This window comes from Ranitomeya imitator, chromosome 2 (assembly GCF_032444005.1).
Source record: "Ranitomeya imitator isolate aRanImi1 chromosome 2, aRanImi1.pri, whole genome shotgun sequence".
NCBI classification, from domain to species: domain Eukaryota; kingdom Metazoa; phylum Chordata; class Amphibia; order Anura; family Dendrobatidae; genus Ranitomeya; species Ranitomeya imitator.
Window position 1 is genome coordinate 135163938 of NC_091283.1, and position 243793 is coordinate 135407730.

The 243793-nt window shown below is 43.8% G+C and overlaps 1 protein-coding gene across 1 annotated transcript; it reads left to right on the forward strand.

Moving 5' to 3' along the window:
- The first annotated feature begins 15901 nt into the window (after positions 1-15901).
- On the forward strand, positions 15902-238270 carry TEX11 (testis expressed 11). Its single transcript, XM_069754504.1, has 28 exons — positions 15902-15992; positions 27824-27908; positions 29049-29128; positions 34513-34593; positions 34679-34798; positions 39036-39116; positions 45713-45798; positions 62130-62187; positions 72583-72678; positions 95194-95275; positions 98859-98937; positions 102351-102502; positions 130406-130491; positions 138788-138925; positions 142220-142322; positions 155120-155241; positions 158246-158331; positions 161240-161287; positions 163449-163639; positions 172222-172359; positions 175137-175207; positions 176529-176645; positions 182418-182490; positions 185162-185311; positions 204549-204657; positions 220285-220405; positions 235407-235571; positions 237059-238270. Exons 1-28 carry the CDS (start codon positions 15933-15935, stop codon positions 237122-237124), a joined length of 2844 nt encoding a protein of 947 aa, XP_069610605.1. The 5' UTR covers positions 15902-15932; the 3' UTR covers positions 237125-238270.
- Positions 238271-243793: the final 5523 nt, after the last annotated feature.

Sequence of the window (243793 nt, forward strand, 5' to 3'; positions counted from 1 at the left end):
AAGTGCCTACAGCCCAATTTTTTTTATGTTAGGCCTTCGAAGCCTGTCTGCGGTCCCTTCTTTCTACTACTCCTCCACTGACCAGACCACTGCTGCCCGTGTACCCCTGGAACCTATTTTAAAGCCCAATTTTATAATGTTAGGCCTACTACGCCTGTCTGCGGTCCCTCCTTCCACTAGTCCTCCAGTGACCAGTCCACTGCCGCCCGTGTACCCCTGGAACCTATTTCAAAGTGCATACAGCCTACTTTTTTTCTTTAATTTATAATTATAAAGCCCAGATGGACTACGCTGTACCACGGTAAGAGCTACCCAGTCGTCACTTCTTTTGCGAGAAAAGCCATCCCAGCCCTCCACCATCATGTAAAAATCCGCATTGTCCATGCTCTCAGGCTATCTAATAGTAGCAAGGTGCACCTGACAACAGATGCATGGACCAGTAGGCATGTCCACGAAAGGTTACATGTCCATTACGGCACACTGGGTTAATGTTGTGGATGCATGGTCCACAGGGGACAGCCTACTAAGTCTGTCTGCAGTCCCAAATAGAAATTGTCCTCCGCTTACCACACCAATGCTGCCTGTGTACCCCTGGAACATTTTATAAACTCCATTGACCAAAATTTTGGGTTTAAAGCCTACTACCAGTGTCTGCCGCTCCAAGGTGTTCTCCGGGTTGCCTTTTCTGAGCTTTGATCTTCAGGCTCTCGTTTAGTAGTTTTTTTTAAATCTAACTGCAGTGGGGCTAGTACTTGGGTTGGGGCCTACTACCAGTGTCTGCCGCTCCAAGGTGTTCTCCGGGTTGCCTTTTCTGAGCTTTGATCTTCAGGCTCTCGTTTAGTAGTTTTTTTTAAATCTAACTGCAGTGGGGCTAGTACTTGGGTTGGGGCCTACTACCAGTGTCTGCCGCTCCAAGGTGTTCTCCGGGTTGCCTTTTCTGAGCTTTGATCTTCAGGCTCTCGTTTAGTAGTTTTTTTTAAATCTAACTGCAGTGGGGCTAGTACTTGGGTTGGGGCCTACTACCAGTGTCTGCCGCTCCAAGGTGTTCTCCGGGTTGCCTTTTCTGAGCTTTGATCTTCAGGCTCTCGTTTAGTAGTTTTTTTTAAATCTAACTGCAGTGGGGCTAGTACTTGGGTTGGGGCCTACTACCAGTGTCTGCCACTCCAAGGTGTTCTCCAGGTTGCCTTTTCTGAGCTTTGATCTTCAGGCTCTCGTTTAGTAGTTTTTTTAAATCTAACTGCAGTGGGGCTAGTACTTGGGTTGGGGCCTACTACCAGTAGAGACGGTGTCTTCCGCTCCAAGGTGTTCTCCAGGTTGCCTTTCCTGAGCTTCTATCTTCAGGCTCTTGTTAAATAGTTGTTAAATGGAACTGCATTTGGCCTACTAGTTGGGTTGGGGCCTACTAACAGTGTCTGCCGCTCCTTGCTGTTCTCCTGGTTTCCTGTCCTGAAATTCCATTTTCAGGCTCTCGTTAAGTAGTTGTTAATGTTAGACTGCATTTGGCCTACTAGTTGGGTTGGGACCTACTATTGGTGTCTGCCGCTCCTTGCTGTTCTCCTCCACTGAACAAAGCTGTGCCGCCTGTTTACTACTGTTGCCAATTTCGAACTGCATTTAGACTAATTACTGATTTGGGCCTACACTCTGTGTCAGCCTCTCATTACAGTTGTCCTCCACTGAACAAAGCAATGCCCCCTGGTTAGTCCTCTTACCAATTTTGAACTGCATTTAAACCACTTTATTCTTTGGGCCTATATCTGTGTTTCCTCCTCATCCTGCCCATTGCCCAGCCAGTGACAGATGAGTCTGCTGGTACATTGACCCATAACGCAACATTCCCCGTGCACGCTACACAGCAAGATTGTGACCCTGCTGAAAGTCAGGTTCCTCTTCCCGCATACCATACCACCTTACACAGGGACAAAGAGGAAGGTGCAGATGAAAGTGCAGGTTCCTTCATCAGGTGGGTGGAGGAATACTCGTTGGCGACGTCACTGGCACAGGGCCCCTCATAGTACGCAAAAGTGTCGCTGCCGGTGGGATGCGCCCCCGCCGTGCAAACACACCGCCGTACTTTGAGGAGCCCTTTGAGGATCACAGCACTTGCAAAGTTTAAATACTTACCTTACCTTAACTATTATTATAAGGGAAATTAAGATTGACAAGCTTCATTAAGAAGAATGCATGGTTTTGGCATTAAAATGGGCACTTTAGGTGTTTTCCTGGCCCCCACTCAATTCCGACTATGCTGCCCCATTGACTTGCATTGGGTTTCGTGTTTCGGTCGATCCCGACTTTACGTCATAATCGGCCGATTTCACTCGACCCGACTATTGAGATAGTTGGGTTTTGCGAAACCCGACTCGACTCTAAAAAAGTCAAGGTCGCTCAACCCTATTGTATAATAAAGGTATAGATTCACTTGTATTCTTTTGCCATACACATATATACTTGTATACTTTGAAAAGAGATACAAGCCCATCGAGTTTAACCATTGGATAGATTAGAATGAGCTTACAGGTTCCTTTTAATAACAGATTTTGTTTTCTGTCTAATGCAAATCATAACTTCTAAAATGAGGCATGTCTTGTATGTCTTTTCTATAAAAAAAAAAAGTAAATAAAATTTTTTATTTACTTGTGTCATTTTGATTTATTTATATCCAAAATTTCCATACATAGTCTAATATCTCAGGTGACCAATGTCTTATTTCAAGTCATTTAATTCCTTTATCGATCATCTGGAAATAAATAAACATGAAAGAACATTTGTTGATTATCATGGGTATGTAGCTATCAGCAAACTGAGATCACAATTGTGGCTCTCTTAATCTTTGTTCTAAACACTAATCGAGAAACATGAAAAGATTCAATGAAACTTTCCTCTTTTCTAGGCAGCAGCATCCATAGATTATTATTATTCCAAATAGAGAGAATCACGCTTCAGACTTCTCATGTAGGTATTTTGTCACCAAGGTTTCAAAAATAGACATTAGCAACAATGGTTTGGAAAATCAATATCCTTTTAGTTTCAAGCCATACATAAAAACACAAGGCGCACCATAGGATAGTACTATAGGAACAGTATTAAACGTTCCTAGTGTAAATGTGTCTGTTCACCTTGTCTGTGTCACTAGTGTAGACGTATTGTAGGACAATTGTCAGTAGATGAGGTCCACCAAAACAGCAGGGCATACAATGTATGTTAAAGCAACTGGAGTAGGATGCACTGCCAGTGGAAAGTCAGGAACGTCCAGAAAAAGTAAAATGCATCAAATATGTATTCCAGAATAATATGTTTCATGATCTGGTCCAGAAGTGAAAAATACAATTCATATTTATACATGTAGGCTAAAAAGGATCGGCCCCTTCCTGGGTCACAGATTAGGCAAGTTCTTAACTCATTATAATGGTTTAAATTCACATACAGAGAGTAATATATGAAGAAAAACAATGCAATAAAATGTGCACACAGATGTTAGACGGTACTTATGTAATGCAGATGACCGAATACAGCGCACAGAGTACATGAGGCAAGAACAGTAAGTGAACGGTGTCATTTACAACACTTATAAAACAATTGGTGATATGAAACAATGCCAATCGACAATGAACCATGTAATGATGCAATTGAATAACAATTAAAGTTCTTTGGTATGTAATACTAATGTTCTCTTTACAAGGAGGTTATGTCCGATCACAGGCATTACCACTTAAGTTCTTCCTGCAACTCTGGCCCTAGTGGGGTCACTGGGTTTTACCGCTAGGCCGCAAGTCTTTCTGACAAAGTAAAAAGCACTTTGAGCTTCCATGCTCCAATTGGTTCCCTCCTCACCTGATGTCCTAGTCCAGGCCAGCCCCGGTACCGTATGTTATTACTGGAAGCGACGAGCCTGCTCACTTGCACTGTCCCTCTGTAACCGCAGGCTTGCTCCTTTGGTTGCCATCTCCTCGCGGATCTTCGGTGCTTGACCATCGGCGGATGTTGCTTGGGGCAGGAAGGACTGGGTCTCTACTCTTGACCCTTTACTCTCAATACCATCCATAACGTCATTAATAAAAAGAATTGGTCACGACAGATTCTTGTGGTCTCCACTTCTCACTTTATCCAATGCTAGCACAAAACCGGGTTCAAAGATCCTCCAAAAATTCAGAAAAATAGCAAAAAGGGCAGGAGATGCTTACCTGCCTAGGCCTCCAAACAAATGCACTATCAGGATGCAGTGGACCCATATGGTTAAGATGGCAACACAGGTGACTTTATCCCATTTGGTACAAAATAAGGCTGCGTGGCACTCCAATGTTCAGGGGTGTGCTTGTAGGATACTACTCCAATATTATGTAAAAATAAATTCTATGAAAACTGTTGAAGGAAAGAGCGCAAATAGTGTCTTATCTGAGAAGGTTAAAAGGTTAATCCATAGGATTGCACTCACCAGATGTAGCTGAGTTGAAGCATTAAAAGGATTCGCTGCAGCAGATCCACGAGTCCAGGAACGACCAGCTGTTAGATACAGATTGGGAAAATTGTGGTAAATTTCTGCACTGCTGAATCACTAGAATTCCAGAATTATTAGTACATGTGGCTTTATTATTCTACGCGTTTCAGAGTTCAAGACTCCTTCATCAGGAAACCCCACAGGAACATCAAAGGATAGGTAGTGTATGTCTCCAGCGCCACATTCAGTGTCTATGACTCCTCTGCTCAGGTGTACCTGATCTTTTCTTGTCTTCAGGAGCTGAAGAGATTTTCTGATGAAGGCCTAGTTTTGGCCGAAACGACAACATTTTTAGGCCGGTTTCACACGTCAGTGGCTCCGATACGTGAGGTGACAGTTTCCTCACGTACCGGAGACACTGACTCATGTAGATACATTGAAATCAATGTGTCACTGCACATGTCAGCGTGTTTTCACGGACCGTGTGTCCGTGTGCAAAACACGGAGACATGTCAGTGTTCATGGGAGCGCACGGATTACACAGATCCATTAAAGTCAATGGGTCCGTGTAAAACACGTACCGCACACGGACGCTGTGTGCCGTGCAGGAGACAGCACTACTGTAAGCGCTGTCCCCCCCACGTGGTGCTGAAGCCGCCATTCATATATTCTTTCCAGCAGCGTTCACTGGCTAGAAGATATGAAAAATCCTTTTTTTTGTTTTTTTCCGTGTTTAAAATAAAGATCCCTGTCCCCATCCCCCTCCCACCCCCTGTGCGCCCCCCCCCCCCCCCCCCCCCCCCCGCTGTTACTAAAATACTCACCCGGCTCCCTCGCAGTGTCCTGTCCTCGCCACGCCTTCTTCTGTATGAGCGGTCACGTGGGGCCGCCCATTACAGTCATGAATATGCGGCTCCGCCTCCCATTGTAATACTACCCCCTCCGATGCATGTCAGGAATCCTGCGCCTGCATCCTGCGCTCCCTCAGAAATACATACCTCCTTCTCCCTTCTGTGGGCACTGTATTCTTGTATCTTCTTCGCAGGCGCCGGAGAGTCACTGTGACCTCCAGTGTGCACCTCCAGTGTGCACGTCAGTAAGGTGCTCTCCCCACGTCCTCCCTGCACAGTCATCGCAAGGAACCATGTGAACATAGCGATGACTATGTAGGGAGGAAGTGGGGAGAGCACCTTATCGGCGCGCACCCAAGATGTCACTGGAGTGGAAGTCGCCGACGCCTGCGTAGAAGATCCCTGAGTGCACTGCCCATGGAAGGGAGGATGAGGTATGTATTTCTGAGGGAGTGCAGGGTGCAGGCCTCCGTGGGCCATAACTGACATGCATGGGGGGGGAGTATTACAATGAAGACAGGAGTCAGGCATTTTTTCCAGGCACCACATGCCCCGGAGCTTGGAAAAAATCATTAACATAAAGACAGAATACAACATTTCCCCTCAACAAGACCATTAATTTGAGGCATAAAGATAGGACTACTGTAACATTTCTATCACCTGTATGCCCATATTAATAGGTCGTATACGTCCCAGGGGGTGACAGATTGTATTTACGAAGTACACTCTCCTAGCCCGTTTAAGGCTGTGTACATACCATGCATTTTGGTGCATTTTTGTGGTGTTTTTTTCCAAGCGGAAATGGTCCAAAAATGCTAGGGAATCCTTATGCCAGCTAATTCAATGAGAAACCTGAAGTGCTGTGCACAATTCGTTGTGTGAATTTTTAGCGCTTTTCACCCATTGACTTCAATTGAGTCAGTCATCCTCAGCAAAAACGCAGGTGTAAAAATGTTTGCGGATTTGCTGAGTTTTTGCTTACGTTTTTACAGTCTTCCTATGGACTTTCCTATGCTGTTATCTATGAGATAGGTCATAGATAGGTGGTCCTGATCAGCTGTAACGTTACCACCTGCAGATCGTTATCGCCGTCAGAGCGCTGGGGGGTCATGCTGTCAGTGAGGCTAAGTGCCAGAATTGGCGCATCTTATGGATGCGCCATTTCTGGGGCGGCTGAGAACTGATGTTTTTAGTCTGGAGGGGGCCAATATCCATGGCCCATTCCTAGGCCATTAAAATCAGCTCACACCTGTCTGCCTAGCCTTTGCTGGTTAGATTTTATAGGTGGACCATACATCAGTTTCTTTCTGGGGTCCCCTTGTAACCTAGCCAGTAAAGGATAAGCAAACAACTATGACCTAATATTAATAGCCTGGGAACCTACAGTATATGGCTATTGGCTCCTTCCCAGAATATTATCATCAGCCTTCAGCCATAGTCTTTCCCTCTGCTTGTTATGAAAATTACAAGGGAGCCCACTCAATATTTACAAAAGATTACTTTAAAAAAATTAACGGTTGCTGTTTAGTTACCGCCCATGTTGGTGCATTCTGTTAACGTGTGTGTGTGTGCGTGCGTTTTTATGCCCTAATCCCATTACCCTGATGCTACTGCATCAGTATGACAAAGAAGGTGTTGAATCAAGAAATTACATAACTAAACTTTTTTTTAAAAATATCTTTATCTTAAAAAAGCCTTCATTGCTGTACAAAACACATGCAAAAGAGGCATACAAAACCGTTTTTGCTGCCAAGAGATGCAGAAACCTTGCAGAAATTTCTGTAAGGCCGGTTTCACACGTCAGTGGCTCTGGTACGTGAGGTGACAGTTTCCTCACGTACCGGAGACACTGACTCACGTAGACACATTGAAATCAATGTGTCTCTGCACATGTCAGCGAGTTTTCACGGACCGTGTGTCCGTGTGCAAAACACAGAGACACGTCAGTGTTCGTAGGAGCGCATGGATTACACGGACCCATTAAAGTCAATGGGTCCGTGTAAAACACGTACCGCACACGGACGCTGTCCGTGTGCAGTCCGTGTGCCGTGCAGGAGACAGCGCTACAGCAAGCGCTGTCCCCCCAGCGTGGTGCTGAAGCCGCCATTCATATCTTCTTTCCAGCAGCGTTCGCTGGAGAGAAGATATGAAAAATCCTTTTTTTTTTTTCGTGTTTAAAAAAAAGGTCCCTGTCCCCTCCCCCCTCCCACCCCCCTGTGCGCCCGCCCGCTGTTAATAAAATACTCACCCGGCTCCCTCGCAGCGTCCTCTCAGCGCCAGCTTCTCCTGTATGAGCGGTCACGTGGTGCCGCAGATTACAGTCATGAATATGCGGCTCCACCTCTCATAGGGGTGGAGCCGCATATTCATGACTGTAATGGGCGGCACCACGTGACCGCTCATACACGAGAAGGTGCGGCTGGAGAGAAGATATGAATGGCGGCTTCAGCACCAGATGCAGGGGACAGCGCTTACTTGTAGCGCTGTCTCCTGCACGGTCCGTGTGGTACCCAGTTGGCACACAGGGGCGGCACACGGCTGCCGCACGTGTGCCACACTGATGTTCACGGTAAGCACACGGACACGGATTATTCCGGTACCGGAATTATCTGGACATGTGAGACTGGCCTAAGTAAATACTCACTGTGTGCACATACCTTTAAATACTGCAATGTTTTAAAGAGTTAAACAAGGGTTTTAGTTTAGTAATAGTGGAGCCTGTGCCTGGTTCAAGCTGCTCATGGATCGGCACTCGGCAGTATCAGTTACATGACAGTTTCGCGGTAGAGGGAACGTGTGAGGTCCCTCAGGCCTCCCAAACTGCCCCATAGTATAGTAATGCCATAATCCAGCTATGAAATCATGCCCTTGATGTAGCTGCAGTTATTCATATCTCTAGAAGATAACTATTATTGCCACCACTCACATATACACATTATCTGTCTAATTATGTAACTATGCCCCCTGGGTGTGATGGACATTCTCCTCACAACATAAGGCCGAGTTCACATGAGTGTATTTCACGTTTTGTATTTGGACCACACTTCTCGGACTGACCGCAGATCTCCAGACCCTGACTTACAGCCTCACTTGTGTCTATGAGGTGGGAGACTGAAAAAACTCAGGTATCAGGTTTTGCTGCATTTTTTGTGCCAAAACCTTATGAAGTAGAATGCAGAAGTGATGATATTTTTTTTTATCACTACAACTTTCAGTACAAAAGACAAATGCAGCATGACAAAAATGCAGCAAAAAAGGCAAGAAAAAAAAAAAACAAGCAAAACCTGCATTTTTTCTGCTTCTTTACTGCCAAGATAGCGGGTTTTGCTGCAGAAAAAAACACAGCAAAAACACAAGGTGTGAATATAGCCTAATGGTTTTAGTGTGAGTTCTCCTGGCAGCACTTTTCCTAGTGAGCCCCTCTGTCTCTGGGCCGGGGATAAGGGCACAGTAGAGAAGCTCTTCACAACCCACAGAGAAAAGACATGATAGTAATTGACAAACAGGTACAGCTTCCCCAGTGTCTGAGGCTGGGGGCGTCCTCTCACGGCTCAGGTATGGCCTGTTGCTAGGCAGACAGGGCGCACTTCTGTCAGACATAGAGGAGGTGTCCTGCATCTGAGGGCCTGTCACACCTGTAACCCTGAGGTAACGACACCCGAATGTCGCAGTATAAGGGGGCGTCTAGTGGGACTTTACTGCGTTCTTTGAGGAGGCGAATAAGAACTGAGAGATATTTATGTGGTAAAGGAGTGAAAAAGATGACTAGCATAAAATGTGCTTTATTCATCCATCAGCAGCAGCAGCATTAATAGGGTCTTAAAAGATCGGGGCCCTAGCCCCATAGTACGTGTCTCACCATACGACCCCCTCCTCGCCTCTTAAAAAATAATTTATACATACTGTACATATTTCATTATTCCACTGCTGGTATCCCTAAAACACACCACGCAAAGATTACCAACCTTACTGCTGCTATACGAGGCCAAAATAACACGGCTACACAATGTCCACCACTATTACCACTGCATAATGAGTGTAAAATATTATAATATGACTATTTCATCTATATAGCAAAACACACTGTACGAAGGACAATAATACTGCCATTCAGTGACCATATAGTAGTAGATACCAGTCCTGCAGAACATATAAGTGATTACGTCCCCACAGCTCCTTACATCATTTTGTATTATGGCTCCCACATCCCCATATATAATGGATTATGGCCCCAGAGACCTATTTACACTGTGTCACGACCCCCACAGTTCCTTATAGACTGTATTATGGCCCCCACAGTCCCATATATAACGGACTAGATGGTAGCCCGATTCTAACGCATCGGGTATTCTAGAATATGTATGTAGTTTATTTATGAAGATTTTAGAATAATACATTGAATACACAGGATTCGGCCGGCCGCGACCAATTAGCGAAGCATGGTTCAAATCCCGCGCCAATTCACGGTCGGACTGCGCCTGTCGCTGATTGTTCGCGGCCGGCCACGTAGTATATAGCACAGCCACAAAGTATATAACAGCCCACGTAGCAAATAGCACAGCCACATAGTATATTGCACATCCACGAAGTATATTGCACAGCCACATAGTATATAGCACAGCCACGTAGTATATAGCACAGCCCATGGAGTGTGTAACAGCCCACATAGCATATAACATAGCCACGTAGTTTATAACAGCCCACGTAGCATATAACACAGCTCATGTAGAATATAAAAGCCCACGCACGCAGTATATAACACAGGCCACGTAGTGTATAACACAGCCCACATAGTATATAGCACAGCCACGTAGTATATTGCACAGCCCATATAGTATATTGCACAGCCCATGTAGTATATTGCACAGCCCACGCAGTATATTTCACAGCCCACGTAGTATATTGCACATCTCGCAAGATCGCAATGCATGGAGCGGTCACCGGGGCATCGCGAGGAGCGAGAAAGGCCTGTTCTGGATCCGAGGGGCTGACGGACGGTGAGTATATAACTATTTTTTAAATTATTTTTAACATTAGATCTTTTTACTATTGATGCTGCATAGGCAGCATCAATAGTAAAAAGTTGGTCACACAGGGTTAATAGCAGCGTTAACAGAGTGCGTTACACCGCGGCATAACGCGGTCCGTTAACCCTGTGTGAGCGCTGACTGGAGGGGAGTATGGAGCGGGCCTGACTGCGGGGAGGAAGGAGCGGCCATTTTGCCACCAGACTGTGCCCGTCGCTGATTGGTCGTGGCTGCTTTGCCAAGACCAATCAGTGACTTGGGATTTCCGTTACAGACAGACAGACAGAAAGACGGAAATGACCCTTAGACATTTATATGGTAGATTATGACCCCATAGCCCTATATATACTGTCACGACCCCCACAGTTCCTTATGTACTGTATTGTGGCCCCCACAGCCCCATATATACTGTATTATGGCCCCCACAGTCCCATATATAATGAATTATGACCCCACAGCCCTATATATACTGTCACGACCCCCACAGTTCCTTGTGTACTGTATTATTGCCTCCACAGCCCCATATATACTGTATTATGGCTCAAACAGGCCCATATATACTGTATTATGGCTCTCAAAGGCCCATATATACTGTATTATGGCCCCATACTTACATATATACTGTATTTTGCCCCCCCCCCCCCCCACAGGCCCATATATACTGTATTATCGCCACCATAGTTCCATATATACTGTTTTATGGTCCCCAAAGCGCCATATATTCTGTATTTTGATCCTCACAGGCCCAAATATACTGTTTTACGACTCAAACAGACCCATATATACTGTATTATCGCCCCCATAGTTCCATATATACTGTTTTATGGTCTCCAAAGCGCCATATATTCTGTATTTTGATCCTCACAGGCCCAAATATACTGTTTTACGACTCAAACAGACCCATATATACTGTATTGCGCCCTCCCACATAATGTATTATGGCCCCCACACTTCCATGCTGTATTATTGCCCCCAAAGTCCCATATATATATATATATATACACTGTATTATAGCCCACACACTCCCATATATATTGTATTATGGCCCCCACACTCCCATACAGTATATATTGTATTATGGTCCCCACCAGCCCATATACTGTATTATGGCTCAAACAGGCCCATATATACGGTATTATGGCTTAAACAGGCCCATATATTCTGTATCATAGCACCCACAGCCCCATATATATACTGTATTACGACCCCCACAGTCCCTTATATATTGCAATATGGCCTCCACAGCCCCATATGTAAAAAGCAATAAAAATTATACTCACAAAATCTTTATACATGGCACCGCAGCTTCCATTTGCTCTTCTGACTTCTACTGTGGGCTTGCAAAGGTAGCATGATGCAATGACGCCATTGTGCTGCCTGAGTGAGTACGCTGATGTCTCGTAAGTTGCAGGCCTACAGCGGTATGCGTGTTAGGAGACGGACAGTGATAGAGCTAGAAGCTTATGCCTCTTTGGTTTATCACAGGATTTAACTGTATCAGCATCATGTTGACTCTGACACAGTGCAATGTGGTGGTAGTGGTCAGAAGTGTGAGGCTCCAGGCAAGAGGTTCAGGGCCGGAGACTTGGATCTTTAACACTAGCAATGACTCTGCCATCAGTATTTCCAGACTTGTAAGCTCACAATGTTATACATGAACATCACAGAGAGATTAGCATGCTGATAAAAAGCAGCGTTTATTGTGAATAATGTCTTTCAATCTGTGAGGATTAGGATACATTACATTGTGAGCCTATGGCCCGGGTCACACTTGCGAGTGTGATGCGAGAAACTGGTGCGAGTCTCTCGCATCAATACCAGGCACTGCCGCCGGCACTCGGGACTGGAGTGTGCGGCTGCATGGAAATACATGCAGCCACTCACTCCAGCCCAAGTGTCGGCGGCAGTGCCTGGTATTGATGCCAGAGACTTGCGCGAGTTTCTCGCATCACACTCGTGTGTCCACGGCTTATGGCACACAATCGGGTCTATATATCCCCACCTTGGGGTCTACATAATAATAAAATGCATTCAATCACCCTGAGAGCAGCTTTAAAAACTGTGCAGAAATGATGGTAGAAAAATCCAGCTCCAACAAGATCAGATAAAAAGGTAAATCTTTAACTGCAGTACAATAAAATAAAAGGCATTGTTGTGGAAAGTAAAAAAAAATATTATTGAGAGAAGTGGGTATCATGATAATAACCAGAGGCATTTCGAACTCGATGTGTGTTCTTAGACTCGGTCCTGACCGTCAAATGCCTCCTGTAAGAAGCCTAGTTTTCCAGCTTTTCACTGGTGATGAGCAAACACTCCAAAATAAGTATCTGCAAATGGAGCTTCTGATTTCGCTTCTTATCCTAATGTACATCAAGGACTAACATTGGCTGAATCTCCTGATATTGATGGGTTCGACTGACAGTCCAATGTGTATGTGGGCTTTGTTCTTGAGGTAAGTCACTGTCAGAAATGTATGGCAGCGGCTCTCTTGTAGAAAACACAGGAGCACTTGACAGAGTGAGCGATAGCTGCTGGCTATCGTTCCCTGCGTGTGACAGCTATGTAATGCGTATGAAGAGACTTGTGACAAAATCCTTTAAAGAGAACCTGTCAGCAGGATTTAGCATTATAAAGTAGAGGTATGGCCAAAATGGCGCCATTACACTGATTAAATTGATACCTTTGTTGAAGGAATCCAATTAGTGGTTCTTTTTTAATCATGGTTTTAAATTTTCTGCTGATGACAAATTCTGTGGGTGTTGGATCTTCTGCTTTGGAAAAACCAGAAAAAAAGAAACAAGGATCCCTAAAATATAACTTTCAATGTATAAAGTTTAAAAGAGTATTCCAAATTGGAGACAAGTAACAATAATTTAGATATATAGATACCATAGGGAATAATATAAATACCAATAGTGTATCCTGTTGGGCCCTATAAATAAACTAGAGTGACCCCAACCTGACAGTGGAGGTTGGCACCCTAAGTTTCAGCGGTAGGCGCCCCCCACTATCTATATATCTAAATTATTGTTACTTGTCTCCAATTTTGGAATACTCTTTTATACTTTATACATTAAAAGTTATATTTTAGGGATCCTTGTTTCATTTTTTCTGTTTTTTTTTCTGGTAATTTAGGATCTCGATTGATTTATTTTTGGTGGATAAATGTTCTGCTTTGGCCCCTCCGCCTGCCTCCTGTGTTTCTACAGCTCGCTGACTATTCAGTGACCTGCCTCCGTTTTTAAATTTTACACTGCATGACTCCGGCGCTGTTTTATTGAAGACCAGACGTGGAATCTCACACTGCTCACATGCCGCCAACCCAATGATGGTGGCGACCTAGACATGATAATGAAAGGAGTTGAGCTTGATTGACTTAGGTGTTTTTTCAACCTACGTACTATGTAGAGTTAGGGACTTTTTAAGGCTACGTTCAGTATTTGGTCAGTGTTTTACATCAGTATTTGTAAGCCAAAACCAGGAGTGGGTGATAAATGCAGAAGTGGTGACGTGTTTCTATTATACTTTTCCTCTGATTGTTCCACTCGTGGGTTTGACTTACAAATACTGATGTAACATGCTGACCAAATACTGAATGTGTGAACATGGCCTGAACCACAAGGAGAGGCAGTACGAGTTTGAGTCCGTGTAAAACGTACAGCACATGGATTGCATCCATGTGTCATCCATGTGCCGTACATGTTTAACATTACAAAGTAAGGGTACCGTCACACTATACCATTTCGATCGCTACGACGGTACGATTCGTGACCTTCCAGCGATATCGTTACGATATCGCTGTGTCTGACACGCAGCAGCGATCAGGGATCCTGCTGAGAATCGTACGTCGCAGCAGATCATTTAGAACTTTCTTTCATCGCTGGATCTCCCGCTGTCATCGCTAGATCGGTGTGTGTGACACCGATCTAGCGATCTAGCGATGCGATCCAGCGATGCGTTCGCTTGTAACCAGGGTAAACATCGGGTTACTAAGCGCAGGGCCGCGCTTAGTAACCCGATGTTTACCCTGGTTACAAGCGTAAAACTAAAAAAAACCAAACAGCACATACTTACATTCTGGTGTCCGTCAGGTCCCTTGCCGTCTGCTTCCCGCACTGTGACTGCCGGCCGTAAAGTGAAAGCAGAGCACAGCGGCTGTGCTTTCACTTTCACTTTACGGCCGGCAGTCAGTGAGTGCGGGAAGCAGACGGCAAGGGACCTGACGGACACCAGAATGTAAGTATGTGCTGTTTGTTTTTTTTTAGTTTTACGCTTGTAACCAGGGTAAACATCGGGTTACTAAGCGCGGTCCTGCGCTTAGTTACCCAATGTTTACCCTGGTTACCCAGGGACCTCGGCATCGTTGGTCGCTGGAGAGCTGTCTGTGTGACAGCTCTCCAGCGACCACACTACGATTTACCTACGATCACGGCCAGGTCATATCGCTGGTCGTGATCGTAGGTAAATCGTATAGTGTGACGGTACCCTAAAGGAGAAGCTTTGCAATTTCTTTTGCCATTTTGGAAAACACTGATGGCGCAGTGATGACACATTGATAGCACACTGATCCAAAACACTGAAGACATCGGTACTGTCTGTATGCATCTAAATGCATGGAAAAGTACACAATCAACATTTTCTTAAGAAGCACACTGTGTGTGGCTTACAAAAATGCTGCAACATTTAATTTCCCATTTTTTTTTATTTGTTGTTAGCAGAATGTCTCTAAAGTCAGCTTTTTAAATGTATGAGTTCTGAATAAAATTCCTATTTTTTTTTTTGTAGTTTCATAGGACCAACAATGGAAGAAGAAAATTTCTTTGGAGAATTAACAGGTAATGCAGCACTCAATGACAACATCTTTAGGTCAGATTCACACATCTGTATTTCGCTGTCTGAGTACGGGCCGTGATACACAAATCAGTCGCGGTCTCCTGACCTGAGCTCAACATACCCTTGTATGCCTATGAGGTTGTCAAGTTAGGGTCAGGAGGCTTGAAGTCAGTCTGTGCATCGCGGTCAGACAACGAAACACGGATGTGCGAATCTGGCCTAATAAGCAACGTAGAAAGAAAAATATAACATTACTTTAAAGGAGTTGTCTAGACTTTGGGTTCAAGTCTGCAGTCATTCTATGTAACTGCATACTTGTGAATCCTCACAGCAAGCAGTGTGTGCACTGTCAGGATTCTCCGATGCGCCAGCACTAGGAGCAGGTGGGTGCGTGATCCCAAGTATACATAGAGTGACTGCAGACCTCGGCCACAATCCTGGACAACACCTTCAAGGGTTTGTTCACACATTCAAAAGTAGTTGAAATCTTCATTGCATTGTAACGGGTGAAGTCCATGGCAATTCTGGAGGAAAACTTCAAGAGGTAGGTAGCTTGCAATGGATTTCTATATGTTAACAGCTATTGAATGAGCTCAACAGTGAATATGATGTTTTTAAGCACATTATACAGAAATGCTGATCTATTAGCAAATTCCTTATATGTATGCACTAAATTTGTATCCACTAAAATAACTATGGTATTTATCTTTTAACCTTAAAGGCCACATTAAAGAACTGCTTGAAATGCAGACTGCCAATGAAATAAGTAATCTCATTGATCAAATGTACAAAGGAATTAAAATATTAGAAGAAGCCGATAAACAAGGCATTCCTGACATACAGGTTGGTATTTGATATCAGCACAAAATATTGTTTGATCAGTTGGTTGTAGCCACTTGGTGTGAAAAGAGATATAGTCTCCTCATGAGTATGAAATGATGACTGTATATGCTTCAGATGAATAGGAGCTGATCTTTCCCCTAAATGCGTGACGGTGCTGTGGTCCTCCACTTCGTACACTGTTTACTGTACATGCAGCGCTGCCAGAGGACGTAACATCTGGTCAGATGGAGTGCTGGGTGGTGGACTCGCACTGATCTGATGGTGGGCATTAATGTCTTTAATAAAAACAGGCCTCGTCACTATGGGGATAATGAAGAGTTCACAACTTTATTTATACAAATAAATTATTTTTTCATTGACTTATATTAAAATGTATTAAAATTGATTACACTTTTCCAGAGAATTTTAATGTCCATTATTTATTAATAATAATATTAATAATAATAATAATACATTTTATTTCTATAGTGCCAACATATTCTGCAGCACTTTACAATACCATTCTGTTGGAATTCTAAAATTAAGACTATTAAAGCATCCTCCAAAGAGTTAGGTACCTTAAATGTCTATCCATACATGGAAATTCTTTAAAAATTAGTGGAAAAAACTGATGTACATCAGCATACAGACGGTACAAGGGATTGGACGTGTATTTGTCTCTATTAACACAATACAAAAAAACTGTTCAAACGCTAATAAATTCAAGAATAGAGAATGCTGCAGATAACTGCTATCTCCAGCATGGCCACAAAGCTGTATACGTTCTGTCCGGTGCCCGAGAATGGGTTTTCTTAAACATATGTTGTGTGGGAAGTTAAATATTTAGATATTTCTGTTAGCGCAAAAACATTGTCCAGTTAAGCTTCTTTTTCCTTGCTTTCCATTGTTACAGGATGAGTCAACGGTATGTTATCTACAACAATTAAATAAACTTCCCGGGAAAAATGAAATGACTATAATGAAATGACTGCATGTTGCGTTGGGCAAAGCATGAGGGGGCGGGGGGGGGGGAGGGGCGTGGCCTAGGGAGCGATGTGAGCGGACGTGCGACGGGTCTCTCTCCCCGCACCGCTCCTAATACTCACCCTTGAAGGCGCCGTTGAACGCCGAAAACCGGGCAGAGACGCTCCGCAGGACCCCTGTGTACGGAGGAAAGCACCGGAGATAACGAGCGGAGAAGAGCGGTGATGCCACACCAAAGACAGTCGGCACCCGTGGCTGGCGCGAAAATCCAAGATGGCGCGGTGGCAGAGGAGGAGGCGGCCAGAGCCAGCACTTCATACCGCCGGAGGCTTGAGGTAATCACCCGGCTGGAGCGGTTTGCTCGTACGGAGGAGGGGGGTGCCCTGCTGCTGGGCCCTGAGGGGCCAGATGAGGAGGAAGTCCCGCAGAGGCAGAAGAGAGGAGGGGAAGACACCCTCAGTGTGGTGGAGGAGCAGCTTTCTCCAGGGAAGATGCAGGAAGTGCATAGTGCAAATAATATGACACCTGCCGCCAGCCCAGTGCAGGCTAATGACTCTGAGGATGTGCAGCAATTAAACATGGGAGAACCTACACTGCAGGACATTTTCTCAGTCGTTATACACTGCAAATCTGCCCTGGCCGCGCTAAATCTAAGGGTGGATGATTTAACAGTTGAAATGAAGTCCCTTAACTCTGCTATGCGTAAAGTGGAGAAAAGAGTGGAGGTGGTGGAGGAGCGCGTGGGCAGTGTGGAAGATCAGACAAACGAACTGTTAAAAAGAGAAAAGAAATACATTCAGCGCATTGCAGAACTGGAATTTAAAACAGATGACCTGGAAAACCGTTCCGGAGAAGGTGGAGGGGAATAATCCTACTGAATACATTGAGGCATGGCTTAAAAACTCGGTGGGGGGAGCTGACCTTACCAACCACTTTTCTGTGGAAAGGGCCCATAGAGTCCCCACCCGGCCCCTGCCGCCTGGATCTGCCCCTCGAGCCCTGCTGGCAAAAATTTTGGACTATCGGTATCGGGAAACCCTACTAAGGAAGGCCAGGATCAGCGACGGCCTGAGTATAGAAGGAAATCGGATCTCCATCTATCCGGACTATTCGGCATCGGTGCAAAAACTGAGAATGAAGTTCGGTGAAGTCAAGCGGCGGCTCCGAGATCTGGACCTAAAATATTCGATGCTATACCCGGCTAGGCTCAGGGTGGTGGCGTTGGATCGTGTTCATTTTTTCCAAAATCCAGAGGAGGCTATGCACTGGCTAGATATCAATGCCAAAAAAATTGGCGCGGATCGGAACCGATGAAACTGACGCTGAGACTTCGCTACCCTTCTGGTTTTACCCCCTGATTGTGATTTTTGAATTTGCTTTGTGTTTTCAGACAGAATACACTCAAAAGTTTTAAAATATTGTGTTCGGCGGCGCAATGAATATTTCATGTTGGTCGCGGTGGGAGGGGGAGAGATGGACTGCAAAGGGCTTAGTTCTAGGTTGTATCAAGAGCTCTCGGTTCTCATACAGAGAAAGAAAGTTTGTTTTATTTGAATCCCATTAAGTTTTAGATGGGAGAGTTGGGGAAGGGGGATGGGAGGGGGGGGCGGGTATCGGGGGAGACCTGAAGGAGACTGCTCTAACTTACTATTCTTTTTCAAGGAAATGGGAGGGGATGTTAATATTATAAGCTGGAATGTTAGGGGATTAGCGGATGCTACTAATCGTGCGGCAATATTTCAGTATTTACTGAAACAGAGGCCCTCGGTGATCTGCCTGCAAGAAACCCATCTAGTGGAGGAAAAAGTTGATATGTTACAGAAACGGTGGGTGCGCAAGGCGTATCATTCGACGTTCTCTAATTACGCAAGGGGAGTGTCAGTCTTAATCCATACTAATACCCCATTTGAGGAAATTGAGGTTAAAATTGATACGGATGGTCAATATGTTTTGTTGGTGTGTAAAATCTTTAATCGTTTAATGTGCATTGTATCATTATATATACCTCCGCCATACTCTGGAAGGAAAATTCAGGACATATTTGAGTCTATAAGAGGTTGGGATGGGATCCCCCTTCTAGTGGTGGGTGATGTGAACAATATAGCAAATGACCATTGGGACAAGAGTAATCACGCTTCACTGCGTAGGGACGGTAATGACACTCCTTTTGGTAACTATCTCAGAGAAATAGGTTGGATTGATCTATGACGGGTTCGCAATGCTAATACATATTCCTACTCCTGTTACTCGACTACATATGGCTCGATGTCAAGAATTGATGTCGCCTTGGGTAACGATAGGATGAACGAACTGCTAAGTGGGGTGGAATATAATCCCAGGATTTTATCAGACCATAGCCCTGTTCAGGTCTCTCTGAAGCTGTCAGGTCAGGATGGTTCGGGGAGGGCGGGCTGGAAAATTCTCCCCGTCTGGTTACAACTTTTGGACATGGTAAAGGTGGGGGCAGAGATAGAGGAGTTTTTTAAGATCAATGAAGGTAGCGCAGAATGCCATGTAGTATGGGACACTATGAAGGCGTATTTAAGGGGAATTTTTTTCGGGACATCTCAAGACATAAGACAAGGACCAGAGTGCGGGATCAAGTTGTCCTAGAGGAATTGAAGGCAGCCGAGGCGGCATTGGGGGAACATCGTACTAAGGAATCTCAGAGTCATATGAGGGCGGCTCAGCGGGAGGTTGACCAGTTGTATTTGAAAAAAGCGAAGAGGTTGAGGGCCTTTCAGAGAGAAACTTTCTACTCAGAGGGGGAGAAGGTGGGGCACTTGCTTTCGGTGGTGGCGTCCGCACAAAGAGGCTCTTCACATGTCTACTCTATTAAGACGGAGGAGGGGACGTTGGTTACTCAGAGGGAGCAGATCCTGGAAGTGTTTAGGAAATTCTATGACAAATTATGTACGTCCAGCGTGGGGAGGGGATCCGAAGATATGGCGAGGTATTTGGAGGAGATCGATCTGCCCCGGTTGAGTAGAGAGGAGTGTGAATTATTGGAGGAGCCAATTGGGGAGGAAGAATTGGGGGCTGCCTTGGCGGGTGTTGCTGGGGGTAAGGCTCTGGGAGCGGACGGCATTCCAGCTGAGGTTTATAAGACCTTGAAAAAAACTCTGTTGGCCAAACTGGCAGGGGTGTATAATAGCTCGTTGGAAAGAGGGGAGTTACCTTTGTCAATGAGAGAGGCCATTGTGGTGGTCATCCCTAAAGCCGACAAGAATCCACTGATACCAGAATCCTATAGACCAATTTCACTCTTGACTGCCGACATTAAGATTTTGACAAAAGCCTTGGCAAATAGGTTGAGTAGGGTGATAGATAAATTGGTACACCCTGATCAATCAGGCTTCATGCCTAATAAATCAACGGCACTCAATCTGAGAAGGTTGTTTTTAAATTTACAAATCCCTTCCGACAATGTTGGCAAACGAGTTGTGGTATCCTTGGACGCCCACAAGGCCTTTGACTGTGTGGAGTGGAGTTATCTGTGGTCAGTGCTGGAGCGTTTGGGGTTTGGACCTAAATTCATCTCATGGGTGCGGCTGCTGTACTCCTCTCCAGTGGCAAAAATTAGAGTGAATAACGCCCTTTCCGAGACTTTCTCTTTGTCTAGGGGAACTAGACAGGGTTGTCCTTTGTCCCTGCTGCTTTTTGCCCTGGCGGTGGAGCCCCTTGCTGCAAAAATTAGAGGATCCCGGGAGGTGAGAGGATTTATGTACGGGGACTCAGAAGAAAAGGTAGCGCTATACGCCGATGATATTTTGCACTTCTTGGAAGATTCTGGGGAGACCCTGGTCAGGGCGGAGGCCATTATTGAGGAATTTGGGAGCTATTCGGGTCTGAGAATCAATTGGGAAAAGTCCAATATGATGTTAATAGATGGGGATTATGAAAATAGTGAAATGAGGGACTCTTCTACAAAGTTGAGGTTAGTTGATAAATTTAAATATCTGGGGATCCAGATCGCGTTACCTCTGACGAGTTTTGAGGAACTGAATTTGGCACCACTTTTGCAGAGGATACGCATTAAAGTTCAGGCGTGGAAAAAGTTACATTTATCGGCTATTGGTAGAATAAATCTAATAAAGATGATTGTGATGCCGCAACTTCTTTATGTGTTGCACAACTCCCCTATATGGATATCGCAGAATAGATTTCGGAGGATTAAATCTTTGTTTGGCGAGCTGATTTGGGGCGGGAAAAGTCCTAGATTTAAACAGGAAATTCTACAAAGACCAAAGAAGGAGGGGGGAGTTGCATTGCCTAACCCATGGTTATACTTTTTGGCTTCACAATGTCAACATTTTAGGGGATGGGGTGTGGAGTCGGGTTGGGAGCGGACACCCTGCAGCCTGAGGAAATTGATTGGGTCAAGGGTACTGAGTGAGGGCCTGGAGGGTGGGCATTTCCGAGAGAAGGGTTCTAAATTCTGCACTATTAGGCTTATTCATAAGGTTTGGGACAAAGTTAAGGGAATTAGGGGAGTGAGGGCACTTACTAGGTTCTCACCCATTTGGAATAATTGTCTCTTACAGGAGTTTAGACAGATGGAGGGATTTCAGGTTTGGAAGGAAGCAGGAATCTCTCGGATGAGCCAAGTCTTGCATCAAGGTAGAATTAGGAATTTCGAGGCACTGCAGGAAGAATTTCTATTGCCAAACTCTGAGCTGTATCAGTATAGCCGCATCTCTCATGCATATCGGGCACAATGTAGGAGGGGGCCTATAGAGATTCAGGTGGATCTAATGTTAGATTTTATCCTTATGGGGGAAGGCACGAAGGGGGTGATCTCGGGAATATATGAATTCCTTCTATTCTCTTTTTTAGAGGGGCATCCTATTAGAGCCAGGGCGAAGTGGGAGGCTGACCTGGGGGCGATTGACAATGATCATTGGGACTCCATATTGGAATAAGTGCCCAGGATCTCGATGAGTGAGCCTGGGAGGCTGTCACAACTATTTGTTATTCATAGGGCTTATAGAACTCCGGACATGTTATTCAAAGCTGGTCTGAGACCTAATTCCGAATGCCCTAGGTGCTCGCAGTCCGAGGCGGGTATCCTCCATATGATGTGGCAGTGCCCCAGGTTGTCCTCGTTTTGGATCGTGGTGCTAAATAAAGTGGGACTGACATACAAATGTTCGTTGCCACAGGATCCTCTGGTATGCATATTGGGTTACGTAGAGGAGATTGTAACTGATAATGCGTACAAAACGGTTATTGCTAGATTGCTGTTTATCGCGCGAAAGTTGATCGCTAAGTTCTGGATTAGGGTAGAGCCACCAACGAGAAGAGACTTCATGATGCAAGTGGATCATGTTGTGGCATTGGAGAGGAGCATTTATTCTAAAAGAAACAAGATGGACCTTTTCAACAGGCTGTGGAATCCCTGGCTCGAGTCGACGTGATCTGAGAGATTTTGTTCTTGTTTTTGGGTCCTCTGCCCCCGTGGGAGCAGTATTGATATGACATCTTCTTTTTTCTGGTTAATGATGGACGTTTGGGTAGATCGGAGCGGTTCTTGTTAGGTCTCTAGAGGATGGGGGTGAGGGGAGGGGCGGGAGGCGGGTCTGGGGTTAAAAAGTTTATTGAAAATGTAAAATATATATGTGTATTGTTTGCAGCAATGTAATCTACATATATTTTTCTTATTGTTTAATAAAAACATTTGATAAAAAAAAAAGCATGAGGGGGCTGTGTACTCACAGGGAATCTTTCTTAAGCATAATACACATATCCATTTTTATAAAGTTTGTCTGCTAGCTGGTTAAAGAAACTCTACAATTAAAATTGTAGGGTCTGCATTTCAAATGGACAGCACAAAGATACCATCCATACTGCATCTGTGGGCAGACCGTTTGAAACATGGATGTGTGAATAAGACCTTGAAGTATCCCAAGATGGTTGCCGTCGACTAATTCAGGCTCCAAATCCGCCCTAGGAACGCATAAGGATGGGTTGCAGCCTGATGAAATGCTACTCCAGATGTGTCTTCGAGCTATTATATTCTTTGGATCAGGCTGAGGAGCAAACTAGCATAACTTACCTGCTCACTCAACCAGACTGATTTACAATGGGACACAGAGCAGAAGGAAAAAAGTCCATTCTGCTCTGTGAGTCTCTGTACTCTGCTGTACAATGTCAACATGACAGTGTACAGCAGAGCACGGAGACTCAGTGAGCAGAGAAGGGCAGCTTTATTTCTCCTGCCACCTGTGTCATTCTAAAGCTGTGAGATTGAGTGAGTGTAATAAGAAGCAGTGAAAACCCTGAAGAGTCCTTGCAGGACGTGCCATTAATGAAGAGAGATTGCCATCTGCTGGCCAGGCTAAATCAAAGCGGAACCAAATTGTGGTGGAAGTTTTCCAGGGGGAGCGACTTTGTGTGCTCGACCTGATCAGATGACCCACAGGAAGGAGTTCCTTGATATAAAAGCCCTGCTCGCTAAACTGTAGGCAGATTTGGAGCCAGAGAAGAGTGGATCAGATGCCCTCCAGGCATGACGCTGAGGCCCGGATTCTGCACAGCAGGACTCAGAGTTCAACCTGCGCTAGTTGGGAATAGGATTTATGCCCCACACCAAAGCTCATGAGACCAGATGTCGCCAGTCAAGAGACGAGGCCTAGTCCACTCAATTCCAATCTTAGGAGACTTTCATCGATAGTCAAGCCGAGAAGATCAGTGAGGAGACTGCAACAGGCTGGATTGCATGTGACTGCGGAGAGACAGTGTGTTTGAGCAGGGCCGTCACTTCCAGCTATCCTCTATGGTACCATGGTCTGCTGGGATTAGGGTCTCAGGTTTGGAGGCGGTCGGTTAGTGCATGGGAGCTCAACAGGCTTTGAAAGACTACGTCAGAGAGAGACTTGCGCCCCAGTGGAAAAGCCACCTCTAGGGCTAGATTTGCAGAGAGAGAACGTACGTGGTGGCTCTCATGACTGGGCGCACCACCATTGTGAACAGCACATTGACGTTAGATAAAGAAAGACTTTCTTTGCTTTTCCAAGTTTGTTATCTTTGTTTGAATTGTTTAGAATTACTTTAAATCACTGTATATAAATAGAACTATAAACATCCCTGTATAAGTATATAAGGGGACAATACAAATATCTCGCTGAGGATCTGTTTATACCAAGAAAGGTGACGGGCACAAGGGGGCATTCTTTGCGTCTGGAGGAGAGAAGGTTTTTCCACCAACATAGAAGAGGATTCTTTACTGTTAGGGCAGTGAGAATCTGGAATTGCTTGCCTGAGGAGGTGGTGATGACGAACTCAGTCGAGGGGTTCAAGAGAGGCCTGGATGTCTTCCTGGAGCAGAACAATATTGTATCATACAATTAGGTTCTGTAGAAGGACGTAGATCTGGGGATTTATTATGATGGAATATAGGCTGAACTGGATGGACAAATGTCTTTTTTCGGCCTTACTAACTATGTTACTATGTTACTATGTTTCTGCCTCCTGCCTCTGTGTGTTGCATCTGGACACCTGCATTGCATGAGCAGATAACTTAGACCGGGGTCACACTTGTGTGTTCAGCTGCATAGAAATACATGCAGCCACACACTTCAATCCTGAAAAAAAAAATCAAAATGTATTAATTATACTAAAGTGGTAACAATAAAAACATTGTCTCGTTCTTCAAAAAAATAAGTCCTCAAACAAGACCATCAATTGAAAAATGAAAACTTATGGGTCTAGGAAAATGGCTACACAATAATTTTTTTTTTTTTCATCGATTTCTAGCTGGCGACACCAGAGCATCCTGACAGCATGCAGTGTGCAAGCTTTAAGGATTCAGAATTCTGCAGTCAAATAAAGTGACAGCAGACTTTCATCAGAAAACAGAACAAGCCCTTTAATTTTTTCTGGACACACCATACTTTCCATTTTCCTTACTGGTCGCAAAGGCACAATTTGTGCATCCATGTAATCGCTGAATTGGAAATGTACAGCCCTATTCACTGTAGCGTTTCCCTTACTTTGGGTCTTGGAGAACACTCGCTTTGCACGGGAATAACGCATACAGGCACGATATCTCACACAAATCAATCCATACGGTTTATTAATTGTCATAAACGGCACCGTAAGTCAGGTTGTACGTCACCAGCTTACACATAGTCTGTTGCTTTAACACATGTGGTTTTACAAAAACACTCAGTAGACACACCTGTAACTCTCCAGCGACCAGGTGACTGCACAGTTCCGCAACTGTCGTATGTTTGCGCAGAGTTCTTTTCCCCATACCAGAGGTTACCTCCCAGGGGCTCCTGCTCCACGGGTTGACTCCACATCAGTCCCAAGTCCTCCACACGGACTGTCTAGGTCGACGGTCTCTCAGTGCGTCGACCTTCTTTCGAGCTTCTATCGGGTGGAGATGTCCTGGGATTGAAGATTGGCCATGGTCGTCTTGGAAAAGTATATAAGATCTGAAATGATACATCATTCTGGATTGAGATCATCTGATGGCAATTCTTTGGATGTTCCTGATGATATGTGTCTTGTGAACAAATGAATGATGGAGTTTTTATCTCTAATAGATAAGTATATATATATATCCCAATGTCAGCGATTCATTGTGTATGTATGTGTATATTTCAGCGTTTTCTTTATTAGTCTATTTTAGTTTAGTTTCTGTTATGTGCATGCATTAGTCTGTATTTAGGCATCTATATTGGGAATTTTGTGACCTATCTGGTTCATTTATGTACACGGGTCACTTGCAATTTAATTAGCTTTAATAATATATTATATGTAATGCTGTTCACCATCAGCAATTTGTTTGCTGTTATTTTTCACTGGACCCCCACAGTAATTCCCTTTGATCTGTCTTATTTGGACAGAGAACTCTGAAGAGTTTATTTAGTTCTCTCAGAGATTACATCATATGCACATAAATACGAAGGTATCGTAATGATTTCACTTATGCACTTTATAAGCACAGTCACTTTGCACATACACTGCTGGTACCTGCAACTTACGGCGTCCCGGCTTCCCCCTGGCGGTGGTCTCGGGTCGCGTGATGTGGGCGTGACGTCTGCCCGCTCACGTGACTTGAGCTTTCTGGCCGAGAGGCAGGCTTGGAGCGCTATGCGGGGCAAGTCCGGCACATTACGTTTGTGCACTCCTTTTATGTCCGATCATGTGATCGGAAGCACACACTATATTAACCGGATATGGATCCGTATTAAGCCACGCCCCCTGATGAAGCGGTAAAGACAGTACACGAAACGTGCGTTGGGGAACGTCACCCAGGAGCCGGACAGGACTCTTCTTTAAACACATGGGTAATTAATCCACTTGTACCTCTTTTTGATTAACATACCAGTAGGCATAGGTGATATTTGTTACTATGTGGGCACAGCGTGCAGACTCCTTTTTAGATCACCATATGTCTCAGATGGTTTAGCCTATGTGTTGATGATACTTGGTTTGTAATGTGGTTTTTTCATCATATATACTGCTTGTTACATTGGGCCCTGTCCTGCATACCTGGGTGATACGGATGTACCTTAGAATGCAGTTGCTATGCACTTGCTATTAGCGATTATTATTCATCTGTAATTTTTGTTCTTGTTTACTTAATAAATATTATCTTTGTTATATTCTGTGGCCAGTTTTGACTCTTAGTTCGCCTTATTTTAGTTATCTGATTCTGAGTCGCCATAAATGTGCATCTTGTATGTATTACTGACGTTTATTTTACCGTAAGTCAGGTTGTACGTCACCAGCTTACACATAGTCTGTTGCTTTAACACATGTGGTTTTACAAAAACACTCAGTAGACACACCTGTAACTCTCCAGCGACCAGGTGACTGCACAGTTCCGCAACTGTCGTATGTTTGTGCAGAGTTCTTTTCCCCATACCAGAGGTTACCTCTCAGGGGCTCCTGCTCCACGGGTTGACTCCACATCAGTCCCAAGTCCTCCACACGGACTGTCTAGGTCGACGGTCTCTCAGTGCTTCCAGTACATCTCCACTTCCAGGAGACTCCAACACTGACCATCCAGGTCCACAGGTCTCTCAGGTGCTTCCATGACGTCTCCACTGCCAGGAGACTCCAACACACAGACCACTCAGTGCCAAAACCCAACCATGTGCTATTCAGGAATCCTATTCCCCAGGACTTCCAACCCAAGTTTCCAGGGCCTTGCACTTGGACCATTCAGGTCCACCCACAGGAACCCACATGACCCACATGAACCACATTACATACCTGTAACCACTCCCCTGGGTGGGAGTGTGGGTGTGTGTGGCTAGTTTGACCCTCCCATCTCTCATAACTAGTGTTGCTAGTCTCCCATTAGAACTACACCATTACTTGTGGGACTACAGGTCCCAGAACACAACATAACTTTAGACTGACAACGCAGAGTGTCTTCCTCTGTGACACACATCCTGGCCATTTATAATCCTGCCGGACTTTGTCTCATCTCCACAGTTATACATCCAAGCGCATCCTGCAGTGCAGACACAGCACACACAGCACCCACTGGCTGTCACATTGGTCACTGCACCACAACACTAAAAGTGTTACATTAACAATTATTTATTGTTTTTCTTCTATAACCTCTTGACACTAGACTACAGAAAAAGTTAACAGTGAGTTTGTCTGAGGGCAGAGTCTGTAACCCTTATCTCTCTTCTAAACAGTCAATTATGACAAATTCCAAAATGATATCATGGGGGCAGTGCCATCTTCTGAACCCCTTGTCCCCTGGAGACCAGACACTTTAACATTACTACTCACTGCTAGGGTTGCATGACCGCTCTGTAGTGAATTGTCTTTAGTTGGTTATTATAGGATCTAAATTTGATAAATGGATATTATATAATTAATGTCCTTTTAACTTATAGACCGAGGAATGTGCCATTAACCTGTGGAATTGGGGAGTTACTAAGAGAGCAGAAGATACTATTACAGAAATGGACCGAGCAATGGGTAAATATTGCATGTGATCTGTTATGTAATGTGTGTATTTTGGGGTATTATGTTTGTTTTTCTAGGTATGCATTTACATTTTTAGGATGGAATCACACATTCAGTTTTTGTGGCAGTATTGCAAAAAAAAAAAGATCTATCAGTCTACACTTCCTTTTAGAAATCTCTTCTGACTTTGACTTAAAAAGAAACCTGCCACAAACAACGCACATGTGATTCCAGCCGCAGTGCCCAATTCATCAAGGCAGAATTTGGGTATAAAACACCTTGAAATATTGCAGCATTTTTACCAGATATGCCAATGTGAGGTGGAAAATTCATCAAAATGTACATTTCTTTAGTAACATTCCTAGCCATGCTGTTGTAAGATGTGCCTAATTCATTAACAGGCATGTGCCTCTTACACGCCAATGCTAGTCTTGGTGCTTGCTAGATCTGTTAGAGTTGTTTGCTGTAGCTCTTGGTGCTTTCAAATGAATGGGAATGTCACAGAAATGTTCCAGTCCGTCACTTGTGAATTTACAATGAGGGTAGTTTCAAAATAGGATGTTAAAGTATGTAAAAATTATATAGACTCTTCTTTCTGTCTTGTTGAAGACTAGGACCTAGACAGATCGTAATTGTTATACAATATAAGTCAATGACAGCAATGTAGGCATTAGGTATCTTTTTATCTTAAAACAAGGTCTCATACACGAGACCTTGTTGCGCATGCATAGCAACCTCTATATTTTGACTGGCATTTCAAAGCCTTCTTCTCAAGATCGCTGGAGGACCTAGGGATTGGACCTCAACCTATCCACAAAATAAAACCTATTCCTTGAATTGGTGAAATGCAAAAAGGTAGACCACGTACTGTGAGCTGTTAATACTCGTATACATTTTCAAAAGGACGAAAGATAAGAAATTTCACAAACAGACTTGTGGTAAAGGTGGTTACATACACAACCACCAGTATTTCTTTATGGAGATGATATGGCTGTGGGCTTTATTTTAGGCACTTGTTTGCAATGGGTGTGGCTGAACACCTGAGTGGGGTGTCCACATTATATTGGTCATTTTTAAATGCAGTCTAGGAATAGTTCAGTTAGTAATCTGATGATATGATGTTTGTCAAATAAATTATCTATTCTATTTTAGTACGACATATATCATGCAGGCTTGGGTATTGGTGTCAAGGTCTGGAGCCATCTGAAGAAATTTTGGAGAGAAATATTTTGGTATGTAAATCCTCCCAAACTTCATTTTGTTTAGTAACTAAAATTATAAAGAGCATTTTTTAATTTTGCAGAATATGAAAGCCTTTATATGCATATGCTTAAATTGGTCATAAATAATAACTCACCAAAGTGATTTTGCAAAGAAAGGGGTCTATCTGATGGATGCCATGGCAGTCAATTCACACCCCTTTTCTGCCATGGACAAAAGATTTTTAGGTAATTGGCTACTTGTCAGTTTTAGGGTGAACCTAGGTTGTGCTGCTTAATTGTATTCAAGGGTGGACTGAGCCATGGGGGGCAGAGGGGCCCGGGTCGGTGTTTAAGCAGCTGATTAAGGCCGCCGGGGGGGCCGGCGCTGCTGTATATGTGCAGGCCCCATTACAGTGGCGCAGACTCGTCCAATGCACACTATGTGCGGCCGTCTGCTGAGGTAGAGGGAGCGCGACTGCATCTTCTTCCTGCCCGTAGTCGGATCAGACTGGAGGCATCAGTCAGTATTAGCTTCAGCTCTCTGTGTGGTCAGGAGGTGTCCAGATGCTGCTCACTCCCTGATAAGTCCAGGGCTGGTCTTCTATAGTGTCAGCGGCCACACTGATGACACTCACTGAAATTAGTTGCAGGTGTCTGATGAACTTTCAGGGTCGCCCTTGTGGTGCCAGGTCATTGGTTCCAGCATCACCAGATCATCGGTCAAGTTCAAACTATCTGATGATATACTATGTTTGAGTAACAGTGCTATAGCAACGGTGTATCAAGCACCCTATACTTGCAGCCTAGTAATGAAGTCAGAATACATTCTCTCTTCATATGATGTGTCCAAAAAAGGCAAGCTGTAGCTTGGTGTTCCTTGCTTTGAGTTATATGTCTGGCTTGATATCAGAGGCGTATCTAGGGGGGCAGCCGAGGCATGTGCCCCGGCGCAGCCGGCAGGAGAGCGCCGTTGGGCCGCCTAATGGAACAGTCTGAAGTTTCTCCCCCGGTGGCTGCATTCTGCCAAACCCCAGACTGAGAGTCGGCTATTCTCTGTCAAGTTGATATGTTCAAAAATTGATTTGTTTGTTCTTCTTGCCATCCATGGTATTTATAACCGCTTTCTCCAGCATCACATTTCGAAGGCTTAGATTCTTCTTCTGTCTTGTTTCTTTATCATCCAGGTTTTGTATTCGTATGTTACCACATAAAAGACCAAACTATGTATAAGCTGTGTCTTTGTCGCCAGTGAAATGTTCCTCGATTTGGAGACCTTGTCCAGTGACTTCATTGTTGGTTTGCCCATAGATATTCTCCTAATGACTTCCAGTGTTCTCTGCATCTTGAGTAATCATCAATCTCAGTAGGTTAAAGTCCTTTACAACTTCCAGTTCATCAGCATCCATCCCAAATGTGTCTTGGTAGTACCTGACAGTAGTCAATATTTTTGTCATTTTTGTGTTGAGTAGCAATCCCATGTTCAAGCTTTCCATCTTGACACTTTGTGTTACGTCCTTGATTCCATCTATGCTTGTTGCTATCAATGTTATATCATCTGCGTATTTAAGATTGTTTGATGATTCTTCCAGAATTTTGATTCCTTCTTATTTTTCGGCAAGTCCAGCTTTCTTGAAAAGCTTTCTTCTGCATATAATTTGAAGAGAAATGGTGACAGGATGCAGCGTTGTTTGATGCCTCGTTCTACTTTGAACCACCCTGGGTTGCCTTGTTCCATTCTGACTATTCACATTTGCGTTCAGGAAGGCTGCGGATTGCTGCGTACTTCCTACCTTCTTCCTCCATGAAGCTCCACCTACTTCTGTATGCATCCTGCGTTTCCCTGCATACCTATCTTTAACATTGGGTATGCAGGGACATGCGTTGTATACGGATGCGTCTGCATGCGGCGATTTGACGTGTGCGGCAACCGCACGAAAACACAACTTTTTGCATTCCCATGTGGTCGCCTCACACGTCAAATTGCCGCTTACAACGCATGTCCTTGAGTACCCAATGTTAAATAGAGGTACGCAGGGAAATGCAGGACGCATAAAAAAGTAGGCAGGGAGGAAGTACGCAGCCACCCTGAACACAAATGAGAACCCGGCCTTACTTTTGTTGCTGTTGGTGTCTTTCAACATAGCCACTCTTGGTTGAATCTATCATTTTATAATTTTGATCTTTAAGTATGCCTTCCTGATCCTGCCCCTCAGATGTTTTTTTTCTCTGTACATATCTTTTGGTAATAAAGTTCTTTCTCTGCTCAAATGGCTCTTTTTAGTCTTTTACTGATGTTGTCTGTATCCTGCTTGTTACCTTTTGCTTTTGCCATTTATCTTTCTTCAATAAAGAAAGGGTCTCTTCTGTTAACTATGACTTCGGGGGTATTTTCTGCATCTTGTTTATTGTATTACTTGTTTCTTCAGTAACAATACACTGCTAGAGATTATGGAATTGGCACAGTCACGCATGAAAAGTCCGTATTATGCAGGGGTTAAAGTCTATTGGCATTAAATGTACCTGCCCCATGGTACTGGGGTGCTCATCCATAGAAAAAAACAATGACCAAGTCCATATTATGTAGAATGTAGTTAGAAAAGTGGCAGCACTCACCAACTCTTTAAAAGCAATCCTTTATTCTGGAGTCACCTAAAACAGCAGAGGCAGGAGGGAACGATGTCGACAGAACGTCAGGACGACGGCCGTTTCGCGCAGGTGTGCACTTTTACGGGTCCTGTAGGTAGATTTGTTGTAATCTATCTTGATGACATGTTAATTTATTCACCTGACTTTGAGTCACATCAGGTACATGTCAGGCACTCTTACAAATACTCAGAGACAATAAATTATTTGTCAAACCGGAGAAATGTATGTTCTTGTTTGAAGAGATCCCTTTCCTAGGATATATTTTATCCTCCACCGGTTTTCGAATGGATTCGGCAAATGTCCAGGCAGTGCTGGATTAGGATCGTCCTGAGGATTTGAAGGCGTTACAAAGGTTTTTGTGTTTTGCCAACTACTACCGTAAGTTCATCAAAACTTTTCAGTAGTGGCCAAACCTCTGATGAATATGACCAGGAAAGGGACAGACTTTTCCAAGTCTAGCCAGGGAGGCATTCGATACCTTTTAAGGAGTATTTTGCATCTGCTCCAATTCTCATACAGCCTGACATCACTTAGCTATTTATTGTAGAAGTTGACGTGTCTGAGGTAGGCGTGAGGGCTGTATTGTCACAGGGTGCATCTCTTGGTAAATGGCGTCCATGTGCATACTTTTCTTTAAAAAAAAAACAAAAAACTGTAATTTCCGGAGAGGAAGTATGACATTGGTAACAGGGAAATCTTGGCAATCAAGTGGGCCTTAGAAGCGTGGCATCATTTTTTGAAGGGGGGCACTTCATCCGGTTATGGTAATCATAAGAATCTTGTATATCTAGAGTCTGCAAAATGTCTAATGCCTTAACAGCCAAGATGGGCATTGTTCTTCTCCATGTTTAAATTTTTTGTTACATATAGGCCGGGGAACAAGAACATTAAGGTGAATGCCTTATCTCATTGTTTTCCTGGGGGTGGAGACAGTTGTGAACTGGTTCCTATACAACAAAAAGGAGTGGTTTATGCATCAATATGCTCCGATCTTGAGAAAGAGGTTGTTGAGCCCCTGCTGCCTTTCCGTTAGGAAAACTGTTTGTACCTGTGAATCTCCATCTGAGAGTTCTTAGTGAACATCATTATTCTGTCTTGGCTGGACATTCTGGTAATAAAGCCATCACAGAACTTCTTACTTGGTTATTTTGGTGGTCAGGGGTACATCAGGATGTCTGGGATTATGTAACCGCTGGCAGTGTTTGTACGTGTTCTAAAACCTCTCATACTCGTTCGTTTGGGTCTCTTCAACCATTGGAATCATTTATCGGTAGATTTTATCACTGATCTACCTGTGTTGGCAGGCAATACTGTAAATTTTGGTGGTGGTGGACAGATTCAGTAAAATGTCACATTTTATTGCGCTACCTGTTTTACCTAACGTCAAGACCTTGACAAAAATTTTCATCAGAGAGATTGTAAAATTACATGGGATCTCATCAGATATTGTTTCTGACCGGGGAGTGCAGTTTGTTTCTAAATTTTGGAGGGCGTTTTGCACTCGTTTGGGGATCCATCTGTCGTTCTCTTCAACATTTCACCCGCAGTTTAATGGGCAAACTAAATGGGTTGACTAGAATCTGGAAACTTATTTTAGGTGTTTGTGTCTAAGAATCATGCAGGGCGGGAACTCGAGCATGTCACTCGAGTACTCGTGATATTCGGTGCATAACCGAACACCTGATGAAACTGGAGTAGCGAGTACTTGCGCTCAACACTCTAATGACAACGTATTCAATAAGACGACCTAATGTTATCAAATTTGGTGTCATACCTGAGAGTTCAAAATGCTTAATACACCCCTGGATAAAATCCTTGATGAGTGTGGTTTCCAAAATGGCTTCACTTGTTGGGGGGGTTCCACTTTTTAGGCACATCAGGGGCTCTCCAAATGCGACATGTTGTCCACTCTCGGTTCCAGCTAATTTTGTGTTAAAAAAGTCAAGCTGTGCTCATTCCCTTCCGAGCTCTGCCATGTGCCTAAACAGTAGATTTCCCCCACATATGAGGTATCAGCATGCTCAGGAGAAAGTGCAACAAGATTTGTAGTCTATTTTCTCTTTTTACCCATGTGAAAATAAAAAATGGTGGGGTCTAAAGTAGATTTTTAATGAGAAAAGATAAATATTCATTTTTTTCTTTCCACATTCCATTAATTTTTGTGAAGCACCTGAAGGGTTATTGAACTTCTTGAATGTGGTTTTGAACACCTTCAGGGGTGCAGTTTTTAGAATGGTGTCAATTTTGGATACTTTATGTCATATTGGCCTCCCAAAGTCACTTCAAATGTGATGTGGTTCCTAAAAAAAATGGTTTAGTAAATTTTGTTAGAAAAATGAGAAATCGCTGGTCAACTTTTAACCCTTCAAACTTCCTAACAAAAAAAATTTAAAAAATTGCGCTAATGTAAAGTAGATACGTGGGAAATGTCACATAGCTATGATTTAGTGGCGTAAAAATTAAGTTTGAAAATTTTCAAAATTTTTGCCCAAATTTCATTTTTTTCACAAATAAAAGCAAGTCCTACTGTAGAAAATGTACCACTATCATGAAGTACAAAAATGTCACAAGAAAAAAACACTCAGAATCAGTGGGATCCGTTGAAGCATTCCAGAGTTATAACCTTATAAACTGTGACAGTGGTCAGAATGGTAAAATCAGGCTTGGCAATTAAGGTCAAAATTGGCTTGGTCACTAAGGGGTTAAAGGATTTTCTGCTTTAACTATTTGGTTGAAATAATAACGATCAGTTTTACATTAAAACATAGATGGCGATGAAGACTGGAAAATGCTGGATAGATGCTGGAAAGCCTGAACTTTCCAATGAATTTCTTGGCATTGCATTAAATGTAAGTAAATTCTTTCTCAATGCTGTTAACTTCATGTAAAGCAAGATCTATGACTTGATATGTCTGCTTATGATGTTTTTACTAGAATCTGGAAAAATTGTATTTCATGATGACTCAAAGGAGCAACAAAGAGACTGATGTGAATGTGCATAAAATTCACATAGAGCAGGATATTTTCAAGGTGTTAACATATCAAGCTGAAGCTGTAAGTCAAATCAATCTTTTTTTCTTTTTTTTTTATCCTATCATTTCTGTAAGAAGCTTGCACAAATTTGAGAATGTGCCATCAGCCAAGTGGGGGACAGGGGCTAAGGGAGAAAGATGCCATGCTACCCACTCACCAATATAGTGGACAGCAGCTCCTGGTACAGTCAGTGCCCATATTAAAGCAACATACAGAAATGTTCAATGTGATGTGGGCAGTAACAAGGGCAGGAGAGAGGAGAAGGAAGCTTTCTCATCCAAACTCACTCCTCTCTGCCTTGCACTCAGCAGTGTCTCTCTTCCAATTTATCAGAGCTGTAATCCATACCCCTACGTAGAGGATCATATTCTATCTTTATCAAAGGACTTTCCTGTTCTTACTGATGGAAGTAGGGATGGTGCGACAAACCTGCTGATACACACCACCTAGATCTGTTTACTGCAGACACAGTTAGCATCTCCTGATTTTCATCTCTATATTACCTCAAAGAAAAGATTCATAATGCCTCCAAAAAAGGTGCAGTTACTAATGGAATAGGCAGATACTGATGAAAGACTGGAACAATAACTTAGAACTATGGTTGTGGAAGATACTACACCTGCCAGTCAGTAGGACTCTCTGGTGAGCCATCAGCTGACCCGCAAAGCAATTCCAAGAAAGTCCTTCTCGAGATCCACCAATGTCAAACTGTGTTAGCGGTTGAAGACCTCAAGTTAGATAAGACAACATGCCCAATAGACAAAAGAAAGCGTGACAGGGGTGGAACAAAAATCATTTCTATGGAGGACCACCTAACTAATGTTGAATCTCGCTTCTTTTCCATTAAAGAACTCCCAGCTCTATTTTTTTAAATGTGTATACATGCATATGTCATAGTGTCTGTATTGATATACTCCCCTACCACCACTTTCTCCAGTATCCAGTGCTGTTCTGTTCTTCTTAGTAACATCACTGCAATTGAGACAAACTGGCTCACTCTATGATTTGTGTGACCCGGAAGTCTGTTTTACAATGAAAGTCTATCGAGCCTCGTTTTGACCCTCCATAGGCTTACATTGGAAAAGTCACTTCCGGGTCACGCTGCCCTCTCCCCTTCAGAGAGCCTGTCAAGGGATGATGTCACTGAGAAGAAGGGCGCTGGACACTGAAGAGAGTGTCAGTAGGTATATTAATACACTCACACTACATTACGTGTATATATGTACACATTTACCGTAATTAAAAAATATATAAATGGGAGTGCTTTTTTAACAAAGTTGTATTGCTAACCCTTTTTAGGGAATGGAAGACCGCTGCACCCTCCTGGTTTGTTTGTGTCCCAGAATGGGCCCAGGGACATGTCCGCAACTCTTCCTAGAGAATTTATTGATTTACTTCTTTGGTTGTCAAAGCGTCTTTGCTATTTTTGAAGTGCATGACGTGGAGTGTTTTTTTTTTAATGTGCATTACCCTGGTCAGGTAGAGTCACTTTTTTCTTTTGGGAAATAGAGATTGAATAGGGAAAGTAATGCCCTCCCTATCTGAATTATTAACATCTCAGTCCTCTCCTTCCCAAAATACCGGCCAACATTATATATATATATGAATATATATATAATGTATTGATATTCATAAGTAGGGTTGAGCAAAACGGATCGGACAATTTAAAAAGTCGCCGACTTTTGGCAAAGTCGGGTTTCATGAAACCGACCCGATCCTAGTGTGGGATCGGCCATGCGGTCGGCGATCTTCGCACCAAAGTCGGGTTTCGTGTGACGCGTTCAGCGCCATTTTTATATATATATATATGTCATTGAGACACATATATATATATATTTATATTTACTTCAGCGCGATATAGCAGAAAAGCCGGTAATTCAATTGCCGGCTTTTCATTTCTCCTTCCTAAACCCGACATGATATGAGACATGGTTTACATACAGTAAACAATGTCATATTCCCATTTTTTTGCATATTACACACTACTAATGTTAGTAGTGTGTATGTGCAAAATTTGGGCTCTGTAGCTATTAAATTTAAGGGTTAAATCGCAGAAAAAATTGGCGTGGGCTCCCGCGCAATTTTATCCGCCAGAGTGGTAAAGCCAGTGACTGAAGGCAGATATTAATAGCCTAGAGAGGGTCCATGGTTATTGGACCCCCTGGCTAAAAACATCTGCCCCCAGCCACCCCAGAAAAGGCACATCTGGAAGATGCGCCTATTCTGGCACTTGGCCACTCTCTTCCCACTCCCGTGTAGCGGTGGGATATGGGATAATGAAGGGTTAATGTCACCTTGCTATTGTAAGGTGACATTAAACCAGATTAATAATGGAGAGGCATCAATTATGACACCTATCCATTATTAATCCGATAGTATGAAATGGTTAAAAAAACACACACACAATATTGCAAAGTATTTTAAAGAAATAAACACACAGGTTGTTGTAATATTTTATTCCACTCTCAATCCACCTGAAGACCCTCGACCTGTAACAAATTAAAAATAATAAACCAACAATATCCCATACCTTCCGATGATCTGTCACGTCCCACGATGTAAATCCATCTGAAGGGGTTAAAATATTTTACAGGCAGGAGCTCTGCTAATGCAGCTGTGCTCATGCCTGTAAAACCCCAGCGAATGAATGGAAAGTAGGTCAATGACCTGTAGTTACCTTCATTCACGGTGATGCGCCCTCTGCTGGATGTCCTCATATGACCTCGAGGCTGGGAAAGTATTCAGAAAAGTTCCCACGCTCGAGGTCATATGAGGACATCCAGCAGAGGGCGCATCACCGCGACTGAAGGTAACTACAGGTCATTGACCTACATTACCTTCATTCCCCGGGGTTTTACAGGCACGAGCACAGCTGCATTATAGCAGAGCCTCTGCTTGTAAAATATTTTAACCCCTTCAGATGGATTTACATCGTGGGACAGATCGACGGAAGGTATGAGATATTGTTGGTTTATTATTTTTACTTTGTTACAGGTCGAGGGTCAATTTTTCTGGGATTTAACCCTTAAATTTAATAGCTACAGCGCCCAAATTTTGCACATACACACTACTAACATTAGTAGTGTGTAATATGCAAAAAAAATGGGAATATGACATGGTTTACTGTATGTAAACCATGTCTCATATCATGTCGGGTTTAGGAAGGAGAAATGAAAAGCCGGCAATTGAATTACCGGCTTTTCTGCTATATCGCGCTGAAGTAAATATAAATATATATATATGTGTCTCAATGACATATATATATATATATAACAGTACATATGTTTTTATGATTTGTTGAGCACAAGGATCCATTGTATGTCCGTATGTCGGTTTTGCAAGCCTGCGAGAAAATCTCGCCGTACGGATTACATATTTCCCATTGACTTGCATTGGGTTTCGTGTTTCGGTCGATCCCCGACCCTGACTTTTCGCGATAATCGGCCGATTTCACTCGACTCGACTTTTGAGAAAGTCGGGTTTCGCAAAACCCGACTCGACCTTAAAAAAGTAAAAGTCGCTCAACCCTAGTCATAAGGTCTGGGATGCTTCAGCAAGGCTGGAATTGGGCAGGTTAATCTTTGCGAAGGATGTATGAATCAAGCCGCATACAAGGTTATCCTGGAAAAACAGTTGATTCCTTCTACTCTGGCAATGTTCCCCAACTCTCAGGACTGGTTTTTACGGCAGGACAATGTGCAATGCCACACAGTTAAGTCAATCAAGGTGTGAATGAAGGAACACCACATCAAATCCCTTTTATGGGCAGCCCAATCTCCAGACCTGAACCCCATTGAAAACCTCTGGAATGTAATCAAGAGGAAGATAGATAGTCACAAGCCATCAAACAAAGAAGAACTGCTTAGATTTTTGTACCAGGAGTGGCATAAGGTCACCCAAAAGCAGTGTGAAAGACTGGAGGAAAGCATACCAAGACGCATGAAAGCTGTGATTAAAAATCATTGTTATTCCACAAAATATTGATTTCTGAACTCTTCCTGAGTTAAAACATTAGTATTGCTGTTTTTAAATGATTATGAACTTGTTTTTTTTTCTTTTTGCATTATTTTAGGTCTGCAAGCAATGCATTTTTTTTGTTATTTTGACCATTTCTCATTTTTTACTCAAAAATACAAAAATATACCTATAAAAAGAAAAATCAGACAAACTGAAAATTTTGCAGTGGGCTCTTAATTTTTGCCAGCGCTGTGTGCGTGTGTGTGTATATACATTTGTGGTGTTCTTACATTTTTTGCAGGCAGTGTCTCAGAAAAATTTTGAACTGGCCTCAAGTATAATTCAAAGGTGTAAAGATATGTTACAAAGACAACCAACTGAGGTGAGCTTCTTATATAAATCTCTGTTCTATACCTTTAAAGGGGTTGCATTGTAAAGAGAGATTCTAAACAGTTAAAACAAATTACTAATTTCAGAGAGATCATCTAATTTTGCCAGGGAAAGTTTGGTTCAGTTACATACAGTATTTCTCAAGGATATAAATGTAATACATGACTGTACTCAAGAGCAGGAGTCACCCCTACTTGGCAAATCTCCTCTCAGCATGATACATTTGAGTTCAGTGTAATGTGTAAGTGTAATGTTGTGCAGGGCAGTAGTCATGGGCAAGGTGCTTGTCTTCCACGCTACATTAAAATGAGGGTCCTGGATAGGTGTTTGTGGCATTATTGCCTTGGTGATACCCTTCTGGAGCCCACATGCTGCCACTGAAATTGGCAGGCGAGGACCAGACGTTTCGGAGATGAGTGAGGAAGACCAAAGTCCAAAAATAAACTTCTTTTTACTGAACAGCAACTTGTTAAGACCTCTGTAAATCAGGTAAGCGGTACAATGCTTCACTTGTATTAAATAGGCATGGGCATCTCTTGGTTACATTTCATTACACTTCTCTTTCCTTGCACTTCACAATTTCTATTTCCTTGAATTTCACAATCCTGAATATCACAATAGTCCAGCAAACTCTTAGGATAGATGCCAATGATCAGGAATTGCTGCGGATTTGATGGTGCGTATTTATGTAGCGTTAAACCCGCAGTGGTCAAACCACAGCATGCAATATCTCTTGCGGAGACGCTAGTTTCCACAACAGAAATGTAATCAATAGAATGTATTTTTCTCCCCATACTATCTTTTCACACTATTCCACTCCATAGTCTCCTCACGCATTCCCCCTCTCTCCTCATACTCTCTCCACTTACATCCCCCATGCCAACATTACTGTCTTCTCATATATTTACCCCTTCACTCTCCATACTGACTCCTCACACATACCCCGACTTCCGATACTGTGAGGGTATGTGCACAGGTTGTGGATTTGCCTGCAGATCCGCAGCGGATTGGATGCTGCGGATTCACAGCAGTTTTCTATCCAGTTTACAGTACCATGTAAACCTATGGAAAACAAAATCCGCAGTACTCATGCTGCGGAAAATACCTTGCGGAGACGCTGCGGTTTATTTTCCGCAGCATGTCAATTTGTGCGGATTCCTTCAGCATTTTACACCTTTCCTCAATAGGAATCCGCAGGTGTAAAACCGCAGGTGTTAAAAAGCAAGTGAAATCCTCACAAACAAACGCTGGAAATCGTGGTAAATCCGTGGGTAATCCGCAGGATGCGGAGTTTTCAAAATCTGCATGGAAAAATCCGCACACGAATCCGCAACGTGGGCACATAGCCTGAATACACACATCCCATCATCCTCGCTCCCCATACTGTGTCCTTATACATTCTTCCGCTCACTCCCCATACTGTGTCCATACATTTTTCTGCGCTACTCATACTGTATAAAAGAAAAAATGTATACATATAAACAACAGAACAGATGTGGCTCAGCACCACAGGGTGCACAGGGACACCACTGAAAAGAGCATAAACAGAGCGCACGGAGCCGGGGTCAAAGTCCACTCATAACCAGTACCAGGTGGATTGAGAAATCATTACCACTATGTTATAAAATATAAGTACCACCATCAACGTACATGGATACTAAAAAGAGCCCAATATTGTAAGTATCATGATTATACCTTACCTAAAAAACAGGGCAAAAGAGTGGACCAGATCCAGGGTCCGTGCACCCTGTGGTGCTGAGCCACATCTGTTCTGTTGTTTATATGTATACATTTTTTCTTTTATACAATAAAGTTGATATTTATATAGTTAAAAAAAAAAAAAAAAGGGGAGGGCGCACGGACCCTGGATCTGGTCCACTCTTTTGCCCTGTTTTTTAGGTAAGGTATAATCATGATACTGACAATATTGGGCTCTTTTTAGTATCCATGTACGTTGATGGTGGTACTTATATTTTATAACATAGTGGTAATGATTTCTCAATCCACCTGGTACTGGTTATGAGTGGACTTTGACCCCGGCTCCGTGCGCTCTGTTTATGCTCTTTTCAGTGGTGTCCCTGTGCACCCTGTGGTGCTGAGCCACATCTGTTCTGTTGTTTATATGTATACATTTTTTCTTTTATACAATAAAGTTGATATTTATATAGTTATTTTGGGTTTCTGATCGTTTTTGGGGTCTCTGTTGATCCATATTTTGGTTGGTCTGTAGTTGGTAGCGATTTACCCTTTAATATATATATAGATATTAGTCCCTATGGCATGGCATTTTCATTAATATCTTTTTGATTATATTATTTTGCTATGCATATTCTTGTCGTGTGTTTGTTTTCTGGCTACTCATACTGTGTCCGCACCCATCCACACACTTACCATACTGTGTCTGCACCCATCCCCCATACTGTTTGGTCATACATGCCCCGTCTTCCCCCTTGTTCCTTATACCGTGCCTTGAAATTGCTTTCTCTCCCCATATTGTCTACACCTGTCCCTACCTTGCTCCTCAAACTTGTATCTTCTTATATTCACCACACCCATTACACTAAATTTCCCCCAACCCTCTCCCCACACTAAATCTCCCAACCCCACGCTAAATCTCCCCATCATTATGCAAAATTTTCTGTATCTTCAGCTCTACAGGTAGAGGAGCACTGGCCACTAATGTGCGCCTCTACAGTGTCTGCGAGTGATGTCAGCAGCGTGATCACATGACATGATCACGCTGCTGATGTCATCCTGACCCGATATAATGCCTGCATTATTTCCTGTTTCTATCATTTCCTATGGTTTTTTTTTTTTACTATACTTGTATTCCTAGAGAACCGTTTTAAGCTTTGCACATATTACTAAGGCTGCTTTGACACATCAGTTTTTTGCCGTCAGGCACAATCCGGCGAATTTAGAAAAAACGGATCAGGCAAAAATTTGCGCCGGATCTGTTTTTTTCTCATAGACTTGTATTAGGGACAGATTGCGATGGATGGCCTCACGTTTCATCCGTTTTTTGCTGGATCCGTCGCTGTTCACTTTTTTGCCGGGCACAAAAAACGGACATAGTAACTTTTTTGTGTCCGTTGAAAAAATGGACAGCAACGGATTTCTCTCGGTTATTCAGCTCCGGATAAGCTAGTCGGATCCGGCAAAAAAAATGGATCCGTTGCATCAGTTTTTCACAATTCGACGGATCCGCTTTTTTCAAAATTCGCCGGATTGAGCCTAACGGCAAAAAACTGATGTGTGAAAGCAGCCTAAATAGTATTGTATAAGTTTTAAACAACAAATTTAGTGGTCCTAAAAATCGTATTCACATAATGTATACATATGGTAAATGCAATATGTGTGGATATGCAAATACAATAGGAGACCTTATACAGTAGATGGGCTTGTTATGTTCATGACATTTTTGGATCACAGTGCATCATTCTTTTGTCTGTCTGCTAAACTTGAGGATATTGGTTATGGTGGCAGATAAATGCTATTAGGATGGGAACAGAAGTTGAGGCTACTCTGGCACTGAGACACAATGGTGGTGACTAGGAACTAGCCAGGCCTCTGGTGTTTATAATTCCTTAGTTATTGTTAATATCTGCAGTATTTTCCTGGTTTCAAACAAAAACATTAACAATGAAAAGTCAATTTAAAATGAATTTTTAACACAAGTGTTCAAAAGGTGAAATTGTGCTTTGTCCAAAAAAGTGCAAAGTTGATTTGGAAAGCTTCTTCAAATCTTAAGCCATTGTCACTGTGATATATTTTGCATCAATTATAGACTAGAACCACGAGTGGGTCAAAACATTTAGGCTATGTGCACACGTTGCGGATTCGTGTGTGGATTTTTCTGCACCGTTTTTGAAAAATCCGCAGGTAAAACGCACTGCGTTTTACCTGTGGATTACCCGTAGATTTCCTGCGTTTTTTGTGCGTATTTAACCTGCAGTTTTACACCTGCGGATTCCTATTGAGGAGCAGGTGTAAAATGCTGTGGAATTCGCACAAAGAATTGACATCCTGCGAAAAATACAACGCAGCACTTCCGCGCGATATTTTCCACACCATGGGCACAGCGGATTTGGTTTTCCATAGGTTTACATGGTACTGTAAACCTGATGGAAAACTGCTGCGAATCCGCAGTGGCCAATCCGCTGTGGATCCGCAGGCAAATCCGCAACATGTGCACATAGCCTGAGATGTACAAATCATTCCAATAAACATTTTCTCTTTTGTGTTCTATGCCTGTTTTGGCTTACAAGGCCGCTGCAAAATACTGACCAAAATATGCCCATGTAAAAAAAGTGTTGGCTATAAAAATGTTTGCCATAATACAAAAAAGTGAATTGTAGATCTCCATTCTGTAACTACCTTTGCCTTTATGGTGCTATGCCTAAGGCCGGTTTCACACGTCAGTGGCTCCGGTACGTGAGGTGACAGTTTCCTCACGTACCGGAGCCACTGACACACGTAGACACATTCAAATCAATGCATCTGTGCAGATGTCATTGATTTTTTGTGGACCGTGTCTCCGTGTGCCAAACACGGAGACATGTCAGTGTTCGTGGGAGCGCACGGATTACACGGACCCATTAAAGTCAATGGGTCCATGTGCAGTCCGTGTGCCATGCAGGAGACCGTGCTACAGTAAGCACTGTCCCCCCCACTGGTGCTGAAGCCGCGATTCATATCTTCTCTGCAGCAGCGTTTGCTGTAAATAAGATACAAATATTTTTTTTTTCTTTTTGTTTCTCGTGTTTAAAATAAAGGTCCATGTCCCCATCCCCTCCCACCCCCTGTGCGCCCGCCCGCTGTTCTTAAAATACTCACCCGGCGCCGTCGCTGGCTGGCGCTGCTTCCTGTCCTGGCCGCACCTTCTACTGTATGAGCGGTCACATGGGGCCGCTCATTTACAGTGATGAATATGCGGCTCCACCCCTATGGGAGGTGGAGCCGCATATTCATATCTGCAATCGGCGGCCCCACGTGACCGCTCATACAGTAGAAGGTGCGCCCGCCCGCTGTTCTTAAAATACTCACCTGGCTCCCTCGCTGGCTGGTGCTGCTTCCTGTCCTGGCCACACCTTCTACTGTATGAGCGGTCACGTGGGGCCGCCGATTACAGTCATGAATATGCAGCTCCACCTCCTATAGGGGTGGAGCCGCATATTCATCACTATAAGTGAGCGGCCCCACGTGACCACTCATACAGTAGAAGGTGCGGCCAGGACAGGAAGCAGCGCCAGCCAGCGAGGGAGCCGGGTGAGTATTTTAAGAACAGCGGGTGGGCGCACAGGGGGTTGGAGGGGGCTCGGGGACATGGACCTTTATTTTAAACACGAGAAACAAAAAGAAAAAAAAAATTACTCGTATCTTATTTACAGCAAACGCTGCTGCAGAGAAGATATGAATCACGGCTTCAGCACCAGTGGGGGGGACAGTGCTTACTGTTGCGCTGTCTCCTGCATGGCACACAGACTGCACACGGACAACGTCCGTGTGCGGTACGTGTTTTACACGGACCCATTACTTTAATGGGTCCTTGTAATCCGTGCGCTCCCACAAACACTGACATGTCTCCGTGTTTGGCACACGGAGACACGGTCCGCAAAAAATCAATGACATCTGCACAGATGCATTGATTTGAATGTGTCTACGTGTGTCAGTGGCTCCGGTACGTGAGGAAACTGTAACCTCACCTACCAGAGCCCCTGACGTGTGAAACCGGCCGTAAGTGTAATTGCACTTTAAGAAAAAAAATGTCTTAAAGTGAATCTGTCACTCCAAAAATCGTATATGAGCTAAGGCCACCAGCACCAGGGGTTTATCTACAGCAGAGGTCCCCAACTCCAGTCCTCAAGGCCCACCAACATGTCATGTTTTCAGGATTTCCTTAGTTTTGCCCAGGTAATAATTGCATCACCTGTGCAATGCAAAGGAAATCCTGAAAACATGACCTGTTGGTGGGCCTTGAGGACTGGAGTTGGGGACCTCTGATCTACAGCATTCTTTAATGCTGTAGATAAGCCCCCAATGTATCCTGAAAGGTAAGAAAAACAGGTTATATTATACTCACCCAGGGGCGGTCCCGCTGCGGTCCGGTCTGATGGGCGTCGCGGTCCGGTCTGGGGCCTCCCATCTTCATATGATGACATCCTCTTCTTGTCTTCCTCCTGCGGCTCCGGCGCAGGCGTACTTTGTCTGTCCTGTTGAAGGCAGAGCAAAGTTCTGCAGTGCTCAGGCACCGGGAAAGGTCAGAGAGGCCCAGAGCCTGCGCACTGCAGTACTTTGAGGACGTCATTGTATGAGATGGGAGGCGCCGGACCCGGACCGCGACATCGCCCATCGGACTGGACCGCACTGGGACCGCCCCTGGGTGAGTATAATATCTTTGTTTGTACTGATGATCTATGGGAAGGAAAGTGAAGCGACTATTTAAATATTACCACACTTGTTCCACATCAATATATTAAAATATTGTAGCTCTTCTTTACCTAGCTGAATATTCAATCTCCTAAACCTAAGCTATTCCTTTAGTGATTAATAGCACCGTTCACGGAGACAACACATTGTTGTTTGCAGGCTGCATACCTCTCTATACTGTGCTACAACTTTGGAGTAGAGACTTATGAAAAGAAGGTTTATGACCAAAGTTCCTTTTGGCTAAGGTACTGGTGCATTAATATTCCTTTTGTAATCTTGTAATTTTAGTGTCTTGTATCTTTTATAACATTATAAAGTTTTCTTGTCTTGCTAAATATTTTTAACAGAAGGCATGCTGAGTATATTTATTTAATGGGAGTCTGTCACCTCCAGAAACATGATTTATCTGCAGATATAAATTGTAATCTGCTAGTGAGTTGCATTTAAATCACATTTGCAATGCTTACTTAAGGCTACGTTCACACTAGCGTTGTGCGCCGCTGCGTCGGCGACGCGACGCACAACGCACCGAAAAACGCGTGCAAACGCACGCAAAAACGCTGCGTTTTTCGACATGTGCGTCGTTTTTTGACGAAAATCGGACGCAAGAAAAATGCAACTTGTTGCGTTTTCTTGGTCCGACGCTAGCGTCAAAAAAGACGCACGTGTCGGAAAACGCAACAAGCAAAAACGCATGCGTCCCCCATGTTAAACATAGGGGCGCATGACGCGTGCGTCGCCACTGCGTCGCCCGACGCTAGCGCGACGCACACTAGCCGAACGCTAGTGTGAACGTAGCCTAAGCAGCTCCTAAATGGAAAAAATGAAATTATATTCTCCCTGCAGCTGCTCACATCCAGCCATCAGAGCATTGCAGGGAACGGTAGCAGTCACATGTCATTGTACAATGGGCAATCTGTAGTCACAACCTGGCACATTAATTGACAGTCTGCTCGCGCACACACACATGATGCAGATCAGACAACTTGCCGAGGTGATTCCAGCATGCTTACTGTATAGTGAGCTGTGACTTTCAAGGATAGAACATATTATAATTTACAAAGCTGTTAACACATAGAGGGTTTTTTGCAGACCATGTGTCCACGAACAAATCAGAGACATGTCCAATTTTGATTCAGGTCTTTGATAAAAAATTTCCAACACAAACCTACGTGTCAGTGAATATAGCAGGCAGCACACAGACGGTAATCCGTGATTGACATTGGATAGGTGAAGCTTTGTAAGTTATTTATGATATAATGATAGTAAAAACTGACATTAATCAATAACGGTCCTTGTTTTTACATACAAGAAAAATCACAGATGATTGAATGAGGTCTTATTTTGAGATGAAAAGGCATTTTTTTCTAAAGTGATTGAAATTTATATTAAACCTTATTCACATTGGTTTTCCAGGGTTAAGTTATTGATGATTCCTCCTAAGGCTGGGGTAACACAAGTGTATTTTCTATCATCCAAGAGAATCTGGTCAATTATGCAAATCGCACTCTGATCAAACTCTGATCAGAGTTTGAGGAGAGTGTGATCATAGTGTGATCTGATTCTCTTGGATGAGGAGAAAAAAATTTCTCCATCTTCTCCATTGTGTCAGTCCGTGAGAATCAGACTACACCCAGATGTCATGCAAGTGCAGTCCGATATTTCTGACGCACTCATGGCAGAGTGTGATCCGAATATCGGATAAAACTCAGGCATGCAGAGATTTTATTTCTTTATTTTTTTCCCCCAGATCATCTCTGTCTGGGGAAAAAAAAAATCAGACATGTTCACGGCCCCATAGAATAAAATTTGTCTGAATACGATCTGATGCTTAGCCGGAATGCAGTTGGATCGATAATATGGTCGTCTGCATGATCCTGTGACACCTGCCCCAACCTCAAACCATTTGACCATGTTTTGTCTTTGCCCTCCTGTATCGTGCCTCTGACCCTCCGGTCAGCTGCTGCAGACCCGGGGACTGCCCCAGAGTGGTATCTGGCAACTACCTGCAGCCCAGCCTGTCCTCACCACCAGAGACATTAGTGAGCACCAGGTAGTTGCTTAGTCACACCGTCCAGGGTAAGTCCGGCTTGTGGTGCAGTGGGCCCACACCCACTAGCGTTACAGTGTTATGTAAATGAAAGACAGACAGTTTCTACTACATAGGAATTTTCTAATTGTTAAAAGGCAGCACTTCTTAAAAAATGAATGCTAATAATTCCTATAATATTTTTTTACTTTAATTTTATTTTGTCATTAAAACTACAAGCAAATGTAAAGAATTCTGTGTGTCCCAGAAGACCTATTATCCTTCTCTATTAATCCTGTAATGGTTTCCATACACTGGATATAACTGTTGGGTGGCAGCAATTCCATATTTATCAGATAGCTGACATGCAAGTGCGGCGCCCCAGGGTCCTGGTCGTTGAAGTGGTATTGCTTTCCTCTCGGGGAGAGTGATGCTACGTTTGGAGGCAAAGAAGGATAACTGCATCCAGGTATCACAAACATGCAACACATTTCACACTCTAGACCACCAGGGGGAGCTTTTGCTCCTATTTATTAGGTCACTCCCCATATATATAACTGGTAGTCTGTATGGAGAGTTAGTCAGTTGCTGGCGGAGCTCAGCTCAGTAAGTTCCAGACCAGAGTCTGGGGAGGATGGAAGGTTAAAGGAGCTGCGCATACCCTCAGAGCTGCAGCTCCCAGAAAGAGACATTGAAAGGCAGAACTGTATTGCATCGAGCTTGAAGGAAGTCAAAGCAAAGGAGAGGATACCAGAAAGGAACCAGCCCCACTCAAGCTGTCTCCTTCTGAGGCGCAAAATCCCGGTCACCGGAACACCGAGGGAGTAAGGACCTCTACGCCTTATTTCAGAGACCGACAGGACAGCTAATTGCAGGTTACCTGTCCGCACCTACACCCAGGAGGCACGGTGACACCTACAGAGCCGGGTTATCTAAGAGACCCTATAAACAGGTTCAAGTCACCAGTCATACGGGTTTTGTCCTATCCTATATGGGGGACGGAGAGAACGAAACACCACATCTGTGAGACCCTTATGTGAAGCCATAGGCAGTAAGGGACTACACCACCGCAGCGCAAGGGAAAGCTACTGATTTCCACCTGAACAAGGGGAGTCTGGACTTGCTCCAAACCGGCCGGACTCTGCCTGCCCTGTGATCTAGTGCACTGGACTGTGGATGCTGAAGTCTTCAGTAAAGGTAAAGAGACTGCAACCTTGTGTCCTCGTTCTTCTCTGCGCCTCTCACCATCCACCGCCTACACACTGGGACGCCCTGGGGACATACTTCACCTATGGGAAGGTATACCATCTAGCTGCCATAACATCACCCCAGCGGACCCCTTAACCCCTTCCCGACCCATGACGCCACGTAGGCGTCATGAAAGTCGGTGCCAATCCGACCCATGACGCCTATGTGGCGTCATGGAAAGATCGCGTCCCTGCAGATCGGGTGAAAGGGTTAACTCCCATTTCACCCGATCTGCAGGGACAGGGGGAGTGGTAGTTTAGCCCAGGGGGGGTGGCTTCACCCCCTCGTGGCTACGATCGCTCTGATTGGCTGTTGAAAGTGAAACTGCCAATCAGAGCAATTTGTAATATTTCACCTATTATAACGGGTGAAATATTACAATCCAGCCATGGCCGATGCTGAAATATCATCGGCCATGGCTGGAAATACTAATGTGCCCCCACCCCACCGATCGCCCCCCCAGCCCCCCGATCTGGCCGGTACACTGCACCGGCTCCCCTCCGTCCAGTGCTCCGCTCCCCCCCGTGCTCTTGTCCGTTCCCCCCGTGCTCCAATCACCCCCCCGTGCTCCAATCACCCCCCTGCACTCTGATCCACCCCCCCCGGTGCTCCGTTCCACCCCCCCGTGCTCCATTCCAGCCCCCCTGTGCTCCGTTCCACGTCCCCCGTGCTCCGTTCCACCCCTCCCGCGCTCCGATTCCCCCCCCCGTGCTCCAATCCCCCCCCGTGGTCCCCCCCACCCCATCATACTTACCGATCCAGCCGGGGTCCCGTCCGTCTTCTCCCTGGGCGCCGCCATCTTCCAAAATGGCGGGCGCATGCGCAGTGCGCCCGCCGAATCTGCCGGCCGGCAGATTCGTTCCAAAGTGCATTTTGATCACTGAGATAGATTATATCTCAGTGATCAAAATAAAAAAAATAATAAATGACCCCCCCCCCTTTGTCACCCCCATAGGTAGGGACAATAAAAAAATAAAGAAATTTTTTTTTTCCACTAATGTTAGAATAGGGTTAGGGTTAGGGGTAGGGTTAGGGGTAGGGGTAGGGGTAGGGTTAGGGTTAGGGTTAGGGTTAGGGGTAGGGTTAGGGGTAGGGTTAGAGGTAGGGGTAGGGTTAGGGCTAGGGTTAGGGCTAGGGGTAGGGTTAGGGTTTCGGTATGTGCACACGTATTCTGGTCCTCTGCGGATTTTTCCGCTGCGGATTTGATAAATCCGCAGTGCTAAACCGCTGCGGATTTATGGCGGATTTACCGCGGTTTTTCTGCGCATTTCACTGCGGTTTTACAACTGCGATTTTCTATTGGAGGAATTGTAAAACCGCTGCGGAATCCGCACAAAGAAGTGACATGCTGCGGAATGTAAACCGCTGCGTTTCCGTGCAGTTTTTCCGCAGCATGGGCACAGCGATTTTTGTTTCCCGTAGGTTTACATTGAACTGTAAACTCATGGGAAACTGCTGCGGATCCGCAGCGTTTTCTGCAGCGTGTGCACATACCTTTAGAATTAGGCTATGTGCACACTGTGCGGATTTGGCTGCGGATTGGCCGCTGCGGATTCGCAGCAGTGTTCCATCAGGTTTACAGTACCATGTAAACATATGAAAAACCAAATCCGCTGTGCCCATGGTGCGGAAAATACCGCGCGGAAACGCTGCGTTGTATTTTCCGCAGCATGTCAATTCTTTGTGCGGATTGCGCAGCGTTTTACACCTGTTCCTCAATAGGAATCCGCAGGTGAAATCCGCACAAAAAACACTGGAAATCCGCGGAAAATCCGCAGGTAAAACGCAGTGCCTTTTACCCGCCGATTTTTCAAAAATGGTGCGGAAATATCTCACACGAATCCGCAACGTGGGCACATAGCCTTAGGGTTAGGGTTGGAATTAGGGTTGTGGTTAGGGTTGTGATTAGGGTTATGGCTACAGTTGGGATTAGGGTTAGGGGTGTGGGGGGGTTAGTGTTGGAGGTAGAATTGAGGGGTTACCACTGTTTAGGCACATCAGGGGTCTCCAAACGCAACATGGCGCCACCATTGATTCCAGCCAATCTCGTATTCAAAAAGTCAAATGGTGCTCCCTCACTTCCGAGCCCTGACGTGTGCCCAAACAGTGGTTTACTCCCACATATGGGGTACCAGCATACTCAGGACAAACTGCGCAACAATTACTGGGGTCCAATTTCTCCTGTTACCCTTGTGAATCTAAAAAAATGCTTGCTAAAACATAATTTTTGAGGAAAGAAAAATGATTTTTTATTTTCACGGCTCTGCGTTGTAAACGTCTGTGAAGCACTTGGGGGTTCAAAGTGCTCACCACATATCTAGATAAGTTCCTTGGGGGGTCTAGTTTCTAAAATGGGGTCACTTGTGGGGGTTTCTACTGTTTAGGCACACCAGGGGCTCTGCAAACGCAACGTGACACCCGCAGACCATTCCATCAAAGTCTGCATTTCAAAAGTCACTACTTCCCTTCTGAGCCCCGACGTGTGCCCAAACAGTGGTTTACCCCCACTCATGGGGTATCAGCGTACTCAAGAGAAACTGGACAACAACTTTTGGGGTCCAATTTCTCCTGTAACCCTTGGGAAAATAAAAAATTCTGGGCTAAATAATTATTTTTGAGGAAAGAAAACGTATTTATTATTTTCACGGCTCTGCATTATAAACTTCTATGAAGCACTTGGGGGTTCAAAGTGCTCACAACACATCTAGATAAGTTCCTTTCGGGGTCTAGTTTCCAAAATGGGGTCACTTGTGGGGGGTTTCTACTGTTTAGGTACATCAGGGGCTCTGCAAACGCAACGTGACGCCCGCAGAGCATTCCATCAAAGTCTGCATTTCAAAACGTCACTACTTCAATTCCAAGCCCCGGCATGTGCCCAAACAGTAGTTTACCCCCACATATGGGGTATCAGCGTACTCAGGAGAAACTGGACAACAACTTTTGGGGTCCAATTTCTCCTGTAACCCTTGGGAAAATAAAAAATTCTGGGCTAAATAATTATTTTTGAGGAAAGAAAACGTATTTATTATTTTCACGGCTCTGCATTATAAACTTCTATGAAGCGCTTGGGGGTTCAAAGTGCTCACCACACATCTAGATAAGTTCCTTTCGGGGTCTAGTTTCCAAAATGGGGTCACTTGTGGGGGGTTTCTACTGTTAAGCCACATCAGGGGCTCTGCAAACGCAACGTGACGCCCACAGAGCATTCCATCAAAGTCTGCATTTCAAAACGTCACTACTTCACTTCCGAGCCCCGGCATGTGCCCAAACAGTGATTTACCCCCACATATGGGGTATCAGCGTACTCAGGAGAAACTGGACAACAACTTTTGGGGTCAAATTTCTCCTGTTACCCTTGGGAAAATAAAAAATTGCAGGCTAAAAGATCATTTTTGAGAAAATAATTTTTTTTTTTTATTTTCATGGCTCTGCGTTATAAACTTCTGTGAAGCACTTGGGGGTTCAAAGTCCTCACCACACATCTAGATTAGTTCCTTTGGGGGTCTAGTTTCCAAAATGGTGTCATTTCTGGGGGATCTCCAATGTTTAGGCACACAGGGGCTCTCCAAACGTGACATGGTGTCCGCTAATGATTGGAGCTAATTTTCCATTTAAAAAGCCAAATGGCGTGCCATCCCTTCCGAACCCTGCCGTGCGCCCAAACAGTGGTTTACCCCCACATATGGGGTATCAGCGTACTCAGGACAAACTGGACAACAATATTTGGGGTCCAATTTCTCCTATTATCCTTGGCAAAATAGGAAATTCCAGGCTAAAAAATCATTTTTGAGGAAAGAAAAATTATTTTTTATTTTCATGGCTCTGCGTTATAAACTTCTGTGAAGCACCTGGGGGTTTAAAGTGCTCAATATGCATCTAGATAAGTTCCTTGGGGGGTCTAGTTTCCAAAATGGGGTCACTTGTGGGGGAGCTCCAATGTTTAGGCAGACAGGGGCTCTCCAAACGCGACATGGTGTCCGCTAACAATTGGAGCTAATTTTCCATTCAAAAAGTCAAATGGCGCGCCTTCCCTTCCGAGCCCTGCCGAGTGCCCAAACAGTGGTTTACCCCCACATATGAGGTATCGACGTACTCGGGAGAAATTGCCCAACAAATTTTATGATCCATTTTATCCTACTGCCCATGTAAAAATGAAAAAATTGAGGCGAAAATAATTTTTTTGTGAAAAAAAAGTACTTTTTCATTTTTACAGATCAATTTGTGAAGCACCTGAGGGTTTAAAGTGCTCACTAGGCATCTAAATAAGTTCCTTGGGGGGTCTAGTTTCCAAAATGGGGTCACTTGTGGGGGAGCGCCAATGTTTAGGCACACAGGAGCTATCCAAACGCGACATGGTGTCCGCTAACGATGGAAATAATTTTTCATTCAAAAAGTCAAATGGCGCTCCTTCCCTTCCGAGCCTTACCATGTGCCCAAACAGTGGTTTACCCCCACATGTGAGGTATTGGTGTACTCAGGAGAAATTGCCCAACACATTTTAGGATCCATTTTATCCTGTTGCCCATGTGAAAATGAAAAAATTGAGGCTAAAAGAATTTTTTTGTGAAAAAAAAGTACTTTTTCATTTTTACGGATCAATTTGTGAAGCACCTGGGGGTTCAAAGTGCTCACTATGCATCTAGATAAGTTCCTTGGGGTGTCTAGTTTCCAAAATGGGGTCACTTGTGCGGGAGCTCCAATTTTTAGGCACACGGGGGCTCTCCAAACGTGACATGGTGTCCGCTAAAGAGTGGAGCCAATTTTTGATTCAAAAAGTCAAATGGCGCTCCTTCCCTTCCAAGCCCTGCCGTGCGCCCAAACAGTGGTTTACCCCCACATATGAGGTATCAGCGTACTCAGGACAAATTGGACAACAACTGTCGTTGTTCAGTTTCTCCTTTTACCATTGGGAAAATAAAAAAATTGTTGCTAAAAGATAATTTTTGTGACTAAAAAGTTAAATGTTCATTTTTTCCTTCCATGTTGCTTCTGCTGCTGTGAAGCACCTGAAGGGTTAATAAACTTCTTGAATGTGGTTTTGAGTACCTTGAGGGGTGTAGTTTTTAGAATGGTGTCACTTTTGGGTATTTTCAGCCATATAGACCCCTCAAACTGACTTCAAATGTGAGGTGGTCCCTAAAAAAAATGGTTTTGTAAATTTCGTTGTAAAAATGACAAATCGCTGGTCAAATTTTAACCCTTATAACTTCCTAACAAAAAAAAATTTTGTTTCCAAAATTGTGCTGATGTAAAGTAAACATGTGGGAAATGTTATTTATTAACTATTTTGTGTCACATATCTCTCTGGTTTAACAGAATAAAAATTCAAAATATGAAAATTGCAAAATTTTCAAAATTTTCGCCAAATTTCCGTTTTTATCACAAATAAACGCAGAATTTATTGACCTAAATTTACCACTAACATGAAGCCCAATATGTCACGAAAAAACAATCTCAGAACCGCTAGGATCCGTTGAAGCGTTCCTGAGTTATTACCTCATAAAGGGACACTGGTCAGAATTGCAAAAAACGGCAAGGTCTTTAAAGTCAAAATAGGCTGGGTCATGAAGGGGTTAAAGCAGCGTCGCTCACCCTGACCGAACACCACAGGTGGCGTCACGAACATAGACTCTTATCCCTTTACTGTAAAGACCTTTCTCTTTTATATGGACGTCCCAGGGCCACGGACCAGGTCAGTCACCGTGACATCCCCTGTTGTGAATTCTGTGGCCAAGCTCCCTCCTGTGGTCGTGAGTGGTACTGCGGCTGGTTCTGTCTATAAGCTTCCTTTGGTGGATGAGAGTGGTACTGCGGCTTCTGAGTTTCCTTCCTCAGGTGATGAGGTTAAGTCGTTAGGTGCTGCTCTATTTAACTCTACCTGGTGCTTTGATCCTGGCCTCCAGTCAATGTTCTAGTATTGGTCTTGCTTCCTCCTGGATCATTCCTGTGGCCTGTCTATCCTGCATAAGCTAAGTTTTGCTTGTGTTATTTTTGCTTGCTATTTTTTCTGTCCAGCTTGCTTTATTGGTTTTTCTTGCTTGCTGAAAGCTCTGAGACGCAGAGGGAGCACCTCCGTACCGTTAGTCGGTGCGGAGGGTCTTTTTGCCCCTCTGCGTGGTTGTTTGTAGGTTTTTGTGTTGACCGCAAAGCTATCTTTCCTATCCTCGGTCTATTCAGTAAGTCGGGCCTCACTTTGCTAAATCTATTTCATCTCTGTGTTTGTATTTTCATCTTACTCACAGTCATTATATGTGGGGGGCTGCCTTTTCCTTTGGGGAATTTCTCTGAGGCAAGGTAGGCGTATTTTTCTCTCTTCTGGGCTAGTTAGTTTCTCAGGCTGTGCCGAGTTGCATAGGGAGCGTTAGGCGCAATCCACGGCTACCTCTAGTGTGGTGTGTTAGGATTAGGGATTGCGGTCAGCAGAGTTCCCACGTCTCAGAGCTCGTCCTTTGATTTTGGTAATTGTCAGGTCACTTTGTGTGCTCTGAACTTCAATGTCCATTGTGGTTCTGAATTACCTGTTCATAACAGTACTGGAGGCCCAAAGTACTAATGCTTGTCAATAGAGGGAAAAGAGAAGTTCTGAGACCATTTTTTTTTCTTTGCACTGTGTTCTGTCTTTCTTTTCCCCTTTACATCAGGGTGGTTCAGAACACAGGTGTGGACATGGACATTCAAGGTCTGTTCTCTTTGATGGATAATCTCGCTATAAATGTACAGAATATTCAAGATTTAGTGGTTCAGAATCCTATGTTAGAACCTAAGATTCCTATTCCTGAGTTATTTTCTGGAGACAGAGCAAAGTTTTTGAATTTTAAAAATAATTGTAAACTATTTCTGGCTTTGAAACCCCGCTCCTCTGGTGACCCAGTACAAAAAGTTAAGATCATTATTTCTTTATTACGTGGCGACCCTCAAGACTGGGCATTTTCCCTTGCGCCAGGAGATCCTGCATTATACAATATTGATGCGTTTTTTCTGGCGCTCGGATTGCTGTACGACGAACCTAATTCAGTGGATCAGGCAGAGAAGAATTTGCTGGCTGTGTGTCAGGGTCAGGATAAGATAGAGATTTATTGTCAGAAGTTTAGAAAGTGGTCCGTGCTCACTCAATGGAATGAATGTGTGCTGGCAGCTATTTTCAGAAAGGGTCTCTCTGAAGCCCTTAAGGATGTCATGGTGGGATTTCCTATGCCTGCTGGTCTGAATGAGTCTATATCTTTGGCCATTCAGATCGGTCGACGCTTGCGCGAGCGTAAATCTGTGCACCATTTGGCGGTATTATCTGAGCATGAACCTGAGCCTATGCAGTGCGATAGGACTTTGACCAGAGCTGAAAGGCAAGAACACAGACGTCAGAATGGGCTGTGTTTCTACTGTGGTGATTCCACTCATGCTATCTCCGATTGTCCTAAGCGCACTAAGCGGTTCGCTAGGTCTGCCACCATTGGTACGGTACAGTCGAAATTTCTTTTGTCCGTTACTTTGATCTGCTCTTTGTCTTCCTATTCTGTCATGGCATTTGTGGATTCAGGCGCTGCCCTGAATTTGATGGACTTGGAGTTTGCTAGGCGCTGTGGGTTTGTCTTGGAGCCCTTGCAGTGTCCTATTCCATTGAGAGGAATTGATGCTACGCCTTTGGCCAAGAATAAGCCTCAGTATTGGACCCAGCTGACCATGTGCATGGCTCCTGCGCACCATGAGGATATTCGCTTTCTGGTGTTGCATAATCTGCATGATGTGGTCGTGTTGGGGTTGCCATGGCTACAAGTCCATAACCCAGTATTAGATTGGAAATCAATGTCTGTGTCCAGCTGGGGTTGTCAGGGGGTACATGGTGATGTTCCATCTCTGTCTATCTCATCATCCACCCCTTCGGAGGTCCCAGAGTTCTTGTCTGATTACCGGGATGTATTCGATGAGCCCAAGTCCAATGCCCTACCTCCGCATAGGGATTATGATTGTGCTATCGATTTGATTCCTGGTAGTAAGTTTCCTAAGGGTCGACTGTTTAATTTATCTGTACCTGAGCACGCCGCTATGCGGAGTTACGTGAAGGAGTCTTTGGAGAAGGGTCATATTCGCCCGTCATCGTCGCCATTGGGAGCAGGGTTCTTTTTTGTGGCCAAGAAGGATGGTTCGCTGAGACCTTGTATTGATTACCGCCTTCTAAATAAAATTACGGTCAAATTTCAGTACCCCTTGCCGCTGCTGTCTGATTTGTTTGCTCGGATTAAGGGGGCTAGTTGGTTCACCAAGATAGATCTTCGTGGTGCGTATAATCTTGTGCGTATTAAACGGGGCGATGAATGGAAAACAGCATTTAATACGCCCGAAGGCCATTTTGAGTACCTGGTTATGCCATTCGGACTTTCTAATGCTCCATCAGTGTTTCAGTCCTTAATGCATGACATCTTCCGAGAGTACCTGGATAAATTCCTGATTGTATACTTGGATGATATTTTGGTCTTCTCGGATGATTGGGAGTCTCATGTGAAGCAGGTCAGAATGGTGTTCCAGGTCCTGCGTGCTAATTCTTTGTTTGTGAAGGGGTCAAAGTGTCTCTTTGGTGTTCAGAAGATTTCATTTTTGGGGTTCATTTTTTCTGCTTCTACTATCGAGATGGAACCTGTTAAAGTTCAGGCCATTTATGATTGGACTCAGCCAACATCTCTGAAGAGTCTGCAGAAGTTCCTGGGCTTTGCTAATTTTTATCGTCGCTTCATCGCTAATTTTTCTAGCATTGCTAAACCGCTGACTGATTTAACCAAGAAGGGTGCTGATGTGGTCAATTGGTCTTCTGCTGCTGTGGAAGCTTTTCAGGAGTTGAAGCGTCGTTTTTCTTCTGCCCCTGTGTTGTGCCAACCAGATGTTTCGCTTCCGTTCCAGGTTGAGGTTGATGCTTCCGAAATTGGAGCAGGGGCTGTTTTGTCGCAGAGAAGTTCTGATTGCTCGGTGATGAAACCATGCGCCTTCTTTTCCAGGAAATTTTCGCCTGCTGAGCGAAATTATGATGTTGGCAATCGAGAGTTGCTAGCCATGAAGTGGGCATTCGAGGAGTGGCGTCATTGGCTTGAAGGAGCTAAGCATCGCGTGGTGGTCTTGACTGATCACAAAAACTTGACTTATCTCGAGTCTGCCAAACGGTTGAATCCTAGACAGGCTCGTTGGTCGCTGTTTTTCTCCCGTTTTGACTTTGTGGTTTCGTACCTTCCGGGCTCTAAAAATGTGAAGGCGGATGCCCTGTCTAGGAGTTTTGTGCCCGATTCTCCGGGTTTGTCTGAGCCGACGGGTATTCTCAAAGAGGGGGTAATTTTGTCTGCCATCTCCCCTGATTTGCGGCGGGTGCTGCAAAAATTTCAGGCTAATAGACCTGACCGTTGCCCAGCAGAGAAACTGTTTGTCCCTGATAGGTGGACGAATAAAGTTATCTCTGAGGTTCATTGTTCGGTGTTGGCTGGTCATCCTGGAATCTTTGGTACCAGAGATTTGGTGGCTAGATCCTTTTGGTGGCCGTCTCTGTCGTGGGATGTGCGTTCTTTTGTGCAGTCCTGTGGGATTTGTGCTCGGGCTAAGCCCTGCTGTTCTCGTGCCAGTGGGTTGCTTTTGCCCTTGCCGGTCCCGAAGAGGCCTTGGACACATATCTCTATGGATTTTATTTCGGATCACCCGTCTCTCAAAGAATGTCGGTCATTTGGGTGGTTTGTGATCGCTTCTCTAAGATGGTCCATTTGGTGCCCTTGTCTAAATTGCCTTCCTCCTCTGATTTGGTACCGTTGTTTTTCCAGCATGTGGTTCGTTTACATGGCATTCCAGAGAACATCGTTTCTGACAGAGGTTCCCAGTTTGTTTCGAGATTTTGGCGAGCCTTTTGTGCTAGGATGGGCATTGATTTGTCTTTTTCCTCGGCTTTCCATCCTCAGACAAATGGCCAGACTGAACGAACCAATCAGACCTTGGAAACATATCTGAGATGTTTTGTTTCTGCTGATCAGGATGATTGGGTGTCCTTTTTGCCTTTGGCTGAGTTCGCCCTTAATAATCGGGCCAGCTCGGCTACTTTGGTTTCGCCGTTTTTCTGCAATTCTGGGTTCCACCCTCGTTTCTCTTCAGGGCAGGTTGAGTCTTCGGACTGTCCTGGTGTGGATACTGTGGTGGATAGGTTGCAGCAGATTTGGACTCATGTAGTGGACAATCTGACTTTGTCCCAGGAGAAGGCTCAACGTTTCGCTAACCGCAGGCGCTGTGTGGGTCCCCGACTTCGTGTTGGGTATTTGGTTTGGTTGTCATCTCGTTATATTCCTATGAAGGTTTCATCTCCTAAATTTAAGCCTCGTTTCATTGGTCCATATAGGATTTCTGAGGTTCTTAATCCTGTGTCTTTTCGTTTGACTCTTCCAGCTTCTTTTTCCATCCATAACGTGTTCCATAGGTCATTGTTACGGAGATACGTGGCACCTGTGGTTCCATCTATTGATCCTCCTGCTCCGGTTTTGGTTGAAGGGAAATTGGAGTATATTGTGGAGAAGATTTTGGATTCTCGTGTTTCGAGACGGAAACTCCAGTGTTTGGTTAAGTGGAGGGGTTATGGTCAGGAAGATAATTCCTGGGTCTTTGCCTCTGATGTCCATGCTGCCGATCTGGTTCGTGCCTTTCATGTGGCTCATCCTGGTCGGCCTGGGGGCTCTGGTGAGGGTTCGGTGACCCCTCCTCAAGGGGGAGTACTGTTGTGAATTCTGTGGCCAAGCTCCCTCCTGTGGTCGTGAGTGGTACTGCGGCTGGTTCTGTCTATAAGCTTCCTTTGGTGGATGAGAGTGGTACTGCGGCTTCTGAGTTTCCTTCCTCAGGTGATGAGGTTAAGTCGTTAGGTGCTGCTCTATTTAACTCCACCTGGTGCTTTGATCCTGGCCTCCAGTCAATGTTCTAGTATTGGTCTTGCTTCCTCCTGGATCGTTCCTGTGGCCTGTCTATCCTGCATAAGCTAAGTTTTGCTTGTGTTATTTTTGCTTGCTATTTTTTCTGTCCAGCTTGCTTTATTGGTTTTTCTTGCTTGCTGGAAGCTCTGAGACGCAGAGGGAGCACCTCCGTACCGTTAGTCGGTGCGGAGGGTCTTTTTGCCCCTCTGCGTGGTTGTTTGTAGGTTTTTGTGTTGACCGCAAAGCTATCTTTCCTATCCTCGGTCTATTCAGTAAGTCGGGCCTCACTTTGCTAAATCTATTTCATCTCTGTGTTTGTATTTTCATCTTACTCACAGTCATTATATGTGGGGGGCTGCCTTTTCCTTTAGGGAATTTCTCTGAGGCAAGGTAGGCTTATTTTTCTCTCTTCTGGGCTAGTTAGTTTCTCAGGCTGTGCCGAGTTGCATAGGGAGCGTTAGGCGCAATCCACGGCTACCTCTAGTGTGGTGTGTTAGGATTAGGGATTGCGGTCAGCAGAGTTCCCACGTCTCAGAGCTCGTCCTTTGTTTTTGGTAATTATCAGGTCACTTTGTGTGCTCTGAACTTCAATGTCCATTGTGGTTCTGAATTACCTGTTCATAACAATCCCCATGTGAACCGCAGAACCCGGTACCGAGTACCCCACGGCCCTTGGGGGGCGACTGACAAGTGTTCCCAATAGAGTGAGGGTATACTCAATGCTCTATCAGTTTTTGCAGCGTTTTTTTTGTGAAAAAAAACACCAGTACAGCAGTATGTGAAACCAATTTATATATTTATTTATTTATTTATTTATTTATTTATTTTCTTCCTAAGTATAAACCATAATGTCTTGATATCCTTGAATGAGCATGGATGGTAGTATTTTTTATTCTAAAAAGGATTCATTTACAAAAAATAGGTGCATATTACATGGTTTCTCCCTACTGCAAGCATAGTTTAATTGAATTAGTGATCATTAAATTAATTATTTGTGTTAAAAGTAACCAATTCCCTACCTAATACACATAAAAACTTTTTCCCCTAAATAATTTGATCACATTGCCCTTTTTTTGCAAAAATGTTTTATGTTTTCACATACGTCTTGCATTGGTGGCTTACACCTTGTAATATTTATGCTTGTATGGTGGAAACAAAATGAACTCCAAAAATGTGTTAATCATATTAGTCCTCAGTGAATATGTTACTTATAAGGCTATGTGCATTTTCTGCGGATCCGCAGCGGATTTTTCCACGCAGAAACGCTGCAAATTCGCACTGTGATGTACAGTATAATGTTAGTCAATGTAAAAAAAAAAAAGCTGTGTAGATGGTGCAGAAAAATCAGTGCGGAATTGCTGCGGATTTCAAAGAAGTGCATGTCACTTCTTTTGTGCGGATCTGCAGCGTTTCTGCGCCCCTCCATGTTAAAAATCCGCAATGGCAAAAACCGCACAAAATCTGCATTAATTCCGCATAAAAACCGCGGCAAATGCGCGGCTGTGGATTCTGCCAGGAGATGCGGATTTTGTGCAGAAAATTCTGCACCTCTTTTCCTACGTATGCACATGCCCTTATACTACACAACCAACACCATAAAAAATAAACCCTAATTGGAAAAATAATTTACATTTTCACTATACACCTTCTGCTTCACATGAATTTCTTGACACATTTGGAGTAAAAATGTCCAGTAGAACCCTTGATAAATGTCTTGAAGGGTGTCATTTACAATACTTGCGTGAGGTATCCTCTAGAATAATACATCAGAAGCCCTGCAAATGTCATATGACAGAAACCCATTCAGTATGGTTTGGGCTCCAGATGACATTTCTTCTCTTCTGATCGCTGCCATCTTCTGTAACAGTAGTGTACGACCACATATACTGTAGCTTATTTCCATACTGAGGAGAAATTGAGTAATAAATTATGGAGTATACTTTTTCTTACCACTTCTTGTCAAAATGAAACATTGTGAGCTACATCCACTACTAGAGCTGAGCAAATAAATTAGCAGAGTCCTGGCCCAGCGGCGGCCACATTGGTAGTCCATGGCCGTCACACCAGAACCTAGTCAACCTCCTCCTACTAGCCAGCATCCCTGGTGCCACTCATGATTAGTAGATCCTGCATAACATCATCGTTGCGGCCTGATGTCTCAGGATCCTGAGAATGTTTTTGCTCTCCTCTAAAATCTTCATGTTATTTAGCACACGTATTTCTTTCTGTGAATTTATGATAACTTGTTTTACCACTGTTTATTCAGTGATCAAGGTAATGCATTTCTGGGTTCTCGAACTTTTGCTAATAATGTAAATGCCAGTGTGCTGTTGTCACAAATGAAAACATTAACATGATTATTTATAATGTTTTATCTATGCAGCCAGAGTTATGAGATTGGGAAGACAGATGAGAAGTACAGCATGGGACATGAAATGCAGGTAAGCTTTTGGTAGTCCCAGATTGCTATATTAAAAAGACATTGAAGATACATTAAAAGGGTTTTTTTATTTCAGAAAATTGTGCACATTAAAATTCAGCAACTGAAAGTTTATCTGCTCATTGTATTTACACCACCCTATATATATTATATAATATATTTAGTATAATGGCCCAACCATAAGGCTTCTGAAAGAATGCTTGTCACAATGCTGCTCCATTCAAGCAATTACCACGGTCACATCCAACTGGACATCTTTCGGATATTGACTGCATTTCTTAATATGTTCAGGATGGGCTACTTTTGGGCTTTTATGCCTCATGCAGATGTCCTGGTGTTTATGCAAAAAAAAAAATTGCTATTTTTGTCTTCAGTATATCTTATCCGAGCTTCATTGTGTTTGATCAGAGTCCATTTTTACCATCAGTGATTTTCACGTATGGAAAAACAAATATGTGATAAAGCTTATCCATTCTTAATCATGGATAGCACACAGCCTGTACACTGATGCCATCTGTGTGGTGTCTGGGATTTTCAAGGACCCATAGACTTGTATCTGTAATTTTGATCTGTGATGAGAGTACCAAAGCAGATATGTCTCCATGAATTTTGCACGAACACACGGTCTACAAAAAACAGACATGAAAATTACTGCAATGACCCCTAAGGCTACTTTCACCCATCAGTTTTTTGCCGTCAGGCACAATCCGGCAGATTTTGAAAAAAACGGATCCAGCAAAAATTGCTGGACCTGTTTTCTTCTCATAGACTTGTTTTAGCGCCGGATTGCCTCACGTTTCATCCGTTTTTTGCTGGATCTGTCTAAAATTCTTTTTCCGGCGGCTGGAGAAAACGTACATAAGAACGTTTTTTTCTGTCCGACGAAAAAATGGCCAGCAATGGATCCGGTGAAAAATGTATGAAACTCTCTCTCTCTCATAAATACCATGAATTTAACACTTAACTCCAAAGAAAAAAAAGGAAAAAACAACCCCTCCCTCCCATCCCCACCATGTGTGAACTGAACCCTCACATAACGTCAATGACTACGGTACTGGAACCCGATTATGAAGTGTCTCAAGTAAGTACCATGAGGTGTGTTCGAATTGTTTCCTCAATCTATCTTTAGTGTTTTCTGGTAATGTGGGAATGAACGACGCCCATCTTTTGAAGAATTTCCCGGTCATTTTTTCTTTGTTTGTCAGTGTGTCCAGCCAATCCATTTTAAGCAAAAACATCATTTTGGATTGAATAAGTGTTAGTGGTGATGGCACTGGGTTTAACCAATGATGGAGGATACTCTTCCTCGTACCTGAGGCCCAAATAATTAGTGATGATCTAATCTCGATATATTTTGATGACTATCTGCCAGGATGTTGAAAACCCCCCACTGTGGTGTTAATGGAAAAGTAATACAATATGTATTTTAGATATATGAATTAATGCTTTTCCATAATTTCTGGATGCCGCTAGATTATATTTATAAAGATCTGGGAAGTTATTTCCACCTGCCTCTTTGGGTAACTGAAGATGATTTAGGCTTATTCTTGAGCGCTTTTAATTGTTCCAGACAAATCCCCTAAATATAGCATTGAGTAGCTTAGCGTCTGATTTACGAAGTAACAAGGGGAGCGTCTGGAACAAATACATTAGTTTGGGGAAAATGACCAATTTAATTAGATGACATCTGCCCAAGAATGTTAAAGTAAAATGTTTCCACAAATGAAGAATCTGAATTCTGGATGTAATTAGGGGTTTGTAATTAATCCTGTAGAGTTGTGTTGGGTTAGCTGGGAGGTGTACGCCCAAATATTTAATGGAACCAGTTCTACAGTGAAATGGGAATGAGTCTAGTCCAGTTTTTCTCGCCCTAAATAATGCTAGGGCTTCTGACTTGTTATAGTTTATTCTAAACCCTGATATTTCCCCAAAGCTATTTAGAGTCTCCATTATAACTGGGATTGTTTGGGATGGATTAGCGATAAAAAGTGGGAAGACATCTGCAAATGCTAAAATTTAGCCATTGCTGGTCCTATTCCCTGATATATTGTCAGGTTTTGCAGCGTTGTCAATAAGGGATTCAAGGCTATGTTGAAAAGGAGAGGTGAAAAGGGACATCCCTGTCTCGTGCCTGAATATTGAAAGGCCGAGAAAGGGTGTTATTGATCAACATTCTAGAACTAGGGTTCTTGTATATCATTTTGACAGCATCCTGGAACCAAGGACCGAATTGTCTAGTCTCTAGTATACCATGCAGATATTCCCATGATACCCGATCAAATGCTTTATCAAGATCTAAACTTACTATTATGTGTTTTGTACACTTGTGTAGTTTGCTGTGTGATATTGCCTCCATAGCCGATCTTATATTGTATGTAATGGATTTCCCGTGTATAAAATCAGTTTGCTGTGGTAAAATCAGACTTGGTATGATTTGTTGTTGTTGCAAGGATTTTTTTTGAGAATCTTAAAATCTGAGTTTAGCAGGGATCTTGGCCTATACCCCTCTGTCTGCAAGGGATCCTTACCCGGTTTAGGGAGTACTACGATATTTGCCTCATTAAACCCCTCGGATACTTTTTTCTGTCTGATAGTGTCATGAAACATTTTCTGTTCAATTTTTGACTTTAAAAGAAGACATGTCCGGCAAACAAATGTGGATGTGATCTTGATCAAATGAAAACCCTTGTGTCTGCCATTTTAGCGCTCCTGTTAAAGTGTTATTTACCACCTACTATTGATTATGGCATATCTTGAGGATATGTAAAAATGTCCAATAGATACTGGTCCCATAAGTGGTTCTCTTCTTTTGCTTTTGTGGGAGTTACGAAAATTGCTGAGTAGAATTGCCTGGAAATTTTCAATACTTCTATATAATGACACTCTAGATCAGGGGTTGGGAATCTTTTTTTCTGCCAAGGGCCATTTGGATATTTATATATTCGGGGGCCGTACAATCTCTGCCCAAAAAGTGCATCCTGACTCTGGCACTGGTTTCAGGATGTAATCTTTCATTGCATGCCCTTCAGTGTTCAGTGGTCAACACTGCATGTGTGTGCTAACAGAACCAGAAGAAATTAATGAGCTGGTGGCAATCAAAATACACCTCCCTGCCCAAGAATTAAGTCTCTGAGAATCTGCCCGGGGCCTGATAAAAGGTCATCGAGGGCCATAAATGGCCCTGGGATCTGAGGTTCCCCACCCCTGCTGTAGATAATGTTCATCAGAGCCTAAATTTTTAGATACAATGGAGCCCAGTGGTGGGACCTGCACCTATCCAACATTTATAGCCAGGTACGGACTGGGGCTGAGATTCAGCCCCATGCGGTCCCCATCCCCAAGCACCAGATGAGATATATTAGTAAGATTACCCTGGGTGGAGGAAGCAAGATCTACTACAAGACCAATATTTCTAATGTTCCCTATGGCCTGCTGGCACTTTGTGCTTTGTCACACCTCTTAACAGTATGGGTGTCTTGAGAACACCGATTCTGTTAACAACATAGCAGACAATGTGGCCCACGACCAGACAGGCCCTTCTGGCATTTGCCAGAATTGCCCAATGGCCAGTCTGGCCCTGTTTATAGCACACCTCTTTAATAAGACCTATTACAGGCAGGGCTAAAAGGGAATCTGTCACCAGTTTTTTTTGCTACCTAATTTTGCTAAGGCTGAAGTTGATGAACCCATGTAACTATGTAATATTACCTATATGATGTGGGGGTAGAGACTCTGATTCCAAAGATGTGTAATTTGCTGGGATGTTTAGTGTAGTTTTGATAAAATCACTGTTTTATCAGCAGGAGATTATCAGTAAAAGACTAGTAAACCCGTTGCCATATAGTCCTCCATATTCATGAGCTCTGCATAACCCTCCCCCACCACTGATTGCCAGCTGTCTGCCTATGCAGTGTACACAGAAAGCTGCCGATCAGTGGTGTGGGCTGGGTTATACAAAGCCCAGGATTTCAGGAACTGGTAAATCTGCAGCAGATAAAACAGAGATGTTCTCAAAACTACAGGAAGAAGCCCAGCACTTATATATTACTAGAATCGGCATCTCTGTCCGTACTTCACGCTGCTTTCTGATGGTGTAGAAAAAAACCTGGTGACAGATTCCCTTTAATAGAAGATCCCAGAATTATAGTATAAATTACCTAGTAAAACTAAAAAGAAAAAAAAAACACCACTACGGCATGCATATGCAGTATACCATGGGGATGGATCACAGAAGCAGCTCTTGCTGCAATAACCTGGATCACAGCTAGTAGCAATATCTAATAGTCAATAAAACACTAATAGTCGTACAATATGCTGCACAATATTGTCCAAGTGATTAAAGGATGTCACATCAAAGTCCTCTTGTGGAATTAATAAATACTATAAAAATGAAAAACAAAAAAGTAAGAACATAAAAAATGAAAAAATGCAAGTTTAAACAATAAAATATGTTTAAGCAGTAAAGTAACAAAAATTGTTATCTCTCCTGAGTACCCCTTTAATAAGCCATTAAACACAGATCCTCAAACATTTTACGCATTCCGGAAATACATATCCTTATTCATAGCTGCTATCAGCCAGTAAAAACGATGTGTAATCCCCTGAATCCTCCAGTAAATAACATGTAATAATAATTAGACAAAATATGTGGAGTGTAACACAGGCCCCCTAAAAATTAGGATCTGTAAGAATAGTGGCTTACAACTGTGAACATTTGATTTTCTTTTTACTATGAAGCAAACAACAAATAGGACAAAATTACTGAAAACTTCAGTGTGCATAACTATTCACCTCCCTAAAGTCAGTACTTTATAGAGCCTCCTTTTGCGGCAATTACAGCTGCAAGTCGCTTTGGATAAGTCTCTATGAGCTTTCTAGAACTTGCTACTGAGATTTTTGCCCATTCTTCAAGGCAAAACTGTACCAGCTCTTTAAAGTTAGATTGACGGCACTCTCTCAGCAGGTTTGTTGTGGTGCCATGTTCTTTACACTTGATTATAATGGATTTGATAGAGCTACGGGGATCATCAGAGATTGAGATTTTTTTTTTTTTTTATAACCCAACCCCGACTTGTACTTCTCAATAACTTTGTCCCTGACTTGTTTGGAGATCTACTTGGTCTTCATGGTGTTTGGTTAGTGGCGCCTCTTGCTTTTTGGTGTTGCAGCCTCTGTGGCCTTTTTGAAAAGCTGTGTATATACTGACAGACATGTGACACTTGGATTGCACACAGGGGGATTTCCTTTCACTAAACATGTGACTTATGAAGGGAATTGCTTGCACCAGATTTTTTTAGGGGCATCATAGCACTTATGAAGGGAATTGCTTGCACCAGATTTTTTTAGGGGCATCATAGCAAAAGGGGTGAATACGTATGCAAATGCCAATTTTTAGTTATTTGATCCCATAAATGTAATTTATGCGTATACTTTTCTCACTTCACTTCACCAACTTAAACTATTTAGTGCTGATGCATCACACAAATCTGATTACAAAAATATTTAAACACAGGTTCTAATGTAACAAAAAGCCAATGGAGGGGGGGTTAATACTTTTGCAATCCACTTTAAATTATAAGGTACATCTTCTGCTACTACCCTTGTAAAAATGAAAACATTTTAGGCTAAAGCAACATTTTCATGGAAAGCATGTCATTTTAATTTTGGCATCCCAATATTATAAACTTTTGCCTAACATCTTATCCAGATGGGAGGATTTAGAATGGGTGGGTTACATGTAGCATTATTAGTGGTTGATGCTATTGTTTCTGAAGCAGCTATGAGCAGGGCTGCCACTAGAAATTTCGGGGCCCCATACTGGCAAAATTTTCGGGGCCCCCTTGAAACTCCGCCCAGGCTCCACCCCAGCCCCGCCTCCAGGCTCCACCCCTCGAACTGTCCACAGTACCCCCCGCTCTCTCTTGGAAAATCTCCACTTTTCACCTATCACACATTAACAGTTCCCATCACCAGATCACACATATAGCTGGCAGCTTTTGTTTTGGCCAAAAGATTTTTTAAGCCGCCACCATAACACGGTAGACACTTTTGGCCGGGCCCTACTCTACTGTAACCTACTAAATATTTGTTAAAATATGCAATACAATTTAGGTATATTTTTATTTATTTTTCAATTTTTAAAATGACCTCTAATACTACATACAAGGAACAAATACCACAGAACTGTGACCAGATGACATATTACCACCACAGTGATCGAATAATATAAAATACAAGGAACAAATACCGCTACACCATGACCAGACCGCATATTACCACCAATGACTGAATACTACAATACTGATCAGTAATAAAAAAAAACCACAATACTATCACCATCAGTGCCATTATGCACAGGAGATCTGTAATTATTAAGCAGTGTCTGTGTACAGGTAATACAGTGATCACTGGTGACATTACACACAGGAGCTCTGTATATAATGTATAGGTAATACAGTGATCACTGGTGACATTGTACACAGGACCTCTGTATATAGTATACAGTGTATAGTGTCAGTGTATAGGTAACACTGACTCACCAATGACGTCTCTAGGTGAAGTCCTTCATCTTTCATCCAGCACAGACCGCCATCACTTCATCCAGCCAGGACTTGTCTCTGCAGGAAATAAAACAGTTATCTCGAGTTCCACTTGTAGAACACATTACTTAATTTTCCCAACTTCTACATTACACCACATGAAGAAGGCAACATAGTATCACTACACAGTAACAGGACCGCCCCCCATTTAAAACAGTATACTCAAAAAAATAAAATAAATACATCACTGCAATAATAATATCCCTTAATTAGCCCCTATGGTAATATTCGCCATCCTAGCCCCCGTGTGTCTCATTCCAGGCTCCAGCCATATGTTCTCCCATCCTGCCCTCATGAGTATCCATTCAGCCCCATATGATCTCCCCATCCTGCCCCATCTGTCTCCATCGTATCCATCCTGCCCCATCTGTCTCCAATCTTGCCCCATCTGTCTCCATTCTGCCCCATCTGTTTCCAATCCTGCCCCATCTCTGTCCAGCACTCTGCCCCATCTCTGTCCAGCACTCTGCCCCATCTCTGTCCAGCACTCTGCCCCATCTCTGTCCAGCACTCTGCCCCATCTCTGTCCAGCACTCTGCCCCATCTCTATCCAGCACTCTGCCCCATCTCTGTCCAGCACTCTGCCCCATCTCTGTCCAGCACTCTGCCCCATTTCTGTCCAGCACTCTGCCCCATCTCTGTCCAGCACTCTGCCCCATCTCTGTCCAGCACTCTGCCCCACCTCTGTCCAGCACTCTGCCCCATCTCTGTCCAGCACTCTGCCCCATCTCTGTCCAGCACTCTGCCCCATCTCTGTCCAGCACTCTGCCCCATCTATGTCCAGCACTCTGCCCCATCTGTGTCCAGCACTCTGCCCCATCTGTGTCCAATCCTGCCCCATCTCTGTCCAGCACTCTGCCCCATCTCTGTCCAGCACTCTGTCCCATCTCTGTCCAGCACTCTGCCCCATCTCTGTCCAGCACTCTGCCCCCCATGTGTCCAGCTTTACTGCCCCCTCTGTGTCCAGCTTTACTGCCCCCTCTGTGTCCAGCTTTACTGCCCCCTCTGTGTCCAGCTTTCTGCCCTGTGTCCAGCTTTACTGCCCCCTCTGTGTCCAGCTTTCTGCCCCCTCTGTGTCCAGCTTTCTGCCCCCTCTGTGTCCAGCTTTCTGCCCCCTCTGTGTCCAGCTTTCTGCCCCCTCTGTGTCCAGCTTTCTGCCCCCTTTGTGTCCAGCTTTCTGCCCCGTGTCCAGCTTTACTGCCCCCTCTGTGTCCAGCTTTACTGCCCCCTCTGTGTCCAGCTTTACTGCCCCCTCTGTGTCCAGCTTTCTGCCCCCTCTGTGTCCAGCTTTGCTGCCCCCTCTGTGTCCAGCTTTCTGCCCCCTCTGTGTCCAGCTTTACTGCCCCCTCTGTGTCCAGCTTTCCTGCCCTGGGCCCCCCCCGGATCGCCGCTCTCAATAAAAAAAAAAAAAAAAGTTCTGCTTACCTGCCGTGCTCCTGATCTCTCCACGCAGCTGCACCATGCACTCGCTCTGGAAGATGCGCCTATTCTGGCACTTGGCCACTCTCTTCCCATTCCCGTGTAGCGGTGGGATATGGGGTAATGAAGGGTTAATGCCACCTTGCTATTGTAAGGTGACATTAAGCCTAATTAATAATGGAGAGGCGTCAATTATGACACCTATCCATTATTAATCCAATTGAATGAAAGGGTTAAATAAAAGACAAACACATTATTATAAATTATTTTAATGAAATAAAAACAATGGTTGTTGGAGTATTTTATTCTACGCCCAATCCAGTCACTGAAGACCCTCGTTCTGTAAGTAAAAAAACATAATAAACCAACAATATCCTTACCCTCCGCAGATCTGTAAAGTCCAACGATGTAAATCCTTCTGAAGGGGTTAAAACATTTTGCAGCAAGGAGTTCCGCTAATGCAGGCTGCTCCTTGCTGCAAAACCCCGGGGAATGAGGCTAAATATAGATCAATGCTCTATATTTAGCTTCATTTGCGGTGAGGCGCCCTCTGCTGGCTGTTCCTAGATCGTGGGAACTTACCTAGAAAGCCTGGGAACTTTCTAGGAAAGTTCCCACGATCTAGGAACAGCCAGCAGAGGGCGCCTCACCGCAAATGAAGCTAAATATAGAGCATTGATCTATATCTAGCCTCATTCCCCGGGGTTTTGCAGCAAGGAGCAGCCTGCATTAGCGGAACTCCTTGCTGCAAAATGTTTTAACCCCTTCAGAAGGATTTACATCGTTGGACTTTACAGATCTGCGGAGGGTAAGGATATTGTTGGTTTATTATGTTTTTTTACTTACAGAACGAGGGTCTTCAGTGACTGGATTGGGCGTAGAATAAAATACTCCAACAACCATTGTTTTTATTTCATTAAAATAATTTATAATAATGTGTTTGTCTTTTATTTAACCCTTTCATTCAATTGGATTAATAATGGATAGGTGTCATAATTGACGCCTCTTCATTATTAATTAGGCTTAATGTCACCTTACAATAGCAAGGTGGCATTAACCCTTCATTACCCCATATCCCACCGCTACACGGGAATGGGAAGAGAGTGGCCAAGTGCCAGAATAGGCGCATCTTCCAGATGTGCCTTTTCTGGGGTGGCTGGGGGCAGATGTTTTTAGCCAGGGGGGGGCCAATAACCGTGGACCCTCTCCAGGCTATTAATATCTGCCCTCAGTCACTGGCTTTACTACTCTGGCGGAGAAAATTGTGCGGGAGCCCACGCCAATTTTTTCCGCCATTTAACCCCTTAATTTAATAGCTAGAACTGCCAAATTTTGCATAGACACACTACTGACATTAGTAGTGTGGAATATGCAAAAAAAAATGGGGAGAAGACATGGTTTACTGTATGTAAACCAGGTCTCAAATCATGTCGGGTTTTAGGAAGGAGAAAGCAGAAGCCGGCAATTGAATTACCGGCTTTCTGCTATATCGCGCTGGATGAAATATTAATATATATACATATATGTGTCTACTGACATATATATATATATATATATATATATATAGACAGTATATATGTTTGTTTGTTTTTTGACACATGGATCCCTTGTATTGGCGTATGTTGGTTTTGCAAGCCTGCGATAAAAACACGCAGCACGGATGCCATACGGATGTCACACGGATCATTTGATGCGAGAAAATCGCATCCTCGCACTGCACTCGGATCACTGTTTTGTAAAAATTTTTGCGATTCTCCTCCGTCAAAAACGGACCGTTTTTTTATACGTTGTGTGTGTCCCCGGCCTATGTCTCATATCATGTCGGGTTTAGGAAGGAGAAAGCAAAAGCCGGTAATTGAATTACCGGCTTTCTGCTATTTCGCGCTGTATGAAGTAATAATATATATACATATATGTGTCTACTGACATATATATATATAGACAGTATATATGTTTTTTGGTTTTTTTTTAACACATGGATCCCTTGTATAGCCGTTTGTCGGTTTTGCAAGCCTGCGATAAAAACACGCAGTACGGATGCCATACGGATTACATACGGAGGATGCCATGCACAAAAAACGGTGACACACCCTGCCTACAGAGGAGCTACGGACCAATATTTTCGGGACTTTTCAGCGTATTACGGCCGTAATATACGGACCGTATTTTCATACGCTGAGTGTGACGCCGGCCTAAACAGTATTTTTTCTGCATGTGAACAAGGCCTCAATGTTTTTTGTTACATGTCATTCACAGCACAGGGAACAGGTTTTCACTACAGGCCGCTTCTTTTTCATGCAACTTCAAGATTATATAATTCTATTTTGTCACTTCTGTATAATGAAAAATAAAACATCATGATTTTCATTTTTCTGTAGGCCAAAGTTCTTCGATTACTTGCCACAGTGTATCTGGAGTGGGACAGCAGGATGCATAATGACAAAGCACTTAATGCCGTTCGATTAGCTAATGAGGTAACTTTTATTTTAAAATGTACTAAGCTGACTAAACGCAATTGTACTATTTTTGTTGGATGAGATGAAATGCGATCACTACTAAAATACATCAGTAATCTTTTATGGACAGCTGGGTTGTGAGCTGTTTCTCACTTCTCCTGAACTCCCAGAATGTGATTCAGGTAGAGAGCTGTAAAAAAGTATTAGCCCACTTCCAAATTTCTACTGTTTTTGCTCATATGTTATACTTAACCCCTTCATGACCCAGTCTATTTTAACTTTAATGACCTGGCCGTTTTTTGCAAGTCTGACCAGTGTCCCTTTATGAGGTAATAACTCTGGAACGCTTCAACGGATCCTAACGGTTCTGAGACTGTTTTTTTCGTGACATATTGGGCTTCATGTTAGTGGTAAATTTAGGTCAATAATTTTTGCGTTTATTTGTGAAAAAAAATGGAAATTTGGCTAAAATTTTGAAAATTTCGCAATTTTCAAATTTTGAATTTTTATTCTGTTAAACCAGAGAGTTATGTGACACAAATTTACATCAGCACAATTTTGGAAACAAAATTTTTTTTTGCTAGGAAGTTATAAGGGTTAAAATTTGATCAGCGATTTCTCATTTTTACAGCGAAATTTACAAAACCATTTTTTTTAGGGACCACCTCACATTTGAAGTCAGTTTGAGGGGTCTGTATGGCTGAAAATACCCAAAAGTGACACCATTCTAAAAACTGCACCCCTCAAGGTGCTCAAAACCACATTCAAGAAGTTTATTAACCCTTCAGGTACTTCACAGCAGCAGAGGCAACATGGAAGGAAAAAATGAACATTTAACTTTTTAGTCACAAAAATGATGTTTTAGCAACAATTTTTTTATTTTCCCAAGGGTAAAAAGAGAAATTGGACACCAAACGTTATTGTACAATTTGTCCTGAGTACGCCGATACCTCATATGTTGGGGGGAACCACTGTCTGGGCTCACGACAGGGCTCAGAAGGGAAGTAATGCCATTAGACTTTTTAAATGAAAAATTGGCTCCAATCATTAGCGGACACCATGTCGCGTTTGGAGAGCCCCTGTGTGCCTACCTAAACATTGGAGCTCCCCCACAAGTGACCCCATTTTGGAAACTAGACCCCCCAAGGAGCTTATCTAGATGCATAGTGAGCACTTTGAACCCCCAGGTGCTTCACAAATTGATCCGTAAAAATGAAAAAGTACTTTTTTTTCACAAAAAATGTCTTTTATCCTCAATTTTTTCATTTTCACATAGGCAACAGGATAAAATGGATCCTAAAATGTGTTGGGCAATTTCTCCTGAGTACACCGATACCTTATATGTGGTCACAAACCACTGTTTGTGCACACGGCAAGGCTCGGAAGGGAAGGAGCGCCATTTGACTTTTGAATGAAAAATTAGCTCCAATCATTAACGGACACCATGTCACGTTTGGAGAGCCCCTGTGTGCCTAAACATTGGAGCTCCCCCACATGTGACCCCATTTTGGAAACTAGACCCCCCAAGGAGCTTATCTAGATGCATAGTGAGCACTTTGAACCCCCAGGTGCTTCACAAATTGATCTGAAAAAAATGAAAAAGTACTTTTTTTTCTCAAAAAACTTCATTTAGCCTCAATTTATTCATTTCCACATGGGCAACAGGATAAAATGGATCCTAAAATGTATTGGGCAATTTCTCCTGAGTACACTGATACCTCACATGTGGGGGTAAACCACTGTTTGGGCACATGGCAGGGCTCGGAAGGGAAGGAGCGCCATTTGACTTTTTTTTAATGAAAAATTAGCTCAAATCGTTAGTGGACACCATGTCGCGTTTGGAGAGCCCCTGTGTGCCTAAACATTGGAGCTCCCCCACATGTGACCGCATTTTGGAAACTAGACCTCCCATGGAACTAATCTAGATGTGCGGTGACCACTTTAAACCCCCAAGTGCTTCACAGAAGCTTATAACGCAGAGCCGTGAAAATAAAAAATCATTTTTCTTTCCTCAAAAATTATTTTTTAGCCTGCAATTTTTTATTTTCACAAGAGTAACAGGAGAAATTGGACCCCAAAAGTTGTTGTCCAGTTTGTCCTGAGTACGCTGATGCCCCATATGTGGGGGGAACCACTGTTTGGGCACACGTCGGGGCTCGGAAGGGAAGTAGTGACTTTTGAAATGCAGATTTCGATGGAATGGTCTGTGGGCGTCACGTTGCGTTTGCAGAGCCCCTGATGTGCCTAAACAGTAGAAACCCCGCACAAGTGACCCCATTTTGGAAACTAGACCCCCCAAGGAACTTATCTAGATATGTGGTGAGCACTTTGAACCCCCAGGTGCTTCACAGAAGTTTACAACGCAGAACCGTGAAATTAAAAAATCATTTTTCTTTCCTCAAAAATTAAGTTTTAGTAAGCATTTTTTTATTTCACAAGGGTATCAGGAGAAATTGGACCCCAATAGTTGTTGCCCATTTTGTCCTGAGTACGCTGGTACCCCATATGTGGGGGTAAATGACTGTTTGGGCGCACATCAGGGCTCGGAAGGGAAGGGAGCACCATTTGACTTTTTGAACGCAAGATTGGCTGGAATCAATGGTGGCACCATGTTGCGTTTGGAGACCCCTGATGTGCCTAAACAGTGGAAACCCCTCAATTCTAACTTCAACACTAACCCCAACACACCCCCAAACCTAATCCCAACTGTAGCCATAACCCTAATCACAACCCTAACCCCAACACACCCTTAACCCTAATCCCAACCCTAACCCTAATCCCAACCCTAACCACAACTTTAACCCCAACACACCCCTAACCATAACCCTAACCACAAGCCTAATCTTAACCCTATTTCCAACCCTAGCTCTAATTCCAACCCTAACTCTAATTCCAACCCTAACCCTAAGGCTATGTGCCCACGTTGCGGATTCGTGTGAGATTTTTCCGCACCATTTTTGAAAAATCCGCAGGTAAAAGGCACTGCGTTTTACCTGCGGATTTACCATAGATTGCCAGTGTTTTTTTGTGCGGATTTCACCTGTGGATTCCTATTGAGGAACAGGTGTAAAACGCTGTGGAATCCGCACAAAGAATTGACATGCAGTGGAAAATACAACGCAGCGTTTCCACGCGGTATTTTCCGCACCATGGGCACAGCGGATTTGGTTTTCCAAAGGTTTACATGGTACTGTAAACCTGATGGAAAACTGCTACGTATCCACAGCGGCCAATCCGCACCATGTGCACATAGCCTAATTCTAACCCTAGCCCTAACCCTAGCCCTAACCCTAAACCCTAGCCCTAACCCTAACCCTACTAACCCTAGTGGAAAAAATATATATATTTTCTTTATTTTATTATTGTCCGTACCTATGGGGGTGATAAAGGGGGGGGGGGGGTCATTTACTTTTTTTATTTTGATCACTGTGATCATTTTGGAAGATGGATCGGAGCATGGGGGGAGCTGACAGGAGGATGGGGGAGCAGACAGGACGACGGAGGGGAGCGGAGCACAGGACGGAGGACTAGGGAGGAGATTGGTGGTGGTGGTGGGGGGGCAGATCAGGATTTCCAGCCATGGCCGATGATATTGCAGCATCGGCCATGGCTGGTTTGTAATATTTCACCAGTTTTCATAGGTGAAATATTACAAATCGCTCTGATTGGCAGTTTCACTTTCAACAGCCAATCAGAGTGATCGTAGACACGGGGGGGCTGAAGCCACCCCCCCTGGGCTGAAGTACCACTCCCCCTGTCCCTGCAGATCGGGTGAAATTGGAGTTAACCCTTTCACCCGATCTGCAGGGACGCGATCCCTCCATGACGCCACATAGGCGTCACAGGTCAGATTGGCACCGACTTTCATGACGCCTACGTGGCGTCACAGGTCAGGAAGGGGTTAAAAGGGTTATCCATGTCCACTAATAGGACAGCTCCTTCTTGATCAAAATGTTCGTCCCCCATAAAATAATGAAGCTTATACTCACCTCCCATGCCAGCTCCATTCCCGTGGTGTCAGGACTCACTCTCCTGGGGCTCTAGTGCTGTTGTTGCGAGAGGTGACTCTGGCATCCAATCAGCGCTGGAGTAACTGTCCCCACTAGAGTTGAGCGACCGTGACCTTTTTAGAGTTGAGCCGGGTTTCGCGAAACCCGACTATCTCAAAAGTCGGGTCGAGTGAAATCGGCCGATTATGACGTAAAGTCGGGATCGACCGAAACACGAAACCCAATGCAAGTCAATGGGGCAGCATAGTCGGCAGTGAGTGGGGGCCAGGAAAACACCTAGAGTGCCCATTTTAATGTCAAAACCATCCATTCTTCTTAATGAAGCTTGTCAAACGTAATTTACCTTATAATAATTGGAAGGCATTTGAAATTGGGGGTCATTTGGCTAAAGTTGTGGTGGGTAGGGCTGGTTCAAGTAATTAGTGGGCCCAGGAAATCTGGACCACGTCACAGCAGTGGAGCAGGGAGAGGTAAGTATTTCAACTTTGCAAGTGCTGTGAACCTGAGCAAGCAGGGGGGGCCCACTCGTTGGCATTGGCACTGGCACAGGGCCCCTCAAAGTACAGCGGTGTGTTTGCACGGCGGGGGCGCCTCCCACCGGCAGCAACACTTTTGCGTACCATGAGAGGCCCTGTGCCAGTGACGTCGCCAACTAGTATTCCTCCCCCCACCTGATGAAGGAACCTGCACTTTCATCTGCACCTTCCTGTTTGTCCCCGTGTAAGGTGGTATGGTATGCGGGAAGGGGGACCTGACTTTCAGCAGGGTCACAATCTTGCAGTGTAGCGTGCACGGGAAATGTTGCGTTATGGGTCAATGTACCAGCAGACTCATCTATCACTGGCTGGGCAATGGGCAGGATGAGGAGGAAACACAGATATAGGCCCAAAGAATAAAGTGGGCTAAATGCAGTTCAAAATTGGTAACACAGGACTTATCAGGGGGCATTGCAGTGGAGGACAACTGGAATGAGAGGCTGACACAGAGAGTAGGCCCAAATCAGTAAGTAGTCGAAATGCAGTTCAAAATTGGCAACAGTAGTAAACAGGCGGCACAGCTTTGTTCAGTGGAGGAGAACAGCAAGGAGTGGCAGACACCGATAGTAGTCCCCAACCCAACTAGTAGGCCAAATGCAGTCTAACATTAACAACTACTTAACGAGCGCCTGAAAACAGAATTTCAGGACAGGAAACCAGGAGAACAGCAAGGAGCGGCAGACACCGATAGTAGGCCCCAAACCAACTAGTACGCCAAATGCAGTTGTTCCGTTTAACCACAATTTAATGAGAGCCTGAAGATAGAAGTTCAGGAAAGGCAACCTGGAGAACACCTTGGAGTGGAACACACCATCTCTCTACACCCCATACCCAATTTGTAGGCCTAATGCAGCGTAGTTTCCAACAACTACTAAACGAGAGCATGATGATCGAAGCATTGGCGAGGAAACCTGGGGAACACCTTGGAGTGGAACACACCATCTCTCTACAGTGGAACACACCATCTCTCTACACCCCATACCCAATTTGTAGGCCTAATGCAGCGTAGTTTCCAACAACTACTAAACGAGATCCGGAAGATCGAAGCAATGGAGAGGAAACGTGGGGAACACCTTGGAGTGTAACACACCATCTCTCTACACCCCATACCCAATTTGTAGGCCTAATGCAGCGTAGTTTCCAACAACTACTAAACGAGAGCCGGAAGATCGAAGCTCAGGAAAGGCAACCTGGAGAACACCTTGGAGTGGAACACACCATCTCTCTACACCCCATACCCAATTTGTAGGCCCAATGCAGCGTAGTTTCCAACAACTACTAAACGAGAGCCGGAAGATCGAAGCAATGGAGAGGAAACCTGGGGAACACCTTGGAGTGTAACACACCATCTCTCTACACCCCATACCCAATTTGTAGGCCTAATGCAGCGTAGTTTCCAACAACTACTAAACGAGAGCCGGAAGATCGAAGCAATGGAGAGGAAACCTGGGGAACACCTTGGAGTGTAACACACCAGCTCTCTACACCCCATACCCAATTTGTAGGCCTAATGCAGCGTAGTTTCCAACAACTACTAAACGAGAGCCTGGAAGATCGAAGCAATGGAGAGGAAACCTGGGGAACACCTTGGAGTGGAACACACCATCTCTCTACAGTGGAACACACCATCTCTCTACACCCCATACCCAATTTGTAGGCCTAATGCAGCGTAGTTTCCAACAACTACTAAAAGAGAGCCGGAAGATCGAAGCTCAGGAAAGGCAACCTGGGGAACACCTTGGAGTGGAACACACCATCTCTCTACACCCCATACCCAATTTGTAGGCCCAATGCAGCGTAGTTTCCAACAACTACTAAACGAGAGCCGGAAGATCGAAGCTCAGGAAAGGCAACCTGGGGAACACCTTGGAGTGTAACAAACCCTCTCTCTACACCACGGAAGGGCTGATTCTTAGGAAGGAAGGCTGTCGGAAAGAAGCAGGGCGCGTCCGAGGGTGATTATATTCTTATTAGGTATATACTCACCCTCGGACGCGCCCTGCTTCTTTATTTGTAATGAATGTTTATTTGCAATGTGGTTTTGACTTACTCTATTTTTTTGGTAAATAATGATTTTATTATTTTCATTGTTTTGCATCTTCTTGGCAATAATATAAAGAAGACGCGACAGGACAACACTCGGTGGATGCCATATCTGTGTTTAAAATTGAAAAAACCTTTCAGTTAACTACTTGCAGGAGAAAGTTATTGTAGCTGGTGGCCATTTTTAGTACTGTACCAGATTTTTGTTGTATGTGTTTGTTTTTAATGTTAAAATGTCTGCATTTGATATCTCTCCAGTATTTTCTTTTTTATAAGCAAAATATTTATTTTTATATTTTCTGATGTTGGTTCCAGGGGTACACGGGCAGCAGTGGTGTGGTCAGTGGAGGCCTAGTGGAAGGAGTGACCACAGACAGGCATCGAAGGCCTAAAATAATAACACATGGCTGTAGGCAATTTTAAATTGGTTCCAGGGGTACACGGGCAGCAGTGGTGTGGTCAATGGAGGCCTAGTGGAAGGAGTGACCACAGACAGGCATCGAAGGCCTAAAATAATAACACATGGCTGTAGGCAATTTTAAATTGGTTCCAGGGGTACACGGGCAGCAGTGGTGTGGTCAGTGGAGGCCTAGTGGAAGGAGTGACCGCAGACAGGCATCGAAGGCCTAAAATAATAGCACATGGCTGTAGGCAATTTTAAATTGGTTCCAGGGGTACACGGGCAGCAGTGGTGTGGTCAGTGGAGGCCTAGTGGAAGGAGTGACCGCACACAGGCATCGAAGGCTTAAAATAATAACACATGGCTGTAGGCAATTTTAAATTGGTTCCAGGGGTACACGGGCAGCAGTGGTGTGGTCAGTGGAGGCCTAGTGGAAGGAGTGACCGCAGACAGGCATCGAAGGCCTAAAATAATAACACATGGCTGTAGGCAATTTTAAATTGGTTCCAGGGGTACACGGGCAGCAGTGGTGTGGTCAGTGGAGGCCTAGTGGAAGGAGTCACCGCAGACAGGCATCGAAGGCCTAAAATAATAACACATGGCTGTAGGCAATTTTAAATTGGTTACAGGGGTACACGGGCAGCAGTGGTGTGGTCAGGGGAGGCCTAGTGGAAGGAGTGACCGCAGACAGGCATCGAAGGCCTAAAATAATAACACATGGCTGTAGGCAATTTTAAATTGGTTACAGGGGTACACGGGCAGCAGTGGTGTGGTCAGTGGAGGCCTAGTGGAAGGAGTCACCGCAGACAGGCATCGAAGGCCTAAAATTATAACACATGGCTGTAGGCAATTTTAAATTGGTTCCAGGGGTACACGGGTAGCAGTGGTGTGGTCAGTGGAGGCCTAGTGGAAGGAGTGACCGCAGACAGGCATCGAAGGCCTAAAATAATAACACATGGCTGTAGGCAATTTTAAATTGGTTCCAGGGGTACACGGGCAGCAGTGGTGTGGTCAGTGGAGGCCTAGTGGAAGGAGTGACCGCAGACAGGCATCGAAGGCCTAAAACAATAACACATGGCTGTAGGCAATTTTAAATTGGTTACAGGGGTACACGGGCAGCAGTGGTGTGGTCAGTGGAGGCCTAGTGGAAGGAGTGACCGCAGACAGGCATCGAAGGCCTAAAATAATAACACATGGCTGTAGGCAATTTTAAATTGGTTACAGGGGTACACGGGCAGCAGTGGTGTGGTCAGTGGAGGCCTAGTGGAAGGAGTGACCGCAGACAGGCATCGAAGGCCTAAAATAATAACACATGGCTGTAGGCAATTTTAAATTGGTTCCAGGGGTACACGGGCAGCAGTGGTGTGGTCAGTGGAGGCCTAGTGGAAGGAGTGACCGCAGACAGGCATCGAAGGCCTAAAATAATAACACATGGCTGTAGGCAATTTTAAATTGGTTACAGGGGTACACGGGCAGCAGTGGTGTGGTCAGTGGAGGCCTAGTGGAAGGAGTGACCGCAGACAGGCATCGAAGGCCTAAAATAATAACACATGGCTGTAGGCAATTTTAAATTGGTTCCAGGGGTACACGGGCAGCAGTGGTGTGGTCAGTGGAGGCCTAGTGGAAGGAGTCACCGCAGACAGGCATCGAAGGCCTAAAATAATAACACATGGCTGTAGGCAATTTTAAATTGGTTCCAGGGGTACACGGGCAGCAGTGGTGTGGTCAGTGGAGGCCTAGTGGAAGGAGTGACCGCAGACAGGCATCGAAGGCCTAAAATAATAGCACATGGCTGTAGGCAATTTTAAATTGGTTACAGGGGTACACGGGCAGCAGTGGTGTGGTCAGTGGAGGCCTAGTGGAAGGAGTGACCGCAGACAGGCATCGAAGGCCTAAAATAATAACACATGGCTGTAGGCAATTTTAAATTGGTTCCAGGGGTACACGGGCAGCAGTGGTGTGGTCAGTGGAGGCCTAGTGGAAGGAGTCACCGCAGACAGGCATCGAAGGCCTAAAATAATAACACATGGCTGTAGGCAATTTTAAATTGGTTCCAGGGGTACACGGGCAGCAGTGGTGTGGTCAGTGGAGGCCTAGTGGAAGGAGTGACCGCAGACAGGCATCGAAGGCCTAAAATAATAACACATGGCTGTAGGCAATTTTAAATTGGTTACAGGGGTACACGGGCAGCAGTGGTGTGGTCAGTGGAGGCCTAGTGAAAGGAGTGACCACAGACAGGCATCGAAGGCCTAACATAACAAAAATGTCAATACAATGGTATTGTCAGTGGCAGGCATTGAAGGATGTCAGCGCATAGACTAAACATTGGTGGAGCTGTGAGATAATTTTGCAAGTGGTAGAGCACTGTTTGAGCTGGGGTGGGGGGAAACTGTCTTGTGGCCGGCGGTACAGGCCCAGGGCCCCTCATATTACAACGGTGTGTCTGACGTTGGGTGCGCACCACCACCGCCAGAGACACTTTATTGTACTAGGAGGGACCCAGTGGCAGTGCCGTCGACCAAAAGCGGGCTCACCCACCTCTTCAGACAAACTGCACTCTCACGGGTGCTGTCGCCAAGTGTCGATACCACGGCCCCGTGTGGGGAGTTTGGCCATTTAGTGAGGTGTAAACATGTCGTATGCTGGACAATCAGGTGCAGAAAATTACGAGATTGGAAAAGGCATTCAGAATAGTCCACAGGCAAGACCTTTTCATAGGAAAGCTAAGTGTCAGCCGGGCAAGGTGGGGCAAAAGATTTCGAAATCCAGTTGTGGTTCATTTTAATGAAGGTTAGATCATCTACATTTTGGGTAGCCAGACGAGTCCTTTTTTCTGTTAGTATTGAACCTGCAGCACTGAATACTCTTTCTGATAGGACACTAGCTGCCGGGCAAGCAAGCTCCTGCAATGCATATTCTGCCAATTCTGGCCAGGTGTCTAATTTTGATGCCCAGTAATCAAATGGGAATGACGGTTGAGGGAGAACATCGATAAGGGATGAAAAATAGTTTGTAACCATACTGGACAAATGTTGTCTCCTGTCACTTTGAATTGATGCTGCAGTACCTGTCCTGTCTGCGGTCATAGCAAAATCACTCCACAACCTGGTCAGAAAACCCCTCTGGCCAACGCCACTTCTGATTTCTGCCCCTCTAACTCCTCTGGTCTGCTGGCCCCTGCAGCTCGTGTGAGAACGATCACGGGCGCTGTGTGCAGGGAATGCCAGAAGCAAACGGTCAACAAGAGTTGATTGTTTGGTTGCTAATATTAGTTCCAAGTTCTCATGTGGCATTATATTTTGCAATTTGCCTTTATAGCGAGGATCAAGGAGGCAGGCCAACCAGTAATCGTCATCATTCATCATTTTAGTTATGCGTGTGTCCCTTTTGAGGATACGTAAGGCATAATCCGCCATGTGGGCCAAAGTTCCAGTTCTCAAATCTGCGGTTGTGCTTGGTTGAGGGGCAGTTTCAGGCAAATCCACGTCACTTGTGTCCCTCAAAAAACCAGAACCCGGCCTTGCCGCGCCACCAATTTCCAGTGGCCCCGGAAAAGCTTCCTCATTAAAAATATAATCATCCCCATCATCCTCCTCGTCCTCCTCCTCCTCTTCGCCCGCTACCTCGTCCTGTACACTGCCCTGGCCAGACAATGGCTGACTGTCATCAAGGCTTTCCTCTTCCTCAGCTGCAGACGCCTGATCCTTTATGTGCGTCAAACTTTGCATCAGCAGACGCATTAGGGGGATGCTCATGCTTATTATGGCGTTGTCTGCACTAACCAGCCGTGTGCATTCCTCAAAACACTGAAGGACTTGACACATGTCTTGAATCTTCGACCACTGCACACCTGACAACTCCATGTCTGCCATCCTACTGCCTGCCCGTGTATGTGTATCCTCCCACAAAAACATAACAGCCCGCCTCTGTTCACACAGTCTCTGAAGCATGTGCAGTGTTGAGTTCCACCTTGTTGCAACGTCTATGATTAGGCGATGCTGGGGAAGGTTCAAAGAACGCTGATAGGTCTGCATACGGCTGGAGTGTACGGGCGAACGGCGGATATGTGAGCAAAGTCTACGCACTTTGAGGAGCAGGTCGGATAACCCCGGATAACTTTTCAGGAAGCACTGCACCACCAGGTTTAAGGTGTAAGCCAGGCAAGGAATGTGTTTCAGTTGGGAAAGGGAGATGGCAGCCATGAAATTCCTTCCGTTATCACTCACTACCTTGCCTGCCTCAAGATCTACAGTGCCCAGCCACGACTGCGTTTCTTTCTGCAAGAACTCGGACAGAACTTCCGCGGTGTGTCTGTTGTCAACCCAAACACTTCATAGCCAATACAGCCTGCTGACGTTTGCCAGTAGCTGCCCCATAATGGGAGACCTGGTGTGCAACAGTGGCAGCTGCGGATGGAGTGGTTGTGCGACTGCGGTCTGTGGACGAGCTCTCGCTTCTGCAGGAGGACGAAGAGGAGGAGGAGGGGGTGCGAACGGCTACAGCCAATTGTTTCCTAGACCGTGGGCTAGGCAGAACTGTCCCAAACTTGCTGTCCCCTGTGGACCCTGCATCCACCACATTTACCCAGTGTGCCGTGATGAACACGTAACGTCCCTGGCCATGCCTACTGGTCCATGCATCTGTTGTCAGGTGCACCTTTGTGCTCACAGATTGCCTGAGTGCATGGACGATGCGCTCTTTAACATGCTGGTGGAGGGCTGGGATGGCTTTTCTGGAAAAAAAGTGTTGACTGGGTAGCTCGTAGCGTGGTACAGCGTAGTCCATCAGGGCTTTGAAAGCTTTGCTTTCAACTAACCGGTAGGGCATCATCTTTAACGAGATTAGTCTAGCTATGTGTGCGTTCAAACCCTGTGTACGCGGATGCGAGGCTAAGTACTTCCTTTTTCTAACCATAGTCTCATGTAGGGTGAGCTGGACTGGAGAGCTGGAGATCGTGGAACTAGCGGGGGTGCCGGTGGACATGGCAGACTGAGAGACGGTGGGAGATGGTATTGTTGCCACCGGTGCCCTAGATGCAGTGTTTCCTACTACGAAACTGGTGATTCCCTGACCCTGACTGCTTTGGCCTGGCAAAGAAACCTGCACAGATACTGCAGGTGGTGCGGAAAATGGTGGCCCTACACTGCCGGAAGGGATGTTGCGTTGCTGACTAGCTTCATTGGCCGAGGGTGCTACAACCTTAAGGGACGTTTGGTAGTTAGTCCAGGCTTGCAAATGCATGGTGGTTAAATGTCTATGCATGCAACTTGTATTGAGACTTTTCAGATTCTGTCCTCTGCTTAAGGTAGTTGAACATTTTTGACAGATGACTTTGCGCTGATCAATTGGATGTTGTTTAAAAAAATGCCAGACTGCACTCTTTCTAGCATCGGATACCTTTTCAGGCATTGCAGACTGAGCTTTAACCGGATGGCCACGCTGTCCTCCAACAGGTTTTGGCTTTGCCACGCGTTTTGGGCAAGATACGGGCCCGGCAGATGGAACCTGTTGCGATGTTGATGCCTGCTGCGGCCCCTCCTCCTCCGCTTCAGAACTGCTGCCGCCTGCACCCTGTTCCCCCAATGGCTGCCAATCGGGGTCAAGAACTGGGTCATCTATTACCTCTTCTTGTAGCTCGTGTGCAACTTCGTCTGTGTCACCGTGTCGGTCGGTGGTATAGCGTTCGTGATGGGGCAACATAGTCTCATCAGGGTCTGATTCTTGATCAGCACCCTGCGAGGGCAATGTTGTGGTCTGAGTCAAAGGACCAGCATGGTAGTCTGGCTGTGGCTGTGCATCAGTGCACTCCATGTCAGATTCAACTTGTAATGGGCATGGACTGTTAACTGCTTCACTTTCTAAGCCAGGGACGGTATGTGTAAAGAGCTCCATGGAGTAACCCGTTGTGTCGCCTGCTGCATTCTTCTCTGTTGTTGTTTTTGCTGAAGAGGACAAGGAAGCGACTTGTCCCTGACCGTGAACATCCACTAACGACGCGCTGCTTTGACATTTACCAGTTTCACGAGAGGAGGCAAAAGAACTAGAGGCTGAGTCAGCAAGATAAGCCAAAACTTGCTCTTGCTGCTCCGGCTTTAAAAGCGGTTTTCCTACTCCCAGAAAAGGGAGCGTTCGAGGCCTTGTGTAGCCAGACGACGAACCTGGCTCCACAGCTCCAGACTTAGGTGCAATATTTTTTTTCCCACGACCAGCTGATGCTCCACCACTACCACTACCCTCATTACCAGCTGACAATGAACGCCCCCGGCCACGACCTCTTCCACCATACTTCCTCATTGTTTTAAAAACGTAAACAAACAAACTAACGGTATTTGTTGCTGTCACACAAATTACACGGTGAGCTATAACTTCAGTACGATTTAGCTACCCCTTTACAGGTGAGTGAGACCACAACGAAAATCAGGCACAATGTTACACACTCTGTTGTTGGTGGCAACAAATGAGAGAGATGCCACACACGCAGGACTGTCACTGAAGCACAAATGTAAATATTAATCTCCCACTGATTTGATTTTTTTTTTTTTTTAAGGGAGACTTTAGGAAAAAAAAATAATAGAATAAAATGATTTTTTCAGGAAGAATTTAGAAACCAAATAAAATAAAATGATTTTTTCAGGGAGAATTTAGAAAACAAATAAAACAAAAAAAGGCTTTCTATGGCCCACTGAGTGAGAGATGACGCACACAGGAGTCAGGAGTGGCACACAAGCCCAGAGGCCAATATTTATCTCCCACTGATTGATGTAGTGATTTTTTCAGGTAGATTTTGGAACCCAAATCAAGCTAACAAAAATAATAGGCTTTCTATGGCCCACAATTGGAGAGAGAGAGATGGCACACCCAGGAGTCAAGACTGGCACACAAGCAGAAAGGGCAATATTAATCTCCCACTGATTTGTTTTTTTTTTGTTTTTTTTCAGGGAGACTTTAGGAAAAAAAAATAGAATAAAATGATTTTTTTCAGGAAGAATTTAGAAACCAAATAAAATAAAATGATTTTTTCAGGGAGAATTTAGAAAACAAATAAAACAAAAAAAGTCTTTCTATGGCCCACTGAGTGAGAGATGACGCACACAGGAGTCAGGAGTGGCACACAAGCCCAGAGGCCAATATTTATCTCCCACTGATTGATGTAGTGATTTTTTCAGGTAGATTTTGGAACCCAAGTCAAGCTAAAAAAATAATAGGCTTTCTATGGCCCACAATTGGAGAGAGAGAGAGAGATGGCACACCCAGGAGTCAAGACTGGCACACAAGCAGAAAGGGCAATATTAATCTCCCACTGATTTGTTTTTTTTTGTTTTGTTTTTTTCAGGGAGACTTTAGGAAAAAAAAAAATAGAATAAAATGATTTTTTCAGGAAGAATTTAGAAACCAAAGAAAATAAAATGATTTTTTCAGGGAGAATTTAGAAAACAAATAAAACAAAAAAAGGCTTTCTATGGCCCACTGAGTGAGAGATGACGCACACAGGAGTCAGGAGTGGCACACAAGCCCAGAGGCCAATATTTATCTCCCACTGATTGATGTAGTGATTTTTTCAGGTAGATTTTGGAACCCAAATCAAGCTAAAAAAAATAATAGGCATTCTATGGCCAACAATTGGAGAGAGAGAGAGAGATGGCACACCCAGGAGTCAAGACTGGCACACAAGCAGAAAGGGCAATATTAATCTCCCACTGATTTGTTTTTTTTTTGTTTTTTTTCAGGGAGACTTTAGGAAAAAAAAAAATAGAATAAAATGATTTTTTCAGGAAGAATTTAGAAACCAAATAAAATAAAATGATTTTTTCAGGGAGAATTTAGAAAACAAATAAAACAAAAAAAGGCTTTCTATGGCCCACTGAGTGAGAGATGACGCACACAGGAGTCAGGAGTGGTACACAAGCCCAGAGGCCAATATTTATCTCCCACTGATTGATGTAGTGATTTTTTCAGGTAGATTTTGGAACCCAAATCAAGCTAAAAAAAATAATAGGCTTTCTATGGCCCACAATTGGAGAGAGAGAGAGAGATGGCACACCCAGGAGTCAAGACTGGCACACAAGCAGAAAGGGCAATATTAATCTCCCACTGATTTGTTTTTTTTTTTTTTTTTTTCAGGGAGACTTTAGGAAAAAAAAATAGAATAAAATGATTTTTTCAGGAAGAATTTAGAAACCAAATAAAATAAAATGATTTTTTCAGGGAGAATTTAGAAAACAAATAAAACAAAAAAAGGCTTTCTATGGCCCACTGAGTGAGAGATGACGCACACAGGAGTCAGGAGTGGCACACAAGCCCAGAGGCCAATATTTATCTCCCATTGATTGATGTAGTGATTTTTTCAGGTAGATTTTGGAACCCAAATCAAGCTAAAAAAATAATAGGCTTTCTATGGCCCACAATTGGAGAGAGAGAGAGAGATGGCACACCCAGGAGTCAAGACTGGCACACAAGCAGAAAGGGCAATATTAATCTCCCACTGATTTGTTTTTTTTTGTTTTGTTTTTTTCAGGGAGACTTTAGGAAAAAAAAAATAGAATAAAATGATTTTTTCAGGAAGAATTTAGAAACCAAAGAAAATAAAATGATTTTTTCAGGGAGAATTTAGAAAACAAATAAAACAAAAAAAGGCTTTCTATGGCCCACTGAGTGAGAGATGACGCACACAGGAGTCAGGAGTGGCACACAAGCCCAGAGGCCAATATTTATCTCCCACTTTTTTTTTTTGTTCCAGGGAAAATTTATAAACCCAATAAAAAAAATAATAAATAGGCTTTCTATGGCCCACTATCTGAGAGACAGAGAGAGATGGCACGCTTAGGACTGGCACACAAGCCCAAAGGCCAATATTAATCTCCCTTTTTTTTTAAGGGAGAATTTATAAAACCAAAAAAAAATAAATAAATAGGCTTTCTATGGCCCACTATTTGTGAGAGAGATGGCACGCTCAGGACTGGCACACAAGCCCAGAGGCCAATATTAATCTCCCACTTTTTTTTTTTTTTTCCAGGGAAAATTTATAAACCCAATAAAAAAAATAAATAAATAAATAGGCTTTCTATGGCCCACTATCTGAGAGAGAGAGATGGCACGCTTAGGACTGGCACACAAGCCCAAAGGCCAATATTAATCTCCCACTGATTGATTTATTGATTTTTTCAGGTAGAATTTAGAACCCAAATAAAGCAAAAAAAAAAAAAAAAAGGGCTTTCTATGGCCCACTGAGTGAGTGATGATGCACACAGGAGTCAGGAGTGGCACACAAGCCCTGAGGCCAATATTTTTCTCCCACTGATTGATGTAGTGATTTTTTCAGGTAGATTTTAGAACCAAAATCAAGCAAAAAAATAAATAGGCTTTCTATGGCCCACTGAGTGAGAGATGACACAGACAGGGATGGCACTCTAGCAGAAATGTCAATCTTAATCTCCCACAAAAAAAAAAAAAAAACAGGGAGTGTCCTTCAATTACTATCTCCCTGCAGTAATCTCAGCCAGGTATGGCAGGCAGCAATAAGGAGTGGACTGATGCACAAATTAAATAAAAAGTGTGTACAAACCAAAAAGATAGCTGTGCAGAAAGGAAGGAACAAGAGGATTTGTGCTTTGAAAAAAGCAGTTGGTTTGCACAGCGGCGTACACACAGCAATGCAGCTATCAGGGAGCCTTCTAGGGCAGCCCAATAAGCTACCGCGCTGAGGGGGGGGGAAAAAAAAAAAATGTAGCTACCACTGTCCCTGCACACCGAAGGTGGTGTTGGGCAGTGGAAATCGCTACAGCACAAGCGGTTTGGTGGTTAATGGACCCTGCCTAACGCTATCCCTGCTTCTGACGAAGCGGCAGCAACCTCTCCCTAAGCTCAGATCAGCAGCAGTAACATGGCGGTCGGCGGGAACTCCCCTTTATAGCCCCTGTGACGCCGCAGACAGCAAGCCAATCATTGCAATGCCCTTCTCTAAGATGGTGGGGACCAGGACCTATGTCATCACGCTGCCCACACTCTGGGTTTACCTTCATTGGCTGAGAAATGGCGCTTTTCGCGTCATTGAAACGCGACTTTGGCGCGAAAGTCGCGTACCGCATGGCCGACCCCACACAGGGGTCGGATCGGGTTTCATGAAACCCGACTTTGCCAAAAGTCGGCGACTTTTGAAAATGAACGACCCGTTTCGCTCAACCCTAGTCCCCACTTTCTGACAAATCAGACATAAAGAGGAATACGGGCTGCAGCTGATCTCGGACTATCTCTTCCTGCTCAATTCGACAGGGGGTGGGAACAGTGATGGGAGAACAAGTGCCGACACCACGTAAAGAGCGCCAGCATGGGAGTACAAGCTTATATGTATAATGGCCACACGATACTGCGCACAGTATAATGGCCACGCATAGTTACTCCTACACATGCGGCTCCGCTCCGTACACCTCATACACACATGGCTCTGCTCCGTACACCTCATACACACACGGCTCCGCTCCATACACCTCATACACACACACACGGCTCAGCTCTGTACACCTCATACACACACGGCTCAGCTCCATACACCTCATACACACGCACGGCTCTGCTTCGTACACCTCACACACAAACGGCACCCCTCTGTACACCTCATACACACACACACGGCTCCCCTCTGTACACCACATACACACGGCTCCGCTCCATACACCTCATACACACGCACGGCTCTGCTCCGTACACCTCATACACACACGGCTCCGCTCTGAACACCTCATACACACACACGGCTCCGCTTTAAACACCTCATACACACACACGGCTCCGCTCCGTACACCTCGTACACACACACACATGTAAACAACTCCGACCCCACACATAAGTAGAGTCCTGCAATACACGGAGGCCCCTGATCATGTGACTCCTGACTCCTCTCCTCCTGTGACCTCATCACAGGTCCTGAGCAAGCTTCAGTGACTCACTGTGACTGAGAGGCCCTCCCCCTCCATCCTCTCTTCCTGCCACCCGTCACCTCACTGCAGACCACAGCAGTGACAGCCGGCTGGACAGCAGCATAATAATAATAATAATAATAATAATTTTTATTTATATAGCGCCAACATATTCCGCAGCGCTTTACAAGTTATAGAGGGGACTTGCACAGACAATAGACATTACAGCATAACAGGAATACAGTTCAAAACAGATACCAGGAGGAATGAGGGCCCTGCTCGCAAGCTTACAAACTATGAGGAAAAGGGGAGACACGAGAGGTGGATGGTAACAAATGCTATAGTTATTCGGACCAGCCATAGTGTAAGGCTCGGGTGTTCATGTAAAGCTGCATGAACCAGTTAACTGCCTAAGTATGTAACAGTACAGACACAGAGGGCTATTAACTGCATAAAGTGAATGAGAACATTTTTTTTTTTTTTTTAAATAGGCCACACAGGGATCCTTACATTGATGCATTGAGGCTGTAGGCCAGTCTGAACAAATGAGTTTTTAGGGCACGCTTAAAACTGTGGGGATTGGGGATTAATCGCATTAACCTAGGTAGTGCATTCCAAAGAATCGGCGCAGCACGTGTAAAGTCTTGGAGACGGGAGTGGGAGGTTCTGATTATTGAGGATGCTAACCTGAGGTCATTAGCGGAGCGGAGGGCACGGGTAGGGTGGTAGACCGAGACCAGAGAGGAGATATAGGGTGGTGCTGAGCCATGGAGTGCTTTGTGGATGAGGGTAGTAGTTTTGTACTGGATTCTGGAGTGGATGGGTAACCAGTGTAATGACTGGCACAAGGTAGAGGCATCGGTGTACCGTTTGGTGAGGAATATGATCCTGGCAGCAGCATTCAGGACAGATTGGAGCGGGGAGAGTTTGGTAAGAGGGAGGCCGATTAGTAGAGAGTTACAATAGTCCAGACGAGAATGAATAAGTGAAACAGTAAGAGTTTTTGCAGAGTTGAAAGTAAGAAAAGGGCGAATTCTAGAAATGTTTTTGAGATGCAGATAAGAAGAGCGAGCCAGTGATCGGATGTGGGGGGTGAATGAAAGGTCAGAATCAAGGATGACCCCAAGGCAGCGGGCATGTTGCTTTGGAGTAATGGTGGAACCGCACACAGAGATGGCAATGTCAGGCAAAGGTAGGTTAGTAGAAGGAGAGAACACGAGGAGTTCAGTTTTTGACAGGTTTAGTTTCAGATAGAGGGAGGACATGATGTTAGAGACAGCGGTAAGACAATCACTGGTGTTTTCTAATAAGGCAGGCGAGATATCAGGAGCAGAAGTGTATAATTGGGTGTCATCAGCATAGAGATGGTACTGGAAACCAAATCTACTGATTGTTTGTCCAATAGGGGCAGTATACAACGAGAAGAGAAGGGGGCCTAGGACTGATCCTTGAGGAACCCCAACAGTAAGGGGAAGGTGAGAGGAGGAGGAACCAGCAAAACATACAGTGAAGGATCGGTCAGAGAGATAGGAGGAGAACCAGGAGAGAACAGTGTCCTTGAGGCCGATGGAGCGGAGCATAGTGAGGAGGAGCTGATGATCCACAGTATCGAATGCTGCAGAGAGATCCAAGAGAATAAGCATGGAGTAGTGACCATTAGATTTAGCTGTTAGTAGGTCATAATATATGCTAGCAGGTGAGGAGGGGGGCCCGTTTAACTGTCACATCACATGCGTGCAGCACAGCGGGCCCCCCTGCTTCTCCTGTTAGCAGTAATACTGCCGCCGGCTGTCATTCACCTCATTGCTTTGTATGCCCATCGGGGGTCCTTTCCCGCTCTGGGCCCCTGTGCGGTTGCACAGGTTGAACAGGCGGTATGTCCGCCCATGGGAAGATACACCACAAACCAAACACCATGAAGACCAAAGAGATCTCCAATCAAGTCAGGGACAAAATTGTTGAGAAATACAAGTCAGGGTTGTGTTATAAAAATTAGAAAAATCCCAATCTCTGATGATCTCCTGGAGCATCATCAAATCCATTATTATGAACATGGTACCACAACAAACCTGCCAAGAGAGATCCGCTCTCCAAAATGCTGAGCCTGGGCAAGTAGGGCATTAATAAGAGAGGCAGCACAGAGAACAAAGGTAACCCTGAAGGAGCTGAAGATTTACCAAGCAAAGACTGGAGTATCTGTCCATACAAGCATAATATGCCATACACTGTAGATGTGACCTTTATGGAAGAGTGGGGAGAAAAAAGCCTTTACTTACATACACAAATTGTATAGCTGATTTTGAGTTTGCCAAACGACATGTGGGAGATTCTCCAAATGTATGTGTATGGAAGGTGCTGTGCTCTGATGAGACGAAAATTGAACTTTTTGGCCATCAAGGTAAACTCCATGTCTGGTGCCAAGCCAGAATAGCTTATCACCTCAAGAACACCATCCCCACAGTGAAACATGATGGTGGCAGCATCATGCTGTAGGTATGTTTTTCGGCAGCAGTGACATGGAAAATGGTCTGAGTCGAGGGGAAGGTGGACAGTGTGAAATACAGGGATATTCTTGAGCAAAACCTGTTTCAGTCTGTCAGTGATTTGAGACTTGGACGGAGGTTCATCTTCAACAAGACAATGACTCAAAGCATACTGCTGAAGGAACACTCGAGTGGTTTAACCCCTTAGTGACCGAGCCAAATTTTTGAAATCTGACCAGTGTCACTTTATGTGGCAATAACTCTGCAACGCTTCAACAAATCCCAGTGATTTTGAGATTGTTTTTTCGTGACACATTATTCTTTATGATAATGGTAAATTTTGTTCAACATTTTTTGTGTTTATTTATAAAAATTATCAAAAATTTGAGAAAAATGTTAAAAAATTAGCAATTTTATAAATTTGAATGATTATCCCTTTAATCCAGATAGTCATACAACAGCAAACCATTAATAAATAACATTTCCCACATGTCTGCTTTACATCAGCACCATTTGTAAAATGTTATTTTATTTTGTTAGCATTTTAGGAGGATTAAAAATGTAGCAGCAATTTTTCATTTTTTCAAAGAAATTTACAAAATTTATTTTTTTAGGGACTTATCCATGTTTGAAGTGACTTTAGGGGTCCCATATATTGGGGAAACCCCCAAATGTGATTCCATTTTAAAAACAGCACCCCTAAACATATTGAAACTGCTGTCAGGTAGTTTATTAACCCTTCAGGTGCTTTACAGGAATTAATGCAAAGTGGTATGACAGAAATGAAAATGTGTATTTTTACCAGCTAAATGTTGCTAACTTCTAAACAGATTACTACAGCCGTCAGACTCTAAGGCCGCTATTTGGTCATGAATTGCCATGGCAAACATCAGGACAACAAAATCATGATCTGAGGGCACCGATTGTGACAAAGAAGAAGCCCCCACACTCTGTTAACCATTTATAATGATGTAGTCACTATTGACAGCAGCATCTAAGGGGTTAAACAGATTTAGATGGTGCAAATACTGATCGTGGCTGGTACAGCAAGTTGTCAGCTATAGTGTACAACCGACAGATGCTGGATTGTCATCTGTATGGGGAGGCTATTCTCTTATATCTCAGGTCAGTTAAAAGACGTATTGGCGGTCATTAAGGGGTTAAGGGGAAAGTATAAATGTTTTGGAGTGGCCCAGTCAAAGCCCAGACCTTAATCCAATTGAGAATGTGGTCTGACTTGAAGATTTCTGTTCACCAGAGGAAACTATCTAATTTGCAGGAGCTGGAGCAGTTTTGCGATGAGGAATGGGCAAATTTTCCAATGGTAAGATGTGGAAAGATCATGGAGACTTATTTAAAGTGACTTGTAGCTGTAATTGCCACAAATGGAGGCTCCACAAAGTACTGACTTTAGGAGGGTGAATAGTTATGCACTCTGAAGTTTTCAGTTATTTTGTCCTATTTGTTGTTTGCTTCACAATAGAAAGAAAACTAAATGTTCACAGTTGTAGGAATCATCTTTTTGTGTACTGATGGAAAACCTAAAAAAAAACAGTGATGTTCCAGGTTCTGAGGTAGCATAACAGGAAAAATGTCAAGGGAGGGTAAATATTTTCGTAAGCCACTGAATTACGCAAATTCTCTGTAACATGGCAATTTCACATGTGGTCAGAAATTGATGTTTAGGCACATCACAGGCCTTTGAGGGGAAGGAGGGCAAATTTGTCTGGAACAGATTGCATACTCTGTCTCACATTTTACCGAGTCTCTGAGGTACCAAAAAAAAACAGAAACCTGCCACAAGTATCCCATTTTGGAAACAAAAGCCCTAGAAAAAAAAATTATGAAGGAGTGTGTTAAGCATTTTTAACCCATCAATGCTTCAGTTTTATAAGATTGGGTTTTGATATTTAAAAATCTGCATAATGGTAACAGGTACAATAAAGAGCCTTCCCCAATAAACACAACATTCTGTGATTTTGCAATGCAGGTGTTTGTTCTCCTGCTTTATTGAGGTAAAACATGAAATTTCATATTTGGATTTCACTGTGTCCATGAATCAATACCTATATGTAGCCTGCACTTAAATTGATTTAGCTGTCTGTAGATTAAATGAATATAATGATTTGATTGTAATTATTTTACAAGGAAAACTTGCATCCAGCTGGTCTTTTTCTAAAAGTGAAAATCCTTCTTCAATGCTCTCTGCCTGACGATGTCATCAGCATGGGTAAGCGGACATATGAATTGTTCTGACTATAGAAAAAAAAGACTAAGGCCGACTTCACACTTGCGAGTTTTACGGACGTAAGAGCGCAGAAACTACGTCCGTAAAACTCGCAAAAAATACGGCACAATTATTCTCTATGCCCCTGCTCCTATCTGCCGTATTAAACTGATCAGTGTTATACGGCTTTCTACGGCCGTAGAAAATCGCAGCATGCTGCGTTTGTCACCATATTGCGCAAATAAAACATCAATGAAAGTCTATGGAAGCCCCAAAAATACGGATCACACACGGACCAGCAGTGTGACTTGCGAGAAATACGCAGCGGTGTTAGCGAGAAAAGCCGGCAATTCAGTGCGGTGTACAGTAAAATCACACTGACAGCTTACAATAGAATAGGTAGAATAAATGTGTACACAAAGAATAAGTATATATATATATATGTCAGTGAGACACATACAGTTAGGGCCAGAAATATTTGGACAGTGACACAAGTTTTGTTATTTTAGCTGTTTACAAAAACATGTTCAGAAATACAATTATATATATAATATGGGCTGAAAGTGCACACTCCCAGCTGCAATATGATAGTTTCCACATCCAAATCGGAGAAAGGGTTTAGGAATCATAGCTCTGTAATGCATAGCGTCCTCTTTTTCAAGGGACCAAAAGTAATTGGACAATGGACTCTAAGGGCTGCAATTAACTCTGAAGGCGTCTCCCTCGTTAACCTGTAATCAATGAAGTACTTAAAAGGTCAGGGGTGGATTCCAGGTGTGTGGTTTTGCATTTGGAAGCTGTTGCTGTGAGCACACAACATGCGGTCAAAGGAACTCTCAATTGAGGTGAAGCAGAACATCCTGAGGCTGAAAAAAAAGAAAAAATCCATCAGAGAGATAGCTGAAATGCTTGGAGTAGCAAAATCAACAGTTGGGTACATTCTGAGAAAAAAGGAATTGACTGGTGAGCTTGGGAACTCAAAAAGGCCTGGGCGTCCACGGATGACAACAGTGGTGGATGATCGCCGCATACTTAATTTGGTGAAGAAGAACCCGTTCACAACATCAACTGAAGTCCAGAACACTCTCAGTGAAGTAGGTGTATCTGTCTCTAAGTCAACAGTAAAGAGAAGACTCCATGACAGTAAATACAAAGGGTTCACATCTAGATGCAAACCATTCATCAATACCAAAAATAGACAGGCCAGAGTTAAATTTGCAGAAAAACACCTCAAGAAGCCAGCTCAGTTCTGGAAAAGTATTCTATGGACAGATGAGACAAAGATCAACCTGTACCAGAATGATGGGAAGAAAAAAGTTTGGAGAAGAAAGGGAACGGCACATGATCCAAGGCACACCACATCCTCTGTAAAACATGGTGGAGGCAACATGATGGCATGGGCATGCATGGCTTTCAATGGCACTGGGTCACTTGTGTTTATTGATGACATAAGAGCAGACAAGAGTAGCCGGATGAATTCTGAAGTGTACCGGGATATACTTTCAGCCCAGATTCAGCCAAATGCTGCAAAGTTGATTGGACGGCGCTTCATAGTACAGATGGACAATGACCCCAAGCATACAGCCAAAGCTACCCAGGAGTTCATGAGTGCCAAAAAGTGGAACATTCTGCAATGGCCAAGTCAATCTCCAGATCTAAACCCAATTGAGCATGCATTTCACTTGCTGAAATCCAGACTTAAGACGGAAAGACCCACAAACAAGCAAGACCTGAAGGCTGCGGCTGTAAAGGCCTGGCAAAGCATTAAGAAGGAGGAAACCCAGCGTTTGGTGATGTCCATGGGTTCCAGACTTAAGGCAGTGATTGCCTCCAAAGGATTTGCAACAAAATATTGAAAATAAAAATATTTTGTTTGGGTTATGTTTATTTGTCCAATTACTTTTGACCTCCTAAAATGTGGAGTGTTTGTAAAGAAATGTGTACAATTCCTACATTTTCTATCAGATATTTTTGTTCAACCCTTCAAATTAAACGTTACAATCTGCACTTGAATTCTGTTGTAGAGGTTTCATTTCAAATCCAATGTGGTGGCATGCAGAGCCCAACTCGCGAAAATTGTGTCACTGTCCAAATATTTCTGGCCCTAACTGTATATGTATATATATTATTACTTCATACAGCGCTAGATAGCTTTAAAGCCGGTAATTCAATTACCGGCTTTTGCTTTCTCCTTCCAAAACCCGACATGATATGAGACCTGGTTTACATACAGTAAACCATCTCATATCCCCATTTTTTTTGCATATTCCACACTACTAATGTCAGTAGTGTGTCTATGCAAAATTTGGCCGTTCTAGCTAGTAAATTAAGGGGTTAAATGGCGGAAAAAATTGGCGTGGGCTCCCGCACAATTTTCTCCGCCAGAGTGGTAAAGCCAGTGACTGAGGGCAGATATTAATAGCCTGGAGAGGGTCCACGGTTATTGGCCCCCCCTTGGCAAAAAACACCTGCCCCCAGCCACCCCAGAAAAGGCACATCTGGAAGATGCGCCTATTCTGGCACTTAGCCACTCTCTTCCCATTCCCGTGTAGCGGTGGGATATGGGGTAATGAAGGGTTAATGCCACCTTGCTATTGTAAGGTGACATTAAGCCAGATTAATAATGGAGAGGCGTCAATTATGACACCTATCCATTATTAATCCAATACTAGTAAAGGGTTAAAAAATACACAAACACATTATTAAAAATTATTTTAATGAAATAAAAACAAAGGTTTTTGTAATATTTTATTGAACGCCCAATCCAATCACTGAAGACCCTCGTTCTGTAACAAAAAAAACATAATAAACCAACAATATCCTTACCTTCCGCAGATCTGTAAAGTCCAACGATGTAAATCCATCTGAAGGGGTTAAAATATTTTGCAGCCACGAGCTTTGCTAATGCAGCCGCTCATGTCTGCAAAACCCCGGAGAATGTAGGTAAAGTAGGTCATTGACCTATATTTACCTGCATTTGCGGTGAGGTGCCCTCTGCTGGCTGTTCCTAGATCGTGGGAACCTTCCAAGAAAGCTCCCTGGCTCGAGTTCATATGAGGACAACCAGCAGAGGGCGCCCTCTTATGATCTCGAGCCAGGGAGCTTTTTTTTTTTGTTTTTTTTTTTACACATGGATCCCTTGTATAGCCATATGTCGGTTTTGCAAGCCTGCGATAAAAACACGCAGTACGGATGACATACGGATTACATACGGAGGATGCCATGCGCAAAAAACGCTGAAACACCCTGCCTACGGAGGAGCTACGGACCACTATTTTCGGGACTTTTCAGCGTATTACGGCCGTAATATACGGACCGTAATTTCATACGCTGAGTGTGAAGCCGGCCTTAGACCGCACACCCAAAAATCATACATTGATGTAATGCAACAAGGTAAAAATGTTTTAGATTAGCGGGCGACTAAGAAACTCATGTTCAATTGTGTACATTTTTGTACATTTCTTTCTTGAACTTCACTTGTACTATTGGTCTGTGGAAATTTATGGTACCTTTTACACTGCTTGAAATGACTGATTTCATTATTAATATGAAAAGTAGAACTAGATTTTTTTTTAAACTTTTACAGCAGTCACAGAAATACTGCATCATGAACTGTCTTTGGATATGTACCTGAACATTGTTAAACTACTTATGGAACAAAATAGGTAAGATGAGCTAGTAAGTAACTTGTATCCCCTGTTCTCGCCATACAACTTAATTTCTCTTTAGGAACTATGCTGTAAATTAAAAAAAAAAAAAAAAATGAATTGCCTAATTTACCTCTACTGCCCATAGCTACCAAACAGAGATCAGCTCACATTTTTTAAGCTTCTCTGGTAAAGTGAAAACTATGCTGTATTTGTTCTCCATAAAAACTAGTCTTGATTAATCTTACCCATTTATCTTTATCTAATGTTCAAACACCATATTTTTCAAGACATAACAAACCTCCAAACTCTAAAGTCATTTTTAGAAAAGAGACAATATTTCAATCATAACCTAAATAACACTATATCAACACTATTGCATTGCTAGCAAATTGTATACTGGCATGCCATTAGAGAGGAAATCTTTTATGCAGAAAGAAACTTCATATTTTCTAGCTAAATCAATTAGATCCACACTTATACAAATCCTTAATGGAAGAATTTAATTGACACTTCTCTTACAGTCGTGGCCAAGACAACTTGAGGCTGCACTAAAATATTGCATTTTTTCGTGTTCTCGGGCCATTTTCACCCAGTTACGACAAATTTGGTGGAGCTGGAGCAGAACGGGGCGCCGGAACGGCTGCTTGTCAAATTTATGACATGAGCATCTGACTCCAGCACGCCTCCTTATCAGGACAGGTCTTGATGAATCAAGGGCTATGTTCTAATTACTCACACAATTTTAACCCCTTTTTTCCTTTGTGCCTAGGAGGGAGAGTTCATTGTTCTCAGGACAACACTTAGGCTATGTGCACACGTTCAGGTTTTTTCGCTGTAAAAACGCTATAAAAACTCATTAAAACGCATACATTATGCATCCTATCATTTAGAATGCATTCTGCATGTTTTGTGCACATGATGCGTTTTTTTCCGCAAAAAAAACGCATCGCGGTAAAAAAAAGCAGCATGTTCATTAATTTTGTGGATTTTCTGCGTTTTTCCCGCTATTCTATGCATTTGGGAAAAAAACGCACAAAAAACGCACCAAAAATGCATTAAAAACGCATGAAAAACGTGAAAAAAACGCATGCGGATTTCTGGCAGAAATGTCCAGTTTTTGTCAGCAAAATTTCTGCAAGAAATCCTGACGTGTGCACATACCCTTAGGCTTGTCCTTTCTGAGGCTTAAACAGCCTCCAGGTTTCCAGCTCAAAAAAGTCCAGTTTTTAATATTATTTAATCCCACTGCTTCCCTGAGTAGTCAATTATTTTCTTTTTTATAATCTACCATAAGGGTCCAGATATATGGGCCTTTTTTCCTTAGTGCTAATTGTCACGGTCTTTACTAAGGAGACGTTGCTTCCAGGTAATAATGCAGAGCAGCCTGAAGACGCATCCCAGAGGATCCTGTGAAAAACACCCCCATGTTAAAGAGTATAAAAAGAAGCATTAAGTAAAAAGGCCCATATCATATGGTGGATTTAAAAAAAAAGAAAAAAGCAGGATACTCAGTAGAGCCGCAAGTATAAAAACAGAGCAAACGCTAGCCACTTTTTGTCTGGTGAAAAGGTCCTGTTTATGAATAAGTGGCTTGTGAACCGGATGCATTAAAAAAACTCCAAAAAGGGAGTTCATGGCCTATACGTACTTAATTTTTCCCACCCTTTTATTGTTCTTTACATTTTTTGTTTGTTTGTATAATGGACAGCAAGATTGAAGGTTTCTTTTATTGCACAGTCGGTTATGTGTATACACAACTGAAGCAGCAGTTTCAGGGTGAATACCTCTGGGGCAGATGTTGTCCACCAAGAAGCTTGTATCACAGTTCTGGAGGAGCAAAATGCAACACTGAGGGCTTTTGCACATGACCTTTTAAATCAGATGAGTGCTATCCATGGTTTTGAAGGATAGCACTCATACCCATGTTATTCTGTGGGGCTGTGAACATCTCCAATTTTGTTTCCTTGGACCAAGTGGAAAAATTGGTGACGCGTGTGCTAGATCAAAATTAGCAAGGGAAGTCTATAGGTCAGTGGAAAACATTTTTGCAGACTGACTAAATGGATAAAAAAATGTTTTCCATCTCCGAGAAACAGATCTCACTCTGATCAGAGTCTAATTGGCCTAATTAGGAAATTAACATTCTTTTCAGCTGCTTAGGATTTTAGTCATAGATACACAGTCAGCGCAGCTTCAGTTACTACTCCGTACACAGTGAGGGTGGCTGTAATCATGCTTCTGCACTGACTGACAGCTGAAACCACTGCACAACAGTGCTGAGCCGGCTGTCAGTCGGTGTTGGGGAATGCTTACAGACACAGCTCACTATGTACTTGGCAATAGTGGCTTAGTGGTTAGCACTGATGCTTTGCAGTGTTGGAGTCCTAGGTTCAAATTCCACTAAGGACAATATCTCCAAGGAGCTTCTATGTTCTCTCTATGTTTGGAAGGTTTTGCGCCGGTATCTCACAGTCAGTGGTTTATATAGTAAACTGTGCAATTAAATTATAGGAGAGGTTTTTAGTGTCTCGCAGGAAGTAGTAAATAAATTATATCTATACACTAGTTACTGTGGGACATTGAGTGCTAAAAATCACTCCTATTGTTGTACTGGGGCACAGTTTATTGTATAAATCATTGACTATGGGATTTAGCATTGGTAATTGGAGATTTATTGGGGTGCGTCCACTATTATTTAACTTATTTATTTATAATCTAGAAGATTATGCTTGTAAGGCCAGCAGGATATTGTCATGTATTAACTCAGGTGACATGGTTGTAATACAACCACTTCACAAATCGTTAGCGTGACCTCGTCTCAAATATGCAGTTCAGTTCTCAGCACCAGCTCATAGAAAGGATGACTTTGAGTTAGAAAAGATAAAGAAAAGCAACAAAACTGATACGGATTATGTTGGATATTAGTTATGTTATGAGAAAACATTTAAATATTTACATTAATTTAGTCTTGAAAGAGACTTCTAAAGGAGGACATGATTAACTTGAACAAATGGCCATACTAAAAGTGTGGTCAAAAGCTGTTACATGTAAACAGAACGCAAGGAAATTATGTGAAGTTATTTTCTGAATGTTTGGTCCAGTGGATCGAAAATTAGGATAAAGAGGGAAAAATTAATTGTTTTGAGGAGGACTGAATCATGCAATGTGGTTGCGCTCGTACTTTCTCATCCTTCCTCAGAACTCATAGAACATGTATTTTTTTTAACCATATTACCTATGTAATTACGGTATGTAACTATCAGTGCACAACAATTCAAAGTTTAGAATTAAAATAGATATTTTATAATGCTTAATTTGCTTGGCAGAGGCAAGGGATGGGCTATCATCTTTCAGCAACAGTAGCAGAAAATCTTTCGGGTCAAAAAGTGGAATTTACAAATCTTCTATTAATATTTATTATTTTATAGGGATGGTGTTGGATTTGATTTCCTCAAAATGGTCTGTAATCAATTTAATCAATCTCCTGATATTGGAAAGGCTCTACTTCTGCAAATTGAACTTTTGCTAAGACGGGGGAAAGAACTTCTAGCACGACAGAAAGTGGAAGATTTAATCACAGGTATGGATAAAAGTGGGAAAAAGTTTGAATTATGGGTTGCAATTGGTATATTGCTTTGTTACTGAATAGCATTAAATCGAATTACTAGCAAGTAGAATTGTTTACTGGCTATGCAATCCAATTGTGGTCTTCCAAACTCTATAACTAACATTTTATACCAGGCATTTTTTTAAATTCTATGTATTATTTTTACTATTATCATTTAGCGGCCTCCGGCTTCATCTCAAGCCATGGCGACTTGATGATGAATGCTTCGTAAGAAGATCAATCTTGTGCAATAATAGATAGGTCCTGCCATTATCTTGATAGTATCAAGCCATCGGGTGGCTGGTCTTCTACGACTTGTTTCTTCTATTATTCTGACCACAATGTCCTTCTCCAGTGATTGCTCTCTTCACATGAAGTTTCCAAAGTAGGAAAGTCATTGCTTGGTGATACTAGCTTCAAGTGACATATCTGGCTTTATTTATTCCAAAATTGATTTGTTTGTTCTTCTTGCTTTCCATGGTAATGATAATATCATTCCCCAACACCACATTTCAAAGGCGGCAATTCTTCTTATGTCTTGTTTCTTTAAAGTCCAAGTTTTGCATCCGTATGTTACCACAGAAAATACCAAAATATGTACAAACCATGAAAGACAAACTGTTTGTCGCCAGAGAAATGTTCCTTGTTTTGGAGATCTTTCCAGTGACTTCATTCATTGCCATCCATCTCAAATGTGTCGTACCTGGCAGTAGTCAATATCTTTGTCTAGTGTTGAATAGGTTCTTTAGAAGGGCATAGATCTGGGGATTTATTCTCATGAAATATAAGCTGAACTGGATGGACAAATGTCTTTTTTCGGCCTTGCTAACTATGTAATAGCAGTCCCATGTACCAGGTTTCCATCTTGACACTCTACTAAGTCCTTCATTCCATCTACGCTTGTTTCTATCAATACTGTGTCATCTGCATATTTTAAGAATGTTGATGATTTGTCCATATGCAAATTGCCTCTTCAGAGAAAAAGAGGACTTTAACTCTATAGCGCCATCTGTTGGAAGTAGCAGTCCTACAAGTCACAATCAACCCTTTAACGAGTCGTGCAATATGACTTAGGATAAAAGCCAAATCAGTATCTCAATTCGCAGACACGGTGTTTCGGACTGTTGGCCCTCGTCAGTGCGAAGCATGAGAACTAATTTGGCTAGGTGACAGGCTCTGGTGATGATTTATCCAGCAATTTTGATTTCTTTTTCGGCAAGTCCAGTCTTCCTGAAAATATCTTCTACGTATAAAATGAAGAGAAATGGTGACAGGATGTAGACTTGTCTGATGCCTTGCTCTACTTTCAACCATGCAGTGTCCCATTTATACTGTTGCTTCTTGGTTGATGTAAAGGTTCCTAATGAGGCTGATCAGATGATTCAGCTGTGTATTTTAGAGTGTTGGTGATTCATCCAGAATTTTGATTCCTTCCCAGTTTTTAGCAAGTCCAGCCTTCCTGAAAATAGCTTTTGCATATAAATTGAAGGTAAATCATAACAGTATGCAGCCTTGTCTGACGCCTCGCTTTACTTTGAACCATGTCATATCCTGTTCTGACTGCTGCTTCTTGGTCGATATAAAGGTTTCTAATAAGGCTGATCAGATAGTTCAGCACACCCATATCCTTCATGGCATTCGAAAGTTTCTAATAATCAACACAGTCAAAGGCTTTGCTGTAGTCGATGAAGCAAAAAATAGAGCTCCTTGTATTCTTTGACCTTTTCCATTATCCATTTAGTGTTAGCAATCACATCTCTTGTTCCTCTCCCTTTTATGAATCCTGTTTGTTCCTCTACCAGTTATTTGTCAAAGTAAGGCTGTAACAGTCTTTGTGCCACGATCCATTTTTGGATTTGTGGCAGCTCTGGTTCCACTTAGTTTAAAAATTTTTTTCCTTATGGACCATTTGGGGTCAATTTCAATTTCTCCCCCCCCCACCACCACCCGCAATCTGATGTTGCTGCAGTGCTCCTGGGTCAGCTGATGCAGGTGGTGACCACTCCCACCATCCTTTAAAAGGTCACCTGATGCATCAGCTGACTGGTGATAGAGCAATCTTCAGTGACCAAGCCTGAGTGAGGAGCTCTCTGGGTGCAGTGGTGCTTCTGCTGGGTTCATTATCCTGGTGCCTTTATTCTGCTGTGTGGTGCTTTGCAGCAGAGAAAGCTAAGTGTTTATTTCCTCGTCCCTTTTGTGTTTGTCACTATCCCCCGTGTTAAGGGGAACCTATCAACTAAAATATGATCTAATAGAGTGTGAGCTATACATTCCCCAACTACTTGTGAAATCCCCCGACTCCGCATAAATCCCCCATAAGTACCTTTTATATTGCTCCCACGCTGTATGGAAATATCCTCGGTCCGGTCCGATGGGCATTGGTTCTGGCCCCTCTCCCCACCCCAAATCGGCGTGCTGTACGCATTCCATTCTGTGAATAGCGTCGTTCGCATACAGGTCCCGCGCGTGCGCCTTCAAATTGCCTTCTGCACATGCGCAGTATGCTTTGCCCAACTGCGGGCAAAGCCGAAAAGCATTAGTACGCATGCACCGGTAAACTACCTCCTGGAACACAACAAAAGACTTTAGGGACATAGTACTTCCGGAGAATGCACACTAATGCTTTTCGGCTTTGCCTGCAGTTGGAAAAAGCATACTGCGCACGCGCAGAAGACAATTTGAAGGCGCACGCGCGGGACCTGTATGCGAACAACGCTAGGAGCGCGGCCAGGTAAGAAGAAAGGTTTTTTTTATATTTTAATTGAAAGCGGCAATGTTTCAGGATGGAGACACAAGGACGGGAGCAGGATTGGAGACACAGGGGCAGAATGCAGACATGGGGGCAGAATGGAGACAAAGGGGTAGAATTGGAGACACGGGGCCGAATTGCAGACACGGGGGCAGAATGGAGACAAGGGGGCAGAATGGAGACTGTGGGGCACAATGGAGACACAAGGGGTAGAATGGACACAGTGGGGCAGAATGGTGACAAGGGGGCAGAATTGAGACATGGGGCAGAATTGAGACATGGGGCAGAATTGAGACATGGGGCAGAATGGAGACACTGGGGCAGAATGGAGACACTGGGGCAGAATGGAGACACTGGGGCAGAATGGAGACAGTGGGCAGAATGGAGACACGGGGCAAAATGGAGACAGATCGGGCAGGAATAAGGGGCAGGATGGAGACAGATGGGGCAGGATCATGAGACAGATGGTGTAGGATGGAGACAGATGGGGTAGGATCATGGGACAGATGGGCCAGGATCATGGGGCGGGATGGGGAGATCATATTGGGCAGGATTGGACATCACAAGGGGGCAGGATAGGAGAACATATGGCTGGAGCCAGGAATGAGACACACGGGGGCCAGGATGGGGAATATTGTTACCATAGGGGCTAATTAAGGGATATTATTACTGCAGCAATGTATTTATTTTATTTTTTGAGGATACTGTTTTAAATGGGGGTGGGGCGATCCTGTTACTGTGCAGACCAACACTGTTGCTTTTTTTCTTCATCTGTTGTAGTTTAGAATTTGGGGGAAAAAAAAGTAATGTGTTCTGCAAGCGGTGCTCTAGATAACTGTTATTTCCTGCAGAGACGAGCCCTGGCTGGATGAAGTGACGGCGGTCTGTGCTGGATGAAGATTTAAAAGCAAACATGAAGGACTTCACCTAGAGATGTCACTGGCGAGTCAGTGTGTTAGCTGTACACTGATGCTATACACTGAATACTATATACAGTGGTCCAGTGTACAATGTCACCAGTGATCACAGTATTACTTTTACATTATACACTATATACAGAGCACCAGTGTATAATGTCACTGCTGATCACTGTATTACCTGTACACAGACACTGCATACTAAGTACTGATCTCCTGTGAATACTGGCACTTATGGTGATATTAGTATTGTGTTTTTTGTATTACTGATCAATATTGTAGTATTCAGTCACTATGTGGTGGTAATATGTTGTCCGGCCATGGTGTGTCGGTATTTGTTCCTTACATGTGCTATTATTTGGTCACTATGTGGTGGTAATATGTGGTCTGGTCATGGTGCGGGCGTATTTCTTTCCCTGTATGTGGTATTATTGGTGATCATATGGTGGTAATATGTGGTCTGGTCATGGTGCGGTGGTATTTGTCCCTTGTATGTGGTATTATTGGTGATCATATGGTGGTAATATGTGGTCTGGTCATGGTGCGTTGGTTTTTGTCCCCTGTATGTGGTATTGGTCATTTTAAAAATTGAAAAATAAATACAAATATACCTAACTTGTATTGGATACTTTAACAAATGTTTAATAGGTTAGAGTAGGGTAGGGCCCGACCCTGCCGTGGTGGCGGCGTTAAAAATCTTTTGACTGTGGACAGTTCAAGGGGCGGAGTCTCAAGGGGGCCCCAAAAATTTTGCCAGTATAGGGCCCGGAAATTCCTAGTGGTAGCCCTGAGTTGGACCCACACTGATCTATCATTTGTCTCCTATGGTTTTTGAAGTCTAAAGTACTCCTTTAGACTGAATGTTTAGTTCATTAGCTAATAGGAGGAGGTGCCAGCATTAGCACAGATGCAGGAAAGACCTGATGGGCCCCAAGGTGCATTGCATAGAGTGTCCACATATGGTGCTGAGATTTTAGCCTGGTGTCAAGAGCCCAACCTGTTTTAAATTGTGTTTTTAGGCTATGTGCACACATTGCGGATTAGGCTTAGGAATTTCTGGTGCGGATTCTGCCTCTCCTGGCAGAAAACGCACCTGCGGATTTGTTGCGTTTTTTGTGCGGTTCCGCAGCGTTTTTGTGCGTTTTTGCTGCGGTTTTCTTGCTGATTTGCTGCGTCTTTTACCCCTGCGGTTTTCTATAATGGAATGGGTACAAAAACGCTGCAGATTCACATAAAAGAAGTGACATGCTACTTTTAAACCGCAGCGTTTCCACAGCAGATTTTCCGCAAAGTATGCACAGCATTTTTTTTTCTCATTGATTTACATTGTACTGTAAATCAATTGCGGATTTGCAGCGTTTCTGCACCTCAAAAAACGCTGCAGATCCAGAGAGAATCCGCAACGTGTGCACATACCCTTAAAGTCACATTGCATAAAGTATCACATTTGCAGAGCCCCTGAGGTACCAATACAGCAGAAACACCTCAGAAGGGACCCCATTTTGGATATTGTACCTGTCACAAAATCTAGGATTGTCTTGAGCACAGCTACTCTACAGAATTTTATAACACTGGGTTGTGAAACTGAAAAATGTTTTTTTACAATAAAATGTTACTTCATCCCCAAATATTTAATAGACAAGGAGTAATGGAAAGGATTAAAAAGCCGCCTTGCAAGTCCTGCCTGCAGTACTATCTGATTTGGTTTGTGTGTTCATCTCAACCTAAAGCTCAGCCTCACTTCTATTTCATCTCCATCTGTAACTAAAAAGTCTTCTTACTTTGGCCTATATTTGTTATATCATCCCAACTTCCTCACGTACTCATTTTTATTGTAACATTCTGAATGTATGTTCTTGTTTTGGTTATTAATTTGCAATCAAGACTGATGAAGGGTCTCCTATCTGAAGGCTTGCAAAGTATAACTTTCTGATTAGCCAATAATGGTATCCTTCCTTCCTTTTGTCTTCTTTGACAAAAGTATTCCCAGTATCTGCCATAGTTAAAAAAAAAAAAAAAAAAACAGAACAAAAACACATGCAGTGAGCTCCTCCTAGTGACCGGAGAAAGAATTGTATCATTTATTTTTACTTCTCTACAGCTCAGAGGGATTTCCAGGTTCTCAGAAAACCTAAGACACCTAAGTGAATGAAATGTAGTACAAAGTGGACTGGTAAACTCCGGTCCACTCAAATCTCCTTTCCTCGGCTCTTGTATGTTCCTTACACAACTGTCTCTCCATCAGATTGTTTACCACAATTGAAGCCTTTAGACCCAACCTGCAAAAACCACCTCTTTTAGAACAGCCTACAACCTACAATAAACCTGCTGCCACTTTATTGCTAACAGTGTCAGACTGGGGTGCCAAGGGCCCACCAGTAACCAATTCCAGGCCCCACTTTTCAGCTACATGCAAATGTGACATTATACTCAATCACAAGTTAATGTAACAATGAGCTAGGTAGATTGATAAATGCATAAGATGCTGACTCTGTCTGTACATAGTGATTCATGTATATTGTGCCAAGTAGTGCTCAGGGTGGTGCGTGGTGGTCCATTCTTGCACAGGAGCCCACTGGAGGATTCTCCTGCTCTCCTGTCCAAGCCTGCTAACAGAGTTGTTCCAACTCCTACCACAACCCACTGTGTCCTTCCCCAGTCCCAGTCGATTGTAAGCCTATGAGGGCAGGGTTCTCTTTCCTTCTGTACCAGTTGTTTGATTGTAAGCTTTTGTTTATTATACTTTCTTGTATTTTGTGTATGTGTTATAGTGGTGCTTTAAAGTTTGTGAACCCGTCAGAACTTTCCATATGATTTTAAATTAGAAAAGGGGACCAAATAAAACAAATGAGTAAAATAAATTACTGTATATACTCGAGTATAAGTCGACCCGAGTATAAGCCGACCCCCCCTAATTTTGCAACAAAAAACTGAGAAAACTTATTGACTCGAGTATAAGCCTAGGGTGGAAAATGCAGCAGCTACCAGTAAATGTCAAAAATAAAAATAGATACCAGTAAAAGTAAAATTAATTGAGGCATCAGTAAGATGCTCCATATAAAATAGGCTCCATATAATGCTCCATACAGTTCATTATGGCCCCATAAGATGCTCCATACAAAATAGGCCCCATATAATGCTCCATACAGTTCATTATGGCCCCATAAGATGCTCCATACAAAATAGGCCCCATATAATGCTCCATACAGTTCATTATGGCCCCATAAAATGCTCCATACAAAATAGGCCCCATATAATTCTCCATACAGTTCATTATGGCCCCATAAGATGCTCCATACAAAATAGGCTCCATATAATGCTCCATACAGTTCATTATGGTTGTACAATTAAGGTACCGTATATACTCGTATATAAGCTGAGTTTTTCAGCACTTTTTTTGTGCTGAAAACGCCCCCTCTCCCTAAAGACTGCGGGGGAGGGGGAGCGGGCGAGCAGCAGGGTCACAGGAGGCAGGAGCTGGTGGCTGCGGCTAAAGCCTGTACCCTCTGCTAAAGAAGAATTAATATTCACTGCACGTGCAATGAATATTAATTTCTCTTATAGAGCACACAGTGTCAGCCGCAGCAGCCGGTTCCAGCAGCAGCCGGGCTATCATGGGTGCACGCTACTTAAGTGTAATGAATATTCACCTCTCTCCACTCCCATAGGCGTTGAGAGAGGTGAATATTCGTTACCTTAATGAGCGAGGACATGTGATCGCTCAGCCGCAGATGCTGCTGGCACAAGAACAAGATGATGCGAGGGAGCGTAGGGAAAGTAAGTAGGGTGTAGTTTTTTATGCTTTTCTCATGGGGGCCACGAATGCAAGGATAGGGCTGAGGAGCCATGCATACAAGGATGGGGATAAGGAGCCATGCATACAAGGATGGGAATAAGAAGCCACACAGACAAGGATGCGAATAAGGAGCCATGCAGACAAGGATGGGAATACACCAAACTCATCGGACTAACATTACAAGTTGCCGAATGAAGAGATCCAGAAAAAATTAAAAGTACAATGCTTTATTCATAAAAACCATAACGATGAAATCCTAGTAGAATATCAGAGTGCCCTAACGAGGGGGGACATTGAACTGTGTGCTAAACAATCAATCAAGAATAAGTAATACATATTACCAGAAAGGCAGGTATAAAGGTGGAGATTGCAGTCACACAGAGGTCTCAGCGTCCCTCCTCACCCCAACACACGTTTCACATCCAGCGTCTTCTGGGGGCTGTCCTGGTAATATGTACTACTTATTCTTGATTGAATGTATATTATTATTATACTTACCTAGTGAAGCAGCTTAATGCATTGTGCAATTTTATGTGTAAGTCACTGGACTGTAATTAAATTGGCCATAGGCATCTAGTATGGGTGTTTGATTTGCCGGACGTTTAGCACACAGTTCAATGTCCCCCGTAGTTAGGGTGCTCTGATATTCTAGTATTTTGATTTTATCATGCATTATAGTTTTTATAAATAATATGAATAAAGCATTGTAATTTTAATTTTTTCTGGATCTCTTCATTCGGCAACTTGTTAGGTTAGTCCGATAAGTTTGGTTTATCTGTTGTGAAGTGCCAGCTCTTCTTTACTACTGGATACCTGTATGTAATCAGTCAAGGATAGGAATAAGGAGCCATGCAGACAAGGATGGGGATAAGGAGCCATGCATATGCAGCGCCTCAGGGTCCTGGTCGTTGCAGTAATGTAATTTACCTCTAGGGGAAAGTGATATTACGTTTGGAGGCATAGAAGGACTACTGAATCCAGGTATCACAAACATACAACACATTTCGCACTCCAGGCCACCAGGGGGAGCTCTGCTCCTAATTATTAGGGCACTCCTCACACTTAGGTAAAACTGGTTGCCTGGGGAGGAAGTTAGTTTGTTGCTGGCTGAGCTTTGCTCAGGTAGTTGGTCACTGACAGGGGTGGGATCCTGTCAGAGATCGATACAGAAGGACACGGAGCTGTGCATGCCCTTAGTGCGGCAGTTTCTAGAAAGAGACACTGAAGGAGAACTGTATTGTAGAGAGGGTGAAGAAGTCATAGCAAATGAGTGGATATCAGAGGAGTTCTGCCCTACACAGGCTGCCTCCTTCTGAGGTGCAGGATCCCAGTAGCCGGAAGAGTGAGGGAGCAACGATCCCTTATGCCTTGCTCCAGAGTTTGGCAGCACAGCTAATGTCACATTACCTGTCCGCCCCTACACCCAGGAGGCAAGGTGGCACCCCTTAGAGGCTGGGGCATGGTAGAGTCCCTGTAAAATGCCTCAAGCCACCAGTTATACGGGTTTGTCCTATCCATCTTGGGGACAGAGAGAGAGAGACACAACATCTACAACATCTGTGAGGACCTTATGAGAAGCTTAGCAGTAAGGGGCTACAACACAATGGCACTAGAGGAAGGCTACTCATTTCTACCTGGACAAGGGGACTCTGGACTTGCCTCCAAACTGGCCGGACTCTGTCTGCCCTGTGATCTGGTGCTCTGGACTGTGGATGCTGAAGTCTTCAGTAAAAGGTAAAGAGACTGCAACCTTGTGTCCTCTTTCTTCTCTGCGCCTCTCACCATCCACACACTGGGAAGCCCTGGGGACATACTTCACCTGTGGGAAGGTATACCATCTAGCTACCATAACATCACCCCAGCAGACCCCTTAAAGCAGCGTCGGTCACTCTGACCGAATACCACAGGTGGCGTCACGAACACAAACTTTATCCCTTTAAAAACCTTTCCCTTTAACACGGACGTCCCAGGGCCGTGGACCAGGTCAGCCACCGTGACATCCCCCCGTGAACCGAAGGACCCAGTACCGAGTACCCCATGGTCCCATGGGGGCGCTCCACAGACAAGGATTGGGATAAGGAGCCAGATGAGTTGCCCGCCAGGGCCGTGGGGTACCTGGCACCAGGTCCGGTGTTCACAGGGGGATGTCACGGTGGTGACCCGGTCCATGGCCCTGGGCACCCATGTAAAAGGGGAAAGTCTTTAAAAAACGGATTTGGTGAATAGAGTTTATGTTCGTGACGCCACCTGTGGTATTCGGTCAGTGGGGACCGACGCTGCTTTAAGGGGTCCTCTGGGGTGATGTTATGGCAGCTTTCTTTAAAGTGCAGAACTTTCCTACAAATGGAGACTACCCCTACGGGTATACTGCATCAGGTCCGGTTAATTCATAAGTGCAACATTAGACATCTTCAATACTTTCTGCACATAACACTATCAGGATTCAAGTTTCATTTTTACCCATTATATTAACTCTCTAACTCACTAATTTATTAACTATCTGGCATGTAAAGTACAGTTCTGACTAATTTCAAATATTACTTCAACAAAGTGCAACAAGTCAACATTCCCTTTTTAGGGTGCAAACAACTTTCAAGTCTTTCAATACGGAGGTAGTACAATTAATTGTGCAATTAATACAGCAGCAAAGATGCGAGGGACCCGTCATAAACCCCAACATAGGGTTTGGGCGGGCTACAAGGCGTGTATCCAGACCCAGAATCCTGCCACGCCAAACGGGTTTTTCTTCAGGTCTCTGTAAAACAAGGCAACTTTCACAGTAATAATAGAAACAGTCTCTTAAAAGCTTCTTTGTAAAACCAGTAGGAAGCACCTAAATAGGTGCCAACTATGTACAATAAAGTTTGTGAATCATTCACTGTCCATGATTCTGCAGTTCTTTAAACAGTGAAACTCTTAGTGCAAAGAAACTCTTTAGTGCTTAAACTCCTTAGTGCAACATCCTTGGTCAGGTAAAACAAACTTTTAAACAGTTAACTTATTCACAGTCATGTTCAAATTTGTGCAATTCTAGTTCTTTTTCCAAGGTAGCACTTGGCGCTGAATACTTCCTGGCCTGGGAATATCATGTGTCAAGGTTACTCCTGCTGACAATGTCATGGGTTTTGTGCTCATGTACTGTCAAGTCATGTCCTACAATGGGGGTCTGTGTAGCCTGGGTACACGTGATGGTTGGCATTATGGCCACTGCTGTCTCAGTGGTGGTGATGGTGCACACTATCGTCTTGGTGGTGGTGCAAGCGAGTGTCACAGTGTGAGTGGTAGTGGCTACTTTGGAGCTAGGTGGCGCTACTGGTGCCTTTGGTTTAGCAAGCTTTGGGGCAGTGTCTCTGTGTTTTTTCACGTTCAGTGCGTACCACCCTTTATCACCTAGATGCCTGGTGTACATGACACGATCGCCGGGGTAAAAATCCCTGTCGGGGTGTCCTTCCCAGAGGTGGGACTCCATGTCCCTCCTGTTGACAAAGATTTCTGTGTACAGGCCTGGCTCTTTAACCCCTTCATGACCCAGCCTATTTTGACCTTAAAGACCTTGCCGTTTTTTGCAATTCTGACCAGTGTCCCTTTATGAGGTAATAACTCAGGAACGCTTCAATGGATCCTAGCGGTTCTGAGATTCTTTTTTCGTGACATATTGGGCTTCATGTTAGTGGTAAATTTAGGTCAATAAATTCTGTGTTTATTTGTGATAAAAACGGAAATTTGGCGAAAATTTTGAAAATTTCGCAATTTTCACATTTTGAATTTTTATTCTGTTAAACCAGAGAGGTATGTGACACAAAATAGTTAATAAATAACATTTCCCACACGTCTACTTTACATCAGCACAATTTTGGAAACAAAATTTTTTTTTGCTAGGAAGTTATAAGGGTTAAAATTTGACCAGCGATTTCTCATTTTTACAACGAAATTTACAAAACCATTTTTTTAGGGACCACCTCATTCTAAAAACTGCACTCCTCAAGGTGCACAAAACCACATTCCAGAAGTTTATTAACCCTTCAGGTGCTTCACAGCAGCAGAAGCAACATGGAAGGAAAAAATGAACATTTAACTTTTTAGTCACAAAAATGATTTTTCAGCAACAATTTTTTTATTTTCCCAATGGTAAAAGGAGAAACTGAACAACCAAAGTTGTTGTCCAATTTGTCCTGAGTACGCTGATACCTCATATGTGGGGGTAAACCACTGTTTGGGCGCACGGCAGAGCTTGGAAGGGAAGGAGCGCCATTTGACTTTTTGAATGAAAAATTGGCTGCACTCTTTAGCGGACACCATGTCACGTTTGGAGAGCCCCCGTGTGCCTAAAAATTGGAGCTCCCCCACAAGTGACCCCATTTTGGAAACTAGACGCCCCAAGGAACTTATCTAGATGCATAGTGAGCCCTTTCAACCCCCAGGTGCTTCACAAATTGATCCGTAAAAATGAAAAAGTATTATTTTTTCACAAAAAAAATTCTTTTAGCCTCAATTTTTTCATTTTCACATGGACAACAGGATAAAATGGATCCTAAAATTTGTTTGGCAATTTCTCCTGAGTACATCGATACCTCACATGTGGGGGTAAACCACTGTTTGGGCACATGGTAAGGCTCGGAAGGGAAGGAGCGCCATTTGACTTTTTGAATGAAAAATTATCTCCATCGTTAGCGGACACCATGTCGCGTTTGGAAAGACCCTGTGTGCTTAAACATTGGAGCTCCCCCACAAGTGACCCCATTTTGGAAACTGGACCCCCCAAGGAACTTATCTAGATGCCTAGTGAGCACTTTAAACCCTCAGGTGCTTCACAAATTGATCCGTAAAAATGAAAAAGTACTTTTTTTTCACAAAAAATTTCTTTTCTCCTCAATTTTTTCATTTTCACATGGGCAATAGGATAAAATGGATCCTAAAATTTGTTGAGCAATTTCTCCCGAGTACGCCGATACCTCATATGTGGGGGTAAACCACTGTTTGGGCACACGGCATGGCTCGGAAGGGAAGGCGCGCCTTTTGACTTTTTGAATGGAAAATTAGCTCCAATTGTTAGCGGACACCATGTCGCATTTGGAGAGCCCCTGTGTGCCTATGCAATGGAGCTCCCCCACAAGTGACCCCATTTTGGAAACTAGACCCCCCAAGGAACTTATCTAGATGCATACTGAGCACTTTAAACCCCCAGGTGCTTCACAGAAGTTTATAATGCAGGGCCATGAAAATAAAAAATAATTTTTCTTTTCTCAAAAATGATTTTTTAGCCTGGAATTTCCTATTTTGCCAATGGTAATAGGAGAAATTGGACCACAAATGTTGTTGTCCAGTTTGTCCTGAGTACGCAGATACCCCATATGTGGGGGTAAACCACTGTTTGGGCGCACGGCAGGGCTCAGAAGGGAAGGCACGCCATTTGGCTTTTTAAATGGAAAATTAGCTCCAATCATTAGCGGACACCATGTCGCGTTTGGAGAGCCCCTGTGTGCCTAAACATTGGAGATCCCCCACAAATGACCCCATTTTGGAAACTAGACCCCCAAAGGAACTAATCTAGATGTGTGGTGAGCACTTTGAACCCTCAAGTGCTTCACAGAAGTTTATAACGCAGAGCCATGAAAATAAAAAAAAAATTCTTTTCTCAAAAATGATTTTTTAGCCCGCAATTTTTTATTTTCCCAAGGGTAACAGGAGAAATTTGACCCCAAAAGTTGTTGTCCAGTTTCTCCTGAGTACGCTGATACCCCATATGTGGGGGTAAACCACTGTTTAGGCACATGCTGGGGCTCGGAAGTGAAGTAGTGACGTTTTGAAATGCAGACTTTGATGGAATGCTCTGCGGGCGTCACGTTGCGTTTGCAGAGCCCCTGATGTGGCTAAACAGTAGAAACCCACAAGTGACCCCATTTTGGAAACTAGACCCTGAAAGGAACTTATCTAGATGTGTGGTGAGCACTTTGAACCCCCAAGTGCTTCACAGAAGTTCATAACACAGAGCAGTGAAAATAATAAATACGTTTTCTTTCCTCAAAAATAATTTTTTAGCCCAGAATTTTTTATTTTCCCAAGGGTAACAGGAGAAATTGGACCCAAAAAGTTGTTGTCCAGTTTCTCCTGAGTAAGCTGATACCCCATGTGTGGGGGTAAACCACTGTTTGGGCACACGTGGGGGCTCAGAAGGGAATTAGTGACTTTTGAAATGCAGACTTTGATGGAATGGTCTGCGGGCGTCACATTGCGTTTGCAGAGCCCCTGGTGTGCCTAAACAGTAGAAACCCCCCACAAGTGACCCCATTTTGGAAACTAGACCCCCAAAGGAACTTATCTAGATAGTGGTGAGCACTTTCAACCCCCAAGTGCTTTACAGAAGTTTATAACGCAGAGCCGTGAAAATAATAAATACGTTTTCTTTCCTCAAAAATAATTTTTTAGCCCAGAATTTTTTATTTTCCCAAGGGTTACAGGAGAAATTGGACCCAAAAAGTTGTTGTCCAGTTTCTCCTGAGTACGCTGATACCCCATGTGTGGGGGTAAACCACTGTTTGGGCACACGTCAGGGCTCAGAAGGGAAGTAGTGACTTTTGAAATGCAGACTTTGATGGAATGGTCTGCGGACGTCATGTTGCGTTTGCAGAGCCCCTGGTGTGCCTAAACAGTAGAAACCCCCCACAAGTGACCCCATTTTGGAAACTAGACCCCCCAAGGAACTTATCTAGATATGTGTTGAGCACTTTGAACCCCCAAGTGCTTCACAGACGTTTACAACGCAGAGCCGTGAAAATAAAAAATCATTTTTCTTTCCTCAAAAATGATGTTTTAGCAAGCAATTTTTTATTTTCTCAAGGGTAACAGGAGAAATTGGACCCCAGTAATTGTTGTGCAGTTTGTCCTGAGTATGCTGGTACCCCATATGTGGGGGTAAACCACTGTTTGGGCACACGTCGGGGCTCGGAAGTGAGGGAGCACCATTTGACTTTTTGAATACAAGATTGGCTGGAATCAATGGTGGCGCCATGTTGCGTTTGGAGACCCCCTGATGTGCCTAAACAGTGGAAACCCCTCAATTCTAACTCCAACACACCCCTAAACCTTATCCCAACTGTAGCCGTAACCCTAATCACAACCCTAACCCCAACACACCCGTAACCCCAACACACCCCTAACCCTAACCACAACCCTAATTCCAACCCAACCCTAACCCTAAGGCTATGTGCCACAACGTTGCGGATTCGTATGAGATTTTTCAGCACCATTTTTGAAAAATCCGCGGGTAAAAGGCACTGCGTTTTACCTGCGGATTTACCGCGGATTGCCAGTGTTTTTTGTGCGGATTTCACCTGCGGATTCCTATTGAGGAACAGGTGTAAAACGCTGCGGAATCCGCACAAAGAATTGACATGCTGCGGAAAATACAACGCAGCGTTCCCGCGCGGTATTTTCCGCACCATGGGCACAGCGGATTTGGTTTTCCATATGTTTACATGGTACTGTAAACCTGATGGAACACTGCTGCGAATCCGCAGCCAAATCTGCACCGTGTGCACATAGCCTAATTCTAAAGGTATGTGCACACGCTGCGGAAAACGCTGCGGATCCGCAGCAGTTTCCCATGAGTTTACAGTTCAATGTAAACCTATGGGAAACAAAAATCGCTGCACGGAAACGCAGCGGTTTACATTCCGCAGCATGTCACTTCTTTCTGCGGATTCCGCAGCCGTTTTACAACTGCTCCAATAGAAAATCGCAGTTGTAAAACCGCAGTGAAATGCGCAGAAAAACCGCGGTAAATCCACAGCGGTTTAGCACTGCGGATTTATCAAATCCTATGCGGAAAAATCCGCATAGGACCAGAATACGTGTGCACATCCCGAACCCTAACCCTACCCCTAACCCTACCCCTAACCCTAACCCTAGTTCTTACCCCAACCTTAGTGGAAAAAAAAATATATATTTTTTTTATTTGTCCCTACCTATGGGGGTGACAAGGGGGGGGGTCATTTACTTTTTTTTTTATTTTGATCACTGAGATAGGTTATATCTCAGTGATCAAAATTCACTCTGGAACGAATCTGCCGGCCGGCAGATTCGGCGGGCGCACTGCACATGCGCCCGCCATTTTGGAAGATGGCGGCGCCCAGGAAAGAAGATAGACGGACCCCGGGAGGCCGGGTAAGTATAAGGGGGGGGAGATCAGGGCACGGGGGGGCATCGGAGCACGGGGGGGTGGATCGGAGCATGGGGGGGTGGATCGGAACACGGGGGGGTGGATTGGAGCACGGGGTGGGGATCGCTGTGCGGGTGGTTGGATCGGAGCACGGGGGGGATCACTGTGCGGGGGGGGATCGCTGTGCGGGGGGGGATCGGAGTGCGGGGGGTTTGATTGGAGCATGGGGGGGTGTGATTGGAGCACGGGGGAGCGGACAGGAGGACGGGGGAGTGGAGCACAGGACGGAGGGGAGCGGACCACAGATCGGGGGGCTGGGGGGGCGATCGGTGGGGTGGGGGCACATTAGTGTTTCCAGCCATGGCCGATGATATTGCAGCATCGGCCATGGCTGGATTGTAATATTTCACCATTTTTTTAGGTGAAATATTACAAATCGCTCTGATTGGCAGTTTCACTTTCAACAGCCAATCAGAGCGATCGTAGCCACGGGGGGGCTGAAGCCACCCCCCTGGACTAAACTACCACTCCCCCTGTCCCTGCAGATCGGGCGAAATGGGAGTTAACCCTTTCACCCGATCTGCAGGGACGCGATCTTTCCATGACGCATATGCTGCGTCATGGGTCGGAATGGCACCGACTTTCATGATGCAGCGTATGTGTCAAAGGTCGGGAAGGGGTTAATGAAACCCCAACCTTTTTGGAGTCTGAAGGCTACCACTGTGCCCTAATCCAGCGGGGCCTGGTTTGTCTGGCGGTCCTTGCGGGCCTGGGCCTTGGCACATAAGTCCCTCTCATCAAAGGCTCTGTGCTGGGCCTTGGACTCCTCCTCCTTAGCCTCCCATTTGTGGGCAAGTTGTTGCTTGTATTCTTCCCAGCTTAGAACTTCTAGGGTCTCCCCTTCCTTCTTTTCCACCCCGGGGCACACCATAAGGTCTGTCCCAGGGATCACCCAGCCATAGACAGTCCTTTACGTATAGATCTCACTCGGCAGGCTGGTGGGCTGGATTGGGGCTTTCATAAAGCATTCCATCCCCGTGACCTGGTCCCATTCCCGAAGGATTTGAAGTCGTGTGGATCTATGACGGGGCGGTGCAGCGACTGGGCCCACTAACAGTTCCTCGGCTACCTGGGCAGGGTCAGCATCCTTACCTGCCACTGCGGTGTCTCCAGTGGAGGTCTCCTCCGCTGGTGTCGGGAGCTGTTGGACAGGACGCGGGTTCTGCAGTTCTTCCACTGGTGCCGCCTTGCACGTGGTTCCGGCGTCCAGCTGCATCCGCAGGAGCTGGTCGATGAGCTCTTCCACTCCGATCTGCAGAAGTTTGGGGACGGCAGGTGCTGGCTCACCGCAGCTTTCTTCTGGGTGGCTGAGAGAGTCCTCCGCTTCCACCCCACGCCCTGGTTCTGGGCTGCTGGTCATGGCGTCCTCCACGTTGCTCTCTTTGTCTGGGTCTCTCTCTCGCTCTCTCCTTCATGGGCGGAACTACTTCTTCCTCTTCCTTCCCCCATTCAGGATCAGGAGGCGGATCTCTGTAGCTGATGGACATGTCCGCATGGTACAGTAATACTTGGATTGGGCGGCCATTATTTTTGCGCCGTGCAACTAGTCCCCGCCCACGATGGCGCACTTGTCTTTTCCAGCGCTCCTCGTGGCGCTATAATGGTGGCAGTAATGGCGGCAATTTTGGCGGTACTTCACAATGCACAGTCTCAATAAATCACAGTTAGGCACAGTCTCTAAGGCACACATGAGCCGATTTGCTGGGTCAGTCCATCATGTTCGTGACGCCAAGATGAGTCGCCCACCAGGGCTGTGGGGTACCCGGTCCGGTGTTCACAGGGGAATGTCACGGTGGTGACCCGGTGCGTGGCCCTGAGCGTCTATGTAAAAGGGGAAAATCTTTAAAAGGGATTTGGTGAATAGAGTTTATGTTCATGACACCACCTGTGGTATTTGGTCAGTGGGGACTGACGCTGCTTTAAGGGGTCCTCTGGGGTGATGTTATGGCAGCTAGAAGGTATAACTTCCCACAGGTGAAGTATGTCTCCCAGTGTGTAGATGGAAGATGGTGAATGGTGCAGTAAAGAATGAGGACACAGGTTTGCAGTCTATTTACCTGTTTTACTGAAGACTTCAGGCAGCCACAGTCCAGGGTACCAGATCACAGGGCAGGCAGGTTCCGGCCGGCTTGGAAGCGAATCCAGAGTCCCCTTTACCAGGTGGAGTTAAAAGCCTTCTTCTAGCGCGGTGGTGTTGTAGTCCCTTACTGCCTATGGCTTCAGATAAGGTCCTCACAGTTCTTCTCTCTGTCCCCCATATAGGATAGGACAATACCTGCATGACAGGTAACTCGAGCCATTGTACATGGACTCTAGCACACCACGGGCTCTATGTGTTACTGTTTCTCAGGTGTATGGCGGACAGGTAACTTGCAGTTCCGCTGTCCTGCCAGTCTCTGCTATAAGTCGTAGATACCCTTACAACCTCGGTGTTCCGACTACCGGTGATCTGCGCCTCAGACGGAGACAGCCTGCTCTTAGCTGGTCTCCCCTGATGTTACTCTCCTGTGCTTCGCTCTCTTGCATGCTCACTAAACAATGTTCGGCTTTCTGTATGTCTCTTTCCAGGAGCTGTAGAACTTGAGACTACACGGCCCCTTCAGACCTTCTAACACTCTGTCGGTCTCCTCTCTTCTGTCTTTCTGAAAACCTAATCCCTCTTTCCCTCCAAACCACAATATATATATAGGGGAGTCACCTAGAAATAGGATCAAAAGCTCAACCTTGTGACCTGGAGTGTGAACATGTTGTATGCATTGTGGTTACCTGATAAGAGATATCCTTCATCGCTTCCAAACGTAACATCACTCACCCCGTGAGGTAAGCAATGCTATTGTGACGACCAGGACCCTGGGGCGCAAAACATGCAGACAAGGATGGGAATAAGGAGCCATGCAGACAAGGATGGGAATAAGGAACCATGCATGCCAGGATGGGAATGAGAGGGATAATGCATACCTGGCTTATACTTGAGTCAATAAGTTTTCCCATTTTTTGTGGCAAAATTAGGTTCCTCGGCTTATACTCTGGTCGGCTTATACACGAGTATATACGGTAATTCTTTTCCTTCGTTTTCTCTGAACCCTAAGGGCATGTGCACAAGTTCAGGTTTTTTCGTGTTTTTTTCGTGATAAAAACGCTATAAAACCGCATTAGAAACTGCAGACATATGCATCCTATCATTTAGAATGCATTCTGCAATTTTTGTGCACATGATGCTTTTTTTTCCGAGAAAAAAAGCAGCATGTTCATTAATTTTACAGGGTTTTTTGCGTTTTTCCCGCTATTCTATGTATTTGGAAAAAACGCAAGAAAAAACGTATCAAAAACGCATAAAAAATGCGCAAAAAAACACGAAAAAACGCATGCGGATTTCTGGCAGAAATGTCAGGTTTTGTTGAAAATTTCTGCCAGAAATCCTGACGTGTGCACATAGCCTCAATGCTTTATGGCCTTTCCTAACCATTCATGATAAGACTGACTTTTATGTTTGTACATTATGCTCTTTGGCACCTGAACAAAAATCAAACTGGAACACACTGTGGCATATGCATGCAAATTTCTATTAATTTCACAATTATATGTAGATTATTCGTCAAAAGTTTGGACACATTTATTTTTTTCCCTTTTTTACTCTTTAAATTTGTAAAGTCACTAAGATGCAATGTAAGTGGGCATATACAACAAACACTAGCAAAGCTATTGGCCTCTTTAAAATAATACATGAACTTTACTGCTCCTCTGGAACAGGGAAGGATTTATCTAGAGAGGATTAAACACTTTAGGGAGATATATAATATTGTTCTCAGGCTGTTATCTTCAGCTGATATAGATAAAGTAATTCTATCTACAGACATATCTATCAATTGCAAGGAGAAGCTCACTGGGTAATTAGAGTAGAAGCTTTGAGACCCCTGGATCTTAATGACCACAGTGATTTAAGTTATTTTCTTTGATGAAATCTAATCAGCCGTGGAATTGCCTTTTATGTATGCTGTTTGATGTACTTTTGTACTTCTTGTTTTTAACCCCTAAGGATGTGGCCTAGTTTGTTACTTAATTTTCGGCCATACTACAAGAATAAGTGTAAAACACAATTTTTCAGGTCTTATTTCTTTTTTTTTCTAAAACCTTAACTATATTATTGTTTACTTTTTAGTCACACTAAAGGGTTTTAACATCTTCTCATTGCATAGATGCATTGTCAACTATGGTATATATGAAAGGGTTATTCTCAAGTTGTTTCTTGAGCAGCACACAGCTCTACAGTCTCCTTACTTCATTATTACAGGGGCGAATTAACAGTCAATTAACGGTCTATGAGTGCACTTTTTCTGGATTGTACACTGTTATCACTATATCGCATACAAAAATAACAGTGCCTTTGAACAAGGGAGCAGTGATTAACAGAATTGCTCTCTAAAATGTTGATGTTGGGGGGGCGGTGATTTTGCAGTACTGATAACAGTAGTGCAAGAGCTGTGAGAATGGGAGTGAGGTGAGAAGCTTACTGCTGTATAGAATGCAATGAGATGGAGAGCCTTGGATGGTAACAATTCTCCAGGAATGTAACTACTGTGTAACCTTGGCCAGGCTCTGGTGGCCAATCTCCTTGCCAAGAAGCTGTTCACTATGTAAGATAAAAGCTTTCACAGAAGGAGAATGACGGCTAATGGAAAAAACAAGTAACAAACTTGTTCATTTTCATACTGTTTAATTAAAGCAAATTAATAATATGAGAATTTACAAAATTCCAAATTCTGGCTGCAAAAAAGAAAAAAAAAAAACAAAAGAAAAAATTATATATATATATATATATATATATATATATATATATATATACATACATATATATATATATATATATATATATATATATATACAGTGGGGCAAAAAAGTATTTAGTCAGTCAGCAATAGTGCAAGTTCCACCACTTAAAAAGATGAGAGGCGTCTGTAATTTACATCATAGGTAGACCTCAACTATGGGAGACAAACTGAGAAAAAAAAAATCCAGAAAATCACATTGTCTGTTTTTTTTAACATTTTATTTGCATATTATGGTGGAAAATAAGTATTTGGTCAGAAACAAAATTTCATCTCAATACTTTGTAATATATCCTTTGTTGGCAATGACAGAGGTCAAACGTTTTCTGTGAGTCTTCACAAGGTTGCCACACACTGTTGTTGGTATGTTGGCCCATTCCTCCATGCAGATCTCCTCTAGAGCAGTGATGTTTTTGGCTTTTCGCTTGGCAACACGGACTATCAACTCCCTCCAAAGGTTTTCTATAGGGTTGAGATCTGGAGACTGGCTAGGCCACTCCAGGACCTTGAAATGCTTCTTACGAAGCCACTCCTTCGTTGCCCTGGCGGTGTGCTTTGGATCATTGTCATGTTGAAAGACCCAGCCACGTTTCATCTTCAATGCCCTTGCTGATGGAAGGAGGTTTGCACTCAAAATCTCACGATACATGGCCCCATTCATTCTTTCATGTACCCGGATAAGTCGTCCTGGCCCCTTTGCAGAGAAACAGCCCCAAAGCATGATGTTTCCACCACCATGCTTTACAGCAGGTATGGTGTTTGATGGATGCAACTCAGTATTCTTTTTCCTCCAAACACGACAAGTTGTGTTTCTACCAAACAGTTCCAGTTTGGTTTCATCAGACCATAGGACATTCTCCCAAAACTCATCTGGATCATCCAAATACTCTCTAGCAAACTTCAGACGGGCCCGGACATGTACTGGCTTAAGCAGTGGGACACGTCTGGCACTGCAGGATCTAAGTCCATGGTGGCGTAGTGTGTTACTTATGGTAGGCCTTGTTACATTGGTCCCAGCTCTCTGCAGTTCATTCACTAGGTCCCCCCGCGTGGTTCTGGGATTTTTGCTCACCGTTCTTGTGATCATTCTGACTCCACGGGGTGGGATTTTGCGTGGAGCCCCAGATCGGGGGAGATTATCAGTGGTCTTGTATGTCTTCCATTTTCTAATTATTGCTCCCACTGTTGATTTCTTCACTCCAAGCTGGTTGGCTATTGCAGATTCAGTCTTCCCAGCCTGGTGCAGGGCTACAATTTTGTTTCTGGTGTCCTTTGACAGCTCTTTGGTCCTCACCATAGTGGAGTTAGGAGTCAGACTGTTTGAGGGTGTGCACAGGTGTCTTTTTATACTGATAACAAGTTTAAACAGGTGCCATTACTACAGGTAATGAGTGGAGGAAAGAGGAGACTCTTAAAGAAGAAGTTACAGGTCTGTGAGAGCCAGAAATCTTGATTGTTTGTTTCTGACCAAATACTTATTTTCCACCATAATATGCAAAAAAAATGATAAAAAAACAGACAATGTGATTTTCTGGATTTTTTTTTCTCAGTTTGTCTCCCATAGTTGAGGTCTACCTATGATGTAAATTACAGACGCCTCTCATCTTTTTAAGTGGTGGAACTTGCACTATTGCTGACTGACTAAATACTTTTTTGCCCCTATATATATATATATATATATATATATATATATATATAGTGAAAAAATTGGAACAGCATCAAATTACTACCTTACAAGGCATGCAGAGCTCTCCCGACCAGCAATCCAATGGTCAAAAAGTAATAAACTCAAAAAAAAAGGAAAAGCAGCACAAAATAATTGAAAAAAAGTGGACTTTAATGCCTGAACGGCGTGGCAACGTTTCGGATGTGTTATCCTTTGTATATATATATATACACACATACAGTACAGACCAAAAGTTTGGACACACCTTCTCATTTAAAGATTTTTCTGTATTTTCATGACTATGAAAATTGTACATTCACACTGAAGGCATCAAAACTGTGAATTAACACATGTGGAATTATATACTTAACAAAAAATGTGAAACAACTGAAAATAATGTCTTATATTCTAGGTTCTTCAAAGTAGCCACCTTTTGCTTTGAGGACTGCTTTGCACACTCTTGTCATTCTCTTGATGAGCTTCAAGAGGTAGTCACCGGAAATGGTTTTCACTTCACAAATGTGCCCTGTCAGGTTTAATAAGTGGGATTTCTTGCCTTATAAATGGTGTTGGACCATCAGTTGTGTTGTGCAGAAGTCTGGTGGATACACAGCTGATAGTCCTACTGAATAAACTGCTAGAATTTGTATTTTGGCAAGAAAAAAGCAGCTAAGTAAAGAAAATCGAGTGGCAATCATTAGTTTAAGAAATAAAGGTCAGTCAGTCCGAAAAATTGGGAAAACTTTGAAAGTGTCCCCAAGTGCAGTGGCAAAAACCATCAAGTGCTAGAAAGAAACTGGCTCACATGGGGACCGCCCCAGGAAAGGAAGACCAAGAGTCGCCTTTGCTTCTGAGGATAAGTTTATCCAAGTCACCAGCCTAAGAAATCGCAGGTTAACAGCAGCTTAGATTAGAGACCAGGTCAATGCCACACAGAGTTCTAGCAGCAGACACATCTCTACAACAACTGTTAAGAGGAGACTTTGTGCAGCAGGCCTTCATGGTAAAATAGCTGCTAGGAAACCACTGCTAAGGACAGGCAACAAGCAGAAGAGACTTGTTTGGGCTAAAGAACACAAAAATGGACATTAGACCAGTGGAAATCTGTGCTTTGGTCTGATGAGTCCAAATTTGAGATCTTTGGTTCCAACCACGTGTCTTTGTGCGACGTAGAAAAGGTGAACGGATGGACTCTACATGCCTGGTCCCCACCGTGAAGCATGGAGGAGGAGGTGTGATGGTGTAGGGGTGCTTTGCTGGTGACACTGTTGGGGATTTATCCAAAATTGAAGGCATACTGAACCAGCATGGCTACCACAGCATCTTGCAGCGGCATGCTATTCCATCCGGTTTGCGTTTAGTTGGACCATCATTTATTTTTCAACAGGACAATGACACCAAACACATCTCCAGGCTGTGTAAGGGCTATTTGACCAAGAAGGAAAGTGATGGGGTGCTACACCAGATAACATGGCCTCCACAGTCACCAGACCTGAACCCAATCGAGATGGTTTGGGGTGAGCTGGACCACAGAGTGAAGGCAAAAGGGCCAACAAGTGCTAAGCATCTCTGGGAACTCCTTCAAGATTGTTGGAAGACCATTCCTGGTGACTACCTCTTGAACCTCATCAAGAGAATGACAAGAGTGTGCAAAGCAGTCATCAAAGCAAAAGGTGGCTACCTTGAAGAACCTAGAATATGACATAATTTCAGTTGCTTCACACTTTTTTGTTACGTATATAATTCCACATGTGTTTAATTCATAGTTTTGATGCCTTCAGTGTGAATGCACAATTTTCATAGTCATGAAAATACAGAAAAATCTTTAAATGAGAAGGCGTGTCCAAACTTTTGGTCTGTAATATATATATATATATATATATATATATATATATATATAAATATAAATAGATAGATAGATAGATAGATAGATAAAAAAGACCACAGCAGCACATGCACATGAATCGGCCATGTGAAAACACAGACAAATATACATTTCACAAAAATATTTTTTCATAAAAAAATTTTTTTTTAAAAATCCCCATGAGGGGGAGATCACCTTGCCGTGGTTGATGGGCATACATGAATTGGCCAATTTATGCGCTAAGAATCTCCATTTTAACTGTTAGTTTTATGAAAAAAAATTTTTTAAAAATTTTATGAAAAAATATTTTTGTGAAATGTATATTTGTCTGTGTTTTCACATGGCCGATTCATGTGCATGTGCTGCTGTGGTCTTTTTTATCTGTGTGTTGCAGTTTGCAGCTTGCGCGTGTTCACATTGGGGGTGCTGATTTGTTTTATATATATATATATATGTATATATATATATATATATATATATATATATATATATATTATACAGTGTGTATATATATATATATATATATATATATATATATATATACATATATACATTTTCTACTTATACTGACCTGAATAATCATTGCCAGGTAACCAGGTAATTTTCACTGCATAAAAAATGCTATAAAACAAAGCCCCCCCCAAAAAAAATGGTTGATTTTTCTGTACATTACATGGTACATCACATGTGGATGGACAAATAAAAAATGGTATAGCTCTTGGATGAAGAGGGATAAAGAACAAAAAGCACCAAACTAAAAAATTGCCCTGTCATTAAGGGTATAAATAATGTTTGAAAACAATGTCAATTGGAATGACCAAGCAGGGTTCTGCTCACATGCATTGCCCACGTTGCCCACCATATATTATTCCGGTTTGACTGTTCCAATTAGATCAGACAAATGGAACAGATAAATTAAACTGATGTCCTCTGCATTCCTGTGTCAAACAAAAGCAAAGGGGATGTTTTACTTAATATGGGGTCCCCCCTGGTTTCTGTTTGACTTTAGAATTGAAAAAAAGTTCTGCCTGTGGGACTAGCTTGTCCCTTAGCTGGCCCAGTGAATGCCGTAAAAAAAAAAAGGATTTTATTGGAGAAAAGGAATAAAATGTGAGCAGGACACAGTCTGACCTCACAGTGACCACTCTGCACCATCTCATTCAAGCTTGGGGACGTGTGCAGATGTTTCATTGTGTTGTTTTGGTGCGGATCTGCTGGGCTTTGGAGTGCCACAGATGATTTTAGCCTGTGCCAGCACTTCTGCTGTTGCTGCTCATTGAAGACTAGAAAAACAGAAAATAGATTCTTAAATCTAATATATGGAATCAAAATTAGAGTCAGATAGTTGCAGGAGCTCAGTAATTTTTTTTAGTGATTTCCATTTAGTAAGTATAGGATAATAATAATAATAATAATTTTTATTTATATAGCGCCAACATATTCCGCAGCGCTTTACAAATTATAGAAGGGACTTGTGCAGACAATAGACATTACAGCATAACAGAAATACAGTTCAAAACAGATACCAAGAGGAGTGAGGGCCCTGCTCGCAAGCTTACAGACTATGAGGAAAATGCTGAGCTACTGTCAGTCAGCGTTTTTTCACATGACAGGTTCCTTTAGTTTTACATTACTTATTATTTGGCTTACTATGTGTCACAATTTTGTGTCAAATTTTGGATCATTTTTGTCCCACATTTTTGTATACTAGGCCACATCTGTCTTAATGAAGCCACATCCCTTCCTGTAAAGTTATGCCATCCACCAGTACCCCAAAACATTTATGACACACTACACAAGAAATTTGACAGCTCCCATAATAATATTGTAAGCCTCTGCAATGTTGCATCACCTGTGACATAAAACAAATCTCCACCAATAGCGCCAAACTGAATGGGTTTTTATGACAGTCTGTAAAATTAAAGGCAGGTTGCCTAACCAAACTATAACTATAAACTAAGAACATAGTCTGAAATGAGACACTGTATAGCACATTTTTATTGGGGCATTATACCCTAGACGGCTGTGTAAGGTAGTGAGTGACTGACACATCAGGAATGCACAGAGACTTGTACAGGTGAATGTTGCCATCTACTGACCAGAGACAAAAGAGAAGGGAACTAACAGAACAATGCAGGAACGAAAATGAGAAGATTGGTTGCCTGAGGGAGGAGAGAAACCAGATGCACAGGGACGTGTGATCTACTGTGACTCAGGAAGAAAATATAAAATCTCCCAAGGCCAAGACAGAGGGTGAGTCAGCAGCCAGACTTGTATTAGGTCAGATGTGTCAACTGAATTGGCTTATAGCCGCATCATAGAAGATGGGAAGCAGCAGGACGGGGTTGAGACCAGAAGAACTAATCAATGTTATGGAAAATTGTTCAGAATAGCAGTAGGATGGGGTTCTTCACCCAGACCAGGAGGGCCTACATAAAGGGATGGTCAATCAATTGAACTGACAGGCCCTGAGCCCTACTAAAAGGGACAGTCGATCGAGTAAGCCGAAAGGCTTGGAGGACTACTTAAACGGACGGTTGATCGAGTAAGCTAGAGGCCACGAGGCCTACATAACGATACAGAAGGACTTGAGCTTCGCTCTAAAACACAGAGGCAGCCTCTATACCTCATTGGTTCAAAAATTGCCAGCAGGCTACAGCACAAGACTTGTTGCCTAACAGGAAAACAGCTGGCTCCCATTAGGGCCCGTCGAGGTGACAGCTAGCAACAGATTGGAAAGTTAGGCAAAGACTGCTATAGTGATGACGCTAACGTAGACGAATTACGGACTAAGAGCAACTTCCATAAATATAATTTGGTGTATTATTTAGCTGTCAATGTGGTTCAGATTGTATTGCATAAGTTAGTATTTAGGTATATCAAAACAACAAGTCAAAGTGTCGTATAACAGAGTAACGTTTTGTGATTTACAAATTGTCATTTGCCAGGCTTTGAATATTTGGTGATTTGAATTGTAATTGGTAAATAAATAGCAAATTTGTTTATTTTACCAGTGAGTCTGCATATTTTGGGCCACTGTATCTGCATACCTGTTTTACACGCTACAAGCTTAATTTATACTGTCAATTTGAGCTGACAGACTCCCTTAAAGTTTTTGTATCTCCAGTTACCGTAATAGTTCTGCTAATATTACACCTGTTTAAAGAGTTATTGCCATCTTCATAAATGGGTTTTGTCAATTTAGTGCTTATTAACATTTTCAGCTATTCTTGAAATATTAACATTTTTCTTTGCAGTGTGTAGCCTTGGAGACTGACCACCTTAGACCGTAACACACACACAGTGCTTACAATCCAATGTCTTTTGAGCTTGTAAGCATTGTTCTGACAATGTCAAGGATTTCTGTAGTGTTCTGTTATCTCCTAATTCTGGTCAGCTTCAGCTCAGTTCTGCCAAGCTAAATGTATACTTCAAATAGTGCTAAATGGCTAATTAGAGCTAGCTGTCAGTCAAGATGTAGGGGGAGAGATGACAGTGCATTCACTGTGTAGTGATCGGTGACTGGTACAGATCTCTGCACTGCTCTGATGACTTGAAGCAAGTGGCTGCGGGGAGAATAAGTTAATTTTCTCTCTGTTCCTGTACTTCTCATAAGCCTGTAGTTGTGATTTAAATACTAATTACCTGTAGATTACTAGGATATCTGCAGGTAAATAGCATTCTTCTAGGTGTCAGGTTCCCTGTAAGATCTATTCATATCAATAGTTATAAAGAATCCATGAGACGATATCCATTTCTAAGAGCAGAACCAATATGCTTGAGTGATTAAACCTAGCTTAAATTTGCATGTTTTTTTAAAATATCATTGTTATTTTTCAGCGCACTACACAGGAAAACAGCTACCTCTTGAAATCTTGAACCACTTGCATCATGTCTTGTGGGATTGTGCGGCCAAAAGATTTGAGGTCCAGTATCATTTTTCTGAATAATCTATTGTTATGACCAGTGTAGAACTGCTAATAGTGACAGACCACTTGGGCATGTACATTAGAGCTCAATGCCGAATAGCATAGTCTTGATTAACGTTATCTGCATCCTCAGGATACATGATACAGTTGAATACAATATTGGAGCAGGGAGCTGTCAGCTCCTTGCTCCATCATTAAACGGATCAAATCAATAATTCTGTATTCACTTTGTGTGACTGCAGACTTATGAATCCTCCCAGCACATGCCCTGTGCACTTTAGGGATTCACAGGTCTCTAGCCCGGACTGGAGGGTATGTATGTTTTATACATACTCCCAACCAGAGCACGGCCAGTGGGCGAGGCCGAGGTTCCATACACTTATATGGAGCAAGGCCACGCCCTGTAGTCGGCCACACTCACTGGATGGCCACTTCGCTAGTCGGGGTTGGGCCTCGCTCAGTACAAGGGAGTATATATAACTTATACATACCCTCTGGTCCTGACTTAGAAATCGGCGAATCCCTGCTGCTAGTGTGTGCACTAGGGAGATTCATAAGTCTGCAGTCACACAGAGTGACTACAGACTTATCGATTTGGACCTGACAACCCCTTTAAGACTGCACACATGAGTCTCAAATAATCTATGGGGTCATCATAATGTGTGTGGAAGGGAAACTGTTGGGTCATCATACCATGTGTGGGGGGAATTGTACGATTATCATAACATTGATCCATGTGGTGTCATCAGCCTGTTTGTGTGCGTGTGTGTGTGAAATGTGGGGACATCATAATGTCTATGTGAGAACTGTTGGGCCATCACACTATGGGGGAATCACTGAGATTATCATATTTTGCGATGGGGGAGTGTAGGGACATCATACTGTTTTTGAGGAACATTGTCCAGTTGTTCATCTGAGGTTATTATACTGAGGGGGGAGGGATTTGTGGAGCATCGTACTGTGTGAGGGAGAAATTGAGGTTATCATACTGTGGATGGGAGTCACTGTGAGGTCATCGTATTGTGGGATCATCATACTGTGTGGGGGAGAACCTGTGGGGTTATTATACTATGAGGGTTTACTGTGGCAGCATTATACTGTATGTTGAGGAACTGTGGTGGCACATACTGTGAGGAGTCACTGTGAGGCCATCATTCGGCAGTGTGCAACTGTGGGGAAATTCTACTGTGTGGGGGGCCTCATAATGTGTATGATGGTACTGTAGGAATTTCATATTTTGTAGGGGCACAGCGTTGACATTTTACTATGTTGGGGTCATCATACCTTGCGTAGGGGCTAATTGTGTGAGACACTAAGCCTTCAGTAGGAGCAATAATTTTGTGTGCAAGCCATAATATTGCACATAGCCCTCTCTCCATCCTTAAGAATTGAAAGGTATGAATTTCTGTGACTGTGTCTATGTGCTATGTTCTGTGACCCCACCTACGACAATTTTTTTATTTATTTATTTTTCTTTAGAAGGGGTGGGGGTGGCGGGTGGTGAAATACACAAACAGTAATTTGGGCATTTTTCATAGTTTTTTTCTTTGCCTTGTAATGTAAAAATTGTAATAGTTGAATAGTTTGGATCGTTATGGACACAGCAATACATATAGTGCCATAATTCTGGCATAAAACACCTTACAATATCACAAAACATCTGCAGAACTTGAATTTGCGCAAAAATGTTATGAAGTTTGGCGTTTTTGCCAAAGTGGGTGAACTGTTATGACCTGGTGGTTAAGAGGCCACACTGGTATGACCTGGTGGCTAAAACGCAACATGGAGCAAGCTCTGAGAAGGTGGTATCTCTACTGACCGCAGTCCCTAATCCTAACAACAACACTAGAAATAGCCGTGGGATGTTCCTGACTCCACCTAGACACCTCTTCACAGCCTAAGAAATAACTACCCCTAAAGAAGGAAATAGAAAGCTATCTTGCCTCAGAGAAAACCCCCAAAAGGAAAGATAGCCCCCCACAAATATTGACTGTGAAAGGAGAGGGAAATGACGTACACAGAAATGAAATCAGAATTCAGCAAAGGAGGCCAATACTAAACTAGATAGACTGAGAGAAAAGGATACTGTGCGGTCAGTATTAAAAACTACAAAATCCACGCAGAGTTTACAAAAACGAACTCCACACTGACTCACGGTGTGGAGGGGCAAATCTGCTTTCCCAGAGCTTCCAGCTAGCCTGAATAAGACATAGTGACAAGCTGGACAAAAAGAGACATATTTGCAAGGCAATAGAGTCCAAACAAATGGACAAACAAAAACTAGCAAAAACTTATCTTTTGCAGACAAGGACTGGCCATATGAGAATTCCAAGGAGAGAACCAAATCCAACCAAGAACATTGACAGCAGGCATGGACTAAAGCCCAGAGCAGGTTTAAATAACAAACCCAGGCAAGGCGATTAGTGAAGGCAGCTTCTACAGCTACCTAAAGAAGCAGCAGTTCCACTCGAAACCACCAGAGGAAGCCCAAGGGCAGAACTCACAAAAATACCATTAGCAACCACAGGAGGGAGCTCCAGAATGGAATTCACAACAGTACCCCCCCCCTTGAGGAGGGGTCACCGAACCCTCACCAGAGCTCCCAGGCCGATCAGGACGAGCCAAATGGAAAGCACAAACCAAATCGGCAGCATGAACATCGGAGGCAACAACCCAAGAATTATCCTCCTGGCCATAACCCTTCCACTTGACCAGATACTGAAGCTTCCGCCTCGAAAAACGAGAATCCAAAATCTTCTCCACCACATATTCCAATTCCCCCTCAACCAACACAGGAGCAGGAGGATCAACGAAGGGAACCATAGGTACCACATATCTCCGCAACAAGGATCTATGGAACACATTATGAATGGAAAAGGAAGCTGGAAGGGCCAAACGAAAAGACACTGGATTGATAATTTCAGAAATCTTATAAGGCCCAATAAAGCGAGGCTTGAACTTAGGGGAAGAAACCTTCATAGGAACATGACGAGAAGACAACCAGACCAAATCATCAACACGAAGCCGGGGACCAACACACCGACGACGGTTAGCAAAATGCTGAGCCTTTTCCTGAGACAACATCAAATTGTTCACCACATGAGTCCAAATTTGCTGCAACCTGTCCACCACGGAATCCACACCAGGACAGTCAGAAGGCTCAAGCTGCCCTGAAGAAAAACGAGGATGAAAACCAAAGTTACAAAAAAAGGCGAAACCAAGGTAGCAGAACTAGCCCGATTATTAAGGGCAAACTCGGCCAATGGCAAAAAGGTCACCCAATCATCCTGATCAGCAGACACGAAGCATCTCAAATAGGTTTCCAAGGTCTGATTGGTTCGCTCCGTTTGGCCATTTGTCTGAGGATGGAATGCTGAAGAAAAAGACAAATCAATGCCCATTCTAGCACAAAAGGACCGCCAAAACCTAGAAACGAACTGGGAACCTCTGTCAGACACAATATTCTCCGGAATACCATGCAAACGAACCACATGCTGAAAAAATAATGGAACCAAATCAGAGGAGGAAGGCAACTTAGGCAACGACACCAAATGGACCATCTTAGAAAACCGATCACAAACCACCCAGATGACAGACATCTTCTGAGAGACAGGAAGATCAGAAATAAAATCCATGGAAATATGCGTCCAGGGCCTCTCAGGAATAGGCAAAGGCAAAAGCAACCCGCTGGCACGGGAACAGCAAGGCTTAGCCCGAGCACAGGTCCCACAGGACTGAACAAACGAACGCACATCCCGCGACAAGGAAGGCCACCAAAAGGACCTAGCCACCAAATCTCTGGTACCGAAAATCCCAGGGTGACCAGCCAACACCGAACAATGAACCTCAGAAATTACCCTACTAGTCCATCTATCAGGAACAAACAATTTCTCCACAGGACAGCGGTCAGGTTTATCAGCCTGAAACTCCTGAAGTACCCGCCGCAAATCAGGGGAGATGGCAGAAAGAATCACCCCCTCCTTGAGGATCCCAGGCGGCTCAAGAACTCCCGGAGAATCAGGCAAAAAACTCCTAGAAAGGGCATCAGCCTTCACATTCTTAGAACCCGGAATATACGAGACCACAAAATCAAAACGTGAGAAAAACAGAGACCACCGAGCCTGTCTAGGATTCAACCGCTTAGCAGACTCGAGGTAAATCAGATTCTTGTGATCAGTCAAGACCACCACGCGATGCTTGGCTCCCTCAAGCCAATGTCGCCACTCCTCAAATGCCCACTTCATAGCCAACAACTCCCGATTGCCGACATCATAATTATGCTCAGCAGGCGAAAACTTTCTGGAGAAGAAAGCACACGGTTTCATCAAAGAGCTATCAGAATTTCTCTGAGACAAAACAGCCCCTGCCCCAATCTCAGAAGCATCAACCTCAACCTGAAAAGGGAGAGAAACATCTGGCTGACGCAACACAGGGGCAGAAGTAAAATGACGTTTAAGCTCCTGAAAGGCCTCAACAGCCGCAGAGGACCAATTCACCACATCAGCGCCCTTCCTCGTCAAATCGGTCAGAGGCTTCACCACACTAGAAAAATTAGCAATAAAGCGGCGATAAAAATTGACAAAGCCCAAAAATTTCTGAAGGCTCTTTACAGATGTAGGTTGAGTCCAATCATGAATGGCCTGGACTTTAACAGGGTCCATTTCAATAGCCGAGGGGGAAAAATGAAACCTAAAAAAGAAACCTTCTGAACTCCAAAGAGGCACTTAGACCCCTTCACAAACAACGCATTAGCACGAAGGACCTGAAATACCATCCTAACCTGCTTTACATGAGACTCCAAATCATCGGAGAAAACCAAAATATCATCCAAATACACAATCATGAATTTATCCAGATAATTCCGGAAGATATCATGCATAAAGGACTGAAATACCGATGGAGCATTAGAGAGCCCGAATGGCATCACAAGATATTCAAAATGGCCTTCGGGCGTATTAAATGCTGTTTTCCATTCATCACCTTGTTTAATACGCACGAGATTATACGCCCCTCGAAGGTCGATTTTAGTAAACCAACTGGCACCCTTAATCCGAGCAAACAAATCAGAAAGTAAAGGTAAAGGGTACTGGAATTTGACAGTGACCTTATTGAGAAGGCGATAATCTATACAGGGTCTCAAGGAGCCATCCTTCTTGGCAACAAAAAAAAATCCCGCTCCCAACGGTGACGAAGACGGGCGAATATGCCCTTTCTCCAAGGACTCCTTTACATAACTCCGCATAGCGGCATGTTCTGGCACAGACAGATTGAAAAGTCGGCCCTTAGGGAACTTACAGCCAGGAATCAAATTAATGACACAATCGCAGTCCCTATGAGGAGGCAGAGAACTGGACTTGGGCTCATCAAATACATCCTGGAAATCCGACAAAAACTCAGGAACTTCAGAAGAAGGGGACGAGGAAATGGACATCAAAGGAATATCACTATGTATCCCCTGACAACCCCAACCAGTTACAGACATAGATCTCCAATCCAGCACTGGGTTATGTACCTGTAACCATGGAAAACCCAGCACAACAACATCATGCAAATTATGCAACACCAAAAAGCGAATATTTTCCTGATGTGCTGGAGCCATGTACATGGTTAACTGAGTCCAATACTGAGGTTTATTCTTGGCCAATGGCGTAGCATCAATCCCCCTTAAGGGAATAGGACTCTGCAAAGGCTCCAAGGAAAAACCACAGCGCTTGGCAAATTCTAAGTCCATTAAGTTCAGGGCAGCGCCAGAATCCACAAATGCCATAACAGAGAAGGACGACAATGAGCAAATCAGGGTAACAGACAAGAGAAATTTAGGCTGTACAGTACTAATGGTAACAGACCCAGGAACCCTCCTAGTACACTTAGGGCAATCAGAAATAGCATGAGCAGAATCACCACAGTAAAAACACAGACCATTCTGACGTCTGAATTTCTGTCTTTCTGCTCTAGTCAAAATCCTATCACATTGCATAGAATCAGGACTTTGCTCAGAGGACACTGCCATATGGTGCACCACCTTGCGCTCACGCAAGCGCCGATCAATCTGAATGGCTAGAGACATAGATTCGCTCAAACCGGTAGGCGTAGGAAAGCCCACCATAACATCTTTAAGGGTTTCAGAAAGACCTTTTCTGAAAATAGCAGCCAGAGCCTCTTCATTCCACTTAGTGAGCACAGACCATTTTCTAAATTTCTGGCAGTATAACTCTGCCGCTTCTTGACCCTGACACAGGGCCAACAGTGTTTTCTCAGCATGCTCTACTGAGTTAGGTTCGTCATACAACAATCCGAGCGCTTGAAAAAATGCATCCACACTCAACAATGCCGGATCCCCTGTTTCAAGAGCAAAAGCCCAGTCTTGAGGATCACCACGCGGTAAGGATATGATGATTTTTACTTGCTGAATTGGATCACCAGAAGAACGGGGTTTCAAAGCAAAAAACAATTTGCAACTATTTTTAAAGTTCAAAAACTTGGATCTGTCCCCAAAAAACAAATCAGGAGTAGGAATTCTAGGCTCTAGAGCCGGAGTCTGGACAATATAATCTTGGATACTCTGGACTCTTGCAGCAAGTTGATCCACACGAGAAAACAAACTCTGAACCTCCATACCAGAGCATATATCCAGCACCACCCAGATATCAAGAGGAAAAAAAAGACAGAACAGAGCACAGAAAAAAAAATGGTTCAGAACTTTTTTTTCCTTCTTTTGAGATGCATTTAATTCATTTCTGGCCTGCTGTACTGTTATGACCTGGTGGTTAAGAGGCCACACTGATATGACCTGGTGGCTAAAACGCAACATGGAGCGAGCTCTGAGAAGGTGGTATCTCTACTGACCGCAGTCCCTAATCCTAACAACAACACTAGAAATAGCCGTGGGATGTTCCTGACTCTCCCTAGACACCTCTTCACAGCCTAAGAAATAACTACCCCTAAAGAAGGAAATAGAAAGCTATCTTGCCTCAGAGAAAACCCCCAAAAGGAAAGATAGCCCCCCACAAATATTGACTGTGAAAGGAGAGGGGAATGACGTACACAGAAATGAAATCAGAATTCAGCAAAGGAGGCCAATACTAAACTAGATAGACAGAGAGAAAAGGATACTGTGCGGTCAGTATTAAAAACTACAAAATCAACGCAGAGTTTACAAAAATGAACTCCACACCGACTCACGGTGTGGAGGGGCAAATCTGCTTTCCCAAAGCTTCCAGCTAGCCTGAATAAGACATAGTGACAAGCTGGACAAAAAGAGACATATTTGCAAGGCAGTAGAGTCCAAACAAATGGACAAACAAAAACTAGCAAAAACTTATCTTTTGCAGACAAGGACTGGCCATATGAGAATTCCAAGGAGAGAACCAAATCCAACCAAGAACATTGACAGCAGGCATGGACTAAAGCCCAGAGCAGGTTTAAATAACAAACCCAGGCAAGGCGATTAGTGAAGGCAGCTGCTACAGCTACCTAAAGAAGCAGCAGTTCCACTCGAAACCACCAGAGGAAGCCCAAGGGCAGAACTCACAAAAATACCATTAGCAACCACAGGAGGGAGCTCCAGAACGGAATTCACAACAGTGAACCTGGTGCAGGTCACAGCAAGGTGAAGCCTGCCTGTCAGATTCACGTCATTTTAGGAGTATAACTTACTCCAAAAATGTGCTCAATTCTCTGCCTAAAGTAAAATTTTTGGCCTCCTAATTAATTAGTCCTATCTCACTCCAGCGCTCCCTTCATGCATACACAATGCCAGTCTTAATGAGTTGGACCCATTATAATTAATTGTTTGTTTTTAGCTAAAGCAAATTTTGATGAAAAATTAGGTTTTTGTTTTAACTTTTTGAAGTACTTTAATACTTAGTTAAGATGGTGTAAGTGGCTGTAGCACTCTTATCACTCCCCTGTACATTGATTGATAGCCTGTGCTGCACACAGGCTGCAGAACAGGCTGTCAATCAATGTGCAAGGAAGTGATTACAGCAGAATCAATGAATAGAGAGAAGTTACTGTTACAACTCCCTACACCGCGCCGATGACTGGAAATAAGCAGGTGAAGGGAAAACATAACTTAATTGTATCCCTGTAGCTGCAATTCCCGTACCTCGGCAAAACATGATTAAAATGTTGTTTACCTGCAGATTACTGCTATGTCTGCAGGTATTTAGCAGTTTTGTAAGGGACAGATTCCTGTTAATGTGTAGTCTTCATCTGCAAATTTTGAAAAATTATATTATCTTTACATATTGATAAAAATCTAACAATAAATTGAATGTATTCTAATCCACAGACCAAAAACTATGCTGAAGCCTTACAATGGTACAACTATTCTTTTAGCTTTTATACTACAAACCATAGTGATCCCAACCTTGCTAAACTTCTGAGGAACCGAGCCTCTTGTTTTCTCAATCTCAATGAGCTATGCAAGGTCAGTAAATACCTACACTAACTTAGTCTCAAATTGATGTTTTGCTCCATAAACGTGTATTTTATCTATTGCACTTTAGATTATGAGAGATATTAAAGAATTGATTAATAACAAATGAATGTGTTTTAGGCAGTGTTTATGCATCCTTTGTATTTGATGTTATGTTATATATTTTGAACAAATTTAATTTGCTTTAGTAAAATAAAGCACCCATGCAAAAATATTGCTGTTTCTTCATGCTGTAATATTAATACTTTTAGGAAGCAAAAGAGAGTATACCAACATTACAGCATGGGATCACAACTGATATTTTTTGTGAGATAAAGCATTTCCCGGCTTGTTTTTTAAAAACTAGATGGTGGCCCGATTCTCATGTATCGGGTATTCTAGAATATGCATGTTCACGTAGTATATTGCCCAGCCCACGTAGTATATTGCCCACGTAGTACAGTCATGGCCAAAAGTTTTGAGAATGAGACAAATATTAATTTTTCCAAAGTCTACTGCTTCATTTTTTCTAATGGCAATTTGCATATACTCCTGAATGTCAGAGTGATCAGCTTAACAGCAATTACTGTACTTGCAAAGTCAATATTTGGCCAAGAAAGACCAGCAAGCGCCAGGACCGTATCTTAAAACTGTTTCAGCTGCAGGATCAGACTACCAGCAGTGCCGAGCTTGCTCAGGAATGGCAGCAGGCTGGTGTGAGTGCTTCTGCACGCACTGTGAGGCCGAGACTCTTTGAGCAAGGCCTGGTTTCAAGGAGGGCAGCAAAGAAGCCACTTCTTTCCAGAAAAAAACATCAGGGACCGACTGATATTCTGCAAAAGGTACAGGAAGTGGACTGCTGAGGACTGGGGCAAAGTCATTTTCTCTGATGAATCCCCTTTTCGATTGTTTGGGACATCTGGAAAACAGCTTATTCGGAGAAGAAGAGGTGAGCGCTACCACCAGTCTTGTCTCATGCCAACTGTAAAGCATCCTGAAACCATTCATGTGTGGGGTTGCTTCTCAGCCAAGGGAATCGGCTCACTCACAGTCTTGCCTAAAAACACAGCCATGAATATAGAATGGTACCAGAATGTCCTCCAAGAGCAACTTCTCCCAACCGTCTAAGAGCAGTTTGGTGCCCAACAATGCCTTTTCCAGCATGATGGAGCACCTTGCCATAAAGCAAAGGTGATAACTAAATGGCTCATGGAACAAAACATAGAGATTTTGGGTTCATGGCCTGGAAACTCCCCAGATCTTAATCCCATTGAGAACTTGTGGTCAATCATCAAGAGACGGGTGGACAAACAAAAACCAACAAATTCTGGCAAAATGCAAGCATTGATTATGCAAGAATGGACTGCTATCAGTCAGGATTTGGTCCAGAAGTTGATTGAGAGCATGCCAGGGAGAATTGCAGAGGTCTTGAAGAAGAAGGGTCAACACTGCAAATATTGACTTGCTGCATTAACTCATTCTAACTGTCAATATAACCTATTGGTACTCATAATATGATTGCAATAATATTTCTGTATATGATATAAACATCAGACAAACACTAATAAAAACTAGAGGGCAGCAGATCATGTGAAAATATAATTTTGGTGTCATTCTCAAAACTTCTGGCCATGACTGTATATTGCCCAGTCACGTAGTATATTGCCCAGCCATATAGTATATTGCCCAGCCACATAGTATATTGCCTAGCCACGTAGTATATTGCCCAGCCACATAGTATATTGCCCAGCCACGTAGTATATTGTCCAGCCACGCAGTATATTGCCCAGCCACGCAGTATATTGCCCAACCACGTAGTATATTGCCCAGCCACATAGTATATTGCCCAGCCACGTCGTATATTGCCCAGCCACGCAGTATATTGCCCAGCCACGCAGTATATTGCCCAACCACGTAGTATATTGCCCAGCTACGTAGTATATTGCCCAGCCACGTAGTATATTGCCCAGCCACGTAGTATATTGCCCAGCCACGTAGTATATTGCCCAGCCACGTAGTATATTGCCCAGCCACATAGTATATTGCCCAGCCACGTAGTATATTGTCCAGCCACATAGTATACTGCCCAGCCACATAGTATACTGCCCAGCCACGTAGTATATTAGCCAGTCACGTAGTATGCACCATATCCCTGTTAAAAAAAGATAGATGAGTAGTATGATTTTTGAGTAGTATGATTCATATCGAATATTTGTCTGTGTTTTCACATGGCCTAGATTCATATACATGTGCTGCTGTGTTTCTTTATATCTATATGATACAGCTTGCAGCTTGCATGTATTCACATTTGGAGTGCTGGTTGGTTTTTTTTCTTTGTTAAAAAAAAGAATTAAAATAAAAAATAGTTACATACTAACCTTCCGGAGCCCCGGGATCGAAGCGGCCGGTTACCGATGCTCCTCGCGCGCTGCGGTCTGAAGAGTGCATTGCGGTCTTGCGAGATGATGACGTAGCGGTCTCGCGAGACTGCACATCATCATCTCGTGAGACCGCAATGCATGGAGCGGTCACCGGGGCCTCGCCAGGAGCATCGGTAACCGGCCGCTTCGATCTGGGGGCTCCGGAAGGTGAGTATGTAACTATTTTTTATTTTTTTTATTATTGTTAACATTAGATCTTTTTACTATTCAAACTGCATAGGCAGCATGAATAGTAAAAAGTTGGTCACACAGGGTTAATAGCAGCGTTAACCGAGTGCGTTACACCGCGGTCAACACTGCCATTAACCCTGTGTGAGCGCTGACTGGAGGGGAGTACGGAGTGGGCACTGACTGCGGGGAGGAAGGAGCGGCCATTTTTCCGCCGGACTGTGGCCGTCGCTGATTGGTCGCGGCAGCCATGACAGGCAGCTGGCGAGACCAATCAGCGACTTGGATTCCATGACAGACAGAGGCCGCGACCAATGAATATCCGTGACAGACAGACAGACAGACGGAAGTGACCCCTAGACAATTACATAGTAGATGAAATAATTAATTGAAATCTCTTGCTGTCCTGTCTGTATACTCTTTTGCTTCCTCACTTTCCCAGGAGCTGTGGTATGATCAGACCATGTTCCTGCACAGTCAGACACAGCCATTACATAGCAGGGGCACATTTATAAGATTATCTCAGCACAGGAGCATTTTATTTAACGCATCCAATTGTGGAAATTGTTATGATTCCAAGATTTATGGATTAAAGTTAACTTTGTTCGCGGGAGAACCTCTTAAGCAAAAACAGTAGGAAGCAGGAATTTACAAAATTCTCAGTTGGTCTTTTGGCTTTTTGATTCTTTATTTGCAGGCAAAAGAATCAGTAATTGGATCAGAGAAGTGTGAAAAAGGCAGCATCTTCACTCATTTCATCTTGTATAAAATTGCAATGAAAGAGAATGATCAGTTGGAAGGTAGGTGTTATTGTTTCGAGTCCCAGGCAAGCATAAAACTACAGCATTTCCAGTAAGAAAGACTACTCATATCAAGTACATAGCAAGATGTGACAATCCGGCCTCAAACATTAAAGCCTTTTTAATTGTGCGTAGTAATGTGTGCAGACACTGGGTGTGCATAAAACATACAACTGCATAATAAAGTATTAACCCCATCAGCCCCCAAGTCTGTTTTCACTTTCAAGACCAGGCCAGATTTTACAATTCTGACCAGTGTCACTTTATGAAGTAACTAGCTGAAGAGCCCGGCGTTGCCTGGGCATAGTAAATATCTGTGTTTAGTTATAGCACCTCACTTCTCTTATTTTCCCATCACACCTCTCATTTTCCCCATCACATCTTTCATTTTCCCCCTCACATCTCTCATTTTCTCCCTCACACCTCTCATTCCCCCTAACACTTGTCATTTCGACCTCACATCTGTCATTTTCCGATCACTCCACTATTTTCCCTCAGTCCTCTCATTTTGCACTCACAACTTTTCATTATCACCTCACACCTCTCATTTTCACCTCAGTATATACATGTTTGTCATCTCCCTTATATATAGTATACACCTGTATGTCATCTCCTGTATATAGTATATACCTGCTGTGTTGTCTCCCCTTTATATAGTATATACCTGTATGTCATCTCCTCCTATATATAGTATATACCTGTATGTCATCTCCTCATGTATATAGTATATACCTGTGTGTCATCTCCCCTGTATATAGTATATATCTGTGTGTCATCTCCTCCTGTATATAGTATATACATGTATGTCATCTCCTATATATAGCATATACCTGTATGTCATCTCCTCCTGTATATAGTATATACCTGTAGGTCATCTGCTCCTGTATATAGTATATACCTGTGTGTCATCTCCTCTTGTATATAGTATATACCTGTATGTCATCTCCTCCTGTATATAGTATGTACCTGTATGTCATCTCCTCCTCTATATAGTATATACCTGCGTCATCTCTCCTGTATATAGTATATACCTGTGTGTTATCTCCCCTGTACATAGTATATATCTGTATGTCATCTCCTCCTGTATTAGACCTCGTTCACACGTTATTTGGTCAGTATTTTTACCTCAGTATTTGTAAGCTAAATTGGCAGCCTGATAAATCCCCAGCCAACAGGAAGCCTTCCCCCTGGCAGTATATATTAGCTCACACATACACATAATAGACAGGTCATGTGACTGACAGCTGGTGTATTTCCTATATGGTACATTTGTTGCTCTTGTAGTTTGTCTGCTTATTAATCAGATTTTTATTTTTGAAGGATAATACCAGACTTATGTGTGTTTTAGGGCGAGTTTCGTTTGTCAAGTTGTGTGTGTTGAGTTGCGTATGGCGACATGCATGTGGCGACTTTTGTGAGATGAGTTTTGTGTGGCGACATGCGTGTAGCAACTTTTTGTGTGTCGAGTTGCATGTGACAGGTTAGTGTAGCAAGTTGTGTGCAGCAAGTTTTGTGCATGGCGAGTTTTGCGCGTGGCGAGTTTTGTGTGGTGCCTTTTGAGTATGTGCAAGTTTTGTTTGAGGCAACTTTTGCATGTGTTGCAACTTTTGTGCATGTGGCAATTTTTCCGCGGGTGCAAGTTTTGCGTGAGCCTCGTTTTGCATGTGGCGAGTTTTGCGCGTGGCGAGTTTTGAGCGGCGACTTTTGTGTTTTGACTTTTATGTGGTGAGGTTGGTGTATGTGTGGTGAAATGTGTGCTGAGGGTGGTATATGTGTTCAAGCACGTGGTAGTGTGTGGCGCATTTTGTGTGTGTGTGTTCATATCCCCGTGTGTGGTGAGTATCCCATGTCGTGGCCCCACCTTAGCAACTGTACGGTATATACTCTTTGGCACCATCGCTCTCATTCTTTAAGTCCCCCTTGTTCACATCTGGCAGCTGTCAATTTGGCTCCAACACTTTTCAATTCACTTTTTCCCCATTATGTAGATAGGGGCAAAATTATTTGGTGAATTGGAAAGCGCGGGGTTAAAATTTCACCTCACAACATAGCCTATGATGCTCTCAGGGTCCAGACGTGTGACCGTGCAAAATTTTGTGGCTGTAGCTGCGACGTCTCCAACACTTTTCCTTTCACTTTTTCCCCATTATGTAGATAGGGGCAAAATTGGTTGGTGAATTGGAAAGCGCAGGGTTAAAATTTCACCTCACAACACAGCCTATGACGCTCTCGGGGTCCAGACGTGTGACTGTGCAAAATTTTGTGGCTGTAGCTGCTACGGTTCAGATGCCAATCCCGGACATACATACACACATACACACACACATACACACATTCAGCTTTATATATTAGATAACTCTGGTACGCTTTAGCAAATTCCACTGATTGTTAGACTGTTTTTTCGTAACATATTGTACTTCATGATAGTGGTAACATTTCTTTGATATGACTTGCGTCTATTTGCAACAAAAAATGGTAATTTGGCAAAATTTTGTAATTTTCAAACTTTTAATTTTTATGCCCTTAAATCAAAGAGATATGTCACACAAAATAGTTAATAAATAAGTTAACATTTCTGACATGTATATGTTATATCAGCACAATTTTTGAAACCTAAATTTGTTTGTTAGGAAGTTATAAGGGTTAAAAGTTGACCAGCAATTTATCATTTTTTCAACAAAATTTACAAAACCATTTTTGTTAGGGACCACATCACATTTGAAGTGACTTTGAGGGGTCTAGATGACAGAAAATACGTGAAAGTGACAACGTTCTTAAAAACTGCACCCCTCAAGGTTCTCAAAACCACATTCAAGAAGTTTATTAACCCTTAAGGTGCTTAACAGGAATTTTGGGACCGTGGAAAGAAAAAATAAACATTTAACTTTTCACAAAAAAAATTATTTTAGACCCAATTTTTTTATTTTCAAAAGGATAACAGGAAAAAATGGACAGCAAAATTTGTTGTGCAATTTCTCCTGAGCATGCAGATACCCTATATGTGGGGGAAAACCGATGTTTGGGCATGTGGCAGGGCTCAGAAAGAAAGAAGCGCCATTTGATTTTTTTTTTATTTTTTTTAATCCAAAATTTTCTGGAATTATTATGCCATGTCGCATTTGGTGAGTCCCTGATGTGCTTAAACAGTTAAAACCCCCACAAGTGACATCATTTTGAAAACTAGACCCCTCAGGGAACTTATCTAGATGTGTGGTGAGCACCTTGAACACCCAGATGCTTCACATAAGTTTATAACATTGAGCCATGAAAAAAAAACATTTTTCCCACAAAATGTTTTGTATCCCCAAATTTTACATTTTCACAAGGGTAACAAGAGAAATTGCACCATACAAATTGTTGTGCAATTTCTTCTGAGCACGTCGATACTCTATATGTGGGAAACTACTGTTTCGGCGCATGGCAGGGCTCGGAAAGGAAGGAGTGCCATTTACTTTTTGAATGCAAAATTTGCTAGTATAATTAGCGGAAGCCATGTCGCGTTTGGAGTGTCCCTAATATGGATCTTAGTGTTTAGCAGGCAAGCAGAGAGGAGTTCTCCTCTGCTCTCTGATCAGCACTCTCACTACGTCATCGCGAGAGGCCGATTGTTGCCATGGTGACCTGATGTCGTGCTAGCAAACTTGCTACCAAATGATCAGAGCATGGTGTCACAAGTTTGTCAGTTCAGTGTACTTTATGTAAATGACCTCTTCTCGCCTATGGGGAGAACAATGCCTGGAAGAATACTCCACCTCCAAAGCTTATTTTAAATAGGGAGTGTTACCAGTGTTGATGCATAATGGTTACCTGTATGATGTGTAACAGTTACCAGTGTTACCAGTGTGATGTGTAATAGCCGCTCTCTGCTCACCTGATCTCACTGCAGGGCTGTGTATCATACCTCACACAACTACAGGTTCCTATCAGCTTCAAGCTCACAGACAGAAAGGGTTAAAATATTATTGCAATACAGCAGAGCTCAGAGAGCTGCAAAAAATGTGTGTGCAAGAAGATACAGTTAGGTCCATATATATTTGGACAGAGACGCGATTTTTCTAATTTTGGTTATAGACATTACCACAATGAATTTTAAACAAAACAATTCAGATGCAGTTGAAGTTCAGACTTTCAGCTTTCATTTGAGAGTATCCACATTAAAATTGGATGAAGGGTTTAGGAGTTTCAGCTCCTTAACATGTGCCATTTTGTTTCTCATTTTTACAACAACATTTTTTTTTTTGGGACCACATCACATTTGAAGTAGCTTTGAGGGATCTATATGACAGAAAATACCTAGTGACACCATTGTAAAAACTGCACCCCTCAAGGTGCTCAAAACCACATGCAAGAGGTTTATTAACCCTTCAGGTGTTTCACAGGAATTTCTTACAACACCGCCCTGCTGCTTCTTAATTGATCCCCGGCATCACCCTCCTGCGCAGGCGTACTTCTCTACCCTGTTGAGGGCAGAGTAAAGTATTGCAGTGCACAGGTGCTGGGAAAGGTCAGAGAGGCCCAGCGCCTGCAGTCTTGCTGTGACGATTAGGGTTGAGCGAAACGGATCGGTCATTTTCATAAGTCGCCGACTTTTGGCAAAGTCAGGTTTCATGAAACCCGACCCCATCCCTGTGTGGAGTCGGCCATGCGGTACGCGACCTTCGCGCCAAAGTCACGCGTTCAGCGCCATTTCTCAGCCAATGAAGGAGGACGCAGAGTGTGGGCAGCGTGATGACATAGTTCTCGGTCCCCACCATCTTAGAGAAGGGCGTGGCAGTGATTGGCTTGCTTTCTGCGGCGTCACAGGGGCTATAAAGGGGCATGCACGCCGACCGCCATCTTACTGCTGCTGATCTGAGCATAGGGAGAGGTTGCTGCCACTTCATCAGAAGCAGGGATAGTGTTAGGCAGGGAATATAAACCCCCAAACCACTTGTGCTGTAGCGATTTCCACTGTCCAACACCACCTTTTCCTTGCAGGGACAGTGGAGGCTACATTTCAGTGCATCAGCTCTGTAGCTTATTAGGCTGCCTTATAAGGCTCCCTGATAGCTGCATTGCTGTTTGTACGCCGCTGTGCAAACCAACTACTTTTTTCAAAGCACAAATCCTGTTGTTCCTTCCTTTCTGCACAGCTATCTTGTTTGTTTGTCCACACTTTTGTGTGCAGCAGTCCTTTTAATTGCTGCCTGCCATACTTTTCTGAGATTACTGTAGGGAGATAGTAATTGTAGTACAGTCCCTTTTTTTTTTTATATATATTTCTTCAATCCACTTTCTGCCCCTGAAACTGTGTAGTGTGAAACAGTGGGCCTGTATTTTTCTGCACTGTCCCACACCTAAAAAGGGAGATTTATATTGCCAATCAGTGCATCTGTGCCAGTCCAGTCTGTTGTATCTGTCAGTCATTTTGTGCCACAGAAACAATACTGTAAAACTGTGGGCCAGATTGATTCACTAGTCTCCCATCCCAAAAAAAAGAAGGGGAGATTAATATTGGCAAATCTGTGCATCTGTGCCGGACTGGCACAGATGCACAGATTTGCCAATATTAATCTCCCCTTCTTTTTTCTGTGGTATCGGTCTGTCATTTTGTGCCACTGAAACACTACTGTAAAACTGTGGGCCAGATTGATTCACTAGTCTCCCATCCCCCCCCAAAAAGAAGGGGAGATTAATATTGGCAAATCTGTGCATCTGTGCCAGTCCAGTCTGTGGTATTGGTCTGTCATTTTGTGCCACTGAAACACTACTGTAAAACTGTGGGCCAGATTGATTCACTAGTCTCCCATCCTCCCCAAAAAAAGGGGAGATTAATATTGGCAAATCTGTGCATCTGTGCCAGTCCAGTCTGTGGTATCGGTCTGTCATTTTGTGCCACTGAAACACTACTGTAAAACTGTGGGCCAGATTGATTCACTAGTCTCCCATCCCCCCCCCCCAAAAAAAAGAAGGGGAGATTAATATTGGCAAATCTGTGCATCTGCGTCAGTCCTGTTAGTGGCATATCTGTCAGCCACTGTCTGCCACTGAAACTGTGTACTGTAATACAGTGGGCCTGATTTTCCCTGCACTCTCACATACCTATAAAGGGAGATTTAAATTCACAACAATTTTGCGTCCACCTTGTAACTGGTTTTACAATACCAAATACCGTTTGTTAGTTTGGTTACATATTTACAAGAATGAGGAAGTCTGGTGGAAGAGGTCGTGGCCGTGGGCGGTCATTGCCAGCTGGTAATGATGGTAGTGGTGGTGGAGCATCAGGTGGTCGTGGGAAAAGCAATATAGCACCTAAGTCTCGAGTTGTTCAGCCACCGTCATCGTCTGGCTACACAAGGCCTCGAACGCTCCCTTTTCTGGGAGTAGGAAAACCGCTTTTAAAGCCGGAGCAGCAGGAACAAGTTTTGGCTTTCCTTGCTGACTCTGCCTCTAGCTCTTTTGCCTCATCTTCTGAAAGTGCAAAATGTAAAAGCAGCGCGTCGTCAGTGGATGTTCCCGGTCAGGGACAAGTCGCTTCCTTGCGTTCTTCACCCAGAACAACATAGAAGGATGCGTCAGGCGACACAACGGGTTACTCCATGGAGCTCTTTACACATACCGTTCCTGGGTTAGAAAGGGAAATTGTTAACAGGTCATGCCCATTACAAGATGAATCGGACATGGAGTGCACAGTTGCACAGCCACAGCCAGATTCTTATGCTGTTCCTTTTGACTCAGATCACAACATTGCCCTCGCAGTGTACTGATCCAGAATCTGACCCAGATGAGACTATGGAGCCCCGTCACGAACACTATAGCACCGGCTTACACAGTGACAGAGAGGAAGGTGCACAGGACATAGAAGAGGAGGTCATAGATGACCCAGTTTTTGACCCCGATTGGCAGCCATTGGGGGAACAGGGTGCAGCCAGCAGTAGCTCTGAAGAGGAGGAGGAGGAGCCGCAGCAGGCATCAACATCGCAACAGATTCCATCTGGCAGGCCCGTATCTGGCCAAAAACGTGTGGCAAAACCAGTTGTAGGACAGCGTGGCCATCCGGTTAAAGTAGCTCAGTGTGCAATGCCTGAAAAGGTATCCAATAGTAGGAAGAGTGCAGTCTGGCATTTTTTTAACCAACATCCAAATGATCAGTGCAAAGTCATCTGTAAGAAATGCTCAAGGAGCTTCAGCAGAGGTCAGAATGTTAAAAGTCTAAATACAAGTTGCAAGCGTAGACATTTAAACACCATGCACTTGCAAGCCTGGACTAACTACCAAACGTCCCTTAATGTTGTTGCACCCTCTCACAATGAAGCTAGTCAGCAACGCTACATCCCTTCCCTCACTGTAAGCCCAACGTTTACCACACCACCTACAGCAAATGTGGAGGTTTCGTCGCAAGGCCAAAGCAGTCAGGGAATCACCAGGTTCTTGGTAGGAAACACTGTATGTAGGCCAACAGCAAGAATACCATCACCAACCCTCTCTGTCTGCCATGTCCACCCGCACCCCCGCTAGTACCACCATATGCAGCTCTCCAGTCCAGCTCACCCTACAAGAGACTCTTGTTAGGAAAAGGAAGTAGTCATCCTCTCATCCGCGTACACAGGGTTTGAACGCCCACATTGCTAGACTAATCTCATTAAAGATTATACCCTACCGGTTAGTTGAAAGTGAAGCTTTCAAAGCCCTGATGGACTACGCTGTTCCACACTACGAGCTACCCAGTCGACACTTCTTTTCGGGAAAAGCCATCCCAGCCCTCCACCAGCACGTAAAAGACCGCATTGTCCATGCACTCAGGCCATCTGTGAGTAGAAAGGTGCACCTGACAACAGATGTATGGACCAGTAGGCATGGCCAGGGGCGTTATGTGTCCATCATGGCACACTGGGTTAATGTGGTGGATGCCTGGTCCACAGGGGACAGCAATATTGGGACAGTTCTGCCTAGCCCACAGTCTAGGAAACAGTTGGCTGTAGGCATTCGCCCCCCCTCCTCCTCCTCGTCCTCCAGGAGAAGCGACAGCTCATCCACAGACCGCAGTCGCACGACCACTCCATCCACAGCTGCGACTGTTGCACACGAGGTGTCCCATTATGGAACAGCTAGTGGCAAGCGTCAGCAGGCTGTATTGTCAATGAAGTGTTTGGGCGACAACAGACACAATGCGGAAGTTCTGTCTGAGTTCTTGCAGCAAGAAACTCAGTCATGGCTGGGCAGTGTACATCTTGAGGCAGGCAAGGTAGTGAGTGATAACGGAAGGAATTTTATGGCTGCCATAGCCCTTTCACAACTGAAACACATTCCTTGCCTGGCTCACACCTTAAACCTGGTGGTGCAGTGCTTCTTGAAAAGTTATCCGGGGTTACCCGACCTGCACCTGAAGGTGCGCAGACTTTGCTCGCACATCCGCCGTTCGCCCGTACACTCCAGCCGTATGCAGAACCATCAGTGATCTTTGAACCTTCCCCAGCATCGCCTAATCATCGACGTTGCAACAAGGTGGAACTCCACACTGCACATGCTTCAGAGACTGTGCGAACAGAAGCGTGCTGTTATGTATTTGTGGGAGGATACACGTACACGGGCAGGCTGTTGGATGGCAGACATGGAGTTGTCAGGTGTGCAGTGGTCGAAGCTAAAAGACCTCTGTCAAGTCCTTCAGTGTTTTGAGGAATGCACACGGCTGGTTAGTGCAGACAACACCATAATAAGCATGAGCATCCCCCTAATGCGTCTGCTGATGCAAAGTTTGACGCACATAAAGGAGCAGGCGTCTGCAGCCGAGGACGAGGGAAGCCATGATGACAGTCAGCCATTGTCTGGTCAGGGAAGTCTACTGGACGAGGTGGCAGGCGAAGAGGAGGAAGACGAGGAGGATGATGGGGATGAGTATTTTTTGGATGAGGAAGCTTCTCAGGGGGAAATAGAAACTGGTGGCGTTGCAAGGCCAGGTACAGGGTTTTTGAGGGAGGCAAGTGACTTTGATTTGCCCGAAAGTGCTCCTCAACCCAGCCCAAGCAGTGAATTGACAACTAGAACATTGGCCCACATGGCGGATTATGCCTTGCGTATCCTAAAAAGGGACCCCCGCATTATAAAAATGATGACCGATGACGATTACTGGTTGGCCTGCCTCCTGGATCCACGCTATAAGGGGAAACTGCAAAACATCATGCCACATGAGAACCTTGAACAAATATTGGCAACCAAACAAGCAACTCTTGTTGACTGTTTGATTCAGGCATTCCCAGCACACAGCGCCGGTGATGGTTCTCACACGAGCTGCAGGGGCAACAGGGCAGAGGTGGTAGAGGTGCACAAATCAGAAGTGGCGTTGGACAGAGAGGTTTTCTGACCAGGTTGTGGAGTGATTTCGCAATGACCGCAGACAGGACAGGTACTGCAGCATCAATTCAAAGTGACAGGAGACAACATTTGTCCAGTATGGTTACTAACTATTTTTCCTCCCCTATCGATGGTCTCCCTCACCCGTCATTCCCATTTGATTACTGGGCATCCAAAATAGACACCTGGCCTGAATTGTCCGAATATGCATTGCAGGAGCTCCCTTGCCCAGCAGCTAGTGTGCTATCAGAAAGAGTATTCAGTGCTGCAGGTTCAATACTGACCGAAAAAAGGACTCGTCTGGCTACCCAAAATGTTGATGATCTAACCTTCATTAAAAATGAACCACTCATGGATTTCTAATTATTTTGCCCCACCTTTCCCGGCTGACACCTAGCTTTCCTTTAAAAAGGTCTTGCTTTTGGACTGGTCTTACTGAGTGTTCCAATTTCTCCATTTGCAGCTGCTGTATGTCCAGCATACGACATGTTTACACCTCCCTAAATGGGCTTACTCCCCCCACGTGGCCGTGGTCTCGCCACTTGGCGGAAGCACCCGTGAGAGTGCCGTTTGTCTGAAGAGGTGGGTGTGCCCACTTTTGGTCGATGGCACTGGCACCGGTTCCCCCATAGTACAATGAAGTGTCTCTGGCATTGGTGGCGCGCACCCAACGTCAGACACACCGTTGTAACATGAGGGGCCTTGGGCCAGTACCGCCGGGCACGAGAGAGTGCCCCCCACCCCCCAGCTCAAACTGTGCTCTACCACTTGCAAAATTATCTGTCACTGCTCCACCGCTGTTTAGTCTATGCGGTGAAATCCTTCAATGCCTGGCACTGACAATACCAATTTGTTGACATGTTTGATGCTACTTAAAATATTCAGTGGCCCTGTCCTACATTTACACCAGTAAAAACTTTGCACCAAATAACAATGTCTGAAAGTCATCAGAGGAGCCCACCCCTGTACCTAAGTATGCCACCCTTTTTTTGGTTTGTTTTGTTTTTTTTGCGAGACATTAACATCTATGTATTATTTTGGAGTACTAACTGTGTCAGACACTCCTTCCAATTGTCTTCCGCTGACCACACCAATGCTGCCTGTGTACCCCTGCAAGATAATTGAAACTGCATAGAGCCTTCTTTTTTTAATTTTAGGCTTACTAAGTCTGTCTGCGGTCCCTCCTTCCAATAGTCCTCCACTGCCCACACTAATGCTGCCTGTGTACCCCTGCAAGATAATTGAAACTGCATTGAGCCTCCTTTTTTATTTTAGGCCTACTAAGTCTGTCTGCGGTCCCTCCTTCCAATAGTCCTCCGCTGACCACACCAATGCTGCTTGTGTACCCCTGCAAGATAATTGAAACTGCATAGAGCCTTCTTTTTTTAATTTTAGGCTTACTAAGTCTGTCTGCGGTCCCTCCTTCCAATAGTCCTCCGCTGACCACACCAGTGCTGCCTGTGTACCCCTGCAAGATAATTGAAACTGCATAGAGCCTTCTTTTTTTAATTTTAGGCTTACTAAGTCTGTCTGCGGTCCCTCCTTCCTATAGTCCTCCACTGCCCACACTAATGCTGCCTGTGTACCCCTGCAAGATAATTGAAACTGCATTGAGCCTACTTTTTTATGTTAGGCCTGGTAAGTCTGTCTGCGGTCCCTCCTTCCAATAGTCCTCCGCTGACCACATCAATGCTGCCTGTGTACCCCTGGAACCTATTTAAAAGTGCATAAAGCCTACTTTTTTATGTTAGGCCTACTAAGTCTGTCTGCGGTCCCTCCTTCCAATAGTCCTCCACTGACCACACCAATTCTGCCTGAACTGCTTTTAGCCTACTTTTGTATTTGGGACTATATATCTATGTTTCATCCTCATCCTGCCCATTGCCCAGCCAGTGCTAGATGACTCTGCTGGTACATTGACCCAGACCGCTACATTCCCCTTGCACGCTACACAGCCAGATTCTGACTCTGCTGAAAGTGAGGATCCCCTTCCCGCATACTATACCACCTTACACGGGGACAAAGAGGAAGGCGCAGATGAAAGTGCAGGTTCCATCATCAGGTGGGGGGGATACTCGTTGTCGACGTCACTTGCACAGGGCCCCTCACAGTACGCTAAAGTGTCGCTGCCGGTGGGAGGCGCCCCCGCCGTGCAAACACACCGCCGTACTTTGAGGGGCCCTGTGCCAGTGCCAATGCAAACGAGTGGGCCCCCCTGCTTGCTCAGGATCTCAGCACTTGCAAAGTTGAAATACTTACCTCTCCCTGCTCCACTGCCGTGACGTGGTCCACGTTTCCTGGGCCCACTAAATACTAGAACCAACCATACCCCCCACAACTTTAGCCAAATGACCCCCAATTTCCAATGCCTAACTATTATTATAAGGTAAATTAAGATTGACAAGCTTCAGTACCAAGAATGGATGTTTTTGCCATTAAAATGGGCACTATAGGTGTTTTCCTGGCCTCCACTCACTGCCGACTATGCTTCCCCATTGACTTGCATTGGGTTTCGTGTTTCCGTCGATCCCCGACCCCGACTTTTCCCGATAATCGGCCGATTTCACTCGACTCGACTTCTGAGATAGTCGGGTTTCGCAAAAACCCGACTCGACCCTAAAAAAGTAAAAGTCGCTCAACCCTAGTGACGATATAACTTTTAATCTACATTCCAGCACGCAGCTTGCATTACATGCCTACATTAACACTATTCTAATATTTATACTATACCTATCACTTATACACTAATAGGCCAACCACTGCCTATCTGCCCTAATGTTCCTACCACTGAGCTGAGTGTACCAAGTAACCTTAGGCATTACCAATAAAGTACCCACACATCAGCATTTATAACACTCTATGCACTTAACATTTTACATTATACTATCAAAACATAATACAACCGCATGTTAACATTCACACTACAAATGTTGTATTCAGGTGCAGGTATATGACACCCTTACAACTGCATCAATAAAGTTGTGTCAAACACAAATACCAGGTAGTAAAAGCATGTAAAAATCCACACTAAAAAACAATGAAAAATGCAAGTAATCTAATTCACGTAATAAATGCAGAAATGCTGGAGAAAATCTGTAAAATCAAAAACTCACAAAATACTCCTTGCGGGAGTGTAGCTGTAGAATGTTAATTCTCTGAGAAGTAATTTCAGAATGCACTCTCTCATTTGGTTCCTATAGTTCTGTACGACAGTTGTGGAATGGGCAGTCATTTGATTAACTATTCCCTTTTTGCAACTTCTCTCAATTCCTAAAATGTAACATATATTGGAAAATACTAATTGTTAAAAAAAATTATGGCGAGAACATTGATTTTCTTTTTTAAATCCATAAATTGTGGCCATATTGCATTGATACCCTATAGACCACATACACCTTGCTCTGCCCATGTGTATGGCAAACTTTATACTATCAGGAAAATGCTAATAATTTATTAAATGATTGCAGCTATGAATGCTATAACAGCTATGGGAAATATAGCAGGTCAGACAGACTTGAAGGAAAAGCTCTTGGAGGAAAACTGTTCAGCTACAGATCTGCTCAGCATAGCAGCACAAATAGCTCTAGATGTAAGTAGAAAAATAAAGGAGACCTATAATATGAATCCATAACATGCACCACTTGTTTCAAATATTACTTTTCCAACTCCAAAATTCTCTGTATTGTGGTAGAGTATAATGTTACTATACTCCCAGGATTTTGATCAATATATAGATTTTTTAAGCTAGCCTAAATTAGTTTGTGTACATATGTTTTACATATTTGTGTGTATGATATATAATGTACACAGAAGTGTAGCTAGGGTTTTGGTTCAGGGGGGGCGAAGCTTCTGAGTGGGCCCCTAACCAGGTAACCTTCCTTACAATTCGGTGAAGCACCCTAATAGTGGAGGAGAACCTCAGCAGATGACCGCGCTATTACTGAAGATAATCTCTATATAACAACCAACATGGATATTACCGCTATATGGTCAGTGGTAGATACCAGCCGTACAGAACATGTAAGAGATCACAGCACAATTACAGTTAATGTCTTACCGCTGATGTTCTCTGATGGAATCGTTCACTTTTCCCGTCTTTTCCATCTGGCACAGACCGACAGAGAATACAACAAAGACATATTTCACTTCTCATTCCAGCCCCATCACCATCTATTCCCAACCTGCACAAACTCCTCATCCTGCTGATACCTCAACACTGAGCCACTGCTGCTATATGTGTCCCTATTACTGCCCCTGATACCCCAATACGGAGCCACTCCTGCCGTATGTGTCCCTATTACTGCCCCTGATACCCCAATACTGAGTCGCTGCTGCCATATGTGTCCCTATTACTGCCCCTGATACCCCAATACTGAGCCGCTGCTGCCGTATGTGTTCCTATTATGCCCCTGATACCCCAATACTGAGCCGCTGCTGCCGTATGTGTTCCTATTACTGCCCCTGATACCCCAATACTGAGCCGCTGCTGCTATATGTGTCCCTATTACTGCCCCTGATACCCCAATACTGAGACACTGCTGCTGTATGTGTTCCTATTACTGCCCCTGATACCCCAATACTGAGCCGCTGCTGCCGTATGTGTTTCTATTACTGTCCCTGATACCCCAATATTGAGCCGCTGCTGCCGTATGTGTCCCTATTACTGCACCTACTGTGTGGTTCTCTGTGCCCTCTAAATTCTAAAGCAACCCTCTAGAATATAGTAATGCCGGGTGCAGGTGCCCTAGAAAACAGCGCCCACATTTTGCTCCCTAGAAAGTAATATTGCCATGTGTGCCCCTTTGATAGTCACAGTAACCTGAGATCCCCTATAACAAGAAGTGCCCACTTTACATTTAACAATGTCCCGAGTCTGCCCCTGTACAGCTCCCCTATACACAGTATGATGCTCTCTTATATACAGTATAATGCTCCCTCACTGTATAGTACCAGCCACACAGTATACTGACCCCTTAGTAGCCCCCAAACTGTTTGATGGCTCCAACACTGTGATGGCCCCTTCACTGTAATCTACACACTGTATGCTGGCCCACTAGGTGGCCTCAATATAGTATAATGCACCAAATCATCCTAAATATATATAAATGCACTCCCCATAGGTCTCCATATAGTATAACACACTCCCCATAAGCCTCCATATAGTACAATGCACTCCCCATAGGCCTACTCTATAGCACAAGACAGCACCCCCATAGGCAGACCCTTTAGTATAAGAAAGCACCCCGTAGGTAGACTCTGTAGTTTGAGACAGCACCCCATAGGCAGACCCTGTAGTATAAGGCAGCACCCCATAGGCAGATCCTGTAGTATAAGGCAGCACCCATAGGCAGATTCTGAAGTATAAGGCAGCACCCATATAGGCAGACCCTGTAGTATAAGACAGCACCCCATAGGCAGACCCTGTAGTAAAAGGCAGTACCCCCATAGGCAGATTCTGAAGTATAAGGCAGCACCCATATAGGCAGATCCTGAAGTATAAGGCAGCCCCCCTATAGGCAGATCCTGAAGTATAAGGCAGCCCCCGTATAGGCAGATCCTGAAGTATAAGGCAGCCGCCGTATAGGCTGATAATGAAGTATAAGGCAGCCGCCATATAGGCAGATCCTGAAGTATAAGGCAGCCCCCCTATAGGCAGATCCTGAAGTATAAGGCAGCCCCCCTATAGGCAGATCCTGAAGTATAAGGCAGCCCCCGTATAGGCAGATCCTGAAGTATAAGGCAGCCGCCGTATAGGCTGATAATGAAGTATAAGGCAGCCGCCATATAGGCAGATCCTGAAGTATAAGGCAGCCCCCCTATAGGCAGATCCTGAAGTATAAGGCAGCCCCCTATAGGCAGATCCTGAAGTATAAGGCAGCACCCCATAGGCAGACCCTGTAGTATAAGACCGCCCCCCTATAGATAGATCCTGAACTTTAAGGCAGCCCTCATAAAAAAAACAATAAATACCTCTCTTCCTCCTTGTTCCAGTGGTGCTCCGACCTCCCGCTCATCTTCTGACAGCGGGCGCCGGGTGGTGACGTCATCGCGCCCACTGTCAGCGTCGGTGATGCTGACAGGGGGATGATGGGAGAAGGAGCGCAGCACTCCCTCCCTCATCAGTGCGGTGACGGGCGGGGGGCGCACTACTGGCACCGGGGCCCCCCAGCCTGCTCAGAGGCCCCATAGCGGATGGCAGAGCAGGGAGATCGATTCTCCCTGCTCAGCCGCAGAAGGTAACTGTTTTGGTGCTCGCAGCACGCCGATACAGTTACAGTAGCGTAGCTCCGGGTGGGTTCCTTCTGAGCACCGGGCCCGGGATGATGGCCCCCTCTGCCCCCCTGGTAGCTACGCTACTGAATGTACATATATAGTTTTGATCCTAAATGGCTATTGTAATAATCTAATTGCTCCTCTAATATTCTTTAATTAAAAAGTCCCTTACATTCCCTCTCTGCTCTCAACTGCTTTATTATTTTTTTTACCTACTTCCTTTATGATGATGCTTCGTTTGAGAATCCCCAGTGCATGCTGGGATACTCAAATAAGATGAAAAATCATATGTAATAAAGAATCCTCGCCTTCATCCATAGGCCAATGATAAGACAGTGGCCATTAAGGCTCTGGAGCGTGTGATTGAACATTCCCAAGACACAGAACAAGTATTTACTTCGCTCAGGTAAGCTTTGCCCTGAGGTTATACATCATGCATAGACTTTTTGTTTGAGCAGTTAACCAATATGCATTTTGCCACTCCTTCTTATAGGTTAGTGCGGATCAAAATGTAAAATCCAGATTTAAGTACAGTTAAGCTCAATAAACTTTAGTTTGTGTAATTCATACTTCCAGAAATCCTGGGAACCAAATTCTGATTCCACACATTAGATAGCTGTTTGTTTCTGTGCAGATACCTTCCTACTTGACCAACAAAATTGTAGCAAAGTGTAAAAAATGAGACTTGTGTCCCAAGTTGGAAAGGTGCAGGAGCTGCATGTGCGCATTTCCACTTCATGTAAGGTTTATAGCAATGATCGAGGTAGTCAAGGCCTGTACTCGGCTATCACCGTCATTCCCAGAGAATTTGAAATGAAGCCTATTTCAATAAGAAACAGGTCACTCATTCACAAACACCAGGACCTAGCAGTGGATAGGTGGTAACAAAAAGCATACATTAAAAACAAGGTTTTAGTAATCTGGCAGCAGATCACATCACATTATGTCAAAACACAGTTCACCTTGCCTGTATCACCATATAATACGCCGATGTCGGACATCCTCCCATTGATGTGGGCTCCAGCAGTGAGCCCACATCTTTTCCAGCACATGTCAGCTGGAGAATGACCTGGAGACTCATAATGGCAGATCAGTTTTAGCATTTAGTGAACCTAGTAAAAAAGCAAACACAAAAAACAATTGTGGAATTCCACTTTTTTGCAATGCCACCACACTTTGAATTTTTTTCCCCATTTTCTAGTACACAACATGGTAAAAACAATGGTGTCATTTAAAAGTGCAACTCGTCTCTCAAAAAATAAGCCCTAACATGGCCATATTGATGGAAAAATAGAAAAGTTATGGCTATGGGAAGAAGGGGAGCAAAAAACAAAAACGAAAATACCTCCAGTCATGAAGGGGTTAAGGGCATAATTATAAATATCACCTAAGTGTAATAAATGGTGGAAGCACTTTAATAAAAAAAAAAATTAGCATTTTCTCCATAAGAAAAATAATTAATCGGAAACACTTTCTTTAAAAAGTTTTGGGTTTTCTGTACAATATAAGTTGAACACTAATATATTATGATATACTGTACACCAGGAGCCCCCAACCAGTGGCCTGCAGGCTGTCTGCCAACTTGAAACAATACCTGAAACAAAAATAAACCCCTAAAGAGCAATGCCACATAGCCTGTATGATGTGTCAATCAATTATAAAGTAATACATACTGTACATGGGTATTGGAGTACAGGACAACTGAATACTAAAGTTCCGCGCCATAAAGGATCAGAACACATAAAAAAGGGCGCACACAGAGCTACAGTTTAACAAAGAATCTTTATTAAATTGCAACAATAATAAAAATACAATAAAAACCGCAAGTGGCCCAATACACTCAGTAGAAAGCCAAGAGATTATGTGTGGCACCACAACCTAGCAGAAAATAATGACATTGTAGCAGCATGGTGACACAAAGATGTCATGATCAAAAGTGGGCCCGTTTATACTAAATTACTTGTAAAGTGTATAGGGCTACCACAATTGAAAGAATAAAAAAGAGGCGCTAAAATAAAAAACGATAATGCTGCAAAAGATGATAGTAGTTTACCTGCAGACAGTAATGGTGCCACAGCCCCTACGCGCATTTCGGAGCCGTGCCTTCATCTGACGCTGACACACTGAGTTGAATAGTAAGATATCTGCGAGTGTGTTATACGAGGTATCAAGCTCAGTGAAGTTCAAGTCCCACTGATAAAAATTAAAAAAAAATTAAGAATGTAAACAAATTATATGTATTCCAATATGGCACCATAATACACTGCTGAAGCAAAGAATGGGTCCTCATATGGTTACTTCGACTGAGAAATGAAGCAGCTATGGCTCTAGGATTACTGTAATAAAAAACTGTGCCTGTAATACCCAAAATAACTGGATTGTGGATTTCCACCATGACCAGAAATAAGTATAATAATGATAATTTTATTTCTATAGCGCCAACATATTCCACAGAACATTACATTTTAGAGGGGACTTGTACATACAATAGACATTACAGCATAACAATAAACACATAGATCGAAACAGATACCAAGTATGTTTTTTTTCCCCAGAAATAGATCCAATACTTGCCCATGTGCTGCAACTATTTCATAGTTACATAGTTACATAGTTATTAAGGTTGAAGGAAGACTATAAGTTCATCTAGTTCAACCCATAGCCTAACCTAACATGCTTTAACATGTTGATCCAGAGGAAGGCAAAAAAAAACCCATGTGGCAAAGAGTAAGCTCCACATTGGGGAAAAAAATTCCTTCCCGACTCCACATACGGCAATCAGAATAGTTCCCTGGATCAACGCCCTATCAAGCAATCTAGCGTATATACCCTGTAACATTTCAGTTCATCCTGGTTGAAGTCAACTGGACGGCACGTTTAAGGTGCCATGCATCAACACTTACATGGTACATAAATTCAAGATCTACAATTAAAATAGGTTGTTCCATTTTTGTAGAGACTGTGAAAGAAAATCTGGTGTTGTGCAGTTTGCACACCCCCTGTTTATATGCCTTATAAGTGTACAGTATATGGGAATCAAAGATTTTGTAAATCACAGAAGTTTGAAACCTCTAAAGAGCCAACTTGTCCTCCAGTGAGAGAGACAAGGTTTTTAAAGACTGGCGCTTTGGGGAGTCCTGAGTCGGGGACTGTTTTGTATTACTTCACATCTCTATGTCCAAACAGGCCTTATACGTATAGGCACAAAATAAACTGCACAGTGTATTTCATTCAATAGCTTTGAGTCTTTATGCCTCTTGTCATACTGTCTTATATAGTTTCAATTATCAATATAGACAACATTTTTTTTGCAGATGTTTGGTTCGTTTGACACTGGATGGATTCATTGGCGATGACCAAGAGTAAGAAGAGTCATGATTACCTTGTTCACTTATTTTAATATACTAGTATATTACGTAAATCCAACTTCCATTAATCCATACACTCTGGAAAGTTTTTTCATCACTAAATCATGTTATCTATCCTTACAATGTAAACATGTATTGAAATTAAAAATGAAGCAGACGTTGAATTTGACACTGTGGCCCCATTCACACATTGAGTATTCGGTCAGTATTTTACATCAGTATTTATAAGCCAAAACCATGAGTGGAACAGTCAGAGGAAAAGTATAATAGAAACACGTCACCACTTCTGTATTTATCACCCACTCCTGGTTTTGGCTTAAAAATGCTGGCCAAATGCTGAATGTGTGATCGTGACCTAAGACTGATGAAAATGATTCTATCAAACAGAGATAATTCAGAGCGAATTTGGTTCCTTTGTGGATGGAGTTACAAGTACACAAGGGTGGAGTCTTTATCATACAAATAATCAAGTTCACTGCACACTCAGGAGGTGATGCACATAACATGTTTTATTGTGGCGGTAGAAGAGATTTTACAGGATTGAAAAGGAGCAATGTAATATTTCAATGCTTTAAGACGACTTTATAGACGATGTTTCGACTTTCCCGGGTCTTTGTCACGTTGTCGCTAAAAAGAAAATCACAATTGTCAAAATATGGTCTGTAGCAGAATCATGGATATAGAGTTGAGCTAAACAAATAATATTATAAGTCCAATTTACATCTATACAGGAATAGAAATGCTATCAACAATCATGCTCTAGCATGTATTATCATTCTCAACTCCTCATACAACAATGGTGCCAGACTGCTATTTCCTACACTGTGTCTAAGGCCGGTTTCACACGTCAGTGTCTCCGGTATGTGAGGTGCCAGTTTCCTCACGTACCGGAGACACTGACACACGTAGACACATAAAAATCAATGCATCTGTGCAGATGTCATTAATTTTTTGCGGACCGTGTCTCTGTGTGCCAAACACGGAGACATGTCAGTGTTCGTGGGAGCGCACGTATTACACGGACCCATTAAAGTCAATGGGTCCGTGTAAAACACGTACCGCACACGGACGTTGTCCGTGTGCAGTCCGTGTGCCGTGCAGGAGACAGCGCTACATTAAGCGCTGTCCCCCCCACTGGTGCTGAAGCCGCGATTGATATCTTCCCTGCAGCATCGTTTGCTGCAGAGAAGAGATGAATAATAATGTTTAAAATAAAGATCTATGTGCCCCCTGCATCTTCTCCTGTATGCGGTCACGTGGGGCCGCTCATTTACAGTAATAAATATGCGGCTCCACCTCCCATAGGGGTGGAGCCGCATATTCATTACTGTAATCGGCGGCCCCACGTGACCGCATACAGGAGAAGATGCGGCCAGAACAGGAAGCAGCGACAGCCAACGAGGGAGCTGGGTGAGTATTTTCAGAACAGCGGGGGAACGCACAGGGGGTGGGAGGGCGGGGGGCACATAGATCTTTATTTTAAACACTATTATTCATATCTTCTCTGCAGCAAACGCTGCTGCAGGGAACATATGAATCGCGGCTTCAGCACCAGATGCTGGTACGTGTGGTACCCAGCACGGTGCGTGTGGTACCCAGTGGGCACACGGGCGGCACACGTGTGCCACAGTGATGTGCCACAAAAACGTAGGGGCACACGGACACAGATAATTCCGGTACCGATTTTTTCCCATACTGGAATTATCTGGACGTGTGAAACCGGCCTAAATAAGGGAGTCACACCTGCTGACAGCATCTGACCTTGTGCTTATCATCAAATGATTGTTTACTGTATTTCTATAAAATGTAAATTGGAATTCTAATATTATTTGTTTGTTTAGCTGTACTCTATATCCATGATTCAACTACAGACCATATTTTGACAACTTTGTATTCTTTATAGTGAAAACATGACAAAAAAAGCGGGAAAGTCGAAACATCTGCTATAAAGTCATCTTAAAGCATTGAAATGTTGCATTGCTGCTTTCGAATCCTGCGAGATCTCTTCTACTACAATAAAACATATTTTACATGCATCATCACCACTGGAGTGTGCAGTGAACTTGACAATAACTATGTCTCCATTATATTTTTGTTGGGATTATTTCCAAGCTGTTGCGAACTCATATTTCATTGTTTATTTTGTCGTCTTTAGGATTGCTAAGAAGTTGATTTCTTATTTAAAAACAGGTAAATTTGATATTCCGAAATTAACTAAAATAAAACAATGGTGCTCCCTCTCCCGTCTAGAGACCGCCGTCGTGGCTGATGGAACAGGATGTGCGTATAGGTTTGCACCAACCCTACACATTACATTACAGCACCTTCAAAGTAAATCATCAAAAAGTAAATAGTGCCCAGCTTTTAACTTAGTACTTTTTTCTGTGGTCTTGTAGGATGCTAGCAGGTGCGTAGGTTGCAGTGACACACAGGAGGCAGAGCAAAGGTTAACAGGTTCCTTATATATATAGACAGTAATGGTACACGCAGGGGGGTAAAGGATGTGAACTTGAGGATGAGAGAAAGTCAAATGCAGAAGTAACAGGTTAACTTATCAGCCGGCTGGAAGATCCTTCTGCGGCGCGAGATGTCTCCGATCCGAATCCCGCAGAAGGGCGATGCACTGTCTCCTGGTGTCGACTAATCCTCCGGGTTCTTTGGCACGTGATCTCCTAATCCGGGCACATGGTGGGGTAGAGATGATGGTCAGCGGCACAGTGGAAGAAGTGGAGAGTTCAGTAGACAAGGCCGCAGCTGAAGCACAGAGTCCAGCGGATACAGCCACAGGCACGGGCCGGTCCTTAGCAGGCACGACAAGGATGGGACTAAGCAGTGCCTCCACGGCGGTGAGCAGAGCCAAGGTACGCACTCTATCCTGGTCACTACCCGGTGCAGATGTCTATCTGGGCTGGGGATAGTATGTCGGCAGTATTGCTAGCCAGGGATACAGGGACAGCTAGCTGGCATGGGTCCGTCAAGAGGGAGTCATCCGTCTCACTACTCACAGGCTCGTTCCCCGCCAAATGTCCCGTCTTCCCGCTCAGACAGCTATTTAGCTCGGACCCGCCCCATCAGTCAGGTGTTCTGAACTGCTCCGGTCCAAAATTTCTTCCTCCTGAAACACTGGTGACAGTCCCAACAGTTCCAGCCCAGACACGCAAGAGAGGCCGCAAGTTTGGCTCTCCTCCCTACAGTCTTAACATCAACAAACATTTTTGGGGAGCAGAATAAGTGTGACATGAAAAGAGGGTGCATGTCATGAACAGGCCAGTGGACACTAGTGCACTAGGTAGCCATGTCTGTTCTAAATGTTTTCTAAATACAGCATTTAGGTATCTTTCACACATCATCTTTTTTTTAATGTTTCTGAAAAAGAACACCATGAATTTCTAGTGTTTTTTTTCAGTGTTTTTCACAAGCAGTTTCAGTGAATTTTTATTTTATTATATTTGTGTCATGCACTTTTAAGTCCTACATAGAAACCTCTGGGAAAAACACCACAAAACACCAATCACAGTGTGTTCTGTGTTTAAAACCAAATCACAAAACCTAAGAAGTTGCAAACAGGGCCGCTTTGCACGAAAACTTTTACATAGCTTATAAAGGCTTCTGGATGCAGTATTTTGTTTGTTTTTTTTTCTTCTAAAAACAATGTGAAAATGCCAAGGGAACAATATGAAAGGAAATGCAAAAGGTTATGTCCAAATCCATCCTTACAATTTTTGACCATGCAGTGCTATGTATTCAGTGCATAAAGGCTATTTATTGTATACTAGATGGTGGCCCGATTCTAACGCATCGGGTATTCTAGAATATGTATCTATGTATATAGCAGCCACATAGTATATAGCACAGGCCACGTAGTATATAGGAGTACTACGTGGCCTGTGGTATATACCATGTGGCTGCTATATACATACATACATATTGTAGAATACCCAATGCGTTAATATAGGCCACACAGTAAATAACACAGCCCAAGTAGTATATAACACAGCCCACACAGTATATAGCAGCCACGTAGTATATAGCAGCCATACAGTATATAGCAGCCACGCAGTATATAGCAGCCACGCAGTATATAACACAGCCCACGTAGTATGTAAAACTGGCCACGTAATATATAACACAGCCCACATAGTATCTAACAGTGGCCACGTGGTATATAGCACGCAGGATAGAACACAGCCACGTAGTATATAACACTGCCCACGTAGTATATAGCAGCCATGTGGTATATAAAACGCAGCCCACGCAGTATATAACACTGGCCATGTAATATATAGCACAGCCTACGCAGTATAGAACACAGCCCACATAGTATCTAACACTGGCCAGGTAGTATATAGCAGCCATGCGGTATCTAACACAGCCCGTGTAGTATTTAGCAGTGTGGGCACCATATCCCTGTTAAAAAAAATAATTAAAATTAAAAATAGTTATATACTCACCCGGCGGGATCCAGCATAGATCCAGCGGACCTCTGGCGATGCGCGCGGTTGCCGCCATCTTGCGTTCCCAGGATGCATTGCTAAGTCTTCTGGGTAATTTCGCAATGCATCTCTGGGACCGGAAGCTGGCGGAGCGCATCGTCGGACTACGGAAGGTGAGAATAGCAGGTTTTTTTAAAAATTATTTTTAACATTAGATCTTTTTACTATTGATGCTGCATAGGCAGCATCAATAGTAAAAACGTGGTCACACAGGGTTAATGGCGGCGGTGACGGAGTGAGTTACCCGCGGCATAACGCAGTCCGTTACCGCTGGCATTAACCCTGTGTGAGTGGTGACTGGAGGGGAGTATGGAGCGGGTGCTGACTGCGGGGAGTATGGAGCAGGCACTGACTGTGGGGAGTATGGAGCAGGCACTGACTGTGGGGAGTATGGAGCAGGGGCGCCGGGCACTGACTGCAGGGGAGTAGGGAGGGACTAATCGGACTGGCCATCGCTGATTGGTTGCAGCAGCCATGACAGGCAGCTGGCGAGACCAATCAGCGACTTGGATTCCATGACAGACAGAGGCCGCGACCAATGAATATCCGTGACAGAAGGACAGACAGACAGAATGACGGAAGTGACCCTTAGACAATTATATAGTAGAAGAGCTCGCTTACACAAGCATATAGCTCAGACGAGTGCTATCCGATTTATAGAATGGGACCAGGGCCGTACTGGCCATCGGGCAGTTCTGGCAAATGCCAGAAGGGCCGGTGCCAGTAGTGGGCTGCTGCACACTGTGCCATTGTCATCGGGACCAGGATGGGACTAAGCAGTGCCTCCACGGCGGTGAGCAGAGCCAAGGTACGCACTCTATCCTGGTCACTACCCGGTGCAGATGTCTATCTGGGCTGGGGATAGTATGTCGGCAGTATTGCTAGCCAGGGATACAGGGACAGCTAGCTGGCATGGGTCCGTCAAGAGGGAGTCATCCGTCTCACTACTCACAGGCTCGTTCCCCGCCAAATGTCCCGTCTTCCCGCTCAGACAGCTATTTAGCTCGGACCCGCCCCATCAGTCAGGTGTCCTGAACTGCTCCGGTCCAAAATTTCTTCCTCCTGAAACACTGGTGACAGTCCCGACAGTTCCAGCCCAGACACGCAAGAGAGGCCGCAAGTTTGGCTCTCCTCCCTACAGTCTTAACATCAACAAACATTTTTGGGGAGCAGAATAAGTGTGACATGAAAAGAGGGTGCATGTCATGAACAGGCCAGTGGACACTAGTGCACTAGGTAGCCATGTCTGTTCTAAATGTTTTCTAAATACAGCATTTAGGTATCTTTCACACATCATCTTTTTTTTAATGTTTCTGAAAAAGAACACCATGAATTTCTAGTGTTTTTTTTCAGTGTTTTTCACAAGCAGTTTCAGTGAATTTTTATTTTATTATATTTGTGTCATGCACTTTTAAGTCCTACATAGAAACCTCTGGGAAAAACACCACAAAACACCAATCACAGTGTGTTCTGTGTTTAAAACCAAATCACAAAACCTAAGAAGTTGCAAACAGGGCCGCTTTGCACGAAAACTTTTACATAGCTTATAAAGGCTTCTGGATGCAGTATTTTGTTTGTTTTTTTTTCTTCTAAAAACAATGTGAAAATGCCAAGGGAACAATATGAAAGGAAATGCAAAAGGTTATGTCCAAATCCATCCTTACAATTTTTGACCATGCAGTGCTATGTATTCAGTGCATAAAGGCTATTTATTGTATACTAGATGGTGGCCCGATTCTAACGCATCGGGTATTCTAGAATATGTATCTATGTATATAGCAGCCACATAGTATATAGCACAGGCCACGTAGTATATAGGAGTACTACGTGGCCTGTGGTATATACCATGTGGCTGCTATATACATACATACATATTGTAGAATACCCAATGCGTTAATATAGGCCACACAGTAAATAACACAGCCCAAGTAGTATATAACACAGCCCACACAGTATATAGCAGCCACGTAGTATATAGCAGCCATACAGTATATAGCAGCCACGCAGTATATAGCAGCCACGCAGTATATAACACAGCCCACGTAGTATGTAAAACTGGCCACGTAATATATAACACAGCCCACATAGTATCTAACAGTGGCCACGTGGTATATAGCACGCAGGATAGAACACAGCCACGTAGTATATAACACTGCCCACGTAGTATATAGCAGCCATGTGGTATATAAAACGCAGCCCACGCAGTATATAACACTGGCCATGTAATATATAGCACAGCCTACGCAGTATAGAACACAGCCCACATAGTATCTAACACTGGCCAGGTAGTATATAGCAGCCATGCGGTATCTAACACAGCCCGTGTAGTATTTAGCAGTGTGGGCACCATATCCCTGTTAAAAAAAATAATTAAAATTAAAAATAGTTATATACTCACCCGGCGGGATCCAGCATAGATCCAGCGGACCTCTGGCGATGCGCGCGGTTGCCGCCATCTTGCGTTCCCAGGATGCATTGCTAAGTCTTCTGGGTAATTTCGCAATGCATCTCTGGGACCGGAAGCTGGCGGAGCGCATCGTCGGACTACGGAAGGTGAGAATAGCAGGTTTTTTTAAAAATTATTTTTAACATTAGATCTTTTTACTATTGATGCTGCATAGGCAGCATCAATAGTAAAAACGTGGTCACACAGGGTTAATGGCGGCGGTGACGGAGTGAGTTACCCGCGGCATAACGCAGTCCGTTACCGCTGGCATTAACCCTGTGTGAGTGGTGACTGGAGGGGAGTATGGAGCGGGTGCTGACTGCGGGGAGTATGGAGCAGGCACTGACTGTGGGGAGTATGGAGCAGGCACTGACTGTGGGGAGTATGGAGCAGGGGCGCCGGGCACTGACTGCAGGGGAGTAGGGAGGGACTAATCGGACTGGCCATCGCTGATTGGTTGCAGCAGCCATGACAGGCAGCTGGCGAGACCAATCAGCGACTTGGATTCCATGACAGACAGAGGCCGCGACCAATGAATATCCGTGACAGAAGGACAGACAGACAGAATGACGGAAGTGACCCTTAGACAATTATATAGTAGAAGAGCTCGCTTACACAAGCATATAGCTCAGACGAGTGCTATCCGATTTATAGAATGGGACCAGGGCCGTACTGGCCATCGGGCAGTTCTGGCAAATGCCAGAAGGGCCGGTGCCAGTAGTGGGCTGCTGCACACTGTGCCATTGTCATCGGGACCAGGATGGGACTAAGCAGTGCCTCCACGGCGGTGAGCAGAGCCAAGGTACGCACTCTATCCTGGTCACTACCCGGTGCAGATGTCTATCTGGGCTGGGGATAGTATGTCGGCAGTATTGCTAGCCAGGGATACAGGGACAGCTAGCTGGCATGGGTCCGTCAAGAGGGAGTCATCCGTCTCACTACTCACAGGCTCGTTCCCCGCCAAATGTCCCGTCTTCCCGCTCAGACAGCTATTTAGCTCGGACCCGCCCCATCAGTCAGGTGTCCTGAACTGCTCCGGTCCAAAATTTCTTCCTCCTGAAACACTGGTGACAGTCCCGACAGTTCCAGCCCAGACACGCAAGAGAGGCCGCAAGTTTGGCTCTCCTCCCTACAGTCTTAACATCAACAAACATTTTTGGGGAGCAGAATAAGTGTGACATGAAAAGAGGGTGCATGTCATGAACAGGCCAGTGGACACTAGTGCACTAGGTAGCCATGTCTGTTGTAAATGTTTTCTAAATACAGCATTTAGGTATCTTTCACACATCATCTTTTTTTTTAATGTTTCTGAAAAAGAACACCATGAATTTCTAGTGTTTTTTTTCAGTGTTTTTCACAAGCAGTTTCAGTGAATTTTTATTTTATTATATTTGTGTCATGCACTTTTAAGTCCTACATAGAAACCTCTGGGAAAAACACCACAAAACACCAATCACAGTGTGTTCTGTGTTTAAAACCAAATCACAAAACCTAAGAAGTCGCAAACAGGGCCGCGACCAATGAATATCCGTGACAGAAGGACAGACAGACAGAATGACGGAAGTGACCCTTAGACAATTATATAGTAGAAGAGCTCGCTCACACAAGCATATAGCTCAGACCAGTGCTATCCGATTTATAGAATGGGACCAGGGCCGTACTGGCCATCGGGCAGTTCTGGCAAATGCCAGAAGGGCCGGTGCCAGTAGTGGGCTGCTGCACACTGTGCCATTGTCATCGGGACCAGCGCCGACTCCCCCCTCCGCCAGCGACTCTCCCTCTCCCATCATTCCCCGCTCTGCTTCTGACACTGCTGGTATGCGATGAGGTCATCGTGCACTCACTGTGTGCCAGGCAGTGTAGCGGCAGCCCCCGAGTTGGAGCAGGGAGCAGCACGGGCACGAGGAGAGTGTTTTTTGTTTATTTTTAACTGGACTGTGGGGCTGTTCTCCGGGAAGGGGGAGGCTGTGCAGTATACTACTATGTGGGCTGTGTGCTGTATACTACTGTGTGGGCTGTATACTACTGTGTGGGCTGTGTGTGCTGTATACAGGTCCTTCTCAAAAAATTAGCATATAGTGTTAAATTTCATTATTTACCATAATGTAATGATTACAATTAAACTTTCATATATTATAGATTCATTATCCACCAACTGAAATTTGTCAGGTCTTTTATTGTTTTAATACTGATGATTTTGGCATACAACTCCTGATAACCCAAAAAACCTGTCTCAATAAATTAGCATATCAAGAAAAGGTTCTCTAAACGACCTATTACCCTAATCTTCTGAATCAACTAATTAACTCTAAACACATGCAAAAGATACCTGAGGCTTTTATAAACTCCCTGCCTGGTTCATTACTCAAAACCCCCATCATGGGTAAGACTAGCGACCTGACAGATGTCAAGAAGGCCATCATTGACACCCTCAAGCAGGAGGGTAAGACCCAGAAAGAAATTTCTCAACAAATAGGCTGTTCCCAGAGTGCTGTATCAAGGCACCTCAATGGTAAGTCTGTTGGAAGGAAACAATGTGGCAGAAAACGCTGTACAACGAGAAGAGGAGACCGGACCCTGAGGAAGATTGTGGAGAAGGACCGATTCCAGACCTTGGGGAACCTGAGGAAGCAGTGGACTGAGTCTGGTGTGGAAACATCCAGAGCCACCGTGCACAGGCGTGTGCAGGAAATGGGCTACAGGTGCCGCATTCCCCAGGTAAAGCCACTTTTGAACCATAAACAGCGGCAGAGGCGCCTGACCTGGGCTACAGAGAAGCAGCACTGGACTGTTGCTAAGTGGTCCCAAGTACTTTTTTCTGATGAAAGCAAATTTTGCATGTCATTCGGAAATCAAGGTGCCAGAGTCTGGAGGAAGACTGGGGAGAAGGAAATGCCAAAATGCCTGAAGTCCAGTGTCAAGTACCCACAGTCAGTGATGGTGTGGGGTGCCATGTCAGCTGCTGGTGTTGGTCCACTGTGTTTCATCAAGGGCAGGGTCAATGCAGCTAGCTATCAGGAGATTTTGGAGCACTTCATGCTTCCATCGGCTGAAATGCTTTATGGAGATGAAGATTTCATTTTTCAGCACGACCTGGCACCTGCTCACAGTGCCAAAACCACTGGTAAATGGTTTACTGACCATGGTATTACTGTGCTCAATTGGCCTGCCAACTCTCCTGACCTGAACCACATAGAGAATCTGTGGGATATTGTGAAGAGAAAGTTGAGAGACGCAAGACCCAACACTCTGGATGAGCTTAAGGCCGCTATTGAAGCATCCTGGGCCTCCATAACATCTCAGCAGTGTCACAGGCTGATTGCCTCCATGCCACGCCGCATTGAAGCAGTCATTTCTGCCAAAGGATTCCTGGCCAAGTATTGAGTGCATAACTGAACATTATTATTTGATGGTTTTTTTGTTTGTTATTAAAAAACACTTTTATTTGATTGGATGGGTGAAATATGCTAATTTATTGAGACAGGTTTTTTGGGTTATCAGGAGTTGTATGCCAAAATCATCAGTATTAAAACAATAAAAGACCTGACAAATTTCAGTTGGTGGATAATGAATCTATAATATATGAAAGTTTAATTGTAATCATTACATTATGGTAAATAATGAAATTTAACACTATATGCTAATTTTTTGAGAAGGACCTGTACTACTGTGTGGGCTGTGTGTGCTGTATACTACTGTGTGGGCTGTGTGTGCTGTATACTACTGTGTGGGCTGTATGTGCTGTATACTACTGTGTGGGCTGTATACTACTATGTGGGCTGTGGGCTGTATACTACTCTGTGGGCTGTGCTGTATACTGCTGTGTGGGCTGTGCTGTATACTTCTATGTGGACTGTGTTATATACTATGTGGGCTGTGTTATATACTACGTGAGAAAAAAAAATCACAGCATTTCCCAGATCAGATTAGAGAAGATGCAGAAGGACTTTGGCAAGGAATAGTGTCCCAAGTATCACCAAAGTAATGGCACATCACAAATCTTTTTCACATTGAATATCATTTGATTAAACTTTCTCTTTCAGCTGACAAGAAGTTAGAAGATCCCTTGATCTGGAAGGAGAGGCATGAACAATGTATCACGGAGGCCCACTGGTTCAGGAAAATTGGTAAGCAAGATGCACACTAGTGTTTGGAGCTCCATTTTTCAGTTTTGTTGTAGGATCATACAAACAGAAGTTATACAAGAAACAGAATCCTCACTTGAGAGACACAAAAAGAGCGACAGAGCCTGCAAACAGAGGCTCAAATACAAGTTTGAATCTTTCCTTACATTTGCACTATTATCTTTAGGTTAGGCTATATTCCCACGATGAGTATTTGGAGGGATTTTGGTGTTTCACATTTTTTCTACAGCATTTCTGCACCTATTAGGCTACTTGCCTTTTTGCATTGCATTTTGAGTGGGGTTAATCCACCAAATCCTGGCTATATGCCAGCAGGTGAATATCTCATCAAGTTAATTTTCCACAAATCATTGTCTATTGGACTACGTATGAATCCTATCTATTTAGTCTTTTATCAAAGTAGGCTGCACCTATCAATTCGTGGATATACTATACACTGTGCACTTCACCAGTATATGCCATTTAAAATTCAACAGTCATTAGGCTCCCCAACGTTTCACCATGCGGTTAGAATAAGCTAGCCAAATGAGAACTAGATGTTTTAAAGACTATGTAACATTAATGTCGACATTCCTGCATGGTTTTCCATCCCTCACCATGCATGGACACAGACGTACTCACCACTCCAGGCCGTGCAGTGAGTTCTCTGTCCTCTCCTGGCTGTGCATACTTCCTGGCTGCATGTTTAGTCTGTACCTATCATTGTATGCATCCTGTGTGAACCTGACCCTGTCTTCTCCTTGTGTACATAGTCCTGTTCTGTCTGTCTGCATCTGCGTTTTTTTTGTCTGTCCGCATTGGCGGTCCCCTGTCTGTCCACACTTGTGGTCCAGTACCCCCTTGCGTAATACCCAGTTCTCCCTGAAGCTGCTGCTGTCCGTCCTGTCTTAACTGGGTCCTACACCTGCCTGTATAGCAGTCGTGTCTGCCAGCATCTTCATACCTGATTGAGGGCTCAGCTGCAATGTGACCTAAGTCAGTCCTGGTATAGCACCTGGTAACGCCACCCTGGGCTCTCCTTGGATCGCGGCACCGTCAGTTACCATGCACCCGTGGTCAGTCTTTGGGAGGCACTTAGTCATGCCCCTCCAGGCTCTCCTCAGTCCACAGCACCGTGGGACCACAATCCACGCTCACGCTAACCGTGTGGGCGTGAACGTAACAGACTAGCCTACAGTATGTCATCTTCAGAAGTCATCCAATCACGCAGCCAATGCATGCCTGTGTTTGTATTACCCAATAAGCACGCATAGACTAATATGCAATAAAGTAACCTGTCATATGATAGGTTTATCTTTATAATGGAAACCTCCTCCCTCGACATTGAGGGGGAGGACACCTTCCAATAACCAATGGGGATCCATATCCTTTCATATCAATAAAAAAGTCAGCTCGGCGTGCAAAACATAAGTCCTCACGCAACCCCAAATAGTGAAAAATGGAGATGCTACGAATCTCAGAAAATGACGCAATTTAAGAAAAAAATTTTTTTTAACAAACTTTGGATTTTTTTTCACCACCTAAATAAAAAAAGAACCAATGCATGCTTGTTATCTCACGAACTCGTAATGACCTGGAGAATCATGATCAGTTTTAGCATTTAGTGAACATGGTAAAAAACAAAAACAATTGTGGAATTGCACTTTTTTGCAATTGCACCCCATTTGGATTTTTTTTTTCTGTTTTCGAGTACACTATATGGAAAAACCAATGGTGTTGTTCAAAAGAACAACTTGTCCCGCAAAAACAAGCCCTCACATGGCCATATGGCCATATTGACGGAAAAACAAAAAAGGTATGGCTCTGGGAAGAAGAGGAGCAAAAAACAGAAATGCAAAAATAAAAATGGCCTGCGGCGTGAAGGGGTTAGTAGGGATCTTTATTTGCCTCTGGCAATTTGTGTGTAGTAGATGATAACCATATGCTGACCTAGAACAGTATTTAATTAGTGTTTTAATAATACGTTCACTACAATACTACAGTACATGCATTTATAAAAAATATATGCATAAGAGTGTCTCCTTCAGCCTAAGGCCGGGGTCACACTAGACCGTAATACGGCCGAGTGCAATGCGATAAAAAAAAATCGCATTGCACTCGGACCAATGTTACCATATGGGGCTGCTCCCACCAGCCGACTTTTTGTCGGCCATTTTCCTCGGTCCGAGACAATCGCAGCATGCTGAGATTGTCTCGGACCGAGGAAAACTCTCGGCTCACTCGCACCCATATAAGCCTATGGGTGCGAGTGAGACAGCGCACACCACTCGGATAACATCCGAGTGATGTGCGCTATAAGCGGACCCCAGCAATGGAGGAGATGGAGAAATTCATTTCTCTGCCTCCTCCGCAGCTGTGCTCCGATCCTCCCTGTGGGAGAGAATCGGAGCACAGACGCATGACACTCGGCTCCGGCTCTGCTGCGAGCAGGAGCCGAGTGTCATTAGCATATCGCATCCGATGATCTCGCATCGGATGCAATACGCTAGTGTGACCCCGGCCTAAGTGTTAAAATGTCTCTGTATTATGAGAAACCAGCATTGTCATGCGTCTTACAACTGGTGCTATATGTATGTGTGTGTACATATATATATATATATATATATATATATATATATATATATATATATATATATACATACATACATACAATATAATTGCTAAAATAGTTTAGCTTTGATTGTGTCAATTATGTACTTACAGCTAATATTTATCTTTTTTTATTATTATGACTAAATGTATCTTACGGCTGCAATTAGCCTGGAACTTGGCTGTACGTATTGAGGACTCACCACTAATAATGAAAGACTGCTTTCTTCTTTCTTACAAGGTACAGTAAAGAAAGGGTAATATATGGTTATGGAGCGCCCCCAGACGCAGGGCCACGGGTTACTCGGTACCGGTCCTCTGCTGTCTCAGTTCTGGGGTTGTCACGGTGGCTGGACCCGGTCCGTGACCCTGTTAAGGGGCGCCCAATAAAAGGTGATACGAGTCTGTCAAGGGTTTGTGACGCCACCTGTGGTGTTCGGTCAGGGTGACCGACGCTGCTTGGGGTCCACTCAGGTGATGTGATGGCAGCTAGATGGTATACCTTCCCGCAGGTGAAGTATGTCCCCAGGGCTTCCCAGTAAGGTGGATGGTGGTGGTGTGAGGTGCAGACAATAACGAGGACACAGGGTTGCAGTCTCTTTACCTCTTTACTGAAGACTTCAGGATCCGCAATCTAGAACACAGTTAACAGGGCTGTCTGAGACCGGCCGGACCGAAGGCACATCCAGAGTTCCCTTTACAGGTGGAAATCGTTGCCTACCACTAGCGCCTGTGTGTTATAGTGCTTCCCTGCTGAGCATTCGGGATAGTCCTCACAACTTCTATTCTCGTTCGTTCTAATTCGTTCCAGTTCTTTCTAGTTCTCCGTCCCCCAGTATGTTATGGCTAGGACGCACCCGTTTGACGGGAAGGCTCGGAGCTCTTCCGGGACCCTAGAGACGCCCCTCTCCATGCGTTGCCCCCTATGTCTGCTTAGGTGATGTAAGGTAGACAGCCAACCTATAATAAACTGTCCTGTGGTATTTGAAGTAAGGCATAAAGTCAGTCACTTCCTCGGTGTTGCGGGCATCGGCTACGCGCCTCAGTAGGATGTTGCCGTTCTCCGGGCACGACTCCTATTGGCTCTCCTTTGTGCTTGATCTCATTTCTCACTGTCCACAATATCCTTCGCTTCGTGTCTCTTTCTTAGGATACTGCCGCGGGTAGTGCAGGCGCGGTTCCGTAATGTTCTGTTCTTGTCGCTAGGTACCTGCCAGGTCCCCACGCCTGACAGGGACCCCCCTGAATCTTCTCCCTGCAACACCCCCTGCCACGGGATGTTGCCTGAATCCAACCTAGTCAGCTTCTGACTAACTTCCTATCCAACCCCTAGTTTTACCAGTGTGAGGAGTGGCCTAATAAATATAACCTTTTGCTCCCCCTAGTGGCCGGAGTGTGAAGTGTAATGTGTGCTGGTGATACCTGGTCAGTAGAACTCCTTTAGTGCCATCAGACGTACCATCACTCCCCTTAGTGGCAGAGCAACGTTACTGCAACGACCAGGTCTCTGGGGCGCTGCAGTTATATAATGAATATTTAATTACTTATGTTTTCTTTCACAGCTTTCCTTGCCCTGTCCTTCTGACAAAACAGTGCTAGTAGCCCAAAAGTCATGTTTAATAATGGCAGCATCAGTGGACCTTGAAATGGCCAGAAATGCCACTTGCCACTCTGAGAAGGTAAAAAAGTAGTTGATGTGTACAATGTAGAAGTGTAGCTAGGGAACAGAATGGCGCAATGGGGTTTTATCCAGGAGACCATATTGGTTACTTATGCAGTTTTGCTCACCTGGTAGATAAACTGGCATAGATAAATGGAATCTCAACTGCTGCAATGCCTCAGGTAGGAACAGCCAGAGTAATAGCAGATTAATAATGGAAAAACGGGTGTCCTGCGCTGCTGGTATTCATCTGACAAACACGAAGTTGCAGTAATGCGGTTTATTTCCTACGCGTTTTCGGAGTAATCCAACGTCTTCAGGAAAAAACACAAGCTAGAAAACCTTGTGACTTTTCCTGGAGAAGTTGGATTACTCCAAAACATGTAGAAAATATGCCGCTTTGCTACTACTTGGTGTTTGAATTTTCCATCGGATCCATACTAACAATCAGGGTAGGACACCCGTTTTTTCATTATTAATGTGTAATTTTGCATTCTTTTACTGTGCAAGAAGAATGTTTCATTTATATGCATCAGCATAGACACTATAGCCCCTTAATATCTTTTTGTTAGAGATGTGGGCCCACAGTTGCTTAGTAGTGATGAGCAAGTGGACTCGTTGCTCGGGTTTTCCAGAGCACGCTCGGGTGACCTCCGAGTATTTATGACTGCTCGGAGATTAAGTTTTCATCCCGGCAGCTGAATGATTTACAGCTAGTAGACAGGCTGAGTACATGTGGGGGTTGCCTGGTTGCTAGGGAATCCCCCCATGTAATCAAGCAGGCTAGTAGCTGTAAATCATTAAGCTGCCCCAATGAAAACTAAATCTCCAAGCAGTCATAAATACTCGGAGGTCACCCGAGCGTGCTCGGGAAAACCCGAGCAACAAGTGCACTCACTCATCACTAGTGCTTAGCCATTAGCGCCAAGACTAAGCAGATAAAGCGTTAACAATGAAAGGTCTAAAGTAAGTCCTGCAGTCTGAGGCTGCCGCAGGGATTCATGAGCTGGATAAAGGTGCTACAGCTAAAAGAATTAAATAGAATATGGCGAGGCAAACTTTGATTGTTTTACAACTTTTCTTCTATTGTTTTGGTTAATGTAAAAAAACAAACAACAAACAGATGTCTAAAGGATCCGTTAATGTAATGGCATAATTTGCATAATAAATTATGGGGTACTTTCTATTATTTTAAAATGTAAGTTTACGTTTAGCCCTTGTGAAAATAACATTTATTTAAATCTACAAGCAATTGAAAGAAATGCCAGAATATATTCACACTTCTATTTGTAATCCAGAAAAAAAAATGGAAATGTAAAAAAAAAAACAAATAGAAAAATATATAAAACAAAAACAAAAGTTTCCATTTTAAATGGATCCATCTAAGAATAAAAACGGGTTTGTGATTTAAATCTGTTTGGATCCAATTTTGTTCCTTATTGTATGTATCTATTTATACTAGACTTGTAGCTGTACACCTGTAGTGTTCTGGGTGATGCCCAGTGCCTAAAAATGGATCCATTAAATAGATGAAATAACGGATAACCAACCGTTATGATGTACTTCCCATAGATTTTAAAAGAAAAAAAATGCAGCCTAAATTTTTTGTCTGTCAAAAAATCGGGTAGAAGATGGAAGAGATGCAAACTGATGACATGTTAGGAATGACATAGGGGCATTTCATATCATGAGCTTGTACTCCAAGACTCTTCTGTCTCTTTGGTTTTTAAAGTTGCCTGTCAATATAATTATTTTAATGTCCATGCTTTTCCATAAGTAGATCCAGGGGCATACATAAAAATAATAGGGTCCCATAGCAGAACTCCTAATTGAGCCACCAACCTCCCTTTTTTTTCACAGAAGTGATGTGCTTGCTTCCAAGCCAATAAAAAACCTTTGGAAGGTTGCATGCTTTTATCCAAGTTTATCACTAGGTAACAGATCCATGAGACACAGATGTAAAGCAGTAGCAAGTTGGAAGCTTTCTCATTTGCATCCGTAATCAGCAAAGGACCTGCTCTGAGTCCCACAGATTTGTATTTTAACCCCTTAATGACCGCCAATACGTCTTTTAACTGACCTGAGATATAAGAGAATAGCCTCCCCGTACAGGAGACAATCCAGCAGCTGTCGGCTGGACACTATAGCTGACAACTTGCTGCATCAGCCACGATCAGTGTTTGTACCGTCCAACTCTGTTTAACCCCTTAGATACTGCTGTCAATAGTGACTACATCACATAAATGGTTAACAGAGTGTGGGGGCTTCCTATTTATTTCAATTGGTGCCCTCAGATCATGATTGTGTGGTCCTGATGTTTGCAATGGCAGTTAATGACCAAATAGCGGCCTTAGAGTCTGACGGCTGTAGTAATCTGTTCAGAAGTTAGCTTAATTTAGGTGGTAAAAATACACATTTTCATTTCTGTCATGCCACTTTTTATTAATTCCTGAAAATCACCCGAAGGGTTAATAAACTATCTGACTGCAGTTTTAAATATGTCAGGGGGTGCTGTTTTTAAAATAGTATAACTTTTTGGGGTTTCCCAATATATGGGACCCCTAAAGGCACTTCAAACATGGATATGTCCCTAAAAAAAAATAATTTTGTACATTTCCTTGAAAAAATGACAAATTACTGCTACATTTTTAAACCTCCTAAAATGCTAACAAAATAAAAGAACATTTTATAAATGATGCTGATGTAAAGCAGACATTTGGGAAATGTTATTTATTAATGTTTTTGTGTGTCATGACCATCTGGATTGAAGGGATAATCTTTCAAAGTTTGAAAATTGCTAATTTTGTAACATTTTTATCAAATTTCTGATATTTTTTATAAGTAAACAGAAAACATATCGACCTAAATGTACCATTATCATAAAGTATAATGTGTCATGAAAAAACAATCCTAAAATCACTGGGATATGTTGAAGTGTTTCAGAGTTATTACCACATAAAGTAACACTGGTCAGATTTAAAAAATTTGGCTCCGTCACTAAGGGGTTAATGAATGTCTGAAAACATTCATTCTACCCTATGCGTCTGAGTGATAGCGGACCGCAAACAGATGTCCATTTTTTAATGCATTTTTTTATGTTATTGCATTTTTTCACCTGCAGTTTTTGTAAAATAGGCTACTTGCATTTTTTTTGCAAATATGCAATGTAAGACTCACCAAAAAGTCATTGTGGAAACATAACCTTAAACTGACACAACCATCAACCAATTATAGTCAATGTATCAAAAATGCAATAAACGCAAAATACATGCAAAGCAGCAAGTACATGTAGCACAAATCAACAATTTAACATTTTATAATATATATGACTTACGGTATTCATTTAGCAAATATGCCATACTTAATTTTGGACATATAATAACTATAGCATATCATTTTTATACTCCAATTCATTTACTAATTTACTAACAAAATTGCATATTCAACAATCATAAAAATACATTAAAATTACAATAATAATTTAGGCCTTTTGAACAAATAGATTACAAAAGATATATAAAAAATATGTCTCCACCTGTAAAACATTTAATTCACTGTTGCCCTTGATCATCTGTTTGAAGATTCACCATCTAAAGAATATTTTCCAGCTGTTGGTTCACCATACTTTTTGTTACTTTTTACCTTCTCTTTCCCTATAGATCTTAATATCAGATCGATATTCATTCAAAAGGATAATCCCCATCTTATAGGTCTGTTCAATGTATACCTTTCCACATGAACATTTAAAGAATTAGATGACAATTTTGCTTTCACTATAAAAAATTCTGTCACTGATATGGCCATGGACAGGAGGGATGGTGCACACTTTCTCTTTTTGTAACAGAATTACAATTTTAGCATCGCGAACAAGGGAAAGTCCTATCCCTTTCTCTATTCAGGAAAGTGTCTAGTTGTTTATTTCTTCCTAATGTCGTCTCTCAAATGTAAAAAAAAGACCTACCTTTATGACAGACAAATCTTGGAACATCATTTAAAAACTTAGTGTATTTAGGCTCTCATTTCAATAAATTCAACTGTTTCAAAATCATTTTTCTAATCAGTTCGGAATGGTGCATGAAAACATTGGTCTCTGATCCGTCTCTTTTTTTTCCATTTTTTTAGGGGCTCCCACTTGCTCTCGAGTTTTGATCCCTGATTCTTATCCCACTTTAAACACGTCCATTCTATTATAACCTCTCTCAACAAATGTCTCTTATTTGTAACATGTGCTTGTGATATTCTGCATCGCTGTTACATATTCTGTGAGGTTGTAAGAACTGGCTACAAGACTGAATGCTCTTAAAGGTCCGAGGATCCGTTTGAATGAACATAGATAGATCTGCTATCTGCTATTAAGATATATAGGAAAAAAATGTGGACAGGGGAAGAGATGGGAAAAACATTTGGACTAGAAAGTGGAAATAACACAAAGTATGTTGAGAATAGAGTTGCAAAACGCTTACTATAAAGAGAGGGTAATATCTCCGACCTTAGATGGTGCATCCTGAAACAGGTCCAAAGTAATGATGAAGAACAAGTGAGAATCATAGGGAACTTGTAATATTCATCTACTGTATATGTGACCTGAAGTAGCCTATGCAATATGATATGATAATAGATAAAAGATAATATTCAGCTATTTTTTGTGTTGATATTTTTTCTATTTTCAGCAGTTTTACTTACCCACAGGCTGGCTTGCTAGTGGTGAGTGAGAAGTTCCACGGTCCCAAATTAAAGGGAATCTGTCACCCCAAAAATCGTATATGAACTAAGGCCACCGGCATCAGGGGCTTATCTGCAGCATTCTGTAATGCTGTAGATAAGCCCCCGATGTATCCTGAAAGATAACAAAAACAGTTTATATTATACTCACCCAGGGGCGGTCTCGCTGCAGTCCCGTCCGATGGGCGTCGCGGTCCAGGTCCGGCACCTCCCATCTTCATACGATGACGTCCTCTTCTAGTCTTAATGCCGCGGCTCCGGCGTACTTTGTCTGCCCTGTTGAGGGCAGAGCAAACTACTGCAGTGCGCAGGCGCCTAGCCTTTCTGAGCTTTACCTGCACCTGCGCACTGCAGTACTTTGCTTTGTCCTCAACAGGGCGGACAAAGTACGCCTGCGCCGGAGCGTGAAGACAAGAAGAGGACGTCATCGTATGAGGATAGGAGGCACTGGACCCGGACCGCAATGCCCATCGGACCAGACCGCAGCGGGACCGCCCCTGGGTGAGTATAATATAACCTGTTTTTCTTCCCTTTCAGGATAAATCGGGGGCTTATCTACAGCATTACAGAATGCTGTAGGTAAGCCCCTGATGCTGGTGGCCTTAGCTCATATACGATTTTTGGAGTGACCGATTCCCTTTAAAGATCTAATATTCAGTTCAGAAAATAAAGACATAGGCAATAGTGATCAGCGAGCGTGCTCGGATAAGGTTTTACACGAGCACACTCGTGTACTAGTCGAGTATTTTTGGCATGCTCGAAAAAAATGCTTCAGTTGCCGGGCCTGCATGTCTCGTGTATGATCGGTAGATGCAACATATGCAGGGATTGCCTGTTTGTTAACAACTTATCAGACCACACTCGCTCATCACTAATAGGAAACCTTATGGAGCAGTTTTGAAACATGTACAGCAGCCGTCAGGAACCTAATTTGGAAAGATGTATGCAACATTACTGTGAGGGACAGGGATGCAAAGTGTCTTAAATAGTTTCAAATCTTTGTTCCACATGTATGCAATGCTTGTCCCGATTGATTTTTTACTATACCGTAGTGTATATTTTTTTGCAGGTTCAGCTGCTCACGAAGGCCCTAGAAAATATTAACCTTTGTCGAGATATATGGGTTATTTTACAGTCTACAGGTATATTATTGTCACAATACAGAATCCACTCTTTCAAATGTTCCTATTAGACCGGGTTCACACATGCGAGAAATACGGGCGAGTCTCGCATGTTAAAACCCGGCTCTGCCGCCGGCACCCCAGAGCGGAGCATGGGGCCGCATAGCAATACATGGAGCTGCACGCTCCCCTCCCTAGTGCCGGCGGCAGAGTCAGGTGTTACCATGCGAGACTCGGCCATATTTCATGCAAGTGAGTATGAGCCCTTATGGTTACTATCGTATATTGAAAGCCGATCTTGTAGCTGCACATCTCTATTATAGAGGTATTAAAAGATGGATGCGCTTGAAAGAACATTGCTGCTACACTTGCATTCTGCAGCATGGCTGTCACTGTGCTTGACCCTAGGATATGTAAAAATGTGAGCAATACTGCTACATGCTATTATCAGTATTACTAGGACGTAGAATAGAAATTGCCAAAATCACATTACTTATTGCTCTGCAGCTATTGGTCAACACTGCACTTTACAGACATTATGCTCTGTCCAACCCTCATCATGCACGCCACACTTAACACTAAGAGCTTCTTCTCCTCTGCAGTATTCATCGGTGTTATGGAAACAGCATTGTTTGCTGCACTATTCAATTTCTGTAGCTCCTATTAATTTCTATGGGACTTGCAGAAATAGCGCAGCTCCACCTCCAAAGGTTAAAGCTGGACAGTTATTCCCATTTTAGCCATCAGAGGAAATAACGTAGAAGCCCATACAGTTCGGGTCCCGGTAGCATTACTTGTTATTGCTCTTGATCTTAAAGACCTAAAGTGTAAACAACAGGATAGAAACTTGTATTGGGTATCTAAAATTACCTTAGTGGGCCTGTTTTACTAAAATCATGAATAGAATTTTCTTTGAATACATCATCAGTATTTTCTCAAAGAGATCTGGTTGTGGTTGCCCCTGGTACTGCAGCTCTGTGCTATTGATTTGACTGGAGCCATTCAGGCAGACTGCTTCATAAAATATACTGCAGCTCTTAAAGAGAACCTGTGTGCCCCCTGAACAGCCACCATGTCTCTACTGCACACTACCGTGTTTCCCTGAAAGTAGGACCCCCCCGAAAGTAAGACAGGGTGGGGGTTTCGGGGGGGTCCTCCAATGTAAGGCCTCCCCCGAATGTAAGGCAGGGTTGGGGGGGCCGCTGTGAAATGTAAGGCCCTTACCTTTGGGCCGCCGCTGTCCCCCATTGGGTCCCCAGGCTCCAGAGGTGTCCTCAGGTGCAGCTGGGCGGGTCCAGCGCTCATGGGGTTAACTCGCCGTGTTAACCCCGCAATCCGCCCAGCTCAACAGCTCATTGGCCGCCCCTGCTCCCCACGTCACCGCCGGCCCCCGGCTCGAGCGCTGATTGGCCAATCAGCTCGAGTGCTGATTGGCCCAGCAGCTCGGGCTGTAATTGGCCGCCCCAGCCCCACGTCACCGCTGTTTCCCTGCTGATTGGCACAGCGTTCCCTGCAGCACAGGCCTTCCGCACCCACAGCCGCACCGCAGAGGAAAACGTCCAGCATTTAAAAACCAAGTAGGGAAACATGTACTGTATAGGGTATGGGGCTGTGTGCAGTGGGATACGGCACTGTTATGGGGTATGGGGCTGTGTGCAGTGGGATACGGCACTGTTATCGGGTATGGGGCTGTGTGCAGTGGGATACGGCACTGTTATGGGGTATGGGGCTGTGTGCAGTGGGATACGGCACTGTTATGGTATGGTATGGTATGTTAATAAATGTTAATTTATTGGTTAAAAAGAAATTGTCATTTTTTTTTTCGGCTAATGTAAGACCTCCCCCGAAAGTAAGACAGGGTGGGACTTTTTGGGTTAAAATTAATGTAAGACAGGGTCTTACTTTCGGGGAAACACGGGTAGTTCTACATTTTTACAAGCTCCTTTTTATACCTTAGCTATTCTATGATTGTAAAATAAAGTTTTTATCTCTGCTCACAATTATTAAATCTGTGGGAGGTCTAGTCCAGCGTGGCATTGATTCCACCAGAATAATCCTCTCAACTCTTCGTTGTCAACTTTTTGCAAAGCTCAGGCATGTGTGGGATGATATGCTTCCCTGAGGCCGCTGGGGAACATATACCTTAGTTTTACGGAGGTAGAATGCTGTCTAAGACGCTGGTGGACAAGAGACTGAAAAATGCCCCCTGTGCAAGAACGTCATATGGGCTCTTTACAGTCCAACAGCTCATCATAATGCAAATGTCACCTATTTTGGAGGCAGAAATAGGCCCTCCTTAACTCTTGGGTCCTCCTGTGGCTGCACAGGTTGCACCAATGATATACCTGCCCCTGGTGTAAGAGTTGCAAACAGCTGCCAGGTACTTTGCTCTTGCAAATCATGTAAATCACCCGAGGGTTGTGCTTACAAGATGGGAGTGAAGATTCACCTCTGGGAATCACTGGCACACTATGCTGGTCCTCACAGAATTGCAGTATGTCCAGATTAAAACTTGATTTTACAATAATAGAGAAATCTGCAAGGTATAAGAAGGAGCTTGGTAGAATATAGAAATAGGGTTCAGTAGAGACATGGCAGGCAGGGGGCTAGGGCAGCTGACAGGTTCCATTTAATATCTGTCAATAATTGCATAGACAAAGCAAAGGTATACATATTTTTGTATTTTCCTCAGGAGAGTTTTCCTCGGACCCTACTGAGATTATTTTACTTCTTTATGAGTTTGAAGTAAGAACAAAATTAAATGACCCAGGGCTGGAGGCTGTGTTGGAATCAGTGTGGAATTTGCCCAATTTGGACACCAAAACCCTGGAAACTATTGCATGTAAGTAAAATGCAGATACAAACCAGTAATCATATTTTAGTTAGTGAAACGTTTCATTCATTATAACTTATATAAGGTATAAAAAAAAACTGACAGTTTCCCTTTTAAACTATCAGTTTACATTTATAGGTGGAACAGAACATTTCTAAGTGAACAAGATCATACTACCTTAACCTCCTCCGTACCTGCCAATTTTTCAGTTTTGCACTTTAGTTTTCCCCCTCCTTTTTTTTAAAGAGCCATAACAATAATAGATATTGTTGTATAATGTAATGTACTGAAAAAAAGTGGGGTGAAACTGAAAAAGCAATTCCGCCATTGACTTTTTTCTTTTTTCTTTGACATTAATTGTGCAGAAAAATGGAACACACACACATTATATATACCGTATATACTCGAGTATAAGCCGACCCGAGTATAAGCCGACCCCCCCCTAATATTGCCACAAAAAACTGGGAGAACGTAATGACTCGAGTATAAGCCTAGGGTGGAAAATGCAGCAGCTACCGGTAAATTTCAAAAGTAAAAATAAATACCAATAAAAGTAAAATTAATTGAGACATCAGTAGGTTAAGTGTTTTTGAATATCCATATTGAATCAGGAGCCCCATATAATGCTCAATAAAGTTTGATGGGCCCCATTAGATGCTCCATATTAAAATATGCCCCATATAATCCTGCATAAAGGGTAATACGGGTCCCATAAGATGCTCCATAGAGATATTTGCCCTATATAGTGCTGCACAAGCGTTATGGCCCCATAAGATGCTCCGTACAGTCACTTGCCCCATATAGTGCTGCACAAGTGTTATGGCCCCATAAGATGCTTCGTATAGTCACTTGCCCCATATGCTTTTGCTGCGATAAAAAAAAAATAAAAAAAATCACATACTCACCTCTCTTCGCTCAGGACCCCAGGCACTTTCAATAGTTACCTGCTCCTCGTGCGGCTCCGTCTTCGAAACTGACGTTCAGCAGAGGGCGCGCACTGACTACGTCACCGCGCCCTCTGACCTGAGCGTCACAGCCAGAGGACGCTGAAGACGGAGCCGCACTGGAACGAGGAGAGGTAAATATCGCGCAGCGCTGCGCTCCCCCTCCCCATATACTTACCTGCTCCTGGCGCTGTGTCCCTGCTTCTTCCAGCGCTGCATCTTCTTCCTGTATTGAGCCGTCACAGTTACCGCTCATTACAGTAATGAATATGCGGCTCCACCTCTATGGAAGGTGGAGCCGCATATTCATTACTGTAATGAGCGGTACCATGTGACCGCTCAGTACAGGAAGAATCTGCAGCGCTGGAAGAAGCAGGGACGTCCAGGGACCGCGCGGGAGTAGGTAAGTATAACTAGACAGCCCCCGCCCCCCCTCCCCTGCTGACCCCCGGGTATGACTCGAGTATAAGCTGAGAGGGGGACTTTCAGCCCCCAAAAATGGGCTGAAAATCTCGGCTTATATTCGAGTATATACGGTATATATATTGAATATATTAGAGATTCTTAAATACATAAATAATAATAATAAAACATTTTGCTTGTATCAATATTTTCTCATACCAGTTGTCTTTTTTTTCACTTAGTTGTAAGTATTTTGTACTACCACCATTTGCCGCAATTACTACTGTAAGTCTTTTCGGGTATGTCTCTACCAGTTTTGCACAGCTACAGTCTGAAATTTTTGCTCATTCTTCTTTGCAAACCAGCTCTAGCTCAGTGAAATTTGATGGAGGCATCAGTGAACAGCAATTTTCAGGTCTTACAACAGATTCTCAATGGGATTTCAGTCTGGACTGTGTCATTGACACGCATGAATATGCTTTGCTCTAAACCTTTCCATTATAGCTCTGGCAGGATGTTTAGGGTCATTGTCCTGCTGGAAGGTGAATCAATGCCCTACTTACTGGACTTCCTCCAGGATTGCCCTGTCTTTTGGTCCATCCATCTTCCCTTCAACTCTGACCAGCTTCTCTGTCCCAACTAGAGAAAAGCATCTCCACAGCATGATGCTGTCACCACCATGTCGGACAGTGAGGATGGTGTTTTCAGGGTGATGTGCAGTGTTAGTTTTCTGCCACACATATCGTCTTGCATTTAGCCAAAAAGTTCTACTTAGGTCTCATCTGACCAGAGCACCCTCTTGCTCATACTAGCTGTGTCCCCTACATAGCTTTTTGCAAAATTCAAATGGGACTTCTTATGGCTTACTTTCAAAAATGGCTTTATTCTTGCCACTCTTCCATAAAGACCACATTTTGAGTATACTACTAATAGTTGTTCTGTGGACATAGTCTCCCACCTGAGCTGTGGATCTCTGTAGCTCCTCTTGAATGACCATAGGGCTCTTGGCTGCTTCACTAATTAGTTCTCTCCTTGCTTGCGATGTCAGTTTAGGTGGATAGCCATGTCTTGATGTCTTGGTAGTGCCATACTTTTTGCATTTTTGGATGATTTATTGAATAGTGATCCATGAGATTTTCAGAACTTGGGTGTTTTTTTTTGCAACCTATACCTCATTTACTTTTTTCCACAGCTTTATGTATGACCTGTCTGGTGTGTTCTTTGGTTTTCATTATGCTGTTTGATCACTAATATTCTCACACTTTGTGTTGGTATATAACATAAAATCCCTATAATAGACTTTAACCTGTGATTGTTTGATGGTTGAGCTTCTGAGGATTACTAAGATAGTGGGAAAGTGTTCTTTCATCTTGACTCAAATGCCATGGTAACCTAATGGCAATCATGCTATTTAAATGCTGCTGTAATTTCTTGACTGGAGAATTGAAAGAGTTAACTATAAGCTCCTACAGGAAAATGCCAGCTATGTTTTACAGCCAGCATCAGCCCTGTATGAGATGGCACAGCTCATGAGGCCCCTCCATACATGTGTACCCTAAGGGCTTATTCACACTGGCATATAACATGGCTGAGTGCTATGTGAGGTTTTATTTGATAGCACTGGGACCAATGCTATACTAAGGGACATTGCAAATCTGCAATTTAATTTTAATAATCGCAGTATGCAGGGAGTGCCTTCAATAATTGAAACTGCCCAAACCACTCCACCGAAACTGCCCTCACCAAAATTACTAATGACTTATGCGGCGCCCCAGAGTCCTGGTCATCGCAGTGGTATTGCTTTCCTCTCGGGGAGAGTGATGCTAAGTTTGGAGGCAAAGAAGGATAACTGCATCCAGGTATCACAAACATGCAACACATTTCACACTCCAGGCCACCAGGGGGAGCTCCTGCTCCTATTTATTAGGTCACTCCCCACAGATATATAACTGGTAGTCTGTAGGGAAAGGTAGAACGTTCCAGACTTGAGCCTGAGGTGGACAGACAGTCCAAAGGAGCTGTGCATGCCCTCAGAGCTGCAGCTCCCAGAGAGAGACATTCAGAAGGCAGAACTGTATTGCAGCGAGCGTGAAGGAAGTCGTAGCAAAAGGGAGGATACCAGAAGGGGACCAGCCCTACACAGGCTGCCTCCTTCTGAGGTGCAGAAGCCTGGTAGCCGGACACCGAGGGAGTAAGGACCTTTATGCTTTGCTTCAGAGACCGGCAGGACAGCTAATTGCAAGTTACCTGTCCGCCCTACACCCAGGAGGCACGGTGGCAACCTTTGGAGGCCGGGACGTGATAGAGTCCCTACAAACAGCCTCAAGCCACCAGTCATACGGGTTTGTCCTATCCTATATGGGGGACAGAGAGAGAGACATTACATCTGTGAGGACCTTATGTGAAGCCTTAGGCAGTAAGGAACTACAACACTGCAGCACAAGGGAAGGCTACTGATTTCCACCTGGACAAGGGGACTCTGGACTTGCCTCCAAACCGGCCGGACTCTGCCTGCCCTGTGATCTGGTGCTCTGGACTGTGGATGCTGAAGTCTTCAGTAAAGGTAAAGAGACTGCAACGTTGTGTCCTCGTTTTTCTCTGTGCCTCTCACCATCCTACCATCTACACACTGGGAAGCCCTGGGGACATACTTAACCTGTAGGAAGGTATACCATCTAGCTGCCATAACATCACCCCAGCGGACCCCTTAAAGCAGCGTCGGTCACCCTGACCGAATACCACAGGTGGCGTCACAAACACAAACTTAATCCCCTTTAAAGACCTTTCCTATTTACACGGATGTCTCAGGGCCACGGACCAGGTCAGCCACCATGACATCCCCCCCTGTGAACCGCAGGACCCGGTACCGAGTACCCCACGGCCATTGGGGGGCGATCCACTTACTCACAGCCAAAGCTTACAGACAGTTCTCCATCCTCTTTTTTCTCGACCTGTCCTCTGCTTTCGACACAGTCGACCACTGCCTGCTGCTACAGATTCTTTCTTCCCTTGGCATCAAAGGCCTTGCCCTGTCCTGGATTGCCCCATACCTTTCCGACTGCACATTTAGCGTTTCCCACTCCCACACTACATCCTCATCCCGTCCTCTCTCTGTTGGAGTCCCTCAAGGCTCTTTCTTAGGGCCCCTACTTTTTTCCATCTATACCCTTGGCCTAGGACAACTCGTAAAGTCCCATGGCTTCCAGTACTACCTGTATGCGGACGACACTCAGATCTACCTCTCTGGCCCAGATGTCACCTTTCTGCTGTCCAGAATCCCAGAGTTTCTATCAGCCATATCCTCCTTCACTTCTCGCTCCCTAAATCTCAATGTAGACAAAACCGAACTCATCATCTTTCTCCCATCTCACATATCCCCCCACCTGATCTATCTATTATGGTAAACGGCTTCACGCTCTCTCCGGCACCTGAAATCTGCTGCCTCAAGGTAACTCTCGACTCTGCCCTGTCCTTCAAACCACACGTCCAAACTCTTTCCACTTCCTGTTGCCTCCAACTCAAAAATATTGCCAGAATCCATCCCTTCCTCAGCCCACAATCTACTAAAACTCTTGTGCATGCCCCCTCATCATGTCCCTCCTTGATTACTGCAACACCCTCCTCTGTGGCCTCCCCGCTAACTCTCTTGCACCACTCCAGTCTGTCCTCAACTCTGCTGCCCGGCTAATCCACCTCTCTCCTCGCTACTCCCCTGCTTCTCCCCTCTGCAAATCCCTCCACTGGCTCCCAATTCCCCAACGAATCCAGTTCAAACTAACACTGATCTACAAAGCCATCCACAACCTGTCCCCTCCCTATATCTCTGAACTATTCTCCCACTATCTTCCCTCACGTAATCTCCGATCCTCCCAAGACCTCCTACTCTCCTCCACACTTATTCATTCTTCACACAACCGCCTCCAACATTTCTCCCGAATATCCCCCATCCTCTGGAATTCCACCCCTCAACACATTTGAATATCCACCACCCTCGGATCCTTCAGACGGAACCTGAAAACCCATCTCTTCAGGAAAGCCCACAGCCTGCAATAACCATTCTCCCACCTCACCACCACCAGAGCTGCTGCCTCACCACCACCACCAGAGCTGCTGCCTCACCACCACCAGAGCTGCCGCACCCCCGGCCTTCTGTTTCTACCCCATTATCCCATAGAATGTAAGTCCGCAAGGACAGGGTCTTCTCCCCTCTGTACCAGTCTGTCATTGTAAATTTGTTTACTGTAACCGATATCTATAACTCTGTACCATAAACCCCTTTCTCATGTACAGCACCATGGAATTAATGGTGCTATATAGTGTTGAGCATTCCGATACCGCAAGTATCGGGTATCGGCCGATACTTGCGGTATCGGAATTCCGATACCGAGATCCGATATTTTTGTGATATCGGGTATCGGTATCGGAAGTGTAAAATAAAGAATTAAAATAAAAAATATTGTTATATTCACCTCTCCGGCGGCCCCTGGACATCAGCGGGAGGATCCGGCGTCCGGCACGGCTTCTTTCTTCAAAATGCGCGCCTTCAGGACCTGTGGTATGACGTCCCGGCTTCTGATTGGTCGCGTGCCGCCCATGTGACCGCCACGCGACCAATCAGAAGCCGCGACGTCATTCCTCAGCTAAAGTCCTAGAATGAGCGCCTTTTAGGACCTGAGGAATGACGTCGCGGCTTCTGATTGGTCGCGTGGCGGTCACATGGGCGGCACGCGACCAATCAGAAGCCGGGACGTCATTCCACAGGTCCTGAAGGCGCGCATTTTGAAGAAAGAAGCCGTGCCGGACGCCGGATCCTCCCGCTGATGTCCAGGGGCCGCCGGAGAGGTGAATATAACAATATTTTTTATTTTAATTCTTTATTTTACACTTTAATATGGATCCCAGGGCCTGAAGGAGAGTTTCCTCTCCTTCAGACCCTGGGATCCATGAGGATACATTCCGATACTTGATGTCCCATTGACTTGTATTGGTATCGGATATCGGTATCGGCGATATCCGATATTTTTCGGGTATCGGCCGATACTATCCGATACCGATACTTTCAAGTATCGGACGGTATCGCTCAACACTAGTGCTATATAAATAAATAATAACAATAATAATTGAATCATGCACACCCATAAAAGTCTATGGATGCGAGTAAAATATTGGACTGCACCGAGATGTTATTGAGGTGCAGTCCGACATACGCTGACTCAGGCAATGGAGAAATTAAGTTATCCATTTTCTCCGCACATTTGCTGGGATTCTCTCATGCGAGAGAATCGGATCTCAGTAAGAGGACACTTGGATCAAACTCTGACAGTGTCAGGCAAGTCTCATTAACATAATCTTCCCGTTTCTCTTGCATGAGAGACTATATGCCAGTGTGAGTGAGCCTGGATTGTAATGATTATTATTTTTAATTATGCTTTGCTTATATACAGTGGCTTGCAAAAGTATTCACCGCTTGCCTTTTTACCTAGTTTGTTACATTACAACCTGTGTTTAAATATTTATTAAATCCGAATTGTGTGTAATGCATCAGCACTAAATTTTCTGAGTTGGTGCAGTGAGAAAAATATAGGCATAAATTAAATTTATGGGATCAAGAAATAAAAGTTGGCATGTGTATATGTATTCAACCCTTTTGCTATAAAGCCCCTTAAAATTTCTGGTGCAAGCAATTACTTTCATAAGTCACATGCTTAGTAAAAGAACGTCCACTTGTGTGCAGTTTAAGTGTCAAAGGGTCTATCATTCTAAACACACTAGAGTTGAATGAATATGTTCTGGTCCCCGCTTATTCGGCAAGCTATAGCTCTTACAGAATAAGCTGCAGAGGGAACCCAGCTTCCTGGATCGCATCGACTGATTAGCTGCCCGTTGCTGCAGCTGCATGTGTCACGGCTGTGTCACTGTCACAGCACATGCATGGAGAGCTTGTTTGTTGGGCTCCCCATGCATGTGTTGTGACAGTCACACAGCCGCGACACATGCAGCTACGGAGCCGAACAGCAGGAGCGATCCAGGAAGCCGGTTTCCCTGCAGCTTATTCGATAAGCACTATAGCTTGCCGAATAAGGGGGGACCTGAACAAATTCGCTCAACTCTATTACACACCTTTTCCAAAAGGCCACAGAGTCGTCAACACCATTAAACAAGAAGCACCACTTACCAAACACCATGCAGACCAAGGAGATCTCCAGACAAGTCAAGGACAAAGTTGTTGAGAAGGGCAAGTCAGAAATGGGTTATAAAAAATATCCCAATCTCTGATGATACCCCAGACCACCCACAAATCTATGATCATAAATGGAAAAAACATGGTACTACAACAATCATGTTAAGAGGAGGCCGCTCACCAAAACTCTCGGCCGAGGCAAGGAAGGCAGTAGTCAGAGGCATCATATAGACCAAAGTTAACCCTGATGGAGCTGCAGTGCTCCCAAGCAGAGACTGAAGTATCTGTCCACACGACCACAATAAGCCGTACACTCCATAGAGGTGGCCTTTATGCAAGAGTGGGCAGAAAAAGCTTACTTACACACAAAAATTGTAAGGCTCGTTCGGAGTTTGCCAAAAAAACATGTGGGAGACTCCCTAAATATATGGAGGAAGGTGCTGCAATCAGATGAGACTAAAATTTTACTTTTTGGCCACCAAGATAAATGCTGTGTCTGGCGCCAAACCAAAATGGATCATCACCCCAAGAGCAAAACCTGTTTCAGTCTGTCAGTGATTTGAGACTGGGACAAAGGTCTTCCAACAAGACAATGACCCAAAGCATACTGCTAAAGCAACACTCAAGTGGTTTAAGGGGAAATGTGTAAATGTTTTAGAGTGGCCTAATCAAAGCCCAGACCTTACTCCAACTGCGCATCCGTAGTCAGACTTGGAAGCTTACCGTCGGTTAAGGGTTTTAAATCTTACCCTATGATGTCGTTTAGGAGGGGACGTAATCTGGGGGACAGACTAGTCAAATCAGACATTGGTACATCAAAAATCTCAATTCAACAAACCTTGAGCGCACCAAGAAATGGAAATTTTCCATGTCTGAGGTGTGCTTGTTGTAACAACATGCTGAAAGGTGAATTTTCCTGTCATCCCCTCACAGATAAAAAAAAATTTTTTGAAAGAAAGATATACTTGTACATTTAGTTATGTAGTGTATATGATTACGTGCCCTTGCGGCTTGACTTATGTCGGTGAGACCACCATGGAGGTGGTCGAAACGTTGCTTTTTATGGCTCAATAAATACCTCTTTTTGATATATTTACACCTGGCTGGAGCGCTGTTCATCTATTCTCTTTAACTGTTGGAAGATTGCTGTTCAACTTAGGAAACCATTTAACTTGAAGGATTTGGAGCAGTTTTGCCTTGAGGAATGGGAAAAATCCTAGTGGCAAGATGTGGAAGGCTCATAGAAACTCATCCAAAACAACTTGCAGCTGTAATTGCCATAAAAGGAGGCTCTACAAAGTACTGACTTTAGGGGGGGTTAAACAGTTATGCACACTGAAGTTTTCAGTTATTTTGTCCTATTTGTTGTTTGGTTCACAATAAAAAGAAAACCAAATGTTCACAGTTGTAGGCATGTTCTTTACATGAACTGATGCAAACTATCACGATAAGTATTGCGACCAAACGGGGGTCGGTACAACAAATTCACAACAGGATGGATAAAGGAGGGAGGAAGGCCCTATAAATAGGAAAATGAAGGAATGGTCACCTCCTGCACAAATCTGAGCCTGTCCCTGCACTCCCCTAATGCCCTAAGTGGGTCCTTCCACCCCCCACCGTCAGGAACCTCGTCTCTAGTTGTCGTCACCTCGCGCTGCCCTGGCTAGTACACTGGCCAGCAAGAAGCACTAGCCTCACCACTGTAGGTGGTACTGTCGGGGTCGTCACGACAATACCCTTCATCCACCAGTCATTCCAAATCAGATTAAAAGCAGTGGTACCGGAGTGAAGAATGAGTCAGACAAAAGCTGGTTCAAACTCAGAGTCTGCTTATGCTTCCACACGTAGTGGTAACCTCACAGCAACTGAACTGTTTATTTCATATACACAACATTATATGGTCCATTGGGGGAAGGTGTGCAGAGGGCGGGGTTATGCGGGGTTTAAGCAATGTATCTAGTATTCAGTCCTTCTAGTTGGCCTGACGTCATATGATAGATCCTCCTTCCTCCACGTCACTTTAAGTTTCCATTTCTCCAGGGATGATACTTCAGCTTCAGAAACGAAAGTAGATTCTTGGCAAGTACAAAAACTAAGGCAAAGGTGAATACTGGCAGCCATCTTAAATACAGTTAAATTTGCATTTGGCAAGCAAAGGGGAAAAACTTATTGTTTCACAGCATAAGAATATATAAAAGTACAAAAGAGTATAAAGACATATATTTTTACCTTGACAATCCCCCCTAAACACTAAGTTTTTCCCTAAAAAGAAAGATCCTTCGAGACTGTCCATATGATGGGGAAAGGGGAGGTGGATTTCTTCATCCAGACACCTCAGAAGCTCTCCCCTTGTGAGAGGCCTCCAGGCAGCTGAACCCTTCACTAGCTTCACATGGAGTTCTCCCGCTGTCCCTAAACTAAATCTCTTAGCATCATCTGAGAGTAAGGGGTTTTGTCTAACTTCTTGAGGGGGCGTACTTAGAGATTTCCCCTGGATCAGTGCCATTGTACTCTAGTGGGTCTACTTCTTGGTTGAGGAAGGTGCCAGTCGGAGTTGCCTCAGTAATAACCTTTTTATACAGGGGAATAACACAACAGAGAATTATCGATCCAACTACAAGAAGAGCAATCAGTACCAGACAAGCTTGTTGAAGGAATCCTTTGAGCCCACCCAACCAACCGGAAAAGAAAGATGTGTCTACTCCTGCATTAGTTTTTAATTCTGCTGCTAACCCATTTATCTTTTTAAGAGCTATCATGGTCTTTCCATTTACCCCAGAGTTCTGAAGGATATAGGTACAACACTCCTCTCCCACCATCCCACAGACTCCTCCTTTCTCAGCTAAGATCATATCAAGGGCTAGTCGGTTTTGGAGGGTCATTCTAGTGTTAGGGCCTAATTCCTCAACAATACCCTGGAAGGCATCACAGATAAAATTGACAAACCTTTGTTCACTGTAATATATGTAATTGATCCCATCAACATTTTTATTAATCTGCACTTGTGGATTAAAGAAACAAAGCTAGCATAGATCTGGTTCTGGGCTTTAAATTGGTCAGGCACCCCCCTTGGCACTCCAATGCCATCGACATATACCAATAGATTTTCTTCATAACTCATGTGGAGCTGATCGAGACTTCTCCTCTTTCTGGTATATTCATCAGGTGTCTCTGGATCCCAAGGTAAAATCTTGAACTGCATAGCTAGTTTAACAATGGTGCATTGACCTGTCCAGGTATTAGGCAACCTAGGACGGAGCTTACCATCTCCACATAACCAATAAATATCGTACATGTACTGTGTATGATTAACTAGCAAGTCAGTATCTAGGGAACTGTTCTCTTTGCAGAAACTTGTCTCGAAGACCCCTACTGGTGTACCTGTAGTGTCGTGGGAATTATAGCAGGTATAATTATCAGCTAATACGGTTATCCCCCCTGGGACCTTTAGTGTGGGTTCTTCATGAATTAGTGTGACATAATCTGAGCAATCAGTGGGCTTTAAATCCTTCAACAGATTCATAACACAGGCAGTGGTATTGTCATCAGGAAAAAACAATGCATGTATGTATAGATATATATTCGCTGCAGCACAAGCAATACATCCTACAGAGATATTCTGGACTCGTACATTGTATCTTACCCATTCTGACCATAAATTTTTCCTTGGGGCTGTTTGTGTTTCTATGGAGAACACATATATAATACTGGATGATTCCCTCTACCACCCGCTGAGTCTCGGGTCACTTGACTACATTGCAGAAATCAAATCTCCAGATATTTACCGGGGCCGTTAGATTTACCCAGAGAATAGTGGCACCGGTATTCTTATTTACAATAGGGTCCGGAAAGGTAGGGTCGAGGATGGCCCCCAGCCTCAGGACCAAAAACAACAGCAACATTTTCCTTCGATCACCACTGTGACTAAGCGCTGGTCCGGTCTCTTTTACAATGTGAAGCGTGGATCCAGGTGCTCTTTCCTTCAAGTTTTACTGACATAGCTTTTCACGACCATAAGACCACCAGGCTTCAAATTGTGACCAATATCGGTTTCTGCTGAATCTGGAAGGGAAAAAGAAACTAAAACATGGGTGTTAGCAACATTTTTACTAAGCTGAATAACATATTGAACAGCACGGTCAGTTTCTTCTGACAACTACTGAGACTGAAAATTTACAACTGAGAACCTAGCACCAAACAATATCTCCTATGGGGACAGGCTATATTTTGCAATAGGGGTAGTACGAATGTGTAAGAGCCCTGGCCATGGAGCCGTAGTCTCCTGCATCATTTTGGTCAATTGTCCCTTCAGTGTGCCGTTCAGCCTCTTAACTTTCCCACTAGATTGTGGATGGTACGGAGTATGGAGGGCTACAGTGGATCCAAGCATTGTCAGAACCTCCTGATACACATGAGAAGAAAAGTCCGGGCCTTGGTCACTTTCAGCAACTTCTGGAACACCATATCTGCATATAACTTCTATCATCAGTTTCTTTGCTGTGGTCTTTGCAGTCACGTTGGTAATGGGGAATACTTCTGGCCAACTGGAGAACATATCTACAACCACCAGACAATATTCATACCTTCCAGACTTCGGCAACGTGATGAGGTCCACCTGGAGCCTTTGGAAAGGATAGTCGGGCTTAGCAAGATACTTCGGGGGTACACGTTGAAGTTGACCGGGATTGCAGATCTGACAGCTACCTCGATGTGTGGGCCCATGCGCCCACGTGACAATAGCAGGGTACATCCGCTTAGGGAGACACACAGGTTGGTCCTTTTTCCAGCGACCATGTCAATACGTGCTCCATCAGCTTTCCAGTGCTTCACTTCTTCCTTTGGAGACATTCTCTGCATCGTCATTAAGCGGTCTCGCGGGGTCCGGTAGAAAACTTCAGTCTGGCGTAGATCATCAGGTTCCTGTAGAGTCAGTGTTTCTTGTAACTGTTTACGCTGAGAGCGTGTGGTCACCATAGCTGGTATGGTCAGTTCAATGGGTAGGAGAGCAGCAGCTTTTGCCTGCATATCCGCAAAGGCGTTACCACCAGTCTGTGGACTGTTCCATAGTACCATGCTCCTTAACTTTGATAATGGCCACCTGAGTAGGTAATTCAATTGAGTCCATGAGGGTTTTAACAGCTTCAGCATTCTTCACTGAGACCCGGCGGTAGTAACAAATCCTCGATTGGCCCATAGGGCTCCGAAATCATGAGCAATACCAAATGCATACTGTGAGTCCGTGTATATATCAGCCCGCCTGTCTTTGGCCAGAACACATGCAGTAGACAGATCCCGAAATTCTGCTTCTTGTGCTGACAGGGAGGGAGGGAGTGAGTGCAGCTCCGTGCACTACAGTATCTTCCGTAGTAACAGCGTATCCTGTGTGGAATCTGCCAAAATCATCAGCATATCTTGAACAGTCTTTCAGGGCCTTGTAGAGAGGTAGCATTATGCGGGATGTGTCCGGTATTCACTGACAACAATAAGTACATAGTCCAAGGAAACGCTGGAGCTCAGTCTCATCTTTTGTAGCTGACGGCTATTTTCCTTTCTTCTGTGAGGTGTCTGGCACCCTGAAGGAGACAGTGACCCAAAAATATCACTTGACCAAGGCAGAACCGAAGTTTCGAGGCCGAAACCTGACAGTTCAGATCTGCCAGATACTTGCGAAAACTAACAGTGGCAACAATGGCTTCCTGCTCTGTGTACACAACAAAAAACAAAAAAATTACCCACATACTGAAACACTATCCCCCCTATTTTTTTTTTTTTATAACACATCTCATTATACTCATCTACATAGGGGTTATATAACAAATACCATCTGACCATCATCTTGGCTCACCAACTCTCTAGGTCTGCTCAGGTGCACCTATACATCCATCATATTATCTTTGTCTGTAAAATGGGAAAGGTTTGTTCTCAGGGTCAGCCAATTATTTTAGCGTAGCTAGCTAGTCAGAGGGCTTCCAGGGATAATACTCCTGTATCTGTCTTACACTACCTGATGTGGTTGGTTCTCTGGTGGTGGGGGTGACTAGATGACCGGTTGGGGGTGACATGACATGCTGGTCTACAGCTCCTTCCCAAAAGGATTACTGTCAGCTTACTCCCAAAGTTAATGTCCCCACTACCCACAATCCTGTGTCAGCTTCTTATATCACTACATGTGATCTTATCTGGACAGGAATCAGTGTAATTCACTTAGGTTGGGTTGCAACACAGATTATACAAGTATTTCTCCAGTCTGGGTTTGTCTGACTGCAATATTTACAAATCCATCTGTCTTGTCTTGGTTTGAGAATTAACATGGCGAGAGAGATTTCCAGACACAGGGTTAAAAATGGATATTGGAGCGTAAGACTGGATTTGTGTAAGGGAGGGGGCTGGAGCTGGAACCTGTTTCTTGGGCCACTGATAAGGAACCGAGCTGCGTGCCGTGTCCTTGAAGCTGCGGCGGGGGGGGGGGGAGGGGGACTAGAGAGCGAATAAAGATCGCGGCAGCTGCTGATACAGAATGGGTTAAGTTCTTCTGGACTCAACGCGTACTGAACCAAGGACAGAATATACACAACTCCATATTCTTCAGCGCAACCGGCCCCCCTTTCTCTGGCCCGCAGCACAAAGAGGAGAAGTAAAAAAAAAACAATTCGCGCAGGGGTTCTCCCCTCCCATCAGCTTTAAACACAGAAATAAGAATTTACAGCATTCCTCAACACAAAAGAAAACAATAACGCAGCTATTTGACTCCCCCCTCCCATGGGGTGTTTTGGAAAACCACAGTAACGGAATACAGCAATTCTCAGACTCAATTAATTTCTACAAAACCTAAACAGTGGAAACTCCCCACAAGTGACACCATTTTGGAAACTAGACCCCTTAAGGAACTTATCTAGATGTGTGGCGAGCACTTTGAACCCCCATGTGCTTCACAGCAGTTTATAACGTAGAGCCGAGAAAAAAAAAATTGCATTTTTTCTACAAAAATCATCTTTTTGCCCACAAATTTTTATTTTCACAAGGGTAACAGGAGAAATTAGACAACTAAAGTGGTTGTGCAATTTCTTCTGAGTACGTCGATACCCAATATGTGGGGGTAAACCACTGTTTGGGCGCACCGCAGAGCTTGGAAGAGAAGGAGTGCCGTTTTACTTTTTCAATGTAGAATTGGCTGGAATTGAGATCGGACGCCATGTCGCGTTTGGAGAGCCCCTGATGTGCCTAAACAGTAGAAATCCCCCACAAGTGACCCCATTTTGGAAACTAGACCCCCCATGGAACTTATCTAGATGTGTGGTGAGAACCTTGAATGCCCAAGTGCTTCACAGAAGTTTATAATGCAGAGTCGTGAAAATAAAAAATATTTTTTTTTCCACAAAAAAAATTTTTTAGCCCCCAAGTTTTTATTTTCACAAGGGTAACAAGAGAAATTGGACTCCAAAAGTTGTTGTCCAATTTATCCCGAGTACGCTGATGCGCCATATGTGGGGGTAAACCACTGTTTGGGCGCACGGCAGAGCTCGGAAGGGAGGGAGCACCATTTGACTTTTTGAGCGCAAAATTGGCTGTCGTGTTTGGAGACCCCCTGATGTACCTAAACAGTGGAAACCCCCCAATTCTAGCTCCAACCCTAAGCCCAACCTGATCCATAATCCTAATCACTAACCCTAACCATAATCACAACCCTTACCTCAAAACAAGCCTAATGTCAACCCTAACCATAACCCTAATCAAAACCCTAAATCCAACACACCCCTAATCCTAATCTCAACCCTAACCTCAAACCTAACCCTAATCCCAATACACCCCTAATCACAACCCTAACCTTAACCCTAATCCCAAACCTAACCCTAATCCCAAGCGTAACCCTAATGCCAACCCTAACCCTAATACCAACCCTAATCCAAACCCTAACCCTAATCCCAGCTCTAACCCTAACTTTAGCCCCAACCCTAGCCCTAACTTTAGCCCCTACCCTAACCCTAGCCCTAAGGCTACTTTCACACTTGCGTCGTTTGGCATTCCGTCGCAATCCGTCGTTTTGGACAAGAAACGGATCCTGCAAATGTGCCCGCAGGATGCGTTTTTTGCCCATAGACTTGTATTGCCGACGGATCGTGACGGATGGCCACACGTCGCGTCCGTCGTGCACTGGATCAGTTGTGTTTTGGCGGAGCGTCGGCACAAAAAAACGTTCAATGAAACGTTTTTTTGTACGTCGCATCCGCCATTTCTGACCGCGCATGCGTGGCCGTAACTCCGCCCCCTCCTCCCCAGGACATAGATTGGGCAGCGGATGCGTTGAAAAACTACAGCTGCTGCCCACGTTGTGCACAATTTTCACAACGTGTGTCGGTATGTCGGGCCGACGCATTGCGACGGCCCCGTACCGACGTAAGTGTGAAAGAAGCCTAACCCTATATTTAGCCCCAACCCTAACCCTAAATTTAGCTCCAACCCTAACCCTAAATTTAGCCCCAACCCTAGCCCTAACCCTAGCCCTACCCCTAACCCTACCCCTACCCCTAACCCTACCCCTAACCCTACCCCTACCCCTAACCCTACCCCTAATTTTAGCCCCAACTGCTGTTTTCCTGCCGGCCGGCAGATGGAGACAGATGGCGGGCGCACTGGGCATGCGCCCGCCATGTTCTTCTGCCGGCGGCCAGGAGGAGCAGCAAGAGGATCCAGGGACCTAGGTGAGTATGCTAGGGTCCCCGAATCCCCCTATTTCTCTGTCCTCTGATGTGCGATCACATCAGAGGACAGAGAATTACACTTTACTTTTTTTTTTTTTTTTGCGGTCGCCGGTAAACAGTTAATTACCGGCGATCGCAAAACAGGGGTCGGTAATACCGACCCCGATCATGCTCTTTGGGGTCTCGGCTACCCCCGGCAGCCGAGACCCCAAAGACTCTCCCGGTGCCGGCCGGCGGGCGCACTGCGCATGCGCCCGCCATTTTGAAGATGGCGGCGCCCACCGGGAGACACGAGGAGCATCGGGGGAGCTAGGTGAGTATTGGGGGGCCACCTGGGACCCCTTTTCTCTGTCCTCTGATGTGCGATCACATCGGAGGACAGAGAAATTAAAAAGAGATCGCGTTTTTGTTTTTTTTTGCGATCGCCGGTAAACGGTTAATTACCGGCAATCGCAAATGCGGGGTGGGTTAAAAACCCCCCGAAACATGTTCTCTGGGGTCTCGGCTACCCCCGGCAGCCGAGACAGACCCCGGAGAAAATCGGCCTCTGGGGGGCGCTATTGACTTTTTCCACAGCGTCGTTAATTAACGGCGCTGTGGTTTAAGTACCCTTAGCGGCCGCCGTTAAAAGGCGTATCGGCGGTCGCTAAGGGGTTAAGTTTCCATTTCTCCAGGGATGATACTTCAGCTTCAGAAACGAAAGTAGATTCTTGGCAAGTACAAAAACTAAGGCAAAGGTGAATACTGGCAGCCATCTTAAATACAGTTAAATTTGCATTTGGCAAGCAAAGGGGAAAAACTTATTGTTTCACAGCATAAGAATATATAAAAGTACAAAAGAGTATAAAGACATATATTTTTACCTTGACAGTACCACACAGGGGATCGTGAAAAACACAAAAAACACCACACTTAGCTTCAAGACCCAGCTGCGAAGCTCCACACCGCAGATGACACTGAAGCCGGACTCCAAACTCCACTCAGTGTAGGATACAACACCAGGACCTCAAACAGCTGATACATGCTGGCACCAGAGAGCGCCTTACTCATTGGCCGGTCTCCAGAGAAACTCTATCACCAACAGTGAGCTGATGCATCAGGTGACCATTTAAAGGATGTTGGAAGGGGTCACCACCCACATCAGCTGACCCAGCAGCACTTAGGCTGCCGTCACGCTAGCAGTATTTGGTCAGTATTTTACATCAGTATTTGTAAGCCAAAACCAGGAGTGGGTGATAAATACAGAAGTGGTGCACATGTTTCTATTATACTTTTCCTCTAATTGTTCCACTCCTGGTTTTGGCTTACAAATACTGATGTAAAATACTGACCAAATACTGCTAGTGTGACAGCAGCCTTAAACAGCAGTTAAACCAGATTGCCAGCTGGGGGAAAAACTGACATTAACCCCCAATGGTCACAAAAGGAAAAAAAGCTACCTTTAAAACAGAGTGGAACCAGAGCTGCCACGAATGCAAAAATGGATCGTGACACAAGCCCTCAAAAAAACAGTGAAATTCCAGGTTATGAGGTAGCAAAACATGAAAATGCCAAGACGCATGAATACTTTCAAAAGCCATCTTATTCCGCACCACTTTACAGACATTATTATCACTCTTCCTATTAAGGCTCACAATCTAGATACCCCTTCAGGTGTCTCTTTTGGAGTGACATACATGAAGGGCTGGGTGCTTGGAGGGGTTAGGGTATGTTCACACGTTCAGGATTTCCATCCTTTTTTTTTCAGGACAGTTTTTTTAAAAAACTGCAGCTCTTGGCAGAAAACGCAGGTCCTTTTTTTGTCCGTTTTTGATGCGTTTTTTGATGCGTTTTTTTATCCTTTTTTTACTGTGTGTTTCCTAGGAAGCTTTTTAGGGCTAAAATGGCTGAAAATACCCTAACCCTACCCCTACCCCTAACCCTACCCCTAACCCTACCCCTAACCCTAACCCTACCCCTACCCCTACCCCTACCCCTACCCCTAACCCTACCCCTAACCCTAACCCTACCCCTAACCCTACCCCTAACCCTAACCCTACCCCTAACCCTACCCCTAACCCTACCCCTAACCCTAACCCTACCCCTAACCCTAACCCTATTCTAACCTTAGTGAAAAAAAAAAAAAAATTCTTAATTTTTTTATTGTCCCTACCAATGGGGGTGACAAAGTGGGGGGGGGTGTCATTTACTATTTTTTTATTTTGATCACTGAGATAGGTTATATCTCAGTGATCAAAATGCACTTTGGAGCGAATCTGCCGGCCGGCAGATTCGGCGGGCGCACTGCGCATGCGCCCGCCATTTTGCAAGATGGCGGCGCCCAGGGAGAAGACGGCCGGACGGACACCGGGACGCCGGGTAAGTATAAGGGGGGGAGATTAGGGCACGGGGGGGGCATCGGAGCACTGGGGGGGGCATCGGAGCACGGGGGGGGGCATCGGAGCACGGGGGGGCGGGATCGGAGCACGGGGGGGCAGCCACACTCCGCCCACGCACTTCCGCCCGCTCCCCCGCACTTCCTGCTGCAGCGGTTCTGCACATCAAATCGCAGTAAAACCCGCAGATATATTTTTGATCTGCGGGTTTTACTGCGATTTTGACCTCACAATGGAGGTCTATGGGTGCAGAACCGCTGCGGTTCAGGAAGAAGAATTGACATGCTCCTTCTTTTTTCCGGGAGCTATTCAGCGCGGCTTTTTTTTTACAATTTCCGGACCATGTGCACAGTGTGTCCTGTTTTCCATAGGGTACAGTGTACTGTACCCTGCATGGAAAACAGCTGCGGAACCGCAGCGGCAAAACCGCCGCGGTTCCGCGGTAAAAAACGCACTGTGTGAACATGGCCTTACACTCCAGAATTTGTGTATTAGTTGAAAGCTTCATCATTTCAACAATATCACAGGATTATGTATTAGAAATAAACAAGTCTGTACAGTATGTTACAAGTAAAGTATAATCCTGCCTGCTGTCAGTATTTATCTACATATTTCTTTTATTACCTTTTTTTAAAAATAATTTAGCTGTGTCAATGGAAGCTCCAGCATATTATCCATCAATTTGCAAGAAAGTGTTACAGGCTGCTTTAATTCAACATAAGAAGCAGGACTCATTGGATGTCTGCAGGATAAGGTATGCCTTTTATCTCTAATAATACACTGATTTAGGATCATTTGAATGTAGGAATGTCCTCAAATTTCTAGGAGCGTTGTTTGTCCATGATAATTACTGAAGGAAAATGTTTGTTTTTTATTGTATAACCACCACACAACAATTATTTAGTTTTATTCCGGGCTTCATTGGCCTTCCCTCCTCTGATGATGCAGAGGCAAAAGCTGCTTCTGATTGCAGCATGGGAAAGAACTCTGTTGCCAGCTGCGGAACAATGCCACTAGTCAAAACTGTCAATCATTCAGGAGCACACCGCCCCCTATAACAAAAGGTAGAACTAAGCTAAATAATAAGATAACTTTACTACTCCATCAGTAATACCATACTAATTTATGTAATTTCAAACTAAACTTTTCTCTGGAAGTTGCTGCTCTTTTTCACACCGTGCATTAGCTAATATCATGTGGATGCTGCTGTAATAAGGTTTAGATGGGATCTTTGCAGGCAAATTTTAGGCTGGGAAGAGGCATAGTTAGTGATTCTGCTCAGATGGAGCGAAGCATCTGAGTGGACCCCCTAACCAGGTAGCCCTGATTACATCTACGGTGGCGCACCCAAATCGTGGTTACAGGGAAACCCAGCAGATAATCACCACACTCTATGAGGGCCTCCTAAACTTTGATTTCCTCAAACTTTATGAGGCCCCTGAAGTAACCCTACACTGACTAAGGGCCCACACTGTATGAGGATCCCCAACACTTTACAATGCTCTCACACTGTAAGAGAGACCTCCACAGTAGCCCCCATGCTGTATGAGGGTCCTTGCACTTTGAGGGCCTTCAAAGTAGCTTCAACACTGTGTGAGGGCCACTCACAGCATCCTCCACACTGTATGAGGGTCCCCCACACTTTATGGTGCCTCCACAGTTGTACCGTAAGTACTAAATAAAATCAAAACATAACATACTCCAAATCCTGATAAGTCAGACAGCAGACAACGCAAAGATGTTGATGTAATCATACCAGTGCAAGTACAGGACATCAAAATCCTGACACCACTCCACCCAAGCCTCCTCCAGTGGCTCATCCTGTTCTGCAGGCTGTATACTCAGAGACCTTTGGTCTTCAGAATGGAGAGCTTTAGTGTAGGGAGACCACGTTTCTCTGCTCTACCACAAAGTTTAACTGTATAGTTGCCCCCTGCATGAGCCCCTAAACTGCATAATGGCCTCTACATTAGCTTCCACACTGTATAATGGCCCTGCATTAGCACCCAACCTCTATAATTGCTCCTGCATTAGCCTCCAAACTGTATAATTGCTCCTGAATTAGCCCCCAAACTGTTTAGTGGGCCCATACTAAGCCACAAACTATGTAATGGCCCCTACATTAGCACCCATACTGTATAATGGTCCCCACAGTTTAAAAAAAAAAAAAAAGTTCAGGTTCGGGTACCAGAGCAATACCCGAACCCCATTCACTTGAATTAGGGATCCGAACATCCAGTGTTTGCCATGCTGTCATGTACATGACAGAGCGGCAAACACTGCTTCTGATCGATAGTAAAATCATTACCGCCGGTCAGACAGCCGTGGTTCCCACGTTGTCAAACAGCGTGAGGCCGCAGATGTGTTTGGAGGTAAAAAGGTTACCTCCAGTCACTGGCGTTAGCTGATGGGACAACTGCTCCCATCAGCCTAAGCCTGCTGTCACTAATAACGGCGAGAGTATTTTTACCTCATATGACAGCTGCGAGCTCTCTCTCATTTGACAGCGTGGGAACTGCTGCTGTCTGACCGGCGGTAATGATGTTACTGCCGATGAGAAGCAGTGTTTGCTGCGCTGTCATACGTATGTCAACGTGACAAACACCCGGTGTTTGGGGGCCGAATCTGAAGAATAGCACTGACTTCTTGGTAAAGTCCGTATTCGGTGTCCGTGCATGAAAATTAGGTGCTCGTTAAGGACGGCAAACTTTACTGTTTGGGTTCGTCCATCTCTAATTGCAATGCATTATACCTGCAATTAATGCGAAAAAAGTGAAAGTTCCATAGAGGGACTAAGTAAAAAAGTGAAAAGTGAAAAAAAAAGTAAAAGAAAAAATTGTAAAAAATGTTTTTAAAAGATTAAAATAAATATTACACTAATACATATTTTATGTAGAAAAAAAGAAAACTACACAAAATTGTCAAACTAGTTAACCTGTTCAGTGAACCCTGTAAATTTTTTTAAAAATGATTGCTTTTAGAATATAGTGATGCAAAAATAATTACACTATCGTTCCAAAGTTTAGGGTCACTTAGAAATGTCCTTATTTTTGAAAGAAAAGCACAGTTTTTTTTCCAATGAAGCTAACATTAAATGATTCAGAAATACACTATACATTGTTAATGTGGTAAATGACTATTTTAGCTGCAAACGTCTGGTTTGTAATGCAATATCTTCAAAGGTGTAGAAAGGCCCATTTCCAACAACCATCATTAAATACACTATACACTATACATTGTTAATGTGGTAAATGACTATTTTAGCTGCAAACGTCTGGTTTGTAATGCAATATCTTCAAAGGTGTATAGAGGCCCATTTCCAACAACCATCACTCCAGTGTTCTTATGGTAATTTGTGTTTGCTAACTGTGTAAGAAGGCTAATGGATGGTTAGAATACCCTTGAAAACCCTTGTGCAAGTATGTTAGCACAACTGAAAAGTTTGGCTGATTAGAGAACCTATAAACCTGACCTTCCTTTGAGCTAGTTGAGAATCTGGAGCATTACATTTGTTGGTTCCATTAAACTCTCAAAATGGCCAGAAAAAAAGAACTTTCATGTAATACTCGACAGTCTATTCTTGTTCTTAGAAATGAATGCTATTCCATGTGAGAAATTGCCAAGAAACTGAAGATTTCCTGCAACGGTGTGTACTACTCCCTTCAGAGGAGATCACAAACAGGCTCTAACCAGAGTAGAAAGAAAAGTGGGAGGCCACGCTGCACAACTGAGCAACAAGACAAGTACATTAGAGTCTGTAGTTTGAGAAATCGACGCCTCACAGGTCCTCAACTGGCAGCTTCATTAACCCCTATCTGACCTCGGACGGGATAGTACGTCCGAGGTCAGATCCCCTGCTTTGATGCAGGGCTCCGCGGTGAGCCCGCATCAAAGCTGGGACATGTCAGCTGTTTTGAACAGCTGACATGTGCCGGAATAGGCGCGGGCAGAATCGCGATCTGCCCGCACCTATTAACTAGTTAAATGCCGTTGTCAAACGCAGACAGCGGCATTTAACTACCGCTTCTGGCCGGGCGGCCGGAAATGACGTCATCGCCGACCCCCGTCACATGATCGGGGGTCGGCGATGCGTCAGGATGGTAACCATAGAGGTCCTAGAGACCTCTATGGTTACTGATGACCGGTGGCTGTGAGCGCCACCCTGTGGTCGGCGCTCACAGCACACCTGCAAAAAATAAATCAATTAAAAAAAAAATCAAATCTACACATATTTGGTATCGCCGCGCTCAGAATCGCCCGATCAATTAAAAAAAAGCATTAACCTGATCGCTAAACGGCGTAGTGAGAAAAAAATTTGAAACACCAGAATTACGTTTTTTAGGTCGCCGCGACATTGCATTAAAATGCAATAGCGGGCGATCAAAAGAACGTATCTGCACCCAAAATGCTATCATTAAAAACGTCATCTCGGCACGCAAAAAATAAGCCCTCAACCGACCCCAGATCACAAAAAATGGAGACGCTACGAGTATCGGAAAATGGCGCAATTTTTTTTTTTTTAGCAAAGTTTGGAATTTTTTTTTCACCACTTAGATAAAAAATAACCTAGTCATGTTAGGTGTCTATGAACTCGTACTGACCTGGAGAATCATAATGGCAGGTCAGTTTTAGCATTTAGTGAACCTAGCAAAAAAGCCATACATAAAACAAGTGTGGGATTGCACTTTTTTTGCAATTTCACCGCACTTGGAATTTTTTCCCGTTTTCTAGTACATGACATGCTAAAACCAATGATATCGTTCAAAAGTACAACTCGTCCCGCAAAAAATAAGCCCTCACATGGCCAAATTGACGGAAAAATAAAAAAGTTATGGCTCTGGGAAGGAGGGGAGTGAAAAACGAACATGGAAAAACGAAAAATCCCAAGGTCATGAAGGGGTTAAATAGTACACGCAAAACGCCAGTGTCAATGTCTACAGTGAAGAGGTGACTCTGGGATGCTGGCCTTCAGAGCAGAATGGCAAAGAAAAAGCCATATCTGAGACTAGCTAATAAAAGGAAAAGATTAATATGGGCAAAAGAGCACAGACATTGGACAGAGGAAGATTGGAAAAAAGTGTCATGGGGAGACGAATCTAAGTTTGAGGCGTTTGGATCACAAAGAAGAACATTTGTGAGATGCAGAACAACTGAAAAGATGCTGGAAGAGTGCCTGACACCATCTGTCAAGCATGGTGGAGGTAATATGATGGTCTGGGGTTGCTTTGGTGCTGGTAAAGTGGGAGATTTGTACAAGGTAAAAGGGATATTTAATAAGGAAGGCTATCACTACATTTTGCCATGCCATACCCTGTGCACAGCGCTTGATTTGAGCCAATGTCATCCTACAACAGGACAAATGACCCAAAGCACACCTCCAAATTATGCCAGAACTATTTAGGGAAGAAGCAGGCAGCTGGTATTCTATCTGTAATGGAGTGGCCAGCGCAGTCACCAGATCTCAACCCCAAAGACCTGTTGTGGGAGCAGGTTGACCATATGGTACGCAAAAAATGCCCATCAAACCAAACCAACTTGTGGGAGGGGCTTCTGGAAGCATGGGGGGAAATTTCTCCAGATTACCTCAGCAAATTAACTGCTAGAATGCAAAGGTCTGCAATGCTGTAATTGTTGCAAAGGGAGCATTCTTTGATGAAAGCAAAGTTTGAAGGAGAAAATTATTTCAAATAATCTTTTTTTCGAACCTTATCAATATCTGGACTAGATTTTCAATTCATTTGGCAACTCATTTGAATAATAAAAGTATGAGTTTTCATGGAAAACACAATTGTCTGGGTGACCCTAAACTTTGGAACCGTAGTGTATTTATTTTTTCTATAAAAATTTTTATTGTGAAAGCACCAGAGCATGAAAAAAAAAAAATCACATGAGGTATTGCTGTAATCTTCCTAGCCCAGAGGATAAAGCTTCCTTATCAGTTTTACCACATGTAAAACTGCCTAAACATAAAAACAAAACAAAAAAGTTCCTGAATTGCTGTTTTTTGTTAATTTTGCCTCCCAAAAATTGGAATAGAAAGTGATAAAAAAAAAAGTTACGTGCCCAAAAATGGTACCAATACAATTGTCAACTCGACACGCAAAAAACAAGCCCCCATGTGACTGTTGGCAGAAATATTGAAAAAATTATAGCTCCCAAGCTATGACAATGCAAAAAAATAGCTTTTGGAAAAAAAAAAGCGTCTTTCAGTGTGTGACAGGAGCCAAACATAAAAAAAAACCCTCAATAAATCTAGTAGCACTGTAATCACACCAACCCGACGAATAAAGTCGTCTAAGCACTTATACAGCACAAGGAATGGCGTAAAAATTAAATAAAACCAATTCTTCAACTGCTGTTGATTTGTAAATTCTGCTTCCCAAAGATTGCAGTAATGCTCAGCGCACATGTATCCTATGCTCTATGTTGAGCGCCTACAGCGGAGTTTCCGTGTAATTCTCTGAAATACGTGATTTAGACAGAACCCCAGGCAGAATATTCCTTATAATGGAATGGCCTCTGATATTATTATTATTATACATTTTTATAGCGCCATTTATTCCATGGCGCTTTACATGTGAATACGGGGCAAATATAGACAAATACATTAAAAATGAGCAAATAACAAGGCACACGGGTACATAAGGAGGGAGGACCCTGCCCGTGAGGGCTCAGTCTGCAGGGGATGGGTGATGAAACACTAGGAGTGCTAGAGGGGAGTCCAGAGAGTCGGAGGTTGCAGTAGTCAAGGCGGGAGATGATAAGGGCATGCACTAGCGTTTTTGCGGTGTTGTGGTCAAGGAAAGCACGGATCTGGGAAATATTTTTGAGTTTGAGACGGCAGGAGGAGGCAAGGGCTTGGATATGTGGCGTGAAAGAGAGGGCAGAGTCGAGGATCACCCCGAGGCACCCGGCGTGTGGGACTGGGGAAAGTGAGCAGCCATTGACATTGATGGATACGTCTGGTGGAGGGGTAGAGTGAGATGGGGAAAAGATGATGAATTCTGTTTTGTCCATGTTCAGTTGTAGAAAGCGAGCAGAAAAGAAGGCTGAAATAGCAGACAGACAGTGCAGGATTTTGGTAAGTAAGGAGGTGAGGTCAGGTCAGGATAGGTAGATCTGCGTGTCATCAGCGTAGAGGTGGTACTGCATACCGTGGGATTCTATGAGCTGTCCCAGGCCGAAAGTGTAGATGGAGAAGAGTAGGGGTCCTAGAACAGAGCCTTGAGGAACACCGACTGACAAGGGGCGGAGTGAGGAGGTGGTGTGGGGAGGGAGACACTGAATGTTCGGTCTGTCAGATATGACGAGATCCAGGAAAGGGCCAAGTCTGTGATGCCAAGAGATGAGAGGATCTGTAGCAGAAGGGAGTGGTCCACAGTGTCAAAGGCAGAAGACAGGTCCAGGAGAAGGAGGACAGAGTAGTGTCGCTTGCTCCTGGCAGTTAGTAGGTCATTGGTGACTTTAGTTAGGGCAGTTTCAGTTGAGTGATGGGAACGGAAGCCTGATTGTAACCGATCAAAGAGGGAGCAGGAGGAGAGGTGGGAGGACAGTTCAAGATGGACGTGTTGCTCCAGCAATTTGGAGGCATAAGGGAGAAGAGATATCGGGCGATAGCTAGACACAGAGGATGGGTCAAGGGAGGGCTTTTTGAGGATGGGTGTGATCTTGGCATGCTTGAAGGATGAGGGGAAGACACCTGTTGTATGTGAGAGGTTGAAGAGGTGCGTTAGGGTTGGGATGAGGTGGGACGGGAGCGGGTCAAGAGTGCAGGTGTTGAGATGTGATCTTGACAGGAGGGTGGAGAGCTGATCTTCTGTCATGGTGGAGAAGCTGGTTTTGGAGGAGCAGGGTTGAGCAGCTAAGAGGGGCAGTGGGCGCTGTGGGCCAAAGCTTTCTCTGATCGTATCGATCTTCTGTTTAAAGAAAGAGGCAAAGTCATCACCCGAAATGAGGGGGGAGGGGGGAGGTGCTGAGGGACGGAGTAGAGAATTGAAAGTGTTGAAAAGCTGTTTAGGGTTGTGAGACAGGGAGGATATGAGAGATGAGAAGTAAGTTTGTTTTGCGGCAGTGAGTGCAGACTTGAAGCTGGCGAGGGACTGCTTGTATGCATGGAAGTGGTCGGCAGAGCGGGATTGCTTCCATCTCCGCTCAACAATCCTGGAAGCCCGTCTCAATTCTTTGGCCAGGGCTGCCTGTTGATTGTACGAGTTTTACTATGCATGAGCGGGGCGGCCGAATTGAGTGTTGCTGTTATTGTGGTGTTATAAAAAGTGGCAGCAGCATCTGTGTCATGAAGGGAAACGATGTCTGTAAGAGGGAGAAGGGACTCCGAGAGTGATTGTAAGTTGAGATGTTTGAGATTTCTGCGAGGGAGTTTGTGGAGTGGGGGTTGCACATTAGGAGAGGAGAGGGAAGAGAATGTCAGTAGGTTGTGGTCAGACAGGGGGAGGGGTGTGTTAATGAGATTAGTAAGGGAGCAGAGGCGGGTGAAGATGAGGTTCAGCGTGTGGCCATCTTTGTGAGTGGCCTCAGAGGATCATTGAGTGAGGCCAAAGGAGGCAGTCAGTGATAGAAGTTTAGAGGCAGCTGAGGTGGAAGTGTCAATGGGGATATTGAAATCACCCATGATGATAGTGGGGATGTCGACAGAGAGGAAATGAAGTAGTCAGGTGGTGAAGTGGTCGAGAAAGGTGGAGATGACTAGTTCTGGGGGGTGATAGATGACAGCCAGCTGGAGGTTGGAGGGGGAATAGATGCGGACAGAGTGCACCTCAAACGAGGGAAGAGTAGCGGAGGGTGGTAGCGGGATGGAAGTGAAGGAGCAGGTGTCGGACAGGAGCAAGCCAACTCCTCCACCACGTTTGTTGCTGGGGCGAGGAGTGTGAGAGAGGTGGAATCCGCCATAGGAGAGCGCAGCTGGAGAGGCCGAGTCAGAGGGGGTGAGCCAGGTTTCAGTGAGGCCGAGGAAGGAGAGTTTGTTGGTGATGAAGAGGTCATGGATAAATGGCAGTTTGTTGCAGACAGAGCGTGCGTTACATAGTGCTCCAGGTAGGGTGACCGGGGGAGTGGGTGCTGGATGAATAGGTATGAGGTTGTCATGGTTGGGAAAACGTGCGGAGGATCGTGGCAGGGGGTTAGAAATGAGCGTGGGGATGTGTTGGGGAGGGCCGGGATTTGGGTATATGTCACCAGCAATGAGGAGTAGCAGACAGAGCATTAGAAGGTGGGAGCAGGATAGGACATGATGCGGCCGTGTGTGTCTGGAGAAAAAGGATTGTATGTGGGGGAATAGTTCTGAGGAGAAGGTGAGATGGCTGGGGAGGATGGAGGAAGAAATGACTAGTTCCTTACTAGGTGGAGGGATTGCAGAAGATTGTAAGAAGGAAAGTAGTATGGGGGTGAAAGAGAAAAGAGACCGAAACATTGTAGTGGTTGGTATTCTGTTACCTTCCAGTCAATTCCAGTCCAGTTCAGTCTAATTCAAAATCATAATTAAAAAGATGTAATTTAAAAGATGGAAGTTGAAAGATGAATTGCAGCAGACTCCTGCATATCCCCAGTTAAGGGCAATCAGGTGTGAATGAGGAGGTGGCTGGGTATTGGGAGACCAGATGTAGAGAGTTAAGCAGAGGTCATAAAGAGAGGGGGGGGGGGGGGGTTGGACTGACCACTCAAAGAGATGCCAGAATAACATAATGAGAGACATGAAAAAGGTCATGGTAAGAAAGCATACTAAAAAGGATTATATGTGCTGCACCAAGACACTCAGATCCAGGGGAAGCATAGAAAAATCAATGCAGTATACAGATTTACAGCATTGCACGCTTGGCGATTCCAAGCGCTGTGGATTAGACTGGGGTGGAAAGAGATGATTTGCATAGCTCCGCCTACTGCAAAGGATTCTGGGTAAACCTGCTATTCTTTGTATTATGCTGCTTGCAAGTACTTTCCGTTTCAGGAAAGCATCCACTATGTATTTCCTTTAAGTAGAGGGCTTTTCGGTCTCTTTTGTCCCGCTACATTTAGCCCAACTTGGGTCTCTCCCTAAGGTGGCTAGCATGTATGTATCGCTTGCTCACCGAGCCCCACTCCATACAGCCAACCAATTCCAGCCCTGTGCTGATGAGAGCCTAAAGCCCGAAACACGTGTCCACAGGTAGGAATTGGTTGGCTGTGTAAATTTAGAAACTAATCCGCAGCATTGCACGCTTGGCGATTCCAAGCGCTGTGGATTAGACTGGGGTGGAAAGAGATGATTTGCATAGCTCTGCCTACTGCAAAGGATTCTGGGTAAACCTGCTATTCTTTGTATTATGCTGCTTGCAAGTACTTTCCGTTTTAGGAAAGCATCCACTATGCAGTATACAGAGACATTCAGGAGTCAGGGAGAGCTGGGGAGAGTTAGTGCATACCATGGAAAACCAATGCAGTATACAGAGACATTCAGTGACATGATGGTGTCCGTATTTTCAGGTGTGCATAAAAGGCCGGTCGACCACAGTTTTGTGCCCTTCTGAAAAGGACACCAATGAATAGAGGCCATACGGAGTCCATAGTAACCCTGCTGCCTAATTATAGTGAATGGATCCCTCGCGAGTTACATCTCAATCACATCATTCAGAGATTTAGATGGCAACCCCCATGTAAGTGCTCAGCATAGAGCACAGGATAGATGTTATCCCAAAAGTTATGTAAAATGTTCCCAATAAAAGGTTCAACTCAATCCACAAAAAAGCAAGTCATCTGTTTACGGAAATATAGGGGGCTTCCATGTTACTGGTAGTACAAAGGCTCTGGAAAAGCGCTGTGCCTCCTCCACCCCGCAAAAGAAATCCAGCAAATTCTGTACTCCCAAATCCCCCCTTCTTTCTGAGCCCCACAGTGTGCTTAAACCACATTTAGCATCCACATGTTTAGCAGGGGTATATTTTCCAAAATGGAGTCACTTGAGGGGGATATTCTGCTCTTCTGGCACTTGGGGGCTCTGTATATGGCGTCCGCAAACTATTCTAGAAAAATCTGTGCCCTGGGAGACAAATAGCGCTTTGACCTTCCCAGGTCTCGCTGTGTAGCTATGCAGTACTGTACAACCACATATGGGGTATAGCCACGTTCATCAGAAATTGTGACAAATTTTTGTGCCATTTTTTTACCAATTTCTCTTGTGAAAATGTAAAATCTGTGGCTAAAATATTTTGGTGATAAAAATGTAACTATTTTTTCTTCACTGCCCAATGGTATAAAATTTTGTAACATACCTCTGGTGTCAATATGATCCCAACACCCCTAGATGAGTTCATTGAGGGGATTAGTTTGTAAAGTGGGGTCACTTATGGGGGGGAAGGTCTGCCGTTCTGGCACCTCAGGGGATCTTCCAGTGGATGATGGCACCCAAAAACCATTCCAGCAAAATCTGAACTCCAAAATGGCGCTTCTTCCCCTTTGAGCTTTGCACTGTGCCTCAAAAGTAGTTTTCAACCACATTTGGGGTATTGTCGCACTCAAATTGAGAAATTGCACAAAAAAATTGTATGGTGCCTTTTCTCCTGTTTCCCTTGTGAAAATAAAAACATGGGTCTGAAAGAACATATTTGTGGGAAAGATGTGATTTTTTTATTATTATTTTTTTTAAATGTTCACGGCGCGACGTTATAAACTTCTAAGAAGCACTTTGGGGTGCAAGGTGTTCACCACAGATGTAGATACATTTCCTGAGGGGTATAGTGTCCAAAATACTGTCAGTTGTGGGGGGGGGGGGGGGGTGGTGTGACTTTTTAGGCACATCAGGGGCTCTCCTAACGTGTTATTGTGTCCACTCTTGATTCCAGCCATTTTTGCATTCAAAAATTCAAAGCATGCTCTTTACTTTCCAAGCCCTGCCTTGCGCCCAAACAGTAGTTTTACATCACATATGGGGTATCTGCATACTCAGGAGAAATTGAACAACAATTTTTGAGGTTCAATTTCTCATGTTACCCTTCTGAAAATAAAAATGGTATGGGGTAAGTAAAATTTTTGTGAAAAAAAAAAAAAGTAAAATATTCACTTTTTCCTTCCACATTGCATAAATTAATGTGAAGCACCTTAACAGTTAATAAGCTTCTTGAATGTGGCTTTGAGGAATTTGAGGAGTGAAGTTTTTAGAATGGTGTCACTTTTCGGTATTTTCTGTATAGGCCCCCAAAGTCACTTTAAATGTGATATGGTCCCTAAAAAAATTGGTAAAATGAGAAATTGCTGGTCAACTTTTAACCCTTGTAAATTCCTAACAAAAAAAAATGATGCTTAAAAAAAATTGTGCTTATGTAAACTAGACATGTGGTAAATGTTAACTATTTTGTGTGACATAACTCTCTGGTTTAAAGGGAATGTGTCATCCCATTTTAGGCCTATAAACTAAGGCCACAGCCATCAGGGGCTTATCTACAGTATTCTATAATGCTGTAGATAAGCCCCCGATGTATCCTGAAAGATAAGAAAAGCAAGTTAGATTATACTCACCCAGGGGCGGTCCCGGTGTGGTCCGGTCCGATGGGAGTCATGGACCGGGTCCGGTGACTCCCATCTTCTTACGATGACGTCCTCTTCTTGTCTTCCTGTCACGGCTCCTGTGCAGGCATACTTTGTCTGCTCTGTTGAGTACTGCAGTGCGCAGGCGTTGGGCCTCTCTGACCTTTCCCGGCGCCTGCGCACTGCAGTACTTTGCTCTGCCCTCAACAGGGCAGAGAATTATGCCTGCACAGGAGCTGCGACAGGAAGCAAAGAAGAGGACGTCATCGTATGAAGATGGGAGGCGTCGGACCCAGACAACCATCGGACCGGACCACACTGGGACCGCCCCTGGGTGAGACTAATCTAACTTGTTTTTCTTATCTTTCAGGTTAAGGTACCTTCACACTGAGCAACTTTACAATGAGAACGACAACGATCCGTGACGTTGCAGCGTCCTGGATAGCGATCTCATTGTGTTTGACACGCAGCAGCGATCAGGATCCCGCTGTGACATCGCTGGTCGTAGCTGAAAGTCCAGAACTTTATTTGGTCGTCAGGTCGGCGTGAATCGTCATGTTTGACAGCAAAAGTAACGATGCCTGCAATGTCTTTTCACAGAGCTAACAACCAGCGAGAACGATAAGTACGTCACTGGATCGCTCCTGCATCGTTCTGGAGTTGCTGTGTTTGACATCTCTACAGCGACCTAACAGCGACGCTCCAGCGATCTAGTTTAGGTCGGATCGTTGTCTATATCGCTGGAGCGTCGCTAAATGTGACGGTACCTTTACATCGGGGGCTTATCTACAGCATTACAGAATGCTGTAGATAAGCCCCTGATGGTGGTGGCCTAAAGGTACCGTCACACTAAACGACGCTGCAGCGATACCGACATCGATGTCGATCGCTGCAGTGCCGCTGTGTGGTCGCTGGAGAGCTGTCACACAGACAGCTCTCCAGCGACCAACGATGCCGAGGTCCCCGGGTAAGCAGGGTAAACATCGGGTTACTAAGCGCAGGGCCGTGCTTAGTAACCCGATGTTTACCCTGGTTACCGTTGTAAATGTAAAAAAAAAAAAAACACTACATACTTACATTCCCGGTGTCTGGTCATGTCCCTCGCCTTCAGCTTCCCGCACTGACTGGACGCCGACCGTAAAGTACAGCGGTGACGTCACCGCTGCACAGCGTGCTTTACGGCGGGCTGGCGCTCACCAGTCAGTGCGGGAAGCTGATGGCAGGGGACATGACCAGACACCGGGAATGTAAGTATGTAGTGTTTGTTTTTTTACATTTACAACGGTAACCAGGGTAAACATCGGGTTACTAAGCGCGGCCCTGCACTTAGTAACCCGATGTTTACCCTGGTTACCAGTGAAGACATCGCTGGATCGGCGTCACACACGCCGATTCAGCGATGTCAGCGGGAGATCCAGCGACAAAATAAAGTGCTGGACTTTCCCCAGCGACCAACGATCTCCCAGCAGGGGCCTTATCGTTGGTCGCTGTCACACATAACGATTTCATTAACGATATCGTTGCTACGTCACAAAAGCAACGATATCGTTAATGATATCATTCAGTGTGACGGTACCTTTAGCTTGTAGGAATAAAAAGGGGTAACAGATTCCCTTTAAGGACATAAGAATTAAAAGTTGAAAATTGTGAAATGTTCAACATTTTCTCCAAATTTCCACAAATAAATGCAAGTCATAGAGAACAAATTTTGCCACTATCATGAAGTACAATATGTCACAAAAAAAAAATAATCTTAGAATCAGTGGGATCCATTGAAGAATTCCAGAGTTCTTACTACATAAAGTGACACCGGTCAGATAAAAAAAAAAGAAGAGGCCTGTGCATTAACTTACAAAGTGGCTCCTGGTCGGTCCTTTAAGGGTTACGATAATACATTTACAGTATTTATCAGTTTTAATTTTTCTGTTATTAATAAACTTTTTTTCTATGTGTGTATGTGAGGAGTGAGGGGTGTCTGCATTGCCATATTTTAAGACTCATAGGTTTCTTTAATCCATAGTATGAGGGCGAGGTTTTTTTTTTTTCAGGGCGACCTGTAGGGTTTTTTTTATCATCATCTCTGGTAACTTGACGTAAACAGTCAGTGAAACTAAGCAGTACATCTCTAGTCAAGATTTTAAAGTCCCGAAGTTGAATGTTTAAAAGCAGTAGAATAACAAAACATCGTATAAATTTGGTATTTCGGTAATTGGACTGACCTGTAGAATTAAAGGGACTCTGTCACCTGAATTTGGCGGGACTGGTTTTGGGTCATATGGGCGGAGTTTTCGGGTGTTTGATTCACCCTTTCCTTACCCGCTGGCTGCATGCTGTCTGCATGCTGGCTGCAATATTGGATTGAAGTTCATTCTCTGTCCTTCATAGTACACACCTGCGCAAAGCAATCTTGCCTTGTGCAGGCGTGTACTATGGAGGACAGAGAATGAACTTCAATCCCATATTGCAGCCAGCATGCAGCCAGCGGGTAAGGAAAGGGTGAATCAAACACCCGAAAACTCCGCCCATATGACCCAAAACCAGTCCCGCCAAATTCAGGTGACAGGTTCCCTTTAAGTTGCCAGGTAATTTTTGCCCCCAAATCCAAATGAACCTCTTAAAAATGAACACCGTTCCCCCACCCCATAAAAGAAAAGGTAGAATTGCCTTTTTTCACAACATCACTCCATCTGGAAGTTTCTACCTGCTAGTCATTACATTACATGGTAAAATGAATGGTGCTGTTACTGTAAAAGTCAGAAGGACGGTAAAACCTAGGATTTACCGGTCAATCTGGACATTCACCGAGGCCATCGGTAAAAGCTCAAAATGAAAAGTAAAATTGGACTTTTACCGGTGAAGTCTTGGTAAATGTTAACATTTCTCAACAGCGTTGGTAAAAGTCAGAAATATCTGGTGTGAAGATGGAACATCTGACTTTAACAAAGCGCTGTTGGTAAATGTGTACATTTATCACGGCTTCTTGGTAAATGTAGCTGAGAAGGGTGTAATAAAAAGTGTAAGCCACCGCGGGCGAGGAAATGGAGGACACAGTGTTCAAAGTTTTTATAAATGTAATAAGAGTAAATGGGGAAAATATGGTAATAACAATGAACAAAATCTGCTACCCTGTAAGGTATCTGCTACCCTGTAACGTATGTATGCTCTATATATACAGATGTCAATCCTGACTATCCTATGATTATTGTTCAGATCATACAAAAAGTGCCCACTTCCCGCTAACATACAACCACTAACCCCACACTAAAATATTCAAAAGAGAACATCCTATGAATCTTAGGGTATCAGTGTTCCGCAGCACCCTCTCACAAAAAGTTACAAGAAGTACACACGCTGCCGGTGTAGTAGTGTATAAATTGTGCCTTCATCAGAGTCGGAAATTGCGTTTAGTTAACTTTTACCACCATCATCTGCTGGTCAGAGTCAGAATTCTGTGACTCAAAGTTACTTTTACCAACACATGCTGGTAAATGTAAAGCTTTACCAATTCGCCCAGGTAAAAGTCCAAAATCGTTCGTTTATATGGAATACATCTGACTTTTACCAACGCTGTTGAGAAATGTTAACATTTACCAAGACTTCACCGGTAAAAGTCCAATTTTACTTTTCATTTTGAGCTTTTACCGATGGTCTCGGTGAATGTCCAGATTGACCGGTAAATCCTAGGTTTTACCCTCCTTCTGACTTTTACAGTAACAGTGCCATTGAAGACTACAACTCGCCCTGCAAAGAAATAAATAAAATCGCTATTATATGGGAATTATATGTAGAAACACTATAATGCTTTAATGCGGTTTGTTTAATAGTTATTACTCATTTTAATAATAATTTGATTTTGTTTTACAAATAGTAAATGTCTACATAGCCTAATAAAATTGAGCTTACCTGAAAGATTTGCGGAGGTAGAGAATTATGACCAGGAGGAGGCCTGGCAGTACTTCCAAGAGGCACTTACTGTTATTTCCTCTTGTGTAAGTTTGAGAATTTTATTTTCACTTGTACTGTATTACATTTAAACCTCTTTGAGACCAACTTTCAAATTTGTGGTGAAAAATCATATCTTAGAAGTGTGATGAATATTAATCCCTTTGCGACCTTTGCCGTATAGGTACAACAAAGGTTGTGTCCCTGCCTTTGATGCGGGCTTCGGCATATTTCCCTGCACATGACAGCTGATATGATCAGCCATCATGTTCCTCTAACAGCTGCAGGTGGACCACTCATATAGTGACAGTTAGTAGTGATGAGCGAACGTGCTCAGGTAACATGTTTTGTGAGCATGCTCGAGTGCCTTCGCCGTGCGCAAAAAATATATTCAAGTCCCAGCGGCTGCATGTCTCGCAGCTGTTTGACAGCTGATACACCGTCAGGGATGTCTATTTATTAGGCAATCCCTGCAAGTGTTGCGGCTGTTGAACAGACAAGAGAAATGCAGCCGCGGAGACTTGAACATATTTTTTGAGCATGCCGATGGCACTTGGTTAGCACCCGAGCATGCTCAGATAACACCTTATCCGATCATGTTCGCTCATCACTATTAGTTGTTAGTGGTCGTATTCATGGATATCTAAGCTATTCCAATACCCTTTAAGTGACATAGCTAATCAGAAGCATTATACTTCATTTCTAAATGGAGGTATTTGCTAATATTATCACTACACCTACCACATATTGGGATAGGCTCCTGACGATGAGAATAAAGCTTTAAGGAAGTATTTTACAGGATAAATGGTCTACTCTTGGGGAATTCTACTGTGCAAAGCCTTTAGGCAAACATGCTTATTGTGGCAGATAGATGAAGAGCAGGTAATGATCCAGTTAGCTTGCATGACCTCTGTGCTAGCGCCAATAAGTCATGTAGGTGTCGAATGGCTCATCTGTAAGTGTGGTCTACATGCATGCGCAGTATGAAAAGCAGGATACCAGAGCATGTGCAAAAAGTACAAAAAGAATGGAGGCAATACTCAAAATGAAAGGATTTGTTGAGGTCAGAACCAATGGGAGAATCACAACCACCATCCATTAAAAGGAATCTATCAGCAGGTGCAGGTTTTTGCTATGCAATCTGAGTCTGAGACCTTTCATGATGTAGTCACCCTGATTCCAGCGATTTATATCACTTATTGGGCTGTTTGGTGGAGTTTTCATAGAATCCCTGTTTTCTCTGCTGTAAGTGTAGCAGTGGTCAGAATGCTGAGCTGTGTACGCCCACACCACTGACTGTGTACATAGTCAGACAGTTCCAAATCAGTGGTGGGGGCGGGGTTACACAGATTAGCTGGACTGCTTGACACCAGAAACCTTGTCCTGTAGTGTTAATTTCTTTCTGATAAAACACTGATTGTATTAAAACTACAGCAAATTATTGAGAAATTGACACATCTCTGGAATCAGGATCTCTGCCCCCACCTCATGCTGCTCTCAGAATGAAGAGAGCTGTCACAGATTCCCTTTAAAGATGAAGGAGTGTTAAAGGAGGAAGCTCCTGATTCATCATTTGCATTTTAAGTCACTTTTCTTTTTTGTGATGTGGTATTCTCTGAGGATTTATTCTCCAAATTCATCAAAATGCACAAAAAACACAGTTTCTGAAATTGGTGCAAAATCAAATTATTTTTTAATCAGTTTTCCAACTTTTTAGTGCAAAAAGTCACTGGAATTATTTTAAAGAGAATCTGTCACCCCCTGGGATGTATATAACCTATTAATATGGGCATACAGGTGATAGAAATGTTACACTAGTCCTACTTGTATGCCTCATATTAGTGGTCTTGTTATTGAGAAAACCTATTTTATTTCATATATACACATGGTTCTTAGTGATGACTATGCAGGGAGAGGGAGGAAGTGTGGAAAACACCTTATCGTCGCATGCGTTGGAGGTCACTGGAGTGGAAGTCGCAATGACTCACCTGCGCAGAAGATCCCTGAATATTCTGCCCATAGAAGGGAGGAAAAGGTATGGTTATTCTAGAGGGATTGTGGAGGGAGTGCAGGGTGCAGGTGCAGGTGCAGGATTCTGGCGCCACAACTTCACGTCACAGAGCACTGTCACGTGCATGGGAGGAGGGTGATATTACAATGAAAACAGGAGGCATGCCACGAAGCCTGGAAGAAATCATTAGCATAAAGAAATAAAATAAGTTGTCTCAACAACAAGATCATTAATATGAGGCATACGGGTAGGATTAGTTTAACATTTCTATCACCTGTATACCCATATTAATAGGCTATACATGTCCCAGGGGGTGACAGGTTCCCTTTAAATGTCATGCATGAGGGTTCAACTGTGTCAAAATAAAAATCATCCAGAAACCTTACATAGGGAGGGAGGGAGAGGGGTGTGGAATGGAGTGAGATATGCCAAAAAAAAAATGAAACATTTGGAAAAGTCGCACTTCATCAATATATATACAACTATCGAAAAAAAAAAATTTGAAAAGAAAGACACATTAAAAGGGGCCACAAAATTTACAGAATAACTCGCAAATATGTCTACAGTGAGAGCCAATTATCATCAATCTTCAATACAAAAAGTGAAACCCATTATATAGTAATGTAATGACAGAGTGATCTATTTCAAGTGTTTACTTCTGTTATTGTTGATTATGGCTTACAGCCAATGCAAACCCAAAAGTCATTATCTCAGTAAATTAGAATACTTTATAACACCAGCTTGAAAAATGCTTTTAAAATCTGAACTGTTGGCCTACTGAAAGGTATGTTCAGTAAATGCACTCAATACTTTATCGGGCTCCTTTTGCATCAGTTGTTGCATCAATGCGGCGTGGCATGCAGATGATCAGCCTGTGGCACTGCTGAGGTGTTATGGAAGCCCAGGTTGCTTTGATGCCAATGCACATCTGCATTGTTCGGTCTGGTGTCTCTCATCTTCCTCTTGACAATACCCCATAGATTCTTTATGGGGTTAAGGTCAGGTGAGTTTGCTGGTCAATCAAGCCCAGTGATAATGTTGTTTTGAAACCAGGTACTGGTTCTTTTGACAGTGTAGACAGGAGCCAAGTCCTGCTGGAGAATTAAATTTCCATCTCCAAAAATCTTGTCGGCAGAGGGAAGCATGAAGTGCTCTATTATTTCCTGGTAGACAGCTGCGATGACTTTGATCTTGATTAAACACAGTGGACCTACACAGCAGATGACATGGCTCCCCAAACCATCACCGATTGTGGAAACTTCACACTAGACCTCAAGCAGCTTGGATTTTGGCCTCTCCACTCTTCCTTCAGACTGTGGGACCTTGATTTCCAAATGAAATGCAAAATTTACTTTCATCTGAAGAAAATACCTTGGACCACTGAGCAACAGTCCAGTTCATTTTCTCCTTGGCTCAGGTAAGATGCTTCTGGCGTTGTCTATTGGTCATGAGTGGCTTGACAGAAGGAATGCGACACTTGTAGCCCATGTCCTGGATACGTCTGTGTGTGGAGGCTCTTGAAGCAATGACTCCAGCAGCAGTCCACTCCTTGTGAATCTCCCCAAAATTTTTGAATGGCCTTTTCTTAACAATCCTTTCAAGGCTGCGGTTATCCCGGTTGCTTGTGCACCTTTTTCTACCATTCTACCATACTTTTTCCTTCCACTAAACTTTCCATTAATATGCTTGGATACAGCACTCTATGAACAGTCAGCTTCTTTAGCAATGACCTTTTGTCGCTTACCCTCCTTGTAGAGTATGTCGATGACTGTCTTCTGGACATCTGTCAAGTCAGCAGTCTTAATGTGACGCTAGTCACTTCTCATGGCCAAGTCATGAGTCAGAAGGGTCAAGGAGTCCAAGATCAGAAGCCAGGAGGGCATGTTATAAACAGAAGGGAAAGACAAAAGTGTAGTCAGGTAATGCTTTGAGGTCAGAGTACCAAGAGGATAACGGATCAGAGCTGAGGGGTTAAACAGGCAGATCGTCAGTGCAAAGTCCAAGGTCAGGCAACAGATCAGCCATATAGAACTCAAGGCACAGGAGAACGAACTGCACAGGCTGAATGTACATTTGGCAGGGGTCTGGGAGAAGTTGCTCAGTTAAGTAGGCATGGCAATCACCCGGGATAGTGAACACAGCATAGCCATCCAAAGTACTGACAGTTTCAGCACACCCCTGTACCAGATTGGACGGCCGAGCTGTCAGTAACTGCATCCCAGACACCCTGAGGGGTGAAACCGTGACAGTACCCCCTCTTCTACGGGAGCCACCGGACCCCCAGGCAATTTTAGATGGAAGGCCCTGACTAACCGATCGGCCTTCACATCTCGAGTAGGGACCCAGGATCTCCTATAGTCCTTATCCCCTCCAGTGGACGAGATACTGGGGGGAGTTACAAACCCTCCAAAAATCCACAACCCTCTGAACCTCATACTCCAGGCCACCGTGTACTGAAAGCGGAGGAGGCGGGGATGAGGGAGACCATGCAGAAGGGACATACTCCTTTAACCCCTTAATCCCATATGACGTACTATCCTGTCGAGGTGACCTGGGATTTAATTCCCAGTGATGGGATAGTACGTCATATGCGATCGGCCGCGTCCACGGGGGGAGTGTGGCCAATCGCAGCCGGTGTCAGCTGAATATCGCAGCTGACATCCGGCACTTTTTGCCAGGAGCAGTCACAGACTGCCCCTGGCACATTAACCCCTGGAACACTGCGATCAAACATGATCGCACTGTTCCGGCGGTACGGGGAAGCATCGCGCAGGGAGGGGGCTCCCTGCGTGCTTCTCTGAGTCCATCGGTACAAGGCGATGTGCTCACCTTGTACCGAGCGTCTCCTCCCTGCAGGCCCCGGATACAAAATGGCCGCGGGGCTACATCCGGGTCCTGCAGGGAGGTGGCTTAACAGCGCCTGCTCAGAGCAAGTGCTGGTAAGCCTGCAGCCCTGCATGTCAGATCGCTGATCTGACACAGTGCTCTGCAAAGTGTCAGATCAGCGATCTGACCCTATAACATGATGCCCCCCTGGAGCAATGTTATAACGTAAAAAAAAAAATATTCACATGTGTAAAAAAAAAAAAAAATCAAATTTCATTTGTAATGAAATCCATGGACAAATGAGTCCATGGTCTTTCTGGAGCGAAGCTCAGCCAGCATCTGCCTAACTTCCTCTCCAGGCTACCAGTTTTACCTAAGTGTGAAGAGTTTCCTAATAAATAGGAGCATAGCTCCCACTGGTGGACTGGAGTATGAAATGTGTTGTATGTTTGTGATACCTGGTAAAGAGATCTCCTTCATTGCCTCCAAAGTAACATCACTCCCCCCTAGAGGAAAGCGACATTACTGCAACAACCAGGACCCTGGGGCGCTGCACTGACATAAAATAATCTTTTAATCTTTCAAAAGCCCTGATCGGACCCGGCGACCAAACTTTGAGATACGCCCCCTTACATGTAAGGTCAGTAAGTGGTTAAGCAATCTGTGAAAACACCTTGGTAAATTTTTTGTAATAGTTGGCGAATCCCAGAAAACGCTGCAAAGCCTTAAGATCACGAGGTTGAACCCAATCGATTATGGCCTGACCGTTCCCAGGGTCCACCTTAAACCCTTCTGCTGACAAAATAAACCCCAAGAAAGATCTCCTGAACAGAAAAAGCACATTTCTCTGATTTAGCAAATAGAGTCCCCCCTTAGCCTCTGTAACACAACACGGACATATACCTGGTGAGTTTCCAAGTCTGGTGAGAAAATTAAAATGTCATTGAGGTAAATCACAACAAATCTTCAAATGCAATCAGAGAAAATATCATTCATAAAATTTTTAAACACAGCAGGTGCATTAGATAATCCAAAAGGTATGACAAGTTTTTCAAGCAGACCCTCAGACTGTTAAAAACACCGTTTTCCACTCATCACTAGTGATAAGTGAGTATACTCGTTGCTCGGGTTTTCCCGAGCAGGCTCGGGTGGTCTCCGAGTATTTGTGACTGCTTGGAGATTTAGTTTTTATTGACTCAGCTGCATGATTTATGGCTGCTAGCCAGCCTGAGTACATGTGGGGGTTGCCTGGTAGCTAGGGAATCCCCACATGTAATCAAGCTGTCTATTAGCCGCAAGTCATACAGCTGAGGCAAAGAAAACTAAATCTTTGAGCACTCATAAATACTCGGAGACCACCCGAGCAATGAGTATACTCGCTCATCACTACTCCTACTACTACTACTAGAAAAAGGTACCCGAGAGTCTGGGTGACATCCTCGGCCGTCACCCAGACTCAGATGTTCTCCCGTTTGTTTGATAGCTTCAGGCCAAGTTGGGCAATTCTTAAGAAAATGTCCAGATAGACCACAGTATATACAAAGACTGAGATCCTGTCTCTGTCTTCTCTCTGCAACTCGAAGACTAGCAACTTTAACCTCGAGTAAATGGACCTGCTCCCGGGAAGTATAACATGCAGCCTGCTGTTCAACATGCCTCTCACAGATTCTGTGGTCCATTCGTATGGCCTGAGTCATGGCCTCCATCAGAGTACAAGGGGGATCATGGAGGACCAGAGCATCCTTGAGTGTCTCGGAAAGGCCTCTTTGGAACCGGCTCCTGAGAGCAGCATCATTCCATAGAACTTCAGTGGACCACTGCCGGAACTCAGTAGGGTCATTCCATGTCAAGTGAACCAATGATTTTTGCCACTATATTTTTAATTCTTTTGAGATTTTGTTATTTGGTAATAGTGTGTCAGAGAATGCAAAATGTGAAGAAAAAGATAGATTTTTTTAAAATTTTTTTAATTGATTTTCAAAGTTCAGAAAAAGTGCGAATTTCGGTGTTGCCTGCCTTTACATTTCTCCCCATAACTCAGGCTAGAAGAAAAAAATAGAGAAACAAAATAAACACCATTCTACTCAGAACTGTACAGGCTTTCACCAGATATGTCACAAGAGTATCTTTGATAATATTTTACCTATGCGAACACAAGCGCAAAACTTTAAAACATATTTCCGAAAAAAAACGTTTAATTTAAAAATTTCAAAAACTGCACATGTGCCTGCTATGCTCCTAGCCACATCTGTACCAAAATACAAGCTGGGATCGTGATGGGATCATATTTTAAAAAATAAAACTATTACAGTGTCATTTCAAAAATCTTGCATTCAGATCTGTTCAGCCTGTGGTCTAACAGTGTGAGGTCTATATTTACCAAATAATCCATGATTTTTAGATATTACTGTATTATTTTATAATATTACAGCTTAGAAGCAGGAGAGGACAGAGGATAAGCTTTGTTAGGGCTTAGAATGACCAGGGGTAGGCAGTGAATGCAGAGCAGATGACAGGCCGGCAGCTCGGGCCTCCAGAGGCCACAATCACACCAAATCTTACCACCCAGGCAACTCCTCAAATGGAGGGAGAAAAATATTCTTAACATCCAGTCCATGTATTGTACAAACCAGGACTACGAAGAGGAGAGTTTGTGAAAACCTCGGTTACAGGAAGCAGAAAGGGGGATCAGCAATACCGCACTGTCATCCCATGTAGTGAAACAGAAATTAAAACAAGGGTTTTTTCATTCAGCAAAGAGAGTGACGTCCATGACGTGGTAGAAGGCGGCACAAGATCGGCAATGGATGACATAACTGGTTATGTGTCCTGTGAATATGATTGGCGCTGGTGGCGGCTACTTCAATAAGTTCAATAAGTTGTAATTTGAAAAGAAAAAGGGAAGAAACTCACACAAACATAAAATCAGATGATTCAAGGCTTTAAAAAAAAAAAAAAAAAAATTTGACAGGTCCCAAGTTGAATCCCTGTACAAATATAAACAAGAACACAAGTAACACACATGCATGTTTTCACAATTTTAAAACATACTTTTTTTTTTCACAATTGCGCATCAAAATTTTGAATTTGATTTCTCCAAAACAAAATATCAAGAAACAGTCTTGTGACATATCAAATAAAAGCTGAGAACAATGATGCCTTTCCCAACTCCTTTATCTTAATTCTAGCCCGAGATATGATAAAAAATGTAAAGCCATACCAGGCCAAAATCCACACTTTTTCAAAACTTTAAAAATGTATAAAAAAATTAACTGATGAAGAAAAAAATTCTAAACTTTTAATTTGTAATTAACTAAAGTTGTACTTCATAAAAAGAAACAAAAAAAAATCTAAAGACGTCAGGTAGAAAAAATATTCATATTTGGATCACTTGATATGGAATGACCCAGTACAGTAGTCCTCAGCCCCGGTTCATGATCTTAACCTCAGCATCCTGGAATCTGTCGGGTTTGTCATATATCAGACATAAACTGTCACAAAAGGCAGCAACAGAAAATCGTTCTGTAGCTTGTGGGGACAAAGAAAATGCCCAGGTCTGAGGACCTCCTCGCAGTAGGGACATGAATATCCCCACCCACTGGAACTCCTCCCCTGACGGCTGGGGACGCAGGGTAAAAAATAGCTTACAGCTCTCCCTGAATACCCTAAACTGGTCTTTCTCTCCCGAAATTTTTCAGGGAGGGATATCACAGGTTTGGGAGAGACCAACTGTACATCAGAGGGTACTGACATCACAGCCAGTGGGGGGCTATGTGGGGGTCTTCATCAAGTTATCTGATCCTGCAATTGATATTGTGATGACTCAAGACTCTGGCAATTCTTCGCCAGATCCTGAGTCATCTGCGTCAGATTCGCCACATGGTCACAAAGCGTGTGAACAGGATCCACACTGGCGAAAAATAAAAACATATGGGCCAGACGAAATGTAACGCTGATCAAATCAAGGGCATTCCAAGCATTGGCATTTATGACATCAGGGTCTCCCCGACATAGATGAATTTACCTGGCCTCCTATCTTTTCATTTAAAAGAGGATGTAATCTAAAAGATAGACTTGTGAAATCGAACATAGGCACCGAAAAGGTTTTTATACAAAGGACATTGGGCTCCCTGAAATTGGGGAATTTTCCCTGTCTGGGTTGTGCCTGTTGTGGTAATATGCTGAAGGGGGATTTTTTTCATCATCCACACACCGGGAAAAAGATCTATATTAAAGACAGATATACGTGTACCTCTAGTTTCACAATATATATATGATAGTATGCCCATGCGGGTTAACGTATGTGGGCGAGAAGACTATGGAGGTAAAAGCACGTATTGGGAAACACAAAAGCACCATCAGGACTAAACTGGTGGAATTACCAGTCCATAAACACTTTATTGATAGTGGACATTCTGTTAGCCAATTGAGGTTCAGAGTGATTGATAGTGTATCAAGTCTTAGAAGGGGAGGAGATAGGATTAAGTTGTTAAAGCAGAAGGAACTTAGGTGGATATCCAAGTTGAGCTCACTTCATCCAAGGAGTCTAAATGTGGATTATAACCTGCAGATATGTGCCTCTTGAAGGTTATTGGGATTTTCTGTGTGGTTCGTATATCGTGTTGGATTGTTTTTAACATGTTTTTAATTAAATTTTTTGACTGTAGGTTTTAATGTATGGACGACCAAGGGATAAGGGGACTGCGTGTCCTGAATTACCTTTGAGATGGTCTGGCCCCTCCTGCCCCTGCTTGCCCATATTGGATTTGTTGATGTGGTTTTGTAATATAATGCACTGTATTGTGTTATTTTTTTTCTCATTTTTTTTTCTCCCTTCTCTCATAAATGTCATTAAATGGTTAACCCCTTTCTGACATGGGACGTACTATCCCGTCGAGGTGGGGTGGGCCCCCATGACCACTGGCGGGATAGTACGTCCAGCGCGATCGGCGGCGCTCACGGGGGGAGCGCCGCCGATCGCGGCCGGGTGTCAGCTGTTTATCGCAGCTGACATCCGGCACTATGTGCCAGGAGCGGTCACAGACCTCCCCCGGCATATTAACCCCTGGCACACCGCGATCAAAGATGATCGCGATGTGCCGGCGGTATAGGGAAGCTTCCCACAGGGAGGGGGCTCCCTGCGGGCTTCCCTGAGCCCCCCGCAGCAACGCGATGTGATCGCGTTGCTACGAGGGTCTCACCTCCCTCCCTGCTTCCTCCAGCCCCGGATCCAAGATGGCCGCGGATCCGGGTCCTGCAGGGAGGGAGGTGGCTTCACAGAGCCTGCTCAGAGCAGGCACTGTGAAGGCTGCAGCGCTGCATGTCAGATCAGTGATCTAACAGAGTGCTGTGCACACTGTGAGATCACTGATCTGTGATGTCCCCCCCTGGGACAATGTAAAAAATTTTAAAAAAAATTTTCAAAATGTGTAAAAAAAAAAATAAAAAAAAAAGATTCCTAAATAATGAAAAAAAATATATATATTATTCCCCTAAATACATTTCTTTATCTAAATAAAAAAAAAAAACAATAAAAGTACACATATTTAGTATCGCCGCGTCCGTAACGGCCCGACCTATAAAGCTGGCCCACTAGTTAACCCCTTCAGTAAACACCGTAAGAAAAAAAAAAACGAGGCAAAAAACGCTTTATTATCATACCACCGAACAAAAAGTGGAATAACACGCGATCAAAAAGACAGATATAAATAACCATGATACCGCTGAAAGCGTCATCTTGTCCCGCAAAAAACGAGCCACCATACAGCATTATCAGCAAAAAAAAAAAAAAGTTATAGTCCTGAGAATAAAGCGATGCAAAAATAATTATTTTTTCTATAAAATAGTTTTTATCGTATAAAAGCGCCAAAACATAAAAAAATGATATAAATGAGGTGTCGCTGTAATCGTACTGACCCGAAGAATAAAACTGCTTTATCAATTTTACCAAACGCGGAACGGTATAAACGCCTCCCCCAAAAGAAATTCATGAATAGCTGGTTTTTGGTCATTCTACCTCACAAAAATCGGAATAAAAAGCGATCAAAAAATGTAACGTGCCCGAAAATGTTACCAATAAAAACGTCAACTCGTCCCGCAAAAAACAAGACCTCACATGACTCTGTGAACCAAAATATGGAAAAATTATAGCTCTCAAAATGTGGTAACGCAAAAAATATTTTTTGCAATAAAAAGCGTCTTTCAGTGTGTGAGGCTGCCAATCATAAAAATCCGCTAAAAAACCCGCTATAAAAGTAAATCAAACCCCCCTTCATCACCCCCTTAGTTAGAGAAAAATTAAAAAAATGTATTTATTTCCATTTTTCCATTAGGGCTAGGGCTAGGGTTAGGGCTAGGGTTAGGGTTTGGGCTAGGGTTAGGGCTAGGGCTAGGGTTAGGGCTATGGTTAGGGCTATGGTTAGGGCTAGGGTTAAGGCTACAGTTAGGGTTGGGGCTAAAGTTAGGGTTAGGGCTATGGTTAGGGCTAGGGTTAGGGCTACAGTTTGGGTTGGGGCTAAAGTTAGGGTTGGGGCTAGGGTTAAGGTTACGGTTAGGGTTGGGGCTAAAGTTAGGGTTAGGGTTTAGATTACATTTACAGTTGGGAATAGGGTTGGGATTAGGGTTAGGTGTGTGTCAGGGTTAGAGGTGTGGTTAGGGTTACTGTTGGGATTAGGGTTAGGGGTGTGTTTGGATTAGGGTTTCAGTTATAATTGGGGGGTTTCCACTGTTTAGGCACATCAGGGGCTCTCCAAACGCGACATGGCGTCCGATCTCAATTCCAGCCAATTCTGCGTTGAAAAAGTAAAACAGTGCTCCTTCCCTTCCGAGCTCTCCCGTGTGCCCAAACAGGGGTTTACCCCAACATATGGGGTATCAGCGTACTCAGGACAAATTGGACAACAACTTTTGGGGTCCAATTTCTCCTGTTACCCTTGGGAAAATACAAAACTGGGGGCTAAAAAATAATTTTTGTGGGAAAAAAAAGATTTTTTATTTTCACGGCTCTGCGTTATAAACTGTAGTGAAACACTTGGGGGTTCAAAGTTCTCACAACACATCTAGATAAGTTCCATGGGGGTCTAGTTTCCAATATGGGGTCACTTGTGGAGGATTTCTACTGTTTAGGTATATTAGGGGTTCTGCAAACGCAATGTGATGCCTGCAGACCATTCCATCTAAGTCTACATTCCAAATGGCACTCCTTCCCTTCCGAGCCCTCCCATGCGCCCAAACGGTGGTTCGCCCCAACATATGGGGTATCAGCGTATTCAGGACAAATTGGACAACAACCTTTGGGGTCAAATTTCTCCTCTTACCCTCGGGAAAATACAAAACTGGGGGCTAAAAAATAATTTTTGTGGGAAAAAATGTTTGTTTTATTTTTACGGCTCTCCATTATAAACTTCTGTGAAGCCCTTGGTGGGTCAAAGTGCTCACCACACATGTAGATAAGTTCCTTAGGGGGTCTACTTTCCAAAATGGTGTCACTTGTGGGGGGTTTCTACTGTTTAGGTACATTAGGGGCTCTGCAAACGCAATGTGACACCTGCAGACCATTCCATCTAAGTCTGCATTCAAATGGCACTCCTTCCCTTCCGAACCCTCCCATGCGCCCAAACAGTGGTTTCCCCCACATATGGTGTATCATCGCACTCAGGACAAATTGGGCAACAAATTTTGGGGTCCAGTTTCTCCTGTTACCCTCGGGAAAATACAAAACTGGGGGCTAAAAAAATAATTTTTGTGGGAAAAATTTTTTGTTTTATTTTTACGGCTCTGCATTATAAACTTCTGTGAAGCACTTGGTGGGTCAAAGTGCTCACCACACATCTAGATAAGTTCCTTAGGGGGTCTACTTTCCAAAATGGTGTCACTTGTGGGGGGTTTCAATGTTTAGGCACATCATTGGCTCTCCAAACGCAACATGGCGTCCCATCTCAATTCCTGTCAATTTTGCATTGAAAAGTCAATAGTGATGAGACATACGGTATTATGGCACATAGATTCAGCATTTTACTTTTTTCTTTTTTACACTAAACACCCTATGAGAGCTGTGAGATGATTGGCTTTTGCATTTGATGACTTGTTTGGGAGTTGGTGATTGGTTGTGATAGATAGATGGTGTATTGGTGGGTTTTAGTCATGTGGATAAACTGGTTGAGACACGGTGTTTTATTGGTTACTAATGTGCATGCACAAGAAACAGTTGCACAGATTGGTGAATGAATACCATGGTAACTGATATTTGCCTGACTTTTGGGGTGGTCATATCTCTATATATGTGATAATAAGGTTTAGTTTTTTGTTTTTCTTTATATATACTAGATGTGTAATGGGTCGCTATTAAATGTATATGTATTATGTATATTTTATATTGTATATTTCGTGTTTGCTAATATGTTAATAACATGGGCGGTCATGAGATGCTGATTGGAGGTTGTGAATCTACTTCCTATATAAGACCACCATTTTGACTGTATTGCATGCTTGACTCGTTGCATTTGGCACAATAAAGGACTTTTTATACTTCACCTGGATTGGATGCTGTCCTTCACTTTGCTGCGTAATGTAACGCTAGTCACTTCTCACTGCCAAGTCGTGAGTCAGAAGGGTCAAGGGTCCAAGGTCAGAAGCCAGGAGGGTATGTCATAAATAGTGATGAGTGAGTGTACTCGTTGCTCAGGTTTTCCCGAGCATGCTCGGGTGACCTCCAAGTATTTGTTAGTGTTTGAAGATTAAGTTTTCATCACCCCAGCTGAATGATTTACAGCTAGTAGCCAGCTTGATTACATGTGGGGATTCCCTAGCAACCAGGCAACCCCCACATGTACTCAGCCTGGCTAATAGCTGTAAATCATTCAGCTGCCGTGATGAAAACTTAATCTCCAAACACTAACAAAAACTCGGAGGTCACCCGAGCGTGCTAGGGAAAACCCGAACAACGAGTACACTCACTCATAGTAACATAGTAACATAGTTAGTAAGGCCGAAAAAAGACATTTGTCCATCCAGTTCAGCCTATATTCCATCATAATAAATCCCCAGATCTACGTCCTTCTACAGAACCTAATTGTATGATACAATATTGTTCTGCTCCAGGAAGACATCCAGGCCTCTCTTGAACCCCCCGACTGAGTTCGCCATCACCACCTCCTCAGGCAAGCAATTCCAGATTCTCACTGCCCTAACAGTAAAGAATCCTCTTCTATGTTGGTGGAAAAACCTTCTCTCCTCCAGACGCAAAGAATGCCCCCTTGTGCCCGTCACCTTCCTTGGTATAAACAGATCCTCAGCGAGATATTTGTATTGTCCCCTTATATACTTATACATGGTTATTAGATCGCCCCTCATCATAGTCATAAACAGAAGGAAGAGACAAAAGCGTAGTCAGGTAACGTTCTGAGGTCAGAGTACCGGGAGGATAACGGATCAGAGCTGAAAGGGTTAAACAGGAGGTCAGTATGAAGTCCAAGGAGTCAGGCAACAGATCCGGCATATAGAACTCGAGGCACAGGAGAACAAACCTCACAGGCTGAATGTATGTCTGGCAGTGGTCTGTGAGAGGCTGCTCAGTTAAGTAGGCATGGGAATCACTTGGGATAGTGAACACCTGGAGGCAGCTGACGCCTCCCAATCACAGATTGGATAGTCAAGCTGTCAATCAACACACTGACAGCTCAGCACACCCCTATACCAGATTGGATGGCCATGCTGTCCATCAAAGTACTGACAGCTTCAGCATGCCCTGTACTGGATTGGACGGCCGAACTGTCAGTACCTGCATCAAAGACACCCTCCCTGAGGGGTGGAACCGTGACAGTTCCCCATGATTGTGGATCCTACTGAAACAGGCTAAGGGACCTTTGTAAACACTTAGGAAGCCTATGCAGGTGTTTTTTTGTCAATTATTCTAATTTACTGAGATAATGACTTTTGGGTTTTCATTGGCTGTAAGCCTTAATCATCAATATTAATAGAAATAAACACGTGAAATAGATCACTCTGTTTGTAATGACTATATAATACAGGAGTTTCACTTTTGTTTTGAAAAAAAATTACTTTTTGATGATATTCTAATTTAGTGAGAAGCACCTGTAGATCAAGCTGGGTGTTAGTGTATACTAATAAAGGTATATTTTAATATGGGCTTGTTGTAAACGCTGTAATGGCACACTTTGACTTACATCCACATATATATTCTTTTTATTCAGGAAAATTACCCAGAGATAGAAACCCTATGGCTAATGACTCGGGCTTGGAACAATGGGATTTTCCATTACAGTGCAGAAAAATACTTAGATGCTGAACGCTGGTGTACATTGGCACTGTCTTGTCTGAGTTACTTAGGATCATTGAAGAGCAACTATGAAAGCAAGGTATTTGGGCAAAAATAGAAGGATATGACATTTTAAAACACATGATTTTATTGTACATTTTATTGTATTGTATTTTTTTACTAATATGATTTCTGGTGGAGCAGATTGGCTTTCATGCACAGTTTAATTCTGAGGGCAATGGTCAGTGAGTCTGCAATTTGGTTCAGGCTAAGGCTACTTTCACACTTGCGTCGTCTGTCCTCCGACGCAATGCGTCGTTTTGGGAAAAAAACGCATCCTGCAAATGTGCCCGAAGGATGCGTTTTTTTTCCCATAGACTTGTATTGCCGATGGATCACGACGTATGGCCATACGTCGTGTCCGTCGTGCACTGGATGCGTCGTGTTTTGGCGGACCGTCGTCACGAAAAAACGTTCAAGGGAGCGTTTTTTCGTACGTCAGGTCCTGCATTTCCTACCGCGCATGCGCGGCGGGAACTACGCCCCCTCCTCCCCGGGACTTTAGAATGGGCAACGGATGCATTGAAAAACTGCATCCGCTGCCCACGTTGTGCCGAATTTTCACAACGTCCGTCGGTACGTCGCGCCGACTCTTAGCGACGGCCCCATACCGACGGAAGTGTGAAAGAAACCTAACAGGAAAAACAAACCACCATTATGTTGCCTTTGGCTCTCATTAACAATGTAACAGTGTATGAATTAAGATAATATTTTTGTTTCCAAATAGAAAATCTAAACTTATTACATGTTAAATAAAAAGGAATAACGAAAGAAACTTACTAAACTTAGTCAGCTCCGATTGGGAAAATGGACAGAACCACAGGAAGCTAAACCTTCTTGAACTCTCTGAAAGTAAAGAGCAGGTGTGGGAGGTACCACTCCAAGTCATGCCCATGGGACTCAACCAGCAACTTAAGCATCTGATTAAGGGTACCATTGAATTGTTCACACAAACTATTGGTTTGTGTATAATACGAACTTGATACCAGGTTTTGCACCTGCATTTTCTTACAGAGAGCGTCCATGAAATGAAACATGAACGGAGTCCCAAATATGTCCAAAAGGGCTTTTGCCATCTTCTCAGGCCTAATTGAGGACAGAGCCACTGCCTCTGGGTATTGGGTAAGAATCTACTACAGTAAGGATTAGATGGTTTCGAGGTGCTGAGGATGGCCAGTGGCCCAACTATGTCCACAGCAATCCTCTAGAATGGCTCCTCTATCACCAGCAAAGGGATTAGGGAAGCTTTGGGAGCATGCCATCCAGTTGTAGAAAAAGGCTGCTACAGCAGAAACATTGCACTTGAGGGGTTATCCAATACATCAAAAATTAAAAAATAGCTGCCAATGAAACAAAAAAAACAAAACAACACTGGATGGAACATTAGGTAAGTGCTATGTTTTTTTGTATTATTACATTAGCTAATATGTTGGATAACCCTTTTTACATGGTTGTAAAAAAAATCTTATGTGTAATTCAAATATATACTGTATATATTAGACCATATATTTATATTTTCAAATTTAGATGACTGTCATCTACAACAATATTCAGGAAAAAAGTTCAAGAGTAAAAGAAGCTTTGAAGGACTGACGCCTACATTTGCTTACAATTTGGTTGCAGATAAAAAAAAAAAGTTTCTATTTTTCGTTAGCTTAGTAGTCCAAGAGAGAAATTTAATTTGATGTGTTAATAAAATGTTTTGGTGTTCAATGTTCAAATATACTGTACAATTTAAGCATAGCAACAATTTTCGTATATGCAAGTGTATAGCAGTTCACTTTCTTTGCAGCAGCTCTAGAACCCATTTCCTTATTTGGGCACATTTATCAAAGTGAATACTTTAGTTTTCTATAGAACAGAATAATATACAGAATGTTTATGGAGCCACTGTTTTTTTTTTTATACCAAAAAATCTTTGTACATCAGTTGCACACAGTGCGATTTGAAAGACATACCATTACCCCTTTTATGACAAATGAAAGGACTTTAACTCTGACAGAAGGTTGTCTGGAAACTATGCTATGTGTGTCTATGAAGAGAAAGGTAAAATAGATAAGTACCCATACGTTGACACTAAAATAAAGCGAGGCTGAGTGGTGAAATATAGCTCACTTAGTGGAGTTGTGCATGTCACAGCTCCAATGTAAGCCTGTATTAAAGAAAGCCTTCTGCTGTCACGCCAGCAGATAGAAGATCCTCTTCTTCTGCATACAAATGGATAAGAAGTGGAGTGTAGGCGTTTCATGATGCCCATGCGCTGCTGTAAAAGTTGAGTAGTTCCACACTCTGATGCAAGTTCAAGTTGCTTCATTGATGCGTTTCTGGTTCGAAACGAACCATTGTTCAAAATATACTAAAGATAAGAAGGTTGCAGTTCGAACCAGAAACGCGTCAATAAAGCTACATGAACTTGCATCAATGTGTGGAACTCGTCTTCTACAGCAGCGCAGTCATCACCAAAGCCTACTCTCCACTTGTTATCGACATATGCCTAGTTTAATAGCTTAGTTTAATAGCTGTGTCATATTCCACAAGCTGAACTTTAATCATATACTGGTGTTTGTCCCACTGTATTTCTGCATGTTAGCTATCATTTTCTTCCACGATTTTAGGTTTCATTTAGGAAAAGTTTAACAACCATTTTTTATTACATAGCTTTGAAAAATGAGACCCTTTTTTTTTTACTGTAGTTACTGTTTGGTGGGTTTCTTACCTTTTCTTGTGAATAAAATGTAAATTAAAATAGCAGTTTAGTGCTTTGTTTTTATTTATTCTATAACTACTGTAGTTCTCCAGTATATAAAATTTGGTTAGTGTTCACACATTTACCAGTAGTATTACTTTATATGACTGTTCCTGGATTTCTTCGCCTTAGTTAGGTCATGTGATTTCCTGGGTTAACCACTCAGAATTGTATGCCTTTATGTTCTGTGAAGGGGGTCACTATTTCAGCACCAGAACTGCGTGTTTAATGAAATTGCCTAAATTGTATTACTGAAATCCACAGAGAAGAACAAACTCGTATCACAGACACTCAGGGCCGTATTTAGAGTTTATGCTGCCCTAGGCACTTTTAGTGCTACCTCCCCCTTTGGTGAGTGTGACCCTATCGGCAGTGACTTTAGCAAGAATTGCTGATGTGAACGTAGCCTTTTGCAGCAGATCGGGCAGTTTTTCTGCATCTGCCGCGTAACGGATCACTTGCAGCCACACTGCGTTTGGCCTCATTCATTCCCTATGGGATTTGCAGCACTTGCTGTGAATCTGGCAAATGGGGTACCATACCTCCCAACTTTTGAAGAAGGGAAAGAGGTTTAAAGTTTGCGGCACGCGTAGTGCGCCGTGGCACATTTTAGGCCATGCCTCTGACCACACCCATTTCACAACTAGTCACACCCATATCCACGTCACAACCACACCCATTTAGCACTGCTGATAACACTATTTCATAAACAATAATTATAAACAAAAAAAATATGGCCACACAGTGCTCCATACTGTATAACGACCCCACACAGTGCTCCATACTGTATAATGGCCACACAAGATGCTCAATACTGTATAATGGCTACGCAGTGCTCCACATACTGTATAATGGCCACACATGATGCTCCATACTGTATAATGGCCACACATGATGCTCAATACTGTATACTGGCCACATATGATGCTCCATACTGTATAATGACCCCACATGATGCTCCATACTGTATAATGACCCCACATGATGCTCCATACTGTATAATGGCCACACATGATGCTCCATACTGTATAATGGCCTCACATGATGCTCCATACTGTATAATGGCCACACATGATGCTCCATACTGTATAATGGCCACACATGATGCTCAATACTGTATAATGCCCCCCTCCCATCTTGTATGCATGGCTCATATCCCCCCTCCTGTATGTATGGCTCATCTCCCTCCCATCCCATATGCATGGCTCATGTCCCCCCTCCTGTATGCATGTCTCATCTCCCTCCCATCCCATCCTGTATGCATGGCTCATCTTCTTCCCATCCCATCCTGTATGCATGGCTCATCTTCTTCCCATCCCATCCTGTATGCATGGCTCATATTCCCCCCCCCCTCCTGTATGTATGGCTCATCTCCCTCCCATCCCATATGCATGGCTCATGTCCCCCCTCCTGTATGCATGTCTCATCTCCCTCCCATCCCATCCTGTATGCATGGCTCATCTCCCTCCCATCCCATCCTGTATGCATGTCTCATCTCCCTCCCATCCCATCCTGTATGCATGGCTCATCTTCTTCCCATCCCATCCTGTATGCATGGCTCATATTCCCCCCCCCTCCTGTATGCATGGCTCATCTCCCTCCCATCCCATCCTGTATGCATGGCTCATGTCCCCCCTCCTATCCCATCCTGTATGTATGGCTCATCTCCCTCCCATCCTGTATGCATGGCTCATCTTCCTCCCATCCCATATGCATGGCTCATATTCCCCCCCTCCTGTATGCATGGCTCATCTCCCTCCCATCCCATCCTGTATGCATGGCTCATATTCCCCCCCCCCTCTCCTGTATGCATGGCTCATCTCACTCCCATCCTGTATGCATGGCTCATCTTCTTCCCATCCTGTATGCATGGCTCATCTCCCTCCCATCCTGTATGCATGGCTCATATTCCCCCCCCCCCCCTGTATGCATGGCTCATCTCTCAACCGCTCCTGCTCCCATCTTGCATGGCTTGGCTCCCCGTCCTCCTTCATCCCCCCCGTCCCCTCGTCCCTTATACTCGCCTTTCCCACACCACACGGCCGCGCCAAACATCCCTCTATCTCTGTCCCAACTCTCGGTGCAGCACCTTCTTCCTGCGTGAGCGGTCATGACCTTAATGAGCGGTACCACGTGACCGCTCACTCAGGAAGAGACCAGGCATCGCTGGAGCAGGGTGAGTATGACGTCTTCAAGGAGGGTGGGAGGCAGGCAGGCAGGCGGTCGGTCAGGAGGTGACCCAGGACTTAAATAATAATAATAATAATAATTTAAAAAAAAAAAACTTGCTCAGGTGCCACCCCCAGCATCGTCCCACCCTAGGCACGTGCCCTCAAGTGCCTAGTGGCAAATACAGCCCTGCAGACACATGATGATTGCACAACTCCTGTTCCACAGTTTGGCTTAGATCACACGAGAATATAAAAAAGTTTTAAGAACAGAAGTAAGGATTTTTCTCACCTCCATTATTCAGTAAAAGCTGGATATATTTGACATCACACTGACAGCTAGTGGAGATTCTCAGTCCTACATCACTGCGTTTGAGTGAAATCATGAAAAATACATCACAGCTTTTAGCACCACGAACAAGCATGATACTATGATGGACTTGACCTGCTGAACTCTATCATAATCCAGAGGTCCTCAATACCCCTAAGGGCTGATGCAGAAGCCATAGATTCTCTCATTTAAGACAATTGGGCCAGTTATGCTAATGACACTGACCAAACGCTTATCCAAGTGACAACATAGTGCAATCTGATTGTCATGGATGAGACAATGGGAGAGGATGGAAAACAAAATGTCTCCATCTTCTCCATTGGGTCAGTGAGCAGATAGACTGCACTCAGATGTCATTCAAGTGCAGTCCAATGATTTCCACACACTCATTGACTTTCATGGCAGAATGCGATCAGAATTTGACATGCTGTAATTTTATTTTTTCGCAGACCGGCTCAGTCTGAGGAAAAAAAAAAAAGGGACGTGTGCGTGGCGCCATAAAATAACATTGGTCCAAATGAGATCCGTTTTTTTGTCGGATCACACTTGGATAGAAAATACGATGGTGTGAATGAGCTAGAAAGCAGAAAAAAAATTCAGCTTCCTTTTTCTTTTGGACACAAGTAGTGATAAGCGAGTGTACTCGTTGCTCGGGTTTTCCCGAGCACGCTCTGGTGGTCTCCAAGTATTTATGACTGCTCGGAGATTAAATTTTCATCGCCTCAGCTGAATGATTTACAGCTATTAGTCAGCTTGATTACATGTGAGGATTACCTAGCAACCAGGCAACCCCCACATGTACTTAGCCTGGCTAATAGCTGTAAATCATTCAGCTGCCGTGATGAAAACTAAATCGCCGAACACTAAAATACTCGGAGGCCACCCTAGCATGCTCAGGAAAACCAGAGCAAGGAGTACACTCACTCATCACTAGTCACAAACAAAGCTATTCTAAACCTGCCATTGGCTTCTTACAACATCATGATGTCTAAATGCAAAAGCCCCCTGAATTCTCCCCCCAAAAACCTTCTTCATCCCAGTCTAAACTTAATACAAGTCAACAATTGGACGGTCAGTCCATGCATTATCAAACATTGAAAATTCGCAACAACCGTGGGCGCCACTTCAGAATCACCATTGGATGATGCTTCATCAACCATGGATGTGAATGAAAAATTTCGACATTGGAAACATTACCTCAAACATCTCCCACATGAAGAGGATTTAAAAATGCTCATCTCTGAGGACAAAGAAACCTGAAGAGAAGACATTGCAGCCATCAGCAAAGATTTTAAAGAATTGGTGGACAGAGTAGAGGAATTAAAAGGAGAGCATGAAGGGACTAGGACATATGACATGTTTACAACTACAAGATCATGTCTCCCGATATACAGATGTCTTAAAAGATGCAAAGTGAAAAGCAGAAAATCTAGACAATAGGGGTGTAGGAACAATATTTTAGTGTGAGGCATCCTTGAGGCTACTGGCTTGGAGGACTTTACAGCCATCCTAGAAACGATTTTCAACTTTATTTTAGGAGAATCCTCCACTCAAAATTAAGTTGGATAGAGCACACCACACACTTTGCTCTAAAAATGTGTCCCAGCATCCCCAAGATGCAATCTGTTGCCTTCCTGGCGTAAAGAAATCCATTATGGCAAAAGCAAAAAATGTACATTGTCAAAAACAGTGACTCTCCAAGCCAACTCTTTCTAGATCTGTCTTGAATAACGCTACAAAAATGAAGACATCTGAAACCCTCCTAGCCAAACTAAAGATCAAGGAATAATATACAGATGGGGATTTCCATTTGCTTTATCGGCGACCACAAATGGCAGCTCAGCAACCCTTCACTCCTATTCCAACTTAAAACAATTCTGCCCTACACTAGAGATCTAGTCTCCAGACCTTCAGGATTGTGACATACCACAACCTCCTAAGGTTCTGACAAAAGATCTGGGAGAAGACAACCACCCTCTTTGAACCCCTTCCATTAATCCAAGGCCTGGGACTGGCTTTCTGACTCCTAATATGTTAGTATTTTCAAGCTGTCCCAGTTGTATATTATGGGCTTTCTGAAAACCTATTATGATCCTTACATGGTCAACAGTATTGACCATGTTTAATATAAGAAAGTTTTACATTTTGTGCTTACTTTCTCTTTTTAACCCTGTTCGGAAATTCCCAAGCCTCGCCCTAAAACAAAAAGGGCTTGTCGTTTCTCACCCCGTTTCCTCCTTTACATCTCAATCCTCCTTTCCTTGTCCTTACTTCATCTCTCTACTCCATGCCTGTAACCAGATGTGATACATCAGGTAAAGTGAGAAATGCTGCAAATTATATTGATTTTTTATATGTATGTCTGTCTGTGGTGTCTTTCGTCTTTCCGTATGTTTATTAGGTAATGGATCCACTAACACCTTCTCACATAATTGAACACAGAACAGAAAAGAAATCCAATAAAATATTGCTCATCAGAAGGTAACCACTTAATAGCATCCTGACCCGCAACCAGATAGCCTAAAGGTACTTTCACACATAACGATTTCGGCTAATGATATCGTTGCTTTTTGTGACGTAGCAACGATATCGTTAACGAAATCGTTATGCGTGACAGCGACCAACGATTAGGCCCCTGCCGGGAGATCGTTGGTCGCTGGGAATGATCAGGACCTTTTTTTTGGTCTCTGATCACCCGCTGTCATCGCTGAATCGGCGTGTGTGACGTCGATCCAGCGATGTGTTCACTGGTAACCAGGGTAAACATCGGGTTACTAAGCGCAGGGCCGTGCTTAGTAACCCGATGTTTACCCTGGTTACCATTGTAAAAATGAAAAAAACAAACAGTACATACTTACATTCCAGTGTCTGTCACGTCCCCCGGCGTCAGCTTCCCGCACTGACTGTGTCAGCGCCGGCCGTAAAGCAGAGCACAGCGGTGACGTCACCGCTGTGCTCTGCTTTACGGCCGGCCGACACAGTGCAGGGAAGCTGACGCCGGGGGACGTGACAGACAC

Excerpts from the sequence above, each read along its gene's own strand:
- TEX11 (XM_069754504.1), top strand. The coding sequence starts at position 15,933 with ATGTACAAAGGAATTAAAATATTAGAAGAAGCCGATAAACAAGGCATT. Across the intron at positions 27,909-29,048 it reads AGAAATGGACCGAGCAATGG|TACGACATATATCATGCAGG; the intron begins GTAAATATTGCA and ends ATTCTATTTTAG. Across the intron at positions 138,926-142,219 it reads ATCTCAATGAGCTATGCAAG|GCAAAAGAATCAGTAATTGG; the intron begins GTCAGTAAATAC and ends CTTTATTTGCAG.